This window comes from Sciurus vulgaris, assembly GCF_902686455.1.
Source record: "Sciurus vulgaris genome assembly, chromosome: 3".
Taxonomy (NCBI): Eukaryota; Metazoa; Chordata; class Mammalia; order Rodentia; family Sciuridae; genus Sciurus; species Sciurus vulgaris.
The window spans coordinates 24,393,170-24,637,915 of NC_136463.1; the positions used below are offsets into that span (position 1 = coordinate 24,393,170).

Consider the following 244,746-nt stretch of genomic DNA (forward strand, 5'->3'; position numbering starts at 1 on the left):
CTCTTGTTGGACTGTGACAGGAGCTGTGAGAAACCAGAAACAAAAAGGCTCAGATGGGAACCCAGCAAAGGTCTCATCTACTGGTCAGACCGGAAAAGGATTTGGAGTTCCTCCCTCCTCCCTGCCAAATTCCACAGTTGGGAAAAATGGACATCTCCCCCTAAAACCCACCCCAAGTAAATTTCATTTGTTATCTTTTCCTCAAGTAAGAATGAGTCGCCAATGAATTAATTAATACCATCACACCAGCATGGCTGTAAACCGCTCTGCTGGCATATAGAGTCGTTTTACCTTTAATTGCCTGGAGAAAATGAACAACTTGGCTGCGCACCTAACTTGAAGAGGAAATTAGGAAAGGATATTTCCTCCCTGCCATTCACGTCACTCGAGCCCATCCTATTTTTAATCCTGTGCATTGTGGGTTTTTATTTTTAATTTTAAAAATCACGTTTTAAATTAGGCCCTAAAGAAAGAAGCTTGTGTTTCTTATTCTTTTCAGAGCAGTTCAAGAAATGCTACATCCGTGCATCTGAGAAACAAATAGGAAAACAAGCTCTCTTTTCATTTCGTTTTTGAATCAATACCCGAAATAATGACCAGAAGCAAAAATCCACCGGTGCGTCAGCAAGCAGGATGCTCGGCCCTTCAGCTCCATTCTTCCCCTCTGAGCTGTTCTCCCGCAGGCTCTCAGCGGCAGTTCCCGGCCACTAGAGCAGATAGATAATGTAGGACAGAATGACCAAGCCTATGATGGCAAAGAACATCAGGATGAAAATATCCAGCATTGTGTAGTCCTAGGCCAAAAGGCCTCTGGATTCTGTAAAATGTGAGCTGCGAGCACCAGGGTTGCAGTCCGTGCAGAGAAATGGCTCCTCTTCCTCGTTCCTGTCCCCTCCCCCTCCTGGGAACCTGAGACTGAGATGCTGTGGTTCCATCAGCAGTTAACACCCCCCCACCCCACCCCCCACACCACAGTCAACCAATCACAAAGCCTGAGGATGGGTGACCAGGGAACTGCTAGAATTAAACCAGGCAGAACTGAAGAGGCTCAATTTCTTCCCAGGAACCTAGCCCCACTTTGTATGGAAATGTTTACTGCATTTAGATACACAGTATTTATATGGAGTCTACCTGCTGGGGAAGTGGGAGGGGGTAAGAACTCTCTCCAGATCCTCTTGGAATGGATTCTCCTGACTGCTTCTTCTTTTTCTCTCTCACATATCTCTGGGAAATTATCTCAGAAAAATGATGGCTAGCAGTGGGTGATCCATTGGCAAGTTCAGGTCACAATCTCGGTGGGATGTGGATAAAGGTCTCATGTGAGTCTCAGATGGAATCCCTAGGGATGGCGCTAGCATCTGAGTCCTATACTGTGGCAGATACTGCAGGAAAGGTGTAATTTCAACCTGGTGCAAGTCTTTTCTATACGATGCTCAGAGATGGCCAGGAGCTTCCCTAATGTCTCATAGTTTAGTAACAGCAGGGATGGAGACTCACAACTCCAAAGTCCACACTCTCTCCTGACAGCTCCGCTCCATTTGCAGTACATTTTGTTCAAAACACTCCATTTACTTCTGTACCATTGTCACTGCTTTGTTTTCTCTTCAAAGCTCAACACTGGTGTTATCCACAAAGAGGATACCGAAAAATTCTCAGGCCCATCCCTGCATCATAAGTACCTAGAAAGGCAAATTCAAGTGGTTTCTTCTGAGGGAAAAGGTGTAGTGCCTTATTATGTTTTTAAGACTCATTTGACTTTTGTTGCTTTGTGCCTTTTTGTAAGTCTCAGCTATTTCCTATTAAAATGTCCCTGAGATATCTCTGAGGCCTAGTCTCCAATTTTTCAAAGCATTTGAGGTTAAGATTGGTAACCTCTTCATATCACTAGGCCTCAGGAACTTAGGCCACTTCCAAAAGGGGGTCTAGAAACGCCTCCGAGCACAGAGCCTCAGTGAGGCTCTGGATGCCCTCTAAAGCCCGATGTCCTCCAAAGCCCAAGGCCTCCTCCATTCACTCTGAAAGTGAAACATCCAGGGGAGGAACCAGGGAAGGAGACCCTGCATTTCCGCAGAGGGATCCAGTCAACAAACCAGATTTCCCAACTCATTCCCTCCTACTGGGAACACAATATGTTCATTTAGAGGCTGTGGTTATCAGTATTGCCTTTTATCACCCAGTCCCACCTCAGGTACTTCCTGAACTGCTCTAGATGTCAAATTCAGGCCATCTCAGTCTTCTGATTACAAGCACTCCACCCAGGCTCCAGTGATACATGCCTGTAACCTTAGTGACTCAGGAGGCTGTGAGGAGGATCACAAAGCCAGCCTCAGCATGTTAGCAAGGCTGTTAGCAACTTTGTAGGACCCTGTCTCAAAACAAAAAATACAAAGGACTGGGGATGTGGCTCAGTGGTTAAGCACCCCTGGGTTCAATCCCAAGTACTAGAAACATTCAGCTTGAAGGAAGCCCTTTCCCTCTGCTACCCTGCCCCTCTTATGAAGCTACAGGATAAAACAAGAAACTTTCAGTGGCGTGGCACAGAACAGGAGCAGGAGCCCTGGAGACTGGTTCCCTTTCCTACCATGGTTCTTCTCCTCCCAGCCCCACTGAGTAAGAGGGAAGGCCTGAGGTCAGAGACCCTGGGCACCTGCAGCAAAACCTGGAGCATCAGCAATGCTTCCAGAGAGCTCACAGGGCAGGGGCACCACCGCTGGCTGTGTGAGACCAGGCATCGTATCAAGGTAGTTACTTCCTTTACAGGCTCTAAGGAAGATCAAAGGAGAGACATGCAAAGATCAAAGGAAAGATCACATTCCTAAGGCACTGAGAAGACAGCCTTGAGTTGCCAGGCCAACTTACCACCAGTTTTACCCCAAGCCTTGTCCCACCACGGGGCATCCCAGATCCTGTCGTTTTACTCCTCACACGTGCTGAGCTCCCACCACCTCCTCTGCAGCAGCACCAGAACTGCTCCTGAGCTCACTTTTAGTTCTGAGTATGTTAAGCACCTCCACGTGGGCCCCTGGACAGATCCCAGGGATGTAAAGATGAATTTGACCCATCACCTGCCCTGCGGGGCACTGGCTGGTGGGGAGGCAGTCACCACTACAGAAGCTGGACAGTATGAGGAAACCATGAGCTCTGGGAGTATCACCAAGTCACGCAGAGAGGGATGAGTGGCAAAGCCAGCAGCAGCCTGGGAAGAAGGAATGCTCCCCGCAGCAGGAAGCGGATGCCAAACCCTGGTGGGCAGCAAACCACCCCTTGGCTTCCAGAGAGTACTCTCCCTAAGGGCCAGCAGGGATCCCTGTAGGCACTGGGGCCAATGCCCCCAAGCTGACAGGCCACACATACACCAGAACCTGAGCCAAAGATGAAACCAAGTCCGCAGGTAAAAATTATATTTTTATTTGAGTCACCAGGAGAGTTTCACTTGTGGTTCAAGTCAAATGTTCAGAATCACAACAGGCCAGAAAGATCTGATCCCGAGCACAAGCCCACAAGGGAGGGGACCAAATAGACCCAAAAGACAACAACCCCATATAAAAAGATGAGTGGGTGGCTTCATACACACGTGCGTGCGCGCATGTGCGCGCGCGCGCGCGCACACACACACTCACACACACACACACACACACACACACAAAAAAACGAATGAAATGTTTGGACAGAGGCAAATTTCACAGGGTCACTTGTTTCTTTTTAAATACAGGTTTGTGGGTGGTATTTCATTGTTATTTTTTTTCCAGCTATTAAAAAAAGGTCCAAAAGTGCATGTGTGAAGGGGAAAAAGGCAGAAATGAAACGATAAAGGAGTTTTCCCTGGAGGGATGCGAAGGGGGGTGGGGGCCAGGAAGCAGTGTTGGGAGAATCCACACTTCCCATATGGGGCCTTCCGGCATGGTAGGATTGGTCCACAAAACACGTTCCCAGGTTATCTTCCTTCCTGGGTTAGATTGGCTACAAGACCTCTGTGAAGGTCAAAGGTCAGGGGCTCAGCCCAGCCCTTGGGGTTCTGTGCTCTTCTAAGAGTGGAAGGTTCTGGGAAGAAACACAGGCTCCAGCTACTCTGGGTCCCCTCAGCACCAGTGTGACAGTGCCTCCTCTCTGGGGGTGTGTGAGAAAGTGTCCCCTATTTTTAGGACTTCACATGGGAAGAACAGGAGCTGGCTTGCCTTGTTTTGGAAGTCCAGCTGAGTAAAACAGACTGCTGGCTCCTCTTGGGGGAGGTGGCACCCGCCTCCCAACCACAGTCCCTGCAACAGGATGTGTCCCTGACCTCTGGCCCCAGATCCACATTGTGCTTAGAGATCAAGAGGAAACAGAATGGATCGGCACCTCCCTGGAGGCTGCTCCCCCAATATTCTCCCTCTGTCTGGCCTGTCCCCCAAATTGTCCAATAGGATACTCCACCTGCCTTTACCTAAAGTGGGGCCAGAAAGGAAAGGAACTGCTCAGGCAGGGGCTCCTCCCAGCCGCTTCCTCAACCTCTGATCTGGAGTGAATATTCCCAAATCAACTGGGAGCCACTGACAGGCCGCTCATGCAGCCTGGATTGCTTAATAGTCCACCATCTTGGGGCCCCAGCCCTCACCCGCAGGGTGCACGTGTGCAATGGCACCAGGTGCCACCTGTGGGGCGGGGGTGTGAATCAGGGGTAGAGCACTTGCCTAGTATTCAAGAAGCCCTGGGCTCTATCCCAGCACTGCAGTGGGGAGGGGGTGCCAGCTGTAGGGCCTGGTCAGACTAAGGGCGAAGAAGAGGGAGAGGAGAACACAGAGAAGTGACAAGAAAACCCAGAGATGAATAAAGCCAGGCGAGGGGTAACCCAACCCCCAGCCCCGAGAAGGAACTTGGATGTAGCACCATCTTGCCCTTCCTCATCCCAGAGCCTATGCTTCGTTTTGGAGCCCCGGGACCCACTCTGTTGCTTCCAGTGGACATTATGCGAGGGGAGGGCTTGAGGGGAGAGCCACGGTGGGGCACCACAGTGTGGGTGACCAGAACCTTCTGGTGTCCTACTCAGCAGCCCCTGGCACATGGAGAGAACAGGCCCACACCAAGTCTTCCCCTTCCTCTCCCCAGCGAGCGACAGACGCAGCAGCAACCCCCAACTCCATGACCACCGACTCTGCTGCTCTGCACACTGAACAGGGGGCACGGGGGTCTCCTCACTCAGATGGGGGGAAAGCCAAAGAGAACACGAAGAGCTTCTCTCCACGAGGGTCCTTCCTGCTTACTGTGAGTTTAAGGAAAATATCAGGAGCAGAGAGCTCTGCATCCCTCCCTCCCTCACACACACACATAGGCACACACACACTCACCTTGCACACAAGCCCAGAGACACCAGCAGACATGCACCCTGGTCTTCTGTCATCCTCACACTTCCCTGTTACAGACACCTGCGCACACGCTTGCTCCTGCCACAGCAAGCCAAACTGTGGAGAGGCAGAGCTGGCCTGGCACAGCTCCAGGCCCACTTGGCACTGGGCAGGGGCGGGGAGGCCATGGGGGCCCAGACCTCTTGCCATGAGGAGGGAGGAGTGTGGCTGACCCAGACCCCAGGCGAGGTATCCATGTCCTCGGAGCACAGCTTCCAGTCTGGGAGGCAAAGGAGTCCCTGGAGCCCAGGGGTGGAAGTGGGGCAAAGGGGCTGTGGGAACGCCCTGCTCCCCTCCTTCCCCTGCTGCCCCTGAAGAAAGGCAAGAGCTTGACCCAAGCTGTGCTTCCTGGGGGCTCTTTGTCTGCTGCCCCACCTCTGTGGGGTCACAGTGCAGGGAGTACATGTGGGGTAGGACTTGGTCCCCCAGCAGGGCTCCGCGTTCCTTTTGCAGCCCCTGAGGAGGAAGAGGGGAGGGAGGGAAACCCCACGGTGAGCTGGCAGCCCCCACACTGAGAGGAGAGCCCCCACATGACAGCAGAGCCCTGTCCGCCCTGCCCAGGGATGTACACAGCCCTGCCTGGGGGTCCTGGGTGTCTGGGGCTTGCCCAGCACTGGAATGTCTGGGAGAGTGAGGAGCTGGCCAGGAGGGTCTAAGGGGCTGAAGGGAGGAGAGAAGCCGGGGCCACAGAAGTCTCCGTTCCAGCCCACCCACCCTGTGGGCCTTGCCCTCCCCCAGAGTAGCCCATGCCTGTTCCATCCAGAGAGAAACCAAGAAGTCAGTCCAGGGGAAAACCTGCCAGAGGAAGGAGCCCGCGAAAGTGGCAGAACAAGGCTTCGGGTGGCAAAAGAAGCTGGAGGAGGGGTGGGAATAAACAAGCTGTCGCAGATCGTAAAAAACAGAGACACTGAAGGGTGGACGGGTCACGCCCCAGGACGGATGTGATGTCATGGAATGCACTGAAGACGGGGTGGGGAGGGTGCCACGGGGCTCAGATGGCCTCCACATAGTTGGCCGGCAGCATCCCTGTGTCGCCGGTGCGCTCCACCGTCCCATACATCCAGCCGTCGTCGATCTGCTGCACGTTGACAATGGTGTCCCCGTCTTGAAAGGAAACCTCGTCCTCGTCGGCAGCACTATAGTCATACACCGCGCGGTACCGCTTCTGGGGGTGGGGGTGCACAGTCAGCCTGGGGGCCTGGAGCCAGCTGGCTCTCCTGGGCCCCCACTTTCTTTCTTTCTTTTTGCTGGGGTTAGAACCCAGGACCCTGCAGATGCTAGGCAAGTGCTCGACCCCCCAGCTTGCTTCTGACCCCTGCATTTCTTTCTAACTCTCCAGGACCCCGGAGCACACCCAGGAAAGCAGTGAACCAAGAGATGGAGGACCAGGGCTGTGAGCTGCCACCATTTTTCTTGTGTCCCTTCTGAGAGTTTCCACCCTTTTACAATGTATTTGGCATTGACTAAGGGCCAGACACAGGGCACCCACCCCACTGCCCCTACCAAGCATGAAGTAAGGTCTCACAGGCAAGATGTCAAGGTTATGTTTAAAAATGTGACAATAAATTAAGAACTGAATAAAATAAAATAAAAATGTGACAATTGCTGTTCACTAGTATTTGAATTATTATAAATGTTTCTTTTTGATGTCATGACTAGCCTGATTTCACTTAAAAGTTGGGGACAAAGACCTTCCTTGAGAGAAAAATCTTGAGCGGACATGAGATGTCTATCAGGCTCCATTTTCCAAACCTCAACCAAAATCTGTGCAAACCCAGCCAGGCATGGTGGCACACGCCTGTAATCCCAGAGGCTCAGGAGGCTGAGGCAGAAGGATCGTGAGTTCAAAGCCAGCCTTAGCAACAATGAGGTGCTAAGCAACATGGTGAGACCCTGTGTCTTAAATAGAGTACAAGACAGGGATGGGGATGTAGCTCGGTGATTGAGTGCCTCTGAGTCCAATACCAGTACAAAAAAAAATCTGTGTAAACCCCAGCTCAGGGAAACATCCAGTAGATGCATATGACATCTGTTGGCAGAGCCCTTAGAGGCAGGGATTAGCTGAATCAGAAGGACATGAAGGGGTTATCCCCATGGAAAGCAGGGCCCAGATCTGGAAGGTCCCAAGCAGAAAGGTGCTTTGTGTGCACCCAGGGATCCAGAGCAGAGAAGTGGCAGGCAAGGAGCAGCGACTCGCCTGATACACCAGGCCCCAATCCCATTCAGACCTGGCCTGGTCCACCACACTTCCTCTCAGTGGAGCTGAGACCCCTGAGCCCCACACAGGGACAGAGGTCAGGAGAACCTAGGGACTGTGTCCAGGAGGCCTTCCCAGAGGCTCCAGTCCTTCTGGGGTCTGTCCCATTATCTAGAGTTACTCACCCCACCCCCGCCTGGGGCGCTCCGCTGTATGGAGACCGGGGCTGCAGGTTCCTTGTAGCCACCATAGGATGGGGTGGCCTGCTGCTGCTGGGGCTGCTGGTAGACTGGAAAGTGGGAGAAGAGAGGGCTCAGAAAGTGATCTCCAAAGCCTGCCCCTCCCGGATCCCCCTCCATGAGGCCAATGTCACGAATTTCCACCCCACCCCCAGCCCTCGCAGCTCTGCCTGTGTGCAGGGACACACAGTCCCTGGTGTCAGGGATTCCCCAGCAGGGGCTGTGTGTCCTCTCATGCTGGGGGCTGCGCTCCTGATGCCCCAGCCCAGCTTATGCCTGACCCCAGCGCCCGTGCCCTTGGTGGGGTTGGTGCCTGCGGGTGTGCATATGGCCCTTCTTCAGCCCCCTACTTGCTCTCTCAGGCCTGGTCTCGGGTCCTGTACCCCACAGGGCCACACCCACCAGGGGCGCTGGTCGGGACATGGTGAGGCTGCTGCTGCTGCTCCTGGGGCCGCCGGTAGCTATCCTGGGTGTCCCGGCGCTCTGGTTCCACACCCTCGCCCCCACTGGGGCCCATGCGGCTCTTCTCAAACTCCTCATGGTATTTTATCTGCAGGGGCAGAGGATCAGGTGAGCGCTCCCACAGCAAACCCACCAGTCTCCTTCGGTGCCACACAAGACCCTGGGACGGAGAAGGGAGCCTAGGAGTTCAAGGTCAGCCTGGGCAAGACAGTAAAACCTCATCTCAACAAAAATCCTGGGGTGGGAGACTCCCTGTAGGCTCCAGGCAGGCAGAGCACTACTACCTGTGTGCATTTGGACACACACAGGTAGTAGTGTGGGACATCAGTGTCTAGCTCAGGAGCTGGAGGATGCAAGGAGATGACAGCTATAAAAAGGCCGTGGCATGACAGCATCAGATGAATGTGAACTGTTATTTGTAAATATGTGCCTGTGGCAGGGACTGGGGCTTCCCTGCTTCATCCTGGTTGACAACAGCAGCAACTCCCTTTTATTGAGCTCTTATTATGTTCCAGGCACCGTGCTAGGTGGTTTATGTCACAGGCTCCCATTTTCTCTGATCAGCACCCTCCTGGGAGTTTGTTGATCCCTTCTTGCCAAAAGACTTCAACTGCATACTGCTGTTGTTGACCTGTATCTTTATTTTACTTATTTATTTATTTACTAGTAGTAGGGTCAAACCCAGGGTCTCACACACCCTAAGTGCTCAACCATGATCCCCAATCAGCTTACACATGTGTGTGTGTGTGTGTGTATACATTTTTTTTTTTTTTTTTTTTGATGGTGCTGGGATTAGAACCCAGGGCCTTGTGCATGCGAGGCAAGCACTTTACCAACTGAGCTATACATCCTCTTGAACTAGGTGCATTTTATCAATCACACAGAAATATCACTTTACAAATACCCAAAGTGCAGTATAAAACGTACCCCCAAAATACGAAAGAGCCCTAGGGTTGTGGCTCAGCGGTAGAGCACTTGCCTAGCATGTGTGAGGCACTGGGCTCGATCCTCAGCACCACATAAAAATAAAACGAATAGGGCTGGGGATATAGCTCAGTTGGTAGAGTGTCTTGCAAGCACAAGGCCCTGGGTTCGATCCCCAGTACCGCAAAAATAAATAAATAAATAAAACGAATAAGATAAAGGTCTATCAACATCCACAAAAAAAAAGGCAACCAAAGCACAAAATGTAGCAGCAGACCCAGGAGCACTCAGCCCCTCACAAGACACCTACACCCCACCTTAAGACCCCAGAGGGGCCTACCCTTCAGCCTTCCAAGGGGAGAAGATGACTCTCAGCAGGGAGGTGCTGAGACCCAGACCTTGCGTGCTCCAGGGGCTGGGCTGGCCTCAGAGTGGGGAGAAAGTGGGACAGAGAGGACAGGCTGAACGACTCACCGGCTCTCCCCAGGGGAACTCAGAAAGCAGGGAAAGCAGGACACACGGACAGCCAGGGACAGGCATTAAGCCCTATGCTGGCAGTCCTGGGCCGAGTTCCCTGCAGACCTTGGGCACCTGCCTGGAGGTCGGGTCTCACTTCCTGCTCACCAGGACCCTGAGATGCCTTTTCTTGTTTCTGGAAAATGGTGGGAATGGGGGAACAGGGGGAGGAGCAGGGCAAAGCCTGTTTCCCAAAGTAGAAGGGAGGGACCCGAGGTCCTGGGCCCTGATAGCCCTGTCCAGGTCTGACCCATGCTGCCCCTCTGGCCAGCCTCTCCCCGGGCTTTCTCTGCTGGCTTCTCTCACCTGGGCCGTTAGCTGTGTACAGAGGGCAAGAGTTGACACTTGGCTGGGCAGACCTGAGCTAGGGCCAACTGGAAACACCTGCGCCACTTCTATCGGCTAAATAATGTTATTTACTGCCGCCTGCACCAGGAAGACGAGTGGCAGGGATCTGGTCTGGAAGCAGAAAGCAGCTCATTTCGGGATCTGAGTCAGAACCAGTCCTTCCTTTCCCAGTCCCCTCCCTTCATGGCAAAGGAGGGACCCACACTCAAATTGCAAAACAGGTTGAGCCCCACCCCACCAATGCAGGTGCCGCCTGCTCCTATCCATACCAACACCCTTCAGCCTGGAAGCTCTTCACAGAGATCACAAAAGCTCTGTGACCATCACCTTCCCTGACCCCGACAATAATCACCTTAAAAAATAAGTTGGGGGGCTGGGGTTTGGCTCAGTGGTAGAGCACTTGCCTAGCATGTGTGAGTCCCTGGGTTCAACTCTCAGCACTGCATATAAATAAATGAATAAAATAAAGGTCTATCAACATCTAAAAAAATTTTTAAAAAAAGTTGAACACAGAAACTTGAGTTTCCATTTTACAGAAGAGGAAAATGAGGCGCAGAGAAAAATGACTTTCAAGTAGAGCTTCCACTGCTCCAGGACACAGGAGATGTCAGCAGACAAAGTCCCAGGCAGTCCAGGCAGACAGTCCCTCCCCAAGGAGAACAGGCACGGAGCAGGGCGGTCTCACACTGCCCGTCCCTGCTCACGTCTACTGTCCAGGAACAAACAGGAAGATCACCCCTTTCAGCAGGGCATGACCCCAGCAACTTGGGAGTTCAAGGGCAACCTGGGCAATTTAGCAAGATCCTGTTTCAAAATAAAAATGGCTGAGGATGTAGTTCAGTGTTTCAGCACCCTGGGTTCATCCCCAAAACCAAAAGAAAAGAAAAAGAGAACACCCCTTCCATTCTCAAAAGGGGTGCTAATCATAGGGTCATCCTAACTTGGACGGGACCCTTGTCATGCAGATCAGGAGAGACACACTGAGGGAATAAAGGGCTGAAAGTCAGGCTTTCAAAGCAAAGAGGTACTTGGCTTCCTCGTCTCCCTCCACAGCAAACTAGGAAACTGTCCTGAGGAAACTGTCCTGTGTTGCTGCTTTGCTGGCCCACCTGACAGCTTGTTAAGCAAATGCGTGACAGAGGAGGGGTCAGCGCACCCCAAAAGGCAAAGACACTCTCCAGAGTCCAGGGGGCTGGCTGATCCCTGCTCCCAGCTCAGCAAATTTCTGATATTCTTAGAGCCCTGGCGAGGGTCACCAGAGCCCAGGTACACCAGCAGAGTCCTGGCATGTGAGCTGTCCTGGGCCTCCCTGAAGGAGGCCATGGTCCAACTGGGCAGGGAGGCCCAAGTACATGTGATGCTGGCCGGGACTTCAGGGTGACTAGGTAGGGTCCCCTTCTAAGCCCTGCCAGCTGATGTTCCATTTTCTGAAGCCCCTGCTTCCTTATTGTGGTGGAAAGAACAAGAGCGTGACTCCCCACGCGTACCTCCCCACATGATGGTTCACCATGGTTGAGGAGGGAACAGAGGCTCCGAGTGGAATAACCAACTCACTGGCCAAGGTCTCTCCTTAAAAATAACAACCCCTCCCACCCATGGAGATCCTATTTTGTGCCTTTATATGCACTACTTCCCTGCTTTCCTCAGTCAGACCAAAAAGAACAGATCATTATCACTCCCATTGTACAGATGGGGAAACCGAGGCTGAAAGTGGGTAAGTAGTGGGTGAAGTCAGAATCTAGCTCTAACATCAGAGTCTTAGTTCTGAAGCACCACCCTATTAGGGACACAATATATTTTAGTTGTCAATGGATCTTTTTTTTTTTTAATGTGGTGCTGAGTTTTGAACCCAGGGCTTCACTCATGCGAAGCAAGTGCTCTAACACTGAACCACAACTCCAACCCCAACACAACAGTGTATTTTTAAAACACATAAACCTAGGGCTGGGGATATAGCTCAGTTGGTAGAGTGCTTGCCTCGCAAGCATAAGGCCCTGGGTTTGATCCCCAGCACCGCAAAAAAAAAAAAAAAAAAAAAGTCTGGACTCAATTTCATCAGTAATCAGAAAAATGCATGTTCAAAAACAGCAAAATACCACTCACTACACATGATCAGAATGGCTAAAATGAACAAGTCTGAGGATATGGGACAATGGAAACTCAACACTGCTGGGGAAAGGGTAACTCAGCACAACCACCTGGAAAATAGTTCGGCATCACATGCAAAGCTGAAGGAACATACACTCCGAGACCCAGCAATCTCACTCCACAGAAGCACCAGAAGATAGCAGGATGTCCATTGGACTTAGAAATAATTCAGTGTCGCGGCTGGGGAGATAGCTCTGTTGGTAGTGTGTTGGCCTTGAAAGCACAAGGCCCTGGGTTCAATCCCCAGCACCACAAAAAAGAAAAGAAATAATCAACAACGGAATCAATAAAATGCAGTATAATCACACAATAGAATGCTATACAGCAACAAAAAGAGATGAACTAGGACTACATGCAAACATACAGATGAGTCTTCAAACCCAGTGTTGTGCAAAAGAACACACACACATACACACGAATAACATACTGTATGTTCAAAATTAGGAAAAGCCAAATAACACAATTTGTGCACATATATGCACACAACTCTAGTTATATATTAAAAACTATAAAGAAAAAGAAAGTATATTAAAATCAAATTAGAAGATTATCCAACAAGCCTGCCTCTGGACATTTGACTCAGAATACAACTTTACTCTGAAGACTGACACTGACTTATTGAACAGAAAATGCTAAGTATTTTTGGCTATCAGAAATGCAGAGAATTTCTGCCTGTAGCCAAAATAACTTCAAAGTGTATGGTTTTTATCATTCTATAGGACATTAACCAGTATGTGGTTAATGACACACTCTCCAGTCCTTTGCCATCTGCCTCTGTATTGTCCACTCAGAATCTCCAGCTAGTTATAAATATACAACAGGTGCTTGCTACACTCTGGTTCTTAACATTCCAAAATAATCTGGGCAGGGGCCTGGAAATGTAACGTTCTATTTCTTGATTTGCATCACGAGAAAGCAGGTGTTTGGGGACTGGAGTTCTAGCTCAGTGGCAGGATGCTTGCCTAGCACACGTGAGGCCCTGGGTTCAACCCTCAGTACCAAAAAAAGCAAGTATTGACTGTGTCTGTTATATTTCAAAAAAAGAGAAACTGAAAGACACAAAATTGTATACAGAGAATCAGTACAGAAGTAAGCATGTAAGTGAATAAAAGCAGAGGTTTCCATAAAGGGGCTCCAGCAGCAGAACTTTCCAGGGCTTTGGGTGCAGTAAGGCCATGGAGCTCAGGACCAAAGGCCATGCCAGCGCTCAGCCTTCATTGCACAACACTGGGCCAGCCCTCTTGACCCTCCAGAGTCCTTTAATGATGATGGAATTACCACAGCACCTCCCCTCCTAATATCCCAATCGAGCTCAGGTTATATAGCTCAGGGGTAGCGCTCTCGCTCAGCATGCACAAGGCCCTGGGTTCCATCCCAGCACCACTCAAAGAACAAAACAAAACAAAAAAACAAATAACTTGTACCTTCTTAGCACTAGAGAAGAGCCAATTTCAGCCAAATTCTGCTATTTGCCTTCTTAAGTGTAAAAAAGCAGACAGGTCTGCCTTTAAAATAATATTATTATTATCAACGTGTCATAGGCCAAACACTTGACATCTTCCTTGCTGTTCCCACCAACCTGCCCAGTGGTGGAAAGACAAAAGAGAGGATTCCAATCTTCGGGATCTCCTTCCTCCTCAGCACCTTGTCTGTGGTTCTAAGGGCAGAATGCACAAGGCCAAAGAAACAAATCCCCAGACCAGACACTTGTTTCTAAAATGCTCTGGCTTGAGGCTGGGGTGTAGCTCAGTGGCGGAGCCCTTGCCTAGCATGAGCAAGAAGCCTGGGTTCCATCCCCAGCACTGAAAAAATCAAAACAGAACAAACAAAACCTCACGCTGGTAAAACTCTTAGTCTGCAGTGCGTCACTCTAGTAAGACAAATCTTCATCTCTCTGCAAGATGGCCTGATCTCCAGACACAATGAGAAGTCCATTTGGAGCTAATCTGGGAAGGGACAGGTCACATACAGGAACACTATTTTGGAAACAAAAGGTGTGGCCCTCAACGCCATCTTTCCCAAAATGCCTCTGGAGGTTGGCACAACTCAGCAGTGGTTCTGGGTGTGGTTTAAAGTTCCCTTGAGGTTTCAGGCTGTAGTCAGTTCTGGTACCCTCTGATTTAGGAGTCAGTGAAGCTTTTTGGTCATTTTAAGTGACAGCTCTCAATTTCAGCAGGCCACTAGCAGTACCACATACCTGTTATCCCAGCAACTCAGCAGGAGGATCACAAGTTCAAAGCCAGCCTGAGCAACTCAGTGAGACCCTGACTCAAAACAAAAAATACACAAAGGGCTGGGGATGTGGCTTAGTGGTAAAGCAATCAATCAATCCCCAGTTCCAAAACATAAAAATGAAACTTCAGAGGGTACCACTATAAGCCAGGGAAATGTGTTTAAATGCTGATTCCGGGGCCCTGCTCCAGAGATGAGGCAGCTGGGGGAAGAGGCCAAGCGTCTGCATTTTCACTAAATGCCCTAATGCTGCTGAGATTCTGATAGTTGAGACACACATCTCACAGACAGTCTTTAACTGCATTCATTAAAACCAAGAATCTTAACAGCCTTGTGGTCACACCTCAGATTCCAGCTAAAGCTGTAAACAGGGCCACCAGGTCAGGTCACCTCCCCCACCTCAGAGCAGAGGACCATCAGCTAATTGCAGCCCTGTGGTTGCTGATAAGATGGTTATCTCCTAGTGTGGATGTCGTGGCCACAGTGAGTTTTTGTTACTAGGACACCTCAGACATTAACACCTGCAGTAATGGGGGCAGAGGAGCAGGTGGAAAGGCTGGGCATGGAATATTCTGGAAGCCTTCCAGAAAGGGTGGCAGGGATAACTGGGCCTGCCTGTCTCCCCTTCTCCAAAAAGCACAGGGTGAAGCAATGAATGAATTGTGCTGTGAGGTTGGGATTGCAGACTGGGAACAAGCATCAAAGATAAAAGACAGGTCTGGGGAAGCAGTTCAGTAGCAGAGTGCTTGTCTAGAATACAGAGGCCCTAGCGTGATCCCCAGAACCACCAAAGATTAAAAACAAAACAAAACAAAACAAACAAACAAACAAGGGCCTTCACAATGAAAAGCCACAAGAGTCCAGCTCTGAGAGCCATCCAGGTTTCCCCATTAGCCAAGGCAATCCACCTTCTCCACTTCTCACACTGAGGGCTCTGAGCTCTAACACACAGACCCTTGTGACCCTTTGGGGGATCTGGGCCAGAAGGGACACTCCAGAGTGTGATGCCAGGGCTAGCACGGAAAGGGGTACGTAACAGTTTGGATCTGGAAAGTCCCCAAAAGGCTCACCTGTTCCCAGCATGGCAATGTTTAGAAGAGAGGGCCCTGGAAAGTGCCTGGATCATGAATGCTCTACCACATGGATGGAGAGATGGGGCCTAATTGAAGGGAGCAGGTCTTTGGGGGCATGCCCTTGGGGACTGCAACTTATTCTGGCCCTTTTCTTCCCCTCTCTCTGCTTCACCAGGAGACAAGCAGTTCTGCGTCACCACACGCTCCCCGCCATGAGGTTCTGGCCCACCACAAGCCCACAGCAAGGGGGCCAGGCATCTCATCTGAAACCCGGAGTCAAAATAAATTCTTCTTTCTTCAAGTTGATTTTCTCAGGTATTTTGTCATAGTATCAAAGCTGACTTTAATACAGGGCAACTGTGGGAGCAAAGAGGGACTAGGCCCTCTAAGCCATGCTCTCCTTTGAAAAAGGAAAAGACCCCATTTCTTCAAAGACACCAACTTCAAACTGCAGGCCAAAGACTTTGTTGAGAGACCCATTTAATAAGTCTGTACCAAGCACCTTTGCAAAATAAAGGAACAGAAAATATCTGAAGGAGTCCTCCAAATAGTAAAATACTCATTCATGGAAGTTTTTTTCTTCTTCTCTTTTGTTTTTTCCCTTTGCCGTACTGGGGATTGAACACAGGGTGCTCCATCACTGAGTTATGTCTCCAACCTTTTTATTTTGAGACAGGGTCTTGCTAAGTTGCTCAGGCTGACCCCAAACTTGTGATCCTTATGCAGTCATGACATTAGGAGCTATGAAGTCTCTTCTGTGTTGCAATGCTGGGGATCTAAACCACCCTAACAATACCCCCAGCCCTTGTTCATGGAAGTTTTGATTATGTTTCCTCGATAAATAAATGCATGCCTGGTTAGTGGATCCAGATGTAATATGTTTCTCATCAGATGTGGAACTCAAGAGTTTGAAAGCCACTGTCTTGGGTGTGGCTGGCTCTAATGGCTGCCCTGTACTTTGGAAATCCACTTGACCCACCACTGTAGGCCACTTTAAGTACTGCCCAGTCAACTCTGAGAAGGAGTGCCCTGCTAAGGAGGGATGTGAAGGGCTGTGGAGCCCAGAGAGTAGGTGGTAGGTAGGCCATCTGAAACTGGGGCCCTGCCCCAGTCCCTCAGCCCACAGCGACATAGGCAACTCATCCACCCTGCCTGTTACAGACCCAGTCCTTCATTTACAGAACCTCAGAGGCCCAGCTGGCTGGGCACATCCTGCAGGTCGGTGAGCAGCCTGTGCACAGGCTTCTGCCCATGTTCTGTAGCTGTGGTTCACAGCAACACCAGATTTTCCACGAGCCCAAAATAAGACCCCACAAGCCCAGAGCCACACAGGCTGCTGGTCTTTGGCTCTGCCAGGAAGGAAACCGAGGCTTATTCTCTGGCGCCAGGTGCTAGAAGGGCACATGACATGGGGACCACAGATCCACCGCCGGCTCTCCATACCCACCCACGCTGCAGCCAGGCGTCAATGACCAGCCCAAACCCAGGAGGGCCCAGACTGGGGGTGCGGGGCCAGTGGGCGAAGCTGGCTGGGGTTTTTACACAGGAAGGAAGAACAAGCCGAGGTGGGAGGAGGCGAGGGAGGGCGGAAATGACCGCAATGTCAGCACCCAGAGGCAGACAGGAGGAGGCCAGGCCTCCCCGCCCCCAGCCCCCACTTTTGACCTTTATGCTAAGACGAAGCATCAGGTCTGCACCCTGACACCCACTGTACCCAGAAAAAACAGCTCGGGGTGGGAGATGACTTGGCACATCATCCCCCACCAGTGCTCTCACAAAAGGGCAGCCCTCCACGAAGGAAATGCAAGTGTGGCAACAGGGGGACTCAGGGTGCACAGAAAAAAGGCACCCGGGGAACCCCGAGCCTGCCCTGCCCTCACCTCCGGCAGCCACCAGCCAGATGTGCCAGAAAGGGGCCGGGCAGGGAGCTGGGCCCGTTCACGGCAGCTGGGTTGGCAGGAAGGGGATGGGGAAGGGCAGGAGGGCTGGGGGCGAGCTCACGTTGCTGATCTGGTCCTGGGTCTTCTTGATTCTCTGGAGTTCGGGTGTGTCTGCCACCACACTGAAGCCTTTGCCCTTGTTCTTCTCAAACTCCTCCTTGTAGCGCACCTGGGGAGCCAAGAGATAAAGAGGGACTAGGGTCAGACGGGGGGGGGGGGGGGGGGGGGGGGGGGGAGGAGCAGAGAGGGCCCAGCTTGAAGCCCCTGTGAAACAGCAGGAGATGGAGACTAGGCCAAGAGAAAGATCCCAGCCAGAAGGCACTGATGCTAAGCAGAAGCCTCGGCCAGAAAGTGATAATAACCCACTAACATTTGTCCAGCACATTCTGAGATGGGCACAGTGCCAAGTAGCTTACATAAACTCTCTTGTTTAAGTCCTAACCCCATATAGGCTATCAGTCCCGTTTTATTTATTTATTTATTTATTTTTGGTACCAGAGACTGAACTCAGGGGCACTCAACCACTAAGCCACATCCCCAGCCCTATTTTTTAAAAAAATACTTTAGCTGTAGATAGACACAATATCTTTATTTTATTTATTATTTTATGTGGTGCTGAGAATCGAAGCCAGTGCCTCGAACATGCTAGGCGAGGGCTCTACCATTGAGCCACAACCCCAGTCCCCCAGCCCTATTTTGTATTTTATTAGAGACAGGGTCTCATTGAGGCTGGCTCTGAACTTGCGATTCTCCTTCCTCAGCCTCCCAAGCCGCTGGGATGCTAGGTGTGTGCCACCATGCCCGGCTATTCCCCCTATTTTACAGGTAAGGAAATCAAGCCATCCAAAGGCACTACCCTGGGGCTGGGATTGTGGCTCAGTTACAGCACTTGCCTGGATTGTGTGAGGCACTGGGTTCGATTCTCAGCATCACATACAAACAAACAAACAAAGTCAAGGTCCACTAACAACTTAAAAAAAAAAAAAAAAAAAAAAAGCACTCCCCTGCCTGAGGTCATGCAGCTTAGCAGCAAAGATCCACAGTCACCAGGCTACAAGCTGTCACCTGCCTGCCTTCTGGTCCTCAGTAGCAGCCCCTCCTACCTGAGGCTACAGAAAGGTTTTTTGTTTTGTTTCATGTTTTGGTACTGGGATTGAACTCGGGGCTACTTCCCTACTGAGCCACATCCCCAGCCCTTTTTATTTTTTAATTTTGAGACAGGATCTCGCTAAGTTGTTTGGGGCCTCGCTGAATTGCTAAGGTTGCCTTGAACTTGCAATTCTCCTGCTTCAGCCTCCTGAGTCATTGGGATGACAGGTGTGTGCCACCACGCCCAGCAGAAGAAGGTTCTTGCCAGCGCTCCTGGGACTGCCCACCTTCACCCGAGCCAGGACGGAGTCCTACCCCCCAAGAGCCAGGGGTAGTGTTCAAGTGAGCAGATGAGTGAGCGCTGTGCTGAAGTTCAAAGCTGGTGCCCAGAAGGGAGGGTGGTGAGACCCCCCCAGAAGGGAGGCTTGATCAATTAACCTTTTTTTTGGGGGGTGGGGTACCACGGATTGAACCCAGGAACACTGAACCACTGAACCACATCCCCAGTACTTTTTATTTTTATTGTTTTTATTCTGAGACAGGGTCCCACTAAGTTGCGTAAGGCCTCACTAAATTGCTGAGGCTGGCCTCAAACTTGTGATCCTTCTGCCTTGGCCTCCCAAGTCGTCAGGATTACAGGCCATGTGCCACCAGGCCCAGCTTGATCAATGAGACTGACAAGCTCTGACAGCCTCCTGGAGTCTGCCACACTGGTTTCTGAGGCCACTGCCACAGGAGGGGAGAAAACTGGTATGGGACAGTCAGCACTTTAGAACAGAGTTCAGAACAGCTTCTGAGCACTGGGGAAGAATCCCACCACCCTCTATTGCCTTCTTCTTGTGAGAATTCTATGGAATAGTCAAGTACTACCGGAACTCAAGTCAGACATCACAAAGGACTTCAAAGCTAGGTGTGGTGGTGTGTGCCTCTAGTCCCAGCTACTTAGGAGGCTAAGGCAGGAGGATCACCTGAGCCCAGGAGATCAAGACCTGCCTGGGTTGTTACCCTGTCTCAAAAAAAAAAAAAAAAAAAAAAAAGGAAGAAAAAGAAAAGAAAGCAAGCAGTACTTCCCTGAGACTAAAGAAATCGAAATATGAGGAACAGTTTGTCCTCCCTGGGGCTTTGAAGAGCAAAATTGAGGCTGGGAAATACTTGTGGGACAGGGAATGTTCTCCTCAACTTCCACAGACTCCCTGTCCACCTCAGCAGCCATCTGTTCCAGACCCCGCCAGCTGCCTGGATTCCCTCCATGGGGGCTGCACTGTCCTGAGACAGGTCAGCTCAGGACATGAGGCCTAGGACTTTGGAAGATTCCAGGATGACAAGCCCAAGCAGCTCCCAGGCTTGGAGTCACTGCCACAGCAGTAAGCTGCTGCATGTTGGCCCTCTTAGGACAAGTGACCGCTCCCCACCCATCCTCTACGTACCCCAAGAGCCAGAGGTCATTGTTTGGGGTTCATGTTCCTCTGGTTCTGATGCAGGTCAAAATGAAAGGCCTAGCCAGGCACAGTAGTAGCGCAGTGGCTTCACCCGGGAGGCTGAGGCAAGAGGACTGCAAGTTCAAGGCCAGCCTCAGCAATGTAGTGAGGCCCTAAGCAATCTAGTGAGTCCCTGTCTCTAAATAAAATATAACAAAAGGGCTGGCTGATGACTAAACACCCCTGGGTTTAATTCCCAGCACCAAGAAAAAAGAAGAAAGGCCTAGGGGTGTAACTCGGCTCCCATCAGACCAGAACTTTATTGCAAGAGGCTATGGGCCCACCCACCCCAGAACCTAACATCAACTCTTCTGGAAAAACCTGGGTCTGTGCAGTGGGGCACCCTTTAGGTAGGGAGACGTCAGAAAAGGGAAGATACTTGAAGACAGAAAAATAGAGATCTAGATGCAGAAGCCCTGAATCTCAGGCCTCTGACCTCAGTCCCCTCATGTGTAAGAAAGAGCCATCAGGGAAGGGTTAAAATACAGGATAGGCCTTCCTGTCACTAAATGTGGACACAGAGCCAGAGTGAGCTGGTATTGACAGGCTCAGTCTTCCTTTTGCTGAGTGATCTTGGGACTACGACTTAACCTCTCAAGCCTCAGTTTCCACATCTGTAAAGTGGTGCCCATCATCCCAGTCATTTGGGTCAACAGCGCATACAGTGGATCCACCGTAGAGCGGTGCAGCGCGCATAGTGAGGACAACTGTGGAAGTGCTTTATCAACGCCAGTCCTTCCTCTGTTTCCTGGCTTTGCAAGGTCAGGACCCTAATCCAGGGAAATAATCACCATGGTGATACTGCAATGACATCAGCTGGTTCCCAGGCTCAGGAAAGGCTCCCTCCTTATTGGGGAAGGATAATTCATTTCACTCCTAACACAGGAGGTCAGAGGGTGTGGGGGCTGAGAAAGGGCGGCCCAGGCTCAGCACCACTTGCTGTGGATTCCTACACAAGCTAATCCTTTCTCTAGGCTTCCTGGCTGCTGGTCTCTAAAAGCCTCCCACGCTGAAGTCTGCGACCATTTGTAAGCACATTTAAGCCCCAACTAGAGAATCCATGTGGGAAAGATTCTCTGGGCCTTTGGGTGCTGGAAGGAGTAGCAGAGGTGGGGCCAAGAGTGTGAGGAGGCCCAGGCTCTCTCCTGGCCCATGCAGAAAGCTTGCCTTGGGTCTGGAATGGCTCAGCAGGTTGTTAAGAGGTCCTGGTGAGCAGGAAACGGACCTACCCAAGGTCTTTGAACCCAGCTGTCACAAGGTCAGAGTGCAACTCGGCACTTTGGCTGGCTGACTCCATCCCTGGTTGATGACTGCACCTCCCAACCTAGAAACTCCCTCCGAAGGGCTGGGACTGATGCCAGAGGCTCCTGATGCCCACACACCACCATCTATGGAATTCTAACTTCTGGATCTACCTTAAGATCACTCATCCCAGCAAACAGTAGGTGCAAATCAGTGTTTGCCGAATGAATGATGAATGAATTGAATATAGACGCTTCATCTCTAAACAGACAAGCAACATCATTTGGCAAAAATAACAACAACAACAAAAAAAACCCAAAACCACACTGCTTTGATGATCCAAAATAAGATAGTGACTTTAAAAAAAAAATGTATTGAACAAAGTGCACAGCTGGGGATATAGCTCAGCTGGCAGATTGCTTGCCTGTCGAACAAAAGGCCCTGGGTTCAATCCCCAGCACCGCAAAAAAAAAAAAAAGAAAAAAGAAAAAAAAATGCATTTATTATATGTCTATTTATGTTCAGGGACCTTCCTCTTCTAACGAAAAATTAGAAAATTAGATAAGAGCAAGAAATAAATAAAAAAATAAAATAGAATCCTAATTTTTAATTTTTAAGGTACAGATGGGAAGGAGCAGAAGCAAGAAAGGTCTGGACGCAGCGGTCCCAGGGTTAAATGCCTACATTTGCTAAAATTCTCACAGCTGCCTTTGGAGAGCGGTAATCCCCAATTTACACAAGAAGGCACTGGGGCACAGAGTGGTAACTAGTCCAGGGACACAACAGCAGTGTGTGGAGGTGACTGAGGACTCCATCTCAGGCCAGGAAGTTCAGGTAAGAGCCCAGGTGTGCTGCCTGCGGCACTGGTCACAGGATCCAGAGTGGGAATCCCGCCCCCAGGTACAGCATGGGGCTCTCACTCCGCATTTCACTCCCCTTGGTGGCATTCCCCACAGCACCATGAAGGTGACAATGAGTGAAGAAACCCTCTCTCCTCACGCTTCTCAGGTCACTCAGCTGCCTCCCGCCCAGCCCCACCCCAAGGCTGCTGCCTTCACTCAGCCTGGGGTGGCGGCGGCAGCAGATAAGGGCCCACTGCCAGCTCCAAGGGACCATTCAGAGGGTCACTTCTGGACAAGTCTGTGGTTACCACCACCGCAGAGGAGGCTATAGGTGTCCCAGACACCCAAAGTGCCACTTTGAGGACCAATATAGAGACAGAAAAACAAGCTGAAATAGCATGGCAGCTTCCCAGAGACAAGGCTGAGACACAGGAAGGCAGGTCCAGAAAGGGACCCTGGAAAGAAACTGGCTGACACCCTGATGGGGTGGGGCAGAGCAAGCAGAGGAGGCTCCCACTTCCCTTCCTGCCAGCCACCCGCTAGCCAGCCCTGCCCCCACGGAGGCCGCAGGAACCAGAACCTGCCACCACCCCCAGCCCAGCTGGCTCAGCCCTCCCAAGCCTCAGAGCGGCAAGCCCAGGCCCCAGCTTCTAGAAAATAGGGGAGAAAAAAACCTTTAGATCACACAGCTCATGGGTATTGGGAGGGGGACAAGGTCCCTACCTCTCGTCCTGCCTACCCTCCCCCATAAGACCCCAACAAGCCCTCGGTGCAAAACCCCAAGTGCCCTGCCTCACACCTTGGGCAGAAATGGAAGGGGTGGGCGAGGCTCTGCTCAAGCCTGTTTCCCTCCTGTCCACCTGCCCAGCTCTGAATCTCTTAAGTGCCTCTGTTAGATCCCCAGGAGGTCAATGTCGCTTGGGTGGAGCCCAGGAATCTGCATTCTATCAAGGCCCCTACTGCCCTTGCAGGCTGGCAACCTGGGGCTGGAGGTCAATCACCTCTGCAGAACTGTTAAGAACCAGCACACCGGGACCAGACGTGCTGGGCTCAAAATCTGCCTGACACTGGGCTCTGGGCAAGTGATGTGGCCTCTCCACAGCTCAGGGTCCCCACCTGGACAATGGGGCGAAGTGTCCTTCATCAGGTGAGATGAGGTCAAGTGAAAGAATGCACAGCCTGGTCCTCAGTGGACACCAAGGAAATGTGGCCACTCTCCAGATTTCCCCAGCCTGCTGGGAACTCAGGAGGTGAGCCCAGGGCAGGCCCCTGGAGCACAGGGCACACATGGAGCAGGTGTCCAACTCCTGGGTAGAGTGCTGTCCTCACCCCCCTCCCCCGCTCCTCCCTTACCCCCCAATGCAGACACCTGGTCCTACAGACCTGCCCCTTTGGGGATCAGTTTCCAAGGGCAAGGAGAGCGGTAACCCAGCTCCTGTGGGACTGACAAAGGCTGGAGGGTTTGAATTTCCCTCCTGAAAGTGGGCTGTGTGGCTCCCTCACCTCCGCCCCTGTGCAAAGGCTCCCCAGCCCCGGAACCTGCCTCTCCTCCCAGCACTGGTCCTCCCAGGACTCAGGACCCCTTCTGCCTCTGGTCCCCGTGGTTCTCCAAGGCATGGAGAGTCTGGGTGGGCATCAGAGCTGGTGGGAGTCTGACCCAGGCAGTAGTGTTTCTGCCCCCTTGCCCCACTGGCCAGATCCCCTGGCCCTCCTCAGCTGGCAGGGTACAGAGGTCCCTGGCATTTGCAGCTCTCCTGCCACAGGCAGGTGGGGTGGCAGATGTGAACTGCCACTGAGGAACAAACCAGCTGTCTCACTTGCTCCCCTCCACTTTGAGTCTCAGGCCCAACCTGGGCTGCACATGGTCAATGAACTATAACTGGGAATAAAAAGACCAGAGCCAGATCCTGGAATCCTACTACTGTGTGTGTCAACAGGCAAAGCCCTGTGCCACCCAGTCTCTGTTCCCTATCTGCGACATGGAGGTAACAGTACCCTCTTCCAAGAAGAGAGGTGTGGTAACTCAAAGCACCTGCTAAGCTACAAAGCTCTCAGCAGTGTAAGGGACTACTCAGGTGGAGACTGTTCTCAGGAGTGCGGAGAGAGCTGGAAAGAACACGTGTCAATGTGAGACCGACCTGCCCTCGAAGCCACAGCCTCTACTTCCTCTTCCACACAGTGAGGTGCCCCCTCAAATGCTCAGGGCTACTGTGAGCATTAAATCAGCTCATATGCTTTGGGCGCCGAGCGCTGAAGGCTTTAGTGCTAACATTGTTATTAACAGCTACTACCTGCAAGATCTTAGCAAGTCCCTGAATGTCTCGAAGCCTCGATCTCCTCAATAACAGCATTCCCCTCATGGGGTTGCAGGGAGGAACTGGAGAGTGGGTAAGGAAAGCTCTGTCAGGTGTGGTCCTCCCTGATGGAAGCCAAGGAGGTCAAATCAAGATCTGGCAGCAGGCCAGGCATAGTGGTGTATGCCTGTAACCCCAGTTACTCGGGTAGCTAGGACAGAAGGATCCTAAGTTTGATGCCAATCTGGATCTTGTCTGAAAATTAAAATTTAATGGGCTGAGGATGTGGCTCAGTTGGTAGAGCGCTTACCTCACATGCACAAAGCCCTGGGTTCAATCCCAGTACCACAAAATAAATTAATTAAATAATTATTAGAAATAAAAAATTGAAAACCAGAAAGGGCAGTGGGATGGGTAGGTCAGTGGTCAAGCACTTATCTAGCATATGAGGACCTGGCTTCAAACATGATACCACCCCATTCCCGAGGAGCTAGGAGCAATCCCCTTCTGTGACCCAGGTGGAACCTCCCTGGGCACCCTGCCCACCTGGTAAATTCTCTCCTTTAATCCTTTAATCCTCACTGAAGCCCTGCCCTGCCCGCTGCAGGCCAGCTTTGTTCCAGGCAGAGTCTCAGACTCTAGTCCCCTTGCTTTTAGTCCCCTGAAGAATTCTCCCTGGGCCAGGAACCTACTTCCCCACAGGAGGGTGGGAGCCTCCCCACACAGCAGTGCTCAGGAAAGTCAGGCCTCAGAGTACAAAGGAGGACACGTCCCTTCACACCTGCCCTCCAAGGAGACAGAGAAGGGCTAGGGACTTGACTACAGAGGTCCAACTGTGTAAGCTCAGACTGGAGAGCCCAGCGCCCCTGGTTTCCCCCAAACCCCTCCTCTGCGGGTGGGCATGAATGGAGAGGAGGGCAAGGGGAAGTTTCCCAGAGGTAGCTGGCTTTAGGGGGCCCCAGAGCACAGTCAGACACTCACACCTCTGCCGGCTTCAGGTAGGAAGGCAGGCACACCCTCCCGGCTCCTCTGATAAAATCAGGAAGTACCAAGTAGCTGAGGCAGGGTGGGGGCAGGGAGTCGGCCAGAGCTAGGATTTCAGCACCTTGGCCTTGCTGAGTAACCACAGGGGAAGGAACCCTTGCCAAACCGGGCTTACGACAGCTCTCCCCACCAGCTGCGGCTCAGGCCAGCCCCTCACCTGACTCTGCAGCTCGCTCTGTTGCTTGAGGCGGAGGTTTTCCGGAGTGTCGGCAACCATGGTGAAGGACTGCTTGGGATAGTGTCTGCAGGACAGAAAAAACAGAGTCGGCATCGCTCCAGCGGCGGAGCAGGAACCTCTGCACTTCTCCTGGAATGGAGGCTCCCTTTTATTCTTTTTTTTTTAATATACCTTTATTTTATTTATTTATTATTATTTTTTTTTAATGCAGTGCTGAGGATCGAACCCAGTGCCTTGCACATGCTAGGCAAGTGCTCCACCACTGAGCTACAGCCCCAGCCCCCTCTGTTTATTCTTAAGCAGTCCCTGCCCCAGCCCCAGCAGCAGGACAGCAGCGTTCCCTGCCATCCTTGAGAGGAGGCTGGGCTGGGCTGGCTGTACTGGGAAGAAAGGGATCTCCAAGGGCGTGTCTGAAGGGCTAAGAAAACCCAACTTAATTGAAGGATAGGTGAGAAGACCAGTTCAGGACCAGAAAGGAGGTCACAGTCACCCTATGTGGCAAGTGCTGCCATTGTCCCCCTCTGACAGAGAGCTCAGTTCAGAGAGGTTAAACGATGTGGCCAAGGCATATAGGAAACTGTGAGATCCAGATTATACTCGATCTCTTCAGAGCCCTCAGCACGCTGAACTCCACTGTCCCATCTCTAGACATGGAACAGACCACAGTCCTGGCCCCCAGAAAGAGCTGATTTGGAGGCGGTGGCAAGGAGGCAGGGTGGCCCAGAGTCCAGTCTCCCAGATCTCCTGGACAACACTCCCATCCCACAGAGGAAATAGCAAGCTGGCTCCAGATATTTATCACTCAGCGACCCCCATGGCTAACTTATTAATCACATGGCTGGATGGTTCTTCTCTGCTACTTCTCCACAGGGGAGGGAATTTTTTTGGTCTCTTGTTCATTGATTTATTCCAAGCTCTGGGAATAGTAGTCAAAATTCAATAAATACTTGTTGAATAAACAAGTATCATACCAGGTGTTGAAGCTCAGCCAGGAGACCAGAACTTGTGTCTCCTATATCCTCCTGAGTCACCACAAGGTCCCGCAGCAAAGCAGCTACAGGAGAGGCAGCCCTGAATCACAGTGGGTTGTACTTATGTGCTGGTATGTGAAAACAACTGGGGATCCCAACTATTCCAGAGACTAGAGTGTGGTTTCTCCAAGCATGAACACAAGGTCTACTCATTTTTAGCTGTGGGTGACCACACTCACCAGAACTGAGACCACTGCAGATCCCTGACTCACAAGCTGTCCCAAGGTAAGAAAAAGATGGCCTGGCTGGGTGCGGTGGCACACGCCTGTAATCCCAGCAGCTCGGGAGGCTGAGGCAGGAGGATCTCAAGTTCAAAGCCAGCCTCAGTAACTTCGTGAGGTACTAAGCAACTCAGCGAGACCCTGTCTCTAAAATAACAAAAAAGGGCTGGGGATATGGCCCAGCAGTTAAGAGCCGCTGGGTTCAATCCCCGATACAAAAAAAAAAAAAAAAGTTGAAGGCTAGCCCCAGCTATTTAGCAAGACCCTCAACAACTTAACAAGACCCCATCTCAAAGTAAAAGAAATATAAAAAGGTCTAGGGATATAGTTCAGTAGTAGAGCACACCTGGGTAAAGAGAGAGAAAAAGAGAGAGAGATGGATGGCCTCCAAGAAACTCCTCCCAGGCACGTCCCTCTTGGACTAGCTGACATGCCCAAGAGCTAGCCATGAGCTGCCACCTGCCCACGCTCTAACCAAACCTGGCATGTTCTCCAGTCACTCATACCACCCTGGGCTACTGGTAAACACACAACCTCCCTCTGTCCACCACCTGTGAAGGGCAGGACTCAGGGTAAAGAACTCAGCAAAGAAAGGAGTGACCAGAAAGGGCACAGCGCTGGACTTTGGTCCTGCCACTGACGCACTGGGTGACCTTGGCAAGTCCTTTCCCCCTCTGGGCTACTCTCATTGTCACAGGCCTAGGTGATACTAGCTGTGCTCTGCTCAGGTCCACCCAGCTCACAGGTCCCAGCATAGGGACGGAAGCAGGAGGAGAAAAGCAAACACAGGTGCCTGCAGCTGCCAACAGAAACAGCAGTGGGTGAACAGAGGTCTAAGGCAGGTCCAACCCCCGGGCTTGGCCCAGTTCCAAGCAGCCAGGCCACCCACAGCTCAGGAGCCCATTCAGAATTCCTGAGCAGTTCACAGGCAGGGAGGATCAAGTGGGAGTCTATTCCTAGAGACTAGAAGGAAAGGAAGCTATCTCAGCAGAGAGACAGGAGTCAGGAGATCAGGGGGATACTCCGAGGCAGCTCTGGCCCAGATGTGAAGGGTTGATTCTGAGACTAAGTAGCATTAATGGGGGCAGGATGGAAGCAGGCTAGGGGTCTGTGGGAGTCAGTCTGTGAACCCTGGGGTTTCCCATCTGCCTGGAACATATAGGGTTAAAGCAGAGGGCCAGTTCCAGTGGCCAAGGACAGCCAGACACATGCATCTGATATGTCCTACCCTTCCCCTGATTCTGTAGTTCCTACACACACTGTGTCCGCCTCCCACGCAATGAACACACAGATGTGCCCTCTGCAGCAATGGCGTCTCCCGGACACCAAGGACACTGGTCCACACTGGCAGCCACCACCTCCTCTACCCACACTGTGTCCCTCCTCACCCTATACCCTACCAAAAGGTCTCAGAGCCCCTCCCACAAAGAGCAAATGCCTCAGATGGGTTGGTGGGCACCAGAGCTCAGCCCTGGAAGTCAGAATACTAATCCATCAAAAACGCCTAGGAGGAGGGGGTCTGCCTCGTGCTGACTTAATTTGGCAGAAATGGGGAAGGACTTTAATCCTGCATCAGATTAACTAGATTCAAGAGGAGCTCCAGAGCCTCCAACCTCCTGTCCCTGCCCCTTGAGCCCAATCCCAGGCAGAGAAAGGTCCAGGCACCGGGGAGGGCTGCATCCGGTCTCCATCACACCCCACCCTGGCTGGGTCACCCTGCTCCTCCCCAAAGCTCCCAGCCCTGGTGAGACAACCCAGCCTTTCCCTTCCCCTGCTCACTGCGCTTCAGGTTCCCATGGCAACCTCATCCTCAGCTTCAGGCAGGAGAGAGAGAGAGAGGTCTACCAAGTATGGGGGCAGGGGCAGAGAGAGACTGCATGGTGTCCTCAACCAAGGAGAATTCAGTGAGGGCAGAAGCAGGAGACTGTGTGTATGGGGATCCCTGTAGACAGTTAAGGTGAGGAAGACGTATGCCCCCGGTTTGTTTCTAGAGGGCGGGTTTAACACCCGCCAGTGCTGTGCCCATGCCCCTCCCCCACCACAATCGGACCTCTTTGTACAAACAATTGCTGGGAATGCCACTTTCTTTCACCCTTGCTGTCCTCAGGTAGAAACTCCCACCTCCCTGTACCCCCAGATCCCAATGGGAAGGGAGGTGTGTGTGTACTAGTGTCAAGCAGGTGCCAGTGTGGGTTCTAAGACAGATGGGCTGCTCATCCCAGCTGAAACCCAGCCCCACAACAGACTGAGCCATGGTGAGGGACAGGGTGAGGGGGGCCTGGCACAGAGCTAAGTCCAAAGCACAGCTGTTCATTGTCCCCTGAGCTAGACTGTGCAAGTCCCTTCTTTTTGTGTGTGTTTTTGGGTTTTTTTGGTTTGTTTGTTTTAATTTTAATTTTAATTTTTTTATTTTTTTTACGATACTGGGGATTTGAACCCAGGGCCTTGTGCTTGCAAGGCAAGCACTCAACCAACTGAGCTATATCCCCAGCCCTGGTTTTTGTTTTTGTTTTGTTTTTGTTTTTTGGTATTGGGGATTGAATCCAGGGGCTCTTAACTACTACACTTTGTTATTTTTTGAGACAGGGTCTTACTAAATTGCCCAGGCTGGTCTCAAATTTGTGATCCTCCTGCCTCAGCCTCCTGAGTCACTGGGATCACAGACATAAAGCCACCACTTTGGGGCCCTTTCTTAATCATTCCCAGCCCGGGCCCTCTGCTGATGCTTCTCTGCACTCCTCTTGCTCTCAGCAGCTCTTGAGAAGGCAGCCTGATAGGAGAGAAGGCTGGGGGACCGGAAAAGGGACCTGGCATCCAAGAGGGCAAAACCAGGAAAAGCCTCTACTGGCTAGGAAGAAAGGAGGTAGGAGCTGGGCAGCTATGGGCAGCAGCCTGGCCTTCAAGGAATCCACAGGCACACAAAGCTGCTTCTCTATATTCTGTGTCTGTGCATTCTCCCAAATACTCACCACAAAGCTTTGGGTTACAGAAGGTAGTTGTCATTGTGCCCATTTTACAGACGGAAAAACAGAGACTCACTGTCAAAGACAGAAACTTGTCCAATGCATCCTCCCCAGTCCTACAGCTGCCCAGCCAGCTAAGGACAGGTCTGAAGCAATCTCTATCCCAGACAAGGCATTATCCCTGAGAACCTGAGTCACCTTCCTGTTCCCAAGGAAGTGAGGGCAGGGAGGATGCTGAGAAGCTGCAAGATTTACAGGCTTCCAGGTGACAGCCTCATTCCCCAGTCCTGCCATTTGCTACACTCAGAGGTAGAACAAGGACAGACCAGAGATCCTAAAAGGCCAGCTCCCTCTTTCTATGTGGAACCTCCCTTCCAGGCTTGGACCCCTTCAAAACCCACAGCTTTGTGTTGAAGGAGGAACAAAGATACATCAACAAAAGCAACAAGGAGCTTTTGGTTTTACCAAAAGGGGAAAAAAAAAAACCCAGCCTGACATCCTGCCTCTGGTTAGAGCTGCTGATTCCAAAAACCCCTGCTGGGAACACTGCCCACAGGCGGGCAAGGAGGGCTCTCACTAACCCAGTTTCTCCCCAGCCCCCCAAGCCTAAGTGGCTGAACTGGTGGGGATAGGAAGCAACAAGGAGGCATTGTTTGACCAGTGAGAAAAAAAAAGAGCAGTCAAAAAGATCAAGGGTAGACTAGAAGAAGAACTTACCAGCCCTCAGGGATTGTAGACAAAATGAAAAAGAAGAAAAAACAAAGCTTGCACCTGCCACTGTTGGCTAAACTTAAAGAGAAATGATTCTGCCAAGTTGAGAAAGACATGGAAAAGCTGAAGCTCAGTTTCTTCATCTGTAAAAACGCAGGTGTTTAAAGGTAAAGTGACCTCCAAGCTTCCTTAAAGTCTGACCTCAGAGTGTAGGGTTGTGGGCATGAGTGAGGTGAGGGAGCTGCCTGCAGGCTGCATCTGGTCACTTTGGTTGCCCGTTTGTGCTTGCCTCCCCCACCCCAACACACACCGTGCATGCCCCTCCCACTCCAGTGGCTTCCTTTGGCTCCCTAAGACACCTGACCCAATTTTCCCAGTAAGGCAGAGAATTCTGGGGGGGCAGGAAAGCCTCAGGCCCCAGGCCTGGGTTTGCCCAACACTGCCCCACCCCTTAGAGCTGCTGGGATTAGAGATAGTTTGCTAGAATTTAGACACCGACCTTGCCCTACTCCCATCCAAGGCCTGGGGAAAGGGCAGCGACATAGTCCCTGGTTCCCCAGAATCAGGGACAGCTCCACCTCCAACCTTCCTCAGCTCCTCACAGCACAGATCAAGCAAACTGAAGGATGAATCCCAGGTGTCTGCAGCCAGTGAAGAGAGAGGGGCAAGTGAGGGCCCCCTGCCCTCCCCAGGTTACACACAGCCCTTAATGGACACCCCAAGTGCTGGCTCCCCAGACCTACAGCCCAGTCTTTGCTTTGCAGGTCCCCAAGGAAGAGGGAACCGGCAGTTTTTCTGCATCCACGCCCCCAGCCTGATTTCAAAATCATTTGCATGGAGACAAAGAAGCAGGTTTGTATGGAGCCAGGGTATTGGAAAATCCAGTTTGCAAAACAAATGATCAAGGGTATAAATATTTCTCTAACCAAAAGAGCAGACTCACCCCACCCACTTAGAAGACTTGAGAAAGGGTTAGATTAGCAGTTCCTGGGCTACCATGCAAAAGCAAGAGTGTGGGTCTGGACCTTGCCACAGCCATGCCAGTGTGGCTGCCCAGTGTGGCCACAACCCGAATGTGAGAGCAGAAGCAGCCCACTCATCAGCGCCCAGTGTGCGTGTCTCAGGGCACCCCAAACACACCGGGCACCTGGGTAACTGCACATACACGGGGGCCACAGTGCCAGGCAGCCAAGAGCTCTGGCCTGTGTTCCTGCCCTTGCCTCTCCCCCACACAAGCCTGACACAAGCAGGGAAAGAGAAGCGGCCTTTCGCTGCTTAGGGTCACTTTCCAGAAATTCAATCTTGGTCTTCAGAGGCCCCACGGAAGGACAGACAACTGAGAGACAGCTTGCTTCTGGCTTAATACCCTGCCCCACGAGATCGTCACTGCCCTGGTGTGCAGGGACTGGCGGGGACAGGCCCAACACCGAGGCTTTCCTGCATACCCAGCTCACACCCTCACTCGCTGGCTGGGCCCAGCTACCTGGCAAGATGCCAAAAGACAACACTTGGCATCTGGGTCCTATGTGGGGTTTAGCCCAGCAGGGCATGGGGTGCTTCACAGAAGGAAGCTGAGGGAAGCTAAGCTTGTGGTCCACAAAGCCTGGCGAGCACGGGACTGGGGAAAGCTACCCTCCAAAACCCCAGGATGTAGGAATCTGAATGTCACTGAAGGATGGGGCCAACGGCAGGCAGAAAACAGGAGGAAAGACTGCAAATACTTGGCATGCTGCCGGGCACACAGCCGGGACTCTGGTCTAGGGTCCAGCATCTCTGGGTAGGAATTTTTAACTATGGAGAAACTGAGGGTCCCAGTACAGAGGGTGCTTCTCCTGGATGGACTCCCACATATGGCTTGCTGGCCGAGACATGGTTGAGGCTGAGGGACAGAGGAGGCATCAGAGTTCTGGGCAAGGTGCTACTATAGCTGGAGGAAGCACAGCTGGGTTACACATCTGCCACACCTTCCCTCTCATCCAGGGGCCTTCCCAGCCAACACCCAACTGGTCCAGAGGTCAAGGTTAACTGGATGCGGAACTAAGGCTATAAAGGCTAGAGAGGGGAGGGGAGAGGACAACTCCTCTGTGGCTGGATGGCAGTAGAGAGAAGGGAACTTCTGCCTCCCAACATCCAGGGAGGAAAGCTACAGCTTCTGCCTCTCCCAGTACCCCAACCTCTGCAGAAGCCCCCGCCCCCACTTGTTGCTAGCCTCTCCAGAAGATGGAGAAAAGAAAGCTAGCCCTTTGACACTAGGCTAAGAAAATGCAGAGAAAATAAGGTCAAGCCTCTGATTTATTTTTCCCACTTCCAGAGCTCACAAAGTTTTAGACTGCTGGAGTCTAGAATATAGAGGTGTGAAGCATCGGGCACCTGCTACTGAACTTCTGCCCAGGAGTGAAGGCCCAAAAGCTGCCCCCCAAAAGAGGCCCAGTCCAACCGGAAGTGGTCCAGCAGCCAAGGAGTTAAGTGCCCTGGCTTTTCTGAACCCCACCCCACTCCCCAAAGGAGGGAGGAAGTGGCAGAGAATCAGGGCTTGTGTGAGCCCTTAAGAATTTGAAGAATGTCCCATTTCCCTTGGGGCTGGGAGGGGTTGGTGGGGGTTAGAGGAGCAGAAGTCAGAAGAGAGGGGCAGCTATAGGAGAAACCAGCATGGAGCTGTGGTCCTTCTTCTGCACCAGGAAAGCTGCCAAGGCCCCTTGCCCTTCAGGAGGGTTGGCATTCAAATGCCCCCTGGGCTTGATATTTTTTCAGAAATTGGTTTTCCTAGCACCTGGCCCAGGTTGACATATAGTATCAGGCAGGAAATAAGTGCCCAAGGAATGTGCAAAACCCCAAAGAGGCAGGCAGTGGTATCAGGATGGGACTGGAAATGTGCTACTACGAGGGAAAGAGTCTCTCCCAGGGGTTTGAGCTCCCAACCCCTTTTCCACAAGTCCCAAATTTCCCTTCCTGGATGATCTTCGGCTACAAAGAGTCTCCTGAGGATTTAAAACCAGAAGTCTAAAACTCCCATGTATTAGGCAAATAATGAATTACATGTATTTCTTTTTCCTGCTTAAAAAAAAAAACACCAAAACTGGACTAAAATCAGACCCTAAATTTATAGAATACTGATCTTTCCACCCACTTGGCAGGCAATTTGACCTTCTTGAGGCCTTCGTGGTCCATGTGCCACGGACCTGACATTGAGTTTGCACTTGTTACTTATGAGGTCACCTTGACAATGGAGGGTTGGGGCACTCTGCAGCTGCTTGAGATGGGACCAGGCAGTGTCCCTCCCAGGTGGGAGACAACTGTCTCTCAACCTCCACCCCTTCCCCCAGTGGGCCAATTACATTCAGAAAAAAGTGTCCATGTGGCTAGGCTGGGAAGAGATTTGCCTAGGCCAGGCCACACCCTTCTTCTTGTCCCCACTTCCTAAGAAATAAACTCTAGAAGGGCTAGGAGCCAGGGTCAACAGAGTATAAAAAGGGCCCCGAAGGAAGGGGCCCCCCAAAGCCTACAAAGTGCTCAGGTGAGAGAAGAAGCCTGTCAATTGCTGGGCAGACACAGGGCAGGTCACTTAATCGCTAGATCCCTCTCTTTAAAAAAAAAAAAATTTATGAATTTATTAATTTACTTATTTATTAAGAGATGAGGTCTCACTATGTTGCCCAGGCTGGCCTCAAACTCCTGGGTTATCCACCTTATCCATGGAGTGACTGGAACTACAGGTGCATGCCACTATGATCCCTATCTTGCAGCAGGGTATAATGAGCCTGTTTGTTTATTGCCTAGAACTGGACACAAACTAACATCTAACTAGCTATGCAATCTTGAGAAAGCCTGTCCGTCCCTTCTCCAAGCCTGTTTTCCCATCTATAAAATGGGAATAATAAAAGTCCTTGTAGCCAGGCACAATGGTGCACACCTGCTATCCAAGCTATTCAGGAGGCTGAGGCAGGAGGATTGCCAAGTTCAAGGTTAGTCTCAGCAATTGAGCAAGACCTTGACTTAAAAAATAAAAATAAAGGGCTGGGGGGTGCAACTCAGTGGTAGAGCACCCCTGAATTAAATCCCCAATACCACCAAAAAATAAAAATAAAAAAATAAGAAGAAGAACTCTTGCCTCACCATCTGCTGTGAGGATACAAAGTGATTACTATGTATGGTGACAGTTAGGAAAGGGCTGGCAATGTCACCTTGTAGCTGTCAGAAGGGAAGGAAGAACTCAAGAGGGAGTGAGGCACCACCCAGTCCCTGTCCCCTGCAGAACTCACGCATTGCAGTAGGGCTTCTTCTCATAGCCCTTGTAGTTCTTCATGTTCAGAGTCATCTTGCAGGTCTCACAATGGAAGCATGCTTTATGCCAGAACTGGGGGTAGAGACAGGAGGAGGACACCATCAGATACCAGGACTTTGGGCAGGGGGCTTGGGAGTCATGGACACTCAGGAACCCTCCATCCCAGGGAACATACAGCTGTGGAGGACTTGGAATCACCCCTGGTGGACTGGTGGCATCTCAGGTCACAGGTCTAGTGGCTGATGACACTCCCTTCCCCACCCCACCCTCCACCAGGCAGCCATTTGAGCTCTCAGGACTGGGAAAAGGGCAAGCCTAAAGGTGAGGGGGAAAGAGCCCAGTTATGGCTGCAGTAGCAGCCCCCAGGAGCCCGGAGAAGGTCAGTTTCACCTCCCCAGACCACTCCTCCTGCTCTAGAGCTAGAAAAGCCTCATTGCTTATGCAAAGTGGCACTCAGGTTGCTAAGCAGCAGCTCTGAACAGGAAGGGGCAGCTCCTCTAGCCTCACAAGGCCTGGAGAAGGGCCCACCCCCACACACCAGCCCATGCATACAGACCAAGAGCCCTGGTACTCCTAGCCCCCATAGACACATGCACCCCCCTACACCCTCCCTGTGATGCTACAGCTCTGGTGTATCCCACTTCCTGTGGGTCTCCTCTCCAAGAGAGGAGCCCCAAGCTCTAGTGAGTACACCCACACCCTGTCTAACCTCCATCATCCCTCTCCCAACCCAGCTGGATCGGGTAGGACAGCACCCAGCAGCTGGTCTCCCACTGAGGCACTATGCTTCAAAAGTCTTGGGATGGACTCCCCAAAGCAGACATCAAAGCTCCACCTGCAAGTTATATGACCTTGGGCAGCACTCCGCACCTCGGAGTCATTTCTGTGTCTGTAGAATGCATACAAAAATACCTATGCATCCTGGTGCTCCTAAGGATTAATGAGAAATTATCTGTGAAGGCCTCAGCACAGCACTGAGATCCTCTCAGGAGTCAATGTTAGATGCTGGGCACAGCAGGAACGAACCTCTCTGGAGGTTGTGGGGGTGCAGGCAGGCTCTGATGTATGTGTGTGCAAAGCCGGGACTGGGAAGACTCCAGCAAAGCCCAGGGACCTGGAACTAAGCTGCCAGGACCAATTCAGGATGGCTGATAGAGGGGACAGACTAGAAAGCAATCAAGGAAGTGAGCCCATCCCTGAGAAGCGGTGAAGTTTTGGCAAACCCACGCAAGTGAAATGTACCTTAACCCTGGCAGCCCAGGATGGGGCCCCAGGACAAGCACTAACCAGGGCTTCAAACCTCAGAATCCAGGTTGTCTGGGTGACCTGACTAGCATGTCCCTGCCCCAATTCCGAGCAGTCAAAGGAGACATTTCTGACCCTCAAAAGGAGGAGTTCAGAAGCCAGGAAGGGGCCAGGGGACTTTGAAAGTGACCTGTGTCCAGCCATAGGGTTGGTCCTTGGCTATCCGTCAAGGGATTCCCCACAAGGCAAGCTTTTCAAAAAGTGCTTTTAAGACACTTGGAGGAGGAGACAGAAGAAAGGAAAGCTGAGAAGCTGGGATTCAACCTCCCCTATCATGGTCCACTTCAACAAGAGAGAATTTCAGGAGGTAACCTCCCTCTATGGAGTACTTTCCCTATCAAGAAGACCCAAAGGAAAAGTCTAATGGTAAAATATTAAGCAAATGATAGGAGAATCACTTTTTGGGAAGAAGGCCAGTTGCATTCTGGAAGTAAAGGGATGACTGGCCTGAGCCCACCCCCAACTCCCACCCCGAACCTCTAAGCTTATCTCAGAGCCGCCCCCCAAAGGGGGGCTTCCACACTCTTCATTCAACTCTTCAAAGTGCATACCCCAACACATATAACCCTCCAGAAAACTAAAACTGGGTGGTCCCTGTCCCCATAAACCCCCAAAGTGAGAGCCCTACTGTCTCTCCCAATAACTGCAAGGCACTGGCAGAGTGCCCCAGCACTGTCACCACCCAGTCTGCTGGCCTCTGCCTGCTCAGCAGCACATGCCCCTGCCTGGGCCCCGGCCTCCCCCACCCCCACGGGGGCCTGCCAGGAAAAACATTCTCCGGAATCCAGACCATGACCCACTTTCACACACACATACACGCAGGAATACACACTGTCCTAAGGCTGGGGACCTCCAAGGCTGTCTCCTGACTGACGCAGGGGAGACAAGGGAAAAGAGAGACACCTCTGCTCTAACAGAGGGCGAAGCCCCCGCCCTGGCGCGAAGCCCTGTTGGGAAGCAGGGCAGAGTACAGTACCAGGTTGGAGGTACAGGACCAACAAGCCCCAGTCTAGAGGTTCCAGAAAACCCTCCAGGCCACCATGGAGAGGAAGACGGTTCCCAAACAGGAGAAAACTCAGTCCCACCACAGTTCTTCCCACCCCATCCTCCTACTCCCACAAAGACCTCTTGCTCTCGGCTAGGTAATCAGAGGCTGGGGCTGAGGAGGGCCATCACCTATCCCCTTATAGGGTGCTGAGAAGCAGAGTAATGGAAACCAAAGTGGACTGAGTACCTGCAGGGCAGTTATTGAGCTCAGTCTCCAAATCTGCAAAAATGAAGTTTAAAATATTCTCCTGGAGGCACAGTGGCAGAGAACGAGGTACGACAGGGTCCACTTCACAGGATACCTAGCACCCTCGCTGCTGCATGTCACTGCCCTCCCTCTTTTTGGAAGAGGGCTATAAGGTTTAAGAAAATCTAGCAACTCCTGCCACTGTGTCCTCTTTGGGGAGCAAGAAATGGACAGTCACTCCACAACTCCTGTGAGCCAGGCCTGGGCTGAGTACTAAGACCCAAAGAGGAAAGAAACCCCATCCTGTCTCAATAGGGTCAGTGGCCCTGTTTGCCTCCTTGCTCTGCCCCCAAAGCCCTGACCCAGAGCAAACTCAGGGCAACAAAGTGCACTCAAGGCAGCAATTTTCAGCCTTCCAGCTACAGCAAAGTCCATAGTGTCCCTGTTCACAGAAATCAGACAGCCCTTGACCAAACCTCTGGTGCCAAGAAGCCATTCGGCCAGATCCAAGGCTACAAAGGTGGATCACCTCAGCCTCCCCACACGCATCTGCAACCTTCTCTACAGAAACCCACTCCACAGAAACGTAGAGGCTGGTGGGCACAGAAGCCCTGCAAGGATCCATCTCAGTTGGGTTAGACTGGCCAGTCTCGGTCCTTCCACGGCTTGGCTCTGGAATTGGGTGTGGAGAGCTCCAGGTCATGACGCCTGCCACCTGGCACCTTGCCCTTTGCACCCCAGCTGCCTGGGGTGAAATGACTCAGGATTGGAGTATGAGATCTTCTCCTTTCCTTTTGCCCAGGGTTACAGTTTTTCTCTGTCAATGGCAGCACCAGCCCTACCCTGTCCAGCTCACCCAGGCTAATGGCTCACCAGGCTAATGGCTTAAAGATGTGGATCTTTCCTGAATCTCCACCTGTATTATTATTCCTTATACCCCAGATGCCCCACCCGTATCTCAAATATCCCAGGCCTGTGGGTACAGGTGGGGGATCAGAGAGGGGTATGACCCACCTTTGGCACTAATAAGAGTGTGTAAATAAAAAATACTTTTTGCAAATACACCAACAAAAGGAACTCTGGATGTGAATCCCAACTCTGGCTAAAAGCAAGAGGAAGAGCCACATCAACTATCTGAGCCTCTGTTTACGGGTTCATAATTCACAGGAGTAGTCACTACTGTTGTTTGGTGAGGCAGCTATGTATACTGAGCCCAGAACAGTGAAGTAAGTAGGAGCTTTAATGAAGAATGATCACAAGGTGATCATGGGGTATTCTAAGCTTTGGTTAGGAAACTGGGACAAGGACTCTGCCCCTTTGAGGGGGGAGGGGGCACTCAGACAACCAGAGTCAGGGAGCCCACCCTAATGGGGAATTGCAGAAGAACCTGCAGTAGATCAATCCCCTGACCTTCCTGAATGTCTCCACCTGTTTTCAGAAGCCAGGGGAAGCAATCCAGTCATGGGAGAGGGACATAGCAAGATTTTTGACAATACAGGTACCCAGATAAAAAGTAGGTGTACAAAGTAGGTGTTCAATAAATATTTATTGAATGAATGAGTAACAAAGTCAACACTGTTTCTCCCCCACCTCTAATCCCAGAAATCCTCTGGAGAAACAAATCTCAATGTCCTTCCTTAAATGCCGTCATCAGCAATACATATTTATCCAGCATGCAGAACACCCTGGGTTGGGGGTAGGCCTTTATTCACCTATGCCTTTGGGAGATAAGGCTCAAGAAGGAAAAAAGACTTAACACCAAGGACACAGCTCGTGCTTTAGCCACACTGCAGGCTACATGTCATAGGAGACTGTAGTGAACAAGGCCAATCTAAGTTGACTGTCCATTACTGGAAATGTGAAGCCTGAGTAGTTGGTTAGTAACAATGCCTATGGGACTGAACATTTCCCACCCCCAGGTCTCAGCCCAGCATCCTCCAGGTACCTTTCCTTAACTGCCTGAAGCAGGTAGGGAAGAATAAGCCCAATACCTGAATATTTCAGGCCTTTGGCTCAGTACAGGAGAAAAGGAGGACAAGGTCTTTCCAGGGCTACTTCCTTTAGGAACAGTTCTCAAAACAAGAGGAATCACCCAATCCTACTTTCCACAGCACCCCGCTCCAGAATATCCTCTTCCAGCTAGGACTCAAGAACTACTAGGGAGGGTCCCTTGCAGGATCCCTGCCTCCTCTTCTCTGACACACAGTACTGAAGGTCTTTTACTTCTGGTACTGAGGATTGAGCTCAGGGGCACTTACCACTGAGCTACATCCCCAGTCCTTTTTATTTTTATTTTGAGACAAGGTCTCACCAGGATGTCCAGATTTGACCTTGAATTTGCAATCTTCCTGCCTTAGTCTCCTGAGTAGTTGGGATTACATGCCTGTAATCCCACTGCAACAGGCATTGATGATCTTTATATGGCAAGTGAGTGTAGGGCTAGACAGAAAATTTAGGGAGGAGACTGGCATGGTGGCCCAGACTTGTAATCCAGCCTATAATCCAAGCTATTTAGGAGGCTGAGACAGGAGGATCACAAATTCAAGGGCAGCCTTAGCAACTTAGCGAAACCCTGTCTCAAAGTACAAAATAGAATGGGCTGGGGATGTAGCTTCTACTTACTGCAGTTTTCTGGGCAAAACAGCCCTATGTTCAGTTCCCAATACCATGTGGGGGGACACCCCCTTCCAGGTACTTTCGTGGACTGCCCACTTCCAAGACTACAACATGGTCGTACCCATCCATCCTATAAATGGGCAATACTGAGGCCCAGAGCCAATCATAAGGCTGGTGGCAGCAGACCTAGAACCAGGACCAAGCCTTCCAATTCCTAGGCTGGCAAGCCTTTCATCCTATATTGCCTCTGAAGGTGAGCACTATCTCTTCCCAATTCATCACAGGGCACAGGAAGAGGAGCACAGAAAACTGCAGATGTAGGGGCCAAAATCCCTGCCACCAGGGAGGTCAAAGCCCATAAGCAAAGACAAGTAAGTTGTCAAGGGATTGCTTCTCCATCTAGTAACTCCAAGCTCATGTCCTGCCTCCAGTGACTGGTGCCCTCATCCAGCAGGTCAGCACCTTCCCTTTTGCCCACAATATCCTCTCCTCTTGCCCAGTCAAGCCCTGAAGGAACAACAAAACAGCAGCAGTCCTCTAGGTCCCTTTCTCACAAGAGCAAGTTCAATAGTGTTTCAGAGTCTCTAACCCCACCTCCTCACCCTGACTTAGGGGCCAAAGGTCACTGAGGAATTGCAACCCCAAGGGGGAGGGGAGAGACAAAATATCCAATGAGCTATCCTTTCCAAACAAAACTTGCACCCTTTTTTTAATGTAGTATCCCCCACCTCATGCCAGTTAGGACAGAAAGGAGGGAATATTTGGACTTGGAGCCAGCTTGGGATGGTTGGGTGCAAAGCACAATGAGGAAGGGGCCAAAACAGATGTCTTTCCTCCAGACCAGGGAGGAGACTCAAAGGAAGGGCAGGCTTACCTTAAGATCTTAAGAGCTTACAAGAGGACAGGATCCTACCCCAAACTGTGCTGGAAACACCCAATTCTACTCTCCACCCCCCCTCCAAAAGTATAATGGCAACCAGATGAACGAGTCCAGCATGGGCGGCGCGGGGGCGGTGGAGGGGGACGCCTAAGGGCCCCAGGGACAGCACATTTCCAGAAGGCCACCCTCCCCTACCCTCCAAACACCCCCCCCCCCCTTTTCTCGGCTTCCCCAGGACTCAATCAACCCCACCCTCCATTGGAGAAACCTGCTTTGAAAAGTTAGCTCTTTGTTCTACAAGCCGGTCTCCAGACAGAGCACAATTTCAGGAGATCTCTATGAAGAGTCCCCCACCCACCCTACCCCAGCACCCGACCCCGCCCGGCTCGGGCTGCACTGCCCAGCATCAGGAGTTGGCTTGTAATTCGAGGTGGGGGTTGGGAAGCTATGAAAGAAGTCTGGCTGGTCCCTTAAGCGCAGAACCACTGAGGGGGGCTCCAAAAAGGGGATCTAGCAGCGGGGCTCGGGTCCTCACTCGAAGCCTCCTTCCCTGAGGCGACCTTCGCTGGGCCATCGCCCGCACCGGGGCCTCCAGGCCAGGAAGCCGGGCTGGGGGTGGCCAGAGCAGCCGGTTTCGCTGGCCCCCGGCCGCCGCCCCGCCCCCGCCGCCCCCTCCCCCAGCGCCCCGCGCTTCCGCGTACTTGGCGCTCGGCGCGGCGGGGAGAGGGAGCGGCCGTCTGCTCTCACTCTCCCTGCCTTGGGGGGCGGGACTGCACCTCTAACCTTCCCCACACACACACCTCGGGCCTGGCCTCCCTGTGTTGTCCCAGTCCCTGGTCACAGAGACCACCCTTCAGCAGCGGCTGCCCACCTCGCCCTGGATCTCCCGGCTCCCAGACTAGGGTCCGTCCCCAAACCCCATGACACCGCCCACCCTCCTTCCCTTCCCCTGGGATCGCGGGGATGAGGCGGCAAAGACCCAGCCCCTCTCTCCTCCCCCTACTCCGATCACCGCTCGGGGTTGCCTAGACACGTCTCCGAGTCCCGGAACTCACCTTATCCAGACAGTTCACCTTCTCCGTGGGGTACACGATCTTGCCGCACCGGGCACAGTTGGGGTTCATGGCTCCGGAAAAGACTGGGGCGGGGATGCCCGAGCTCAAGCACGTTCTCTCCCCCGGAGGGCTGGCGGGAGGCGGCCGCGGCTGCACTGTGCTGGCGGTGGCGACGGCGGCTGGAGCTGGGGAACTGGCCTCCGCCTCCGCCCTCCTTCCCCTAATAAACACAGCGGGGAGGAGGGGCTGCACTGGGGCGGGGACGCGCCTCGGGCGCGGGCAGGGGCGCGCGCGGCGAGGCGCGCTCCCCGGGCGACGTGGGGCTGCGCGGGGGCGGGTTCCGGGGCGGGCTGTGGGACCCGGGTGCTAGCGCCTCGGCTCTCCCGGGAGGACGGTGCACTTTGCCCAGATCCTTTCCCGCGCTGGAGGCGGTGTCGCGCGAGGTTGGCAGCACATCTGGAGCACCCGGGCTCCGAGAGACTGGCAAACCCCTCACACGTCGAGGGCGGGGTTGGAACACTCCTGCACGCCCCAGCAGATTCTCCAGAATCGGGGACTTTCCTTCCTACCAGTGGGTACCTGGCGTGAACCTGCAGACTGAACCGGAACCCCGGTGCTCCGCCCCCGCAGTTAGCTCCCTTCCCGCCCACATCCTTTCTCACATTTGTAGGGCGGAACCTGTCCTTCGCCACTGGACTCAGCCTCCGAACCCGGGCTAGTGCTTCCTCCTTGCGCTGCTGCGGTGCAGCTTTCCCCAGAGTCCCTTAGATTCAGGCACCTTCTGCTCTCAACCTGTCCCCTTTCCTCCTTATTCTTATTCCCTACCTGCACAGCAACCGCAACAGTGTATTAACACCCTAAAGAGCTACCTCCCGCCGCAGGAGCGGCGCGGGGGTATAGCTCAGTGGTAGAGCATTTGACTGCAGATCAAGAGGTCCCTGGTTCAAATCCGGGTGCCCCCTCGGTGACTTTTTCTCTTCTGTGTAATTAGTAGATAATTCCTTTTTCGTTCTCAATTCACATTTTAACGTTGGAGTCTAGGTTATAAGGAAACAAAAGCGGAGGGCGGAGTGAGTCCCTTCCTTGTTTTCCAACCTTAGCAAAAAGCTTTCTGTTTTGCTTTGTGTCCAGCGGAAGATGGTGGTGTGGGTTGAGCGCACAATCAGATACAAAAGATGCGCGTCCCCATCCTGGCGCCAGAGAGGATTTCTGCTGCCACGACCACAGGGGACAGGTGTGTCAGGCAGTTCAAGACGCTGGGTTCGGGGTACAGGATGACTCCCCCAAGTCGGTGTTTGTTTCCGATAGGGGTAGGGGTGGATCAAAGAAAGGGAAACCCGCAGGCATAGCCCTTTCCAAATTCAACTTTCTTTTTCCTTTTTTCTCCTTTATTTTTATATTATTGTTGTTTGTTTTTTCAACTTTATTACCAGTGGCATGGACATGTTGTGTTCACCCTTCCCTATTGCTCATGACAGAGACAGACTGAAAACATTTCGAAGATGGTTAAAATGACCAATGCACACCTATCAGCCTGCTTTAATGTACAAAAATAATAGTTATCCCGTAGCCAACCATATAAATGAATGCAGTAGTTTTCAGATTTGAGCACTCAACAAAATTATCCTGAGGGCTTGTTAAAACACCCACAGTTTCTGATTTTGTAAACCTGGAATGGGGCCCAGAGAATTAGCTTTTCCAGTAATTTCCCAGGTGATGCTGGTGATACTGGTTCCCTGAACACATTTTGAGACCAGTGCACTGATACTACCGGTTATCGAGTTTCAAATTCTGAAGTTATGAACAGATATGTGCTGGCTGTGTGACCTTGTCATTGTGTGTTTGGAGAAAAATGATAAGTGTGAGGGAAAATCAAGGGCGTCCCCTCCACTAGGTTTTGCCCAAAAAAAGGAAAAAATAAGACAGGCAGAGGCATGCTACTTGGGTCAGGGGGCAACTGTGATATTTTAAACCCGGAATCTAGTTGTGTCATCCCTGGGGACCTAGGGGAATACTTGGGCACATTTTTCCCCCAGTTCCCATTACAGCGAGCTGCTGGGCTGGACAAGGAGATAAAAGGCTTTGCATGGTGCAAAGCCCAGGCTGCAGAAATAGCTAACCAGCATTTCTCCCCTTTCCCAGACATCACCCCCTGAACTTAGCACCTGTGGATTTTCAAGCCAAAGCCCTGCCTTTGTGCTAATATAAGGAAGGGAAATTACTCACGTTTAAACTGTCTAATCCCTGTACTGTGACCCCTTAACTTGGCCAGTATGTAAACTTTCTGAACCTGAATTCATCCTTGGTCTTCTCAACCAGGGTGTGAACTAGACAAAATGGGCTGAACTCTGACCTGGACTTGTGGCTCGTAGAAGCTCTGGGCTGGACTTGTGACTCAGTGGTAGAGTACTTGCTTAGCTATGTGTGAGGTGGTGGGTTCAATCCTTAGCACTGCATGTAAGTAAAATAGAAGAGCCATTGGCAAGTAAAAATATATATGTAATAAGAATACTGCTCTGACCCTGATGTGCCTCTTTTATTTTTTTAACCCCAAACCAAATTATAATTAACAATATTCAGTGGGTTAGAGAATAGTCTCTAAGATGATAATAGCTCAGTACCTATTGAGAGTGCAGGTGGACTTTTTACCACACAGCTGGGGTGGACCGCTCGATCCCACTCAAGCAACCTGTGTGTTGCTGCTAGTTCCTGGGTGCTAGGAACCTGTGGGGAAAATTAATCTAGTGGAAGAATCAAAGGACATCTTTCAGATGTTTTGGATCCAGAGGTTGCTGAGTGAGTGGTTATTCTGAGTTATGACTCTGAAAAATACTAAAGTACAGATGAGGGGGCACCCGGATTTGAACCGGGGACCTCTTGATCTGCAGTCAAATGCTCTACCACTGAGCTATACCCCCTCTGTTGGTCTGAACCTGTGAAATCTTTTTACATGGGCCATCAATTTTTCATGCTGAAAATTGCTTATTCAGAATTAATATCTTTTTGCTAAATGACATTGAATTTACCAATAAGAAGGCACAAATGTAAAAGACAATCAAAAATATGTTTGAAAACATGTAAATGTAGGTTCTAATCTACCTTTTCTAGGCTCAATTCTTTATTCATAACACCACTCATTTCTCTCCCCTACCTCTTGCAAAACTGGAGAGGGAAACTTTTACCATAGTCTCTCTAAAAGGAGTACAAAAAATAACTAAAAAGACACCTCCACTGAGGCCTTCTGGGTATACAAGTTGGTGGTTCCCTGCTTTTTTATGGAGCACTCACTGTATGTCCCTCTAGGGACAGAACAAACTTTCAACAGAAAGATACGGAGGTTCTAACTCTCACTGAGTTTCCAATCTACTGGGGACAGACTGGAAATAAATGCACAAGTGAATAAACAAGGAAATACAGAAGTGATAAAGGAAATCATTAAAATAAACACCAAGATATATTAAGGAGGTACTGGGGGTTATTTCAAGTTAGACAGTCATGGAAGGCCTTTTTCTCCCCTTTTCTGGGGTGCTAAGGAGTGAACCCAGGGCCTTAAGCATGCTAGGGAAGGACTATACCAATGAACGACATCCCCAGTCCCACAGAAGTCCTTTTTGAGCATCTAAGTTGACAACCCAGACCTGACATGTGAAAGGCAGCCATTTGGCAATCTATGGGGGAAGGGCATTCTAGGTAGAGGAAATGGCTACTACTACATCCCTAAGGCTTGAGGAAGTTGGATCAGGGAAAGCAATTCAAAAGAGTTGGAGAAGTAGCCAGGGGTGGGTGACCCATGCCTGTAATTCCAGCAACTCAGAAGACTGAGATAGGAGGATTACAAATTCCAGGCCGGCCCCAGAAATTTAGCAAGACCCTGTTTCAGAATAAGGAAGAAAAAGAACTGGGAATATGCAACACATAGAATCATTTTTTACAGAAAAAAAAAAAAAGGACTGGGGATATACCTCTATGGTAAAGCACCCCTGGGTTCAATTCCCAGTTCTGCCCAAAAAAGAGAGAGAAAGAAAAAGAGCAGAGAGAAACGCCAGGGTTGTGGAGGATCTTGTTGGTCACTTAAGAAGTTTGGATTTTGTACGAAATGAATGAAAAGTCACTGGACAGTTTTAAGCAGGGGAATTTGAAGTCATCATCATCCAGACTTCCACAGGGCAGATTTACAGGGAGTCAAGTGTGGACCCAGAGAATACATACAATTCCATATTATTCAGTTTCCAAAAGAAGAATTCTGTGCAATATGCAACAACATGTAGAGACCTGGAAGACATTACACTAAGTGAAATTAACCAGAGACAGAAATCAAATACTGCATGATTTCATTTCTATGAAGTATCTAGAAGAGTGAAATTTACAGAAGCAGAGAGTAGAATAGTGGTTGCCAGGGACTAGGAAGAGGAGGAAACAGAGTGGCTGATCAATGATAAAATTTCAGTTACAGAAAAATGAGTAAATTCTAGCATTTCCCATACAACATTGTGCCTATAGTAAACAATGTATTGTATACTTGTCTAATAAGAGGGCTGAGGGTACAGCTCAGTCATAGAATGCTTGCTTAGCGTGCACTGTAGGTCCTGGGTTCAATCCCTAGCATTGGGGAAAAAAAAAAAAGAGTAGACCTCATGTTAAGGGTTCTTACCACATTCAAAAAGAGGTAGTGGGTAGACATTGAGAAACCAGTTAGGAATCTATTACAATAATGCAGGTGAAAGATGGCCACAAGGTCTTAGACTTTGGTGTATTAGTTGCTTGTTGCTGCTGTAACAAATTACCACAATTTATTTCCTTTAAAACAACACATATTTATTATTTTATAGTTCTGGGGGTCAGAATTTAAAAATTAGGATTGAGGATGTAGTTCAGTGGTAGAGCACGTGCCTAGTATGCACAAGTCCCTGCATATGATTCCTACTATCACCAGAAAAATAAATTCCAAAATCAATTTCACTAGGCTAAAAATCAGGATGTTAGCATGTCTTCATTCCTTCTGGAAGCTTTAAAGGAGAATCCATTTCTTTGACACTTCCAATTTCTAGAGGCTGCTGCATTCCTTGGCTCATAGCCCATTCCTCAATCTTCAAAACCAACCGCATACCATCCTCTCCCTCTCTGTCATCCATACATCTCTCTGACTGATCTTCTTGACTTCTCCTCATAAGGACCACTGTAATTACCTTGAGCTCACCTGGATAATCCAGGATCATCTCTTCATCTCAAGATCTTTAATTTAATCACATCTGCAAGTTTCCTTTTTCATGGAAGTCACACATTCACAAGTGGGTTCACAAGGTAATTGGGATAGGGACATATTTGGAGGGCTATTATTTATTCTACCGGAAGTGGGAACAGCAGAGTGGAAAGAAATACAGGCATCCAGATTGCCCCTGGCATGGGGGCCATAACATTTACTGTAGGTTGGGTGACTCAGGAAAGATGAGAGAAAGAAACAAAAATTATCAGTCATTTTTTTCTTTCATTATCTAGGTGGATACTCATGTGGTTTCCTCAGATTAAGAGTTTTAAAAAGGGGGAGAAGGGCAAATGCAGGGAAAAAATCAAGAGTTTCTCTTTTAGGGATGAGGGTGTAGTTCAGTTGTGTCACCGGAGGAGGTCTGAGGAATTTCCAGAGAGAAAGGAACTCCAATCAGGACTAGTAAGGTTCTTGACATACATTATAAAATGAGTTTAAGAGCATGTTGTGCTGGGCACGGTGGCGCACACCTGTAATCCCAGCGACTCGGGAGACTGAGGCAGGAGGATTACAAGTTCAAAAGCCAGCCTCAGCAATTTAGCAAAGCCCTAAGCAACTCAGTGAGACCCTGTCTCTTAAAAAAAAAAAAAAAAAAAAAAAAAAAAAAAATATATATATATATATATATATATATATAAAAGGGACGAGGACGAGTGATATGTGATATGGTGATATGGCACAGTGGTTAACAGTGGTTAGGTGCCCCTGGATTCAATCTCTGGTACCAAAAAAAAAAAAAAAAGAATGTGTGTTGTGTCAGAGATGGACAGAGATTTATTTATTTAGGAAAGTAGAGACACATTCAAGGAAAAATACAGTCTATTGCTGTAGAGTGAGATGCACTTTGGGGGACCGAGATTCTTCTTCTAAAGGAAATTTGATGCCAGGCATAGTGGCTTCACACCTGTAATTCCAGTTGTTGAAGCAAGAGGATTACAAGTTTGAGGCCAGCCTGGCCAACTTAGTAAGGACCTATGCAACTTAGGGAGACCCTATCTCAAAATAAAAAATAACTACTGGTAAAACATCCCTCAGTTCAATTTCTAATACTGCAAATAAAGAAAGAAAACTTGGCTAGGGTAGGTATGGGAGGGCATGTGGGGATATGTCTGGTGATCTCTCTGGTTGTCTATTCTCAGGATCTTTAGGCTGACATGGTCTTCATTATCTGATCAACAGATAATGTTGAAAAGTTCCTAAATTATAGATTTTTAAATGTATCATGTCTCTCTTTGCTTGATCTATTTATTGCATAGGCTAATTATCAGTGCACAAAGGTGATTTTCATAAGTGAGTGAATTTATGGGAATGCTAAGATTTACTAATTTCCCAGAAATTTGGGAGTGACAGGCCTGGGAGGAGGAATTTGAGGAGTGACAGACATAGAAAAGTATGCACAATTTCAGATTAAAATCATATTTTCTGTGGGGCGTGTGGTGGCGCAGGCCTGTAATCCCAGTGACTCAGTAGGCTGAAGCAGGAAGATCGCAAATTCCAGGCCAGCTTCAGCAACTTTGCAAGGCCCTAAACAACTTAGCAAAAACCTATCTCAAAATAAAAAAAAAATTAAATATTTTCTAAAAAGGGTCTGGGGATGTAGCTCAGTGGTCAAGCGTCCTTGAGTTAAATACCTAGTACCAAAAACTACAGATAAAAAATAAAATTACATTTCCTTGCCCTTCCTTTTGTCTCCTTTTAACCTATCATTTTCCCCCATCTTACCCCAGTAGAATGCATACTTAGCATGTATATGAGGCCCTTGGTTAAATCATCAGCACCAGAAAAATAATGAGTTTCTTTTTAAAGCTCTTGTACAGAAAGTAATAAAGCAGAGTCTTATGTTCATAGATTCCACATGCTAGTATCACAGTTACCTTTATTTTCCTGCAGTGCTAGGGATTAAGCTGAGGACTTCCCATAAAGTGAGGCAAATACTCTTCCACTGAGCTGTACCTTTGGCTAAGATACCTAGTAGACATTTAAGAATAGATGTGGAATATGCAGTTGGAGCTCCAGCTAACTGGTGTTTATGGGAAAGATTCCAGTTGGAAGTAGAAATTTGGGGGTTGTCAGCATGTAGATGATACTTGCTGAAAGAGGTAGTTATCTCAGATGTGTGTTGGAATTGGCTCAAACTAGCATGGGAAAACCAGTGGCTAAGATTTCAGGAAATTTTAAAAGACAGTTTGATTTTAATTTGGTAGCTCGAAATCAGTAGGTGGGTGTATTTGCACCACTGGAATTAGCAAACACTAAGACTCAGGTCCCCCAGAGCCAATTGTTAGACATTTATCAGCACACTGCTCTAACTTTTTTCTCCCAAAAGAGGCAAGCTGTTCAGCTGAGTAAGGAGAGAGTAAATGTGTGGAGTTTGTGACAGTAGAAAGTTCATGAGATGATCATTTTGGAGAGTGAAAACGTGAACGTATTTGAGCAGTGTTACAGGAATGCTAAGCAGAGTCTGAGACTGGTGGAGTGACATCAGCTCGTGTGCTTTTCTTCTACAAATGTCATCTGCTTTGGTGGGGGCAGGATTGATGAAATCCCATAATTGAATTTAATTAGGTTGTGGGTGGCAGGAGAGTACAAACCTAGGGTTTACAGTGAACCATTTACAGTGCCCTATACTTTGGGGAATGCAAAGAAGAATGCAACATGATCCCTCCCTCAAGAAACATACCATGAACCCAGCAGCTCAGGAGGCTGAGGCAGGAGGATTGCAAGTCCAATTTAGAGAGACCCTGTCTCAAAATAAATAAATAAATAAATAAATAAATAAATAAATAAATAAATAAATAAATAACACAGGATGTGGCTCAGTGATTAAGCACCTGGATTTGATCCTTGATACTAAAATAATAATAATAATAATAATAATAGAAAGAATAGAAAAGAAACATACAATCTAACTGGAGAAATAAGATACATATGCCAAGTGAACAGGCACCCAAACCCATCCTGGTGGCACATGCCTGTAATCTGGCAACTTGGAAGGTTGAAACAGGAGGATGACAAATTCAAAGTCAGCCTCAGCAATTTCATGACAGCCTCAGTAGCTTAAAGGGATGGGGATGTGGTTCCAAGGTTAAGCACCCCTGGGTCCAATCCCTAGTGCCAAAAGAAGAGAAAAATATTCCCCAAAGTCAAAAAACAAATGCAGAGAGCAGAACTTCTGAGACAGGTAGTTGATAATGAGGGAAACAAGGGCGAGGGAGGTTATGTAGCTCAATGGTAGAGTACTTGTCCCGCTAGCATGCTAGAGGCCTTGGATTTGATTCCCAGTACAAAAAAAAAAAAAAAAAAGCTGAATGTTGGAGAAATTAAGTTGTAGACTTTCTTTTGCAGTACTGTAAATTGAAATCGGGGTGCTCTACCACTGAGTTAAATCCCCAGTCCTCTTTTTTTTTTTTTTTTTAATATATATTTTATTTTCAGACAGTTTTTCTCTAACTGCTAGAGCTGACCTTGAACTTGAAATCCTCGTATCTCAGCCTCTGATTAGCTTGGGATCACAGGTGTGCACCACCAAGCCATGTCAAAGTCATAGGCTTCTTAAAAATTCAAGTGAGAAAGAAGAAATGGGCAGATCACCATTGAAAGAAGAGTTAAGAATTTTCCTATCTAGGAGAAAATTTGATGTTGAAGGAGACAGGGGAGGGGGACTGATGAAAAATGCAGGAGAGAATGGAATAAATGGGGACAAGTTGACCTGGGAGCAGAGAGGGTCTAAAACAGACAGGGAAACACTTCCTCTTGTGAGCACAGTATTGTATGCTGGGTATTCAATACAACTGAGGTTGCAGGTAGGAAGGAGGGAAATTAGACTTGAAGAATCCTCAGAAGTCGGAGGTAGAAAAAGTAGTAGTGATGTAAGAAAGACATCCTACTGCACGTTCTCCCAGGAACTTCAAATCTTCCAGCCTGAATAAGAGTCAATTTTCTCCTCCTGGCTTGGGTCAGGATTGCCTTTGCAATCTTCTCTTGGTTCTTTGGTGTCATCCCAGAAAACCTAACACAGTTTATCATAGATACCAAACTATTTTCAATCACTGGAGGCAATAGCTGACCAGTAAACACTGCATTTAAGAGGTAAGCTCCCTTTTTGTTGCAGAGGGGGTATAGCTCAGGGGTAGAGCATTTGACTGCAGATCAAGAGGTCCCTGGTTCAAATCCGGGTGCCCCCTCATACCTTCACTTTTAAGATGGAAGGCAAATACCAAGAATATACCTCACATTCTAGTATCCAGATCAACTTACGAACATTAGGTACAATATGATGGCATTGGGCATTGAGAAAAGCTTCTTCTGAATCAGTGGCTTGTGATTTATGCTGTGGAGACCCTCACATATCTGAGACCCTTTCAGTGCAGAAAAATGGGTTATTCTCACATTAATACTGACATTATTTACCTATTTCGCTGCTTATTCTATGAGCATACAGAGTTGCTTCCTGGAGGCTACATGATATATATCACAACAGATTAGATGTAGAAAAAAAGAAGGAAAAAAACACCTATTTTTCATTAAACCAGATGTTAAAGGGATTTAAAGGGAAAAAAAGGTAAAACAAAGTCACTCTTGTTAACATATTACTTTTCTTTGGGAAAATACAATTATTTTTCATTTTTAAGATGTAATTTAAAAACAGCATGGTGGTACACACCTGTAATCCCAGCAATTTAGGACACTAAGGCAAGAGATCTGCATATTTGACAACTTGTAATCCTTTTCTCTGCACTAAAATCCATTTTAGTTCTGCACCAAAAGGGTCTTATAGACATCTGATAGTCTCCATACCATAATTCAACAACCACTGATTTAGAGGATGCTCCTGTCAATATTATTACATTGTACCTAATTTTCTTGCCCAGTCTAGGCAATTTAGCAAGACCCTGTCTCAAAACATAATAAAAAGTTCTTGTGATATAGCTCAGCAGTAGAGCACTTGCCCAGCATTCACTGAGGCCGCCCTTAGTTTTAATCCCCAGTACTGCAAACAAACAAATAAAAACCCTGTTCCTAAAAAAAGAACTAAGTAAATAGGCTGGGGATATAGCTCAGTGGTTGAGTGCTTGCTTAGCATGGCAAGGCCCTGGGCCTAATCCATGGATTTAGTTCCCAGTAACAGACACGCACATAAAAACCACTTTATTTAATTTTTATTTTTTTGGTAATGGAGATTGAACCTAGGGACACTCAACCACTGAGTCACATCCCCCGTCCTTTTTTTTGAGATAAGATCTTGTTAAATTGCTTAGGGCCTTGCTAAATTGCCAAGGCTGATCTTAAACTTGCAATTCTCCTGCCTTACCCTCCCAAGTTGCTGGGGTAACAGGCATGCGCCACCACACCCAGCTACAAACAAAAATTTTTTAAAAAAGGAAAAACAGATGTTGCTCCATAGTCTTCCCCATATGGGTTGAGTACCATCTTCCAAATGCTCAGAACTGAGGTCTTGAAAACATTTTGTGTGTGGGTGTTCGTTCTGAAGATTTAATCCAGAGGCACTTTATCACTGAGCTACATCCCCAGTTACATCCCCAGCTCATTTTTAAATTTTTTTGGTTGTTGTTTCAATTTTGAGACAGGGTCTCACTAAGTTGCTTAGGACCTCGTTAAATTGCTGAAGGTGGCCTTGAATTTATGATCTTCCTGTGCTGCTGGGATTTCAGGCATGCACCATCATGCCTGACTCTTGAAAACATCTTGACCCTTTAACAGTCCATATTTTGTTGCCTCCACATCCAAAACACATCCACAATTGGACCACATTACATTGCCTGCACTGCTACTATTCTAATGCAAACTATCGGTCCCTTCTCTCATGGGCAATAGCTCTCTAAGAGGGCTCTTATATTCTGAAATATAGTCACATCCTGTTCCTCCTCTGCTTAAAATCAGGCTATCGTCTCCCATTTCACAAAGTAAATGCCACAATTTGATACTGGTTTCAAAGCTGTATGTGATTCATTTCTAGGATTTTTTTTTTTTTTTTTTGGTACCACGGATTAAACTGGGGGCATTTAAACATTGAGTCATGTCCTCAGTCCTTTTTTTGTATTTTATTTAGAGACAGGGTCTCACTGAGTTGCTTAGTGCCTCACTACATTGCTGAAACTGGCTTTGAACTCAAGAGCTTCCTGCCTCAGCATCCCACCAAACTGCTGGAATTACAGACGTGGCCCACCCTGCCCGGCTCTAGGATGTCTTTTGAAAAATACTTTACTATTTTTCATTTGTTTCATTACTACTGACCCTTTCTCCAACTATTCTGTAACTCGCCTTCCCCGCTGGTTCTCATTAAGATTCAGACTCACTCCTGCCTTCCAGCTTCTCATTAGCCTTTGGCTCTATCTGGACCTCCTTTCAGATAGGTAAATCACTCCCCTTCAAGTCTGTGCTCTAATGTCAATTTCAATGAAGCCTACCCTGCCTATTTGATTTTTGGAATTTGCCTCCCCACCTCCTGATCATTTTCTGTTTTTTTCATAATACTTATCCCCATCTGACATACTACATACGATTTTTAAAAATTATTATTTATTGGGTTAGGGTTAGGATTTTGTGTCTACTATCTATTGGGCTGGGGTTAGGATTTTCTGCCTCCACTTCTACAGTCAGAATGAAAGCTCCATAAGAGCCAGAATGTGAATTTTTTGGAATTCCATTGTGAATCATGTGAATAGATCCTGCCTTTGCAATTTCTAGATAAATCCTTGCATTTAAGATTAAAAAATAATAATAAGTCTTGCTCTATTTGGTCTATTATGTTCCCTGATGTAATCTGATGTATGATGTACGCCCTGGCTAGAATGTCAATGAACACTTGAATGAATGTAACCACGGAAGGAAAAAAGTAAAAAAAAAAACCGGGGAAAGTTGAAGCTGTGGCAATAGGTAATTTAAAAAGCAATGCATGTAAAAAGTTGAATGGTATGATTCCAAATACACAAAGACCCAACGATCTGTAGCGCTTTAGTAGCAGTTCTCAGTTGTACCACAAGCCAATGAAACCTTTTGACGCTTGCTCTTGCCCCACCCCCAGCCCTCTGTCCTGCGAATCCCCACATAACACAAATTGCTTGAATTACTTTTGAATCCTTACTATCCGGAAAAGTGCTCGGTATGTACGAAGTGCTCAAAAGAGGGTGCTGAGTAAGCTAACAGATCAATAGGTCCGTGTCCCCAGCTACTTTCGAACTCCTTAGCCAGGAGCCTCGAGTCCCATGTGCTCCTGCAAACCTCAACCTCACCACCTCCCACTCAGCTAGAGCTACAAAACTGATTACGTAATCAGGCAGCGCCCTGAGCGAGAAAGCAGATTTAACTAGCTAGCCCTCAGTCACGTGGTGAGAATAGGCGGGGCATCAAGTTCATATCCCAGTGTCCTTTGTGTCTACTTCCTTTCCGTCCTTTTCCGGCGTTCAAGATGTCGAAGCGAGGTGAGTTTTTGACTTTAGGACATCCTATTCCATCCGTCTCAAGGTGGCTGCTGGCCTTTCCGGGAGCGGCGGCCTTGGGCAGCCAGGGCGCTTTGCTTTTCTCCGGGCCAGGGAGGAAAAGGAGGTGGGCTGTGAGAGTGCTGGAAGAGTCCTCAAAGTGGCCGGGTGGGGGAGCTGGATCGTTCAGCTGGCCGGATCTGGACATGATTCTAGAACGAACCCAGTGTACTCGCTCCGCGAAGAGCTACAGTAGTGGGGGGACAGTTGACTTGAGTCAGACCCCGGCTCGGGCGACTTGTGCCCTTTTCCACCTTGCCGGAGGAACTCGCGCTTGTGAAAGGTGGAGCGAGGATTGAGTCGTCCAGGCCCCTTAATCTCGACGAAAGGATAGTAATGGTGAGGAATCGGGTGTATTCCGTGAGAACCGGGTGGCACGTGGGGAGGGCGTACGTGGAAGGAATCCCAGGTGAGAGAAAAAAATAAAGGGAACTTCGAAACTGTCTGCACGGTGACCACTTTATCTTGTTTCCCTTCTTATCCATAGGACGTGGTGGATCCTCCGGTGCAAAATTCCGGATTTCCCTGGGTCTTCCGGTAGGAGCAGTGATCAATTGTGCTGACAACACAGGTGAGGCCTTTGGCTGCATCCCTGCTACGCTCCCCCTTTTAAAAGCACTCAGTGGGCCTTTTGTTAATGACCCATCGAGCCGTCAAGAAGGGGCAGAGTAAAACACCGCTTTTGGGTGAAGTGGCAGCATGTTGTGTTGTTTTGCTTCAATCGGTGGTGTGACACGACGATTTCCGTTCCACCTTGAGGAGTAATTGCTTTGGGCATTGTGGAGGGAGAGTATTTGGAAGTACTTGAATTTTATATGGGTGTTTATGCCTGATGGGCCCTCAAAAAATTGGTTTTCTGTATATCTTTTTATAGGAGCCAAAAATCTGTATATCATCTCTGTGAAGGGGATCAAGGGACGGCTGAACAGACTTCCTGCTGCTGGTGTGGGTGACATGGTGATGGCCACAGTCAAGAAGGGCAAACCAGAGCTCAGAAAGAAGGGTAAGTAGATGTGGATACTCACCTCCTTGTGGATAATTGAGATTCTTCTCCACTTATTGGAAAATGGAACGGTAATTTTATGTTCTGAAGGCCTCTAAATGCTTGCTTTCCTTTCAGATGCAGTGTGAGACAAATACCTGAAACTCTAAACTGGGTTTAGAGACAGGGTCTCACTGAGTTACTTAGTGCCTCAGTCTCTTGGGAGCATCTTTTCACTTGCCTACTTAAGTTCTTCCTATGTAAACTGAGGTCCTGGCTTATTTAACCTGCCACTTCCTTAACTAACTAAATTAGACAAATGTACACTACCTATAAAGTTCTATAAGAAAAGGTCTTTAATTCATTGCTGATTCCCTGGCTACAAATATATAAAGTGGTACTTAGTGAATATGTGCAGCTTAGATCTAGAGCAGGTGAGATCACAGTTTTCATATTTACATTACCACATTTTTTGTGTGGTGCTGGGGATTGAACCCAGGGCCTTGTGCATGTGAGGCAAGCACTCTTCCTACTGAGCTATGTCCCCTGCCCCTTTTTTGTTATTATTAATGGGAATAATGATACTCCCATTTTTTTCAGATGGTTGTGAGGTGCTGAGCATCTCTTTCTATTACTAGCACTAGGTGAACACAAAATTTCAGATAGGCTTTTAAGCTTGCTGCTTGAGTCAGTCAGTTACTTACTTGATCATGGCCTGCCCCACAAAGTCATCCCACCAGGTGTATGAATTAAAAGGATAGACCTCAGGGCACTTCCCACTTGTGCTATCTGGGTTTAGAGACAGGGTCTCACTGAGTTACTTAGTGCCTCAGTCTCCTGAGCCACTGGGATTACAGGCGTGTCCCACCACATCCAGGGGATTACATTTTTTGATCAGAACTATGTATACCACTTGGGCATGGTAGCTCTCAGGTTGTGACTAAGTGTTGATTACTTTGTGGGGGGACAAGGATGCATCTGCAAGACCTTTTACTCCTCAAAATGCTTCCTGGGTCTGACTGGTGGCCTGGGGAGCTATCAGAGAAGAGCAGAGCATACAGCCCTTACTGGATGGATGAGTTGGTAGCAGGATATAATGTTGGTCTCAAGTCAGTGGTGGGACAGACCAGAGATAGCACTAATGGTTTTAATAATAATATTTGTGAATTTATAATTCTGTTAGTCTTTGATCTTTGATTTTTGTGCCTGCCAAATGGATACATTTATACCCACAACAGGTACAGAAATATAGAAAGTGGGGGCAGAACCTTTGTCTGGTACTTGGCCTTAAAAAACAGAATCTCTGTCTTCGTATTTCCAGTGTTTGGTTCTGAATGTGAAAATAGAATTTTTATTTATTTTTTGTGAAAATGGAATTTGATTGATTGTGGTACTGGGGATTAAATTCACAGCCTGGTGCATGCTGGACAAGTGCTCTACCACCAGTCTTCATCCCTAGCCCTAATTAATTACCTTGAAAAAAATTTCAAACTCCAGAATATTCAGTAACTTGAGGTCTGAGCTGATATCTGTCAAATTTTAAACACAACTGTATGTGATTCAGTAGTTTTCTCAAGCACCTCATGATGGTGCTTCATCCTGAGGATCTGGAAGTGTCTTTGACCTTAGTGCAGATAGGTTGTGTGTGTGTGTGTGTGTTGCTAGGGATTGAACGCAGAACCTGATACTTGCTAGTCAAGATCTGTATCTTAAGCCCTAGTGCGGGGAGGTGGGTTTTGTTTTTGTACTGGGTATTGAACCTAGTGGGGCTTAACCACTGTGTAACATACCCCTTTTCCTTTTTCTTTTTTACGATTTTTGAGATAGGGCCTCCCTAAGTTGCTGAGAACTTGCTTGAACTTGAGAGCCTCCCAAGTGACAGATTACAGGCATGTTGTACCTGCATGTCCAGCTACACATAAAGGTTTTGTATTTGCACCATTGCCATCCCACAACCTGCTCTTGCTTCACAATTAACTGTCTTGTATGTAAGAAGCTGTATTAAGTTTGAGTGGTTGCACAGCTTTCTGTTATACCTGTGCCACAGGCTAGTTAGACTGCTTCCAAGTTTTTGTTTTATTGAGCCAACGTATATAGCCAGGCAGGATTCCACGTGGCTGTAACCGTAGCCACTGAGGAGGCTGAGGCAGGAAGATCCTGAGTTTGGACAGCTTGGGCAACTTTGACCCTGTCGTATTAAAATGTTATAAAAAGTGCTGGGATAGAGCTCAGTGGTAGAGCACATCTCTAGTGTGTATGAGGCCCTTGGTTAGATCCCCAGTACTGCAGACACATGCATATATATCACCTACAGTTAAATAGTTAGAAAGTCATAAGGTAGAGTATGGTCAGGATTCTGAATATACTTAGTATATTCAAGGAGTGTGTGCACGTGCAAACTGGCAGTTACAGGTTTTCTTTGGGAATACTGGCATGTAAATGAGTTTGTATTTGTAAAAGCTGACAGACACGTGGTTAATAAATTTTTATTGCTGTGCACATTGGTAAATGATTCTAATACCAGCAACTTGGGAGACTGAGGCAGGATTGCAAGGTCAAGGCCAGCTTTAGCAATGTAGTGAGACCCTGTCTCAAATGGAAAGACTGGGGATGTAGCTCAGTAGTAAAATGCCCTGGGATCAATCCTTAGTTACCAAAATTAAATCAGTCTTCAATTCCAATGAATTCTTGGAAGCAGTAAGTTTTAGATCAAGGTATTTATACTTTTAAATGTAGTTTGGGGAAATATATACTATGTAGAATATTGCTTGATGAGGGGCCAATAGCTTGACCTTCCACTGCGTGTGGTCCCCAATACTTTGTTGGGATCTTAATAGTACCCACAGGTTAGGTAAAGTGTAGACGGTGCTTAACAAGTTTGTTACTATTTGTCCCTCCAAAAGAGTACAAATTTAATGTTTTAAGAAAATGCTGGCATTGTTTTGTTTTGTTTTCCTCTGAGGCACCAGGGATTCGAACTGTGGCCCTTACGCATGCTAGGTGAGCGCTCTCCAACAGGAGCTATTTCTTCAGCCTCAGTTTTTTTTTTTTTTTTTTTTTTTTTTTTTTTATATTTTTTATTTTTACAGACACATTTTGATTCATGGTACACAAAAGGGGTACAACTTTGTTCATTTCTATGGTTGTACACAATGTATATTCACGCCACTCATGTAATCATACATATATACGGGGTAATTCTGTGTTTCATTCTACTGTTTTTCCATCCCCACCCCCTCCACCCCTTTTTCGTCCACACCATTCAAAGTTCCTTCATTCTTCTCTTCCCCCACCACCCCCCATCATTATATAGTGTCATGTACTTACCAGAGAACACATTCAGCCTTTGGTTTTTTGGGCTTGTCCTATTTCACTTAGCATAATAGAAAATGTGAGAGGGTGTTTGGTGTTTGCATTGTCTCTTGCCCCTTTAGGAATTGAAAAGCTAAAGATGGGGATACCTTCTGTCCCGAAAAATATGTTGCTTGCTTCTGTGCTGGCTCTGGGACTTGACAGGTTAATGACTGCTGTCCTTTCTCCCCCTTAGTACATCCAGCAGTGGTAATTCGACAACGAAAGTCATACAGGAGAAAAGACGGTGTTTTTCTTTATTTTGAAGATAATGCAGGAGTCATAGTAAACAATAAGGGTGAAATGAAAGGTAAGAAAAAAGAAAACACTCCATGTCATTCATAGATATCTGAGGGTGGGTGCTAGTGATTTAACTCTGGTCTAGGCGTACAGGCAAGGACCCTTTGTCTTACCTGTTTTGTCTTTTTTTTTTTTTTTTTTTAAATGCAGGATCTGCCATCACAGGACCAGTTGCAAAGGAGTGTGCAGACTTGTGGCCCAGGATTGCTTCCAATGCAGGCAGCATTGCATGATTCTCCAGTGTGTTTGTAAAAATAATGTCCATTAAGAAATGTTTTCTCTGGGGCTGGGGAGATTGCTCAGTCGGTAGAGTGCTTGCCTTGTAAGCACAAGACCCCGAGTTCGATCCCCAGCACCCAAAAAAAAAAAAGAAGTGTTTTCTCCCACTGCTTGCCTGTTTATTTCTTTGTTTTTTCTTGACACCTCTTAATTTTACAGTTTGCTTTGTGAGAAGAAACTGTTAAATACAAACTGGGCATGTGTGAAGATACAGTCCTTGCTTTCTGTGTGCTTATAGAACTTTTGGCAATTTACAGTTGCTATATTTCCTTTTTGTGTTTGAACCCAGGGGCACACCTAGTACTGAGCTACATACCCGGCCCTTTTTATTTTTTTACTTTGAGACCAGGTCTCTCTTTAGTTGCCTAGGTTGGCCTTGCACTTGATATCCTTCTGCCTCAGCCTCCCAAGACATTTGAGTATAGTCTCTTGGCATCACACGTGGCTTACTGTCTTCATGGACTACTTGATCATAGTTGTCTCACCTGTAGTTTTATTAGTTTTTGGTGTTGGGGTTCAAACTCAAGGCTTTTATGCACACTAGGAGCCTGCTCTGCTTCTGAACTTCAATACCCCTAATTAAGCCACCAAAAATTTCACTACCACTGGGGATTGAACCCAGTGGTGCTTTTACCGCTGAACTACATCCCTGTCCCTTTTTCATTTTAAGACAGGTCCCTGAGCCAGTCACAGTTGTGTACTCCTGTAATTCCAGTGACTTCAGAGGCTAAGGCAGGAGGATCTCAAGTTTAAAATCAGCCCCAGCAATTTAGTGAAGACTTAAGCAACTTAGCAAGATCCTTTCATAAAAAGGGGTGGGGATGTGATTAATGTTTAGGTAAATTCAGGAGGATAGCCTCTGGAGTCACTGGAATTAAAGGCATATGCCATTGTACTCGTTTGTACGTGTATTAACTGCATCGATTTTTTTGTATTTGGGTACTTAACCACTAAGCCACATTCCTAGCCCTTTAAATTTTTTATACGTTTTAATTTTTATATAATTTTTAGTTGATGAATTTATTTTAATATATCAAATGTATTATAATTATGTGGTGCTGAGAATTGAACTCAGCGCCTCATGTACTAGGTGAGTGCTCTACCACTGAGCCACAACCCTAACCCTAATTTTTTTATTTTGAGGCAGGTTCTCCCTAAATTCCTAAGCCTAGCTTTGAATTGAAAATCGTGCCTCAGCCTCCTGGGTCGCTAGATTGCAGGCAAGCACTACTGTGCCCCACCTGTGGCCGTCCTTCAAAGTGACCTTTTCCTAATGTGCAAGAACACATTTTCATGATGACAGTTTTTTTTTGTTTTTTGTTTTGGCTGTGCTGGGGCTTGAACCCAGGGTCTCCTGCTTGCTCAGGATGACGATATTAACAGTGGATATAACAGCTGGGTACAGTGGTGCGTGCCTGTAATCCCAGCAGTTTGGGAGGCTGAGGTAGGAGGATCATAAATTCAAAGTCAGTCTCAGAAACTTAGTGAGGCCTACCAATAAAAAAAAAAAAAAAAAAAAAGGGGGCTGGGGATGTGGCTCTGGTTAAGTGCCCCTGGGTTCAACCTTTGGTACCAAAAAAACTCCCAGCAAGTCCTGTCTTGAACCTGTTGTCATCAATCAAATGAGGTTAAGTAGTGAGGAGCAAATAAATTTGTAGAAGGTGCTAAGGGTTTGTTTTGGGAGGGGAATTGGGGATATTAAAATGGGCATCACCAGTAGTCATAACAACTGAATATTTTTTTACATTCTATATGTAAGAAATTAGATGAAAAATATGTCATTGTGTCCACATGTTTGGTCTTGTTTTTGTTTTTTTTTTTTTGTACTGGGGGTTGAACCCAGGAGTGCTTTATTACTGAGCTATACCCCCAAGCCCTTTTAATTTTTTGAGACTTCACCTAGTGGCCCAGGGCCTCATTGAATTGCTGAGGCGGGCTCAACTTGAGATCTATTGCTGCAGATCCCCAAGTCATTGGGATTACAGGTATGAACCACCGCTGCCATGGGCCTATTCTTTTTTGTTTAAGAGAATGAGTAAGAATAATGGGGACTGGAGTGGTTGGCTCTTGCCTGTAGTTGCAACAGTTCTGAAGGATGAGGCGGGGTTACGAATCTGAGGCCAGCCTCTGCAATTTGGGGCCTTCTCTCAAAGGACTGGGGATAGAGTCCAGTGATAAAGCACCTCTGAATTCAAACCCCAATACCAAAAACAGTAATTGGGGTGGGGTGCCTGGTGGATTGACTGGAAGTCAGGAGACGGGAATGCGTGTGGCTCTGGATTTGGAAAAGTTTTCTAAGCTTTAATTTGTACGTCTGTAAAATAAGAGTTGTGAGTAGATAGCTTTCTGAAACCCTTCTGGTCAGTTATAGGACTTTGCAATGGACTTCAGCTGGGGAGAGTGTAATAAGCATGGGGACAGAGGACCCACCTTAAAGAAAAACTTGGGGAGCTGAGCCCGAGTGCTCTCAAACCTCCCCCATTCAAGCAGTGTACTCCCCACTTCAGTGTCCATCTCAGGGCTATATGCAAGCAACTTTCCCCACCTACCCCGTCAATGCAGGGTGAGGGGGACAATAGGGTTTGTGTCGCAGAGGGAGCCCTTGTCACCACGTAACAATGCGCCGGGGAACTCCCATCAAGGGCCCTCATTTCCACCAGAAAGACCCAAAGAGTCCATGGAGGTTGGGATGGCGCACTTTTACGAGTGTCCTCTGCGGCTGGAGAAGGGTTTTATTTTGGATGGGGTAGCCGTGAGCACAGTGGCTCGCGCCTACGGCTACACGAAACCCAAACTGTGGTCTGCGATTCCGCCCTACAACGCACAGCAGGACTACCATGCGCACCGGTACTTCCAGAGCCACGTGGTTCCGCCCATTTTGCGGAAAACTCAGCAGGTACGGGGAGCTTTCCAGAGGAGCCTGTGATTGCTGCCCTGGTAGCACACGGATTTCCCAGATTCGCACCTCCGCAAATCCGAGAGTCAAGGCAGCGCTCTCAGTGCAGAGGAGGCCTCCTCTTCCACCCCACCCCTCCCCCCACCCTCGGGCTGTGTTAGCTGCAGGTGGTCGAGGGCGGAGGCAGGTATTGAGCACAAGCTCACGGAGCTCACCGGAACCCCTTCTACCCCTGAGCCGCAGGATGGTCTCATTTCAGGTGTCTGTGACAAGGGGATAGGGCTTTCAAAGTCTTCCTTTCCTCAGTGAATCCGTTTCATTGTCCTGTGTGAATCCACAGGCCTGCTCTTTAGAGCGACATTGCAAATCCTCCAAAACCGCAAAAATATCCTGTGACCTTGAGCAAGACAAAGGGAACTATCTTGACCGGTGGGCCAGGAGCCTGCGGTCCTAGGTGGTCACAGTTGCAGGAGTGGGGCTCGCTCTCCTGGGCAGAAGAGGGAGGAACACCCCACCCTGCGTATTCTGAGGACTCCCCAAACCACCTGAACCAGCAGCAATTTCCAGGGACATAAGATTCTTAGTCTGGTGGCTGATGGCTCCATTTTTTCCCCAGTAATGCTGCCTTTTCTTTTTTTTTTTTTTTTCCTCCTCTCGATGGGTTGGGGCGGGGGTCCTCCCTCACTATGTTGCCTGCTCTGCATGCTTGATTTTAAAGATATTCTTTAATCATCAAAATCACCATTTGTGTGCCAGGTGTGGTAGCACACTCCTATAATCCTAATGGCTCGGAATGCTGAGGCAGGAGGAGGATTGCAAGTTCAAAGCCAGCCTCAGCACCTTAGCAAGGCCTAAGTAACTTAGCAAGACCCTGTCTCTAAGTAAAATATAAAGAGGACTGGGGATGTGGCTCAGTGGTTAAGCGTCCCTCGGTTCAATCATTGGTAACAAAAAAAATTTTTTTGTGCAGTTGTGTGACACCACCTGTACTCAGCGACTCTGAAGCCTGGAGGATCACAAGTTCCAGGCAACCTCAGCAACTTAGAGTGGTGCTAAGTGAGATCCTGTCTCAAAATAAAAAATAAAAGGGGCTGGGGAGGTACCTCAGTGGTAAATTGCCCCTGGAATAAATCTCCAGTACCCAAAAGAAACAACCTCCCCCACCATTTGTGGTTACCATTATTTTTTTTAAATAAAGATGATGTGTATGAAGTCTGTACTATGCCAGGCCCTTTATCTTAAATAAATAACTTGAATCTCGTAGCAATCCTCCTTTTAGTGATGAGGAAACTGAGGGTCCGGATTAAAAAAAAAAAAAAAAACTGCAATTGACCCAGGGTCACAGCTTGCTAGGGCAAAGCTGGAGTTGGAATCCAGTATGTGTGGCAGAAGAGAAGACGCTGAGCCCTACACTGCAAGCTCTTGTACTGCGCACTGGTCATTAAGTATATCTAATCTGTCACCAGTTACCCCTGACTCTAATCTCTTTCTCAACAAGCCCCAGGGATTTGCACTGTATACTTCTGGACATGATATCTGACAGTCTTCTATATTTTCTTCCTTGTTTTCAGGATCATGGCGGTACAGGAAGGGATGGCTGGATAGTAGATTATTTCCACATTTTCGGGCAAGGACAGAGATATCTCAACAGAAGAAACTGGGCAGGGGCAGGCAAGTGCCATCTCGCTGTCCAGTGTCACATGGTCCCACTAAGAGTAGTATGCACCCCACAATTCAGAGAGAAAAAGCAGGTCACAGGGAGGCCTGGGGGAAAGAGGCCCAGGAATTGCATCCTCCCAGGTTTTCTTCTCATGTGACCACTTCCTGTATGCCAGGTGTCTTTTACCCTCACACTATCCCCAGGTTACTGCTGGGGAAACAGGCATGTTGCATGAAAATGATTTGCTAAGAAGGACTGAGCTGGATCTGAAATTTCTCTCTGTCTACTCAAATGCCCGTGTCCCCCACATTACTCCCTGAGCAGACCGTGTCGTATTTTCCAGGCTTGATAGCAACAATGGAAAAGGGAAGGCCGAGAGATTTTTCTGGCAGTGTGCACCCTACCTCCACCCCCACTCCACCATCCTTCGGCCACATGCTACTCACGTGGTCCTTTGCATCATTTGGCCAAATTGATCTCATTTCTTTTCTCCATACGGGTCAGAGGCAAGGATACAAAATTCTCACATCTCTGGGGAACAAGGCAAGTTCAGCTAAGCTCAGAAGCCTCTGGCCCTTCCCGTCACAATACATGTAGTCAGGATCCTCCTGCCAGTCTTCCTGGTGTGGGTTTGATTTCTAGGATCTGCTGTTGCCTGGGCTTCACCAGCCTTTGGCTTTTCAGTCAAGAGGATCAGGACCCTTGAGAAGTGAATATTTAGCTCTGGGCATGGGGAGTGGAGTGACAATGGGCACTCCATTCCAGCATGTGGGAATGGGGAAAGCAGGAGGGTGCTGCATGATGGTTCAGCCTCCGTCTCTGCCCCAAGGGCATTCCCTCCAGCAGGTGACCGGGCATGACCACTACAATGTCAATTTGAAGCCGACCATGGGGTTCAACGGTAGGTTTGGCTACCGCCGTAACACCCCATCTCTCCGCCATCACACATCTGTCTTCGGGGAGATCACCCAATTTCCTCTCTTCTGACAGCATTGCTCCCTTTTTACAGCCTTTGACCTGAATTTCTAAGAAAGATGTTTATATGAACTCTTAATGATATTTTATATTAAACAATTTTATTTGTGTCTCCAAGTGTGTGCAGTTTCTCCCCTAAGGTTGGAGGAGGGGAACAAATGAGCTCCTCTGTCCTCAACTTCTCTGACTCTGGAGAGGAGAGGAACCAGGGTTTCTTGGGCCTACATCCTAGCACTCCATGCCACTGAGAGGCCGCAGTTCTCATTTGCTGGCATGATCAGAAGGAACCATACTAGTTTTGTTTTGGATTAAACCCAGGTCCTGTACATGCTAGACCAGTACTCAGCCACTGAGCTACCCCTGCCTCCATCCCTGGAAACCTCACTCTTAACCTTCAATGAAACACTTCCCCAGGTATCAGTAGCAGATCAGAAGCAGTATGAAGTCAGAAACTGGGTACTGGTTCTATGAAGAACAGAGTTGGCAATGGGACCAAAGGGCTTGGACCTTGGTTGCCTTGAGGAGGATTTCCTAATCTGTCATCATTCCTTCCAGAAAATTGAGATCTTGCCAGGCATGGTGGTATATGCTAGTAATCCTAGCAACTTGGGAGGCTGAGAGGCAGGAGGATTGAAAATTCAGCAGTTTAGTGAGACCCTAAGCAACTTAGTAAGACCCTATCTCAAAGAATATAAAGGGCTGGGAATATAGCTTGAAGGAAAGGTGTCCCTGGGTTCAATCCCTAGTACCCAAACAAAACAAAACAAAAAAAGCAAAACAAAGCCAACATTCAGATCTCCTTTCTACTCTCAAGTCATCAAGAGGCAGGGAGAGAACAAGGTGATACTAGGTGCTTTTTATTTATTTAGTACTGGGAATTGAACTCGGGGGTATTCTACCACGAAACTACACCCCCAGTCCTTTTTATTTTTATTTGGAGAGAGGGTCTCACTGATTTGCTGAGGCTGACCTACAAACTTGAGATCCTCCTGCCTCAGCCTCCTGCTCAGTTTCTCAAATCACTGGGATTACAGGTATGTGCCACAGGGCCTGGCTTCTGGGTTGCTCTTTATCCCAAGGATTCTGACAGAGAATACCCAGGATGCTCTGCTTGTGCTCTGCCAGTTTCCTTTTCAGCTAGTTTACAGGATGTAGTTTTTTAAAGGTCCCCACCCAGTTTATTGGCATTCAGAAGTTAAAGCAGATGATGGATTCTAAGAAGGTGAGGCTTCAGAACACAAAGCTTGCCAGAGCTCTAGTGTGGGTGTATTGAGTCACCATAACTGGACAAGGAAAGAGAATTTTAGTAGGGTGTGGGAGTAGAGCATTTGACTACAGATCAAGAGGTCCCTGGTTCAAATCTGGGTGCCCCCTTCCCCCTCTGGTATTTTACTTCCATAAATGAGACTAAGAGCAAACACTGGCAAGCCCATTCTTGTCCTGAAATATTTGTTCTTCCCACTTTCCAAGGGATTTCTAAGAGGAGGTCCTCATAAACCCCCATCTTCAGCTTCAATTAAGACAAAGTCCCCAAGGGAATTATAAATCTAAGATTAGGGCTGACACCAGGTGTAGGGGTGCATGCTGTCCCAGCAGCTGGGGAGGCTAAAGCAGGAGGATTGAGTTTAAAGTCAGCCATTTAGTGAGACCCTCTTTCAAAATATATAAAAAGGGCTGGGAATGTGGCTCAGTGGTTGAGTGCCCCTGGGTTCAATCCCAGGGCTGACAGCTGTGAACACCATTTGGCAATATGATGTGTGACAGATAGAAGGCAAAGATGTACAGACAACTTGTATTTTTGAAAGCTTAGAGCATACGAAGCTGCTGCAAATTAAAAGATGAAAGTAAGTTCCTGTTCTCAGGGAGCTTTTAGTCTGGCAGGAGCTGACTCATTCATAGCTGTCAGAGAACAAGCACTTGCCTGTAGCTATAGGAAGATATAGATTTTTTTCCCTTTTTTGGTACTAGGGATTTAACACAGGGGATGCTCTAACACTGAGCTACAGCCCCAGTTCTTTTTATTTTTTTATTTCAAGACAGGGTGTCCCTAATCTGCCTAGGCTGGTCTCGAACTTGCAATCTCCCTGCTTCAGCCTCCCAGGTAGCTGGGATCACAGGTGTGTGGTGGAGAATTCTGAGAAAAAAATGTATGGGAGGTAAAATGTTTGAGTCCCTGCATGTCTGAAAATATCCTACTTTGCCTTTGAGCATGTGACAGATAGTTTGTCTTGGAACTGAATTATTGTTGAAAAAAGCTTTAGAACTTTACAAATCTCCATTGTCTTTTAATTTCTGTTAATTAGATTTAATGTCATTCTTCTTCCCATGAGTAATCTATTTCTCTCAGGATTTTTATTCTTGATGTGCTGAAAATTTTCAGAGATATTCATGGCGATCCCTTCCAATATAGAGATTAAAATTCTATTTTGAAAAGTTTTGGACTGAAGGTGTATCTCATGATACAGTGCTTTGATGCAGTGATTGCCTAGCATGGATGAGAACTTGGGTTTAATCCCCAGCACCCCACATGCAGAAAAGAAGTTTTATTGTCTTTTTGATAATTTCATTTCCATTCTTTGCTCATTGGGGACTTAAATTTTCTCTCCTGTTCGTTTGTCTTTTTGCTATACTTCCTATGTTTCCTCACTGTCATCTTCCCAACTTTTTCATTGACTCTTAGTCTCTCATGTGTTCCAATTGCTCTTTTGTCTGTCTGTCTTTTTTGTGGTACTGGAAATGTAACCCAGGGGTGCTCTATTACTGAGCTACACTCCCAGCCCTTTTTTATATTTATTTTGAGACAAGGTCTCACTAAAGTGCTGAGTCTGGCCTTGAATTTACAATTCACCTACTGAGCAACTGGGATTACAGGCATACACCACCATGCCCCTAGTTGTTCCTCTGTTATCACATTTTGTTTCATGGTTTTATATATATATATATTTTTTAATCTCTTCAGCTTTCATGGTTATATTTTTTCCTATTATTTTATTAAAATTATGATTGCTGCTGGGCATGGTGGTGTAAGTCTGTAATCCCAGCGATGAGAGAGGTTGAAGCAGGAGAATCACCAAGTTCAAGATCAACTTTAGCAATTTAGCGAGGCCGTAAGCAACTTAGTGATTTCCTGTCTCAAAATAAAAAATAAAAAGAGCTGGGATGTAGTTTATTGGTAAAGTACTTTTGGGTTCAACCCAGTATCAAATAAAGGAACAAACAAACAAATGGCGAGCAATGTAGCTCAGTGGTAGAGCTCTTGTCTAGCATGTGAGAGACCCTGACTTCAGTCCCCAGAACCAATACATAAATAAATAATAGGTACTTCATGGGGTAAAGTCCATTGGAAGATGTTTACTTGAAAAAGGCCTATGAGATAGTGGACTTTCTTGTGAGGTAGTGCAATAGAAACCCAGACTTCTCATTTGGGAACATGTCAATATCTATGTGTTGTTATCTCCCTACACACATATATATGTGTGTGTGTGTGTGTATGTGTGTATATGTGTGTGTATATATATATATATATATGTATGTACATATATGTGTATATGTATATATTTGATATCAGGGATTAAATCCAGGAGTACTTAATCACTGAGCCACATCCCAACCCTTTTTTAAATTTTATTTTTTATGTTGAGATGGGGTCTCACTAAATTGCTGAGGTTGACTTTGAGCTTGCAATCCTCCTGCCTCAGCCTCCCAAGCCACTAAGATTACAGGTGTGTGCCACCGTACCTGACAACATGTTTGTGTGTGTGTGTGTGTGTGTGTGTGTGTGTGTGTGTTGCTGGGAATCAAACCAAACCCAGGGCTTTGCACATGCTAAGCATGAGCTTCACTACTGAGTTACATACCTGGAGATATTTTTTATATTATTGATGCCTAGTAGGACTACGCCTCAGGATTTGTTTCTGTAACTCCTCAGGTAATTTGAATGTGCACCACAGGTTGTGGATTTACATGTCAGCTTCTATTCTGCGAAGTCATTCCCCTTACTACTTTCAATTTTCAAAAACTGTTTGAGGGGCTGGAGAGAAAGCTCAGTTGATAGAGTGCTTTCCTTGCAAGCACAGGGCCCTGGGTTTGATCCCCAGTACCCCCCAAAAAAAAGAAAAAAAAAAAAACTGTTTGATACAATTCTCTCTCTCTCTCTCTCTCTCTCTCTCTCTCTTTCTCTCTCTCTCTCTTTTTTTTTTTCTTTTGTACCATGATTGAGCCCAGGGGCGCTTAACCACTTGTCACATCCCAGCCCTGTTTATTTTATGTTGAGACAGGGTCTTGCTAAATTGCTTAAGAGTTTCACGAAATTGCCGAATCTGACCTTGAACTTGCAATCCTCCTTGTTCAGCCTTCCAAACTGCTAGGATTACAGGTGTGTGCACTACACCAGGCCGTGTCTTTGTTTTGATAACAGGCCATGAAAAACACTGAACCTGAAAGTGAATTTTTTTTTTCTTTTTCAAGTCTTTTTCATTCCTGAGTAACTTAAGGAAAAGATCTTATTTGGTGCCAGTTTCCTACCATTTTGGAATCCCCCCCCTTTATCAATCAAAGGGAATTTATGTAAATATCTACCTAGTGTTTAATAATATTATATTTAATTTTACATTCTGTTTATGGCAAGTGATGCCAATTTAAAAATTTTTTTTTATTTTTACAGACACATTTTGATTCATTGTACACAAATAGTGTACAACTTTTCATTTCTATTGTTGTACACAATAGAAATATTGTTGTACACAATGTATATTCACGCCATTCATGTAATCATACATATATATAGGGTAATACTGTCTGTTTCATTCTACTGTTTTTCCATCCCCACCCCCTCCCCACCCCTTTTTCCTCTACACCATCCAAAGTTCCTTCATTCTTCTCTTCCCCCTGCCACTCCCCATCGCTATATATTGTCATGCACTTATCAGAGAAAACATTTGGCCTTTGGTTTTTTGGGCTTGGCCTATTTCACTTAGCATGACATTTTCCAACTTCCTTCATTTACCAGCAAATGCCATAATTTTATTCTTCTTTATGGCCAAGTAATATTCCATTGTGTATATATACCACAGTTTCTTTATCCATTCATCAGTTAAAGGGCATCGAGGTTGGTCCCACAATCTAGCTATTGTGAATTAAGCCACTATGAACATTGATGTGGCTGCAAAGTGATGCCAATTTTAATAACAGTCTTATCGATCTAATTTATGTTTCATGTAATTGACTCATCAAAAGTATAGAATTCAGGGCTCCGGGTACAGCTCAATGTAGAACACTTGCCTGGCAAGGCTTAGTGTTTGATCTCCAGTACCACAAACAAAATGAAAGTGTAGAAATCAATGTTTTAAAAAGTATATTCTAAGTTGCACAACCATCTAAAAATTTTAGAACATTGTCATCATTCCCAAACCAAATTCCATACCTAATAGCAGTAACTCTCCATTTCCTCCCAACCTACCCATCTCTAAGCAACCGGTGATCTACTTTCAGTCTTTATTGATTTGCCTATTCCATTTCTATTCAGACATTTCATATAAATGGAACCATAAAACATAACATCTTTTGTGGTTGGCTGTTTTCATTTAGAATTCTGTTTATTTTATATTATTATTTTTTGTGGTACTGAAGATTGCCACTGAACTACATCCCCAACCCTCTTTCTTCTTCTTTTTTTTTTAGTTGTAGATCAATGCAATACCTTTATTTTACTTATTAATTTTGATATGGTGCTGAGGATTGAACCCAGGGTCTCATGCGTGCAAGGCAAGCGCTCTACCACTAAGCCACAACCCAGCCCTTCTCTTTATTCTTTTTAAAAAATGTTTTTAAAAATATTTTTTATTCTCTTAGTTCTAGATGGACACAATACCTTTATTTATTTTTATGTGGTGCTGAGGATTGAACCTAGTGCCCCACACATGCTAGGCAAGCACTCTACCACTGAGTCACAACCCCAACCCCACAGCTGGTGGGGTATTTTTTTTTTTTTTTCCTTTTCTTTTTGAAGGCTTTTTTCCCCCATTGAATTGTTTTGGTGCCTTGTTGAAAATCAAACGGCCACCTAAGTGTGGATCTGTTTCTAGGCTATTCTCCACTGATCTACTTGTTAATCCTTATGCCAGTACCATCTTTCTTGATTAGCGTAGCTTTACAGAAAATATGGAAGGCAGGCAGTTAAGTCCATAGAGGAAACACAAAAAGCAACAGGTATAAAGGGAAATATTGATAAATTATACCTCACCAAAGTTTCAAATGTCTGCTTATTAAAAGGTACCGTTAAGAAAATTAATAAGCAAACCACAGATTAGGAGAAAGTATCTGCAAAATATATATCTGACGAATAGCTAGTGTTCAGAGTATGTAAAGAACCTTACAATTTAAAAGTAAAAAGAACCCAATTAAGGAAATGGGGAAGCTGGTTGATTTTGAAGGTTTGGCTCAGGGAAGCTGATGGATTTTGATGGTTTCTATTTATCTCGGTAAAATAGACCTGGAGTAAGTGGGTTGGCTATGAGTCAAGGTTTGAAGAGCGCGGGATGGACATTCAGTTTGCAAACCCCGGTGCGGGGCTGAGCGCGGGGAGGTGCCTCGGCTGTTCCACAGAGGTCTCGCCCGGAGGATGCAGACTGGACCAGCCCGTACCATGGCAACAAGCCGTGCAAGAGGCCCCCCGCAAGCCGTAACTGCACCCAGATGTGCCATTCTAACAGTTCCGAACTCCAAAGCGAAGTGCCGGGCGGAGGCAGTCAAATGAGACCACAGAAGGTACGACAACGGGTCCGGAAACTTTGAGGAAGCTGCACGATACCGTCATGTACAGCGACAGCTAGGATTAAACGTCATGACTCTGCGACGTCGACGCGGCAATATGACGGCACTCCCGGAAGTGCCCTCTAGGCCGGGCGGTGAAAGTGGCCGTCAGTACCTCTCGGAGCCAGGTCCGGGGAGGTGGTCCCTGAACAATTCTCCTACGTTTCTTTCTATCTTCCCTGAGTATTACACATCTGCGTAGTGAGGAGACGCCTCCACCATCATGGGAGGTGGAGACCTGGTAAGTGGAGGGAGTCTTGGGCAGCAAGGAGGGAGGCCGGAGACCGGCTGGTGCTGGGGACGGAAATTAGCAGGGAGTGGGGTGGGGGCGGGAGTGGGGGTGGGTAACCATGGTGACGAAGCTTTGCTCTGGGGGAGGAGGGGGCGGTAGCCCTGGAGGGAACCGATCTTTAGGACCAGGGAGTGATAGGGTTAAGACTTGGGAGGGAGTACGAGGTGTGTCGCAAATGGGGCTGGTGGTTGTGTGTTTGTTGATGGGGGCTTTCTGCGCTGGAAATTCTGGGAAGACCGGGAAGCGGGATGGATGTCTAGGAAAGGAGGCAGACACTGAGGAATGGCACACAGATTTGTCTGTACTTCTTGTCTTGGGACACATCTCCTTTTCTTACCTGGGAGTTCAGAACCGTGCCTTGGGCTGTGTGTGTGCGGGGTTTGTGTCTGATTCCCTGCCCCTTAGCCAGACCTTTTGAAGGGAGCCATTTTAAGCCTGAAGGGATCATCATGTCCACCTTTCTGACTGTCACTTCTCAGTCATTGCTGCGTTCTTATCTGTAGTCACAGAGCTTTTGTCTGTATTCACAGCACTTACGTAAGTTAAGTGGCAGTTTATCCTAAGTTGTGTAGTTGATTTGCAAGGGGCTGAGGCCTCAAATAGAGCAAAGGTTCCCAGAAGAGCACAGTGCAAGATTAAGAAAGTACAACCTCCTGAAAGTGAAGCTAATTGAATTAGCAAATAGGTCAGCTTAGACACCTGTTCAGTAGCCCTAGTATTTTTTAGATGTTCTCCATTACACTGAGTTCCAGGACTCCATCAGGCTTCCTGTAATTTAGTGTATTCTTCAGGTAACTGAAGGAAAACTCTAAGCCAGACTTTCTTAATCTTAGGGATTAAGAAATCTTGACAGTTTTGGCTATATAATTCTTTGTGGATGGGGGAGCGGAAGGGGTTGAATTGTCCTGTGAATTGTAAGATGTTTAGCAGCATCTCTGACCTCTAACTGCTAGATGCCAGTAGCAACTCCTCCCTGTGTTGTGACAACCAGAAATGTCCCCAGACAATTCCACTTGTAGGGGAGGGCACCTATGATTGAAACAGGGAGGAAAGAGATAACTAGTAGGATAAGTGGGGGAGATGAGGAAGGAAGGAAGGAAGGAAGGATGAACGGAATGATGGAATGAACAAAGAAGAAAGGAAGGAATGACCTGACAAGGGGAAAAAGCAATTAAGGAAGGAAAGAGAAAAGCAAAAAAAGGGAGCTCTCATTGGCTGCACATTTTCTACCTGCCAGGTATGTTGTATATTATTATCTCATTTTGTCTTTGTAACTGATCTTCAGACTTGGCCTTCTGTGGTCCACATTTCACATCATAGCTGGTTATGCCTCTTACCAGCATATGACTAGTGTTTCCTGCCATCAGTAGGATAAGCTCCAATCTCTGCATGGTTTCTAAAGCCCTTAATCTGCTACTGCTTTTTTTTTTTTTTTTTTTTTTTTTTTTAAGTACTGGGGATTGAATCCAGGGGCACTTTACCACTGAGCTTCATCCCCAGCCTTTTTTATGTTTTATTTTGAGGCAGAATGTCACTAAGTTACTGTTTTATTTTGAGGCAGAATCTCTAAATTGTTGAGGCTGGCCTTGAACTTGTGATTCTTCTTCCTCAGCCTCCCAAACTGCTGGGATTACAGGCAGCAGGTAATGGGCCAATGTGCCCATTGATCTGCTTCTTTCTTGGTTGACTTCATCCTGCACCCCTTCTCTGTCAGTATGCATTGCACCTCCAGCCACACTGAATTATTTGTGCTATGTTCTTTCTCACCACTTGGGCTGTAGTTGCTGAGTGCTGTTTCCTCTGTTTGAAAATCTGCCTTCGTGCCAGGCACAGTGGTGCATGCATTGTAATCCCAGTGGCTAGGGAAGCTGAGGCAGGAGGATCACAAGGTCAAGGCCAGCCTCAGCAACCTAGTGAGGCCCTAAGCAAATTAGTGAGACCCTGTCTCAAAATATAAAATAAAAAGGGTTGAGGATGTTGCTCACTCAGCAGATAAGCACCCCTGGGTTCAATCCCCAGTACCAAAAAAAAAAAAAAAAAAAAAAAAATCTTCCCTCCTACTCCCTACTTCCCACTCCATCAGGCTAATTTAGAATTGTCCTTAGATGTTGCATCCTCAGAGAAATTTCTCCTGATGGGCAGCTCTAGCCAAGGGAGTAGATGATGGAGAGAAGAAAGAGAAGAAACATTCTTTGAGGGTAAAGGGGAACATCAGACCCAAGGAGAGTTTCCTGGGAAGGAATGTTGGAAGAAGTCCTAGGTAGGTTGTAAAGCAAGTTTAAGGATTTGGGGTGTAAGAGAACTGAAGGAAAGGAATGTTGTATTCCTAAGAAGGAATGCTCAGTGCCAGTGAGTTCTGTTGCCTTTTTAAAAACATGTCATCCTCCCTCCCTCCCTCCCTGCCCCGTTTCTCCTGTCTCGCCATGACCAACTCCCATTTTAGGGATGGCCATTGAAAGTACAATATTAAAACAGTTTGAAGAGAACTCAGGAGGGGCTGAGTCCATCCCATAACTTTATGTACTGTTAGAAATATCAGGGTATTGCAAGGAACCAGATAATGCTCAAAAGCTACTGGGCAAAGCAAACTTTACTTCTGCAGAAGGGTGTGCTACCAAAAAGAATCTGGCAAAAAGCACAGGAAGTGTGCCCAGGTTTTTATCCCTAACGCAGCACTGCCCCTTAATCTGATAGTAGGAGTTTGGGGTTTCAGTCTATGTGATTACGAATTTAAAGTTGGGGAGTGCAAGGGAAAGGGCTATAGTTAAGATTGGATTACTTGTTTACTACAGGCATTATGATTGGAAGACTGAGGACAAAGGGAGATATGTCGGTGGGGGGACTCCAAATGGCTATGTTTCGACCTCATGGTTTTGTGACTTACTTCTCCCTAACTACACACTATGCAATTTAAGTTCTAAATTAAATTACAGCAAACACATTTTTGTTACATATTAGGAAACTCAGATTATAGGTTTAACTTGAAAAGAGAACATTAATCTTATAGTACTTAAACACCTCCTCCATGTGAGAAATTATTGGATGTAAATCTTGTCATTGAGAAAGATATACCCCCCCCCACCACTTATTTTTTTGTGTGTGCTGGGGATGGAACCCGGGACCTCATGTATGTGGGTAAGTGCTCAACCACTGATCTATACCCTTAGCTGAATTATTTTCTCCCTCCTTCCATTCACCACAGAATTTGAAGAAGAGCTGGCACCCGCAGACCCTCCGCAATGTTGAAAAAGTGTGGAAGGCCGAACAGAAGCATGAGGCAGAGCGGAAGAAGATTGAGGAGCTGCAGCGGGAATTGCGAGAGGAGAGGGCCCGGGAAGAGATGCAGCGCTATGCCGAGGATGTCGGGGCTGTGAAGTAAGTGAGTTGGGTATCCTGAGGGATAGAAATTGCAGAACTGACTGCAGATGCCTAATCCAGGTGTTGCATGATAGCTTAATGGTTAAGTGCATGGGTTTTGGAGTAGGACTGACCTGGATTCTAAGGTAGGCTGTGCCTTGCTGTGAAACTGGGAGCAAGTTTGGGAGGTTTGGTTACTTCAGTGGAACTGGTCCTTAAGGTTTATTGAGGATCAAATGAGATAACATGTAAGGACTTAGTGTAGGCCACCCTCCTGGTAGACTGTTGACCAGTAAGCACGACCTTGTATGGTTGTCTTTTCCTTACCTTTCAATATATGTCCAGGCCTCAGTCCTACCTCTGATTGTTAAAGTATTACAAGCTCTTTTTATTGGGACAGTGAGGTCCCATAGGAGAAGATAGGTGGTGTGTCTGTCAACCAAAGCTGTGTGACTGTGGACAGTCCTACTGGATCAGTCAATGTCTTGTATAATACGAGCTAGGAGTAGCAGATGTCATAAAAGGAAATGAGAGTAAATTTATGTTATGAGAAAGTAAAAAGCATAAAATCTGCAATGTATTCCTAAATCACAATGACATAAAAATATTGATAGAATAAAGTTGAGTAATCTGTATTGGCATGATTCTTGGCATGACTCTTGTTCATGCCTTTGTGGACAAAGGTTTCCAGTTGATAGGTGTCACTTCTCTTATCGGATATGTGGTCTTTTCTTTTTTTTTTTTTTTAATTTATTTTAATTGTAAACAAATGGGATACATGTCGTTTCTCTGTACATGGAGTAAAGGCATACCATTTGTGTAATCATACATTTATATGTGGTCTTTTCTTTAATAATTTCATGATAGGATTTTATGACATTGATGATTGTATACATATGATACAGGCACAGTGGTGCACACCTGTAATTCCAGGGACTCGAGAGGCTGAGATAGGAGGATTGCAAGTTCAAGGCCAGCCTTAGCAACTTAGTGAGGCCTTAAGCAACTTAGTGAGACCCTGTCTCAAAAATTAAAAAAGGCTGGGTTGTATTTTATTTAGAGACAGGGTCTCACTGAGTTGCTTTAGTACCTCACTTTTGCTGAGGCTGGATTTGAACTCATGATCCTCCTGCCTCAGCCTCCCGAGCCACTGGGATTATATGTATGCGTCACCACACCTAACCTTGCCTCAACATTTTGTGTTGCTGAAATTACAAGCATATACCACTGTACCCAGTTTCAATGATTTTACTTCATTTAATTTAACTTACATAAACTATATATACTTTGTGATTTAATGTGAATAAATATAAAGATTAGAATTAATTCCTGGGCAATTTAGAAAGTGAACATTAATTGTGATACGTGAAGCTTTAGAGTGTATTGATTTTAAAGTATATTAATTTTAGATCAAGTACTCATCAGATATTAAGAGTTTAATTTCCTTCTATCCAAAAATAAAAAATTATTTTGTAATTTTTATTCACCAAAGCATGGCATATTGTGCTTGATGGGTCAGAAACTTGGACTTTTTGGAGTCTAACTAATTGGGTTAGGGTGTAGATCAGTAGCTTCAGAGCAGGGAGTCAAACATTTATTTTGTTGCCTCGCTTGCCTGCTTCTCTCTTGTGAATGAGAGGAAGGTGATTTTGTATTCCTTTTTTGAAACAGAGTCTTGCTCATTTGCTCAGGCTGGCCTCAAACTTCAATCCTCCTGCCTCTACCTCCCGAGTTGCTGCCATTACAAGTGTGCCATTGTGCTTAGCATGCCCAGCTCCTGGTATTTTTTTGATCCCTTTCCCTTATGTCGTCCAACTTTATAAAACAAGAGATCAGGATGAAGGCCCCCTCCCTCTTTCTTTGGTCTTTAATGAAGATATATTTAGATAATCTTATCCAGCTGGCTGATTTGTATAGTGCTTAGCACAGTATCATGCTTTTAATTTAACCAGCAAAACATCTTTTATATTGAATGATTCACTTTTGTGGTTCAAGTAATCTTTGAAATGCATCTCAGAACAAAGAAAACCGCTAATACTTGGGCTGGGTTTGTGGCTCAGTGGTAGAGCACTTGCCTAGCATGTGTGGGGCACTGGGTTTGATTCTCAGCACCACATATAAATAAATGAATAAAATAAAAGTCTATCAACATCTAAAAAAATACTTAAAAGAAAACCTCTAATACTTAATGTAGATCTCAAAAATCCCTCTCTGCAGTAGAGTGTTTCTTTAGTATTTACTGATAATATTGGAAAATCACATTTCCTAAAGAGTGGTCTGTACTGGTGTTTCTCGACCTTTCTCACTTTAGCGTGGACTTGGAAGATTAAATAAAGATGGGATGAGTTCCACTTAAGTCTTTTTTCTCTTGGAATTCAGGGATAGTGTGAGGCAGGGCATCCATGTGTTTTAAAAGGCCCCCTGGCAGAGCACAGTGGCACATGCTGTAATCCTAGCACTTTGGGAGGCTGAGACAGAAGGATCACAAGTTCAAGGCCAGTCTTAGCAACTTAGCAAGGTCCTGTCTGAAAATAAAAATATAAAAAAGGACTGGGGATGTATCTCAATGGTAAACTGCCTCTGGATTCAATACCCAGTATCAAAAATAAATAAATAAATAGCCCCCTGGGGGATGTTCTATGTATTATAGAGCTTTGATTGAGGATTGGATCTGTGTTCTTAATGATAACAACAACAACAACAGAAAATCTATAGGATCACTTTGTTTTCACATGCTTTGCCCCCCAAATCTTTCCTTATTCAAAAACTCAGAGTAATAATGAGACACAGTAGTTACTGACTGCATTTTAGAGATAAGGATATAGGGGTGCCCAGAGTTATCCAGCTGGTTACTGGTCAAACCAGATGCCAAGTTTTATGGCCCTGGATCCCAACTCTACAACATGTTCTCTTCCTAGGGCCTGATTTAGACTGATATGAATTGAGTTCTTTTGAGACTGGGTAGAGCCAGACAATTACTACTTTGTAGAAGTATCTGCCTTCATTTTTTATATTCTTTCTTCTGTATTTGGCCCAGTTGACTTTCCCCTTCTTGCCCTTGATCTTTGCTTGCAGTCTCCTGGTCCTGTTCTTTTTTTTTTTTTTTTTTTAATACTGGAGATTGAACCCAGGGGTGCTTAACCACTGAGCCACATCCTCAGCCCTTTTTTATATTTTATTTTATTTTAAATATTTTAATTTATAGATAGACACATTATTTATTTATTTTTTTAATGTGATGTTGAGGATGGAACCCAGTGCCTCATGCATGCTAGGCAAGCGTTCTACCACTGAGCCACAACCCCAGCCTCTTATATTTTCTTTAGAGACAGGGTCTCACTGAGTTGCTTAGGGTCTTGCTAAGTAGCTGAGGTTGGCCTTGAGCTTGCGATCATGCCTCAACCTCCCGAGCCACAGGGATTACAGGTGTGCACCACTACGCCCAGCAACTCTTCTTTATATCCCTTTTCTTTTCTTCCCTTATGTAGCTCCTTGCTCTCACCCTGTACTGTCCATGTTCCTTGATTCCCTCTATCTGACCTCTTTTATTCCTCTAGCACCAATATTTACTTCATGTTGATGACCCTAATTTATCCCATAAAACACTGTGTCATTGTATATATGGCTGCCACCAGGTAATTCTACTTTATCTCCCCCAAAGTTCAGGAGTTACCTCAACACAGACTCAGCTCTCATCAGCACCATTTGGTGATTCGTGGACCTATGTGCCTTACCCAGTAACCAGTTTACAACTCAGCCACGTGAATCTTTTTCATCCTTCTGACCTTTTCACCTCTCTGACACATAGGAGATATGTTTACAAATTAATAAGTCTTTATTCCCAACTCCTCCTCCTTGTTAGTGTCAGGCATGCACAGGCAAATTTTTAATTATCTTTGACATGTTTTTTAACTGCCCCCGCCATCCACTGGGTGTGGTGGTGCATGCTTGTCCCAGCTCCTCAGGAGGCTGAGAGGCAGGAGGATTCCTTGAGCCCAGGAGCTGAGGGTCAACCTGGGCAACATAGCAAGACACTGTCTTTTGAAGACATTAAAAATTTTATTTTTGATACTAGGGATTGGACCTAGAAGCACTTTACCACTGAACCACATCCCTTGCCCTTTTATTTTTTATTTTGAATGTCTCAAAGTTATTTAGAGCCTTGCTAAATTGCCTTGAATCCCAGCTTCCTGTGTTGCTGGGATTACAGGTGGGTGCCACCACACCTGGCTTTCTTGCTTTCTTGAACCCAGGGATTGGACCCAAGGGGGCTTTACTACTGAGCTGTATCCCCAGTTCTTTTTTTTTTTCGGGGGGGGGGGTTACTGGGGATTAAACTTAGAGGCATTCCACCACTGAGCCACATCCCCAGCCCTTTTTTTGTACTTTAGAGACAGGGTCTCACTGAGTTGCTTAGTGAGAACTCATGATCTTCCTTCTTAGCCTCCTGAGTGCTGGATTACAGTCCTGTAACACCCTGCCTGGTTTCACTATGTCCTTAATTTCTGTCAAAAAGTACTTCCTAGGGCTGGGGATGTGGCTCAGTGGTAGAGTGCTGCCTTACATGGGTGAGGCACTGGGTTTGATCCTCAGCACCACATAAAAATAAATAAAGTAAAGGTATTGTGTCCATCTACAATTATAAAAAAATATTTTTTACAAAAGTACTTCCTTGCTCAAGATTCATTGACTATGAAATGTCAGGCATTGAACACATGATCATTGGGCATGTGTCCCAGCCATTTAGGAGTTTAAGAGCTGATAGGAGAGAGAAACACATAAGTAATAAAAAGAACAACTAGTATTTATTGATACTGACTTTGTGCCATGCACTCTGCTGGATGACTTAAAAATCAATTAACTGGGCAGATTCAGTGGTAGAGTAGTTGCCTAGTATGCACAATTCTCAGTACCACAAAAACAGCAACAAAATCTAAAAATCCATTGACTGACTTAATTCCCAGCAACCCTGTGAGGTAGATAGTATTATATCCCCATTTGATAGATGAGGACACCAAAGCTCTCAGAGAACTTACTTGGCTTTAGAGCTAGGATTCAAGTCCATGTTGCCTGACTCCAGAACTTAACACTCTTTTTATTTGTTTTTTCTGAGACAGGGTCGCACTATGTTGCCCAGCAGTCTTGAACTCCAGGACTTAAGCGATCCTCCTGTAGGCGGGATTATTGAACTTGTACTCTTAATTGTCATGCTATATTTCCTTTCAGGAAATGAGCCTCTGAGGATATTCTCGTCACCCTGATCTTCCTGCTCAGACCTCCTTACAATCTGATGTGGTCTGCCCTTCACAATCAATTCATTTTCCCTCAGCCCCAGGAGCTTTCTATTGTTTGGATTACAGAATACACAAAGCTGGGCAGGAAAATTCCCAAGGAAGTGATTTTCATGTTTCAATGTTATTAGTATTTTGGCCCTTTTGGCATTTATGGTATTTTCTTATAATTTATTAAACATTTATTTTGATCACAAAGGCAGTACAAGTGTAAATAAATGAATGTATTAACTTCAAATACACCGCACCTCCCATGCTGTTTTTTTTTTTTTTTTTTTTTTTTTGCCGTGCTGGGGATGGAACCCAGGGCTTTATGCTTGCAAGGCAAGCACTCTACTGACTGAGCTATCTCCCCAGCCCTCCCATGCTGTTTTAAATAGAAAAAAATGTTTCATGTTTCTTTATTAATTACTCGATCATAGTTGTCCTGCCTATGATTTTATTTATTCATTGTTTTTTGAGATGCCGGGAATCAAACCCAGGGCTTTGCGTATGCTAAGTAAGTGCTCTGCCACCGAGCTACTGTATCCCTAGCCCACCCACAATGTTCCCCTACTCCAGTACTCTGTATCGAACCCAGTGGTGCTTTTATACTGCGCTATTTCCCTAAACTGTCCCCAGCCCTTCCTCAGACAGGGTCTTGCTAAGTTGCCAGGCTTACCTCAAATTTTCAGTCCTCCTGCTTCAACCTCCCTAGCATCTGTGATTACAGGTGTATCACCCAATGGCATATATAATTAAAAAGAGACTAACTTATTCCAAAATTTCTTGAACTATAGCTCATTCTGTTAAACCCTGGGAAAGAAGTCTGGTATTGTTGGTAATCTCCAAAAGTTGAGTTGAAGGCAACTGAAACTTCAGCAGAGGACCACTGGGAAACTGCCCAGAGGCAAATCAACAAGATACCAGCTCTTTCAGTTAAAACTAGGAAATGCCACTTCTCATGAACTGACCCAACAGCCATGGCATTAGGCCTTTTCTTTTCACTAGTCTGACTCCAACCATAGCATCTGGTCCTTTTTGTACTGTCACTATGGCTCCTGTAAAACAACACTTGTGATCAAGTTCCAAGGTTCTTCTTTCCCTCCAACTTGAACCTATTGCAGTCAGTCATGGAACATAGGGCTGCCTAAATTACAAAGCTACCTCCTTCCTGGGAGCCTTCATTCTAATTGTTGTCAGTCTCCCTCCTGGTCTCTGATTTACTTACATGGGAGCATTAGGAAGTCTTTTGTTTACATGAAAGACACCAAGACCTGTGGTATTTCTTTTAAAGGTCCCACCACCATCTTCCACTATCCACTAGGGTGCGGCTCTCCATTGTGTTTCTGACTCCAGCAGTGTGAGCAATGTCAGGCAAGCCACATGAAACCTGACCCATGACCACAATCAATTCTTAATTATAGACTGTAATGTTTTTCAAACCAGTGCTTTTAATAGGAAAAAAAATTCTGAAGTGTTGTGTTGGTTTATTCTTATCTAAAATATCCATGGGGAGGTTGGGGGTGTAACTCTGTGGTAGAGCACTTGCCTAGCACGTGTGAGGCACTGGGTTTGATCCTCAGCACTGCGTAAAAATAAATGAATAGAATAGGTGTAAAAAATTTTTTTAAAAATTGGGACTGGCATGGACAGAGGAGCAGAGCACATGCCTCGTATGGTCAAGGACCTGACTGAAAAAAAATCCAAACATGCAAGTAGGAAGGTATTTTTTATTCTCACAGTATGTAACCTCAAAACAAACAAATATACAAATTGAAGTCATATTCAAAGCACTTTGAGTTTAATGCTACAGATAATACTGTTAGGATGAAATGAGTTGGCTATGAGGTGGCACTGGCTGCTTCCACACTGATCTTGAGTTCAGCAAGCCTTTACTGTTTATGGCATGTGGATTCATTTTCTCACCCTGTTTCTTCCCAGAATCACAGGAAATATTTGCTTGGCATGATACTATGACATCATTTGTGCCCTGTGCCCTGCCCTGCCTTTGGCTTAAAAGCATCATTTTCTTAGGTTATCTTTGATCTTTCTTATTATCCCCTCAAGCATGTAGTGTTGTTTCTAATGTGTCAGGCACCAAAACAAAATAATACAAGTGCTTATGTGATCACTGACATTGTTTTTGGTGATAAGATGATGCAGAATGAGTTTATTAATTGTTTTAGATTATCTTTGAAATGGTGCTTTAAGTGTGTGAAAATGATTTCTTCACCTAATCATAAGCTCCATGAGGGTAGGCATCATTTCTCCATGTCTGCCATGTGGTAAGCGCCTATAGATTGAGTCCTGCTTTCATTGGGTTTTGTGTGTGGGTTTGCAGGAGTCTACATTTCCTTTGATTATATATATATTGTTTTCTTCAACCAGGAAAAAAGAAGAAAAGTTGGACTGGATGTACCAGGGTCCTGGTGGGATGGTGAATCGTGATGAGTACCTGCTGGGGCGCCCGATTGACAAATACGTTTTTGAGAAGATGGAGGAGAAGGAGGGGGGCTGTTCTTCTGAGACAGGACTCCTCCCGGGCTCTATCTTTGCTCCATCTGGTGCCAATTCCCTGCTCGACATGGCCAGCAAGATCCGGGAGGACCCACTCTTCATCATCAGGTGCTGCTAAGGGTCTGGGAAGAGGGTCTGTCAAGGGATGCTTGGAGGCCCGGCAAGAGCAGTGTTCCTCTTGCTTTGCAGTCATTTTCGAAACCCTTGACTTTTTATCTGTCAAGTAAAAGAATTTGTCTCCATTTGCACTTCCTGATGTTGGGAAGGAGGCTCCATTAACATTGCCAGTTCTAGGCTGTATGGAAAGATATCAGCAAATGTACCAAACCAGACCAAATTTATTCATTTGGCCCTTAAACAAAAGTAGGAGGTAAAAGCAAGGCTACAAAAATTGGCAACTTCTTGGAAATTTGGTGATCTGTGTGAAGTTGGCTAAGTGGGTGAACAGGCCTTCTTATCCCCACTTTTTTTTGGGGGATGGGCATCAGGACCCTTTAAAAAGAAACTTTTTTTTTTTTTTTTTTCCCAGTGCTGGGGATTGAACCCAGGGCTTTGTGCTTGAGAGGCAAGCACTCTACCAACTGAGCTATATCCCCAGCCCCAAAACTTTAGATTCTTGAGACCCTAATGTGTAACAGATAAAAGTAGAGCTGCTTTTTGGGTGCTAAATGAGATCATATTATACATATTTATTTTGTTTTAATTTGCATTATTTTATTTCAAGTGTGAAGAATAAACATTGAAAATTATTTTTATTTATAATTTTTTCTTTTGCAATTTTTCTTTATTTTTTAAATATTTTTTTAGTTGTAATGGACACAATACCTTGATTTTATTTTTATGTGGTGCTGAGGATGGAACCCAGTGCCTCCATGTGCTAGGCAGGCACTCTACCACTGAGCCACAACCCCTGCCTGCAAATTTTCTTTAGAATTATTTGTCTATTAAAGATGTTGTATATGTTGCAAATATTTTGTCCCATTTTGTTACATTCCTAATTTATTATGGTAAAATATAGATAACAATTTACCTTTTTAACCACTTTTGTTTTCTTTTGTTTTAATTGGTATATTTATCATTTTTAATGTCTCTCTTGAATGGTTATGCCATGATTTATCTTATTAATATTCTATCATTGAATCTCTAACTTGTTTCCAAATTTTCATTGTTATAAAATGAAAACTTTTTAGTGATCGTCCCTGATTTTTCCTTAGAGTAACAAATTTCTTTTTTTTTTTTCCTTTGGTACCAGGGATTGATCCCTGAAGTGCTTAACCACTGAGCAAAATCCCCAGCCCTTTTTTGTGTATTATTTAGAGATAGGACCTTGCTAAGTTGCTGAGGCTGGCTTTGCACTTGCAATCCTCCTGGCTCAGCCTCCTGAGCAGCTGGGATTGTAGGCGTGAGCCACTGGGCCTAGCTAGTAGCAAATTCTTGATGTAGAATTTCTGAGATCAAGGAGTCTGAGCTGACCAGGCATGGTGGTGCACACCTATAATCCTAGCTACCATGAGTTTGAGGCTGTCCTGGGCAACTTAGTGAGATGTCTCTCAAAATAATAAATAAAAAGGACTAGGGATGTAGCTCAGTGGTAGAGCACCCCTGGGTTCAATCCTCGGTTCTGCAACAACATAAAAAGTTGGTGTTGGATGTGATAAGTGTTGTCAAATAATCCTCCAGGAAGGTTGACCAATTTATCATTCTACTGAGCATTTATGAGAGTAAAACTTATTGAAAGAGGAATCAGTCCATTGACTTTATTCCATATGATTCTTATGCTAAAAGACGGAGGGAGTTTTTGAAATGTTGCAACCAATCAGTATAAAATGACAGCCATTTACTTGACCAGGTGGGAAGCCTTGAGTATGATGCCCAACGAGAAGAAAGCCTAACTCACTGTCTTGCATGGCAGTGTCCCAAAGTAGACTTTCCCCACAGCATGCAGTCTCTTATGCAGATTTGGAGATTTCTGACTTCCATGCCATCCTGTAGATTTCAATACAGCATTTCTTTTTTTTTTTTTTTTTTTTTTTTTTGCAGTGCTGGGTATCGAACCCAGGGCGTTGCGCTTGCAAGACAAGCACTCTACCGACTGAGCTATCTCCCCAGCCCCCTCAACACAGCATTTCTAAAAATGGTTGTTACATAGAATTTGGGGAGGAGAATGACTTAATTCTCCTTCTAAAAGAAATATTAATGATTTTTATAATTTCTTCTATTTAGGAAGAAAGAAGAGGAGAAAAAAAGAGAGGTATTGAACAATCCTGTGAAAATGAAGAAAATCAAAGAATTGGTAAGTCAGGCATCAAATAAGCACAAAGTATCCTTTAGGTACTTTTTTGTTTTGTTTGGCTATGGGTATATTGAACTCACTAAACTATATCTTGACCCTTTTTAAAATTTTATTTTGAAACAGGGTCTTGCTAAGTTGCTTAGGCTGTTTTTGAAATTGTGATCCTCCTGCCAGCCTTTCAAGTGGCTGGGATTACAGGAGTGTGTCACCACACCCCACTGTGTTTAGCTACTTAATATAAGATCTTCTGTTTCCTCCTACTGGGGAAAACAGAATGGTGTTTAAAATTCTCCTTTTAGAAACCATCTCCTGGTGATTTTATGCAATCTTAATAAGTTTAAGTAAGCTCAATTTCCTCTTTTGTCTTCTGGTTAAAAGTATCCTATGCTCTCATGTTTGCAGGAAAAGGGGTGGAGGCTATACCTGTGGAATCACGCATGCAGTGTGTTCAGGCAGTAGGAGTGTTCTCTGTGGTCGCTCACTTAATGTGTTGTTACTCTTTAAGCAGTTGGTAATTCTTGCTTTCGGTGGAGTTGGAATTCTTTTGAATGGAAAGAATGGAAATTCCTAGGAAGTGGTTCTGGGGATTGTTTAAAACAGATTCCTAGCTCACCTACCAGAGGTTTCATTTGGGAATCTAGGGTGCATTCTGCACAACCAGGTTTGTTGCAGGGAGCTGCTGAGGATGCCCTTGGACCTCTGTAGAGGTGTGGAGTCAGTTTGTGAATGACCCAGTCTCCTCACAGGGGACTGATAAAGGTCTCAATAACCTTGAAAGGTTATGTTCTGGGCATTTTTTAGTTGCAAATGAGTCTGGAAAAAAAGGAGAAGAAGAAAAAGAAGGAGAAGAAAAAGAAGCACAAGAAACACAAGCACAGAAGCTCGAGTAGCGATCGCTCCAGCGTGGACGATGAGCCCAGCCGGGGGAGGTGAGCAAGTCAGGCCAGCCTCCCTCAGCACTGACTCACTTGCCCATTCATTCATTCCACAGCAGGAACTGGGGTTTTGGTGGCGAACACTTGGACATAGCTCTGTGCCAGGTTGTTGTCTAGCATTAGAATTCCTTGGAGATGCTAAATGTGGGTGGGTCTCTTGGTGTGAGGGGTGGAGAGACACCCCTCAGATAGCTCGTCACAGATCTGAGGTCAGACTTCGTGGCATGACTGTTTCATCTTAGCTTGAGTCCTGAGGACTGACATGGGATTTACGTAGGCTTTTTTTTTTTAATGGATGAATGGGCCTATGACAGCCCCTTCTGTGTCTTTCCATCTTCCCTGTGGGAATAGTCAGCTCCACTCCTGCTGACTCACCATGCGTCTCTGGAATAGCAACATGAGGTGAGAGGAGAATGTGTTTAGGCATTGGGGCTGAGAAGCTCGGCCCACGACTTTTCACAGGAAAAGCTTAACTGTGCTGATGCATCTTCCAGCAAAGATAGTCCAAATAGAGAAACAGGCTGTTAAGTTAATAGCTGGGAAGTGGGGAAGGTCACACTTGGAACCAGGACGCATGTTTCAGCATGAGCAATTTGAACTGGACCTATATGCCTTTTCTTTTTCTTTGTTTTGTTGCATTTTCTTTTTCAATGAGTGTGTGTATTTTAATCTCTTAGGTCTCAAAAGAAGATGACAAATTCCTTTCCTGTTTTGTCCAAAGTCCCTGGATATGGCTTACAGGTAGAGATGTGGGCTTTTCAAAGGGAGTGACTGGGACTGTGACATGTGCCACCTTTACAACTGCAGACAGCAGGGAACTTGGACAATGGAGGCTGGGTTTGCTGGGGAACACTTCTTATCCTTGTGCTTCTTACCTGGCTCAGGGTTCCCTAAGCAAACAAAATCACCAATGGAGCCTTTAGGCATTCTGCCTATCCCTCTGTAATCAACATGAAATGTATGCATTTTAAGCATATAGGTTAATGGCTTTTTCCCAGTGGACACCCCTCCATAGTTTTAACCTTTGATGCTTCCCTCCCTGCTTCACCTCTTATGCTTCCTTAGGCTTTAGTGAAGAGCGAAACCAATTTAGGTGGTTGGGTAGATACATTTTCATAGGAGATTATTTTCGGGGGGTGTAGGCTGGCAGTACTGGCGATTGAACCCAGGGGTGCTCTACCACTGAGCTACATTCCCCAGCCCTTTTTATTGTGAGACAGGGTCATGTCAAGTTGCCGAGGCTGACTTCAAACTTGCTCTTTCTGCTTCAGCCTCCTTAGTTGCTAGGATTACAGGCATGTGCCACCATGCCTGGCTCGCTTTGGGGATTCTGAGATAACTGTCCTAAGTTTTTATGCTTTTCTGTAATTACTATCAACTCCTTACAAAATTGGTTGTTTATTGTTATTTATTTATTTATTTTTGGTCACTGGGATTAAACCTAGTGGAAGCTTAACCATTAGGCTACATCTGCAGCCCTTATACATCTGCAGTCTCATTAAGTTGCTCAGAACCTCACTAAATTGCCTAGGCTAGCTTTGCACTTGTGATCCTTTTGCCTCAGCCTCCTGAGTTGCTGGGATTACAGGCATGTGCCACTGTGCCCTGCTGGTGTTTTATTCTTTTCCATGTTTTATTGCATTTCCTTTTGAATTACTGGATTTTCTTATGAATAGCTTTTTTTTTTTCTCTTCCTTTCCTTAATGATACAGGTCAGGGACTCTGACCGTAACCAGGGACAGCAGGGTCCTCTGATGGCTGGGCAGAAGGGAGTGTATGGAATGAAGAACCGTTCCAGGTCTAGAAGCTCCTCTCACTCACCTCTCAGATACACCAGCAAGAAGAGCAATAGGGAAGCAGGGTCCCGGGACAGGAGGTCTCGATCCCCAGACAGAAGGTCACGTTCCCCAAGGCCTAGCAAACTGTGAGTGTGGAATTCACTGTGGAATAACCTGTGACTGCAGGGGCGTGGTCACAGTGGGTTTTGCTTTTGGTGATGTCCACCCCTCAGCCTTCCTAAATGTCTTTGCTTTATTACTTCCTTCATATTTTTTTTTTTTTTTTTTAAACTTTAAGCTTTCAGCCTCTACAACCGCATATTTGTAGGAATATACTATACTGGTGCAGTATCCTCTCTCTTATCTTCCTTATGGACTATAGTTTTAAGATGGTTAGTTCTTTTTCCATTACTGAAGAATATTCTCTGGAAAATAATCTCTGTGTCCATTACAGGCACAACTCTAAAGTAAACAGGAGAGAGAGGGACCAGACTAAGAGCCCATCACCTAAAAAGGGGATCTATCAGAGGCGGCATGCTCCTGGATATACCAGGTAAATTATGAGAGCAAGTTTTACTTCATATTCTGCAGTCCCTAACCTAGGAGTGGCCCACAGCAGGGCAAGTGGGTAATCTGTGTGACTTCTTTGTCACACCAACTCTTATTTATTTGGTCAACTTTTAATGGTCTTCCAACTACTCCCATACTTTGTTAGACACACTGAAAGAACAAGGTCAATAGTGTTGACTTAATAAAAACTTTAAGTGACAGTAAAGTTTTATATAGAAGTCTGGCAGTACTTATAGAGGTTTTCACCCAGAAGCCTTTTAAAAAAAATTTTTTTTTAGTTATAGGTGGACACAATACCTTTATTTTATTTATTTATATGTGGTGCTGAGGATTGGACCCAGTGCTTCACATGTGCTAGGTGAGCGCTCTACCTCTGAGCTACAACCCCAGCCATGCCCAGAAACCTTTTTCAATATTTTGTTCTTTTTTAATTTTCATACTGAAGAGTGAACCCAGGGCATCTTACCACTGAGTACCTCCCATGTCCTTTTGTATTTTTTTTATTTCAAAACAGGATCTTGCTGAGTTGCTTAGGGCCTCACTAAATTGCTGAGGCTGGCCTTGAACATGCCATCCTCCTGCCTCAGCTTCCCAAGTTGCTGAGAATACAGGCGTGTGCCACTGTGCCTGGCTTTTTAAGATAGGTCTTGCTAAGTTGCCAGGACTGGCCTCAAGCTTGCAAGAACTCTTTCAAATTATTTGATTGTTCCTTTTTTCCCTTTTTCCTTTGAAGTGCTGGTGATATAACCCAGAGCCTTGTGCATGCTAGGCAAGAGCTCTACCACTGAGCTATACTGCCAGCCCCTATTGTCTCATTTTAAGAACTTCCTAGTCTCATTATAATGCTATAGTATCTTTTATCTCAGTGAGATTTTATTTCATTTTTTGCAGTACTTGAATTGAACTCAAGACCTCACTCATGCTAGGCAAGTGCTCTACCACTGAGCTATGTCCCCAGCTCGAATGAGACTTTAATTATAAAATTTTAAAAAATTTTGTTTTGTGCTTTGTCTTTTAATTTCTATTTTCTATTTGTTTTGGTTTCTATCATTTTTTTGAGGCTTTCCTGAACTGTCTGGTGATATTTTACTTTTGCATTCATATTTAAGAGGTATAAAAAAGCTGAAGGTGCTGTTGTACCAACAGGACTTGTCCAATGGTAGATGATTGTGTGGAGTTGAACTGGTTTTTATCTGGGACTCTTAACTGTCAGTATCTTTGATTCTTTTGTTAGGGACTGGTACATTTCTCCAGATTAAAAAAAAAATCCTCTAGTTGCCTGACCATGGGGCTATAAGTCTGGCTGCTGGCATTCTGAGAGAGGTACAGATCTCAGCAGGGACTGGGAATCTCAGTGTGGAGCATGTGGGCTTCATTTCATCCTCTTTGCAGTATGGTGACCTTGCCAACTTTCTTTGCTGTGCCTGATGCTTCAGAATCTTCTTTCTCCTGTATGGTTCTGTTTTCCAGAGGGTAAACCACAGGGTCTCCTATAGATGTTTGGCAGAGTAATCTCCAGCTTCTCCAAGTCTTTTTTTTTTTTTTTTTCTCCAAGTCTTGCATAGGGATCCAGGGATTTCTTTTTTTTTTTTTTTTTTTTTTTGCAGTGCTAGGGATCAAACCCAGGGACTTTGTGCTTGCAATGCAAGCACTCTACTGACTGAGCTATCTCCCCAGCCCCCACTTTTTTTTTTTTAACCCCTCCAGGGATATCTTAATTGCTTTTGGCATAGCCTTTTTTTGGTGGGGAGGGGGGTACCAGGGATTGAATCCAGGGGTACTTTATCACTGAGCTACATCCCCAGGCCTTTTTGTTTTTTATTTTGAGACTGGGTCTTACTAAGTTGCTGAGGCTGGCTTTGAACTTATGATTCTTCTGCTTCAGCCTCCCAGGTTGTTGGGATTATAGGTGTGTGCCACTGTGCCTGGCTTGGCACAGACCTTAAGAGAGTCCCTTTGTTTTCAACCCTGTGCCTCATATCCATCTCTGAAGTACTTGGCACATATGGGCCCTAGGCCTTTTCTGGATTTTGCAGTACGAATCTGCCAGTTTTTATCACTATCAGGCACTTTGGATTCAGTTTCTTATCTTGTTCGAGGCCAGACTCAGCAACTTAGACTCTGTGTCACAAAATAATAAAGGGCTAGGATTGTATCTCAGTGGTAGAGCACCTTTGAGTTCAATCCCCAATACTTCTGCATCACACCGTTAGTAAGATGGAAACTCATGTTGGACATGGCACTGGACTGTGCATTTCCTTGGAGAAAGCCATGGGCTGGAGAGCCCATCCTGCCTGACCTCTGTCTCCGTGTGCTGCTTCTGGTTTTTTTGCTAGGAGCAAGGTAGAATTGATGGATGGTTTTTGTGTTCAACAGAAAACTCTCAGCGGAGGAACTGGAACGAAAACGACAGGAGATGATGGAAAATGCCAAGTGGAGGGAGGAGGAGAGACTGAACATCCTCAAGAGACATGCTAGGGAGGACGAACGGGAGCGGAGGCTGGAGAAGCTAGACTCCGGGGATGGGAAGTTCATCCAGTGAGTGCATTTTTTCCTTCATGGGGCTCCATAGGCATGATCGAGGAGAGTCTGGCAGTGGTTAAGTGTGTCCCAGGCGTTTCTGTGTCTGCAGGGAGAATATGGAACTCAACTTTGGGACCACCTTTTTTACAGCTCCTAGCTTCTGGCCCGATAGTGGGAGGTTTTTGATTTGGAGGAGGGAGAAGTGAATTAGTGTTTTCTCTAAATCACTGAAATTCCTTGGCTTTTCTTTTAAATAAGAATAAATGGCTCAGAAAGTCTTTTTCCAATGAGACTGACTTACTTTCAAAAACAGATGAATTTTCTCTTATGGACATTTAAAAAACTTGGTTCCAGATGGAATCACTTGAAAATTTTCTATGTGGGCTTAAAAGAGCTTGTGTTTCTACAGTTGCTTTTTGGCTAGCAACCTGTTTCTTCTAATTCTGCCAGAGTTGACCAATTGACAAATGTTTTTCATTTTCATTCCCCTGTCTTTTCTTCTTAGCCGCATGAAGCTAGAGAGTGCATCTACTTCCTCCCTGGAGGATCGGGTGAAACGGAATATCCACTCTCTGCAGAGAACCTCAGTGGCTCTGGAGAAGAACTTTATGAAAAGATGAAAACCATTCTTTTTCTTACTGGTTTTCCTGAACTTTCCAGGGAGGCTGCCTAACCCCTTAAAAATTCTCTTTATAAGAGTTCAGTGACTTCTTCCACAGATGTCAAACCACCACTGTTCAAAGTGACCCTCATCCATCAATTCCTGGAATACCTTACTTCCTTTGCGAATCAGTGTGACCTGATTGTGGGATCCTAAGTAGCTCTTGCAGAGTGCTACTTAGTACTTTTGCACACTTATCCAGATGGGTTTTGACTCTGTGTGTTAATGGGTGGGCACTGAGCCATGCCATTGGAGTACTCATCTTGCTTTGGAAGGTGGCCCACTGGGCTTGTGATGCTCACGACACCTCTTCCCTCCCACTTGTGTGAATAGACCTATTCCACTGCCTCAGGTTAGATCATACCTTTCTGAAATATCTCTCCAGAGCCACTTGGATGGATTGTGCTAACTGGGATAAATGAATTTATTTGATTTAGTAAATAATATACTGGAATGATGTCAGATCAGGGAAGAGCCAAGAGAGTGACAAAGGACCTGGAAGAGAATACAGAAAGCTCTAGTGAACTGTTAACTATTTGGTCTTTGAACTATAAAAGTATAATGTGTATATGTACAAATGTATAATTTTTTACATGCTTTTTAAAAAAAGTTTAGCTTTGTGAGAGTATCTTGTTTGCTTAGTGATTTTTTAATGTATAGTACACCCACACTGAACCTTGTGAGTGGTACAGTAAGATAGCTCAGCTCATTTTTCTCTGAACTGGGCACATTTAGGAGAAGTCTGGGTTCATAGAATCTAGGCTACCTCTCCATTCTCACTGCACAGAGTCTCCCATATGTGAGCAGTGCAGCAATGTAGGCAAGTGGTTTCAGAAGTCAGGACCACATTGCTAATATGTTCCCTGGCTCCTAAAAGAAAATAAAATGGAAGTTGTTTATTTCATGACTTTTTTTATCATGTACAATGCTAGATTTTCAGGAGTTGTTTCCTACTATTTTGTAGCTATTAAAAAAAAAAAAAAATTCCCAAAACAAAAACAAACTCAAAGGGCCCCTTCCCTGTCTTGACTGCTTGTCCTTTTATTCCTTCACCAGAGCCCTGATTTGACAGGGATCTCTTAAGCACTTTTGACCCACACATTAGTTGAGCTATTTCCTTGTTATTCTAATTCCTAATTCTGGTAAAATGTATTTGGATTTTTATTTTTGAACACTTATGCTGCCAGACACTAATGCTTAAAGAACAGTTTTTGCCCAAAGAGAATGTAACATACTTTTGTTATTCATTTAATCACCTCATTCTACTGCCCTATGCTACAGTTAATTATAGTTTTTATTTTATTACTTGGTAATAAAGGTTACACTTATTTTTGTAACTATAAAGAGCGGCTACGTGGAATATCGAGTTTTCTTACTCGCGTTATAGAGTGTTGACCCATGATTTGTGTCGAATATATGGAGATCCTTCGTCCGAGAGGAATTATGTAACAAAGCGTGGGCCTTTACTCAGATTTCACGAACTAAGCCAGAGAATAAGACGATTATTAGGGTACGTGTTTGAAGGTGCCCACAGGTTCTTAAAACTTGACCCTTGGAGCGCAGGAGAACCGGCAGCAGGTGGGTGGGCGCGGGGCCCATTCATAAACCCAGGGTTCCCAGCTGCCCGTCTCATTGGCCCTGGGGGAAAGGGGCGTGCCCCGCGGGTGGAGTGCTCCCTGGGCCCAGGGGAGTGGGAAGATCCACGCTTGGGTGGGGCGAGGGGGCGTTCCTTGCTTTTCCAAGCTGGACTTCCTTTTCCCCTGGTTGTGTTCCTCTTCTCTCCCCCGGGATGGGGATGGTACGTTCCACCTTCCTCGCATTCCCGCCCCTCCTCCCTCCCCGAAGCAGTGGCGTAGCCGCCATCTTGGCACCTCAGGTTGAGGGAAAGAGCCAAATCCGGGCTTGGGGGGGTGGTGGTGTCCGGGACAGAGTTCCTCCCGCGGTACACAGCGAGACCTGCCCATCCCTCCTCCTCTCTCCGCTCCGGCGCGAGGTTCTGAGGCACGCTGAGGCCGGCCGGATTCCTGTCAGGCCCGGGGAGGAGGGGCGGGCGGGGCGGCCGCTGCCTCCCCGGGACGGGTGGTACCACCCCGGCGGGGAGAAGGGTTGGTGACGGCTGGGCGGTGGCACCTCCTGGGGGCGGGGTGCAGGAGCGGTCGATCGGCTCCCTGGGGCGGGGCGGACAGGGGAGGGCGGGGCGTGGGGCGGACGGAACCACCGGGGTGGGGTGGGGAGGTAACGGGACGGGCGCGACCATGGCGCGGTGAGGCAGCGGGGGTGGGGATCGGTCCGGGGGAGGCCTGGGGCCGCTGGCTTGTGCGCTGTCTTCGCCGCCCCCCCTTTCGCCGCCGCCGCCGCCCCGGGCATGTCGTCCAATTGCACCAGCACCACGGCGGTGGCGGTGGCGCCGCTGAGCGCCAGCAAGACCAAGACCAAGAAGAAGCATTTCGTGTGCCAGAAAGTGAAGCTATTCCGGGCCAGCGAGCCGATCCTCAGCGTCCTGATGTGGGGGGTGAACCACACGGTAACCAGCTCCCCCGCATGCCCCCACGCCCCCGGCCTTCGCCCCGAGGGGCCTGCGGGTGACGCCTGCAGTCCCTGGCCAAGCCACTTGCACGCACCCCCGCCCACCCTTGCATGCCGTCCGGCCTGGGGTGCACTCCCGAACGCCACGCGAGGCCTGGTGTCTCCGTGGTATGCGGTCGCGGTCTTCCCTCCAGTCACTCTGGCTTCCTGCGTCCGTGTGCTCGCTTCGGGCTGCCCCTGGAGCTCAGAGGGAAGGCCTGGTGCAGCGGAACCCCTTTCGTCCCCTCTGCCTCGTTTCGCATCTCACTCTGTTCGTTACGTGTGTATTCCTTGTAGCTGGCTGCCGGATCATTGTCCCGTTGACAGGGCAAGTGGCACTGGCCTGCCTGAATATCCTCTCTGTGTGGTCGTTTGGTTGGTGTAGCTGCTCAAAGTTTCCCATCCTCCAGGCCTACTTACCCCTACTATGAAAATCTCTCTGGGTTTGTTTTTTTCTTGAACACGGTGTATCGACTGGAGAAGCAAAGGTTCCTTTGAACTACAGACACTTTACTAGGGCCCCTCTGGGTGAGGGAGAAGAGTAAATGTAACAGTCTAAGAGCAGGAGAGGCCTGATTATAAGGACTATTCATGGTGGAAATAATGTGTCTTCCCCATTCTTCTGTGGTGTTCATTTCAAAGACCTTGACTTTTCTATTGTGTGGTTCTCAAGGATGTGCTAATGGTGACTGTTGTCTTAGATGAGAGGAGCCCTGGATCTTGCTTGGGTGCTTTGAGATTGTCCATCAGCTTTGCCGGGAAGTTGGATCTGGACACAGTGTTTGAGCTGGGTGACTTTGTTTTGTGCTGTTTGTTTAGGTCTGCCTTCTCTTCTAGTCACTTGCTCCTTGCCTTCTGACCATTTCTTTGTGAATTCCTACACTGATAATGAGCAGAGGAAGCACCAACTTTGCCAGCTAAAAGTTTGGAATGAGGAAAGTGAAGCTTTGGGTTTTCTGTGAACTTCAATTTTTAGATTCCCTGGCTTTTTTGAACTCTTGAAATTAGACCAAATGATGACCAGGGGACCCAAGACTTTGCTTTGCTTTGGTAGAGGAGCTAGAGGTGGCCTTGGCTGGAGGTTGATGAACCACAGCCTGAGCCATGGTGCTCTATCACTACCTCTGATATAGAAAAGCACATGTTCTATGTGGGGGCTTAGTTGGTCTTGGGTAGATTACCTTTCGTTGTCATTACTGGGATTAGTGAGGGTCCTGGCAGGGTAGTGAGTATACTGGTTTAATGTTCAGACCTCTAGGAGCTGCTTTGGGCCAATAATCCAGCAGAATTTGCTCCTCCTGCTTCCTGCTGCCACCAGGGTCATCTGGCAACATTTTGTGGGAAACTGGGTCATCAAAATGTGAACCCTGTGTCCCTTTTGGAAGTCATTCCTTGATTTTATTCTATATCCAACATCTCACTAGAAAGCCTTATGTCTCTGTAGAGACCTGGTGGAAGCCTGAGTGAATAGCTGGAAGGAGCCTGGGTCCTGGGTGAAGGAGTAGCTTGCCTGTGACCACAGCAAGACATGTGCCTCATTGTCTAGCACCGCAGGGCTGTGTTGGCCAGTGGTGGTGCAGGAGTGACAGGTCTTGTTTTCTTTGCCTTCTGTTCCTTTTCCTCACTTCCCAGGATAGATGGGAGCTATAGTCTCGCTAGAAAATCTGAATATATGTTCTGGGGTGTGTGCTTGTGCATGCCAGTTCTTGAGAGTGTGTGTGGTGCTTTGTTTGCTACTAGACAGGCAGCGAGTCTGCCCAGGCAAGGAGATGGAAGCGTTTGAATGGCAGATGGATGAAGTATTCCTCTTTCTTTACGCCAACTTTAAGACAGTTGAATGCTCGATGCAGGGGCACATGCCTGTGATCCCAGCAACTCATAAGGCCAAGGCAGTTGAATAGCAAGTTGGAAGCCAGCCTAAGCAAATAAGCAAGACCCCATCTCAAATTTAAAAAATGAAACGAAAGGGGTTGGGAGTGTAACTTGGTGATAAAAGTGCAGTAAAGAAAGTTTGGGGAGCTAGCTGGAAAGGCATTGACTTTAAGCAAGAGCCATACGTCTGAGCTCGAGTGAGTGCTTCGGTGGGATAGCTACACAGTACCACTGCCCTGGACTGGTAAGCTTGGGAGGTGAGTTAGTCTCATGTTTTATTGCTTCATCCTGACCTACAAGAAGCTTTAGTGTCCCCTTCTGGGAAGTGGAGATCTAGCCCAGAATATAGAATCTTGCAGTTCTCTAGGAGATCGGGCCGCTCACTCTTCTCAGTGGATCAGTAGCCTTTTTTGGAGATTCCCTTCCTTCAGAAGCCTGCCATCACAACTTTTTGCCATCTGAGTTTTCTTTGATTTCTCACCCATTTAGGCATCTAGGTATACTGGCCAATGATAAATCAGATATGAAGAATGGATATGTCATTTCTTTTGCTTTTTTTTTTTTTTGTGCTGGGGATTTAACCCAGAGGTACTTCTACTGAATCATATCTTCAGCCCATTTTATTTTGAGACAGGGTCTTGTCAAGTTGCTTAAGTCTTCGCTAAATTGCTGAGACTGGCTTCAAATTTGCAGTCCTCCTGCCTTAGCCTCATGAGTTGCTGGGATTACAGGCTTGCGCCACTGTACCTGACTGGATATGTTTTTATTTAAAGCAAAAGCCAGTTATCCTCTCATGAGGCGGTTGGTTTAATTCTGGGTGGAAAAAGAAAGGTCTTTGAACCCAGTGTTTTACAGGAGCTCCTCTCGTGGACAAGAGATGCAGCCCCTGAACTTTGTATAATAAGAATGTATAGAAAACAAGGCGAAAATTCAGAAGACTTTGGGCCTGTCAGGGGTGAACTAGTAAAGAGAGAAACCCAGTGTTTTAGCAAATGAAATAACATTTCGGAGGGTCTGGAATTAGGGAAGAAATATCTTGGAAGGGGTATAGAGACCAGGGAGGCTAATGTGACCTGATACTTGTGAGCTCTTTAGGAAGCAGGCAGGTGTGCAGCCTCACCAAGATGATCAGAGGGGTAGGAGCAGTTATGGTACCATTCGAGAAACCGGGAGATTGTTCCCCAGAGCAGCTACACCAGTGTGTATTTCTACAGTAGAATATGAGGGTTCTGAGTTCTCCACATCCTTGTCAACACTAGTTATTGTCTTTTTTTAGTATAGGCATTTTGGTGAGTGTGAAACAGTATTTCATTGTGATTTTAATTTGCATTTCCCTGATAACTAATGATGTTAAGCATCTTGTGTGCTTATTTGGAGAATGTCCATTAAATCCTTTGCCCATAAAAAAAAAAAAGTACAAATTTTTAAAATGGGTTGTTACATTTTATTGAATTGTAAGAGTTCTTTATGTATTCTAGATATAAATCCTTTACAATTTATAAATATTCCTCCCATTCACTTTGGGATTTTAAATTTTCTTTATTGTATTCTTTGAAGCTTATGTTTTTAATTATATATATATATACACACACACACACACACACACACACATATATACACACATTTAGATGTTGATGGATCTTTATTTTATTCATTTATTTATATGTGGTGCTAAGAATCGAACCCAGTGCCTCACACATGCTAGGCAAGCGCTCTACCACTGAGCCACAACTCCAGCCCATGTTTTAATTTTGATAAAGTCTAGTTTATGTATTTTTCCTTTATTGCCTATATTTTTTGGTGTCATATCATAATCTTCGTCTAACCAAAGTTGTAAAGATTTACTCCTGTATTTCCTTCTAAGAGTTTTATAGTTTTAGCTTTTTTTTTTTTTTTTTTTGGGTGCTGGGGATCGAACCCAGGGCCTTGTGCTTACAAGGCAAACACTCTACCGACTGAGCTATCTCCCCAGCCCCTAATTTTAGCTTTTTAAAAAAATTACTGTGATCAAAACACTTAACATGTAATCTACCCTCTTAACAGCTTATAAGAGTATAATCTATTGTTTATTATAGGTACAGTGTTGTACAGCAGCTCTCTAGAACTTATTCATCTTGCTTGATTGAAAGTTTATGCCTGTTAACTTCCCAATTCTCCTTCCTCTCAACCCCTGGCAACCAATTCTATTCTTTGTTTCTATGAATTTGATGATTTTAGATAACTTATTAAGGGAAATCATACAGTATTTGTCTTTCTGTAAGTGGCTTATTTCACTTAGCTTAGTGTATTCAAAGTTCATCCTGTCATTGCATATTGCAGAATTCCCTTTTTCAGGGCTAAAGGGTATTTCATTGTATGTATTTCCCACATTTTCTTTATCTAACCATGGATTTAGGTTGTTCTACATCTGGGTTCTTATGAATAGTGCTTGTGTGTGTGTGTGTGTGTGTGTGTGTGTGTGTGTGTAGTTTTAGGACTTTTGAGAGTTTTTTAGCTTTTTTTTTTTTTTTTTGGTGTTTTTGTTTTATTTTGTTTTTTCATTTTTAGTTCTGGGAATTTACCATTGAGCTCCACATTCCCAGCCCTGCCCCTTTTAATTTTGAGGCAGGATCTCAGTAAGTTTCATAGGACCTTGCTGAGTTGCCCCAGCTGACTTGAACTTGCCATCCTCTTGTCTCGGCCTCCCAAGTCATTGGGATTACAGGTATAGCCACTTGCCTGGCTAGTTTTAGCTTTTAAATCTGGATCTGTAATCCATTTGGAGTTCATTTTTGTGTATTGTGTGTGGAATAGATTCATTCTTATATCTGTTCAGTTTTTCTCCCACATCCCACTCCCATTCTGTCCACACTTTTTCTCTGTTTAATGCAGACCCAGAACCTTCTTTACCTACTTTTTTCTCTTGCCCTCCTGCTTTAGAGATCTTTAGTAAATATTATCGCTCTGGTAAGGAAGCCTTTGGGTGAATTTGCCCTTCAGCAGACATTCCCACCTTGCAGAGAAGGGGGGACTCCAACAGGAGAAGAAAAACCAAGATGTAAAAAGGAGAAATAAGCACAGTGGTAGATTTATTGGCTCCCTTAGCTCTCTGTTCTTTTCCTTTTCTTCCCCGGAGTTTCAGATCTTGCTTGGACCTCCTTGATCCTAGGAGTCTGTTAGCCAGCACATCATGTTTTCGGTGGTGGCAGGTAACAGTTAAGCCATTGGTGGCCAGCCTATTGCTGAACTGCTGTCAGAGCCTGGGACATGTCAGGAAGCCAGTGTGGCTAACCTGTGCCTCCTAGGTAACAATTCCTATGAGGGTCATGCACAGGGAGTCAGAAATGCGCCAGATTAGAAGTTCATGACTGCATTTTTTTTTTTTTTTGTACCAAGGATTGAACCTAGGGGTGCTTTACCACTGAGCTACATCCTCAGTCCTTTTTTTAAAAAAAAAAATTTAAAAATTTATACATGATGCTGAGAATTGAACCCAATGCCTCACACATGCTGGGCAAGTGGTCTACCACTGAGCCATAACCCCAGCCCCCCTCAGTCCTTTTTATTTTGAGGCAGGGCCTCACTAAGTTGCTGAGGCTGGCTTTGAACTTTGAATCCTTCTGTCTCAGTCTCCCCACCTGCTGGGATTACATGCCTAGCTGGTGACTGAGTTTTTATCTCCAATAGGATCAGCATAGAGTGAATACTCTGCTTCTGAGTTGTTTCTTATTCAGTGTGTTTAGCTTTCTCATTTACGCTGAGGGTGTATGGAGTTGAGAATGTGAACAATCCAAAAACTACTTATGTGACATAACATATGACAGATTTACCTTCCTAACATGTTGTACAGAACCTGATGCTCAGATGAGTTTGCATTCCACAATGCACCCCTGCTGCCACCGAAGGTGAGCGAGATTGACCTGGGAATGTGCAGAAATAGTAAAGTAAAGGTCTTCTTAACATGTTGTTTTAGGCAGCACCTTTTATGCTTCAAAACTTGTAGTTTCTCCCTTTGTCTACCAAATTGCTGCTGCTTCTGTCCCTGGCATTTGAAACTGCAGTCTGGTCATAGCTTCAGTAGCTGATCTTAACCTTCTTTCCCATCCTCCAGACCACGAGCCTCTGGCAGGGGCACACTAGCCTTGCTGTTTCTTTTCTCCATTTATTCTAGTGCTAGCCATCCTTCAGCCCCCACTTCCTTCCTCCTATTCTGTTCATCCATTCTTCCACTTAACAACTACTATGTACCAGTCATTCGGGTGCAGTGGTGCACCCCTGTAATCCCAGTGGCTCAGGAGGCTGAGTCAGGAGGATTGCAAGTTCAAAGCCAGTCTCAGCAACTTAGCAAGGTCCTAAGCAAGACCCTGTCTCTAAATAAAATATATTTAAAAAGGGCTTGGGATGTGGTTCAGTTGTTAAGTGCCCCTGGGTTCAAGCCCTGGTTCCAAAAAAAAAAAAAAAAAAAAAAAAAAAAAATCTCTTCCTTCTAGGGACTCACAGCCTAGTGGAGAAATCAAACATATAAATAATTAGCCAAGTGAATGTGATATTTAGGATGTAAAGATGCACAGAGAAATGAGTAATTAATTCAACCTGGGGAGGCAGGGAACCTCTCAGACAGGAACTGTCATTGAACTAGATCTTAGCTGATTCTCTTGACTTTTATCCTTTCTATTCTTACTGCTACAGACTATCATCTGAACTATTATGTTTGCCCTGTAAATGGTCTTACTGCTTCTTTACCTTTTGCAGTTCTTACTTGATTTTGCAGTTCTTACTTTCAGTATCACCCAACTTGTGAATCCCCAGACTTAACTTGAGAGGGCTTCCCGTTGCTGCATAGTCAAATCTAAATCTATCATGTAGCAGGCAAGCCTAAGTTCAGATCTAGGCTCTGCCTGTTATTGATGGTATGCTTTGTGGCAGTAATATTTTTCTTTTCTTTTTGCTAGCTACATTTTTATTTCCTATAAAGTGGGCATAATACTTCCTTTGCTTGGTTATTAGGATAGATCCAAGGAATGAAAAACACGACCTTAGGCAAGGTGGCCATCCATAAGCAGGATTGCACAGCGTATAAAGAGCCCAGGCTTTGGCATCAGGCAGACCTGGGATCAAATCCTGTTTCTTCACATAGTGTCTGTGTGATTGATCTTCTCTGAGCATCGTGCAAAATCAGATTAATAATACTTTATGTGACTACTAGTGGTAGAAATCATAGCATAGAACAGAATATGTATTGTGTGTGTGATTTATAATGATAGAAAGCACCAACCTCTTATAGGCACTTGATCAATGGAAGCAGCTGTTATTTTTTGTATTTGTATTGTGCTGGATGGTTCACATGTCTTTCTGTCACCCCCCTGCTTTCCTTATTACCTTTGACCTATGCTACTGCCTTCTATTTACCCACGTGCCCCTGCAAAACATACTCACTGATCTTAAAATGGGCAGTATATTTCACAACACTGAGGCTTGGTTTTCACTGTTCCCATGGCCTAGGATTCCTTTCCTATCTTTTTTTGGGAGAACTGTGACATAGGCCTTTCTCAACTGTATTTCTCCATAGCTTCCTCTAGCAGTTAGTTCCCTCATTCCTATTCTTGGGCAAAAGCAATGATTTCTCTTTTTCTTTTATTTTACTTCTCTGTCTTTCTTTGCAGTGTTGGAGATCAAACCCAGGGCCTCTGACATGCCAGTTAAATGCTATACTCCCAGCCCAGAATCAATCATTTCTTAATCTGTTTTTCCATCCCTCCTTATACATAGGCAGTTATAGCATGCATCACATTGTATTAGTTACTGTTGTCTGTCTTCACAGCCAAATGGAGACCATATCTTTTGGTTTTTGTCTCCCCAGTTTCTGAGACAGTACTTGAATGTCATAAATTGAGTAGAAGTTTGTCAGAGTCTAAGCCAGATTAGGAAAGGTGTTGAATGCCAAGTTAAGGAGTTAAAACTTTACACTGAGGTTGATGAGGAGCCATGGAAGATTTTTAAGGGGGAGTGTAAATCATGGTGTAGATTCTTCCAGTTTCAAGTGCTCTTGGCAATAGTGGGAAAGGCCTAGGTACCTGTTTGTAGCCTGATGTGTTAGGACGGGGAATCTGACCCTCTCATCATATTAACCTTATCCTCCTCTGAACCTCTGCTGGTCTTGATGTCTATATCCCTGTTTTCTTCTTAAAATTGTATATTGCTTTGACTTTGAGTTTCACTGTGCCATGGATTTGGCTCACCTCCTTGATTAGAGCATAAGCCTCGTATTTATTTAATATACACAACCCTTTCTCCTCGGCATCCTTCCTCCCAAACACACATCTTCCACAGAATGAAGCACATAGTAGCTTTTTCAATAACTCCTGTTCATTTGAAATTGAATTAAACTCTGGGGATATAAAATTTAGCACAATGCAGAAATAAAAAATTTAAAGTATACAGCAACTTGGGAGGCGGAAGCAAGAGGATTGCAAGTGTGAGGCCAGCCTCTGCAACTTAGAGAGGCCCTAAGCGACTTAGTGAGACCCTGCCTCAATGTAAAAAATAAAAAGGACTGGGGATGTAGACCAGTGGTTAAGTACCCCTAGGTTCAATCCTGGTACCAAAATAAAAGTATAACCAATCCCTAGAGTGAATAATCTACATGTAGCCCATTTGAAAAAAGGGGTGAGTCTGTATAGTTGAGGTACATGGATTGTTCACCAATGTATTATTTGAATTAAAAAATTCCTGTTATTGGACTTATAATTGAGAGTTAAAATGAGCTGGGTATAGTGGCACATGACTGTAATCCCAGTGACTCAAGGCTGAGGCAGGAGGATCCCAAGTTCAAGGCTAGCCTGGGTAACTCAGCAAGACCTTGGCTCAAAATAATAAATAAGGGGCTGGGTTTGGACTCAGTGGTAGAGTGCTTACCTAACACACGTGAGACCCTGGGTTCCATCCTCAGCACCACATAAAAGTGAAATAAAGGTATTATGTCACCTACAACCAACAAATATATAAAAAATAAATAAATAAGAGTTGGGTCTCTAGCTCAGTGGTAGAATGCCCCTGATATTGGCAGCAAAAAAAAAAGGAATTATACAGAGAATTAATGAGTAGAGTGAATAGAGCATTCTTGACTAGGTCCTGTGAGAATAATTCACCCTGGTTAAGGGGCAGTTGACATCTCTCAAGTAAGTGCTTCAGTCTTTTCTGGCTCCCCTAGTATCAATCCCTGACTTTGGCACTAAATTTTTGGATCTTGGACTAACCAGAATCAATTTGAAGCAGATCTGTGATGTTTTGGTGTAAAGCCGTGCTGTGAGCCAGCCATATATTCTCTTTAGTGTGAAGGGATGAGCTTGAAAAGGTGAATTGCTTGGAGAACCTGGAACGTCTTTCTTCTATTTCCCCGTTAGCTCTCAGAGCCAGGCTTGCTATGCCAGAAAAAAGGAAGTGGTACCACCATCATGAATTATTTCTGTTGGCAGAAAACTAAGGAAGTAGAATGGTTTCCTCTGTAGGCACAGATTTGACAGTCAGTTTCTCTCATGAGCACCTCTGAAATGGGAGCTTATTTGACTGGTCGGAGGGGTTAATAAAGGTCATCACAGTTTGGGATGTTGGAATTTTTAAATCACTTTTATTGGAGAAAACTTTACATACAATAAAATACACACATTTTTTAAGTGTACAGTTTGCAGATTTTTGACAAATGTATATATGCCCATGTAACCATCACCCCAAACAACACATAGAACATTTCTGTCACCTTACACTTCTCATGTCCCTCTACACTTGACAACGTCCAACCTACCTAGATAGCCTCTGATGTGATTTTTTTCTGTAGATTCCTGTTCTGGGGTTTCATGTAATGGGATTACACTCATATCTGTCAGTAGTTTGTTGTCTCCACCCCACCATCAACTTACATTTCTGTCCCACTGTCCCTTCTTTGTACACATACTCCTTCACCATCCTCAACTTTCCCATTAGTGAACTGGGTTTCTCACCAACTCTGAGAAGGTATGGTTCCCCAGACCAGTTACTACATTAACTTGAACTTCCTCTATCTTCCGATATTTCTAAATAAAAAAAAAAACAAAATTGGAACATAAAAAGCTCAGCAAATTAAATGCCATTTTTCCCATTTGTGCTCCTGAAGGAGTCCTAATGACTGTAGGTTATTCCCTCCCTGCCACATAGGGCCTCATTGAGATAATAAGATTTGTAAGAAAAGTATCTGGGAGACATAAGGCTGTGCCCTCCCCCCAATCCCCAATCCATTAAGTCAGGACTAGGGTTTCTTCCGTAAATTCTGAATGCATTAGTGGCAACTGGGTTGAGGGTCAAATGTCAAATACTCTTTTGTGATGGAAGAGCACATCTGTGGCTAATTAGACCACAAATAGGCTAAATGGGATGCGGAAGGGCAGGATCTGCCCACTCAGCTCTGTACCAATGGGAAGCCAACTCTCTGAAGGGGGATGAAAGACACTGAGGTTTGTATGCAGTGGGGCCAAGGCATCCTAATCCATCTCCCCTCTTCAGCATAAGCAAGTCACAGCATAGGGAACTGGCTCTGCTTTCATCAGAGGGCCAGAGTGTACCAGGGGTGAGACCTCTACCTCTTCTGTTCACTTTTAATTTAACCCTTTATTTTGGAGATACAAGTTACACATTTAAACAAACCCACCCATGTTTTCTTCTGCCTTGAGTTGCCCACAATTTGCATGAGGATGTTCAAAGACTTTAATTAATATGCGCCTATGTCGGAGAATATTTATTCACTGATCCAATGCACTGTATTGCATTTGACAAATATTGAGTAGCTGCCATGTTTAAGTTGTGCTGCCAGGGACTGCATAGTCCCCAAAGATCAATAACAGTATTGCCTAGCTGAAGTCTTAACAGGCCCATGAAGTTTGTAAGCATTAACAGAATATGTGGGAGTCTGTGAGATGGCCAAAGGAAGGATATAAACAATGCTTCAGGAATTCCAAGTAGGGAAAGAGTGTTTGTGGTCTGGAGTATTGTGGAAAGCTTCATGAACAAGGTGCCTTTTGAGCTATACCTTATTAGGGAGAGAATTTCAACAGGTAGGCATAAGGTTGAGTACTTAGGAAGAGCAGAAATAAAGACAGGGAAGGAATCTGTGGACGGATGGTGGCATTCTACATGGTAGCATATTGTCTTTCAAGAACTTCCTTTTGCTTCACAGATCAATGAGCTGAGCAATGTCCCTGTCCCTGTTATGCTAATGCCAGATGACTTCAAAGCCTACAGCAAGATCAAGGTGGATAATCATCTCTTCAATAAGTAAGTAGTCTACTGAGCGGGCTCAGTTTTGTGGGCAGTTCTTTTCTTCAGACCTCTGTGGCCTCATGCATGGGGGCCACGCCCACCCCTGGCAGAGTGTGACTGCTGCCTGTCTCGGAGTTGACAAGCTGTCTGGGCAAAAGCATTTGCAGTGGCATTCTCTCTCCCTCGCACGCTCTGATCATTGCATTTCTTTATTAGCCACCTGATAAAGAAGTCCCTTGGGCTGTGTGACTGGGTCTTGGGTGATTCATGGAGGGCCAGCTCTGGAGAGATGAGCTGCTTGGGAGCTGAGGCACCTAGTGTGTGGCCACAGCAGTGGCCCTATCTTGATCTTAGTCTGAGGCAGGAACCTCCCAGGCATTTTTCTGACCGGCAGGGAGCCAAGTGCTTTTCTCCCTGTGGTGTATGAACAGCTGGCTAAGCATAGTGCTCAAGGGCACTACCCAAGTAACTCTTCCTATTTTTGTCCCTTGATAGCTTCTTGGAATAGCACCAGTGCCTGTGTTGAAGGTTGTCTCAGACATTGTTGGAGACCCTTCAGTAACCATCTTACTTGGTTCAGTTGGGAGCCTGCTCTAAGCCCTATTGAGGCCTTGGTTTTTCATCCCACTATGGGTTTCCCCAGGGACCCTTTGCTATTTACTATACTCTGTTCATTTCTTTTTGTCCATCCTAGTTCTATTCTCCATTGTCCTAAAGCCTTTACCACCTTACCAGCTGGGCTATCACATCACTGTTCTCAAACTGTTCTCAGACTGTTAGCCCAGAGGAAAATCTTGATTTCAGAATATCCCTTAGTGGCCTCTCTCTCTTTGCCATAGTTAGTAATAACATCTTGTTCTAGAAGCCATCTGTCTCCATAGCTGCCACCTGCTAAGAGGCTACCTAAGGAAGGAGAGGCAAATCTCCACTCAGGCAGAAAAGGAGGTGATTCTGATCCAGAGGGAAGGGCTTCAGAGGTGGCAGTGCACCACCTGCCATTTTGGTTCCAGTCTCCGATGAGTCTAGGGAGTGGGGAGGGTGCAGATTGGTGCCAGCAGTCAGCAAACATGCCTTTGAAATATGGGATCCCAGTCACCTGACTGGGGATCTTTCATGCCTCACTTTTTTCATGCATTCAGTGGAAGCCCAGGGCAGGATGTCTTGAATACCCATTCAGGATGTTTCAGTAGGAACATCCCCAGAGGAGAGAGACTTTGATGAGAAAGGTCTTTCCCTATTGAAATCAGACTGATCTTGCCTCATATCTGAAGTTCACATGCTGCCCCCCCTGTAGCAAGTACAGTGCTTGTGAGGTGACATCTACATAGTCTCACTTCACAGGGTTAAGTTTTTTTTTTCTTTAAGTTTTGTTAAAGGACAACCTACAGAAGAGTACACAAGTCCTAAGATATGACTAGGTTAATATTTATAAAGTTAACTTTTTTTGTTGTTTTGACACACGGTTTCACTGAGTTTCTTATGTTTGGCTCAAACCATCCATTCTCCTGCCTCAGCCTCCCAAGTAACTGGAGTTATAAGTGTGCACCACTGGGTCTGGCTTAGATGTAAATATTTTAACCTTATAGATGCTATGAATTACCTGCAGTGTTTGTCAAAAATACAGATTTCTAGACTTACCTGCAGAGTTCCTGGCACCTAGAAACCTGCATTTTAAGCATGGTAGATCATTGAGATTGGGGCAGTCTGTGGGCCACACTTTGAGGAGTTCTGATGTCAGAATGAAGCTGAGTGAGGGGCAGTTCACAAAGCCATGTCACTCTACTTTCCCTAGGGAGAACCTTCCCAGCCGCTTTAAGTTTAAGGAGTACTGCCCGATGGTGTTCCGAAATCTCCGTGAGAGGTTTGGGATTGATGATCAGGATTACCAGGTACGAGCTGTCTTGACAAACCTGGAAGGTTTGGGAGTGGAGTGGGGTCAGGAAGCCACAGGACAAGTAGAGGAAAAAGCATCAGCTGTCCTTGTGTATACCCTGTCACGTCTTATTCCAGCCCAGGCAGTCCTTCCCAGGACGGTTGGGCTCTTGGAGGGACAAGGGCTTTAGATGTGCTTCTGAGGATGCCTCAGCTCACACTCCTGTCCCTGGGAGGGAGAACAGTGGGCGGGAGAGGGGTGTGTGGAAGCTGCTTCATTTCAGTCTGACATTCCCAGTCTAGGCTGAAGAACCCTCTCCTTCGTAGTTTGACTTAAGAGAGAGAATTGTTGCCAGCGAGAGATGAGGCCTCTTAAAGCAGATAAGACAGATTAGAAAAGGAAGACTTCGAGGGTAGTGTAACCTCTTCCCAGGTATGAGTGTCACCTCCTAAACTTGTCCCCTATCCTGGTGGTGGGAGCGGGGTAGGCATATCAGGGCAACTGCCTCTTTCAGGGGGTGATACTGTCTTAGAGCCTGTTGAGAAAAATTAGTCCCAATATCGGAACATGATAGTCTGACTCAGAGTCCATGGCTTCAGTCCCTTCTATACCTTGCACTTCTCTTTGATCCTTCTTCCCTGGCAGATAACCTAGAAGTAAAAGTGGGAGAATGTTCCACATTAAGTTTTAGCTGTAAGAAGGTAGCTGACTTTCAGTCATCTATGGGGAAAGGGGGACTATACAGCACAGTGAAATCTAAAATGGTGCCCAGGTCTTTTAGAGTCTAGTTCCTGCCACCCAATCCCAGTAAGCCTTTCACAGAGTTCATAGGAGCAAAGTAGGTCTTAGGCACAAATGTCCCTCCCCACCTTCAGTGTGAGGGCCTGCTTATAGACATAACATCCTGACCTGGAGGCTGGGAGTATGTGAAAGGAGGAGGAGATGCCAGGGCTTTGAGCACCCAGGAAGGTTCACATCTAAGAAGTACTGTGAGTCCCTCCATCCCCCTCTGCTAGGATCAGACCCTGAACTAAATCCTGACCTGGCTGGAGCCTGAGGTTTTCTGAAAACTTTCTTGCTATTCTTGGAACCCCAAATTGCTGGGACACCTTCTCTCTCTTTTGGTTCCTTTGCCACCCCTAGGCTATCTACCACATCCTCCCCATGTCTACATTGCCTTTAAAAGCCTTGTGGCACATGATGGCCCAAGTCTGAAATGAGGACAGCAAGGCTGGCATTCTGGGCGGGTACTCTGCTCCTGGGCTACTAGTACTCTAGTGGGAAGAAGCTGCCTGGACCTGAGGCAGGCCGAGCTGTACCTTCACCTGGGCTTGTAGCTGCAAGTCTTATTGGCAGAGGCCCAGGTAGGGAGAGAGGTCTCTCATTCATGCAGCCTGCTTAGCATTTCTGGGTTGGGGATGCCCCATTTTGTGGGGAGTTTCTTTAATTTAGCACCTTTTTCAAGGAACATACAGAGCTCGTCACCCCTTCAGACTTAGTTTCCCCCACGAAGATGGTGCTTGTTCCCCCATAGTGTTTTTTGAGGAGTCATTAGGTGACAGTAGAAAGTAGACCCTTCAGTAAGAGATGGGGAAGGGGCCTGGAAAGGATGCACTTCTTTGAGCAGATCCCCACGTTCTTGGGAACAACTAGATTTTCCCCACCTTGTCTCCCAGAGGTCTGCCTTTTGGTTGACTCACACTGTCCCCTATCCTCTCCTGCTCTCTGATCCTAGTGGGGACTTGAGGATGAGTAGGGGCAGAGTCAGAAAGGCTCCCACAACTGCCTCCCATCTGTGCACAGATGAGCAAGAAGCTGAGATGAGGGGGCAGGTGTCGATGACCAGAAAGTTGAGGATCAGCGTCCCATTTTGGGAAGGGTTTTTGAACATCAGGGTTAATACAGGGAAAAGGGGTGACTGTGTCTGTTGTGTCCTTATGCTAGACCTGTTGCATTTTTCCTAAGCTTGGCCTTTGTCACCCAAGAGATTAGAAAAATCCACTTGATCTGCCTCTTAGTGTTCCAGTTGAGGAAACTCAGGGTGGAGAACTTGTGGCTCACCCAAGATAATATGGTTTATAGGGTCAGGATTAGAACCAGCTCCCTCGCATCTGAGTTGGTTTTAGTTTGTAGGCTAGCTCTCTGGGATCAAGATGAAATGAAACTTCACATTCAGTCCTCTTCCTATTCTAGTCTAAGATGAGGGGCAGATAGCAAGCGTCGGTTTTTCATTGTAGAGGAAGATTTTAGGAAGGGTCATAAACACCCCAAGATTAAAGAGGTAGATAAGGTCCATCTGGGAACCCTCTGTTGTAGTGTTTTTGACCTTTGAACAACCCAGCCCATCAGAAAAGACTCAGAATCAAAGTCACAAACTAGGACTGGGCTGTAGCTCATGGGTGGCACACTTGCCTAGCATGTGAAAGGCCCTAGGTTCATCCCCAGTACCACAAAAAGAAAGAAGAAGAAGAAGAAAAGAGTCTTTATGCCTCTTCTCCAAACCAGCTGCTTTTGTCTTGGTCTCTCAGAACTCAGTGACACGCAGTGCCCCCATCAACAGTGACAGCCAGGGCCGGTGTGGTACACGTTTCCTTACCACCTATGACCGACGCTTTGTCATCAAGACTGTGTCAAGTGAGGATGTGGCTGAGATGCACAACATCTTAAAGAAATACCACCAGGTATGGTGAGTCCCAAGCCGGGGCAGTGGAGGATGGGTTAGGAGGAGAGGGGAGCCCTGGTGGGCTCTCGGAGAGGGCCATGTCCTCCCTGGTAGTGGCAAATGTTTCCTGATAACAAAGCAGTAGCTTCCCCGTGTTTCTGTGAAGTGAAATGCCTATTTTATTTTATTTTTTGGTGCTGGGGATCAAACTCAGGGCCTTGCATGTGCCAGGCAGAGGCTTTACTGCTGAGCCACATCCCTAGCCTGTGAAATGCCTACTTTAAATTAGAGAAAAGGAGACACAGAGGCATGTTGCTGACTTAGTCCCAGTTGAACACCTGTTTGTTGTCTGAGTTGGAAAGTTTTCACACTCTGGCATCTGCCTTGCTTCTTCTGAAAGAGGTGTCACTGGGGCGGCAGGGTTGTTTCCTTCCCATTCTGTCTTTCTACTCATCTGGAACCTGCCCAGGGGGAAAGCAGGAAGTGCTAGGCACCCTGTCCTAAGTCTGCCTGGGCCTCTTCTCTGTGACACCAGAGGAGTGGTGAAGGGAACCTTTGGTCTTTGGGGAGTTACAGCAGAAAACCTGGGGCACAGCAGATGAGAGCTTTGGGGGGACCATTCTGTTCTAGACAACTGGTTCCCACCTGCCTCTGCAGCCCCTCTCTTTCCTGTGTTAGACTGGCAGAGGAGATTCAAGGCCGGGATCCATGATTGTCCTGTTGTGAGATCCTAGGTGGCCTCCTAGAGGGGCTCTGCTAAGCTAGCCTCTCACTTGGCCATGCCAGCAGGGGGTGGAGGTGGCTGTTGCCTGTCATGTCTAAGGAACCCGTGTTACTTCACAGAGCTCACTTGGAAAACCACTAGTGCAGAAGTAGAATCCAGGGAGCTGGGGAACATTTTAGCCTTGGAGAGGCCCATCCGTCCTGGGCACCTTTTTGTTCCTTAACCTTCCCTCTTTTCCTGCTTTCCATTCTAGTTCATAGTGGAATGTCATGGTAACACCCTTTTGCCCCAGTTCCTGGGCATGTACCGCCTGACTGTGGATGGCGTGGAAACCTACATGGTGGTCACGAGGAATGTGTTTAGCCATCGTCTCACTGTACACCGCAAGTACGACCTCAAGGTAAAGGGCTCTGTGTTTCCCAGCGCTGTGGCCACCTTATGTCTGAGGCTGTGAGGGGCCACTGCTCAGACTTCGGCATAGCTGGGAAAGCTAGAGCATATGCATTGGCATGGACAAGTGACTCCAGTTGATATACCGGGTCCTTGTAGACCATTCTTACCTGAAGTCCGGGTGACAGTGACAAGATGTTATTTAAGCCTTAAATATACCATGTGTATATAACAATAGATGCTCTTCAACTCCTCTCTGTGGGGTGTGCGCACCCAGGGCAGCAGAGTAGGGACAGGCCATGCTGATGCTCATACTCTGGCATCTCTCCAGGCCCCATGGAGTGACAGCACAAGTGCATTTCTAGGTACTGAGAAAGATGCACTTGGGACTATGAAGCAGGGTGCTCCACTGTTCTTGAACCAGGCTTCCTGACTTCTGTCACCTCACACTGCTGTTCCCTCACTCTGCTGCAGCCACACTGATTTTCTTTGCATCCCTGCAGTGCCTATGCTCCTTCCTGTCCCAGGATTTCACACATGCTTCCCGAATAGGTTCCCTCTCAGCAGCTCTGCCCTTCCCCCACCTCATGGCTGCCTACTTAGCTTCTAAGCTCAGTTCACATGCTGCTTCTTCCAGGAAGTGGGCCCTGGCCACTGGTCCTCCCCAGCCCAGGAGCATCCCCTGCATTACATGTGCTCGTAATGTTAGAGTGTCTCCTCCCCAATGAATCGATGAATTGTGTAACCACTGTTTAATGTTCATCCCCCAATTAGACTAAAAGTTCTGTAACTGTAGTCAGAGCTCTGTAAGTGGGCCATGCTGGAGTGAGTGGACAAGTAGCTGCCTTTTGGCCCCTCTAGGATACTAACCAGCCTATTTCCATTCACCTGCCAACTCGCCCCAAACACTAGTGCATGTTTGTCTGCTCAAAGGAGTTTGCCTCAGCTGAACTTCTCCTGATGGCTCTTATCCTTTCAGGGTTCTACTGTTGCCAGAGAAGCGAGTGACAAAGAGAAGGTATGCTGGCGCTGAGCAAGTGTGGAAGGGTTGCTTGGAATCAGAGACACCTTCTGTTGGCCATCTTGTCCCTCCTCACCACAGCCCCTAGCCTGGTTCCCAGACCTGCAGCTATCACCATTACATTTCTGTTACTAAGCACCTGCTTGACCTTGGGTGTAGGCCTCAGTCTCCAGCCTTTTACTTCTGCTCTCGCTGGGTTCTTTATAGGCTTGCTGGGATGGAGACAGTTTACATGTATAGTTCAGCAAGAGTCATTCTGAGCTCTGGCATAGTCCAGGTTCAGCAGGAAAGGATCCTTTGGTCAGTCCTCATAGTGTGACATATGCCACGTTTGCTGTTCCGCCTATCCAAACCTGGGCCTGTAGGCTCCTGTGCTACGGATGGAGCAAACTGTGCACCTTGTGCTAAAGACCCTTCCCTTTCCACACACTGCTTCCAGCGGAACCGCTCATTCTCCCTGGGGCAAGTGAGTGAGCCTACCTAACCTAATGCCGCTGTTGCTCTCCCAGGCCAAGGACTTGCCAACATTCAAAGACAATGACTTCCTCAACGAAGGACAGAAGCTGCATGTGGGAGAGGAGAGTAAAAAGAACTTCTTGGAGAAACTGAAGCGGGATGTTGAGGTACTTCCTAACCTTTATCTTCACCATTACTTGACAGGGCCCCTCCTGTATTCAGAGTTGGAGCCTATTCAACCCTAAGAAATATAGAATTCACCCCTTTCCAGGAGCACAGACAAAAGAAACGTGGTGATGTGAGCAGTGTGGGCACACGTTTGTACCTAAAGCTTGTGCATGTAGACAGTTGTTGGAAACCCACCATTTGTGCCAGGGAATGTTTGGAATGCTTTTCCCTGTCTTTACTAATCTGTTCCCCATCTTCAAGTTCACCTTGTGATGGTGTCCCCACACTGGAAGGGGCATCCAGCATTAGAGCAACTGCTAAGATCCACCATCCAAGCCACACGTTGTGGCACATGCCTGTAATCCCAGTGGCTCAGGAGGCTGAGGCAGGAGGATTGTGAGTTCAAAGCCAGCCTTAGCAAAAGCGAGGTGCTAAGCAACTCAGTGAGACCCTGTCTCTAAATAAAATATGAAATGGGGCTGGGGATGTGGTTCAGTGATTGAGTGCCCTGAGTTCAATTCCCAGAACCCCCTACCCCTTAAAAAATGATCCACCAACCAGATCCAGGAGTAGTGGTGCACACCTGTAATCCCAGTGACTCAGGAGGCTGAGGCAGGAGGTTTGCAAATTCAAGGGCAACCTTGGCAATTAAGTGAGACTGTTGATAAAGTGCAGTGGTATAGCACCCCTGGGTTCAATCCCTAGTCCTGTGCTCCCCGCACATTCACAAAGAGGCTTTCTCGGGTTCTGACCCTACTTCCTGAGCTACTTCTTCATTGTAATAGGACTTCCAATGGAGGAATTCCTCCAGGGGAGACAATGTGCTCAATATTGAACATGTTGTCTGGACTATTAATAACACACAGTGCCTTTGGGTTTTTGTTGTTGTTGTTGTTGTTGTTGTTTGTTTTTTTGACAGAGCTGGGGATAAGAACTAGGGCCTTGCACATGCTAAGCAAGTGCTTTACCACTGCTCTATATACCCAGCCCCTTTTTTAAATTTTGAGACAGGGTCTCACTAAATTTGTCGCTATAAACGTTTTAAAAGTAAAAAGTTCACACTTGTAATTCCAGTGATATGGAAGCTCAGGCAGGAGAATCACAAGTTCAAGACCAAACTCAGCACTTTAGTGATACCTGCCTCACAGTGAAAAACAAAAAGAATGTCTGAGGATGTTGTCAGTGGTAGATTACCCCCGAGTTCAATCCCAAGCACCATCAAAATAAACAACAACAACAAAAAAACCCTTTTTTTTTATTGTCCAAAAATACTTATAGACAGTCCCTGACTTATTGTGGTTTGCACCAGTTTTGTATTGGTGCAAAAGTGAAATGCACTCAGGAGAAGCCATGCTTTGGTTTTTGGTTTTTGCTCTTTTCCTGGACTAACAGTATGCAAGGATACTCTCTCAAGTTGCCGGGCGGCGACAGTGAGCTCACGTTCCCATAGTCGTGCAGTGTGAGCATAAACAACTGATAGTCTGTAGTGTATTATACAGTGTTTAATAAATTCCATGAGCTCGTCTGATACATAAAATAACCTTTGTATTAAATGATTAAATCTTAATTGCCGATGTGAGTGTTCTGGGCGTGTTTGAGGTAGGTGAGGCTTAGGTATAATGTCCAGTAGGTTAGCTGTATTAACTGCGTTTTTGACTTAGATATTTTTAACCTGTGATGGGTTTACTGGATATTACCCCATTGTAAGTAAGGGAGCATCTGTATAAAAATACTTACCATCTTAATAATTTTTAAATGTATAGTTTAGTGACATCAAGCATATTGACATTGCAACCATTTCTACTATCTGAGGGCTTTTTGTCTTCCCCAGTTGAAACTAACTCCCAGTTCTCCCCTTCCTGAAGCCACTGGGAAATGGCATTCTACTTTCTGTCTCTCTGAAATTGACTACTCTAGGAACTTCATATAAGTAGAATCATACAATATGTGTCCTTTTGTGACTGCCTTATTTCATTTAGCATAATGTCTTCAAGGTTCATCCATGTCATAGCATGGATCAGAATTTCTTTTTTAAGGCTAAATAATATTCCACTGTATGTATATACCATATTTTGCTTATCCATTCGTCTGTTGATGGACACTTGGTGTACTAGTCAGCGTCTTCCAGGGAAATAATCAGTGAAATTTAGTATAGATCTCTGTATAAAAAGAGATTTCTCATGAGAAATTGGCTCGTGTGATTATGGAGACTGACAAGATTTATAGTTGGCAAGTTGTAGCCAGGAGATCAGATGTTGTAGTTTGGGTCCAAAAGCCATGAGGAAGTCAGGCAGGGGTTCCCTCTTACTCATGGGAAGAATCTGTCAGCCTGATTGGATGAGGTGAAGGTCTTCTCTGGATAGAGCAATCTGCTTTATGCAGTTTACTAATCCAAATGTTAATGTCATCCAGAAACATGCTCACAGACACTCCAAAATTGAAGCTTTGTCCAAATGTCCAGTCCAGGTCACTGGGTACACAAGTTGACACAAAACTGACGATCATGCTGGACATGTTGGTGCATACCTGTAATCCCAGCAGCTTGGTAGGCTAAAGCAGGAGGATCTTAAGTTGAAGACGAGCCTCAGCAACTTTGTGAGGCCCTAAGCAACTTAGTGAGACCCTTTCACAAAATAAAAAAAGGGCTGGGGATATAGCTCAGTGGTAAATTACCCCTGAGTTAAACCTTGCTCCCAAATGAGAAAACTGAACGTCATATTTTATATATATATATATATATATATATTTTTTTTTTTTTTTCTCTTTCCATTTTTTTTTTCGGGGGGCAGGGTACCGGGGATTGAATTTAGGGTCACTCAACTGCTGAGCCACATCTCTAGCCTTATTTTGTAATTTTTTTTTTTTTATGGTGCTGGGGATTGAACCCAGGGTCTTGTACATGCGAGGCAAGCACTCTACCAACTGAGCTATATCCCCAGCCCCTATTTTGTATTTTATTTAGCGACAGGGTTGCTTAGCACCTTTACCATTGCTGAGACTGGCTTTGAACTCTTGATCCTCCTGTCTCAGCCTCCCAAGCCATTGGAATTACAGGTACTCGCCACACACCTGGCTCTTTCCCTGTTTTTTTGTTGGTGATTTATAGTTGTACATGATTGATGGAATTTGTTGCTACATATTCATACCTGGACACACTTCCCTGTACCCTCCCTCCCTTCTTCCCCCTGGTCTCTTTTTCCTATTTATCTCTGTTTGATTTTCATGAGATTCCTCCTGCCTTTCTTTTCCTTTTTCCTTTTTAACTTCTACATATAAGAAAACATACAACCCTTGACTTTTGAGGAGTTTGGCTTATTTTGCCTAATATAATGGTCTCTAGTTTCATCCATTTCTCGGTAAATGACATAATTTCATTTTTCTTTATGACTGAATGAAACTCTATGTGTGTATATACCACGTTTTCTTTATCCATTCATCCACTGATGGACAAATATGCTGGTTCCATGGTTTGCCTATTGTGAGTTGTGTTGCTGTAAACATGGTATTTATCACTACTGTATGATGACCTTTTTTTAAATTTTTTTTTTTTAGTTTTAGATGGACACAGTTCTTTTATATTTTTATTTTTATGTGGTGCTGAGGATTGAACCCAGGGCCTCACACGTGCTAGGCAAGGGCTCTGCCACTGAGCCACACACCAGCCCCTGACTTTAATTCTTTAGGATATATACCAAGAAGTGGTATAGCTAAGTCATATGGTGGTCACATGCCTAGTCTTGAACCTCCATACTGATTTCTATAGTGGTTGTACTAATTTACAATACCACCAACAGTGTAAAAAAGTGTTCCTTTTTCTCCACATCCTCTCCAGCATTTATTATTGTTTCTATTCTTGATGACTATCATTCTGACTATTGATAAATGAAATCTGCATTTCCCTGATTACTAATGATGTTGAACATTTTTTCATGTATTTGTTGGCCATTTGTATTTCTTCTTTTGAAAGTGTTTGTTCAATTAATTTGCCCTTTTATTGATTAGGTTATTTGGGTTTTGTTGTTAGATTTTTTTCAGTTCTTTATATGTTCTAGATATTAATCCTCTGTCAGAAGAGCAGCTAGCAAAGATTTTCTTCCATTTTCTCCATTTCTTCCATTCCTCTTCACATTCCTAATTGTTTGCTGTACAGAAGCTTTTTAATTTGATGCTATCCCATTTGTTAACTCTTGATGTTGTATCCTGATCTTTAGGGTTCCCACTGTCTACTCTTTTTTTTTTTTTTTTTTTGGGTAATGGGATTAAACCCAGAGGTGCTTGACCACTGAGCCACATCCCCAGCCCATTTTTACATTTTATTTAGAGGCAGGGTCTCACTGAGTTTCTTAGGGCCTTGCTAAGTTGCTGAGGCTGTTTAAAATCCTCCTGCCTCAGCTTCCCAAGCTGCTGGGATTACAGGTGTATGCCACTGCACCTGGCACTGCCTACTCTTTACTTCATGTTATGCATGCTGATGTGTGTGTGTGTGTGTGTGTGTGTGTGTTTTAGTTGTAGATGGATACAATACCTTTGTTTTATTTATTTATTTATTTTTATGTGGTGCTGAGGATCAAACCCAATGCCTCACACATGCTTCTACTGAGCCACAACTGAAGCTGATATTTTTTATTGTTTTATCTTATTTAATAATTTTTAAAAGCCCTAGTCCCAGCCCACTACATTGGATTCACAATGAGTTGACACTCTCATGAGAGTTGCTGTTGAGAGACACTGCTGTTTTGTCCACCTCCCTAGCCTCTCTCATAGTGCAGTACACCATTATTTTTTCAACTCATATGGCCTCAGTTGGTTCTAACCATTATGGAATACTGCTTCATCCCGCAGCCTTCATCTTGCCTTTCCTCTAACTCCTGCTGTCAGTTTCCATACCTCTTTGCTCCTGTGGGGTAGCCACCCTATTAGGCATGAGTTCACCAGGGCAGAGTCAGTGTCTTACTCCCTATAGTGTTTCAGAACCATGTGTAGAATTGAGTTAAAAAACTCTTTTTTCCCCTTTCCAGATGCCACTGGGATGGCCTGTGTAACCCCTTCCATCTTTCTGTCCCTCACCTCCCTAGTTCCTGGCCCAGCTGAAGATCATGGACTACAGCCTGCTGGTGGGCATCCACGATGTGGACCGGGCGGAGCAGGAGGAAATGGAGGTGGAGGAGCGGGCAGAGGACGAGGAATGTGAGAATGATGGGGTCCCGGGCAGCAACCTGCTGTGCTCCTATGGCACGCCTCCGGACAGCCCTGGCAATCTCCTCAGCTTTCCCCGGTTCTTTGGTCCTGGGGAGTTCGACCCCTCTGTTGATGTCTATGCCATGAAAAGCCATGAAAGTAAGTAGGAGGCTGTGCTGGCCTGCCCCTTTCCCCTCTAGGGCAAGACATCTGGGGCAGTTGGTGAAGGGGGTCTCCATTTCACCTCATTAATTTGAAGCCAACTTTGACTTCTTTCTGCCTAAAGACTTCTGTAGGGGTCACCCACAGGAACTTGGGTCCTAGGGTTCCTTTCGTCAGGCCTACCTTCACCTCTGTGCTTGTCCTGAAGGACGGAGGCATGCCCTGCTCTGATCATAGAATGGACAGACCTTTTGCATACTGTCCTATCCGCCCCACAGGATACCTGCGAAGATCAGATAAGATTAGAATGTGAAAGCTTCTGAGAAGGACCCACTGGTCTCTTCGCTCCAAGCAATAGGGATGATCTGAATTTCTATTGAAGAATCATGGGTGTGCCCAGAGGCTCTTGGCTCTTCTCCCTACCACTTCTTCCTCCTTTCATGCTTCTGCTCATGTTTCAGGTGCCCCTAAGAAGGAGGTTTATTTCATGGCCATCATCGACATCCTCACACCATATGATGCTAAGAAGAAAGCTGCACACGCTGCCAAAACGGTGAAGCATGGGGTGAGCTCTCTCTTCCTTCCTCCAGGGCCAGCCCAGTGGGATACATCTATACTCACCCTTGGACCCCCAGGAGGAGGCCTAGGGCTTCCTGCTCTAGAAGTGCTCTTCCACCCCATTCCTTCCTAGCACAGAGCAGAAAGAGAAACCTGCCTCCCTTGCCTTATGTCCCCTGCCATCCATACCCCACCCCTACCTGCCAGTCTGGGTAATACACACACATGCGACTTGTTTTTTCTCCAGTTCTCTGGCCCTGTGGGCCCTGAGCCTGCCAGCTTTTCCCCCCTGGGGCTGCTGGGCATGTTGTGCATCTTGTTGAACGCCCAGGAATAGCTTTGTTTACATGCCCACACCGCTCCCAGTAGGCCTGTTTCCCCACAGTTTAAAGCTATTGTTCTCCACACCGGGCCCCCACAGAGAACCAGGCCCTCTCTGCCACCTCCCCAGTGCCTTTCTTCTACTTCAGTGCAGGCCGGAGTGTATACATTAGAGAAGTGGAGCCAGGACATTTCTGACACATGTGAACTGCTTCCTGAGGTGGCCTGCCCAGTCCTGGGGGTGGTATTCATCTCTGATGCTAAGTAAGAGGTCCTGAATACCCAGCTCCTCCCAGGGACAGCCTCCTAGTTAGGGCCAAGGAACTGACCTGAGCGGGCCTCTTGTGTGTTACAGGCAGGGGCCGAGATCTCGACTGTGAACCCTGAGCAGTACTCCAAACGCTTCAACGAGTTCATGTCCAACATCCTGACGTAGTTTTCTTCTACCTTCAACCAGAGCCAGAGAGCTGGATATGGGATCGGGGATTGGAGAGGGAGAGAATATATTGGGGCTGGATGGGAGGGTAGGGAAAAGAGTGGGGGGTCTGGAAGGCTTTAGCGTTGAGACTGCAGCCTGTGACACTGGGGAGGAGGGGGATGTGCTGTGTGTGCACATGCTCACAGGATATAACCTCACTTTCTTCTTGCCCTTGATTTTTTTCCCCATTTGACCTAGGTTCCAAAGGTGTTTCCTTTGGTACCTTGTGACTTTGTGGGTTTATTTGGGCTTTGTTTCTGAAACTTAATTGCTCGCCCTGGCCACCTTCCCATCCCTGCCCAGCTCTCAGTTCCCTTCAGTTAAAGAGGCACCTGATAGGCCCAGCACAAAGGTCGCTCAGAGCAGGATGCTCTGACACCAGCAAGAAGAGGTCAGACACTTCAGCCCTGCTGCATTTGATCTTACCTGGATTAACTTTTTAATTTTATAGAGTATTGTGCATAATTTCTTCCACCTTTTTACCTTGGATCCAAGTGAAATGTTACGTTTTTTACCCCTCCGTTCTATCCTCCAGTGCTGTCCTCCCAAAGAAGCACTGCAGGCCACTGCCTGACATCTTGGATCAGAGTTGGAGACCTCCAAAGGGGAGCAGGTCCATCCTCATGGGATGGTAATGGGTGAGGGAGCTGCTGGGCTTTGGACAGCTGGTTCTAAGAGAACCTGTGGTCATCATCCAAGTCGCAGGCTCGCTTGGCCCCTGGAGTTGAGATATTCTCTGTCAAGCCTGCTTTGTTGGCTCAAGAGGACCTAGAAAGCACCTTTGGATATAACAGAACTCTCGTGTTTAAATGGTTACTTCCCTTTGGGAAGACCCCAGAAACTGATGTATGTCAAATAAGGTCTTGTGAGTGCCATCTGTTCCTTCCTACTGACCTCCAGGCGCCCTCACCTGTGGTTGGCTTGTTGCCGAGGACAGAGCTCCGAGAACCTGGGTGCTCTTTGCAGAGACACCTCTTTAAACCTCAGGCCCACCATGTAGGTGTCTGGCTCCCTGTACGCGTGGTTTTTCACCTGGACGGTTATAGCAAGCAAGGTGCCCACAACAAGGAGTGTGGCATCCAAGTCTGAGGTTGCTTCTGAGTCACTTGAGGATGTGACTCAGGAAATCCAACTTGAAAACCTGAGTGGGGTTTAACTCAGCCCCAGCCCTGGGGCTGCTTTTCTTTATTGCCTCTCTCTAAACTTGTGGCCCACAGGACTCTTTGAAAGGAGTGGCATCCTGCAGCCTCCTTCAGGATTTCCATCCAGTCTCAGAGCCTGCCCCCCAGGCTCTCGGAAGTGAGCCACACGTTTTGTTGCCATCAGAGCAGCTGGTCCGCCAGGAGGGAAAAATGGCCCCATTGTTCCTTGTTGGGGGTGGTACATTCCTACATCATCCCACCCCCTCACCAGTAACTGGGGACTTGGGATGAAAGATGGTAAAATTTGTAGATAACCCTAAAGATGTGAAGTTGGTTTGTGGAATTATTTTAAATGAATAGGTGGTTTCCTGTGGCTCCCTCCCAAACTGGCCAAGCTCAGCTTCTGGAGCAGAAACCAATGCTGTGTGTGTCCTGCCCAGAGCATTTAGGTCAGGAAGGAATGGAGGCAGCGTTCTTGGACCTCACCGGGACTGCCCTCTCCCGGAATGGCAGAAGTAGCTCTGAACAATTAGAGCAGGGCTGTGAAGTGACTCGGGAAACACTTGGAACCATGTGGCTCTTGGAGAAAACAATTTTGACTTAGGAAAGGGATTATGTAGGAATAATGTTTGGACTTGATTTCCCCACCTCATAATCAAGAGTGAAATTTTGGATTTGTTCCCAGTTAGGCCCAGCATCTCCAAAGCTTGGAAAGCTGTCTTCCAGCAGCCTCCACAGCCTCGGGCCCCGCCGGCTTCTCTGCATTGGGTCTGCTGATCATGTTGCCATAATGTGTATGAAAAGTGTCACACAATCTTTATCAGTTAAAGCAACTACCAGGTATCTAACTTGTTTAACATTGAGTTTTTGTGGGTTTTTAAAAAAATTATATATATATATACATATATATATATTGTTTACATTTGAAAGGTAGCATTCTGTTTCAAATGCTTTTTGTTTTTCTGACAGTATTGTTGGTTGATTGGGTCAAAACATTTGAGCTGTGGTTTGGTGGATTTTAGATTTTTTTTTAAAGGTCATTCTCTGTGCTATCTTCAAAACCTTGGGTTTGGCCCTCGAATTCCTTTGGCATTCAGATGTTTAAACCCTATTTATCTTGGTTTATACAAGTTTTCTTTCTCTTCTTTTCATAATGATAAAGATGCTCTGTTTGACTTGCAGTCTGAAAATGAACTGATCACCATGTTCACGTGCTCCCTCTTCTTTCCCAAGTCCTGCCATTCCCTTCGTGGGCAGTAGGAGGCACTTGGGAAGCGAGTCCCCCAGGCATTCCTCCCCAGGCCATGCAAAAAAGCTGAAGTCTTAGGGTACCCCGGAGTCATGCTGGGTCTCCTGGAAACAAGGTCTCGGATAAGGACTCACTGAGTGATGAGGCCTGGGCGAGGTAAGGGCAGGCTTCCTCTCCCATGCCCTCATTCTGCCCCTTACTGGGTAGCATCCAGTCACAATGCACTGTCCCTGTCCCTCTTCTGAAATGACTACCACTGAGCAATCATCTCCCAGTCATCACCGCCAACAACAGCATGGGGGGTACTTGGAAAGACGTGAAAGGAGCTTAGAAAACCGCACTGGCAGAATCTAAATGAAAGTCTGGTCTTGTGTTCCTGTTTGTTAACCGCTGGGTCTGTGTCCCCCAGTACACTGTCCGTCCCTGTGGCTGGGGGGTCACAGGGCAGCTGGGAAGCCAGCAGTTCCAGGAACAGAAAGCATTGCTCAGTCTTTCTCATCTAGCTCAGGGGTCACTGGTCTGCCACCCATGAGTGGCCCCTGTGGCTATTCTCAGTGGCACTCAAGTTTCCACTACAGGCAGCTCTTTCTCCCTTCCCCTTTTCCCTCCACTTTTCTCTTCCCTGTGCTTCAGCTGTGAGCAGGTTCTTGGTAGTGCTCAGCATGTGGGACAAAGACTTGAGACTCCTGCCCCAGAGATGGCCCCTGCTTCACAATCTGCCAGGCCTGTTCTGGGGAGACAGACCAAAGACCCAGGACTTTCTTCGTAGCCATTCCCACCCCCTATTATCTTTTTACCAAATCAGGTCTGGAGAGAAAAACATTAGCACTCTCTAGCATTTGAATGTTGGGGGCTGGAATGACAATGTGTTAACCCTCAGAGCTCTGGCCTTAGACCTGTTGTCCCCTCAAGTCTAGAGACTACACTTTATGGCAGTAATGTAGGGAGGGGAATCCTCAAAGGGAAGCACATTCAAACAGCTACCCCCAAATCTACCAGCCATCTGCCAGGGGCAGTGATAACGGCACTAGCCCTCTGATAAATTAAATGCTACTACTTATGAAGAAGGGAAAGGTAGGTACTCAGCTGTTCCTCAGCAGGTTGTGCTGAGATCCCAGGAAGGAGGCTGGGGAAGAAACTTCTAGAATACCTGGACTTACTTGCAGCCATTTTGTGAGGAGGGTAGGAGTCAGCAGGCCCTGGGAGAAGGCCCTGTGCTGCTCAGCACACCACAACATCAGGTCAGATCATTGTGAACAAAAAACATGAAGTTTGGAGTCACCTTTTGGGAAAGCAAGATAAACTACCACCCTGCCATGGGTGTGACTTTTCAGCTTCCCACTGCAAGTTCATTTTTTTAAATAGGAATTTTCAACCCCTGTGCTTGTCTAATGTCTACTTGAAACAGTTCGAGACCCCGTTACTGTTTTAAAATGCATGCATGTTAAGATGAATCTCCAACCCAAGGAAAAAATAAAACTCAAAAAGCTTTGTGTACATCTGGTATGTGTGAGTCCTTTGGAAATGTCTTCTGCCACGTATACATTTTTTTCTCCAGAATTAAGTTTTAGTCCCAGTTTTAGGGGCTGCTTGGGCAAAATCAGTATATGGCTTGTGTGAAGAAAGAATGTGGTCAGTGACATACCACTTTCAGATGCAATTAATAAGCAATGTTAAGCCGGGTGTCGTGGTGCACGCCTTTAATTTCAACATCTCTGGAGGCCGAGGCAGGAGAATCAAGAGTTTGAGGCCAACCTCAGCAACTTATGGAGGCACTAAGCAATGTAGCAAGACCCTCTCAAAATAAAAGGACTGGGGATGTAGCTTATGGTAAAGCGCTCCTGGGTTCAATCCCCAGTACCAAAATAAAACAAAAAGCAATATTAAGAGCACAGCACCAGTGCAGACTGCCTGCCAGCTGTCATTACCATGCAGCACACTGGAGGGCTGAACCACTGCCCCCTCCCTCACTCTTCCAGCTGGGGAGGAGGGACACTGGCTAGGAGCTGGCTATGCAGCTGATTGAACATGATACCTCTGTATCCCAGGTTCTCCACCTGGATACTTTTTTAGTTTAAAAGCTACTGGTTCTCAAAGTGTGGACCAATAGAATCAGTAGCACCTTAAAATCAACTGTAAATCCTCAGGTCTCATCCCAGATCTTATGAATCAGAAACAAACAAAGAGGAAAGAAAAAAAAAAAAAAAAAAAAGCCAGGCGTGGTGGTGTGCACCTGCAATCCCAGCACTGACACTTGTGCTCAGTTCAGACTGACTGGGATGTAGCTCCGAGGTAGAGCCCTAGTGGAGCAGGCACAAGGCCCTGGGTCTGGTCCCCAGCACCACAAAGAAAAAAAAGGAATGTATTGTTTTCTTTCCCCCCATAATAACAGATCAGCTTTAATTCCAGCACCTGAAGTGTGCTCTGTAAGTGTACGTGTTCAGAAAGTGACAACTGTGCAATGCCACTTAATATCTCACAATCAGGAGCAAACTGGATTGTTTAAACAGTCCACAGACTTAGAACCAAAAAAATTGGAAGCCATCCACAGTTATACTGGTAGTTAATTACAAGTTTTACAATTAAAACTTGGTTTAACAGTCAGCATTTAGCAGGGGATGTTTAAAGTGATTTTTCAGTCTCATCCAGTTGTGTTCTGTTGGGAAGGTTTCTTTAGCAGGGATAAAACTGGCCAAAGATAGATACCACCAGGATCAGGATCAGACCAGCAAGCAAAAGTTCTACCAGTTTCTCTAGTGTGCACTTTTTTTTTGGTCAGTTAAAAGTGAACAGTGAAAATTAAATGTTTTTTTTTTTTTTTTACATATACACAACATATGCTATGAAAGCATATTTGCTTATAAACAGATAAAATATTTGTAAACTAGTTTGATAAGAAAATAATATATAAAGTATAGAGCAAAACATTCATCATCTCTGACTCCAGAAAGATCAATTTCATATTTTATATTATATCAAACAAAAACAGTTTTAGGTTTTTCAAATCCCTTAACCAGAAATACTTATAAAGGAAGACAGAAATTCTTCATTCCACCCTTAGCATGGCTGTAAAAGGAATTAAGAAACCAAGTATACATTGAAATGCCTAAGTCCAGAATGAGTTCAAATATTTGGCCACATAGAATACCATCATCTTCAAGAGGAGTAGTAACAGATTTAATAAGCTTTTTTTTTTTCTTTTTTGCTGTGCTGGGGATTCATGGGGATTCAACTCAGGGCCTTGTACTCGAGAGGTGAGCACTCTACCAACAATAAATACAATAGGCATTTTGGGATTTTAGCCACTGGAAAACAAAAGCTGTAGCATCAAGAAAGGTCTGAGATGGCTCACTCTTGTAGATTCCACTCAGTGTATTTAAGGTTGACTAAAGTTGACACAAACATTTCTAAAGACAGGCAAAAATTCACATTAAAACAAACAAACCCTCCCTATGCCTCTATTTAGAGTAGGTAATATGATTCCAAAAGTTAAAATTACTTCACAACCTATGACTTCAGCTTGGCAAACAGCTTAGGTTCCAAAAACTGATTCATCCCTATTAAAATGTAAGTCCTTAAAAGAATAATGTGTCCGTGTATATGTAGACATGTATTTTTAAAGAATCAGACAATCTTTGAAGCAGCCTTGTGTTTCCTTTAAATTGGTCTGGAAAGAACCATTTTATTAGCTTTATGGAAGGATTAACTGTCTTCTTGGTCTAAGGTTAACGAGGTGATCATTTGTTTAAGGCTAGAAAGGTACCAACATTATGTAAACCATAAGGAAAGGAGGAAGAGATGAGGGTTTTTCCTGGGGGTTGGGCGGTAAAACACAAGGGATTCTTAGAAAATGACACATTAGCAGTTCTTATCTCTTCTGAGTCGATTCTGAAGGAGGGCATTTTTACTCTTGAAATTTCCTTATAACCTGGACAAGTTCATGGTAAGCTTGATCTATATTCATTCTAATCTTTGCTGATGCTTCCATGTATGTTACATTTAAGTTGCAGTGCTTAAACTGCTGTCCTGTGATGTCTTTGATGATCTAGGTCTGCTTTATTACCAGTTAAAATCATTGGAGTCCTGCGCAATGGTGCTGGCCTATAATTAATTCCAGCCACTCGGGAGGCTGAGGCCGGAGGATTGCAAGTTTGAGGCCAGCCTCAGCAATTTTGTGAGGCCCTAAGTGACTTGGAGAGACTGTCTCAAATAAAAAAATAAAAAGGGGTGGGGATGTAGCTCAGTGATAAAGCACCCGAGTTAAATCCTTAGTACCAGAAGAAAAAAAAAATCATTGGAAGCTCCTCATGATCCTTTACTGAGAATGTCTTTGAAACATTTCTTCAAAACTGCCTCTATGAAAAGACAACAGGAAGCCCTCAAGAATCCTCATGTACTGTTTTCTCATGGCTTCAAACTCTTCTTGTCCAGTTGTACCCAAAATATCTAGCAGGGTTGCTCTGTCGTCTGTCATACATGGTGTGTAGGAATCTTCAAGGGCTGGATCATAGAACTAAGTGAACTGGATGGTGAGCACCAACTGGCCCATGTCACCCCCGACAACCACTGGTACTTCTCCAGGCTGGGGTGGTCATGGGGCCGCCTACCCAGCCCCTCCCAGTCCAGCCATGCTGTGTAGTCGTCCCTACCCCTAGGCCCCTGTGGAGGAGGCAGCAGTGGCCACCTGGAGGAATAGTGAGTGTAGGGGCCAGGGCCTCCTCTAGGCGTCTCCACAGTTCCTTTTCAGAATGTGTGTTCCAATGGGCCCCCGAGAGGCGTTCTGGGATGGCTGTTGGGGAACCAACCACTCTGCTAAACAAATGTCCCACTTGTTTACTGAGGCATCTACTGCATGTTGCAAGCTGGATCCAGGGTATTTCATAAGATGGGAAGTGTCCACATCCCTAAAAGGTCAATTAAATCAGCACCTCAGGGATGAGATCCAGGTATGGGTGTTTATAAGCTCCCCAAGTGATTCTAATGTGCAGAAAAGTCTAAGAAACACTAATGCAGAAAACTTCTTATAGGTGTTTGGTCAGATTTCTACCTTAAAAATTAAAAGTTGAAGGCTAGCCTCAGCAACTTAGTGAGATTCAGTCTCAATATATGCCTGGGGGTATACAGCTCAGTGGTAGAGCACCCCGGGTTCAATCCTCACTACCACAAAAGTACAAAGTAGCCTTGGACAAGTTCTGCCCTTTATTTCTAAATAAAGGCTAATTGCAATTGCCCTGGCTCATTATGATGACTAAATTCTAGAATGAAAACAATTTATTCAAAGACAAGACTGAAGCAAGCATTCCATGGTGATTTGTAGATTATTCCCACTGATGTACCAGTGGAGCAGCGAACCTGAGCCAGGTCTGAGCTACGTAGGGGAGCACCTGTTTAGCATGCGCAAGGACCTGGGTTCCACCCCAGCCACACCCACCCCTAAAAAAAAAGAAAGAAAAATCTGAGGACCAAGCTAAACCTAAGTAGCTCTTTGTACCTGTCTAGATGGAGACAGAGTTGTGGGAAAGTGCCAAAAACAAGAAGTAGTGAAAGAAAGGCTATTTTATTTTTTAAAAAAGGAAAGAAAGAAAAGAAAAAAACAGATTCTGTGAACAGGGTCAGTCCATTCGGGCCTTCAGTGTCCTGGTGGTGATCTTGTCCTTTTCACTGCAGAGGAGAAAATCACAAGAACACATGTACACCCCTCTAGCAGTGACTGTGCCTCCAGCCCCAGCCTCAACTCCAAGCCCTGTGCAAGGAGGAGAGCTGAGGGCCACCTGCTGCCCCAGGGAACTGTCCAGCAAACCTCAGCTGGTCTCAGCCTGTGTGAGGAAGGGGAGGATAGAGGGGGAACTGGGAAGATTCCACAGAATCACTAGGGGATTTTTTCCTTGAAAATGGTTCAGGGTTGGACTGAGATGACCTGCGAAGAACAAAAGGCACCCCCGCCTAGGTGAGCGGCACACACCATAATCCCAGCTACCTGGGAGGCTGAGACAGGAGGATCACAAGTTTGGGGACACCACCCTCAGCAACTCAGAGAGGCCCTGTCTCAAAATAAAATTTAAAAAAAGGAGCTGGAGTTGTAGCTCAGCAGTAGGGTGCTTGCCTAGCATGTGCAAAGACCTAGGTTTAATCCACACTGCAGGGAAAAAAAAGGCACCCAGGCCTAGAGATCGAGGGGCTTAGGAAGGATGGTGTCACATCCCAGTGAACACAAAAGATCCTCAGGGTAGTGAATTCTGTATTCCTGGGAAGCAAGCAGGCAGTCCTATGAGTAAAGGGTCCACATGCTGACTGGACTGTAGCGAAGCAGCTGGAAGCACACTTTCTATTTCAGACAATCAGATTCTGGTCACAGTCCCAAACCTGGGGCGTGCGCGCGTGCACACACACACACGGAGGAAAAATGGTTCCCCAGAGCTCAGCACATCACTCGGTTTTGGGTTCCAGACTTGCGGAGACAGGGGAAAGAATGGGGAGCTGCCCAGATGTTCAATCTGCAGTAGCTCTGCTGTGGCTCCTCTCCACATAGCTCTCTGTGATTGTAGGGATACCATTAGGGAGCAAAGGAGGTGGCACAGGGTCACAGAGCCTCACCTGACAGAGGCCAGGGGAGCGGGTATGGGAGCACTGACTTCTGTTCCTTGCCTGCCACTAACCCAGGCCTTTTCCATCTCACACCTGTCCAGCAGGCTGGGAAGATGGGAGGGCTTGTGGGGCAGGAGAGAGACAGGTATCTGCAAAGGGCCTAGACTTCTCCCAACATGTACTCACATAATGTGGACAATGACTCCCATGCCTGACACTGCATCCCGGTCCACAGCGTTCAGCATGGCTTGGGAGATGGTTTCAAACAGGTGTTCTGGATCCTGCCGACAGAGTAGAACTCTTTCATACTCCTGACTTATTCTGCATCCTTTACTTTCTTTTTCTGGCCTCAAGGTCCCCAGATCTGGCTTCTGCCATGCTTGAAGTGAGGGATGATCCCCTGGATGTGGGAAGCCTCTCAGCTCCTTCCTTGGCAGGGAGCAGCACTGTGTGGACTTCACACCTTGAATTTCCTCCAGGAGCCAGCAGCGTGACCCTGGCCAAGTAATACGTCCCTTCACTGAATCTTAATTCCTTTTTTATAAATGGGGAAAACAATCTCCACTTGGCTCTGATATGCTTTGTCAGCTGCTGGATGGACTGTCCCCCTGGATGTCCCACAGGCACCTCAGAATTCAACCTGTCCAACTATGTCCGCCCCTCCCCACCCCAAAACCAGCTCCTCCTCCCCCTGTTAAGCTAGGGGGAGACTGCCTCTTAAGCATCTCCACCTCCTCCCCTGCTGCCTTACCAGACCAAGTCTCCTGGACTAGCTGCCCTCCTGTCCCCAATGCCACTGTCTTTGCTTAGGACCTCAGAGTCTCCTATAGGTGACAATAACCTGTCACATCTAGTTGTAGGCCTTAGATTCCTCAAGTTCCTTACAGTGAAGGAGTGTTTTAAATTCCTTTGCGTGGTATTTGAGGCCCTTGAGAGTCTCATCCCAATCTCCGTCTCCAGCCCCATCTCAACCCACATTCTGCCCACTCTGGCCGCTTCCAGCTCTCTAGTCACAGAACACACCTGGCCCTGCCTGTTACCTTTGTACAGGCTCTTCCTCCTGCCACGAGGTCCTTTCCTTCCTCCTCTTCCCAGCACATTGCATTTTAACAGCTATCTGGGTGTCTTTCATGCTTCAGCAGATGACAGTAATCCCCTCAAGTCACACCGTAGCCAATTCCAATCCGGGCTGACACACACAATGCCAATAGCTGTCCCTCCTTGAGAGGCAGTATTCTATAAATTCTCTTCATGTACTTTCATAAAACTACCTCTTAAGTAGGGCTCTGTTAGTACACCCTTTCATAGCTGAGGTGATGGAGATGAAGCAAGCTAAAGTAACTTACTCAAGAACAAAAACTAGGCGGTGGATGGACCCAGGTTTCCAACACAGACAGCCTGGGTTCAAACCCACTCTGTCAGCTGCCATTAATGCTGGACTGTGTTAAATATTTGTTCAATAACGGAACTGAGAACCCAGAAAACCCAACATGAGGCTGTAGTCAACAGCTGACCTGGGCCTCCTAACAGAGGTGCTCTCCTCCAGAGTCTGCTCTAGTGGAAGAAGAAGCTTCTAGAAACCCTCCCAAGGAACAACAGCTGTCCTCTGCCCTCCCAGCACACCATTCTCCCCACTACTTGCTACATGAACACATTTTGTTCCTCATGGCCAAGGGTAGCTACCCCAGAGCCCAGCTCTGCTCTCTGCCACCAACTCACCATGTTGGGCTCCCAGAGGGACTCGCACATCCCATACATTTGTTCAGCGCAGGTACCACTAACTACAAAGTCGTCGGTCACCATGGGGCAGCCAATGAGGTCTAGAGAGCAAATGAAGGGCTTAAAGGTCTTCGGGTCCAACCCAGCAATAACTGGCTCTGTGTAGTAGGGGCCAAACCTGTGAGACCAGGACCAGAGAGAGAAACCAGAGCTCAAGAGTACTCACTTTCATGTGCAGGCCTATTCAGACAGACAAGGCTCTGGCCCAGCCCTGGGAGGAAAACTGAGGCCCTGCTTGGGAAGATCTTCTCCCTGGGGTCAGCTCTGTTTAAGGCTCTCCTAGCACCTGGCAATGCTTTAAGACTTCATCATCATTACCATCATTATTAACTCGTGATCCTCCTGTTTCAGCCTCCCAAGTTGCTGGCATGGCTACTGTGCCTGGCTTCATCTTCTTTCCTCTGACACTTCCCTTCATATCTGTCTTACCCTGGCCCTCACTTCCTCTTCCCTTCTTTGGGAATTCAGCCTCCTTTCATCTTCCCTATCCTAACTCAGAGTTCTACCACGATTCAATTCTCTAAACATCTTTATACCTCTACTCCTTTAGAAGAATTTGAAGCTGTTTATTGAAAAAATGAAACTAAAACAAACTGAATTTAAGACATTCAGACTGAACACAGCACTGTTCAGTCTGAGCCACCTAGCAGGCAAAGCAAAGAGGGATACTACTCAGTGAGCTGGGTTACTCTCATGGTCCACAAAAGGAAATGGCAGCTTATTGGAAATCTGTTCTAGATCTTGAGCTTTGAGAATCATCAGTTTGTTAGGCACAGTAGTGCATGGCTGTAATCCTAGCAGCTCTGGAGGCTGAAGTAGAAGGACCACAAGTATAAGACTAGCTCCAGCAACCTAGCAAGACCCTGCCTCAAAAAAAGAATGAAAAGGGCTGGGGATGTGGATCAGTGGTTAAGCACTCCTGGGTTTGATCCCCCAAATGAAACAAACAAACAAACAAAAAATTGAGAAAATTCAATCTTGGGTTTTTTTGTTTTGTTTTTTTGGTGTGTAGGGGGGTGGGGGCTCGTTATATTGCCCAGGCTGGTCTTAAACTTGTGAGCCTCTGGTCTCAGCCTCCCAAGTACCTAGGATTATAAGTGTGTACCACCAGGCCCAGCAAATCTTAAGGATCTATTTTTTTTTTTTTTTTTTTTTTTAAACTCAGGGGCCCTCTACCACCATGTCACAACCCCATCCCTTTCCAGGATTTGAGCTAGGGTCTCGCTAAATTGCTGAGGCTGAACTCAAACTTGGGATCCTCCTACCTCAGCTTCCCAGTCACTGGGATTACACACACCTGGTGTCTAACTTTTATTTTCCCTTTTGCAGTACTGGATGGAATCCAGAGCCTTAATTTTAGGGGTCTTTATGTATAAAATACTTACTAATAGCCAATATTCTCAATAGAAAGTGAGTACAAAAGTATTACCTGTATGTCTTTTTGACTTGCTGTAATTTCTAAGAGCATGATCTTCAGTAATGACTCTATAAAAAATAATTTAGAGCTGGGCACGGTGGCGCACACCTGTAATCCCAGTGGCTTGGGAGAGCTGAGGCAGGAGGATCTCAAGTTCAAAGCCAGCCTCAGAAATGGCGAGGTGCTAAGCAACCCAGTGAGACCCTGTCTCTAAATAAGATACAAAAAAAAAAAAAAAAAAAAAATAGGGCTGGGATGTGGTTCAGTGGTTGAGTGCCCCTGAATTCAATCCCTGGTACCAATAAATAAATGAATAAATAATCTATAAATAAACAAATAAATAAATAAATGATTTATAAATGAATGAATGAATGAATGAATGAATAATAATTTAGGGCTGGGGTGGAGCTCAGTGGTAGAGTACCTACCTAGCATGTGAGAGGGCCTGGGTTCAATCCCTAGCACAGAAAAATAATAATTTTTAAAAGTTAAGGCAGAAGAAACAATGGGGGTTGGTAACATGCTTTAATCCAGAGTTTCTCAAACAGACCCCCTGGGTAACAATTTCTGTAAAAAATTAAAAATTTTATATTTTCCTCTCGATAAACTGAAAATAAAATTTAAGAATATCCTGGACTATCTGGATAATGACCTTAAAACCAAGGATAGTAATGGAGCTCAGGGCTTGCTTGGGGCCATGATTCTGCTTTGCCAAAGCAATACCTGTAGATCAGTTTTAACTTTTTGTTTTAATTTAATTTATTTAGATGTGGTGCTGAGGATGGAACCCAGGGCCTCACACATGCCAGGCAAGTTCTCTACCACTGAGCCACAGCCCCAGCCCCTTGGTTTTAACTTTTACTGCAGTCTTTTCACTGGGGCCTGGATGGTTTCTCTGGGCTCATGAAAAGTGTTTTCCTTTAGGAGGCTTGGTACGTGCTGTAGCATACAGATCACTGTCTCCCCAGAGCCCAATAAAAAAAATTAGTGATTTCACTTGAGCTGGTGAATGAAACTCTGAGCTGTAGCAACTAAGAATCTAAAATTTTTCATGTCAGCCTCAATGTATTTTTATTCTTTTTAGTAAGCATGAGTCATTAAATATATATTGGCTCCTTCCCTCACATAAATCAGTCTAAAATTTTTTCTGTTGCTGGATGTGGTGGTACATGCCTATAATTCTAGCTACATGGGAGGCTGAGGCAGGAGGACTGGAAGTTCTCAGCAATTTATTTGTTCTCATTTTTTTTTTTTTTTCTGGTGGTGCTGAGGATCGAATCTAATGCCTCACCTGTGCTAGGCAAGTGCTCTACCACTGAGCCACAACTGTAGTCCTTAGCATCAGCAATTTAGCAAGATCTTGTCTCAAAAAATAAAAAGGGCTGGAGGGTGCAGTTCAGTGGTAGAGGGCTTGCCTAGCACACATGAGGCACAGGATTCAATCCCTAGCACTGAAACTGAAAACAAAACAAAAAAATCACCTTTCTTAGTTTTAGATTTTTTTGTTTTTGTTTTTGTTTTTTGGTGGGGATTGAACCCAGGGGTGTTTACTACTGAGCCACATCCCCAGCCCTTTTATAAAAAAAATTTTCTTTTGGAGACAGGGTCTCTCTAAGTTTCTTAGGGCTTTGCTAAGTTGTTGTGGCTGGCCTCAAGCTTGGGATCCTCCTGCCTCAGCCTCCTGAGGCATTAGAATTATAGATACGTACCATCATACCTGGTTTCTGCAATGAGTTCTCCTAACAAAAACTAATACTAATAATGAGAAATGGGAGGAGAAGGAGGACTGCCTGTCCCTCCACACGACATGCCTACTTGGTCAATCAAGAGCTGCACTTCCACTCACCGTTTCTCATACAAGAGGTTGGCAACCATGCTCATGAGGGTATAAGGCTTAATCTGCCGACCTTCCTTCAACTCATACAGGTTCAGCCGGAACTTGAGACGCTGGGCACTGTGGTAGGAGGAAAAAGGAATGAGTGACTCATTGCTAGATGTCTCCTGGAGTCTACCCTGTGGTAGTCAGGAGGAACTCAAAGATACATACAACCTATGTCCTTACCAAGGGATGCCACTTCAAAGTCTTAAGTGTAATCAGAAGCAACAGATGTGCTGAGGATAGGAAGGTATCCAAATACTTCGCCAGGGCCATCTCAGAGCCCACCAACGCCATGCCTGCTGGAGTTACAGCAATGCCTCCCAGGACACAAGAACAAAGAGACTTATACACAACTTTAGTTCCATCTACAGGTGAGGAAATTGAGGCCCAGTGAAGTAACTTTGACCACAAAAAAGCAAAGTCAGCGAGAAAGCCTCCTGAGGAAAGGATGCAATGTGAGGAGAGAGGAAGGCTGCTGGAGTCTCCCCACTGACAGGAACCTGAGCTGTGGTTCTCTGACTCTAGCAGGGCAGGAGAAAAGAGCGAGCTGGGTTAGTTCTCAGGAAGTTCTGTGTTCTTGAGACATAGGGCACTTCAAGGGAAATGAGAGAATATTTTCTGACAAGCTTCCATCCCATTCATGAATGAGTCTCTCCGCCTTTTAGGACCTAAGTCCAGGAGCTGCCGTTCCTTAGGCCACCAGTTTCCTGCAGCCCCTGTCACCTGTGATCTCACAGTCATATGGAATGCTATCCCAGTGCTTTTCCCCTTTCCCTGACATCTCTTCCTCCCCCACTGCTAACATAAGGTTCTGGTCTCAAACTGCAGCCTATTCTTTTCCCCTCCACCTGTTTTGTCTCTCCAGAATCTGCTCCATGGGCTGAACACATCACCAGTGCCTCTCCAGCCCTGAGATGTAACTTCAAAACCCTAACTGCTTGCAAGATGTTTTTGAATGGCTGGCTTCCTTTGGTGTCAAACTCCCAAGTCATCTTTTCCTCAAAAGTAGTCTTCCCAGCTCCTATTTAGTTAACATGCTCAAATCAGAAATTGTTTTTAGATCTTTACTGTGTTACTTACATGCCAGGCACTAATCTATCTTTTTTTTTTTTTTTTTTTTGGCGGTACTGGGGATCGAACTCAGGGCCTTGTGCTTGCAAGGCAAGCACTCTACCACCTGAGCTAACTCCCCAGCCCAGGTCCTAATTTAGATTTTAGTAAAGGTGTCCCTCAATATCCATTAGGGACTGGTTCCAGGAACCTCCCCCACCTCAATACCAAAATACACAGATGCTCAAGTTCCTTATTAAACATGGTGGTGTTGGGACTAAAGTTGTGGCTCAGTGGTAGAGCACTTGCCTGGCATGTGTGAGGCCTCGGGTTTGATACTCAGCATCACATATAAATAAATAAATAATCCACTGACAACTAAAAAAATATTTTTTTAAAAAATGGTGGTGTAGGGCCGGGGATATAGCTCAGTTGGTAGAGCGCTTGCCTTGCAAGCACGGGCCCTGGGTTCAATCCTCAGCACCACAAAAAAAAAAAAAAAAAAAAAGGTGATGTATTAAAAAAAAAAAGGGCTGGGGATATAGCTCAGTCGGTAGAGTGCTTGCCTTGCCTTGCCAGCACGGCAAGAAAAAAAAAAAATGGTGGTGTAACAGGTGCCATGGCACACACCTGTAATCTCAGCAACTCAGGAGCTGAGGCAGAAAGATTCCAAGTTCAAGGCAAGCCTCAGCAACTTATTGATAACCTGTCTCAAATAAAAAATAACAAGGGCTGGGGATATGGCTCAGTGGTAAAGCACCCTTGGGTTTTATTCCCAGTACCAAAAAAAGAGAAAGAAAAAAAAGGAAACAAGTCCCAATTCCTTCTATTGCTTTCCCACCACCACCTCCTTAAGACGGAAACCCTCACACTTGGACCATCACAAAAACAATTTGGTTCCTTTCCCAGACTCTCCTCGCATACCAATAACCACTGTCACTAGCTAACTTAAATGACAATTAATATGCACCAACCATGATGGGTTGACTATCTCTCTGTATTTCTGCCTTGTCTGCCAACTAGATATGAAGTTCTTTAGGAACTGGGCAGACACTCTGGCCTTAAAGAGACCTGCACTGGGCTGGAACAGGTGGTGCACACCTGTAATCTCAGACTCAATAGGCTGAGGCAGGAGTATTGCAAGTACCAGGCCAGCCTCAACAACTTAATAAGACCCTGTTTCACAAATAAATAAAAAGGTCTGAAGGGCTAGGGATATAGCTCAGTGGTAAAGCACGCTTAGGTTAAATCCCCTATTACACCCCGCCCTCCCCACCACACACAGAGACCTGCATTGGAATCCTGGCTGATACCCATTAACTTGCATCTTGGACAAGACACCCTCTGAGGTTCTTGGATTGTTTATCTGCAAAATGGGACAGCGACCTGGTAATCGCTGTGGTACTGGCAAACCTCAGACTCACTGGGGGTGTCTAGAAGATGACCAACATCCACGTTGGTCCAAGAAGAGGTGTAGGTGTGAGCAGACCCCTGACACTTACACTGTCTGGACGTCTGTGGCGAGCCCCGCCAGGCCAATGTACAGCCGGTCACCCATAGGAAAGATCTTCTGGAAGTCCGTGGTCACCATCTGCGCCTGGATCCCGAAGCGCCTGTCTGCAGCGATGGCCACACAATTCTTCCCCTTCATGGCCATGACGGCCCCTCCGTTATAGGACATAATAGACTGGGACAGACAAAGTGGAGAGCCTCAGCGCGAGGAACAAATGTTGCCATAACCCCCAGTCCAGCCCCCGATCTGGAGGCTCCCGGACGCCCGGAACTCCAGTTCCAGAGATGGGCCCTGTGCGGCAGCTTAAAGCCACACTCAACCCTTAGGTCCTCCCTGCGAGGTCCGCTTCCTTCGAACTGAAGCTGCTTCCTTCCATCAACCTGGAGAGGCCCTCTTAGCTCCCAAGCCTAACCTCACCCTCCCGGTTTCTCAATTCCCATCCCGTGTCCCCTTTCCTCGCCCCCTTCTCACCATGATTGCAGTGTACTAGGACCCCAGATCGCCGCTGCAATTCCAGTAAACCGGTCCTGGCTCTCGCTGCGCCAACACTCTTGCTGCTTCCTTTCCATTGGTTGATAGACCAAGGCCTCCTGACAACTTGGGCTTTCTATTGGCTGTTCCATCCGTCAGTCATCTTCACATGTTTGGTTGAGAGGCCAAAACCGAGGCAAGGAAAGCGGAAAGTGAAAAGTCACTGTGAGTACGGAAGAGCCTTGCGTCGTGGTGCATGCTGGGATATCGGCAGAACGCGACTTGCCTGTAGCGACTGGGGAAGGGGCGGGGCCGGCACGCACGTGGGTTGGGGAAGCTGTGTTGGAGAATTGAGTCCCGGGGCTGAAGGGCCACGGTGGAGGATGCTGTATGAATTACTCGTCCTTACTCCATTTCTCTCTACCAGAAAGCCTTACAGCTACTGTGTACCAAGGCACTTTGAGAGCTTCCTATATTCTCTAGCTCTGAACAATGCCTGATGTATGGGAGGCTCCCATTAAGTCCCAACTGAAAAAATGCGAGAGGGAGGGGAACTTCAAGGGTATCCTGTGGCTACAGGGATTCCGCTGCAAAGGGGAATTTTGGAGAGCAGAAGTTGTTCTACTTTTTGGGACGCCCCCCACGGGTCGACAATGTAGCCCTAAGTCTCAGGTCACTCTAAAAAGGGACATTTCGGACCTCTCCACATCTAAGTACAACTCCAGGTTGGCCAGCGCCAACCTCTTGGAGAACCAACCAAGGAGAGGCGATCGGTTTCTGCGTCTTCCCCTCCCAAGCCCTGTCGCACTTCTCCCCAGGTCAGAATCCTTTTTTTCCCCCAGGATCCGATTTCTTTCGCCGGACTTCGAAGCATTTGTTGCGGTTCCTGCGCCATTCCAGGCTAGTTCCCATTGACTCGGCTCTCTGCCACACCAATCGTTATCGCAGTCTCTGTGGCGCAATCGGTTAGCGCGTTCGGCTGTTAACCGAAAGGTTGGTGGTTCGAGCCCACCCAGGGACGCGGTCTTTTTCTCCTTTATTTTTTGCTTTGTCTTATTCACACCCTCGCAGAAGCCAAATTTTGTACTGAAACGACAGACAACGTTTTTTTCTGCGACAAATCACCGGATTGAAAATTCATCGTTGTAAAGGACGGAATAATTTCTCCCGCAGGTCTCATAATTGCCTCCCCACCACTGTCCTCAAGCTGGATTGCAGGAAAACCAGACCAAGGTTTTTGTATCACCAAAACGAAAAGGAGCGATTCGTTTTTTTCCGTCGGATTAAGAATGAACTTGCAATGGAGGTTAGACAGTTTTCCATTGTCTGCTTCAGTGGATGCTCCAAACCCAAAATACTATGTCCGGAAGGGAGGACAGTAAAGACAGAGAAGGAAAGGCAGAGACAAACCGAGGGATGAAGAAAAAGGTGCCAGAGGGAGAACATAGTTAGGGTTCACAGAGAGACAAAGAGGGGATGTGACAGAGACATAGGGTGAATGGGGAAGCCCCCAAGAAAATGGAGAGAGGGAAAAGAGAATCGTTTAATATGAGATATGAGAAGCATCCAAAAGAAGAAGAAAAAGAAATTTAAAAACAAGATGCAAGAGATACAGAAGTGGGGAGGAAGATGGGGAAATACAAGCAGACTGGCAAAGGACATTGTTTCTGGGGAAAGAAAATGTGTGAAGGACACAGATACTCATGAAAAGATACTTATGAAAGCCTTAGAGGAGCTGCTCTCTCCTATTATCAGCATTTTTAAAGGGATCTTATTCAGGAACTAGTTCTTAAGCATATGCTGGAAATAGTCACCTAGATGTTTTGGGTTCCTGCCCTCTGGGAGCCTCTAGTCTGTCTCTGACACAGTGGCGCTCATTCTGAATCGTCAACCAGAGGACCACATGAGATAGGAGCAAAATCAAGGGGATGCATAGGGCTTCTCATGTCTGCAGAATGCATTCCAGTGAACAGGTGGGAACCTTGATCTTCATGGAGAACAGCAAAGGACTCTTTCAATCAGTTCTCTGAGACATTTAGCTCACCTAAGTCTTCTTTTGGACACCCTCCAGTGTTTATCTACCCATAGCAGGTGTTCACACATTCACAGGGACAAGCCTGGAGCGACACCTGGTGCTGTAGGAGCTAATGGGACAGGCTCTGTGTCCCTCCTGATTTGTCCTCACCTGCCCTGTGAGTGCCCTGTACACAAAAGCCCATTTCATCTATCAGTGCCTAAGTGCAGTACTTGACCTTGACACATGACAGATGCTCCCATATCAGTTAATAGAACAAAGAGTGGAAAACCAGAGAACTTCAGACGTGGGGAAAGGCTGGGCCAGAGGTTCTCCTGATAAGCCAGAAAGTCCGGGGGTGTGGACTGAAATGATTGAATTGGAGTTTTAGTAGATAGTGGGGGCTTTAGGAATGCTCCTCTCCATTGGTTTACTCTAACTTGCGCTTAATAACTGAGGAACACACACACACACACACACACACACACACACACACACACACACACACACACACGGGTAGCCCCCTGGGGCAGCCCTGTGGGATTAATGGCCGCATTGGGGACGTGGAGGAACGTCAATCCCCTTTCCAATTTAGCTGCTACTCCCTCGAGGAGCAGCTTCTGGGTGCTGGTGTGGACCGCGGGTGGGACCAAGATCTCTGCGAAGCCCCTGTGTTTCTCTTGCTCCAGGTCTTCTAGCGAAAAGAGTGGCGGACCGGGAAGTCCCTGCTGCGCATCTCTTCATGCAGAGCAAGTGGATGCGCTGGAGACTACAGGATGCGGACGCCATACTTGTCCCGGGGACAGCCTGTAAACCCACCGGTCTTCTCGTGCAGCGTCTGGGGGCAGGTACCACATCCTCCCGGGGCCTCTCCCCCAGGTCCTAGGACCATCGGCTCTAGGTGGAAACCCCTCCCGCCCTTCCTCCTCGCCCCCAAATATTTGGCCAGTGTGGGCTGAAGACTGAGGCTGGGGTCACTTGACGGCCAGTGTCCGCAGGGTTCCTGATTGCCGATCTGTGAATGAAAGCGTTCAGTTCCGGGGGCCCCGGGCTTCGGGATGCCTTGGCTGCAAGTACGGAAGAAAGGAGCAGGAGGCAAGCGCTCCGAAGCTCAGCCAACCCACTGTTAGGGCGCTTAATGACGTTTCTGGCCGAATAATAGAGCTCTTTGGACGGACAGTCATGGTGGCCATCTCTAATAAATCGTGAATAACGAATAAGCCAATCGACCGTTCTAATGAGGCCCACGGTCGTCGCCATAACGCAGAATCGATTCGCTTCCTTGGCGCCGGCTCCCGGTTCTCCTGGCTTGTTCAAGCCTCCTCCTTGAGCCGGAGCCACTGGGGGCCCGAGCGTGAGCACTTGATGGAGCCGAGAGCTACGGTCGGAGTTGGCTGGCACCCGCCACCTACGCGAGGGCCGGGTTGCTCCCGGCGTGGCGGCAGGGGAGGCGCACAGCCACGCCAAGCGCAGAGCGCAAGGGAAAAATGCGGGAATCAGCGCGAGGCAGGGAAAAAGCGCGGGCCCACTTTCAAGCCCTGGCGCCTCGTTTTCTATTCCGTTCTGGCTCTCGAATTCGGCCGGTTGTCGGGTCCCAGGCCGGACGCCAGAGTTCCCGTCTTCAGCTGGTCTCCTCCCTGGGTTGTGTTTTGCTCTCGGCTGAGCATGACGGGCCACAGTAGCCAAGCCCCCGCTGTGAGACCTGCCCGCAGGTCGCCCTCCACCCCAGCTCCCCGCACTGGGATCCCCGCAAGGCGCCCGGTTGGGGCCTGGTGCCCAGTCTCTCAGAGCCGACGATCCCGCCGCCCAGAGGGGCATCGGGAGTGGGGCAGACACTGTCTGAGATGCAGTTAGTAATTTTAAGGGAGTGTCAGAGTGAATGAAAACCACCCGGAGGCACGGCTGGAGGCGCCGCGTCCCCCGCCCGAGCGCCCTTTGGTGGGGGCACGCAGGGGCTGTGAGCCACATTTCCGCCCGGTCCTCGTTTCACCATTTTGCCGGCGCCCCAGCTAGGGTGGGGATGGCAGGGTCAGTGCTGGGGAGCATGCATTTGAGGGAGGGAGGGGTTACTTGCAGAGGGTAACAAAACAGAATTTACCCACTATGTTCAAGGGGCTGCTTGGGAAAGAGGGGTCCCGCCCTGGCTTGGGGGGCCGGGCACCGCCCGGGGAGCAGCCGCGCAGCCTCTCCCGCTCCTCTTCCCCTCTCGGCAAACACCCTGAAGGAATGAGGTCACGTGGGTGAGTAGTGGGCGGGACCTACTCCTGTCTGGAGGAAAAAAGCCATTTTGTCTCCCCCCCAACTACGGTCCCTCCCCTCCCTCTCTGTCCCCTCCCCTCCCCTCTCTCCCTCCCACCCCAAGCTGCTCTCACAAACTCCTTTCTTAGCGTAGGTTTCTCCCCTCCCGCCGCCCGAGCGACACGGCTGCGGCCCCCCTCCCCTCCCTTCCCTCCCTCCCTCCCATCCCCCCCTCCCCGAGACCCACCGGACCCCGAACCCAGGTAAGCGGACGCGGACTCCGGCTTCCTTCCCTTCTCCTACCCTGTAACTGTCTGGGGATGGGAATGGGGGCCGGTCCATCCTTCCCGACAAAACCCATGGGAGGGGGAGCCACGAGCCCGGCCTGCGGCTGGCGCCCCCCCCGCGCCCCGCCAGCCCCTGTCCAAGCTCGCCCCGTCCGCCTTTCTTCTTTTTTTCTGTCCCTTTTTCCCTTTCCTCCTTTCCAAGATGGCCGAAGTGGATTCCCCCTCTTAACGATCTGGCGTCTCCCTCGACCACCACCTCTTTGTGCAGCAGCCCCCTGGTAGACCTGCTCCCGAGGTAGCGAGGGGGAGGGACTGGGACAGCTATGAGGGCTTTGGGGGTACGCGCTGGGGTGGATTCGGCCCTCCTGGTCTCCCCTGGAGCCAGAGCCTTTCCTGGCTCTAGCCAATCTACCGGTTTCGGTCTGGGCAGGGGTCGCCTCTCCAGAGCGCAGTGGGGCGTCATGAACGCGTGAGGATTTCAGGCCGGGAGGAAGGGGACATGGCTTTCGGATCGCTGCGAGGCCGGGGGAGGGCGCCCTTCTCTGCCGGGGCCCGGGTCCTCTTGGGCACCTCCTCCCCGGGTCCCTTCCCGGGTCCCAGTGCAGGGCGCCCCGCCCCCTCCCTGACCACCTCAGCAGAGCTTTCCCCTAACACCCCTTCAGGGCTCCCGCCTAAAGTTTGACCCTAGGGAAGGAGGAAGCGGTCACCCAGTCACTGGGATCCCTGATCCTTTGACTCGGGCTCTTAGGGAAGCCCGCGCAGAGCGAGCAGAATGGAAATGGGAGGACATTTCTCACACTATTTCCCTTCGCCAACTGGAGCATGAAGGATTCGGTAAACTGGCCCCGCTTCCACTGGAGAGGCCGCCGTCCCTTCCTCACCAGACCCTCCTACTGCTAAGTGCGAGGGACTAGGACCCTGAGCTGCACACACCCCGAGCCTCTTGTCTCCACGGAGTGCCTGGCATACCACCCCTTCCTCTCCCTCTTGCACTCTGTCCATCTGCCCAGAACTGCTCCGATTGACTTGAGGGGGAAGGCATTTGGATGCATTTAGATGGGGAAGTGAATTTACCTGTAATACTGTAGAAGTATTCCCCCTTACTTTCCCGGGGTCTTTTGTCCCTCAGAGCCCCTCCCCCACATGCTGCCTCAGTCTCTCCAGGGCTTCCCTCGCTGGGGGAGGGGCGCCTCCTGGTTGCCCCCACTCTCTGTTGCCTCCTGCTCTGGGCCTCTTGCAGTTTGTGCTGTTCCTGAAACTGATTTCTCTCCTCCCGTCCCCTCCACTCTGCTCCAAGGTGTTATTGCTTGGAGAAAGAACATAAAGCCTGCTCTGTTGTAGCCTTTCAGTGGGGAGGTTTTCCCAGGGGTTCCCTAGTTTGATGTTGGGGCTTAAAGACTTTGAACTGTATTTGGAATGAGGCAGGAAACAGACTTCAAGATCCAAACCTTGTGCAATTGTGTAGGGTTCAAGTTGAAGTATTGGGAGGTGGGCAGGAAAGGGGATGGCCCCTGGCCTCCCCTGAAGAATCTTGGCTGATGGAACAGTTGCCATGGGAATGGAGAGATCTGAACAGGAAGAGGTTACATCTTTGTGCAGGTCAGATGCCCACCGCAGCCCTACAGCCTCTGTCCCCAGAGCTGGGTGGGAGCTGAATTGCCTTTGTTGCTGGAACACTTACAGTTTACCCTGGGCGGACAAGGGATGCACAAAAGGTTGGTGTGTGTTTGCAGTTCTGGTTTCAGGCAGGGATGTCAGGGTAGGGGGCTTCTGGGTGGGATGGGATTGGTGGGAATGACTTGTGTATCTGGCAAGGGTAGGCCAGGTTTGAGACTGGCTGTGTGTGTGGTGGGGTGTGTCTGGCCTGGTGTATCTGGCCAAGTGTCTGGAGAGAGAGAGAGAGACAGAGAGAGAGAACGCACGCATGTGTGTGTGGTTCAAGTCTATCTAACCTTGTGCGTTGTGAGTGTTAAGAGATGGAGGGGGTGTGTCTGGCTCTCTCTGTGTATATCTGACAGTGTGTTGCTTTGTGTGTGTATTTTGGGTTTTTGTCTTTGTTTGATCTTAGGGAACTCAAAGGTGATAAAGAGAGGAGAGTGGGAGGGTGAGTAGAATAAGCCCAGCTCCAGCTAGAGGCTGGAGGTCTCTTCCCAAGGCAGTGGGGTATGGCAGGGCGATGAAGGAGCAGAGCTCTGTGCTATCGCGAAGGGTCAGGGAAAGTTGAGGTCCTGAGGCAGAACACCATGGTCCCAAACAAATAAACAGGATTTGCACAGTTGGGCCCACAGAGCTGGAAGAGGTATGGAATCTAAGGACCCAGGGTGTGAATCTCAATGGCGTGCTATGCCTCTGTGGATCTTGGTGTCCCCATCTGCACTGTGGAAGTGGTGTAAGGCAATAGCTCTGCTCCCTCTTCCTCCTTCAAGACAAGAATGGTGCTGATGGTCTTGCCGTGGCCAGGCTTTGACTTCCCACCCAGAAGGCCTGTTGGGGGGCTCTCTTCCCCTTGCTTCAACCTGGATGGGGTTAGGCAGGCTTATTAGTTCTTTAGATGAACAGGGATCCCCACTTGGTCCCCGTGTATAAAGGGCACTAGAACAAGCGGCAGGCAGGTTTCTTGTCCAGGACTGGTACTAGTTTGCTGTGTGGCCTTAGACAGGTCACTTCTCTCTGAGGTTCTTCATCTGTAACATGAGATTGGACAAGATGTTTTTGAAGGTATCTTCCACCTCTGCTAGTCACATCTGTGTGTGTCCTTGAGTGACTTTTTCCCAGACCCAGAAACTCTAGCGAGGTAGTCAGGCTGATTTCATTTAGAGGAAAGACAGGGCGAAGAGTATATAGCTGCTGTCAAAGAAGCAGCAGGGACCTCTAGGTTTTCAGAGCCAGCTGCTTCAGCAGGGGGAAATGAAGAAACTGACAGGGAGAGGCCTAATGGTGGGCCAGCTCCCACAATGCACTGGTGAAAATGGAGCCATGTGGGGTCTGCTAGTAGGAGGCTTTGAGGAGGAAAGGCACTGCCAGGCTTGAATGGCAAGGGTTTAGGACTGGGTGCTGCGTGCCCATTAGGCTCCTTTCCTACCTGGGGCCTCTGGGCGGAAGCAGTTCTTCCCCACCTTAGGTGGCCCAGTGGGCCACCTAAGAAGCACACCCTTGCAAAGACATCAGGGACCTAGACCCTGACTGGGGGAAGGGTGTGTTGGGGGTTGTCAGTGTGCAGGCCCACTGGGGGGACGTAGTTGGGACTGGCTGTTAAAGCTGCCTCCCAGCTCCACTTCCTGATATCCCTATCCCCACTTTCTGTCTGTCTCACCGACTTTCGCCTTCGGGCTCTTCCCCACTCTCCTGCAGTGATGACAGCTGGACATCACCCTCTTCTCCCACTCTGCTGCCCATGGAACACCACCCTTGTATCTGGGGAGGAACTGGGTGTCAGGAATGTGGGGCCCCAGGACTGGGGCGGGGGGGGGGGGGGGGGGGGGGGGGGGCTCTGTGGAAACCGAGCTCCTGTTTACAGTTGCTCTTGGCACCTGCTGGCAGGGCCCTGCAGGTAACCATGGCAATCAGGTGAGGAGCCAATCAGTGCTTCTCCCCACCCCCAGCCCCAAAGGTGGCATTCTGAGGCCCCTGGGGATGGGGCGGGGCGGGGGGGGGGGGTGGGAGCAGGAGGAGCATTTCATTCTGTAAGCGCCTCAGTTCTTTCTCTCATTTTTCTTTGAGTCCAGAAAAGGGCCTGGGGAATAGTCTTGGTTTGAATTCTCACTAATGCTGGACAGAGATGGTGAGGGGTGTGGCTATTTGTAGGGTATGGCTCCTGCAGGATTTTTTTGTTTTGTTTCCTTTTGAGATAGGGTCTCACTAAATTGGGTAGGCCTGGCTAAATTTCTGAGTCTGGCTTCGAACTTGCAGTCCCCCTGCCTCAGCCTCCTGAGCTGCTGGGATTACAGGCAGGCTGCTGGGATTACAGGCTACTCCCAGGAGGAAGAGCAAGTGTCTATTTCAAAAACACAGCAAAGGTGTGAATGAAGGGCTAAGGCAATGTGGAGAGCCTACCTGTATGTACTTGTGTGCAGGTGTGGGTGTGAGAGAGAGATGGTAGCCCGATTACCTCCAGCTGCCTGGACCCCCAGCATGATCAAATCCTGACATGTTTTGTTTCTGGCTGTGCATGCGCACATATGTTGATACATTTGGGCACAGACATACGCAGGGCAAGCAGTCCATGAAGTACCTTTGGAGGCCCAGACGGCACGTACACATGGGATAGATGTTACACACGCTCAAAGAGACAGCCATTGGAGTTTGTTCTCTCCTCTGGATGGTTGTAATAATATTTGGGCATCTTGCCAGGTACAGGGTTACTATGGAAACAACTAAACAGTGGAGTAGCCAGCAGCCTTCTGCGTAATTGTGAAGGGGACCCATGCAGGGAGGGCTGGCTGAGGCCACCCTATGTGGAGTGGAAACACTTTCCTTCCTTGGGCTGGGTCTGTAGGCCCCAGGGTCCTTTGGGCTAGCTCTTATGCTGGCTTGTTCCTTTCTGTCTGCTCTGCACCTTGGTGTCTCTCCCCCGACATGTGGCCTTTGTGTCTCTCCATCTCTCTTGGTCTCTGGCCAGGTGCCCTGGGCCTCTGGTGTCTGTCTGGGTCCTGGCCAGACTCCTCCTGGGGTCTCTATAGAAACTGCTGATCCCGGCTGTGAATTTCTTGTCCTAGAAAACCCAGTGTGGTGGCTTTAGAAATCTTTCTGGAAAAGAGAGATGGGTGTGAGCATATTGTAAAGGAGCTGTTGGGGCTTGGCCACCCTCCCAAGCCCCACCCTGGGCTTTTACTCTGGGAAAGAGGAGGAAGGGAGGGAGGCCCAGCCCTTCTAGGAGCAGGTTTGGCTTCTGGACTGAGAAGATATGGCAGCCAGTCCAGGGCCAGCCTCCAACTGACCTCCATGCCCTGCTAGGGCTTGGCCAGGTACTCGGGTAGCTGAGGACAGAGTGCTTTCTGCCCAACTTTGACAGGCATCTAGGACAACCTGTTGGTCTGTTGCTGGACCACCTGTGGATGGGCAGCAGAGATGTCGCCAGGGTGGGAGATGTAGAAGAGTAGCAGTAGCCACACAGGGAAATTCTTGCATGTGCCTGAAAGGGTGGATCTGGAACATGTGTGTATTCATGTGTATAGTCCTGTTTGTTGAGTACAGTGGGAGGGATTCCTGTGCTGGGGACAGTAGCAGTCTTTTGTCCAAGCTCTTTGACTACTGTCACCTGTAGAGTCCAGGCTTGGACCTGGGGACTGGCTGGAGCTGTGCATTCCCCAGTTGGGGCATGGAGGGACTATCCTCAGTGTTCCCTGCCTGAGTGCCAGGCCTGGAAGCCAAATGGTCAGCATAGAGTGGATTTCCAGGGAGCTGCCCATATTGGGCGACTTTAGAGGAAGGTGGCATTCTGGGGTCTGGTTTAGCATCATAGCCATGACCAGTGATAGGTACTACCACCAAACAGGGCAGCCTATGCCATGATGTTTCCAGGGCAGGTTTCCTGAGGGAGGCCCTGCAGTGGGTGCAGGGTTCGGGGGAGAGAGGATAATTTATTCTTCCCTTCTTATAGTCCTTGAAGTTCTGGGAAGTGCCTTGTTTGTCTGAGTCTCCTCATAGCTCCCAGTACTCTGTAAATGTTTGTCTACTCACGTGGCTATGGATCAGAATTGGGGAGAGTTTTAAAAATGTATTTGCAGTGCTGGAAATTAAACCCAGGGGTGCTTCACCCAGCCCCTACCACCACCACCTTTTATTTTTTTAAAAACAGGGTCTCTAAATTACCCAGGCAGACCTCAGGCTGTGATCCTCCCGCCTCAGCCACTGGGATTCACTGGGATTACAGCGTGTGCCACTGTGCCTGGCAGGATTGGGGAGATTTTCACCAAAACCTGTGCCTAGGCTGGGGGTATAGATGAGTGGTAGAGCTCTCATCTAGCAGGTGGGATGCCCTGACTTAATCCCTAGCACTGCAAGATTAAAAATAAATAATAATGGGCTGGGGCTGTAGCTCAGTAGTAGAGCGCTTGCCTAGCACATGTGAGGCACTGGGTTCCATCCTCAGCACCACATAAAAATAAATAATGTAAAAGGCATTGTGTCCATCTACAACTAAAAAAATATATTTAGGCATAAATAAATAAATAAATAAATAAATAAATAAATAAATAAATAAATAAAGGATTTTTAAAAATTCTCAAAAATAAATAATAAAAATAAAAACCCTAGGGGCTGGAGAGATAGTTCAGTTGGTCGAGTGCTTGCCTTGTAAGCACAAGGCCCTGGGTTCGATCCCCAGCACCCAAAAAAATAAATAAATAAAAAATAAAAATAAAAACCCTGCTCTCTTCCATTTTCCTGACTCCACACATCCTCTGGAGAGTTGAGTAGTACTTCTTATGGCTTAACTTCAGTCTTTCCTGCTGCTTCTGAGATGGAGCATGAACTTGTTTCTCAAGGTGGCATGAATCTCCTGAGCCCCTAGGTACCCAGTGAATGCTCAGGACCAGAGAGAACCAACCACATGAATATGCCTAGTCCCACCTCGAAGGCAAAGAGGGGTTGGGCTCTGGGAGAGCTACTGGAGAGGGGGTGTTGGACTTCTGGGCTTCTGATTCGCTTTCCGTTTTCCAGAGTGAAGCTCCCCAGTGCTCCCAGCCCGATCCTGGCATCATGCATCGGGCCACACGGATCAAAATCACGGAGCTGAACCCTCACCTCATGTGCGCCCTCTGTGGGGGGTACTTCGTCGATGCGACCACTATCGTGGAGTGCTTGCATTCCTGTGAGTTGGGCAGAGGGTGTTACTGTGCCCAGGCTGGGGGGCACCGCAGGGAAGATGGAACACAGGCCCTTGTCCTGGAGAACAGACACCCTTGTGCCTTCTGGGAAGCCCTAGGTCATGGACAGGCTGCCTGGGAGGGACAGCTTGGGGCAGGGGTTTTCTGGTCCCAGAAGTTCATTTCAGGAACTTGCATCTGGAATCTCAGGTCTCTCTTGAATCTGTGTGGCTGAAATTTCACACCCTGAAGGTGCAGGTATCCCTTGTTTGCACCATGGGCTTGGTTGCAAGAGGTCAAGTACCTCGGAAGGGCTCGTCACAGGCTGACTTTGTTTTGTACTCCTTCGGGGGGCTGGAACTTGAAGCTCACTTTGTATGTTGTACAGGACACCAACCTGTCTCATACACAGGCATACAAGACCCATCCTAAAAAAAAAAAAAAAAAAAAAAAAAAAGACCCATCCTTCCCCAGGGATGGACAAGGGACAGTGACCAAAAACATAAAACAGATATTACCATGCTGGGCCTCTGAATAGCCCTGAACTGCTGGGACAAGGTGGGGAAGAAAAGATGCCTGAATCTGAGCAGAGGGAATGGGGGCTGGTCCAGGGGTAGGAAAGGGGCTCTGATTGTCCTCTCTCTGTCCACACCCCCCAAGTCTGCAAAACTTGCATCGTGCGCTACCTGGAGACCAACAAATACTGCCCCATGTGTGATGTGCAGGTCCATAAAACCCGACCGCTGCTGAGTATCAGGTGGGCCTGGCATCCCCCTGCCTCTGCCCCCTCACCCTCCTTGCCTCCTGCAGCGAGGGCAGCTGGTCAGGAAAAGCAGGGCATGGACCCCGTCCTCCCCTCCCTCTTGGTGGCTCCCAGCTTACAGGCTAAGAAATACTAGGGAGTTCCAGGCCTGGCCACTGGGTCTAGGGAAGGGTTGGAAGAGGGTCCCTGACTGGGGACAGCAGGGTGTTGATACTATTGATAGACCCCTGAACTTTTTTTCCCAGATCTGACAAAACCCTCCAAGACATTGTCTACAAATTGGTCCCTGGGCTTTTTAAAGGTATTTGTGTTCCCTTCCTCCTCTACCCCCACCTGCCATTTCCTAGACTCTTGCCCTCTTACCCTGCCTCCTTCTTCTAGATGAGATGAAACGGCGACGAGATTTCTATGCCGCGTACCCCCTGACAGAGGGTGAGTGTGTGCATGCCTGTCCCTGGGCCTGGGACTGCAAGGAGCTAGGGCTGCCCTTGCCGTGAGGCCTGCCCACCCCTGCTCCCCCACTGGAGACTGCAGCTGAGAGAGTGGCTGGGCTCCCCACCGAGCTTCGAGACCCGCAGCCCCCGGTGAGGCTCCTTTCCCCTGTCTGTCTCCCACTCACCCCTCCAAGCTCTTTCTGCAGTCCCCAATGGCTCCAATGAGGACCGCGGCGAGGTCTTGGAGCAGGAGAAGGGGGCGCTGAGCGATGACGAGATTGTCAGCCTCTCCATCGAGTTCTACGAAGGTGTCAGGCAAGTCCAGTCCGGGCCTGGCTCCGTCCTTGGGGAGCCCTCGAGATGTGTGCTCTGGGGTCTCTCTAGCTTTCTTCTTTCTCCTTCTCTAGGGACCGGGAGGAGAAGAAGGGCCCCCTGGAGAATGGGGATGGGGACAAGGAGAAGGTGAGTGCTGGGGCCTGCTCAGGAGGGGGCTGTGGGCGGTGAGGCAGTGCCTGGTGGGCCCCGTCACAGGTACCTCTCCCCCAGCAGACAGGGGTGCGCTTCCTGCGATGCCCAGCAGCCATGACCGTCATGCACCTCGCCAAATTCCTTCGCAACAAGATGGATGTACCCAGCAAGTACAAGGTGAGGGCCTGACCTTCTCAAAATACGAACCTCTTTGAGAGAGGGTCTGACAGTCTGCACACCAGCTATTGCTCAGGGCTGGCTTGGTGTCACCTGGAGCTGGTGTGATTATGTAACAGTGTATGGAGAAGGGTGGTTGAACCCAGGATTAGGGTGGGACAATCATTGTACAGAGGTGCCTGGGGCAAGGGTGTGCGTGCACTCACACTTGTACAATCAGAACTGGGGAAGAGGTGTGTGTGTAAAAATACAGGGCCAGCTGGCTGTGGGAGGCCAGCTCTAGGACGTGGCTTCCCAAACTTGAATGTCCATGATGTCCTGGAGATCTTGTTGAAAGGCAGGTTCTGGTGCACTCGGTTCTGCATTTCTAGTAAGCCTCCATATGCTGCCAAAGTGGAGTGTCCACAGACCACCAGGACTGCGCTTTGAGTAGCAAGGCTCCAGACAGTGGATCCTAAACTCTGCTGAACGTTAGTCCTGTGTCTCTAGTGAGCCACCTCCGGTCTCACCTGCTACATCAGGGTCTCTGGGGCTGGGTTGCAAGCTTTGGTAGGTGTTTTTAAGCTCCCTTGGCCAGTCTATTGTGCAGCCAAGGGTGACAGCCAGTGGCCAGGAGTTCCTTCCAGGCTTGGTAAGTCTTCAGGGAGTCCTGCCAGAGAGGAGGGGACTGAGAGCTGTGTGGATGGCTGGGGTCTGATTGTTAACGAAAGCAGCATCTTCTCTGGGCCCCGTCCCACCTGGTGATTGGGTGTTACGTGGGGACAACGCTGATGGGGAAGTAAATCCACGTGAAAGCCCTCGGTAGCAAGGCCATGTCTATCCACCTCCACCTTCCCTTACCTCCCAGCTAAGACTGCCAGCCTGGAGGCCTCTGCCCAACAGCTAGAGCCCTGCACCTGGCCAGGCTCACAGCGTCCACCTCTTCCCTCCCCAGGTGGAGGTTCTTTATGAGGACGAGCCCCTGAAGGAGTACTACACCCTCATGGATATCGCCTACATCTACCCCTGGCGACGGGTGAGCTGGACAGGGTGGTGCACGGTGGAGGCAGAGTGACCAGAGTGACTACACGGGCTGCCCTCCTTCAATCAGTGTCCATCCCTGTCTCAGGACCTGGTAGTGTCTGGGGTTATTGGCATGCCACACCAGGTCAGCCTCTGGGCCATCTCTTGCTGATGAGACCCCCACAGTCAGGAGAAAGGCTCTTCTGGCCCATTCTGGGCCAAGTTGGGGTCAGAAATAGGGCCCGGTGGCTGCCAGGAGCAAATGTTGCTTTCTGTATTCTGCTTGTCTCTTTTCCTCTCCAAGCCCGTGTCTCTGGGTCTTTGTGTGTCCCTCTGCTCTGCTGGTCTCCCCTCTGCAAGGCCCATACCTTGACTTTGTTCTCTTGTGGGCACTTTGGGGTGAGGCTGGGTGGCTCCCTAGTTAGCCTTTCTCCTGACACCCTCTGTCCCTGCCTCTGTCCACCTCTCTCTCACCATAGAATGGCCCTCTCCCTCTCAAGTACCGTGTCCAGCCAGCCTGCAAGCGACTCACCCTGCCCACAGTGCCCACTCCTTCCGAGGGCACCAACACCAGCGGGGCATCCGAGTGTGAGTCAGTCAGCGACAAGGCTCCTAGCCCTGCCACCCTGCCGGCCACTTCCTCTTCCCTACCCAGCCCTGCCACTCCCTCCCATGGCTCTCCCAGCTCCCATGGCCCCCCAGCCACCCACCCTACCTCCCCCACTCCCCCTTCGACAGCCAGTGGGGCCACCACAGCTCCCAACGGGGGTGCCTCGAACTGCCTGCAGACACCATCCTCCACCAGCAGGGGGCGGAAGATGACTGTCAACGGAGCTCCTGTGCCCCCCTTAACTTGAGGAAAGGGGTCCTTTCCCTCCTTTGCAGCCACCTCTCCACTCCTTTCACTTTTTCTGGGCCCTTTTTTTCCACCTCTTCTACTTTCCCCAGCTCCTCCCACCATAGAGGTGGGAGGTGGGTTTTATAAATAAATCTATATATATATATATGTACATAGGAAAAACCAAATATACATACTTATTTTCTATGGATCAACCAGATTAATTTAAATGCCACGGGGGGCGGGTAGGGGGAGAACCCTGTGTGTGTGTGTGTGTGTGTGTGTGGTTTGTTTTTAGGGGGTCTTGTGTAATTTGCTCTGCTCTTTGGGGGTTGCCTGGAGGTGAACTCAAGGGGCCACTGGAGAGGTAAAGTTCTACCCCATTCCTCCCTCTGCTTCCCAAAGCAGATGGGATATTGGGGGACCCCACCAGCCTCCAAAGCTTTAGACACAGCTCTTTCTGGCCAGGTATGGGGTTGGTCTATCGTGTTTCTCTACCCATCTTGGCTGCTGTCCTGCCCCTGCCCAGCCCCCCATTGCTGAATGTCCAGAGAATTTCAAAGACAGTGCCTTTTATAAGTGCAGTTTGTCCCCTGGATCTGAGGAGCAAGTGGGCAGCGAGAAGGCATCTCCCTCACCTCCTCATGCAGTGGAAATTTCGTGCAAAGACTAGATAGTTCTGCCCTTTCTTCCTGCGTGTGTGGCCTTTGCATCATTTATCTTGTGGAAGTGAAGGTCCAGGCGCGGGGGAGCCCAGCCCTGGAAAGTCCATGTGTGGCTTTAGCAACATGAACTGCTCCGCTCCCTCCTGCCCCTACCCTGGCCCAGGACCCTTACTAGCAAGACTGGTGGTGAAGCCTCACTTGGGGACCCAGAGTGGAGGGGCGGGATGAGAACCTCAGACAAGCACACGCCCAGGTCCTGCCAAAGCAAACGGTCCTCCAGCCCCCCTTGCCACTCCCAGCTAAAGCCGAATCAGGACAGTGACAGAGGCATCTAGAAGCACAAGAAAACACATCTGGTAAGCTCTGACCCCACTCAACCTGAGAGGTCAACAGAACACCCCTCGGGGGCAGGCCCCGGCAGATCCCTGCTGACCTCGTTTTCCTCAAATGTATATAGATCTGGGAGGAGGCCAGACTGTCACAACTAGGTGTGTGGGGTTGGGAGCCCCCATGGCTCTGTTTGCTCCTTGTCCTGTTTGAGGTCTTGTGACTGTATCCTCCTCCTGCACTGGGACATTTGTATCTTGGCTTTGTAATAAATGCTGCATCCTCCCTGGAGCCTGTAGTTCTTTGGGGGAGGGGACGCGGGATAGGGTGGGTAGCTTTAGTGGCCTTACCGTGCCCACATGGAATGAATCTGAGGTGTCCCCCTGTGGCCTGCCAGGCACCATCAGCTCTCACACAGGTTAAAATGCGATGCAGGACAGTGCGTGTCCTCACATCAGTGACCACAGAACACTCTGGGGGGTCATGCTTTAATGCCACCTTCACCAGCAGACACTGAACCAGGGGTCCCCTTCCCAAATCCCCTGACTTGTTGCAGGAAACAATTTTTAAACAAGGCAGCTGTGGGTCCCGGATGGTTTCTTCTTGAACTTGGCACCCCTGTCAGAATCCTGGAGCTAAGGCCACCTGGGCATCAGCTACCCCCTCAGAGTGGGGAGCCCACTTCTGCCTTCTGCACCTGCTCACTCCTGTGGGTGCCATCGCAGTATGGGGGCCTCTGGGTGGCCTTGCAGGTACAGAGGGCCACGGTTCCGGTCTTCTGGGCCTTGAACTTGAGTGGGGATAAGCCAGTGTGTTGAAAGAAGTGGGAGCCATCACAGAAAGGCTGGTGGGGGAAAAAGAAGAGTCAAAGACCTGAGCCCCCCTGTGGAGACAAAGCAGGGCCCAGCCCAGTAGTTAAGGCTCAGCTCCAGAAGGAGAGCCTTCACTGATCCGTCCATAAGGTGGTGGTAATAAGAGTAGGTTTGTCGTGAGGAAATAAAAACAAATGGTCATTATGTACTTTTGCCTATAGAAAGTTCAGTATGCTGGGTATGGTGGCCAGCCTCAGCAACTTGGACCCTGCCTTGAAACTTTAAACGGGGTGGTGGGGATGTAGCACACTGGTAGAGCGCCCTAGTTTCCAGTCCCCAGTGTTGGAAAAAAATAAGTATTTACAGCTATTAGTCTGGGGGAAGCGGGAACCCAGAAGGGCAGGACACAAAAGAATTAAGATGAAAGGAAACCTCAGATATTTACAATGTTATACTAAGGTTTTGTTTTTTAATGGCTCCAAGTCCACTGGTTCATGAAATTCGTTTCCTTTCCCATGTTCCCAGGCTAAAAACTCTGTATTGGAGAGGTGGTTATGCAGTTCATTTTGGCTCCAGCAAACAATCTGGCATATTAGGGAGGAGGGGATGCCCTGTGGACCTGCCTTCCTGGTGCAGGAATATCCCAGAACCCCTCTGAGCAGACTGGGCAATGGAAACGGAGGCCCAAAGAGGGGACTCGCCTTGTTAGAGCAGAGTTGGAGCCAAGGCCTTCTGATCTTGGGACCAGATTAGGACAGGAGCGAATAAAGTAGGTGAATAAAAATCAGCAACCTGTCTCAAAGGGCATGAGCAGAGGCATGTGTGCCCATCCACCCATACAGGCCATATTCCTCTGGCTGGCAAGCCCTTGGCACTGCTCCACCTCACAAATGCCTGCTTAAAGGTCACAGCAAATCAGTGGCAAAGTGGGACTCAGTTCCCTGGGTTGATGTCACTACCTACATGGCTTGGAGGAACACAGTTCTGAGCTCTGCACCAGAAAGAAGGAAAGGGCCAGAGGCTAAGAACACGGGCCTTGTTCCTCCAGGAGTGTAAAGTTCCTGGGCAGGAGAAGAGAGGATGGGAAAAGGCCACAGGCTGAGAAAAAGGCAGGCTGTGGCAAGCAAGTAGGAAAGTCACATCTGCAGCCAAAGGGGAGGAGGACGTTCTGAAAAAGAATGGGGGTGGACAGGGGAATGCTGGGTTTCAGGCGAAGAGACTGGGCAGAATCTTCCTTCCCATGTGGGGATCAAAAACTCTGGAACCTTTGCCCAGATGCTTCCTGGAAGCAGAGGGGGAAAGTAGATCTGGAATTCAGAAATGTGCCCAGAGGAAGGACAGAAGAGTTGGGACACTTAGGCACCAGTGCTCTGGCTGTGGGCTAAGCTGCTGTTACAGCTTCATTTCAAGGGGAGCATGCAGACAAGCCAGCTCAAGGCCACTCGCTGGCAGTACTGTAGTGTGAGTTCCTCACACTATGAGGGAAGAGGAGGACCATCAAGAGGGAGCTTTCAGGAGACTGTATTGTCCCCAGCCAGAGGTAGCATGTGCGTGTGCAGGGTGGCAGGGGTCGCTTACCTGCTTCTTGCTGCGGCCACATACACACCATCTGTAGGTTTTCCCAGCCACCAGATCTACCTTAATAGGTGTCTTTAGGGCCACCACGGACTTGGCTGGGGTTTTGGGGAACCATCGGGCCTGGACCAGGGAAGAAGATGAGCTTGGGTCAGCCCAAGCCCTGGAAGCACTGTGTCCAATTTCCTGCTTGCCCAGGAGTGTGGCAGGCTTCTGGGAGGCTGATCTATCAGCTACCACCTGGCAAGGGCATTCCTCCCAGGATATCCTAAGGTCCCTGACTTCCAGAGAGAAGGGATTTCAATGCCAAGCAGGCACTCCAGTCCTACCTCAAACCCTGGCTCCTACCTGGGTGCTGGCGCCAGGGCCAGGATCTTGCTAGCCTAAGGCTGTTCTCAACACGGAAGCTTGATTCCCACCCTGTGCCCTCTGATCCATCCCACCTCTCCTAGAGCCAGTGGGTTAACAGGAGGCGAGTGCTGGAGGATGGGAGCAGGGCCTTCCCTTCCTGGTTCCATTCCCTGGTCTCTGCCCTGGAGGTCCCTGGAACTGAGGACTGAGGCGGGGAGGAGAGAACGCTAGGAGTACTCACCAGCCAGGAGGAGATGTCCCGCCTCTGGTACAGGCAGACGTGATTTGGAAACAGAAAAATAAAATCAGTGGAGACGGGAGGTCGAGGGAAACCATCTGCGGGGGTGGGTAAGAACGGACAGACCAAAAGGGCACGGGAGAAACAAGAGGGTAAGAAAAAGGGGTCACAGGAGAAGGAGCCGTGCTGGGCAGGTCCCCGCACCTTGGCACTCACATGAGTAGAAGGGGTGGGGAGGCTCTCAGAGAAGGGCTGCAAAGCCTAAAGAGGCCTGGGGTCTCAGGACATTCCGCTGACAGGCGGGGCTCGGGAAAAGGCAGGGCGTGGCCTGGGCTCCGCGGACAGTGGGCCGGGAGAGGCTGGGCCCCGCGGCCCGGGGTCTAGGCGGAGGTGAGCGCGGAGGATGAGGTGCTCACCCAGGTGCGGTGCGCCGCGGGTCCCAGCATCGCCCACACGCGGCGTACGGACGCCACTCCGGCCGCGTTGGCTCCGCCCCGTCCGGGTCACCTTCCTTTTCCGCTCCGCCCCCGGCCCGCCCAGCACCGCCTCAGCCCGGAAGACACCGCCCCGCTGCGTGCTGGTGGCGCTGCAGCCCCGGGCCCGGAAGCCCGGCAGGTGACCGCCCGCAGCGGCTCGGCTCCTTTGGGGTGCTCCCCAGACCTCCCCCGCGCTCCTAGGGTAGGACACATCTGAGGATGCGGTGTGCAGAGAGCACCCCCGAAGAGCACGACTTCGTGGGGCCGTCTTCCCTAGCAGAGTCTAAAGCAGCGTTTCCAAAAGCGCGGTCTGGGGACACCCACCCAGCTTGTTAAAAAGTCCCGCTTGACCGAGTCCTATGCTCTGAAATCTTCATTTGCATATGCACCGGCCATTCCAAATTCTGAAAGTGCTACAGACCATACCCCCACCCTCCTCCCTGCAGGCACCCCACTCCCTTTTCCCTTCTATAAAAAAACACAAAAAAGTAGGGTCTTTCTCTTTTTTTGTAAAACATTCTTTTATTAAAAGAACAAGTGCTGTTTACGAACTGCCCTTCGTACAAATAACATCCGTTATACAAAGATACAAGATCCGGGTTATGCACAATTCCAGGCTTGGAGGTGGCACGGGGAGCGTTGCCTTTTGGGCTAAGGATACAAAGGAGGTTTTAGAAAGAATGAAAAAGGAGCCCCTGGGTTTGCAATTTGTGGCTTCCCCTCCCTGCTCCCCGAGGAAGGGTCTGCTACATGGAAACAGGCTGGGATGGAAGGGGTGGGGGAGCCAGGGTTTGGATCTCTAGTCCCACCACCCAAGTCACAACTTGGGCCGGAGAAAGTGAAGAGAGTAAGGGCACTCTTTAGGCCCGAACTCTTCAGTAGATCAAGACCGAGTGGTCTGGAGGGAACCAGACAAGCTTTTAATCTGAGCAGATGTGGCCGGAAGGAGCCAGGGCAGTTCAGCCCCATCTTCCTCCACATTCCCAGTTGAAGTTACCGCCATCCCTTTGGGCACCTTTCCCCAGAAAAATAAGTTGGGATAAAGGAGAAGTGGGAACCGGCTACCTACCCCTCATTCTGGGCCACTCCACACCAAGGAGGTGCTAGAAGCTGGCAGAGCCTGTCTTTGAAAGCCTGTCAGCATTGCCAGTTTGGGAAAGGGAAGTGTGAAGGCTGCTCCCTAGAACCCGCAGCACCTGGGGCTCTCTTCATTTGTCTAAGCCCTTCCCATTAGTCCTAGGGTGAGAACTTCTTTAGGTCTCAGCCTAAGAAAGGGCAGGGGTCCTTCATCAGCCTCAAGGTCAGGGTACCCGGAGGCAGCAGGAGACCCAAGAACCTGAGGGAAGAACCTCACACTGGAAAAACTTTTTTTTTTTTTTTTTTTTTTTAAAGGCAACCCTTAAAGTGTCATTGTCTATGGAAAGGATCCATCAGCTCTGAGCTAGGACAGTCAGTGCTACAAAGGACACTATCCCACCCTGGGCATAGCCCTGCACTCACACTGTCACATTCAGGGACAGCCAGCCAGAGAGGCCATGCAGAGGGGCAGGGAAGCTGGGGACCAGGAGCCCAGGTCCTGAAGCTAGTCCTGGCTCTATCACTGAGCACCTACCCCTCCTAGGCTTGGAACTATCACCTGCAAAGCCTGGAGTCAGCTCCAATGACCCCTAAAGACAGGTCCCTTCCAGCTCCAACACCCACCAGGTGTGACCCCTTGGCTGGCAGCAGCTCAGCACGCACACCCACTCATGTCTCTTCACTGAGGGTGGCGACACACAAAGCTCCACTCATGCATTTTCAAACTCCACTTCTGCTCTACAAACCACATCCTTCCTACCCCCTAGACGGAGCTCTACAAACCTGCTTCTCTTCCCACCCCCATCCAAGTTCACTCTCAAGAAATAGACTGAGGCTGGAAGAGTGAGGTCATCGTGGTCATCCTCTTGCGTCACTACCCTGCTCCCTCATGAGGCTCTTAAGCTTTCCTATTTTGCCTGGTCAAAAGGAAGTGCTGCCACCTCTCTCATGTCCCCTGGGGGGTGGACAGAAGTCCATGACCAGGGAAGCCCTTCTTCAAATCTAACCCAACTACCTGCTGCAGCATTCCAGCCTGGGGAACACAGTCTGGGAAAGTTGGAGAACAGATTTGTGGAGGTGAAGGAAGTGGGGTTGGGGAGGGCAGAGTGGAGTGCAGCGAGTGTCTTGGTTCCAGTGCACTAAGTCATTTGGACCTCACTTCCACACAGTGACCTTGGTGTGGACATCCTTCCCTTCCATCAGAACAGAAATGGACTTCAGCTCTGATAGTCAGCCTTGAGCAAGGTCGTGGATGTGAATGGGCGACACTCCTAAGAATCTAGTGGCTTGGGGCAGGGAGTTAAAGAGCTTAATAGATTAAGATGAATAAAATGCTGAATTCTATGTCTTTCTAACTGATATTTAGCATTAATAAAAAGTGAGTATTTTGAGGTCATCACAACTGCCCCTTTCCCCCCCACCCCAAAGCCCTTGCAAGTGCCTAAGAAATTGCCTCTGGAGGATTCCCACCCACCCCATTATTAGCTCCCTAACATCTTACAAAGTCTTATCAACAGGAATATTAATATTATTTTCCATATCAGAAAAAAAAACAGTTGAGCAGCACAGGCAAAAATATATCTGCACTACGTTTCTGTCATTGCCAAAAATATACACATCTTCTTTTCTTTATTTAAAAAAACCAACAAAAAATCCCAATGACAACAAAAACCCAAACAGAAACACACACACAAAAATGCACACATGCAAAGAGACCAACAGGACACGAGCGGCAGGGAAAGCTGGAAATGCCAACAGATGACCATCAGCTCCGCCCCAGTGCAAGTGAGACAGGGACACAGGCCTCCAGTCTTCCAGTGGCCCACTCAGCCTTTGCTGCCAAAGGCCCTGGGCAGATGGGGACTGCTTTACGGTGAGAACTGCCCACAACACCCCAGGGAGATAGCTGGTGGGTGAGGAGACAGCTGTTAGGTCAGCTTAAGTGGCTCCCTAGTTGGTGGGGATGGGGTGGGGTCGGATAGAGTGCGGGGCGGGCAGGCTGGCTAATTCTGGGAGGGAGACTTACTAAAAGAAGCGGCACTTCACCTCTCTTGTCCCCTCTCCCAATCCCTGGGGTCCCCCTTGTGTCAGGGAAAAAGGACCAAACTACCAGTAGGGGAAGGGGGCCCAGGGGGCCCTGAGACCAAGTGGGGTCTGGAGGAGGGAAGGCAGGATATTACCCTGATTCAAAGCCCCTAACCCCCAGTTACTCTCCAATACTGGAGTACTTTTCTGGTTTCTGTTAACCATTCATGCCCCTGAAAGGGGCCAGAGTTGGTGAGAGGGGAGCTGGGAGCTCCCCACTCTGGTGCTGACCATTGCTCCTGTTTCTGCCCTTGCGGCCCCAGGTCCAGGGGAAGACAGACACACACACACATACATACACATGCACGCACAGACACGCACTCACACTGTTGAGTCAGCCGGCTCTGTCTCCCCACCCTCCGCACTCCTCAAGCCAATAGTGCAAACAAGGGGCAGGCGCCAAGGACAGTAAGGGCCTCCCTCCACTGCCACTGGGGCCACAGGAGGTGCTGGAGGCCTGGGCTGGGTGCGATGCTATCTTGCCCTTCCTCAGCTCCCTCTACATCTGTGGGCTTTTACAAGCTCAGCTTGTGACCCTCGGTGAGGTGGGGGACAGTGAGAAACAGTCAAAGGGATCCCTTCTGCCATTTGCCCAGACTGGGAAGAAACTGCAGGTCAGGTGGGACCAGCCCTTCTCCCGTGAAGACTTCCGTGCAGGGACAGGCCTAGGTCTTCCCTCCACTGCTCCCCTTTCAAGTGCTGATCTGTTTTATGTGGTGGGTCCAACCAACCCCCCACGTATGTCACAGCCCACTTTGCTCTCTGGGGGACCTCAAAACATTTGCTGAGGGTGGGGGCTCCTCAGCAGGCTTGGAGCCTGTCTTCCCTCTGAGCCTCTCACAAAGCAGACAGTGCAGACAGGGGATGGGGATGCAGATGGAAGGGGCTCCCCTCCCAGTCTCAGTCCTCTCACCAGGAGCCCCCAACACTCCCTGGGCCTCAGCACAGGCTCTGGGCTGGGGTTCTTCCAGTGTCTGGGCCCAGATGCCTGCTCCAGGCTAGGACCCCTTAGGCCAGGATCTGTCCCCTCCATTTAAGGGTTGGGAGGGGTACAGGTAGATTTAGCCTTTTTCCTGGTTGGCTGAGGCTCCTTTGTCAGCGGTCTGGAAAGAAAGGAAGGGAGGCTGGGGATTTCAGAGTTATCTGGCCTTAAGCCCACCTACAACCAGCTTCCTACGACAAGAAAGCTGCCACAAGTGCAGAAAGGGAGGCGGACTGGGGGTCCTGCCTGGGCTCTGGCAGGTGCAGGGGTGACATGTGCAGAGCACATGTCAGCCAAGGCTGGCTTCCTGGGCGGGGGTTGTGTCCCCTCAGAAGAGCCTCTTTCCCACTAGCCCTCCCAGAGGGGAACTTTTTCTAACTGATCACTCAGAAAGGAAATGGCCTTTTCTAAAGGATCTTCCAGAGGAAAGCTGTTTTCTAATTGGTTCTTTTACTATTAGTCCCTGCTCAGAGTGGATCCTTCTTGGCTCTGTAGGAGTGTACCCAGGAGCAGAGGCCCTGGGGTCTGGAGCAGGGCACCTGTCTAACCTGGGGGTTGCTCCCTTTCCCCTGCTGATGCATCTGGAAATGTATCTTTTGACGATCCATTTCTGCCCATCCCTCAGAAGGGAGACAGGAAGGCCCTGGGCCCCTTACTCACCCCTCCTTTGGGGCCACTGCCACTGCTGTCCGCCCCCGACAGGCTGAGAAAGGGATTGGTCTGGGCAGTGAGGACTGGAGGTCCCCCTGCAGCTGCAACTGCTGCAGCTGCAGCCGCTGCCGCCATGAGACTGGTGTTGTTGCCGAGTGAGGGGGCCACGAGGGCTCCGGCAGGCAGCAGAGGTGGGGCAGATGCCGCAGGCAGCAGGCCAGGGGTGCCCGCTGAGAGCAGTGGGGTGGAGCTTCCTGCCAGCAGGCTGGCCATGGGAAGTTGGGAGCCCCCAGCCATCTGCAGCCTCTGCAGCTCCCTCTTCTGCTGGATCTGTTGGATCATCTGGTAGACAACTGTCTGGTGCTCCTGCAAGGAGGCCAGACTGCTTATGGTCAAGGTCTCACTGTCTCTCCCAGCTGCCTACGGGTTGTTCCTGGACTCTATCCCTATCACCAGAACCAAGAGGGAAGATGTCAAGGTTCTGTCTCTAACTTCCTACTCTGGGCCTCAGTCTCCCCATCTGCACAAGAAAATGGTTGCACACCACCAGAGTCTTATCAACTGGGCACTGTGGACCAAGTGCACAATAATTAACAGATATCTCTGGACTGGCCCACTCAATCAGTTCCTCAGTTACTATGACAAACGCAAATGCTCCCAGGGTGGTATCATCCCAAGTTGAAAAACAGTAAGTGAGGTCAATAGTTTTCAACTCCTCTTTTTTGTTTTAAGAATTGCTTGTTTTTGTTTCAAATAGGCAAAGTGTTCTCAGTGTTCTGAAACTAAAATAATTATATCAAAGTTTACTTTAAGAAATGTGCTTCAGGACTGAGGTTGTAGCTCAGTGGCAGAGCGTTTGCCTGGCACGCATGAGACACTGGGTTCGATCCTTAGCACTGCATTAAAAAAAAATAATTATAAAATAAAGGCATGCTGTCCATCTACAATACCAAAAAAGTAAGTAAAATAAATAAATAAAAATAAATGTTGCTTTTAAGAATAAAAAATAAAATCTTCTATTATTCCTATTCTCATCTGGCCCTGATGGGTAGGTAATCAGTTGGGTTGGTTTCTTGTCTATCTTTCTAACATATCTTTATATGAAAATATTTATTTTTCCCATTTTCTCAACTCCATCATTCTTACTGTTATTTATTTACTTTGGTGCTGGCATGGAACCCAAGGCCTCTCGGCTAAGCATGTGCGCCACCACCGGGCCACACCCCCAGACTAACTTCCTCATTTTCAAAAGTGAAACTCCTTTCTCCAAAGCAAATCTCTGCGAAACCCCACAGGAGATAGACCCAAAAGACCCCACTCTGGCTGAGTACCACCCACTCAGGCGCCCTCCACTAAGACCCTGTAGTTCCTTCTCCCTGATGACCCTTGAGGCTGGAATCAGAATGCCGTTATCAAACCAGCCACCCTACACACCCTCTCACTGGGACATGATCTGAGGCCATCACAGCATCCCTTTCCCAGTGTCCAGTGGCCTTGAGAGTACTCTCATCCCCTGGCCCCCCAGCAGTCCCACAGGCTCAATATCCACTATGCCTAGAACCCCCCCCACCGCCCCCCAGTCCACTGCTGCCCTCCCTGGGTTGGCCCAGGTCCTCTGAGATCTGGGAAAAGGGGAGGCATAGGGCCCCTGGAGGAGCCAGGGAAGGGAGGAACATTACCGGGGTGAGCTGTGGGGAGGCGAGGAGCTGCTGGAGCTGCTGGAGCTGCTGCTCTTGCTGCTGAAGGAGGTGTCTTTGCTGCTCGGTCAGGCTGAAGCAGGGGACACAGGGACCATGGGGAAGGTGCAGGGAAGCATTTCTCCCCATCCCTACAAGCTCCCAGACTCCCTCAGACCCAGGTGAGGAGAGGCGGGAGGTGCAGGTATAGAGGACAGAGCTCAGAGGGTGAGGGGAGAGGGGCACTGTAAGATGGAAGGACGGTCCCAGAGGGAAGACCTAGATGGCAGATGGGTGAGAAAGACTTGGCCCTGGGCTACTTGCAGCCAGAGGCACTTGGGACTAACAGTCTAGGGAGTCCCTAGAGACCAAGAGATGACTAAGACTATATACCCTTAGGGCTAGAGGACATGTTTCCCTTTGGGAGATCATGGGTGTTTTGGGGGGAATCCCTCCCAGAGCCAGCCTCCCCACTCCCTTCCCCAGGGCTGAACTCTCCCTCACCTGTTGAGACAACCTGGCAGCTGCAGCGTGGGGGCCCCGCCAGCCTGGCTCAAGCCCGCAGGGTTGGGAGCAGCAGCCCCATTCAACCCCCCCAGGAGCCCATTGAGGGGCAGGCCCCCACTGCCTGCGAGCCCCCCCAACAGCCCCTCAGCCATGGGCATGGCCCCCAGTCCTGCTGCCCCAGATGCCCGGCCCAACCCATTTTGCGGCTGTGGCGGGAGCGGGGCAGGGGCCCCAGGCAGGGCCAAGGGCAGAGTGGCAGGGCTCTGCTGGAGCAGGGGCAGCGGTGGGGGCGTGCTGTGGAAGGACAGCGACGAGCTGCTGCGGCTTGGGCAGCCTGAGTGTGGGTCCTGGGGAGGGAGGGGGAAGGGAGTGGTCAGAGAGCAGAGAGCCAGCATGACCCTTCTGGCCCCCAGCCCAGCACCCACCAGCATTCTCGGAGTACAGCCACCCTGCCTGACCCCAGGCACCCTGGCCAAGGTGCAAGGCCCAGGGATGAAGGCTAAGAATCCAGTCTTCATAAATCATGTTTACTGACCACTTCCTGGGGGCCTGGCACCCCTCATCATGCTTACTGAATAATGAACAATAGTAATGGTAGTGACCTTCCAGGGAACCAGACCTAAGGGTTAGTGCTTGACCTCTGCTACCTTGTTACTCCCATTTTATGAATGAAGCCACTGACTCTTAAGTAATTCTGCAGGAAAGTACTACAGCTGGAGAAAGAGGCTCAGATTCAAATCTATGTCTAAAATGCAATGGTGGCCTTAGGTTCAACCTTAGTTTACTTATTCATTACCTGCAGGTAACAGCACAGACTCCATAAGACTATTATGAAGACTAAATAAAACAATGCTTTAAAAACTTCAGGGGCTGGGGAGCTATCTCAGTCAGTAGAGTGCTTGCTTTTTGGGTTCGATCCCCAGCACCCAAAAATAAATAAATAAATAAATAAACAAACAAACAAATAAATAAATAAAAAATAAAAATTTCAGGGCATGACAGAGGGCAAGCATACAATTAATGTTGGTTATTTTATGATTATGACTGCCAGAGTCACACAGTCAGTAAGTGGCAGAAAGAGAATAAGAACCCAGTTTGTTGATTCCAATAATAACCACAATATAACAATAGCATCTGCTATTCTAACCACTACCAATTACATAGGGATTATTTTGTGTGAGACACCATAATAAACCCTTCAAACACTTCTCAAAGGCCTTCCCTAACCACTTTATATCCAAGAATCCATCCCCCATTCTTCCTTACAGCCCTCAATTTACTTCCATCTTAGCACTTCTCCTGGTTTATAATTATTTATTGTTTTCTTGGATTTAGCCTATCTTCAGGATTGTGTCGGTTTTGCTCACTGATTGCTCAGCAAGTGTCCGGCACTAAGTACTTGTTAAAGAAATGAATGAACCAATCGATCAACTGCTCAGCAAATCACTTCACTGCCCAACCTCCAAAAGCTGCAGGGTAGAGATGGGACCAGGAGGACCTTGAGTCTCCCCCGCCCGCCCCATGCCTTCCTGCCCCCTCCTCGTGGTGCCCACCTCAGAGGATGTGGACAGCGAGTTGTCCAAGCCAAGACTGTTCTTCCCCGGAGGGCTCTTGCTGGTGCTCAGGGAGTCGCTACTGCCGGCTGAGAGGGAGGAAGGGAAGTCAGAAGCTGAAGTGGGGCCGTTCAAACCGCCAGGCAGAGACCTCCACTCCCGGGTTGGGCCGGACGCCCTCACCTTGGGGAGGCAGGCTATAGGGTCCAGGAACAGGGCCGTTGGCGGCAGGAAGGGCTGCAGGCAGGGCGGGGAAGGGCACAGAAAGCTGCACGTTGAGAATCTGCAGCCGCTCCTTCTTGGCCGTCAGGCTTAGGATCTGCTCCTGCAGCCGCTGGTTTTCCTTCTGCAGCGCGTGCAGCGCCTTCAGCATCTCCACGACTGCGGAGAGGGCGAGGGAGCCTGAGGCCGGGTTCTGGGCGGGCGGGGGCGAGGCGGAGCCTGGGGCGGGGCCGGGGCGGGGCCTGAGACCTCCAGGAGGCTGCGCCAGTCGAGCGAGCGACACAGGTGAGGAGGAGACCCTGGGGACTATGCCATGAGGGCCTGGGCGGGACCTGATACCCAGGACACTGGGCGAGGAGCAGGAGGAAGTTGGAGTTTCGGAGGTTCTGGGCCAGGAGGTAGCGAGGGTCAAAGGCGGGATGCAAAGGAGGCGGGGACGAGTCTGACCAGGGTTACAGGTGAGGCCTGGGGTTGGCTGCAGTCAAGGCGGAGCGGGGCCTAGAAGTGGAACCCTAAAGAAGTTGGGGCCCTCGGGGAGAAAGGTGAGAGGCGGGAGCCCCAGGGCAGGTCTCTCAGCCCCGCGCCGCCCCTCCTCACTGTTGACGCCGGCCTCCCCGTCGCCCTGCTTCTCCAGCAGCTGCTCCATATTAGTCGTTCCAGGGGCCGCAGGGTCTAACTGGACGCCCCCGCAAGGTGCGGACGCTGTTTGATCGAAGAGTGCAGGGAGGCTGCTGATGGGGGACCTGGGGTCGGAAGAGAAACTGGGTTCAGGCTCACCTGGCGCCCCAACTTCAGGGTCCTCCCTTCCCCCCCCAGGGCTTCCCACTCCGGCCCCTAAGGTCCCCGCCCTGCCCCAGGCTCGACCCTCCGCCCCTTCTCCCTCCAGCCCTGCTCCCAGCCGCCCCCTCCCAAGCCGCCGCCCCCTCCCTCACATGGAAGACAGACTCTCCTGGGGGGAGGTCCCCCGACACCGGAAGCTGCAGTCCTCCAGGTCTGGCTCTTGGAAGGAGAAGGGAGGGGAAGGATCAGCGAAGAAGGGGAGCCATCAGCCTCGGGGTCCCCGCCCACTAAGTGGGTGCAGGATCTAGGACGTCAGCGAAGACCCCCTTCCCCAGGATCCCCCATCCCAAACTGGCAGTTCAAGTTGCTAAGGCGCTAAGAGCCCTGACTTGGAAACTCTTCCCCTTTTGTAGGGTTCCTGCCGCCTGATCCACCTCCCAATTTCTTTCCAGTGAGCTTGGAGTTATAGAAATTTGAGATCGAGACAAACCTTGGTTGAACTTGAACCCAACACTACTTTTTGTGTGACCTTGGGCTCATAACTAACCTCTCTGAAGTGACTGTTATTAGGATTAAAATAATAAATGTGAAAAAAAAAAAAAAAGTGAAGTGTTCGCCTGGAGTGGTTTAGCTGGCATATAGCAAGCCCTTAAAAACTGGCATGATAATTAGTCATGTATGACCGACCTCCCCACACACACCTGTGACAGGAATCATCAAACCCAAGGCCTTGTGCACACTAGGCAAGTGCTGTATTACCGAACACAATCCTTAGCTCTTGGGATTTTTTTTTTTCTGGGGGGGGGGGACGACGGGGGACTGAGCATTGAACCCAGGGGTGCTCTACCGTTAAATTACATCCTGCCTTATGTACGTACGTATGTATGTATGTATTTTGAGACAGGATGTCCGCTAAGTTGCCCAGGTTGGCCTCAAACTTGTGATCCTCGTTGCTGGGATTACAGGCATCTACCACCACATCTGGCTTGGATGACTTTTTTTTTTTTTTTTTTGGCAGGGGTGGGGGTGGCAGGGATTGAACTCTGGGGGCACTCACCCACCCCAGTCCTTTTTTATATTTTACTTAGGGTCTTGCTGAGTTGTTTAGCACCTCACTGTTGCTGAGGCTGGCTTTGAACTCTACATCCTCCTGCCTCAGCCTCAAAAGCCACTGGGATTACAGGCGTGTGCCACAGCCACCATGCTCAGCCTGGCTTGGATGACTTTTTATATTCATAAACTCTGAAGCCAGAAGGCAAAACTTTGTTTCAACACAGAACCTGCTTTGGGTCTTGGAAATAATAATCACCCTACTCTGCTGGGTCTTAAAATGTAATCAACTTTGGCCCCTTTAAGCATTACCTGAACAGGCTGCCTAGAGAGAAGCCCCATCCCCTAGGCTGACAGGTGGTGTCTCTGCACCAGTCATCTTTCTGGGGCTGGGTTGACTCTCCAGGGTGAAGGCAGGGAGCTTGCAGACCGCCCCCTTAACTCCTCAATGCTAGGACAGCAGGGAGCCCAGCTCTTGGGGCCTCCTTGCCTATCCAAGCAGTACTAAGAAGCAGGCAAGAGCAAGGCTACAGTGTATTGAGCTCAGAGCACTGAGCTTGGAGTTAGGAGCTCTGACTTTGAGCTGTGGCGTTGTCATTCCCTATCTCCACCACCTCAAGGAAGTCATTTCTCTCTACCTTTTCTTCTGTGCAATGGAACAGTAATTCTGCCTTGCCTTGCCCCTTCACTGGGTTTTAAGGAAAAGCTTCCCTTGGTTTGTTGTGTGTAAAGTTTTTTGTTTTCTGCAGAGTGAGCAATGGCTAGGGAGCAGCCAGCAAGCACTCACATCCTTTTTGGGTTCACATCCCTCAGGCCTTTGGGAAGAAAGGGGAACAAGATGAGACAGACTCACTTACCTGTGTGGCTGCTCTCAGCTGGGGTGAGGAGGGGGTTAACAGCGCCCATAGAGGTTCCAAAGATGTGGGCAGAAGGGAGGCTGAAGGTAGAGCCAGCCAGAGAAAACACCTGAGGGAAGGAGGGAGAACCCAGCCTGGTGGTTATTCTTGGATCTAGGGCACAACTGTGTGCTGGGGTGGTGGGGGATGAGGCATACTGGGAGGCGAGATCAGAGACAGGGCTGAAGTTCTGGTGGCAATCAAGCCCCACCTCTTGAATTCCCACACAGGGCTAGTCCTTGAAGTCTGTCCCCCACCTGCCCAGGAAAGGAGCCAGGAGTAAGGCCTCACCTGAGTGGTGGAGATGGAAGCAGAGGAGGAGGGGAGGGTGCTGGTGAATGGGGAGCGGCTGAGGCGGGGCAGGGCTGAGGTCCCTGGGGGCCCCAGCAAGCTGGAGGAGAGGGGCGTACTGCAGACAGCCCGCAGCATCCCGCCACCGTGAGAGATAGGGTCCTTATTACTGGTGTAGATGCCTAAAGGGGCAAGGACACAGAGGGAAGGGTACAATCACCTTCCACCCCAGAATGTCCTTTAGTCAAGTGGCTGGGACAGGTCTCTCCAGAGAGTACACTTCTAGGATCTGGCCACACACATCAGTCTAACCCTCTTGCGTGGTGCTTACTGTGCCACCTTACTAGGCTGCCCTGCCCAGGTCTGGGCAATGGTTAGCCTTCGAATTCCCTCCCAATACATGAGCCCTGCTGGGCCAATCTCTCCCACTATAACCAGAAGACTGGTATAGGGGAGTGTCTTAGAGATCACTGTCATTTCTATCCTTTATCTCTGTTCTTTGGAGCAGTTTTTATCACATTTCCTTCTATCTGTATCTTTATGTCTCTGTCCCCTCACAAGACTGGCTCAACCCTGAAATACTCTGTCTCGAGAGGTCACTAACCTGCCCCCAGTAGCGGGGACTCGAGGCTCAGGCTGGGCAAACTCCCAGAAGGCCCAAAGGTGCGGGAGGCCAGACCCCCCAGGCCAGAGCTGACCAGGGAGCCTCCGGAGAAGGGTGAGGCAGCAGTGGCGGTAAAGCCAGCCAGCTGGGCACCAGGTAAGGAGGGGGTAGCCAGGCCCCCAGCACCCTCCTTGTTCCGGCTGCCCTTGGGACGTCCTGGCCCATGTCGACTTCTTTTGCTGGCTTTGTGCTTCTTCTCCTTCAGGCCTGTCTCAGGGGTTTCCTCAGCAGGTGCGGGGGTAGCGTTCAATGCAGGCATCCGCTTGTGGGTGCCTGCTGAGGCCCCAGACCCCGAAATGTGGGGAGATTTATAGTCCCCAGGGGAGGGGGCCCGGGCCCGGCCTGAGCTGGAGGTGTTGGCGGAGAAGCGCATGATCGGCCCAAAGCCAGAGAAGACCACCTTCTGCTCAAAGAGGTCAGCCTTGGGGGGTTCAGGGGCTGAAGGTGAGGGAGGGGCTGACGGGGTAGGGGCTGTGGGCTTGGAGTACTTGTCATCCTCTGACTGCTCCAGTTTGGGGAACGTGGAGAAGTCAGGGGAGCTCTGCAGGGATGAACCTGTGCAGAGGGAAAGGGAATTATGGCTGGACTGCAGTTGCCCTCTCCCTCCCGCTCCCACATGCCCTGCACGTGAGGAGAGCTCTGCCGGGGGAATGGGGAAAGCCAGGCTCCTTGGCAGAGCTCGGCCCATCTGTGTTCTGAGATGAGCTTTCCCACCCTCCAGCCTTCCCACTAGCCACACAATGGGAGGAGAGGAATTCTCACCCCACTGACCTCACTGGATACCTGCAGATTATAGGAAATAATACTAATATTGGTGCTTTAAAAATGGCCCCTTGAAATGGAGTGTTCCATTTCAAGAGGATCGGCTGGGTGCGGGGTCACTGGGTAGGGCTCCCCTACCACCGGTTTGTAAAACTAAACCAGTACAAAGGCCCTTGCTAGAAAAGTGCAGGGCATGAGGCTGTCTCCACTCCCAGCCTGCTCCAGGATGCCACACTCACCTGCAGGCTGGAAGGGCCCCCCAGAGGAGGAGGAGGAGGAAGAGGAGGAGGAGGAGGTGGAGGTAAAACTGCTCACACCCTTCCCACTGCTCAGCTTCTTCCCCTTGTGACTCAGGCTATGGCTGGAAGACTTTTTCCCCTTTGAGTCCCTGCTGCTCTCGGAGGTCTCCTGAGTGCTGGCCTCATGGTGGGAAGAGGAAGCTGAAGAGGAGACCTGAGGGAGGGGAGGACAGAGGAAGATTCAATGCCAGCTGTTCAGCTGGGCTCACCCTGACTTGGGAGTGAGGCAGGAGGGACAGGCCCTGGGCTCAACTGGAAGAGTCCAGAGTCAGCTTCAGGAAGGACTTCTAGGCACCCCTGAACCAGGGAGAGGGGAGGTAGCTATGGAATTTCCAGGAGATAGAGGAGAGCACTGTGAGCCCAAGAAGGTGTCTGTCCTTCACTTCAGGCGGGAAGACGGAGGGCAAAGGAGAGAACCGATCTGTGGTTATACTGATCGGCTCACCTGGAGGTTCACTCATGCAAATACTTTGGGGCCTGAGAGGACTGTGCTCAGGCTGGGAAGTAACATGGGCAGGGAAGAGGTCAAGGATAATGGGCCTGTCTGGGCCCAGCCTTAGGTGCTCCAGTTGCCAGTACTCCCCCCCTGCCCCCAACAAGTCAGTCACCTGGCTTTTGCCCCATTCTCTGACAATTTCATGTTCTTGCTAGACAACCTGAGCTTGCATGCAGAGGCCTCTCCCTGGAGAGCCTATCCTCATTCTTCATAGGAAACTGCTGTCCTTCAAACTCTAGCTCAGAAGGCCCTACTTCTGTGAAATCTCCCTAATACCCAAGGTGGAAGAAGTCACTCTGCTTTCTTATTTCCAGGGCACCTTGTACCCACATCCACACGGCAACAGTTGCCATTCTGCACTGAAATGGATTATCCAATGTCAGAGGCCCAGTAACCTTCGGAGGGCAGCAGGATGGCAATTGGCCCTTGAGTAGGGGAGGGGTGAGCCTGGTAGGCTCTGCCCTTTACTGCCACGTTTTCTCATGTGCTCTCTCTCAAACTCACTGAGCTTTAGTGCCCTCACCGGGTAAATTATGCACACTTGAAGTTATGAGGGACTTCATGCCAGAGACATGATGGGGTCAATAAATGATGGTGGCAGCTGCTATTAATATCAAACTGAGACACTGCTATGTGGTGGGCAAGAGCATTGGCCTCCACGCCTGACTGCCTGGGTTCAAAACCTGACCCCATCACTTACTAGCTGTGTGTTTCTAGGCAAATTACTTCACTTCTCCATGTCTCTGCTTCTTTACTTTTAAATGGGGTTAATAATATATCTAATTCTTTGGACTATTTTGAGGATTAAATGAAGAACTCCCATGTACCCCTCCTATCCCCTAGTTCTAGAAGAGTGCCTGGCAGCATGTGAGTTCCTGTTCTGTGACTCCTAGGGAAGGCACTGTTCCTCCAGCAGAGAACAGGTATTCCGTAAATGGTGCTAAATGAACAAATGCTAGAGGGAGGACTGATGGGAAAATGAGAGCTGCCCTGCACTGCCCCTCCCTGGGTGGAGCCCTGGTCTCTGTCTTCTTTGTTCTTTTCAGCAGCTGGAGTTCTGAAGGGAGCCAGATGTGGTTCTGAAAGCAAGGAAAAAGAGGGGCTGGGGGGAAGGGGAGCTGAAATGCTGGGGCGGGTGTAGGGGGATGGGCAAAAGCCTCTGGCATGACCAGGGGACATCCAGTTACTGGGGGAACTCCCAGATCTTTCCACCTGCTTGCAGGCCCCTGGAAAGGTCAGAGGGTATGAATGACAAACTTTTCCAGGTGAGCCCTGGGAAGCAGGGAGGGGAGAGGGTTACTGGGGCAGTCACTACAGCAACATCACCCTGGAAACCTGATACCTGAGCCTCCTGCTAAGATGCCCAGAGCTCTGCCAACCATCTGAGGTTGGGTGGAGATGACTGGCAATAAGGGGACAGGAGGAAGCAGTTTCTCCAGACCCCCAGGGTTCTCCTTTCATGGGGAGGGCAGGTTAGAGGGAGAGCCAGGAGGGCTGTTCTGGCTTGGATTAGCAACTCCCTGGCTTAGGGTAGGGTCTGCCTGTTGCTTATCCAGATGTTGTCCATTTCTGGAGACAGGCTTGAATACCAAGCCCCTGCTGGGAAGGGTGGGATGAATGAGGATCTCAGGGTGCTCTCCTGGGGCCTGCCCTCCTTGTCCCCATAGCCAGCACTTTCAGCCCGTCTAACTTGCATGGAGTGGGATTTGGGTGAAGCAAAAGGCTTTGGGTGCCCTCCCAATGGTAGACGGGGCCCTCTGCCTTCTCTGGAGAGGTGAGTCCCAGAACTTGGAGAATGGACCTGTGTTTTACCCTGACTCTCTCTAGACAAGCCCAGTGCTGAGGCCCTCTTTCTGGACAGAGGCAGACATGAACATCTGGCAGCCAGCAGGCAGAGTGGTACTCCCACCCCAGCCTCACCCTCATGTTTGGTCAGTGCTTGGTGTTGCTGAGGAGTTCAGGACCCTTCTAGTCTAGAAGAGGGAGTAGAGGGACAGTATCCTAGGGAGGGGAGTGACATTAACCAGAAGCTACAAGAGGGTGCCCAGACCCTGAGCCCTCACACTTGCCCCCTGACTCACTGCCCTCCCACAGCAGCACACCCTCCCTGCTGAATGTGGGCAGCAGTACCTTGTCAGCAGTGGGGACCACAGGTGGGGTAAGGATGCTGGGCGGGGACTCAGGCCGCTTCTTGTGCTTCTGTTTAAGGCGTTCTTTGTCCTTTCGACTCTGCGGAGGGAAAAGTAACCAGATATTGATACTGGGGAATCATCTAGGGGAGGATAAACATAACTTGTCCATAGGGAGTTGATTTCGTCTCAAGGATGGGACTTATTGGGAGTCATCTCCCCCTGTGGAGGAATGGGGGATTCTGTATGAACATTTAAAAGACAGGAGTGTCTTGAGCAAGGTCCAGTAAGCACCACGAGCCCCTCCCTGTCGTGCTCCCTGCCTGCTAAAAATAGCTTGTCCCATTAGCATGCCAGAGACACAGAGCACCACATATAAGAGCATGCACCTACAAGGGTGTCCACCAGAGACACAGAGCTGTGCAGAGCGATGGGTGCACTGCAATATGTGGCACGAGGGGACATGGGCTTGTGTACTTATATGGGCTGGCACATGGCTAGACTGTGGAAATGTATGCAAATGTGCAGGGCCACATGTCTGGAGATTTGGGGTCACAATCACACGACTGTGAGAGGGACACAGAGAAGTCATACAAACACAAAAAGCACAAGGAAGCCAGGCCCCATCTCGCCCTCCCTGACCCTCACATTCTACTTTTACAGTCTGCTCAGTGGCCTCAAAGGAAGGGAGCAGGATCCAAGAGCTGGGGCAATCTGTGGTAGCTTCTGGAAAGAGGCATGTGTTTGTGGGTGGGTGTGGTGGGACAGTGGAAGGGAAGACTTCACCTTCTTCTGGCCCCTCTCGTGGTGAGTAGGATGCTTCTCCTGCTGGGTGGATGGTGAGGCTGATCGGCTTCTCCTGCCAGAGATGAAGCCACTGCTGCCTCCCCCTGTGCCGCCTCCACTGCTACCACCACTGCTGCTGCCTCCTCCTCCCGCTCCTGCTCCTCCTCCTCCACCACCACTGCTGATGTGCCGGGATGTCTTCTGGGGGAGAAAATTGAGAGGAACTGCCAAACTCTCCTTTCACTAGCTTAGGAAAAGGTTCCTGGAGGTCGCATGATCCAGAGCCAGTCCCATCTGCTCTGTCATCACTAAGAGGACTTTGTGTCCTCCATGATGCTCTGCTCAGCCTGGAAATCCTAGAACTTTCCCGCCTGGCTCCTTGGATATATAGATTCAACAAGTGAAATTCCAAAAATGCAGGGATTCCCTGGCTGGGCCTGGTACAGGTGGCCTGGGCCCAGGACCCAGGGCCTTGTGCTCTCTACCCAACTCCTTCCTAGCACCCTCTCATCCTGTCTTGGGCAAACTGACCTCCAGCCCACTTCTACTTGCCTTGGGTAGAGGATGTGCAAAAGCCCTCCTGGGAACCTCTGCACTCCACCCCCATCCTCTGCTCCACACACTACACTTTACTCTTCTCCCTTGCTCCTAGCCCTTGCCCTCGCCCTCACCCTCTGCCAAACACAGGGTTGCTCCTGTGCAAGGGACGTGCTGCCTTTTAACCTGGGAACAGTGGGGAATAAACATCAAGAGAGCAAAACCCAAAAGCACTCAGGCAGCCTCTCCTTATAGCCAGGCCCACCTCCTGCTCCCTCCACTACTGATACACTCCCCCTCTGCCTGGTCAAACTGTGGTTTCACCATCCCAGGCTTGCAGCTGCTCCCTCTAAGGTCACCAGCCACCTCCCAACAGCCAAATCCTAGGGCTAACTTCAGGCCTCACCAGTCTTGCTCGCTCCCCAGCACAAGGCATGGCTCCTATCTTGCCAAGATCTGTACTCTCTCCAGTGGTTCCTTTCACACCTTGGACTACTCTTCCTGTGGGTAACCTGGGAATTCTAGCCCCAGCCTTATAAACCCAGACTGTCTCTAACCCTGCGGGGGGTCTGACAGCCACCAAATCTGAGTCTCTACTTGACACCTCTGCAAACCAAATCAACCTACCTTGTCCTAAGTCATCATTAAACCCTGAAAACAAGGTGATCATATAATTTATAACCCAAATCAGAACACTTCTAAAATAAAAAAGGGGAGCTATTAATCATTATACTAGAACAACAGGCATAAACCAGGACTGGCTGGAGCAAACCAGGACACACGCTCACCCTACAGAGGCCAGATGCATCCCGTCTTCAAAGTATCCCCAGGTGTTCAAGCTCTATCCACTGAATGTCTAGAGCCTGGATCCTGTGTCAACCTTACCTCCTGCTTTTCAGTCACCCCTACACTTAGGTGAGTCTACCTAGAATGGCTCTAGCATCCAGCCTCATTCCTCCATCCCCCCTCCTCGCAGCTGTCTCCCTGCCTCCAGCCTGGGCCCTTCCGATCCAGCTTCAGGGTAGCTGCCAGGGTAATCTTCCTAAAAAACAAATCTGATCATGTTACTCTCCACTTACAAGCTTTCCAAGCATGTGGCCTGGGAGGAGGAGGGGCCCAAGCCGCAGACCGGCTCTGCAGACACCTCACAGCTTCTGGAACATGCAAAGCTCTCCACAGACATGCAATAGCACCCTTCCGTCCTGGGACAGAAGCAGGCTCAGCTCTCATCTCCTGCTCTAGTCCCACCAAGCACTCCATTCTGCGGCTCATGCATGCTCTGTCTCATCTCAGACTTCTGTCTACACCAGTCCCTCTGCCTGGGCCTCATTTCTTTCTGTGCTTGTTTGACAGTTTCCCGAGGACCTTTCAGGTCATAACTGCCTGTTCTGAATCCCATCCACTAGCTGTGAGGTAAGTTACATGACCCTGGGGAGCCTTATTTTGTGATTCTGTGAAATAGGGACAATACAGCATGCCTAATACTTAGGGTTGTTGGGAGGACCACAAAAAAATAACCTGAGTTGAGAACTTGGTATATTGGCTGAGGCACAGTAGATGTTCACTCCCACACAATTGTTGGCTCTTATTTTTATTTTCAGCTCCACTCAGCTTAAAGGCTCCCTTGTCCTTGAAGCTGCCCAGACTGACAGGCAAGGTCTGAGTTCTGTCTTCTAGGATGGACTACTTGGTTCAGCTCTGGTTCATACCCCTTCAACTGTAAATTATTCCCCATCAAAGGGGGAGCTCCTTGAGGGCAGGGACTGGGTTCTTTCCACCTCCCAGCACCAGGCAGGGGCCTGGCCCAGGGCCCACACCCTCTACACCTCCACTGACAGACCCACTTGTGTGCTGGCAGACCAGATGGGACTCACCATCTTGCTGAAGTGATATTTGCAGTAGCCACAGTATTTGACATTGTCGACCTCCAGTACTTCTTCCTCACACAGCAGGCCTGCCATTTGGGCACTAACCGAGGGAGGTCAGGTGAGAAGGGAGTGGCCACCGACTAGAGCAGCCACTTCCTCTTCCCCTCCTGGACCCCTACTTAAGTGAAGCCAAGACTATCCGAGGAAGCCACTGCCACCATCACCCAAGAAACAGAAGCTAGGATGAGCCCACTTGGGAGCCACCCATGATAAACCTCAGAGAAGGGGTTGGGAACAGGGATCTTACCAGGTGACATGGAAAGCTTGTCGACATCCATGACGGTTACAGGTCATACAGGCTCCTGAGGCTGCCTTGCTCTCCCGGCCCTGCTCCTCGCAGATGTAACAGGTCTGTAGGACACAGCACGCTAGTCCCCTCCTCCACAGAACCTCTGTCCTGCAAGCTGAGGAACACTTTGGCCTCCCCTTAATTCCATCCTCTGTACCATCCCAGATTACTGCAGTCTAACACCTTTCTGCAGTGATAGAAATCTCTTATAACTTGGACTGTCCGAGAGAGTATCCTGCAATCACACGGGTCACAGAACACTTGAAATATGGCTAGTATGACTGAGGACTTTAATCCTATGTCATATTTAGTTTTAATTAATTTTCACAGTCACATGTAGCTAGTGGTTCTAATGGACAGGACAATCCTTGGTGAGCTCTGAAAGGCTGCTGACTCTCTCTCTTGCTCCCTGGTAAGCCTATTTCCACCAGAGCCTCTGCACATGCAATCTGCACCTGGAAACTGAGACCCCAACATCCTCAAAGCTGACTGTATCATGCCCCAGGTCTCTGCCTAAATGTTTCTTCCTTGACCACGTCATTAAAAGCAAGCACCCCACCAGGTACTCTTTATTTAAGTTCCTTTTTTATTTTCTTCACAGCACTTATCACAAATTACATTTGCTTTATTTGCCTGTTTATTGATTTCTACAGTCTTCCCACACAAGAGCATGAACTCCATTGGCAGGCAGCACATCTGTCTTGATCAATGCATGCCCAGTACCTTGCATCACATCTGTCACATAGTAGGGAGCCAGTAAAATGTGTCCCAGTAATGAATGAATGAATGAACTACTAGCTAAAAACTCCCCCCTGGGGCTGGGGAGATAGCTCAGTTGGTAGGGTGCTTGCCTTGCAAGCAAAGGCCCTGGGTTCAATCCCCAGCACTGCAAAAAAACAAACAAAAAACAAAACTCCCCCCTGGCAGTGCTACTGCAAGGGAGCCCGCTACTTCACTGGAGTTCCAGAGCATGAGTGTGCATCTGTCTGTCTAACATTGGTAGGTATCTACCCACCTTCAAATTCTCTGAAAGTGTTGGCTGGACAGAATCAAGCTATACCAGAATAAGAAAGCACTGGAGGGACCCAAGTATGGGTGGCCAGGGAGGGGACAGTATGGGGCATGGTGGGGACTGCTGACCTTATTGAAGCGATCATGAGGCACGTACTGCAGCACGATGGGCTCCATGGTAAGCACATTGGCAAACTGCACCTCAGGTATGTAGAGGGCACACACCACGTGGGCCCAGCCTGGGAGAGTGTAGGGGCCAGGCTCAGGGGGATGGTGAGTCCAACACCCCATCCCTCCCGTCCCCAGGCTGCAGACGGTCCCCTTTTTCACAGCCTTCCCATCTGATTCCAATGCCAGCCAGGGAAAGGAAACCCAGCCTCCACCGCACCCACTCCTGCCTTCCCAGACCTGTTCAGAGGGCCTTGCTGATCTCAGGGGCTCAGGGCCCCCCCTCACCTCCATTGTCAGTCCTCTTCAATGCCCCGTCTTTGTGTGGGCACAGCTCACACCTCTGCCAATGCAAGGGGCACAATGCAAGGAGTTGGGGGATCTGCTAAGCCGGGCCCTCCCTGAACACATTCAAAGGGCCCCAAGATGACATGATAAGATCTATGGGGGGTGGGTGGGGATGTAGAGGAAAGAGGACTGGCCACAGCTGATAACTGTGGAAGACTGAGTGATGATGGGGACCTGAGGTTTATTATTGTAGTCCCTCAACTTTTGTAGCCTTGGAAACTTTTTATAATAAAAAGTTCTAATAAACAAAGTCCTCATGCTTGAGGTGGGGCAGTGAGGGATAAGCTGAGGGAGAGATGGGGTTGGTGATAGGTGTGCAGGAAACAGGAAGTCCTGTAACAGAGCGACATCCCACCCTAGCCTCAGCCTCAGAGTTGTAAACTCCATGGAGGAGATGCTCAGGTGTGTGCAAGGGGGAGGGGAGCCAGGAGGAGGAGTCTGGAACTCACCACCCTGGCTGCTCGCTCCTGAGATTCACATTTCCGGCAGAACCAGGGTCCGGTTGGCACCTGGACGATGCCATAGCAAGCTAGGGGTGGGGGAGGAGTCATTGAGCAAAGCTGTCACGGGCTTTCCCCCAGAGTAACAGGGGGAAGGGAGTGACTCTGAAGAACTAAAGCCAGTTCCAGCAGGGGGGGCTGCTCCCTTGCCTGGGGGTCAGTCTCTAAACTGCCGAACCACAAGGAACGCCCAACAACCCAAGGCCAGCCTTTGATCACACAACGAAGCACTACAAACAGGGGCGGGAAGTCGAGTCCTTGACCTTAAACTTCTGGAAGATCCTCCCCACCCCACGCCCTTTCGGGACCTGTTTCCCAGCTACTGTCCCGGACTAGTCCCCTGGCATCAGTAACAAGAAACAACAGTCGCGATAGTCAAACACGTTTTGTTGTTATGGGGGGGGGGGGGGCACTTCTTAAAGGGCCAGTAAGAGACCAGGCAGGGAAGTCGGGGGTCCAGGAACCTCATCTTCAGCTTCTAACTATTACGGGTACAGGTCAAAAGTCAAGGCTGAGGACAGGTGCAGTGCACGTAAAGGAGAGGAGAGTGGCGGGAATAGCCGGTAGCCACAGTACTGAGGTTGTCCCAGGAAGTGGGGGCCCAGCTGGCTGTGCCAGACAGGCGGGAGATGCCAGCCTGCGCCCTCGGCAAGATTCCTCAAGGAGTTAACTCCCGAACCATGTGCTGCTGGGGGAAACTCCAAACCTCCCTTCTCCATTCCGGCCCCCTGCACAACCGCTCTCCTACCCACGGCTCTTCCCCGGAGGGTTTTAGGAGTCCCTTCTCCCCTGGGACCCTTCTCCTCCCTTCCCAATTCCGCTCCTCCCAGTATCCGGAAGCGAGGGGGGATGACCCCCCCTGACCTCTTCCTCTCCGAGCCGGGGACCAAAATAACCGGGCGGGAGGGGACACCTCGCAGGTAAACATTCCCGGGGCAGCCCCGACACGGGCGGCGCGGGGCGCTGGGAGTTCACTCATCGCTCCCTGGACTCTCCCCAAACTCCCTCAACTTGGGGTGGGGGGCGCGGGACTGGAACAATAGGCAAGAAAACAATGCCTGACCCGGTCCTCCAGGACCGGGCGGGGGGAGCCCCACGCCTCCCTTCCCTTCAGGTGGGGTGGGGGAGGGGCGCGCGAGCCCCGGGAGGCTCCGGAGGGCGCGGCCGGGGGCGCCCCGCGCGCGCCGCCCCCGGGGTCCCGCCGCCCCCCCCGCGGGCTACCCCCGTACCTTGGTGGACGGCCACGCTGCACGCGTGCCCATCGCAGTAGACCAGCGGGTTCTCGGCCCAGCCCCTCTCGTCCGAACATACGCAGCAGCCTCCTACCATCTCCTTCATACTCCCATGAGCTCCCTCCGGGGCTGGGGCGGGGGGCCGGCCGGCGGGGGTCGGGGGTCAGGGGGGGAGGGAGGGAGCGGGGGGCCGCGCGCCTCCTCGCCCCCTCCTCCGCCGCCGCCGCTTCTTTTCTTTGCCTCCTCCTTCCTCCTCCTCGGCGTCCTCCTCCTCCTCCTCGCTCGCTCTGTCTGGCCGCCCCCCCCGCCGTGCTCTCGCCCTCATGCCCCGACGGCCCCCCCCCCAACAATGAGACTCGCGCGCCGGGCTCGCCCCCTCCGCGCCGCTCGCCCGGCTACCACGGCTGCCCGGTCGCCGCGCAGCCCGGGCCCGGCGGGGGAGGCGCCGAGTGGCACATCGCGGGTGCCCGCCCGCCCCGCGCCGCCCGCTCACGCGCCGCCCCCCCGGCCCCCCTGCCCCGCCGCGGCAGCCATGGCCGCGCGCCTCCGCTCACTCGCTCGCTCCCGGCCCGCCCGCCGCCCGCCGCCGGGTAAAGTCTTAGGTTCAGGGAACAAAGCCTGGCTTGGTAGGGAGCTTTTCGCTCCTTCGCTCGGCGCTTCTTTTCCGTCTTTCTTTTTCATTTTTTGGCTCTCAGTTGCCTCTCTTGAGCCCTCCCTCTGCCTGCCTCCGATCTCGTGCCAGGGGTCTCCGACTCCCAGCCCCCTACGCCCGGGGCTCAGTCTCTGCGTCACTTCTTCAACCTCAGGGAAATTTGGGGGTGAAGAGCAGGGACGCGGAAAGGAACAGGAGCGACGCGGACCGCTCGCTTCTACATGTTTGGGGGGGTCTCTTTGGACGGTCGTTCACTGGCCCTTTCCTCCGAGGCCACTCTGGAGGGTAGACATTCTTTCACATGCAGACGTTTATGCATTAAACAAATTTTATTGAACGCTTAGTGTGTGCCAGCCGCCGGGCAAAACAGATATCCCTGCCCTCGAGGGGCTTTTCGTCGTCACCGACACACGCGCACACACGGAGGCTCAGACCCCTTCAAGGCGCACAGAGGCACGCACAGCCCGGTCCAGCCGCCACACCACCTGCCTCGCCTAGAGACCCGACCCCAGCTCCACTTGCACTGGCGCGCTCAGAGACCCACGCGAGCCAGAGACCGCAGCCACCGAGGTGGTCACGGGCAAAGTTACCCTTGACCGCTCAGCACGCACACCAACACCCGGGAACTCACGCCGCTCACTCCGAAGGGCTAAAGTCCCCAACTGGGTCTCGGGTCAGAAGTGAGGGGACGTTTGCCCGAAGATTTCTTCCCCAAGACCAGTGTGGGGAAAAGGGACGAGATCTGACCCCCACACACTTCCTAAAGGGGGGTCGGCGCCCGTGGGGACCAAAGGTCACCCTCCCCCACAGCGGGAGATGGGGCGGCGGAGGGAAGGAGGCAGCCCTGGGGGCTTCAGCGACACTTCAAAGACCTGGCGGCCGGGAATGCTTCCTGAGGGGGAGGGGCCGGGCGAGGGAAGGGGGAAGGCCGGTCAGGGGATTGGGGATGGAGTAGGCCGCCCCCGTCAGCGCACTGCCCCCCTGGCAGACTCTTCCGCTGGGCCCGCCTCCTTTTCACCAGCACCTGTTCAACCGGAACATCAAGGGGCCCGGGCCGCCGCTCCCCGCTCCGCGTCTCTTTAGTACCTTTCATCCGGGCTGGGGGGGCGAATCCCCGCCCAGGAGGGGGATATGGCGGGGGAGAACTTGTCCTTGACCTGGTCTGTGGCGTCAGGGATTTACTCCCTTAATCCTGGCCAGGCGGGAGTTTGGAGAGATCCGGGAAGCTGAATTCTAGGCTGCAACCCTCGCACCTCCGCTCGCTCCTGCGTGGACGCGGGGAATCCCGGAGGGCTACCGGGAGGAAGAGCTGTCTGCCTTTCTGCGGCTTCTGTGCCTGAGGGAAGGGGCCGAGAGCCAGGGTATTGCCAAAAGCCTGTCCGAGGGCCGGGATCCTAGGGAGGACGGTTGCACTCCCTTTTCGTGGTCAGTTTTGTGAGCTTCGCTCATACGAAAAACCAAACAAGACGCAGAGGAGAGACTTTACTTAGGAGTTTCTAACGAATTACCTTTACTAGCAAGAATAAAATTCCAAGAAAAACGCGAAAACGCCAGTCCTAACCACGCACCAGTTTCAGAATATTTGAATATTTGCTTTCGGGACCCACCACTGCCATAGCGGCCACAGTTTCGGGTTTCGCCAGACTGGGGTCATTTGAAGGCTCACTGGTCCCGGCGACCAGGGATGGGCAATCTGGTGACAAGGGCCGGGAAGCCTTTGTCTTGGATCGGCTTGGTGTCCAGTGTGCCCCTGAAGCTTGTGGGATGGACAGCTGACGACACTTACACGTTTAGTGTTTTAGGAACATGGTTTCGTTTAATCCTTTCAGATGGGCTTTAATGGCCCCCTTTAGTGGACGGAGCAACTGAAGTCTCCACGTTTTAAAATGACTTCCTCAACAACACACAGCCTGAAAACATCGGAGCCAGGATTCGAACCCACTCTGTCCTCGGCTAGGGCTGGGGCTCCACACGGATTGTTCCAGTGCGGAGCTGGGATGCCCGCCCTCCTCTATGTGCGCATCCACAACTGTTTTCTTCCGATGTCCAAGGAAAGCCGGCGTCCCCTGGGCTAGGCTAGATTCGCAATAGGTACCCGGGGCTGAGCTGTCAAGTTCATTCTTCAGTTGCCAACATTTATTTTCCTGAGCACCCACTACGCGCCGATCCATGAAAATCAAACAAGAGCGAGACTACGAAAAGTGGTTTCTAGTTCATCGTGCTCTCTGTGGTGTAAGTGATCACGGATATGAGGTGTCACGCAGATCGTGGCTGTGCGGCTTTCGGCGAGTGACTTCACCTCTCCGAGGCTCAGTCTGTCCCTCTGAAAGTGGAGCATTAATACCCTCTGGCAAGGGTTGTAGAGAAAATGAAACGAAAATCCTTTTGCAAAGCGCTAAGACACACAGTAGGTGCTCAGTTCCTGCAGATCCCCGCCCCGCCCCGCCGGGCTAAGCTTGCCAGGGCAGCGCGTTCGCGTTCCCGCTTCCCGCCCCGCGCATCTCCACCCGCCTCGCGGGTCCCGCGGCAAAGGGACTGGGGCAGAGACGACCAAACAGAAAATTATTTCCGCCCGCTCGGCCCGCCCCGCCCCGCCCCGCCCCGCCCGTCCCCGGAGCCAGAAGGGGATTGTGGGGCCGCCGCGGCCGCTGCCGGAGCCGAGCGGGGCGGAAGCGCGCGTCGCGCTGCTGCTCGGGCCCGACCGCGCCGGCCCCCGCACCTCCCGGCCGGGGCTGCGGGCTGCGGTCGGGGCGGTCCCGGGGCGGAGGCGCCTGCCGCCGGGCACGTTTCCGCGAAGTCTGGCTCGCCGGTTCCCGGAACCGAGCGGGGGAGGCTGGAGTGTGTTGCGGTTTCGCTTCCGCTAGCCAGCCGGGCGTTTGGTTTCGCCGGTCTCCGGGGCCGGGGGTGCGACCTCTCCTCTTGGCCATTAGACAGTCCCAGGCTCGAAGAAGAGACTGCGCCGGCGCCCGCGGGTTTGCGTTTCCTTTGCGTCTGGTTTGCATAGCGTTTTCTGCCCTCAAAGTAAAGCTTCTGACCTTGGGGGCGTTCGAGAGGTTAAGTTCCTCTCCCGAGGTAATCCAGTCAACGGGAGGCTTCAGGTGGTTGGGTGGGAGCGCCTGGCGTGATCTGGTAGAAAGGGGTAGCGGGGAAGGGTGCACTGTTATCAGACTAGGTTCCAGTCCTAGTCCTGTCCCTAGACAGACCTAGGTTCCAGTCCCAGTTCTGTCACTTACCATTACCGACCGTAGTGCCTTATCCAGGACCCTCGGTTTCCCCATCTCAGACTGTTAGTACCAATCATCGATGATGTGGCCACATTGCCTGTCAAGCGCGAGGCACAGGGAACGGGTGATTTCCCCTTAAAGGTTATGACTGGTGACGATCTATCTAGTAGGCCTGGTCTGCTTGCAAGGGTGATGTACAGATTTTTTCCTAAGTTAAACACCCCCCCTCGCCCGTGCATGATAGATAAAGGCTGATCTAAAGAGGAACTAGTGGGAGTGAGGGGATTCCCCAGGCATTAGGAGGTCCACAGTCATGATTATTGTAGTGACTTTGCACATGTGAGGTTTTGGGCTTTTCACAGATTCCTCAACAGGAAGAACACAGTACTTAGTTTCAAATCTTGCCTTTACCATTAGCTAGCAGTCTTGGTTTGCCAAACTGTAAAATGGGGATGATTGGGTCCCCGCCTCCAATCTGCAGGACTATGGCAACTCCAGCCAGGGTCCCAGCAGATACTTTAAGAGCTGTGGGTGAAGCTGAGTAGTTCCCTTAATCTTTTTAAAGCATCAGGGACTTCTAGGAAGTTAGGATGAGCAGGAGAGGAAGAAGTTCATGAGAGGAGATAGCCATCTACTCAAACTTAAGAGCTCCCAGCAATATGATCTTGGGCAAAGCAGTTACCCTCTCTGATATTTGGTTCAGTGACAAGATCTTGAAAGTTCTCTTGGAGTTTTCATCCTGTAGGTTGATGACTGTGTTCCTGGGGAAGTTTCCAGCCTGGGGGTGACAGATGACTAGTACTTTTGACCTGTGGTGTTCCTCTTTTTCTACCAGTTCTTCCTGATGTCTAATCTTCATTCCTCTTGTTATAATTAACCATCAGGACAGAAGCTGAAAAAGTTATATTAGTCTGTCTTTTAGCAAATACTTCACTGAATCATGGGCTGGCCATGCAAGATACACAGATAATACCCAGGCTGATGGGGGTGTCAGATATAGAGAAATAACGAAGATGGTAAGGGCTATGAACAGTGCGGACACTGTCAGGGAGTGGAGTAACTGTGTTTGTGGGATCAGGAAAGGCCTGAGCTGGGACCCAGTGGGTGATGAAGGGTTGATAGGTAGATATGGGGAAGAAGGGCACCCAGGCAGGGAGAATGGCATATTCAAAGGCACAGGGGCAGGAACCACAAAGTGAGCGTGTTGAAGTTTTGCACTGTGGCAACCATCTGGTGGTCTGTGTGGCAGAAGAAAGGATGGGGGGAACAGCAGCAAGGTGACAGACTGAGGGACCCTGGATGTCTTGCCAAGGAGTTTAGGTTTAATCCTGAGGGAAATGGGGAGCTGTGGGGCTTTAAAGTAAGGGGATTGTCAAATCGGTGGGGGGGGGTTGTTAGGTTTGGGAGAAGCTTGAGGTTGGGAGATGGCAGGACAGCAATTCTCAAACCTTTCAAGTACATTAGAGTCCTTTGGGGGTCTGGTTCAAATGCAGATTCTAATCCAGTAGGTCTGGGGTGGGGTCTGAGAACCAGTATTTTAAACAAGCCCCCACTCCAACGAGTGCCTGGGGTTAGCCTCAGAGGGATCCGTGTGTGAGATGAGGGCCCAACTCTGGCTGTAGCAGGCGAAAGGAAGGTTGGGTGTGAGGATATTAAGAAGGTGGGATGTGCCTGCCCATTATAGAGGTCCCATAGACTCTGGAGGCTGAGGTAGGAGGATTGCAAATTCAAGGATAGCCTTAGCAATTTAGTGAGGCCCTAAGCAACTTTTAGACCCTGTCTCAAAAAATAAAAAGGACTGGGGATGTGGCTCAGTGGTAAAGCATCCTTGGGTTCAATCCCCATTACCCACCCCACTGCAAAAAAAAAAAAAAAAAAAAAAGAAAGAAAGAAAGAAAAAGAGGGATGTTAGTCTTTTTTTTTTTTTTCCCCCCCCCCCCAGTACTGGGCCCCATGCATGCCAGGTAAGCACTCGCTTTACCCTTGAACCACATCCCCAGCCCAAGAAGGTAAGAAGGTGGGGTGTTAGAAATGGGACTGGGGCTATTTGGCAAGGCAAGACCAAGAGAAGTACTCCCAGGGGTGCAGTCTAGAGGTTTTGGTGAATGGGGCTCACCTGTGCATTCAGTGATAGAACCCAGGGTTGTGAGTGGGGTAGGAGCTGGTTACAGAGCCACTTTGGATACGCTGACCTTCTCCACCTGTGGCGCCTGAGGTAGACTTTCTGGCTCAGCGGGAAGTGTGGACTGGAGAGACCCAAGAGTGAGGGCAAGCAAGCTGTTCTGAGAAGCAGGGGTGCTCATCAAGAAAGGGGCATTTAAGAAGGAGAAAGCTGGGCACCTTGGCACATGCTTGTAATCCCAGTGACTCTGAAGGCTGATGCAGGAGGATCGCATGTTCAAAGCCAGCCTTAGCAATTTAGCAAGACCCTGTCTCAAAGTAAAAAATAACAAAAGGGGTCGGAATGTGGCTCAGTGGTTAAGCACTCTGGTACCAAGAAAAAAAAAGGGGGGGGAAGTGGCACCAGGGTCACATGCCATCAAGAGGTCAAGGAATGGAAGTGTTCTACAAAGGAGGAAGCCTAGTGACCTCAGCCTGGAAAGTTCCAGATGCTGGTGGGGTGGATGCTGACCAATTGGGAGGTGAGAAAGGAAGAAATAGTGGGAAACAGCACTAGGCAATGGGAGGATGGAGGGGCAAGGGCATCCTTGGAGTCCAGGATGAACACCGAGGACAAGAGCAGGCACTGGGGAGAGGAGAGTCCTTCCAGGCTGCAAGGCACACCCCGCTGTGAGATGGGTTCTGTTCTGTGGGTGTGGGGCAGGTACCCAGGGAGCCCTGGGTAAGGAGCTCAACTGCCTGGAACAGTCAGGTAAGCCTCCTTGGAAGAGACAGTCTCAACTGTGACATGAAGGTGACAGAATTTGCTAGGTAACCAGCTGAGAGAGTCTCACAGGCTAGGACCAGTACATCAGGCCAGCGTGAGAACCCCACCATGCTCAGGGAATACACGTGTCCAGTGTGAGGAAGGGGAGGTGACAGGAGGGAAGGGATCAGGGCATCTCACACCTGGCCCAGACTTGACCCAAGGAAGATGAGGTTCCATGGAAGATGCTGAGCAGATGCACATGTTGCAAAGTTTGCCATGGCTGCAGTGGAGTTGGTAGCCAAGGGGGGTTAAGGCAAAAGTTAGAGTGATGTGAAATTTTGCTAGTTTGTAAATTAGAATGTACGTTCTTTAGGGTAGTAGTAGTTTTTATGTATTGTAGTCAAACACCTGGATCAGCTTCTGGCACATAGTAGGTATTCTGTTAATTCTTGTCACACAAATGAGTGGCAGATTGAATATCTCTGGGAATGAGGAGGAAGCTCTGTACTTCTGGGAGTGTTGTTGGTAAGGATAGAGAGGGAATCCATACGGGGTGAAGTCAAGAGAAGGGGATAATTGATGGTAGTGATGGGGGGCAGGCTGAGTCCTGGGTGTCCATCTTAACTGGAATCCTGAAGAAGGGATTGGTGAGGGTTGATTAATTCAGTTTGCGTTCTAGTGGACCAAACTTGGAGAGGACTGTGTGTGTGTGTATGTGTGTGTGTGTAGCATTAAAAATTGTCAAATGACTTTGAGATATATGCCATATTCTGTCTACTTTTCTCACATATCCTTGATACTCTGAAAAAAAAATAGATGGTAAGTGAAGCCCTGAGATGGGTGAGCTCATGCCAAGAGGTTGGGCAGGTGCAGGGAACACAGGTCAGTGGCATTTAAGAAGGGCAGAGGAAGAGGAGCCAAGCAAGGAGCATCCAGAGATGGAGGAAGAACCCCAGAGAAAGTAGGGTCCTGGGAACCCCAGAAGAAAGGAAGGAAGGAAGGAGGGAGTGGCCCCAAAGGGCAGGCTTCTCAGCTGACTCATACCACACAGTCCCTCCAGGGGCTGTGCTGGGACAGGACAGCAGGCAAGGGGAGTGCAAGGTCAGAGGAAGCACAGCATGTGTTTTTAGTGGGAACAGTCCCAGGCTTAGGTGGACCTGACAGGGCAACCTGCTTCCCCAGAAAGAAGGATGGAGGCAGAATGTGTGTGTGTGTGTGTGTGTGGTGTGTGTGTGTACATGTGTACGTGTGACCTTTCTGCTTGGAAGTTTATTTTCTCTTTTAAAAAAATCATTTCTCTGAGCTAGGCACAGTGGTACACTCATTTTAGCTTATTCGCTGCTGTGACCAAAAGACCTGACAAGAACAATTAGAGGAGGAAAAGTTAATCTGGGGACTTGTGGTTTCAGAGATCTTAGTCCGCAGATGGCCAACTCCATTATTTGGGGCTTGAGGTGAGGCAAAACATCATGGTGTGGAGGAGGAAAGCAGTTCAGGACTTGGCCACCAGGAAGAAGAAACTCCACATGCCAGACACAAAATATAGATCCCAAAGGCATGCCCCCAATGGCCTCCCTCCAGCCACACCCCACCTGCCTACAGTCGCCACCCAGTTAATCCCTGTCAAGCAATCAATTCACTGATTGGGTTAAAGCTGTCATAACCCAATTATTCCACCTCTAAGCTTTCTTTCATTGTCTCACATATGAGCTTTTGGGGGACACCTCATATCTAAACCATAACATACTTGTAATCCCAGCGACTTAGGAGGCTAAGGCAGGAAGATCAAGAGTTCAAGGTCAGCCTCAGAAATTTAGTGAGATCCTGTCTCAAAAAGGCTGGAGATGTGACTGGTAAAGGGCCCCTAGGTTCAATCCCCCGTACCCCCACCCCTAAAAAAGTCCTGGTTTTTGTTTATTTTGGTACTAGGGATTGAACCCAGGAGCTCTCTACCACTGAGCTACATCCCATATTCTGTGTACCCTTTTTTTTTTTTTAATTTTTTATTTTGAGACAGGGTCTTGCTAAGTTGCTGAGGTTGGCCTTAGTCTTGTGATCCTCCTACCTCAGCCTCCCAAGTTGCTGAGGTGAGAGGTGTAAGTCACCACACCTGGATAATTCTGCTTTTTAATATTAACTTTATTGTGGTATAATTTATAGATTTTAAAATGTACACATTTTATATTTGTGTGGGGGGTGCTTCAGTGATCCCAGGGCCTCTCCCATGCTAGGTAAGTGTTCCACCACTGAGCTACACCACCAACTCCTTGAAATGCACGCATTTTAAAATTTTCTTCACATGTACAAACAGAGAAACAACATGTATCTTATTTGTTTACAATAAAAAAAATTTTTTTTCAGTACCAGGGATTGAATTTAGGGACACTTGACCACTGAGCCAAACCCCCAGCCATATTTTGTATTTTATTTAGAGATGAGGTCTCATTGTATTGCTCAGCATCTCACTTTTTCTGAGACTGGCTTTGAACTTGAAATCCTCCTGCCTCAGCTTCCTGAGCTTCTGGGATTACAGGTGTGCACCACTGCGCTGGCTGAAATGCACACATTTTAAGCATGTAGGTAATAATTTTTAACAAGTAATACAGCCATGTAACCACCACCCTGATAGAAATATAGAGCATTTCCATCTGTCTGGAAAGTTCCTTCATATCCCACTGCAACCAGTCCTCAGCCCCAGATGGTATTGATCTGATTTCTCTTAACTGCACAACAGGTTAGATTTCTGGTCCTAGAACTTCATAAGAATATGCAATAATGCACTTCTGTGTTTGACATCTCTTGCTCAGTCATGTATTTTCTCTTTAAAACAGGAAATAAAACCGTGGCTGAGGTGGGGACGCCACTGGAGGGCAGTGGAGGAAACCCCACAGGGCTGTGGGATAAGAGGGACCAGACAGGCCAGAGACAGTAAATAAAGTTGTCCTTGATTGTGGCCTTTAGCAGAAGCAGAGTATAGCCATGTGCATTTGGGATTAGGGCTGAGGACCCCAGGATACAGCAAGCCTTGATCATGGCAGGACCAGCCTGGACCCTGGACCCAACAGTGCTGTGGAGATGAGGAGGCCAGGACCCAGAGGTGGACATAGAAAGTCTTCAGGATGAAGATGGGAGCTGGGATTCAAAATCCTCCCACACTCCAGTCAGGACTGGCCACCTCCTCCGATGGAATGGCTCTGGAATCTTTCCTCTGTTCTCTGACTCTGGTCCAGGCCCTCAGTGCCTTGACCCTAATCCTCTGCTTTTCTAGCCAAGCCTCAGCTGGGATCCATCTCTTCCCCGTCTCATGGAGCCTTGTGGTCCTGATATGCAACCTCTTTTCTTGCTCCTCCCCTTAGCCTGCAAATGGACTCAGACCACCACCGGCTTGGCCTGGTCCCCCAGACCTCACTCCATCCCAGCCCTGCCCTGTTTTCTAAACCACAAGCGCAGCTCAGCTTCTGAGTCCACCTCACTCCTGCTGAAATTGTTCTGCCAAAAGTCACCAATCACTACCTGTCATGGACACCTCCTGGAGGATGTGGCTATCCAGTGTCCCTCTTCATATTCCAGAGAGTGCCCCACTGGATGATGTACCCTAGATTTCTCCTTTTTTTTTTTTTGTTTCCTGCAATACTGGAGATTGAACCCAGGAGCACTCCACCACTGACCTACATCCCCAACTCTTTTTAATATTTCTAAAATTTTGAGACAGGGTCTCATTAAGTTGTGAAGCTGGTCTTGAGCTTGCCATCCTCTTGCCTCAGTCTCCTCAGTAGCTGGGATTAGAGGTGTGAACCACCACGCCCTGCTACCCTAGATCTCCATCTACCTGTTCTTCCCCCTTCCACCCAACACCAGCTACTCTATCCATAGCCTTCTCCATCTCAGTTGATGGCAACTTGATCTTGTCAGTTGATCTGACCAAAAACCTTGGAGTCATTCCTGCTTCCCTTCCCAAACTCACTCGGCATATCCTATCACCTCTACCTTCAAAATATGGACAGAATTAGACAACTTCCACCATCTCCATCCTCATTTTTATCCCTGGATTACTAAGGCAGCCTCCTAGCTGGTCTCCCTGCCTCTGTCCATCAATCCCCACGCTGTGGCTACAGTGATCCTATTCAACTGCGAGATGATCAGGTCCCCCATCTCCATCCAGGTTCAAAGTCCACCAGGGTCACACTGTATTCAGAGGGAAGCCCAGGTCCTTGCAGGCCCTACAAGGTCCTATACAACTTGCTGTTCCAAACCCTCTGACCAGGGTTCCTCCACTCCCTGCCCACCTTGCTTCCTGAGGAGGCTCTCCTGTCCACCCTATTTAAAACTGCACTGCCCCCCACTCCCATGTGTCCTGCCTTCCTTGTGCTTTTTCTTGTTCTACATTATTCATGTATTTGTATCTTTTTTATTCTTACCTGGCACACGAGATCACCGCGAAGTCAGGGATCTTTATGGATTTTGTTGCTATGGGCCTAGGGCTGTGCCTGGCACATACAGTTTCTCAATAAACGTTTACAGAAAGGACTGAAGGAATTCTGAGCCCATCCCCTGGGCAGCCAAAAGGTGGGCATGTGACCCAAGCTGTGCTCAACTAATGCCTCTGTGCTCTGCTCTCTTGATATAGGGGAGTCACTTTTTTTTTTTTTTTTTTTTTTTTTTTTCATTTTTTGGTACTGGGGATTGAACCCAGGGGTGCTTTACCCCTGAGCCAGACCCCTAGCTCACATCTTATTTTGAGACAGGGTCTCACTAAGTTGCTGAGGTAGGCCTTGAACTTTCAATCCTCCTGTCTCAGCCTCCCAAATTGCTGGGATTACAGACACGGGCTACGTGCCTGGCTGGGAGTCCTTGGTCTAGTGATTTCAGCTTCAGATAATCAACAAACTGATAGGGCCTATTTTGTAAAACTCCTCAGATCCTTGATGACTTTGCTGGTAGCACCCTATGAGTGACTTGTCTTGTGCCTATTCCTGTGAGATCCTATTGTCCTTTCTGCTTCATGGTCCCTAGGCTGTGAGTCCAGGTGATTTCTCTCATTTATCTGCGCTTGCTAAGAAGCCAGGGTCTTCTGAGGCTCTAAATCCCTTCTGAGTCTCAAAACCACTCAGGCCAGTCACTCCTCAGTCACTGTCCTCCCTGAGCGCTCCATGGCACTTGACCCCAGGACTGTCGTTTCTCCTGCAGACTCGCTCCCTTCCCTCACAGCCTCCCTGCTCACATTTCTCCCCTGCCCTGGGAGGGTCCTCTTTCCCTGCCCACCCCTCAGGTGCCTCTTCTGGGTCTACATGGCCTTCCCTGGAAGAGCTTCTTCACGCCTGTTCTTTTGCCCTTGACCTAGATTCCTGTGACCGGTCCTGACTTCTCTTCAGTCCCAAATCCCCTTTCCCAGGCCTCTGCAGATCACAACCCCGAGTCCACCACTGACTGTGCACCCCCACCCCCTGCCCCTCTTCTAGGTCCCACCTCGCTTCATAGCCTCCCAAGTCATCCTTCTTAATGCTTCTTCCTCACTCCTCCGAAGCAGCCACCACGTCCCATAGACTCTCCCTTGTCACTGCTGCCTAAGTCCCAATGTGCCCCTGTTTTCTCCAAGCACAGCCCTCATTCAGCCCAGTCATCGCTGTCACAAACCTCTGCAGCTGTCTCCCATTGTCCTCGTCACCGCCTCTTTCAGCAGCAACTAAAACTGACCTCTGGAACACATTCCCGTTGAGCGTTGAATGTGCAGCTCCCAGGAGCCCATCCTAAGGCAGCTCCCTGTCCACAGGAGATCTCACATCCCCAAGGCCCCGAGATGGACTCTCCCTATGGAGCAGACACTTCACAGGCTCCTGACTTAAATGTCTGACCCACTTCAGTCAGAGAGAGAGAGGACAGCTCCAGGGTCACACTTTCACACAGACAACACAGACCTCATCAGAGTGAGTGGAAGAGTGTCCTTGCTTTGAATGAAATGCCAATGAGGGACAACTTAAGCTAATTATCAAGTCATGCCGAAAGCCAATTATGGACATCGTCATGTTATAAACACCATTTCTCCAGAGAGTGCTTGGAGACATCTGGACAGCTGGGGGGAAGCTGAGCTTATTACCTTCCCCTCTAACCGGCTCTGTCTCCTTGACCCACCCAAGATGTGGGAGAAACTTTGGACTGAGCCAGGGGTCTATTTCCCCGCCTCCCCACAGCTGGTGGGCTACAGGTACCATGATTCTCCCTCAAATCTTGTCCAATCCTATGGCCAGTCACTGCCCTGAGGTCTTCACCATCTGTGGCTGCAGCCTTGGGTGAGTGACTGAACAAGCCAGAGTCTTATTTCCTGGAAAAATTGGATTCTCCTTTTAAACACAGTGGAGGTTTAGCTGAGATGGAGCGTGCCCAACTGGCAGAGTGAAGGGTTCAAACTAGCAAGTGCTGGTCCCCACCCCTTTCCCATTCCCCCTCTTGAACTTCTTCCCTTACCAAGTCTTATCAGACCATTTCCATGGCTTCAAAGTGGTCCATAATTCTCCATCCTACAAGACTAATTCCAAATTTCTTATCAAAGCTTTCTGCCTTTTGAGTTCTAGTTCCTGCCCATCCTTCTTCCTGTGATTCAGCTACACTGGCCTCCTTCATTTATTTCCTTAAAGCACAATCATGCCAGAGTATTGTGAAGGAGGAAAGTGTAACTTCTTAATGGAGGGATTGGCTGTCACCCATGGAACTCAGGCATCGAGGACACCCTGAGGTCATTGGAGGGCAAGATGTAGTGGGAGCATCGCCTATGAAGTGTTTGAAGTGTTCTCGTCCATATATTGTCAACCTGAATCTAATCAAGCCCAAAGATCAAGTTTCCAGTTTACACGATAAACAACATACCAAGGAAGCAATCAGAGAAATCTGGAAGGTGGGATGTGATATCTGTAATTTATTTAACATTCTTTAACAATTCAACAAATCAATGATATGGGCCGGGGGGGAAGGTTATTCTAGAGTTAAATGAGACTTTAGAGACATAACCCAGTGCAGTGTGCAGCTCTTATTTAGATCCTGGTTGGAACAAACCAAATGGAATAAAAAAAGCATATGACAGGGACAAGTAGTTACATTTGAATATGGTCAGGGTATTAGATGATATTAAGGAATTATTGTTAACATTGTGAGGTGGGATCATAATATCACAGTGAGCAAATTTTCTGCAGTTTTTATGGATGAATTACCATGCAAGCTCTAAAGCACTTCCAAATATCTCCACAAAAATGAGAAGTATACTAAAATGTCAAGAATGAAAAGTATACTAAAATGCTAATTGGTAAATCTAGGTAATGAGCATATGGGGGAATTCATTTTGCTATAGGGTACTTTCATGAGGGTATTGTACTAGGGCTTGAAACCAGGGGTTCTCCTCTACCAAGAAGCCACATCCCCAGCCTTTTTTTTTTTTTTTTTTTTTTTTTTTTTTTTTTGGGTAACCAGGATTAAACCTAGTGGACTTAACTACTGAGCCACAACCCCAGCTCTTTTTTATATTTTATTTAGAGACAGGGTTTCGCTGAATTGTTTTGGGCCTCACTAAGTTGCTGAGGCTGGCTTTCAATTTGCAATCCTCCTGCCTCAGCCTCCCAGGCAGCTGGAATTTTAAGCTTGTACCACCATGCCTGACTTGGCTGTTTTTGTATGTGTGTGTGCCAGGGATTGAACCCAAGGGTGCTTAACCACTGAACCACATCCCCAGCCATATTTTTAAAAATACTTTTTGTTGTAGATGGACATGGTACCTTTATTTTATTTATTTGTATGTGGGGCTGAGGATCGAACCCTGTGCTTCACACATGCTAAGCAAATGCTCTACCCCTGAGCCACAGCCCCTGCCCCTCCCCAGGCATTTTTATTTTTTATTTTGAGACAGGGTCTCACTAAGTTGCTAGGGCCTTGCTCAGTTGCTGAGGCTGGCTTTGAACTTACGATCCTCCTGCATCATTCTCCCGAACTGCTGGGACTGCAGGTGTGCACCACCACAACCTGGCTTTTTTTAGGCTTAAAAATGTACATAGTTAAAAAAAAAAAAAAAGAAAGAAAAAAAAATTAAAGATGTATTTGAGTAACAACTATATGCCAGTCACAGAGCACAGGCAAAATTGAACAAGGTCCCTGTGTCCATGAAACATGTAGTGGGAGAGAGGTGAAGCAGGAGAGAACTGCTTTGAAGGAGATACACATAGTTTTCGAAGGATCAAACATGGTTGAAACTGATCAGGACTGGGAGGAGAGGGTGGGGAAAAGTTTTCTCCAAGGAAGGAAGGACTCAGTGATGCTCTGAACAGAAGCAGACATTGGCCAGGGGAAGGGAGATGAAGGAAGTGCAGGCAGAGAGGGAGGAGAGCAGGAAGTCTGTTGCTTTAGACACTAAAGAAGGACCAAGTGGCTGAAGGGAAAGAGAACATCTCAGGAGAAGAGGAAGGTGGGGAACCCGTCCCAGGAGGGAACTGTGCATAACATTGTTACACTTAGGTAACCCTAATGGGATGAGTGAGATGGGAAACCATTAAGCAATTTTTTTAAACTACTACAATTTTATTTAAACAAATTAGAAAATTTAGTTGATTAAATGATTTTGAGAGCTGGGGATGTAGCTCAGTGGTAGAGCACATGCCTAGCACATGCAAGGCCCTGGGGTGCATCTCCAGTACCGTAAAAGTTTTTTAAAAATTTTTTTAAAAAGAAAAAAAGGGACTGGGGTTGTGGCTCAGTGGTAGACTGTTTGCCTAGTATGCGGGAGGCACTGGGTTCAATTCTCAGCATCACATAAATAAATAAATAAAATAAAGTTTAAAAAAAAAAAAAAAAGATTTTGAGAAGGGGTATAACACAAACCAGTCTGTGGCTTTGAGAAGATAACTGGGGTATTAACAATGATGTGACTTTCTGAGGTATTGACTCAGAGGTGTCAGGACTGTCTGGGTTTCTGGCTGTGGAGGTGGCTGGGTGGGGGAACCATACATTGGGATAGCTGTCCCTAGGGGTGCAAGTCGTGGCTGTTGGGGTGGGGTGGGCACTAATGGTTTGGGACAGGTTCAGTTTGAGTGGGTTTGGAAATGCCCAGGGTACCTGAGTGGGAAGTGGGGTGTCCTGGACCTGAGGAGAGCTTGAACCCTTGTAGACTGATGGTCATTGTGAAGTGGTTATAGAAGAGGGTCCAGAAAGAGAAAAGAGTTCTGGACTGAGCCTTGAGGACCCCTTATATTGTGGGCTGAAGAGAGGAGAATCAACCTGCACTGAAGACCAAGAGAGAGCAGCTAGTGAGGCAGGACAGCAGGGCAGTGGGTGCCTAGAAGGCAGGTGACTGGAATTTTCTAGAAAGAGGAAGAGGCCGACACTGCAGGCTGCTGCTGAGAGGTCAAGAGGAGTGACAAGAGCCTGCTGGTTTCGATGAGATGGAGGCCACTGGGACTTTGGCAAGAGCTATTTTGGTGGCAGGTGGGGGAGGAAGCAGATGGAAGTGGGTTGAGGAGTAAGTGGGAAGTGAGAAAAGGAAGACGACGTGTGCAGACAGCTCTTGAGGGAAGTTTGGCTGTGAAGGGGAGAGAGGGATGGGGCTAAGCCTCTGGGGTCAAGGGAAGATTTGGCTTAATTTTTTTTTTTTTTTTTTTTTTTTTTTTTGTGCTGGGGATGGAACCCAGCCCCTTGAGCGTGCTAAACATGTGCTCTACCACCAAGCATCAAGCTACACTCCAGCCCAGATTTGGTCTTTAAATGCTCATGGGGAGAGTGGTTGGTTCTGCAAGAAAAATCAGAGATGATTCTGCAAGGGTGGCTAGGAAGGGACAAAGTCAGGGCACCCTTCTACTTAACAGGAAGTGGTCCTGGCTGGGAGCCGTGGGCACTTCGGCAGGGGCATGCTTGCTTACACCATTTCCTGGGTTGGAATTCTTCCTCTGTGTACTCTGGCTCATCCTTCAGAACCCAGATGGACAGTTACCTTTTCTAAAAAGACTTCCTTCCTCTAGGGTCACCCTTCTTCTAAGGTCCACGGTCAGACCTCTAATGCTACTTCTCAGATTAGCCTGTAATGTCCATCTCCCCACCAGACTGTCTCCTTCATCCTGGAGTCCCCAGGGCCTGCCTGGGCCTTGCTCCATGGTGGGTATCTGGTAACTGTGGGGTGAAGAGATGAATGAACTACTATAGATAACTGAAGGAAGTATAGAGGAGGACAAGCCGGTAATAATTTCTGAGGAATGTGGGAAAAGAGAAGAAACCCAGGAAAAGGGGAATGGGTACCTAAGCTACTGCCAAAAGCACCTTCATTTATCAAGGGCTTCTGTGGACCAGGTGCTAAACACTGAAGCCTCCATATCCCCAGAAGAATACCCTGGTCCTCTTGTGTATGACCTGGATCCCCAATTTTACTAGAATGTCAACTCTCCGAGGTGAGGTTTATCTGTCTTGCTCACTTCTGTGCTTCCAGTTCTAGAATTGCACTGGCATGAAGGGTTGCCAGACAAAAGGCAAGATGTCAGTTGAGTTTGAATTACAGAAAAATAATAAACAATTTGTTTACTATAAGTATGTTTTCCAATCTCTGTGCTACTTTTGGCAGTCCTGTACATAGTAGGTACTTAGGTACTTAATAAATAGAGTGGAATAAATATCACTTGGTTAAATAACACCAAGGAGATGCAATTAGTAAATTCAAGACAGAAATGGAGGAGACAATCTAATATCTTCAGTGAGTAAGTTAAAAGGAGAAGATAAAAAAAAAAAAAGGAGCTTTCTTTTTCAGTGGTGGGGATCCAATTCAGGGCCTCGTGTGCTAGGCAAGTCTCCTACCACTGAGCCACATCCCCGTCCCATAAAGGAGGAATTTATAGATTCAAAGAGACTTAGGAGACATATTAACCATTTGATTCTTTCTTTGCATCCTAATTCAAATAAACTGAATAAATTGTAAAGAAAAACTATTATGAGATAATTAAAAAAGTGCACACTGACTGCTTTCTTGGTGATGTTAAAGGATGACTTAATTTTCTTAGGCTTAGTAATAATGTTAGGGTTATGTTCACTTTTAGAGTTCTCATCTAAGGGTGGCACACACCTGTAATCCCAGTGGCTTGGATGGTGAGGCAGGGGGATTGCAAATTCAAGACCAGGCTCAGCAACTTAGTGAGACCCTGTCTCAAAAAAAAAAAAAAATTTAATAATAATAATTAAAAGGGCTGGGGATGTGGCTCAGTGATAAAGTGACCCTGGATTCAATTCCTGGTACCAAAAAATAGAAAATAGAAGTCCTCATCTTGCAGAAATATATAGTGAAGTATTTGAGAATGCAATTACATGATGTCTGAGATTTGCTTCAAAACAATATGGGGTCATGTATATCTAAAAAGAACAAATAAAAAAAATGGGGTAAGTTCTCTATCTTAATTTTGGGGTGTGTTCTTTGTCAAAACTACTCAAAATGCTGGTACAGTGTACAGCACTTGTGCAAGGCCCTGGGTTCCATCCCCAGCATTGCAAACAACAAAAGCTATTCAAATTGTGCATGTGAGCTGGACGTGATGGCCCATGCCTGTAATCCCAGTGTCTCCAGAGCCTGAGGCAGGAGGGTCCCAAGTTCAAAGCCAGCCTCAGCAACTTAGCAAGTTGTTTACAACTTGGTGAGACCCTGTCTCAAAATAAAAAAATGAAAAGGGCTGGGGATATGGCTCAGTGATAAGTGCCCCTGGGTTCAATCCCTGATGCAAAACAAAACCAAAAAAAAAAAAAAAAAAAAAAAAAAAAAACTTTTTAAAATGTGTGTTTTATTGAATATACATCATATCTCAATGGAGTATATTAAAAAAAAAAAAAAGCATGTTTCTGGGGACCATCTCTCCCTCTGGAGATGTCTCTCATTCTCCCTTGAGTGTGCATTCCTTGCTTTACCCCAAAGGCATCTTTGTTTAGAAATTGCTCCCCAATCCCATTCTCCCTTGAGTGTGTGTGTACCTTTGTAAGTAAACCTCTGTCATTGCCTTTCAAAAATAATAAAAATGTGCTGCCAAGGAATCAAACCCAGGGCCTCATACAACTAAGCATGTGCTCTACTATTAAGTCTGAAGTTGATTTTTATTTTATTTTATTTTTTTACAAAGGGGCAGGGGAGGAAGTGGGTGGGTTAAGAATGAGAAAATATTAGCCACGAATTGGTAAGTGTTGAAGCTGGGTGTTAGGTACATGGAGGTTTATTATGGTCCATTGTTTGGTTTAGTGTGGATTTGAAATTTTCTATAATAAAACACATTTTTAATTGCATGAAGGAAGATGCTATTTCTGTTTTTCAGATGAGGAAACTAAAGCTTCCAGAGGTTAAGTAACTTGCTCCAAAATCACACAGCTGGTAAAGTGATGAGTCTGGAATGTGAACAACCCAGAGTCCCAACTTAGCTATTAACCATGGGGCCAGTTTCCCAGCGGAAGAGAGCAGTGTGTGGGCTTATGCTAAGGGGCAAGGCAGCCCTGCTGGGCCAGAGCAGAGTCTGACAGGGAATTCTGGAAGGAAGCAAGAAGGGCTAACAAGGTGGTGGCCTGGGTGTGAGTGGGGTCAAGAAATGGCTTCTCTCAGATTCCTCCTTGCAGGTTAACTAGTGGCTACCAGTGTGGACTTAGAACCTGGCTGTTTGGGTTTGAGTACTGGCTCTTCCACTTGGTAGCAGTATGACAGGCAGGTCACTTCTCTCCCTTAGTGTCCTTATTTAGAACCCAGATAAGCTGGGCGTGGTGGTGCATGCTTGTAATCCCAGCAGCTTGGGAGGCTGAGGCAGGAAGATCATGAGTCCAAAGCCAGCCTCTGCAACTTAGTGAGGTCCTAAGCAACCAATAAGACCCTATCTTTAAATAAAATATAAAAAAAAAAAAAAGGGCTAGGGATGTGGCTTAGTAGTTAAGCACCCTTGGGTTCAATCCCTGGTACCAAAAATAAAATAAAAATATCTAGAACCCAGATATTAATAGGAATGTAAAATGGCATACCCAGTTGAGAAATCAGTTTGGCAGCTTTTTAAAAAGTTAAACATAAGAGCTGGGGGTGTAGCTTAGTAGGAGAGCACTCTCAGTGGGAGAGGATCTAGGTTCAATTCCCAGCACCACAAGAAAAATAAATAAAAAATAAGATAGGCATGCTGGCACACCCTGTAATCCCAGCTATTCAGGAGGCTGAGGCAGGAGGATCTCAATTTCAAGGTGAGCCTAAGCAAATTAGTGAAACCTTGTCTTGAAATAACAAATAAAAAATGCTCAGTGGTAGACTCCCACTGGGTTCAATGCCCCATACGATAAATAAATAAACAAAAATTTAAACATAAATGTACCATATGACCTAGTGATCCCACTCTTTATTTGTATTTATTTATTACAGTACTGGAATTGAATGTAGGGGAGCTCTACCAATAAATTATACCTCCAGATTTTTCTTTTTAGACACAGGTTCTCACTAAATTATAGAGGCTAGCTTAAAAAATGTGATCCTGGGGCTGGGGTTATAGCTCAGATGGTAGATTGCTTGCCTTGAAAACACAAGGTCCTGGGTTCAACCCCCAGCAACACACACACACACACACACACACACACACACACACACACACAAAGTGATCTTTCTGCCTCAGCCTCCCAAATGGTACAGATGTGTACCATTGCAGCTGGCTTCCACTTTTAACTACCTACTTAAGAGAAATAAAAGCCTGACCATGTCCAGCTAAGTAAGCATGGTACTGCACACCTATAATGCCAGCAGCTCAAGAGGTTAAGACAGGAGAATCACAAGTTTGAAGCCACTTAGTGAGACCCTGACTCAAAAATAAAAAGGGCTGGGGATGTAGCTCAGTCTTAAAATGCCCCTGGATTCAATTTCCAGTACCAAGAGCAAAAACAAACAAAAAAAATCCCCTATCCTCATACAAAGACTTTGTGTTTGCGGGTATTTTTGTAGTATTGGGGATTGAAACTAGGGCCTCGAACAGGCTAGGCAAGTACTTGACCACTGAGCTATACTTCCAGCCCCACACAAAGACTGGTATGTCAAAGTTCATAATAGCATTATTCATAATAACCAAAAAGTGAAAACAATTCAAATGTGACTGAATAAACAAAATGTGGTATATCCATACCATAGACTATTATTAAGCAATAAAAAGAAATGAACTATTAATCCATACTAGAACCACAAATAAACCTCAAAAATGTTATGCTTGTGTAAAAGAAGTATAAAAGACTACATATTGCATGATTTCATTTATATGAAATGTCCAGAAAAGGGAGATCTATACAGACAGAAAGTAGATTAGTCTCAGGGGCTGGGAATGGGAACAGGAATTAACTGCAAATGGGGATGAGCAATCCCATAAGAAATATTCTAAAGTTGGATTATTAAGATGGTTGTATAAGTCTAAATCTACTTAAAATCGCTGCATTGGCACAGGGTTAAGCATGATATGTACATTTAAAAAATAACATCTAATAGGATTGATATGGGGGTTAAATAACAGAGTTTTTAGAACAGAGACTGGCATGCAGAAAGTGCCACAGATGTTATTATTACAGGACTGACATCTGGGGCAGTTCCCTGCAGTGCCTTCTAGGGGGAAAAGTCCAACTAGGCAGGTCCTCTGTTCCCAAATCCTTGAACACTATCCTTGGGTAAGAACTAGATAAACCAAGGAAGGGGAAGGGCTGGCATCCAGGTCCCCAAGGTTCCTTTCTGCTCCTAATCCTGGGGGTGTCAGATGGGACCCAGCAACCAGCCTTGTCTGTCCTTTCCTTGGTGAGCGTGAGAAGGTGGTGGCCCACCTCATCTCATAGGCTGAGAACGGGGTCGAGTGTCCTCTACCGTAGGCAGTGGGAATTGCAGCGCTGAGCCGGCCTGCCTGAGTAATGGTAACCACTCACTTCGTGTTTCAGCCCTGCTGACATTGTAAGAAAGCCACAGTTGTCCCTTTCACTGGGAGGGATACTGCCATTCAGAGTATCTACATGACTTTCCCAGTGGTGCACAGCTGGTCCCCAGTCCAAGGCCTCTGCAAAAGGTGGCTTGATGACCCCCAGGTTGTTATAGCTAGAGAAACTCACTCTGTCCCCTACTTCAGTGCCCTCTGACTATATTCTGGGGTGCCTGATTAAAGGAAGGGGATGAAGGGAAAGTGGAGATGGAGGGGATTCCTCCTCTATGGAAGAGCTCTCAATAGCACTGGTCCCTTGTTAAAAGCCAAAGCTCCTAACCTCAGATTTGGGGAGCTGGCAGCTTTTGGAGCGGGAGAAGGAAGATCTTCATTGTTATGTAATATTCACTATTTATTCATACAGAAAATTTTCTTGGGTGTTCTCGCCTGTGTCACCATTGTGCTAGGTGTGGGAAAGCAAATATGAAAGAGACTTTTGGGGATAGAAGGAGCTCTCCAGTCCAGGGGCTTGATGATGGGCCCAAGCTTCTTCCTGGCATCTCAGCTGCAGAAGCTGGAGAAGAGCTGGGTCAAAGCAGGGGCCCTCTGTCCCATAAGCAAAATAAATCTGGCATTGCTGTCTGTCTCTACCTAAGCTGTGAAGATAATCATCCTTCGTTCCAGAACTTTCCTCAAGTGATGTGTGTGTGTGTGTGTGTGTGTGTGTGTGTGTGTGTGTGTGTGTGTGTGTTGGGGCCAGGGTTCTTGGGGCAATCAGGAACCCTGGAGGCTAGACCAATTTAGCCAAGTGACCTGGCAGGATCCATGGATTCCCCTCATGACAGCTGTCCTGGAGATGTCTTCTGCAGAGGACTTAAGGGAGGACTGTTTTGAGCAATAAAACCCCTCACCACCTTGGCACTTCAATCCTAGCCCCATTTCAGTGACTTTACCTCCAGCTTCTGACAAAGGGAGATGGGGGAAGTAACCCTTCTTATCCCTTTCTTCCCAGATGTCATTTGATGTCATATAGGAAGTCTATGCCCCCATGGTCACTGCTGGAAATGCCAGGATGTATGCTGCATCATTTGGCCACTTACAGAAACTCTCCCTTGCCCTGGTCCCAGAATGAGATAGTTCTCCCTATGCCCCCCACCCCCTGCATCTTCCCACCCTCTTGCTCCAAGCCATCATACACCAAATCTCTATCTTTTCTGAGGATGGTAATAACCATACAAATGACCTGATTTTTATCAAGAGAGATGTTCCATTTGCTCACTTATTTATTCATTTGTGAATATTCATTGAGTGCCTATTATGTCTGCACACAGATCTAGGCAGTGGGGATGTAGAGGGACCGAGACAAAGTGTTTCCCTCCCATGTGGGCTCTTCTGGGCAGCCAGGGCATCAGCTCAGTTTCAAATTAATGGGAGAGACAGACACCAAGGAACAAATGCTTCACACACTTTCCTATAACAGTAAGCCATGCAGAGAAGGGTAAAAGGATGGAATGTGCTGAGGTTTGTGTGCTGCATTATCAGAGCATTTAGTGGGAATTCACTTTTTCTTTGCTTTACACTCTTTGAGGCAGCTGAGAGTGAGGGTCTGTGTGTCCCTTCCTACACCTCTTCAATTCATTTTGGCAGCTCGGGACTCAGAGTAGGATTTTAGGGGTGGCTGCAGAGCAAGCCCTTTGGAGTCATGTTAAGAGGTGAGGTACTTAAACACTGCATTAGAGAAACAGGTACTGAGAAAACCTATTTATCATCTTCCATGAATGTAATAATACCCCTCCCCTCAATTATTTTTTTCCTCTATGCATCTTGCACTCACATGCTGAATTCGTTCTACATTTATTTTTTCCGGTATTGGGATTGAACCCAGCGTCCCTTTACCACTGAGCTACACCCACGGCCATTTTTATGTTTTATTTTGAGACGGTCTCGCCAGTTTGCCAAGTTTGGTCTCGAACTTGGGATACTCCTGCCTTAGCCTCCCGAGTACCTGAAATTACAGGCGTCTGGAGTCACGTCTGGAGTCTACAAACATTTTTTGAGTCCACGGTGTGCCAGCGCTGTTCTTGCGGCTGGAAACTGAGAAGGAAATTCTCTGCCTGTAGCAGTTCTTGCTGGGTAGTTTATAAACTATCATTGCCTCATTTCTCTCTTTCCTTAACATTGTATGTGCGCTTCAAATCTGTTGATTCACATGGCTCTCCATCAGTCCCAAGAAGGCAGATGTGAACGTTCCCATTTTGCAGATGCGAAAAGTGTGACTGCTACGGGGAAAAACGAGTTGCTTGGCGATGACTAAATGCCAGGACGCCAGGGGGCCACGTGCAGCAGCGGCATCTGGCCCCTCGCGATCCCACCCGCGCACGCTCGCTCTTTCCCTCCCTCCCTGCCGCCGCCGCGCCGGGTCCACGTGTGTGTGTCTGTGTGCGGAATGGGGACGGGGGCGGTGCCGCCGGAGGGGTGGAGTCAAGGCTAACGTCACGGGTAGTGCTGCCCAATCAGCGGCGGGCTCGCGGCCCCGGCGCTGGTATTGGGGCAGCGAGGGGGCAGTTCTCTATAACGCGGTCTCCGGGAGCCAGCGGGGAAGAAAGAAGCCGAGCGGGCGGAAGGCGCCCTCCCCGCCGCCTGGGCCCGGGCACCGGGTGCCGGGCCGGGGTCCTTCCCGCCTCCGGCGACCGCCGGCCGCTTTGTTTTCCCCGCCTCAGCGCTTCGGGCGACTTGGGAGGGCTCCCACCGGGGCTGTGCAGAGAACGCGGCGGCAGGAAGGGCGGCTGACCGCACCGGGACTCGCAGGGACCCAGGAGTCCGGCCGCCGGGAGGGCCGCGTGACGAGATCGAGGAGGGAGCCAGAGCGCCGCGGCCCGGTGTAGCGGGCTCGGGGCGCCCGTGAGCACGGACCTCCCCGTCGAGGGGGGGCGATGTTCCCCTCGCCCGTGGGCTCTTCGGGCAGCCAGGGCATCCCGCCACTGGGACCAGGGCCCCCTCAGTGGGCACCCCCCGAGGCTGCTCCATGGAGACTCTGTGTTCCCCTCCCCGCCTGGCAGTGCCGGCGTCCCCGCGAGGGTCGCCGTGCTCCCCTACACCCCGGAAGCCGCGTCGGGGGACACAGGAGTTCTCTCCGCTGTGCTTGCGTGCCCTTGCCTTCTGCGCCCTTGCCAAACCCCGGGCGTCCTCTCTGAGCCTGGGGCCTGGGGAGCAGGCGCCACGGGCCCCGGTGATGCGGGGCCCTCGAACCTCCGTGTGCACCGGTGGCTGGGCCCCGGATGGCCTGAAGTACCTCGGGGGACAGGCCGGGCAGTTCAGCGATCCGAAATCCCCAGCGGGCGAGGATGCCGATGTCGCGGTGTGCCCGGGCGGCGGAGAGGAGGAAGAGGGCGGAGGCAGCTTCCCGCACTTCGGCGCTAGCTCCTGCGCACCTCCGGGCCGCTGCCCCGAGCCCCGGCGTCCTCGGGAATCTCCGACCAGCTCCGCCTCGGTTCCGCCTGGGCCAGACCCGGGTCTCGAGTCCCAGCCTGATCCAGCCGCCTGCCCGCCTCAGGATCCCGGCTCCCGGCCTCCGCCGCCACCTGTGGGCCTCTCCACCGAGCCCGCGTGTCCCGGGGCGTCTCCCGAGCCGTCCCTGCAGGGCCAGGAGGCTGCAGTCGATGGAAACCCCCCGCTAGCGGCCCCCGAGGCATCAGCCGTTACCTCCTCGACGGTCAGCGCAGCTCCGGCCGCGCCGGGCGATCTCCGCCAAGAACATTTCGATCGTCTGATCCGCCGGTCGAAACTTTGGTGTTATGCGAAGGGCTTCGCCCTGGACACTCCGAGTTTGCGCCGGGGTCCCGAGCGGCCGCCAGCGAAAGGGTCGGCCCGGGGAGCAGCCAAGAAACGCCGGCGGCCACCTCCGCCCCAGCGCAGCGCGCAGCCCCGCCGCCCTGCACCTACACTCCCCACCACGAGCACCTTCAGCCTTCTGGACTGCTTTCCCTGCCCTCCGGCCCTGGTTGTGGGGGAGGACGGAGACTTAGGGCCTGCATCCTCGCTTCGCCTCCAAGGAGACGCCAAACCCCCGCCTGCCCACCCCCTCTGGCGGTGGCAGATGGGGGGACCCGCTGTTCCTGAGCCCCCCAGCCTCAAATTCTGGGGGGTCAACCTGGAGGAACTCTAAGTGTGTGATCTTTTCTGCCAAGTGGGGGAAATTGGGGCTACTGCCAAACTGCGGGCTTGAGGAGACAGCCTCATTTCTCACATTTGCCTGTTCCCTTCCTTTACGTTTTATGGACTGTGGGCAGAAAGACCTCAAATGACAGTGATCCTCAAGCACCTAAGAGGTCGGGGTGAGGTTCCCCCCAACTCATATTTGCAGAGGAACCAAGGGCTGGAGTCGGGAGAAGGCTTGACCCCAAAAGGCTGAATGACACAGATTCCAATCCCTCCTCCACTTCGGCTCTCTGGGGCAGGGCCTTCACACCCCAGGCGGGGAGAAGGAGGCATGCTCAAAGACTGGTGGTGGGGGGTGGTGGTGGGGGAGACCTTGGTGATGGACAAACCGGTTGTTTCTGCGTTGGAGGGCAAGCCTCCGGGTGTGGGGGCTGTGGTAGGGGTGGGAAGGTGATTGGCAGCGCCCTGGGGGCATCCCCGCCCCGCTGCCCAGGCCTTTAACCCTTCACTCCCTTTAGGCCTTTCCATGCCTCTTAGCACTACCCCATCTGTAATAGGGGTAGGGGGCAAATCACCCCCTTCCTGTTTCCTTCCTATGGCCCCCTAAGTTCGGGTGACCCCTTAATTGGTAAGATCTTCCATATCAGTCACCAGCCTTTCCCTTTTGTCCAGTTTTGGAGTTTCTCCCTTCAGTTATCCCCTTTGCTTTTTGTTCGTAAGCTCTTGATGGTGAAAGAGCACCCCCACCTTGGTAAATCAGCCTCCTCCCCAAGTGGCTCCTTGTAGGAAGAGAGCAGTGCTGAGGAACCTCTTCCCCATTGAGGACTTTGCCTGGGGAAGGGGCCTGAGACTGTCCCAGGCAAAGTAATGGAAGGTGGAAGAAATCAATAAAGTCAGACCAAACAAGTCGCCTTTCGAGGTCCACTCCACAGATTCATGGATGGGAGGGGGTGGAAGTAGAGGGCTGGCCTGAGTCCATTCTTTGGACACCCAAACAGCCCCCTAAAGGATGGAGACAAAACAAACTGCTTTTTGCAGAATGCTTAATGAGAGGGCTCTTGGCCTAACCCCAGGGATCCCCAAGGGTCTCCTGGGGCTTGAAGGAGAAAGTTTGGGTTTGGATGGGACCTGAGATACTTTCTTCCTCCTCTAGCCTCAGGCATTTTAGGAGTTGTCAGGGATCTGATGGATCCGAAGGGGGCAGGGCCACGGGATTAGGTTTGAGGTCAGAGGTTCTGTTTTCCAGGCAGAGGGGAGAGATAGGCCTGGGCCACGCCCCAGCCAGGAGGGTTCCCTGGAGCGGGAGAGAACTGGAATGAATGCACTCTCCTCCACCCAGGTGAGGTCAGAGGAGGCTAGGTCTCTGGGAGGTTCCCGGCTGAGGTGTGAGGGGCAGCTGGGGGACCCTTCTGCCCACATCGCGCTAGTGAATAGCGCTCCCTCTTCCCCCCAAACCGGGGTGAAGGAGGAATAATTCCCACATACAACACTGGGGAAGGACTTGTCTCCTTTTCTGTGAAAATGCTTTGTAAAAAGTTGTTATTGTTTGCATAGAGCAGATTCTTGAGAAAAACTGTTTTGGACCACAAAATTGTGTTTGTTTTCAAAGCTGTCTCCTTTCATTTTTCTTTCGCTGGGGGTGAGGGTGGGGGTGGGGTGGGTGGGCGTGTGGTGGGCACTGCTCTTTTAACATCTGGCCTTTATGAACCCTGCTGACCTCCCCTCCCCCCTCCAGCTGTGTCCTTGGAAGGAGGAAGGAGGGTGGGAGACTGCTTTCCATTCCTCGGTGTTTCAGGGGTATCCGTCTTACCTTGCCCCCCCAAGAAAGGAGGAGAGGAAGAAGGCAAGCACTGGGACTGGGGGTGGGTGGGAAATCACTCTGAAGCGATGATGTTTGCAGGAGGAATTGGGAAAGGCAGGCTCCCTCTTTTGAAAAAGCTCCTTGCTTTTAGTGATGTGGTCTGGTTCAGCTTTGGCCTTTTCGACCTGCCTGGAACTGGGGATGGGGTAGATTAGCTCTGGGCAAAGGAGAAAGGGGTGCTTGGCAGGAGGTCCCCTTCCTACACCGCTTCTCTGAGGGTTGGGAGGTGATGCACTAGTTTGGCTGGCCCTCCCCACCCCCACGAAAGGCTTTATCCTTGACCTGGAAGGAGGCAGCTGTGAGTTAAAAGACTCACCTCTTGGTTGAATCTAGAATTTCCCTCCTTGCTGAATGAAGTTCAGTTTGGAGACTCTCAGGACTGTAAGCTTCCCTAGAAACCTACCAGTCACTTTACAGGATGGGGACTGGATAGTTTTCTAAGGTTGACGTCACAAATTTCCACAGACTTGATGGTTCAAAACAGAATTTTACTCTCCTACATTCATGGAGGCCAGAAGTCCAAAATTAGGGTATTGCAGGGCTGGGCTCCCCAGAAGGCTCTAGGGGGGAGCCCCTTCCTTGCCTCTTCCAGCTTCTAGTGACCCCAGGCATTCCACTACTCATCTGTACATGGTCCCCTCCTCTCTATCTCTTATAAGGCCACTTGCCCCTGGCTTCAGAGTCCACCCAGTAATCCAGGTTGATCTCATCTGGACAGCCTTAATTACATTTTCAAGACCCCCTTTCTAAATCAGGTCACATTCCCAGGTTCTGGAGGGCTGGGGGTTAGGATGTGGACATATCTTTTTGAATTCCATCATTTAACCCACTACAGAAACCAAGTTCCAGAAAGAAACTTGCCTAGACCTGCAGGGGAAGGAAGCCTGTAAGGGAGTGAGTGTCGGGTTTTGGTGTGGGTCATGGCTTCTTGAGCTGAGACCACAGTCCCTTCAGGAGCAGCTGGGAAAAGGGGAACATCTGACCCCTTGCTTTCCTCAGGCGAGGATGCTGGGACTCCCCTCCCCCATCAGTAGTACACCAGAGTCCACAGGAGGGGTGGAAGACAGGTTTTCCCAGACAGTCGGTGCCCAGAGCCTCAGCTGCCTCTCCTCTCCACGTATGGCATTTATCGTGACTGGGAAGTCATTGGTCTTATTTCAGTCTGGGCCTCTAAGTTCTATTCCTGAATCATCTCCTTTCTTTTTCTTTTTTAAATTTGTATTAGTTGTTGATCAACCTTTATTCATTTATTTACACGTGGTGCTGAGGATTGAACCCGGTGCCTGGCACATGCTAGGCTAGCGCTCTAGCATTGAGCCCCAGCCCCAGCCCATCTCCTTTCTTTTAAGTCCTCTCCGTGGGCTTCCAGGTTCCTGCCCCTCCTCCTTGGGGCTTCTGCAGGGCTCACAGAGTGACACTCACTTGCCTCACTCCTGACCGCCCTGCTTCAGCCTGCTCCCTCCTCCTGGCGGCCTCAGCTGCCCCCACGACATCAGCAGCAGCCTGACTTCTGCCCCCGAAACTGCTTTTGCCATTGTCACCCTGACCGTCTCACCCACAAATCCAACGGCCACTTCCCTATCCCAAATTCCTCATTGCCTGTGACGCTGCTAGTTGCTCAAAAGGCGCCCCTACTCCTTGTCTCCAAAGGTTCCTTGCCTGTTTCCTTCCTTCTGTCTTTAGGAAGTTTTAAAAATGAGGGAGCCCTGCGATGTCCGGGCAGCACGTGCCCCCTGCCCATCTCCACGGGGTTCCCTTTTCTTCCTCTCCAGTCTTCAGATTGCACTCCCAGATGATTGTCCCTTTCTCTCCTCCCTCCAGCCTGAGCTTTGGCCCCATAAGCTGGCAACTCATATTCTCCCTACTAAAGACCAAGCCTCTGCCTCTGCCCACCAATCTCCCTGGTTAAGTCCCCATTCTTGTTAATCTTGCATTTTCTCCCCATGACCTCCCCAAGAGTCAGCACCTTCGATTCCCTGGGTCCTCTCATCGGAGCCCTGTTAATCCATTTCCACACCATCCCCTGCTTCTCAGCTCCCCACGATCTCTGGTGCCCATAATCTCCATTCCAACGTGGTTCAGTGTCCACAACCTGTAGCCTGGATTATTACAGTAGCTACTTAACTAGTTAATGGGTATTTGATTTTTCTCTGATTCCCTCATATATGTTTTCTTCTGAATGGGTCCCCTGATTTTGCTGAATGCATTTGGGGTCCTGTGTGATTTGACCTCTTGTGCAGCCTCATCCCCTTTACTTCATTTTACACACGGTGTGTTCTACACTGGAAGGCTCTTCCTTCCCCAGCTATCCAGCTGCCCTCTCTCCTCCTCCTTCCTTTCTTCCTTTCTTTTTCTTTTTCTTTTTTTTTTTTTTTTTAAACCAGAGATTGAACAACTCAGGGGCACGTAAACACTGAGCCACATTCCCAGCCTCTTTTTTGTATCTTATTTAGAGACAGGGTCTTACTGAGCTGCTTAGGGCCTTGCTAAATTGCTGAGGCTGGCTTTGAACTCTCAGATCCTCCTGCCTCAGCCTCCTGAGCCAATAGGATTACCGGTGTGCACCACTCAGCTCAGCACCAAAGCCCATTTAAAATGCCATTTCTTCCATGGAGACTTCTTTGATTTCCCCCTTGGATGTGTGATCCATGTCACTTTTTTTTTTTTTTTTTTTTTTTTTTGGGGGGGGTGCTGGGGATCTAGCCCAGGACCTTGTGCTTACAAGGCAAGCACTCTACCGACTGAGCTATCTCCCCAGCCCCTCCTTGTCACTTTTTGACCCTCTTTGCTCTTTTATGTCTGGTGGGAGGAACAGTGGAGTGTGGAGGGAGATCGTGGGCTTTGGGTCAAACGCTCCCATTTCCTTTCCCTGTGGAGACCTTGGGTCAGTGAACTCTTGGGAGAACCTTCTGACCTAAGCTTTCTTTTCATGGTCTTGTCCTTGACTACAACTGAAAGTCACCGACATGGAACACCATTTCTGAATCCCTCTTGCAATTGTAAAAATTTCCTGAAAATCAGCCAGGATGGCAAATTTGAGGCCAACCTTAGCAACTTAGTGAGGCCCCAAGCAACTTAGTGAGACCCTGTCTCAAAATAAAAAATAAAATGGACTGAGGATGTAGTTCAGTGGTGGAGAACTTTTGTGAAGCCCTAATTTCCATTCCATGTACCACAGAAGAAAAATAAAAAACAAAACCTTCCCAGGAAGACATTGTCTAATGTGACAATTGTCCCTATATGATGTTTACATTTTCCTTAAGATAAAAAGCTAGGTTATCAATTACAAGGTATAATTATTTGTTATTTTTTTCTTGCTCCCCTCTTGTATCTCTTGCTTCACTTTTCCTAGGTCCTTCATCAGTGTCCTGTACACAGCAGGCAGTTAATGAATGCTTGCCCAATGCGGCGTCCTTCTTTATTTAAGCTCTGTAAGCACGAACTCAGGGGCATTTACCACTGAGCCACATCCCCAGCCCTTTTTTACTTTTTAATTTTGAGACAAGTTCTCACTAATTTGCTGAACCTGGTCTCCATCTTTTGGTCCTCCTTTCTCAGCCTCCTGAGTCATTGGGATTATTGGCAGGCCCCACAGCCAGTCAGAGAGCACATTTTAAAAAGCTGATTTAAAGGACTACATAGCAGCATGGGAGTGGCCCATGACCAGGATGCAGTTCCAGAGCTTGTCCACTAGATGCTGCTGTCTGCCAGCATCAGAGGAGGACATGGGGTCTGCAGAAGAGTGGGCGGAGGAGACATTAATTCTCCCAAGCAATTGAGTGCCTTCCAGGCTGGTCCCTGTGCTAGGGCCTGAGCAGCAGTGATGACATGGTCTCTTCACACAAGGAACTTAAAGCAGGTCACGTGTTTCGTATGCATTATTTTACTTTCATAAGGATAAAGAGGTATTCATATCTGTTTAACAGATGAAGAAATGGGACTCAGAGGCTCATTGAGTTCCTCTAATAATTTTTATCATAGCAAAATTTTGAGTGGCCCTTACTCGGAGTGAACTGTATCCCCAGCCCCTTCTTCTTTTTTTTTTTTTTTTTTGATGGACCAATACCTTTATTTAATTTATTTATTTATATGTGGTGCTGAGGATGGTACCCAGTGCCTCATACACGCTAGGCAATGACACTACCACTGAGCCACAGCCTGGCTTTTTTTTTTTTTTTTTTTTTTTTTTTGCAGTGCTGGGGATTGAACCCAGGGTCTTGTGCTTCACTCTACCAACTGAGCTACATCTGCAACCCCTCGTTTTTGACCTTCATAGAAAGGGAAGGTCATTTGGGGTCCGGCTCAACATTATGAGGGTGAGACTCGTCCATGCTACTCTGTGGAACGGGACTTCACTGTATGAATAGCCTGTGGCTTCTATGTCCTCCTGCTGATGGATATTGGAGTTGTCTTCATTTTTTGGCTTTTTGTAGGAAGCTATGGGGCGCAGTTTTAAAGGAATTGGAAAACACAGTGAAGGGAAGCGCAGGAGCCACATTTCTCAAGCATTGACTGTCTGTGGCAAAGGGCTAAGTACTGGAGGTGACAGAGACTCAGCCCTTTTATTTGTCTTGCAGGCGCTCCCTGCCCAGTCGGGAAGGAGGCAAGTGAGCCAAGGGTCGTGGTGCAGCCTGACAAGTGTGGACATGGAGATGGCTGAGGCTGGGGGCACAATGGAGCACATGGGAAGAACACGGGGATGGGGTCAGGGAAGACTTCCTGGAGGAGAGATCTGAGTTCAGTCTTGGAGGATATGTAAGAATTCATGGAGGGAAGAAAGCCCAGAAGGTGCTGAAGGCAGAGCATGAAGCTGGCAGAGCATGTGCAGAGTTCCTGAGGTTTTCTTTAGGGAGTGAAACTTTAGAATTGGAGGAGAGATGAAATATACAGGGGTCTGATCACAAAAGGTCTTGTGCAACAGGGTAAAGACCTGAGCACCTGAGGGATGACCCAATCAGATTCTACACTTACTCTTTGTTCAGTAAGTAGGTATTAATTGAGCTCCTACCCTGTAATGAACATTATGGCAGGCACTGGGAGAACATGGTGAGCAAAACAGGAAGAGTCCTGGTCCTCTTGCAGTGGCAGATGGCTGGGCAGAGTCTAATCAACAATCCTGAGCTGTAACAGTGCTGTGAAGGAGGCAGATGTGAGAGGCTGGGGGCTTCGCCAGAGGCATCCGCTGTAGCGAGGGACAGCAGGACATTTCTCTAGGCAAGTGATACTTGCTTGAGATGAGCTTGGAAGGATGACTAGGAGTTTACAAGAGAGGGAAGAATGTTCCAGGCAGAAGGAACAGTAAGGGTAAGGCGGTGAGTATGGGACACCTGAGGGATGCCTCCTTAGCTGGAGCCTGGTGTGGGGATGGAGAGGCTGAGCAGGGGCAGGGACACGTCTGGCAGGGCTTGGGGGCCAAGGCAAGGATTGGGACTTGTTCTGAGAGCTCTGGGATGCAGGGCTTGGACAAGCAGATTTGCTCTTGGAAGGGATTCTTGTGGCATCCGCATGAGTACAGGGACAAAAGCAGATGTGGGGAGATAGAATAGGAGGCCACCATTGTGGTCCAGGCAAGAGGTGGTGGTGGCCTAGGCTTGGGGGACAGGAGCAGGTATGGAGTGGAGTGCACACAGGTACAATTGTTCAGGTATGGGGAGGATGACATGTGGGGGTGAGGGCAGGGGAGGGGACAGGAGTAAGTCTCAGCCTCTGGCTTTAGTTTTGGGGTTGACAATGATAGAGACAGGAAAGGGGAGTTCATCCTAAACGCAGATCTGGGTGTATAGAATCTGAGGTGCCTATGAGGCATCCAAGTGAAAAATGTCAAGTCAATATTTGGATCTGATGTTCAGAGAAGAGGTAAAGGCTGGAGGTATTCTTGTGGGGTCTCCTGGGTGTGTGTGGGAATGAATGCTGGGGTGTCCATGTGGTGGTCCAGGGAAAGGGTGGGAAGGGGCCAGGCGTGGAGGCACATGCCTGTAACCCCTGCTACTCAGGAAGCTGAGGTAGGGGGATCTCAAACTCAAGGCCAGCCTGGGCAAGTTAGTGAGACCCTGTCTCCAAATGAAAAATAAAAAGGGTTGGGGAGGTCGCTGAGTGGTGAGCATCTCTGGGCTCCATCCCCTGTACTGAAATAAAAAGTAAAAAATCAAAAAAGGTGGCGGGGGAGGGACAAAAAGAAAAACTGAGAAAGAAAAAGAGGAAGGCTCAGGATGGGCCTGGTGAGCACCTGTGTGTCATGTAGCACACTATGGCACATGGGGGGGGGGGGCAGGAAGACTGGTTTGGAGGCTGTGAGGACCCATGAGGGATCAGCAGGGGAAGCAGAGGACAGCTTCACTGGAAGGTCTTTATAAAGCAGAATCACAGACCCAGCACGGAGGGGCACGCCTGCAATCCCAGCAGCTCAGGAGGCTGAGGCAGGAGAACTCAGTGAGACCCTGTCTCTGATAAAATACAAAATAGGGCTGGGGATGTGGCTCAGTGGTTGAGTGCCCCTGAGTTCAATCCACAGTACCCCCTGCCCCCTCAAAAAAAAAAAAGCAGAATCAATTACAACCTTGGGTGGCCGATTAGTAGAGTGGAGACTGACTGGAATCTCATACTCTGGCCCTGATGCTGGGTTGGTCTGCTGCTCAAGAGGGAATCAGGGCTGGAGTCACCAGTACAGGACTGGACAAGAGTGACCAGGAAAGGAAAGAGCTGCTGCCTGGTTGGGGAGGCCTGATCACCAGCACCTCCAAAAGAAAGAAAGAGAGAGAGAGAGCATGAGGGGGAGAGAGAGAGAGAGAGAGAGAGAGAGAGAGAGAGAGAGAGAGAGAGAGAGAGAGAGAGAGAGAGAGGATGGAAGGAAGGAAGGAAGGAAGGAAGGAAGGAAGGAAGGAAGGAAGGAAGGAAGGAAGGAAGGAAGAAAGGGAGGGAGGGAGGGAAGGAAGGAGAGAAAGACAGACAGGCCAGGGAAGACGTGTAGAGTGAGAAGGTCAAGCTCAGAACCTTGAGGGATATTAATGAAGGTCTGGGAGGTGGAGGGGATGCCATGGGAGCTCTGGTGATCACGGCTGGTTGTCCACCAACATCTGTGCTCCCACCTGGCTTCCCAGGTAGACTCATTTTCCAGCTGCTCAAAGGTCAGGTATGACCACCGAACTTCATTCTCGCCATATGAGCCCCTGGCTTGGAGACCCTGGATGCGACCTCTCTATTGCCCTTTTCCTTTCCTGCTGCCAGGACCCCAGTAGGGCAGACACCCAATTTTGGCAGTTCCCTAGGAGGCAGGCAGCATAGCCACAGCATGGAAGGAACTTGGGTCTCAGTCTAACTGTGAGAGCAAAGTTCCTTGCTGACCTGGCACCTGAGAAAGAAAAACTTGACATTCTTTAAGCCACTGTCTTTTTTTTTTTTTTAATCTCTTTGTTACAGTTCAGCCCAACAGATCCAACTTAGCCTAACGAAGTTAATTCAGTTTGGCATAACCCAACCACACAGCTAATTAGTCTAACTAATACAAAATGACTAGTGGGACTGGAGAGGTAGCTCAGTGACAAAGCATGTGCTTAGCATGAGCGAGACCCTAAGTTTAATCCCCAGTACCAATAAATAAATAAATAAAATAAAATAAAATAAAGTAAAATAAAAATTGGTTTCATGCAATAGAAAATTATAACTTAATATAATAAGAAATTAGCCTAAAACAATGTAACTCATCCTAACTAATTTAAGAGCCAGGGAGGGCTCGGGCGTAGCTCAGTGGTACAGGGCTGGCCTAGCATTGGTGCCAGGCCCTACGTTCCATCCCCAGTACCCCCCCAAAAAAATAAGCCATGGAAGGAGTGCATTAAGAAGGGGAAAGTGGGGGACGGTGCCCAATGTTGTACAAAGATCAGATAAAAAGGGAGGAGGAAGGTCCACTTGCCTTCACAAGTAGGAGGTGACTACAGAGACCCTCCAGGGAAGTTGGGAGATGAGACAGGAGGAAAAGAAGTGGACCCGGCAAATGCAGGTATCAATTTTGTGGGACTTGGAGGAGGAAGGACAGCGAGGAGGAAGAATCTAGAAAGGGGCTCAGAACCCAGTGTGAATGCAGTGAGTTAGAAGAGGGTGAAGGGATGAGGCAACTGGAAAGAGGCTCAAGGGGGCTGAGACCTGGAGCTCCAGGGGACAGGGCAGGACAGACGCATGCTCCCAGGCACACATGCACACACATGCACACACATGCACACATGCACAGGAGAGAAGCGCGGGTGAGCCTGGAAACAGGCAAGCTGGCAGCTGTGGCGGGTGAGGGGAGGCCCTCCTAGACAGCTTCTCCTCTCTGAGAAGTGGGAGACTAGGTGGGCCCTGAGCGGGAAGGGCCTCCCTCTGGAGTTTGCAGAGAGGGGGGACCTAGTAACAATATGGAGATGGCTGGAAGCAGAGAACGGGAGGCACCAAACTTTCTGGCTGGGGTGTGAGTAGGTTTTTCCAGTGGGCTCAACTGCTGTCCAGGAACGCAGCAGGCAGGCAGGCCTTGGCCAGGCCGGGCGAGTCTCCCCTGTTCAGGCAGAGAAGGTCAAGGGCCTTGAGGGAGAGGAAGGATGTTGAAGTGGTGAATAGATCTAGGGGTCTCGTTTGGAAGGGAAGGAAGCTGAAGCCAGGGCTGGGGGTTGGTGGGTGCAGCCAGGAGAGGAAGAGGGTGTGGAGGGTGTGGAGGGGAGTGGGGGGGCACAGAGCAGCATGGGCAAAGGGGGCAGAGGCCTGGGAAGGGGGAAGGCTGCTCAGAGAGGCTGCCTACCTTGGAGCTGGGGACCCAAGGCTAGCAAGATGATGGCAGAACTTGGCTTAGAGAGATGTTCTGGGAGTCAAGAGCCAGAGTCTTTGAAATCTGAAGGATGTGGGGAGGAAGACCTGGCACGAGCAGGGCAGGGGGTGACCTGTGCCTCCAGGGTGGCTTAACCCCTCCCTTGCCCCATCCTCTCTTCCCTAGGTCCCTGTTTCGCCCCAAGGCTAAACCACTTCCTACCGAACAGGTCAGACTTTTGGCAGGCAGAGTGGGAGAGTCACCCCAGAGGCAGGAGCAAGTGGAATAAATAAGGGTCTCTTACATTTATGGAGAAAGCTCTGCCACGTACAAAGGGCTTCCATATTCCTACCTGTGAAATCAAGTAGGTATTTGTTTTTTGGTTTTTTTTTTGGCGGTGCTGGGGATGGAACCCAGGGCCTCATGCTTGCAAGGCAAGCACTCTACCAACTGAGCTACATCCCCAGCCCCTAGGTATTTGTTTTAATGGAGGAAAAGCCAGAGAGATCAAGCAGTATCTTCAAGGTCCCTCAGTATCCCTTACCCCACCTCCTGTCATCTCCACGGACCCTTACATTTGCTTCTATGAAACAGAAGGGAAGTGTCCCCTTACCCTTGGCCTCATGGAAGTACAGAGACCCATTACCAGGAAATAAGATCCATGCAGTTCTAAAAGGAACGGGGTGGACAGAGTGGGGGAAGGCTGGGGTCCACTCCTGCGTTTGGAGGATCCCTGATCCCGTGCCCACAGCAGTGTGGCAGTAAGGCCTTATTTGGTGTTTTGGTCGTCTGGAGGATGGGGACCTGGGGGCAGGAGTTGGAGAGGGTGTGGGGAGGCCCTGAGGGAGTTTTGTCTGTGGCTTATGAGACCCCGAGTGTCTGTTCACGTGTGTCTAGAAGGTCCTGTGGACAGGGGGTCCTGTGTGCGTCCCTGGGCATGTTCGTGAGCTGGGAAGGTGTCTCTGGATACACGTGTGTGAGTCTGAAAGTGTTTAGGAAAGTGTGTGGTACCTGCTTACATCCATCTATCCATGTGCACCGACTGTGTGTCTCCTGGCTCTGTGTCTTGGCATGTGTAAGGATGTGTCCCCTCTTCAGCATCGAGAGAGAAACGAGGTCAGCATGGAGATGTACAGGTGCCAATGGAGTTAGGGATCGATCCTCCAGCAGTCACAGGCTAGGAAGATGGCGTGGTGGGGGAAGAGGGGGGACAGGGAACTGTACCCTTGGACCTGCGAGTCCCTAGCCTCTTCCTGACACCTGTCCTGAGTGAAGGGGGATCACATAAGGAGGTCAGAGTAGGCGGGGACCTTATTACACAGGGACCAGAACTGTAGGGTGTGGGAGGCAGGCAGAGAGAGGAAGACACTGGGGTCCTGGCCTGGGGTCAGGGGGTGGGGGACCAGCTGCTGCATGGAACAGCTAACTGAGGCTTTGGTCACAGGGTCATACACATACCAAAAAAAACCTCACTTCTTTAGAAAAAAAGGCTGAGGTGCCTTCTGCCTGGTGCCACTTGACCTGCTGGCGAAAGACTCCATAGCTACGCCCTTCCTTCACCTGCTCCTGGGCATAGGGAGTTGCTGAAGGCAGATGCTGAGCAAGGACAAGGACTGAGGGTCATCTGATGAGATGGGCAAGGGAGATGAGATTTAGTTCAGACAAAGACATGGGTACCTTTCTCCAGTTGCTGGGAAGTGGTGGGGTGACTTTGCTATGGACCAAGACAACCTGCCCTGCCCTGTCCTTTCCCCCACAGGGCAGGAGTACCCTGCCATGGAAAGGGCCTCTTACCCCTGAGAACGAGAGTCTTCCAGCCAGGGAGCTGCCTGTTAAGTCTGCTTCCTCAGAGTTGGAGACTGGGGTCCATAAGCCCTCACTCCATCACTCCGGCGGCCCTGCGTATAACGGGAACAGGGAGTCTGTATGCCAAGCCCGGGTGGGGCAGCGGGTCCTCCCCATCGCCAAGCCTCCTGGGGGAGTGCGTTCCCGTGCCAGGGCCCAGTGCCACCTGCCTCCAGCTTCCCACTTCCTCCTCCATCTGAGCTGCCTGCTGCAGCGGCAGCAGCACCTTCTCTCTCAGCACTTTCCAACCCAGGGCCCAGCCAAGTAGCACCCAGCCCACGGCAGCAGGCTGGCTCACAGCAGCAAGAGCTGGCACCGTCCTCGGCACCCGCTCCGCCCCTCTGCAGCCTCCTCCCGCCCCTCCTCTCCTGTTTCTGAGTTCTGGGACTTCCATGGAGAGCACCCTTGCCCCACCGTGTCTGGGCCCACCCACACCACAGGGCTTCTGTCTCTCAGGGGCTCTGTGTCAGTTGCCTTGTCGGTTGCATCCCTGGTGGGCCCTGCGTCACTCTGGGCCAATGTGGGCATCACCTTAGTCAGTCCTTTGCGGGTTCTGATCAGTTCAGACCCCCCAGGGTGATCACTGTGGGCCCAATTCACTCCAGGCCAGAGGGATCTCCTCTTCAATCTCATCCCCGTGGGCTCCATGTCGCTCCAGGCCCTGTGAGTTCTGTCCTCGTGGGGGCCGCTGTGGGCTCCCAGACACTCTTGCCTGAGGCTTTCAGACCCTTTTGGGCCTACACAGGTGCCACGGTGTCCTCAGTCCCTGACACACTGGATGCAGTGAACGGATACCACCCTCCTCAGCCCTCTGGGGCCCTCTTCTTAGGATGGCCTTTTGGCTCAGAGTCTGAATGGCTCACAAGTTCCCTGGAGATTCCCACTCATATTCAAGATTAGGAAGCATTATTTTGATCGAGGTGGGAACCTTATTGACCCAACTTATCTCGATGCCCTTTTTTTTTTTTTTTTTTTTTGGTCCTGGGGATTGAACCCAGGGGCCCTTAACCACTGAGCCACATCCCCAGTCCCCACCTTTTTCATGTGTGGTGCTGAGGATTGAACCCAGGGCCTTGTAGCACGTGAGGTACACGCTGTACCAACTGAGCTACACCCCCAGCCCATCCCCAGCCCTTTTTATTTTCAGGCTGGTCTTGAACTCTCCATCCTCCTGCCTCAGTCTCTGAGTCACTGGGATTACAGGTGTGAGCCACTGTGCCCCGGCCATCTTGGTGCCATATTAAAGAGGCCCCTGGGCCCCACATGAGTTGAGTTGTGCTCCTTGTGACCCCAGGTCTCTGCCCCTTCTCTCTTCTCTCTGTTTCTCCATGCCTGTAACTAACTTCCTTTCCAAAACCATGTGCCCATTCCCCTGCCCTGAGTCTCTGGCCCCCTCCATGCAGAATGTGAGCACAAAGGGCTTTTGTCATGGCCCACTCTGAGCCAGGCTTAGGGGCTCCTCCTGACCCCCCTCCCCTCTCCCTGCCTCCTGCCTGCCGACCTCAGGCCACCCCAGCTGGAGGCTGCTGCGGTAGTTTTCCATCCGGCTGTTCTCTGCCTTCCATGTTGCACAGATAGATTCAAAGTCTCTGTCTATATATACCTCTCCCCCACCCCCGGGCGGCGTGCATCTCCTTTGCCAGGCTGTGGTCGTGCAGTCTGTCGCTCGTTGAGGCACTGTCTCAGATTTGCATGTTTAATATTTTATCCAGGAAGCGCTTCTGGCTGGAGCTCTGGGAGGTGGTGTGAAGCCGACAGAATGTCAGGCTCACGGGTGCTGCCGGTGGGACGAACGTCTGGGGGCTAGAGAACGGTGACGCCAGTTCCTGGCTACTTGTCTGGGCTTCAGCATCGGGTGGGGTGGCAGGGACAGCATAGGGGAGGACGTAAAGGAGAGCCGCTCCCTCGGGCTGCACATAGACCATCCCTTCCAGCAATCAGCAGGTTGAGCCCTGATTTGTATTTGCTCTGGGTTCTCATGACTCTACCCAGGTCTTCACTGTCTGGGGAATTTCCAGTGGGACAGAGCCCTTGGTTCCGTGGGGAAATGGTGAGAAACTCGTCCTTTTATCAGTCACCCCTGACTTGGGGCACACTGTGGAGGAGAACAGAATGGGCCTGGCTGTGTGACCTTGGGGCGTCATTGGGCTCTCTGGGTTCTTGTGGATGGCAAGAGAAGACCATTAGCACCTCGCCTCCCTCCATGGAGTGTTGGAGATGGGAGTCAGTGGCTTGCCCCTGAGAATTGTAGAGAATTGTAGATGATCCCTTCTGTTTCCAGATCTTCGTGAAGGACTTAGAGGGTCGGAGGGGAAAGGAGGAGAAAGACGAGGCCTGGGCCCCGGGCAGATGGAAAAATCTAAAGATGGAATGGGGGGTGGGGAGCAGACAGACACAGGCCTTTCATTCTGACCCTTGCCAGGCATGAAATGCCTGATTGTGCCTGTGTCCAGAAGGTTCAGTGGTCAAAGGGAGAAGGGAGAGCCTGCTCCATCCCCAGGCCCCTGGGGAACAAGATCCCCACACATCCTGCTGCTGTCTGGCAAGTCTCAGATAGAAAGGGTTCTCAGATTCAGTTGGGTGAGGCATGGCCCCAGGTCCTGCTCCACCCCACTTGCGAATTTCAGGGTCTGGAGGTTTATCTGTGCAGGATTTCTGGGCTCAGCTCTGGTGAGCAGAGAGGAAGGAGGTATGGGAGGAGGGTAAATGGGATTCTCCCTCAGCCTGCATCAGGAACACCCTCCCACCCCAGAGAGTTCCATATCTGCTTCCAACTGTCCCTCTCCCATGTGCCAAAGTTCTTCCTGGTGTCTAGCCTCAGCTCTTTCAGTTCTTGACTCCATGTTCTGCTATGGGGCAGTGATTGGTTATTGGTAGGAATCCTCATGTCCTAGGCACTGTGGTCTCATGTGGAAGCCTGGAGGTCTGGTCTCCCATCCATTCCCTGTACACATAGAGTACATCGTTTCAGTGTACAGTGGGGACCTCTTGAAGGCATTCTCAGCATTTACCAGTGAAAAGGAGCTGAGAAGGAAGCCGAAAAGGCCTCCAAACAGCCACCACAGAGCCACCGAGCTGTGCACCCAAGCACAGACACTTCACATGTGGGGACTCCCCTGCTCATGACTTCCCCATGTAGATCAGAGGTTTGCAACCACCCTTTGGGACTTTTTGGCCACTTGGGACTTTTTGCCCAAAGAACATCATGCAGAAGCACCAAGAAATAGAGCCAACCCGTAGAGCGACATGGCTCCTTGAAGTTCAGTCCATAGGTCACTGAGTAGGTTGATTTACCCAAAGGCCCAGAGCCTTAGATTTTTGAGCAGAGGTTTTTAACTGGGGTGATTTTGTGCCTTCTTCCATATTTGGCACTTTGTTTGGGTGCTGGATATGGAACCCAGGGTCTCACAATGCTAGGCAAGTGCTCTACCACTGAGCTGCACCCCAGTCCCTGGGGACATTTTGTTGTTGTTGCTTATTTGTCACAAGTCAGGACTTGCTCCTGGCATCTGTCTAATGGGTGGCACCCAGGGATATTGTTGAACATCCTCCAAAGCACAGGAAAAACCCTACAAACAAAGAATTGCCTATGCAAAATATCCATAGTGCTGAGGTTGAGAAAGCCTGGTCCAGATTCTAGAAGGTACTGGAATTTTTACTGTACCTATTCATTTCTCCCACTAGAGGGTATGTTCCTAGAAGCTAGAAATAATGATTCTCCTTCTTGTCCGCTGCATCTACTTCAACCTCTCACACTGAGTAGGTGCTTTACAGGCAATTGCCAGATGAAGGTGTGAACAAATGACTCACTTCAACATGGTGGGCAGCACTTCCCTTCCTATCCAGAGTGGGGCTGGTCTTGCAGGAGGCACATTGTGGCTTCTCCTGTTAGCAGATCTTGCAAGGGGTCTTGACCCAGCCACCCTGGAAGAAAGCTGGGGAGGGCTCACTCAACGTGCCTGAGCTGTTGACTCAAATATAACAGATGCTCATTCCCAAGGTAATTTGCATCTCATTTGCATGCTGCTTTAAGTATAATTTGCATACTGCTCCTTTAAAGTCAAAAGACAGATTTGTAGGCCCCTCTCTTGTTTTTCCCATTTCTGCAGAGACCTTTGTCTGTCCCTACCCCTATTTCTTTGCTTGCCTTCTGGGGAACCCCTGCCCACTGAGCCCATATTTGCTTAGGATCCCTGGGGTCTGGCACAAAAAGCTTAGGAAACCCCATGGAGGTGAGACACAACAATCAGGCAGGCTCCTTGAACTCCACCTGCCCCTGGTGGTGGAGATTGTGGCCTTTGGCCTTAACCCAGCCTCACCCAGTCTTCAAGCTGTATGATCGTGGGCAAGTGATTTAACCTCTCTGCCCCTTGGTCTGTGAAGTGGGAACAATGACATTTACTTCATGGAGTTACTGCGATGATTCAACAAGAAAGTTAAAGTGCCAGGCATTTGATAGGGACTCAAGGAACGGGAACCGTTGTGCTTATTATTAGCCCTGGTGTTTTGGAAGTCACTGTCACCAAGGAGGAATTGCTTCTCTGAACTCCCTGCTCTGCTGCGAGTACCCCAGTGGATGGCACTTTCCTTCTGGAACACTCTTCTGCCCACTCTGAACCACTGTGGACTGGAAACACATCTCCCACTCACGCTGCTATTCCTTCTCCGTGGTCCTCCCTCTCAACTTTGGAAGGCCCTGGGGTCCCTCATCTTTTCTCCCTGGGTGTTCATAGCTTTCAACACTAGGCACAGGCCAGGGACTCCCACATATTTCAGCCTGGAGATTTATAGCTGACAACTATTTGACATCTCCTCTTGGATGTCTAAAGGGCACTGCAAAATCAACACGGTCATTATAGTATGGTGAGTCTCTTCTAGACCTTTCCTCGGCCAGCCTTCCTTGCTTCAGTAAATGCTGTGGTCATTTACCTAGTTGCTCAAGCCCAAAACTCCAGGATAAGTCTCCCTTCTTTTCTTTTCTTTTAAACAGAATTTTTTTTTTTTTTTTACTTTATTTATTTTTATGTGGTGCTGAGGATTGAACCCAGTGCCTCACACATGCTAGGCAAGCACTCTACCACTGAGCCACAACCCAGCCCTCCCTTATTTTCTGTGAGTTATTTATTGCTGTGAAACCTCTACACTTAGTGGTTTCAAGTAATACATATGGAACTGGGGCTGCACCTCAGTGGCAGAGGGCTTGGGTAGCATGTGCAAGACCCCAGATTCCATCCTCACACCACTAAACAAACAAACATTTATTATCTCACTTAATAGTGGTCTGGATCTAGAAGCAACTTAGCTGGGCTCGGGTCCCTCATGGGGCTGCAGACAGGATTTCAGCTGGGGTGCAGTCATTTAATAGCTTGACCAGCTGGAGGACCTGTTTCCCAGCGGGCCATTCACACACCTGTTAGTGTTGGTGATTGGTAGAAGCCTCAATTAATTCTTTGCTGTGTGAACATCTTCACAGAGCTGTTTGAGGGTCTTTATAACAAGGCAGCTGGTTTCTTGCAGTGTGAGCAAGTGAGAGAAGCAGAGGAGCCCCAAAACCTTTTCTGATCTTGTCTCGGAAGTCATACATGTCACTTCTACTACTTTCTGGTATATTGGTTTTTTGGTTGGTTGGTTTGTTTTTGCTTTTGGTACCCAGCATTGAACCCACGGGCACATAACCACTGAGCCACATCCCCAGCCTTTTTATTTTTTAATTTTGAGACAGGGTCTTGCTAAGTTGCTAAGGCTGGCCTCGAACTTGCCATCCTCCTGCCTCAGCCTCTGTTCACCACTATGCCTGGCTAGTATATTGTATTCTTTAGAAATTAGTCACTAAATTGGGCACAGTGGTGCATCCCTGGTGAATCATGAGTCAGGAAGCTTGCAAGTTTGAAGCTAGCTTCAGCAACTCAGCTAGACCCTGTCCCAAAATAAAATATGAAAAAGGACTGGATTATCATTCGGTGGTAGAGTGCCCCTGAATTCAATCCCCAATACGAAAGAAAAATGCCAGGTGAGGTGGGGTATGCCTGCAATCCCAGCAACTCAGGAGGCTGAGGCAGGAGGATTGCAAGTTCAAAGCCAGCCTCAGCAACTCAGCAAGCCCTAAGCAACTCAGTGAGACCCTGTCTCTAAATAAAATATAAAAATAAGGCTGGGGGTGTAGTCCAGTGATTAAGCACCCCTGGGTTCAATCTCCAGTATCAATAAAAGAAAAGAAGAAAAATAAAAAGAAAGAGAGAAAGAGAGGACTAAGTCCAGCCGACATTCAAGAGGAAAATTAAGCTCCATTTCTTAAAGGGAGGAATATCAAGGAATCTGTGGACACATTTGAAATCACCCCTTTCTGTTCAATCCATCTGCAAGTTTTGTGGGCTCCACTGCCTAACAGTGTTTGCAACTACTCTCCTGTCTCCACTGCTTCTGTACTCATCCGAGTCTCCCTAATCACTGGCCCCTGCTCTGGTGGTGGCCTCCTGAATGACTTTCTTGCTTCTGTTCTTGCCCCTTTACAATCTGTTCTCCACAAAACAGCAGAATGGTCTTTGGACAGTGTGACTGATGTAGGGTCTTCTGCTTCCTGATGAGGAATTGCACAGCCGTTATTCCACTTCCTTTTAAGATCCCACTAAAACGGTAGTCAAGAAGAAGGCAGGCATAAATCCACAAAGAAATGATATCTCAGCAGATAAAGAATTTCAGCTCTGTTCTGGAAGGTTGGAAGTGGATCAAAGAAGAGTCATAGACCTAGCAACTAGGACAGAGGAAGTCAGAGAATAAAGAGGGGGGAAAGGATTTGGCAACCAAATGGTCAGCAGGGCCAAGGTGAGGCTCAGGGAGGAAAAACAGGTGACCCCTCCACCACTGACCTGCATAGAGAGGCAGAAAGAAGGGTCCTGTCTCCAGGCAAAAGACCAGAGGCTTCTTACCTGGAGAACTGAAAGGCTCAAAGAAAAATTCCACATGCTAACGTTTGGAAAGCTCCCAGTGAAGCAGTCGGCTCTTTGCCCAGTCACTAAAGAGCAAAATCCACCAGTTAAATGTCTCGCTTGTACCTACCAAACTTCCAGTCTGCTTTTTAGTGCTTTTCCATTAAATACAAATGGTCAACCAAAGATCACCTGACAGATGAAGAAAACACCTGTGTTAGTTCGAGTCCTCTGGTGGTATAGCTTGGATGAGTGTCCCCCAGAGGCTCACGGATTAACGGCTCAGTCACTCAGCCCGTGGCACAATGGAAGGTGATGGAACCTTTAAGACGTGCAGCCTTGTGGATGGAAATTAGGTCATTGAGGAGTGTCCTTGAAGAGGATATAGGATCCTCATCCTTCCTTTCTCTATCTTTGCTTCCCGGTAACCATAAAGTGAGCAGGCCTCCTCTGCCATGTACTCTGGCCATGATGTATTATCTTGCCACAGGTTCAAGGTGATGGCGCCTGGCAACATAGACTAAAACTGCTGTGATCCAGGATGATGTATAGAAAGGGGAGCGAGAGGAAGGAGGGCTGGGGAGGAGGACCCCCAGGTGGAGGCGAAGTTCTGGGAATCCCAGGTTGCACCTCAGCACAGAGATCACCCACTGCAGGGGACCCTGCTGGGCACAAGTGTCCAGGCCCCAGTGCCTCCCGTGGTGCTCGGTAATTGGCTGGAGCTGCCTGGGGAAAGTGTGTCCTCTGTGCAAACACTGCAGGAGATCCAGAAAGCCCTGCGGTTGGACATAGTTAGTAGTGGCACTCCATAGGGCAAATGCAGTCAGATCTGGGTGGCACATTTCCAGGGCTGCCACGCTCCCATTCTGAGAAAGGCAGACAAAACTGAAAAAGGAAAAGGAAAAAAATGAACAAAAAATTAAAAATAAAAAAAGACCCAGATGCATTGGTGCCTGTCTGTTATCTCGGTAACTCAGGAAGCTGAGGCAGGAGGATGGCAAGTTCAAGGTCAGCCTCAGCAACTTAGCGAGGCACCAAGCAACTTAACGAGACTCTGTCTCAAAATGAAAAACAAATAGGGCTGGGGATGTGACTCAGTGGTAAAGCACCTCTGGGTTTCATCTTCAGTACCCACCCCACACACAAAATGGGTTCTCAAAACCCATGAGAAAAAAGAAAATCTTGAAAGCAACATAGAAACAGGATATTTACACACTGGGGAACAAAGTAAGAATGGTTGCAGACTTCTCAGTGGACATAGTGCAAGTCAGAAAATAGCAGAACACCATCTTTAAAGTACTGAAAGAATAGGAACTACTGGGCACCTTGGCACACACCTATAATCCCAGTGCTCAGGAGGCTGAGGCAGGAGGATCCACAAGTTTGAGGCCAGCCTCAGAAACTCAGTGAGCGCCTAAGCAACTTAGTAAGATCCTGTCTCAAAATTAAAAATAAAAAAGGCTGGGGATGTGGCTTAGTGGTAAAATGCCTCTGGGTTCAATCCCTAGTACCGAAAATAAATAAATAAATAAATAAATAAATAAATAAATAAATAAAAATAAATAAAAGAAACTGTCCATGTCCATTTAGAGTTTTGTATACAGCAAAAATATCCTACAAAAATGAAGGCAAAATAGTGTCCAGACTACAGAAGAGGGAAAGGACAATTTTCTTTGACAAACGATATAAGGAAAGCTGGAACCCTCACAGCATATACAAAAAATAACTCAAAATGGAATAAAGACTTCAATATAAAATCTGAAAGTAAAAAATTCCTAAAAGAAAACAGGAGAAAAGCCTCATTCCATGGAATTTGGCAATGATTTCTTGGACTTGGCAACCAAAGTACAGGCAACAAAAGCAAACTTTCTATTTTTCATTTTTCGAATGAGACTAGAGCAAACTTAAAAAGTTTGTTGCAGTAAAGGAAATTATCAAGAATGAAAAAGGAAAAAAAAAAAGAGTGAAAAGGAGATCAGTGGAATGGGAAACCACACACCTGATAAGAGATAATTATCCAAATATGTGAAGAACTCCTACAACTCAACAACAAAGCCACAACATGACATTTCCTTATATTTGTTAGAATAGCTACTATGGACAAAACGAAACAAAAACAAAACCAGAAAATATTAAGTGGTGGCGAGGATGTGGAGAAATTGGAACTCATGTGCACTGTCAGTGGGAATAGGAAATGGTGCAGCTGCTAAGGAGTTTCCAAAAATTGAAGAGAATTACCACAGGCTGAAGCAATTCCACTCCTTGGCATCTTTGGACCTCAAAGAGATATTTACCCATCTCTGTTCATGGAAGCATCATTCATCATAGTCAAGAGATGAAAACCACCAAAAATGTCCATCAATGATTATAGAAAATGTGGCATACATATACAGCAGAATATTATTTCACTTTAAAAAAGAAATCCTGTCATACAGTCAAACCAGATCAGCCTTGAGGCTTTTATGCTAAGTTGTTGCTCATGGTACAGTTTCAATTTAGCAAGATGAAAAATTTCTGGAGAGCGATAGCACAATAATATGGACAGTTAATACTTCTGTACCACACATCTAAAAATGGTTAAGATGGTAAATCTTATTATTTCTTTTCAGTGCTGGGAACCAAATCTTGAATATGTTCTGCAAGTGCTCTACCCCTGAGTTACAGTAAAAAATAGGAAATTCCGGATTGGACCTGGAAACCCAAAAAGGACATTAGGGAGAAAATGGTTTCAATTAGAATAAGGTCTTTAATTTTATTAATAGTATTGTGCCAACACTAATTGGTTTGATCGTTGTACTATGATTAGGTAAATTGTTAACATTAGGGGAAACTGGGCAAAGGAGATATATGAGCTATCTGTACTATTTTTGCAACTTTTCTGTAGACTTAGAATTATTTCAGAATAAAAAGTTGAAGAGATTACTCGATCTAAAAGAAGGCAGAAAAAAGAGAAGAAAAAAACAGATGGGACAAAGGAAAATAAATAGCAAGATGGTAGATGTTTAAAAAAATAATTCATTGATAATGAGTAGATTCATTTAGCTGTACAACCAAAATGGCAGACTTAATCTTGACTTATGTCGATAATCAATTATAATCAGTAAGTATGATCTATACAACCTAATTAAAAGGAAGATGAAAAAGCAAGACCCAGCTACATGCTGTGTATAAGAAAGCCCACTTTAAAAACAAAAATACAAGCTTGGCATGATGGTGCACACCTGTAATCCTAGCAATTTGGGAGACTGAGGCAGGAGGATTGAAGTTTGAAGTCAGTTTGAAGTCAGCCTCAGCAATGTAGCAAAACTCTCAGCAACTTAGCGAGACCATGTCTTAAAATAAAAAATAAAAAATGGACTGGGGATGTGACTCACTGGTAAAGTGCCCCTGGGCCCCTGGGTTCAATTCCCAATACCAAAAAAAGAAAAAAAGAAAAAAAAAAATTCTGGGCAAGGTGTCACGCACCTGTAATCCCTGCAGCATGGGAGACTGAGGCAGGAGGATCGAGAGTTCAAAGTCAGTTTCAGCAACTTAGCAAGCCCCTAAGCAACTCAGCGAGACCCTGTCTCTAAATAAAATATTTTAAAAAGGGCTGGGGATGTGGCTTAGTGGTTAAGCTCCTCTGGGTTCAATCCCTGGTACCAAAACAATAAAACACCAATAGCAGTGGAACACAGGAGGCTGAGGCAGGAGGATCTCAAGTTCAAGATCAACCTAGCAATTTAGTGAGATCCTGTCTCAAAATAAAATAGAATGGGCTGGGGCTGTAGCTCAGTGGTATAGTGCTTGCCTAGCATGTGTGAGACCCTGAGTTCAATCCCTAGCACCACTAAATAAATAAAGACACAAAAAGATAAAAAATAAAAGGGGTACAATGCTAACATTGATCGAAAGAATGCTGGAGTGGCTATATTAATATAGGGTATGCCAGGCTAGGGCTAATCAGAAGGTTTATATTAATATCAGACTAAATAGATTTCAGAGCAAAGACTATTACCAAGGATAAGGACATCCATTTCATTACAATAAAAGGGTCACTTCAACAAAAAGCACATACTTTAAACATTCACCCAAAAACAAAGCATCAAAATACATAAAGCAAAAACTGATGGAACTTCAAGGAGAAACAAACTTACAAGTATGATTGGAATTTTTTTTTATTCAATTCTGCTCTCTTTTTTATAGTTGGAGATTTTAACATCCTTTCAATATTTGATAAAATGAGTAGACAGAAAAATCAGTAAAGATAAACAACTGTTTGAACAATACTATTAATTTGAGCTGTTCATAATATATTTCCATTATATTTTTCTATTGCACAGTTTTACTATCTGTGAATGATGATTCATCCTTCCATTTTCATTCTTATACCTGCTGTGTAATTTTCTTGCTTTACTGCTTTGACAAGAGCTTCCAGGACAAGGTACTGGTGACAGGAAATCCCTTGTCTTGTTTTTCTCTCAGAGGAAAGGCTTTGATATTTTGGCATTAATCAGATTAAGGAAATTTTCTTCATTTCCTATCTTGCTGAGTTTTTCTTTCTCATTCACTCATTCTTCTGTTGCAGTGCGGGGGTGGGGGGTGGGGGGGTGGGGGGGTGGCGTGTGCAGGGCCTTGAGCATGCGCGGTAAGCGCTCTACTGCTGAGCCCACCCCCAGCCCGAGGACTTTTATTTTTCTTTACTCATGGCTAGGTATTGAATTTTGTAGAGTTCTTCTGAATCTATTGCGATAGTCACACATATTTTGTACTTCATTCTATCACAGAAATGAATTACATTGGTAGAGTTTCTGAAGTTAGACCAACTGTGCTCTTTTGGAATAAAGCCAATTTAGTATCATATACTATTCCTCTATGTATTTTTACATTGAACGCAGGGCCTTGTGCATGATAAATATGTACTCTACCACTAAGTTATACCCCGGTCTCTCTTTTATATATTAATTTGCTAATATTTAGAGTTTTTTCATTTCTGTTTATGAAAAAGACTTATAGTCTCTCTCTTTTTAATTAATTAATTAATTAATTAATTAATTAACTTATATGTGCTCTACCACTGAGCCACGACTCCAAACCTTATAATTTCTTTTATTTGGAATATCTTCACCATGTTTCAATATCAAGGTTATCATGGCCTCAAAATGAATCGAGAAGAGCTTCTTCTCTTTCTAATCTGGAGAAGGGTTTGTTGTAGAAGTTTGATATCTCTTCCTTAAATATTTGGAAGAATTTACTGGTGAAACCATCTGGGCCTGGAGGGATTTTTTTTTTTTTTTTTTTTTTTTTGGTGACTAGGTTTTAATTGCTGATATGGGTATGGAACTAATCAGACTTTTTTTCTTTCTTTCTTTTATTTATTTTCTTCTCGGTAGTGTTGGCGATCCTAACTAGTTAGATTTTTCTATTTATTCTTATGACAGTTTTGGTAAAGTGTGTGTGTGTGTGTGTGTGTGTGTTTTCTTTCTCTAACCAATTAATTGATTGATTTTTTGAGACACCGTCTCACTAAATTCCCAATCCTCCTGCCTCTCAGCCTCTGGAGTTACTGAGATTACAGCTGCTGATGATTTTAATCAGAAAGCCATTATTCTAGTATAGGTTTTTTGTTTTGTGTTTTTTTGTTTGTTTTGTGCCAGAAATTGAACCCAGGAGTACTTAACCACTGAGTCACATCCCAGCCTCTTTTATATTTGATTTTTGAGACAGATTCTCTCTAAATTGCCGAGGCTGGATTTGAACTTGTGATCCTTTTACTTTAGCCTCCTGAGCCACTGGGATTATAGGCCGGCGCTGCCCCCCCAGCCAGGTTCTGTTTCTCATTTGCTTCGCTGGACCTTGATTTCTTGGATTTTCTGCATACAAAATTATGTCATCTTCAAGTAATTATAGCTTCACTTTTTCCTTTTCAGGCTTCATATTCTTTTCTTGCCAATTACACTGGTTAAAACCAATGCAATATTGAACAGAAGTGGTGAAAGTGACTTTCTTGTCTCATTCCCAAACTCAGAGAAGAACATTCACGATTTCATCATTAAATATGAGACTATTTTTTCCTTAACAAACAACTGTTTCAAGTTCTTTAAAACATCCAGTTATGTATCATTCTTCAGCTAGCTATTTATTTTTTATTGATATCTAATGTATATATAAATAATAAAATGCACAGGTTTTCAAGCATGTGATTTTTTTTTTTTTTTTTTTTGAGACTGGGGTTTGACCTTTGCCACTGAACAACATCCCAAGTGTTTTTTTTTTTTTTTTTCTTTTATTTTTTTTGAGAGAGGGAGTGTCTCACTAAGTTGCTGAGACTGGTCTCAAACTTGTGATTCTCTTGCCTCTGCCTCTGGAGTCTCTAGGATTACAGGTATACTTCACTGCACTCAGCCAAGAATCTTATTTTTTATTTTTAAAAAATTCCCTGAACTGGGCTGGGGCTATAGCTCAGTGGCAGAGCATTTGCCTAGCACGTGTGAGGGACTGGGTTTGATTGATCCTTAGCACCACATAAAAATAAAATAAAGACAGTCTGTCCATCTACAACTACAAAATAAAATAAAATAAAATAAAGCCCTGTGCCACCCTCTCCCTCCCTTGTTAGTGTGTCCACTGACCTCTCATCACTGCTTCTCATTTGGTGCTCTTGTTTTTATTTTATTTAATTTTAATTTTAATTTTTTGGTACCAGGGATTGAATCCAGGGGCACTTACCCACTGAGCCATATCTCCAGCCCTTTTTATTTTTTATTTTGAGACACAGTCTCACTAAGTTGCTCAGGGTCTTATTAAAGTGCTGAGGCTGGCGTTGAACTTGCAATTCTCCTGCCTAAGCCTTCCAAAGCGCTTGGATTACAGGTGTGTGCCACTGTGCCTGGCTTTCATTTTATTTTATTTATTTATTTTTATTTTTATTTATTTGGTTTTTTTTGCAGTGCTGGGGATTGAACCCAGGGCCTTGTGCTGTGGAGGTGAGCACTCGACCAACTGAGCTATCTCCCCAGCCCTAATTTTATTTTTACATAATAAAATTTTGTAAAAAATTTATTTTTATAAAAATTTTTATAAAAATTTTTTGTAAAATATTTATTTTTGCAAAATAAAATTTGATAAATATTTTTAACCATTACCATAGTTTAAATATGAAACATTTCCATTATCCCAGTAAGTCCCCTTCTGGCCAGTTAATCTCCAGAGGCAACTGCTATTCTTATTTCTATCACCACAGATTAATTTTTTTTCCTATTCTAGAACTTCATATAAATGGATTTCTTCAATATGTAATTTTTTGTTGCATGTTTGACTTTTTTCACCAACCACAGTGTTTTTGTTTTTGTGTACGCTTTACACCTACATCCCTGATCCTTTTTAAAATTTTGAGACAGGGTCTTGCTAAATTGCCAGACTGACCTCAAACTTGAGATGGCCTTGCTGGGCCTCCCCCAGTAGCTGGGATCACAGGTGTGCACAGCCAAGAGTGTTTTCAGTGGGGTTAGCAGATCCCTCTGACTCTGAACCCACCCACCTTCCAGAATGGGGTGACCTTGGATGGGGGAAGCAGATGGGAGCCCTTCAAGGTGTTACTTAGGCTGACCCGGAACTCCTAGGTTCAGGTGATCCTCCTGCCTGAGTCTCCAGAGTAATTAGGACCATAGCCATGTGCTGTCATTCCTAGTCTCAAAATTGTTTTGACTATTCTAACTTCATTACATTTCCATAAGAATTTTAGAATCAGCTTGTCAGTGTTTACAATAAAAAGTCTGTTGGGAATTTGACTGGGACTGTGTTCAATTTATGGATCAATTTGGGGAATTCTTTTTTTTTTTTTTTTCTTTTTTAAACTAGAGATTGAACTAGGGGTGCTTTACCACTGAGCTACAACCCCAGCCCTTTTTGTTTTTTACTTTGTGACAGAGTCTCACTAAGTTGCTGAGGGCCTATTTAAAGTGCTGAGGCTGGCCTTGAACTTGGGATCCTCTTGCCTCAGCCTCCCAAGTCCCTAGGATTACAGGTGTGAGCTACATCATTATCTCAACAGTATTGAGTCTTTTGATCCATGAATATGGTATATTTCCCCATTTATTCAAATCATCTTTAATTTCTACAAGCAATATTTTGCGGTTTCGGTTATATAGCTCCTGTATGTTCTTTGTTGAACTTAAGTATTTCATATTTTTGGATGCTATTGTACAAGATTTTATTTTTAAATTTAAATTTCTAGTTGTTTCTTTGCTGTATGATGTAGAAATATAATTGATTTTTGAATATTGCTCTTTTATCTTACAATCTTGCTAACCTCACCTGTTAGTTCTAATAGCAGATTTTCCATGGATTTTGCAGAATTCATGCTATCTATGGATAAAAGCAGTCCTATTTCTTTCTTTCAAATCTGATTTCCTGCCGCACCCCACCCTCATTTGTTTGCACTGGCTCAGCCTCCAGAGCAGTGTTGAGTTGGGATGATGAGAGTGGCTGTCTCTGCCTTTTTCCTGTACTTCGGAGGAAACTCAGAGTCATTTGGGAAAATTCACACCTTGAGTGAAGCACTCTGTGGTGTCATGGTTGTCCCATCTCTGTTAGGTTTTGCCACCAGTGTAAATTAATCTGCTTTAAAACTCCAGTGTTAGCCTGGCGAGGAGGATGGTGAGTTCAAAGCCAGCCTCAGCAAAAGCGAGGTGCTAAGCACCTCAGTGAGACCCTGTCTCCAAAGAAAATACAAAATAGGGCTGGGGATGTGGCTCAGTGCCCCTGAGTTCAATCCCCAGTACCCCAAAAACAAACCAAAAACTTCAGTGTTATTTTGGTCTCCTCCAGAGATTTTTGAGGAAGGAGCAATAAATCTCTGTGCTGAGATAACCATGTTGAGTCAGAAGTCCAGCATTAAGAATCTGCCAGGCAAGTGTAACTTCCACAGACAGGGGACAGGGGGATGATGATTTTATGAACCAGGAACTCTGGGCTGACAAGGGAAGAGGGTGAAGGCCATTGGAAGTTGATGAATGAAGAAAATATGTCAGGTTCCATGGACAGAAGGCTGAGGAATGGCTGAATAAGTTTGTGGTCAGAGAAGAAAAAGTGAACCCTTTACAGGTGGTGATAGTAGCCTGTTGGGAACAAGGCTTTGGGTAGAGGAGAAAGTGGTTGGCATGTGAAGGCTGCAGAACTGAGAGACTGGGATTTGGGAGTTCTCTGGGACGTGCTTGAACTGGAGCGTCACAAGAGAGACACGCTGGGAGCTAGTGGCACTCTGACGAAGGAGGTGGGAGGTGGTACAGGGGACAGAGGAAGTGACAGAGGATGTCTGGAAACAGCAATAAGGAGTGAGGAAGGACCCCACCCCACCTGCAGACTCTGTCCCTACTTTCTGACCTTGAGATCCGGGTGAGGTGGACCAGGCCACTGTTCCTAGAAGGGATGAGGGGCAGTAATGACCGATAGGAGGTACAAGGCTCATTCTCTCTCCCGAGTCCTATGGTCCCAGTTATTTGCCTCTGGTCACTCTTGGGGACTGGAGTACAGCCGTGGCCTGGATGTTGGGCACACAGCCCAGGGAAGTCAAGATGAGCAGAGCCTTTGGGATTCCATGGAAAAGTCACTTGGCTTTCATGAGCCTCAGTTTCATCAACTCTGAGATGAAATTTTAGATACAGAGAGGATTAAATTAGCTAAAGTCGTATTCTCAGTGCTTAAGCAAAGGCTCCCACTACGATGATTTTATGTTCCTAGGGCTGGACTCTGACTCTTTATCCTTCCCCCAGGAGCTCCTTGATTTTGACCTGAGGTTCACCCCACCTCGATGCAGGCCAAGTCTGTTCCACCCTTGGAAACTGAAGAGCCCTGGGGCCCTACTGCTCAGGGACAAAGATGTCCCCTGAACATCAGGCTCCTATAACTTCCATGAGGATGCATCATGTTCAAGGCCAGACCTGGACGGAAGCTGGGGAACTGTTCGCCTGCAACAGGACCAGACAGAGGCCGTGGGTCCTGGGAAGAGAGGGAACTGGAAACAAAGTGTGAACTGTAATCCCTAGACCAGGTCCCTGCTGCTGGCCGACGACGGAGGAAGGGCTTTGCTGGTCACACAGAGCTGGAGCAGAGCTACTCAGCAGGGAGGCTGGTGGTGACAGTAAAATATGACAAGCTACACGGTGGGCAGCATCTCCTCTTTGTGTTCCTACTTTCTAGACCCAGAAGTGATTTGCCAGAGTGACTTGCTCAAGCTCCCACAGCCAGTAAGCGGGGCTTAGTGGGAGCATTTATCAAGTACTTCCTCTGTGCCTTTGGCCATCCTCTCAATCCTCATCTTAGTGTCCACTTGAGGAGAGCAGGGACTTGTGTTTTGTTTCTAGTTGCATCTCAACACCTGGGAGATGGTTCTGCTCCTAGTAGCTGCTCAATAAATATTTGTTGAATGTTGACCAAATATCAGGCACAGTGCCCAGTGGCTTCTATCTCTGTGCTCCCTCACTAATCCCCCCAGGCCCATTTTCTAGATGAAGAAACTGGGGGACAAAGAAGTGCTTAGGGAGGAAGAAGGCAGTGTGTTGAAGTGCAAGAAAGGATCTGAATCCTGCCTCCATCACAAAGGTGCACTTTCTTTTTTTTTTTTCTTTTCTTTTTCTTTCTTATTTTATTTCATTTTTCCTTTTAAATTTTTTTTTTTTTTTTTTTTTTTTTTTTTTTTCAGTACTGAGGATTAAACCAGGGAAAGTCTGAACCACATCCTTTTCTTTTTGAGACAGGATTTCCCTAAATTGCCAAGGCTGGCCTCAAACTTGTGACCTTCCTGCTTCAGCCTACCAAGTAGCTGGGATTACAGGTGTGTACCACTGTACCCAGCTCATTTCTGTCCCTTTGGGGTGACTTCCTGCCCACAACTAAATGAATCATGGCATTGAATAAGCCTCTGTGGGCACCTACAAGTGCACCCCGAGGTCCCTAGCTGGACATTCTCCATTCACAGCTCTTCAAGGTTTATCCGTCCCTGGCTCCTCTCCTCTGTCACGTCCCAGATAGCCCTCCACTCTGGCCAGATGGGCTCCAGCACACCCCAGGAGACTTCAGCTTCTCCAGTGTTCCCCTTAGCAGGGGACACCCTCTTCCTATTCTTCACCCAGCAAAATCCCACTCCCCTTTCAAGGCCCAACTCAATATCAGTCACGTCTTCCATGAAGTTCTTCCGGATCTCTTTCCCTGAGGACTGATGACTCCTTCCTCAGTATCCCACCCCAGGCTACTGGGACACATTGTCACAGGAGAGTGGGATGGCACCTCAGGTCCCAGCTGTCCTGTTCCCGCTCCTCTGGGAAGACAGACACACCTGGTCTCCCGTCCCTCCCTGTCCAGGTTGCTGGGTGTTTGCCCAGATCCCCTGGAGGTCCCTGGTGCCTCTCCCCAGCCTCCATCTGGGCTCTGGGCCCCATAGGTAGCAGGTGTGTCCCTCATCCGGCAAGAAGCCTCTGGCTCCACCCTGCTTGGCTGCGTGCGAAGCTCTAGTACAGATGGGGATGTCGAAAATATCTGTGACATATTCCAAACTGGCCTACTTTCCTATCACGAGAGAGTCTGAGACGGAGACGGCAAGGACAAGTGAGATGGGAGTTTGGGACCTGTTCCCACCTCCTTCCTCCCTCAGTTCAGTTGTTAGACAGGAGCGGGACTCGCAGCTTCCTCTGCAATCCCTGCCTTACTCTGGGGCCATGTGGCTGGGGTGTTGGGAGAGGGCGGCACCAGGGAGCAGGGGTGCAGAGGGCCTGGGGAGGAACCAAGGAAGGAGGTCTGGGTCAGGTGTGGGAAGCTTCCAGTCCAGGGGGCAGGGCAGTGGCAGGACGTGGGACAGAAGACCTGAGCTCAAGTCCCGCTTCACTGGTGAGGCCTTGGACACGTTCCTAAACCTCTCTGGGCTTCAGTTTTCTCATCGGCAAAATGGGCTCAATTATGGAGTTACCTAAACACCGTGCACCCTGGACCCCACCTTGAGTCCAGCTCTCAGCCTCTTCCCTTCCGCTAGGTTGTGCCCTGGCATGGCAGCTGGATGGGTCACCTGCTCCAGTCCTCTGCCTCCCAGCAGAGGACTCCTTTCCTCCCTCTCCACTGGCTAGGCCTCCACCCTGAGCTTGGCTCAATGACCCCCAATAGGGAGTCACCCAGAGTCCTTCCCCCGAATGCTGGGTCTTCATCATCCCTCTGGCACTGTCAGGAAGTTCACACTCAGCTAATTTCAGTTTCTCTTGCTGCCATGGTGCCCCTTGGGTGTTCTCTGGCTTGCTTCCTCATTCACACACAAGGTGATCATTATTTTAGTTTCTCTCTTTTCAGGCTAGACATGCCCTCCTTCCCTCTGTGTTTCCAGTTAGGCAGGATCCTAGAGGCATTTTTTAAACTCTCAAGAGACTGGGCTTCTTTCCTGCTTCAGGCTCTGCTTCGGTTTGGATAAGCAGCCCCTAGAGGTCCTTGTGTCAAAGGTTCGATCCCCAGGGTGGCAGTATTGGAAGGTGATGGAAACTGGGAGGCCAAGCATAGAGGGAGATCCTTAGGTCGTAGGGATGTGCCCTGGAAAAGGTAGGGACTCCCAGCCCCTTCCTCCCTCTCCACTGCCTCTGGCTCATGATGTGAGTGGTTCTACTCCACTATGTGCTCCTGCCATGATGTGCTGCCTCCCCACAGGCCCAAAGCAACAGACTATAACCTCCACAACTGTGAGCCAAAATAAGTAGATGCTTTTCTTAATTGGATTATGTCAGCACTTTGTATTAGTGATAGACAGCTAACACAGGCCTTTGTCCAACTTTGAGTTCCACAGAGGCCCTTCTCTGCCTCAGTTTCCCCAACTAGCTTGTACTTAGAAGACTAAATGACCAGCCAGGCATGATGGCACATGCCTATAATCCCAGGCTTGAGAGACTGAGGCAGGAGGATCATGAAGTTCAAGACCAGCTTGAGCAACTTAGCAAAACCCTATTTCAAGATCTGGGAATGGAGTTAGCAGCAGAGTACGCCTGTGTTCAATCCCCAGTAACACAAAAGCAAAGCAAAACAAACAGTAAACAAATGAATTAAAAGAGCTATAGGGAATAACTCAGTGGTAGGGCCCTTGCCTAGCATGGATGAAGCCCTGGGTTCAATCCCCAGTACTGCAAAAACAAAACAAAACAAACAAAACCATGAAATGACCAAATTGGGAAAGATGGGTGGTTGTAGATCCATGAATCAGGGTAAAATCAGAAATAATAATTCACATTGAAAACTTGAGTTGGGGAGTAGCTCAGTTTTGGAGAGCTTGCCTAGCATGCAGGAGGCCCTAGGTTCCGTTCCCAGCACTGCTAAAAAACAAACCAAATGAAACACGCTTATTATGCACATACCCTTTATCTAGCTATTCCACTTTAGGAATTATGCCCCAGGTAAGCGCAGTCTGTGAAATCAGGTAACTACTGAGATTCTACACTGAAAACAGCCTAGCGCCCATCCTCACAGGGCTGACGCAGAGCAGGCTCCAGTTCATACTGTCCGTGTGTGCCCCATGCAGCTGCCCTCTGGGTCAGGGAACACAGTGGCAATGCATGTAAGCACACAGAGGAGCCCTACAAGATTGAAGAGGCTAGCCGGGCGCGGTGGCAAATACCTGTAATCCCAGGGGCTTGGGAGGCTGAGACAGGAGGATGGCAGTTTCGAAGCCAGCCTCAGCCATGATGAGGTGCTAAGCACCTCAGTGAGACCCTGTCTCAAAATAAAATACAAAATAGGGCTGGGGATGTGGCTCCGTGCTCCAGGGCCCCGGAGTTCAATCCCCAGTACAGAATGAATAAATAAATAAATAAATAAATAAATAAATAAATAAGATTGAAGAGGCTGGGAACGGTGGTTACTTCTGGGGTGGGACCTAGGCATGGGGGACAGAGGCAGTGGTAGGCAAACCAACTTTCCACTATATTCCAGTCACACCTTTTCAATTTTGTATCATGTATAGCATGTAAATAGGATTTCCTATTCAAAAAAAAAAAGTTAAAAATGCACTTACAGTCCTTAATATCTTCTATATCACTTCTTTAACCAATGAGGCAATTTATTAACCCAGCATCCTTTTGTTCTAATGCTTCTTGTTGGCAGCTGCCATCTGTCCAGCAATTCTGTCCATATCTCTCTGCCCCTGAGGTGTCAGCTTGTGGCCCCCATCTTGGTCCTTTTCCACCATTTTCAGCCCCTCCAGGGCTTGGAAGACATGGCGGGCCACACTCTTGGAGCCTCTGCTGAAGTGGCTGGGCTTGACACCATTTCTCTGATGTCCCCCGTAGATCTCGGTCATGGAGCTAACCCCAGTGCCACTCTGGAGGTACAAGGTGACGTGCTGCGGAAGCAGCTCATGTGTAGAACCAGTTGTCACCATAGGGAGCAAGCTCTTCATGCTTGGCCAGCTTGACTGTGTCCACCCACTAGGGGACTTTCAGCTTGCTAGACTTTTTAAGGAAGGCAGCTGGAGCTCTGACGAATCTTGCTGGTTTACGTCTTTCTTTTACTGTAACTCCAGGCATCAAGCGGCCTCTGCGCTAATTTTTGGTCCCAGTCATACACCAACAAATAATGTTGAGAAACAGACCCCCAGGGATGGAGGGTGACACCAGGGCTGGGGCAAGGAACAACCTGGAGCCTGTGCTAAGAGAAGCTCCAAAGGCACAGTGTGCAAGATGGGCGGACATGGGGAGGCCCAGGAGGGATTAAATCAGGACATCAGAGTGGCCGGCACTCAACCAGCACAAGATTGGAAGCTCCAGAGGGTAGAGAAGCCGGAGGGGACCAAGAGGAACAAAGCTTTGCCCCCTCTTGGCAGGGACAGGTGCCACCACAAGACTAACTAGGTGTTGTGAAGGCCCCGGGGAGAGGGACTTTCAGCTCTGGAGTGCTGGCCCTGAGCTCCTGAGTTCCTGTGTGGAGGGTGGAGCTTGGGAGGGCTTTACCTAGGAAATGGAATCTGAGCTGGCCTTGAAGCAGAAGTCGGGTGTCAGCACGTGCATTGGAAGGACAGGACAACCCTAGGGAGGAAACAGTATGGGCAAAGGCCTGGAGTGTGAAGGGAAGATGCAGGGTGTGTGTGTGTGTTTTTATGCATGGGGGTTGCAGGAGGTCAACACCAGGTCTCATAGTTGAGGACCCAGTTTCCAAGACTGTCCCCTCCCACTTCAAGTGCCAGTCACAAGCCCCAGGTCATTTTACCTGCGCTTCCCACTGGCCAGCTGTAAACCAGCATTCCCACGCCCCACTCCCTGGGTTTGGCCATTGTGCCTGAGCACCTCACAGAACGCAGGGAAACACTTTGGTTTACCCGATTTATTGAAGAGGACGTTACAAAGGATACGGATGAAGAGATGCACAGGATGAGGTATCAGGGAGGGGCACATGCTTTCTTGGGTGGCACCACCTTCCAGAAACTTGTTCCACGTGTTCAGCTGTCTAAAAGTTCTTAAATCTGCCCTTTTGTTTTTGTTTTGTGGTATTAGGAATTGGGCCCCGTGGCTCTCTGCCACTGAGTTACACCACCAGTTCTTTTTATTTATTTTTAAAATTTGAGACAGGGTTTCCTTAAGTTGCTGAGGCTGGCCTTGAAATTGCCGTCCTCCTGCCTCAGCCGGGACTGCCAGTGTGAGCCACCATGCCTGGCTCTGTCTTGCTTTTTATGGTGACTTTATTGCATAGGCATAATTGCCAATAGGTTGGTTGCAGAAACCCAGCACGGCCTATCTGCTCAGATTCTTCAGCAGTTCTTCCTCCCACGTTTGGGGCGGGACCCCTCTAGAATGAAGAGGGTCTTATGATCTGCTATTGGACAAGCGTAGATCAGAGAATTTTTTATGGCCAACTAGAGGTGGGGGGAGGTTAGAGTTTCTATGATCCACTTGAGGAAGAGAAATTCTAGTTTCCATGACCTGCCTCAGGCAAGGGGTTATGAAGCAGGAATAAAAACCAAAAGATATATTTCATCATATCCCAGTACTACCTCTAAAACTTGCTGTGGTGAAGGACATTTAAATTTTTATTCCAAGTGATTATACACCCATGTTTTTGTAAAAGGCACATCCAGTCACACACCTGAATGTTGTGCCAAAGTCAAATGGCTAGAAAGTTTTCTTGGGCTTACTCTCCATTTCTCCTGAACCAGCAGCTAGGCTGGCACTGGTCCAAGGACCACGTTTTGCGTAGCTCTGCCCTAAAGGTCTTTGGATGGGCTGCAGAGATCAGGAAAACCAGGACATTTGTTGTAGATGAGTACATACATAGGCTCATTTTTCTCGGGGGTGGGGTACAAAACTTTTGTTAGGATTTCAAAGCATCAGAGTCCTCTAATCCCCTCTTGTAGGGAGTGGGGAGCAAATAATGGCCTTTGCACGGAAGGGTCTATGTGGAGCTTTAGAATGGGGGAGCATGCAGACAGCATTCATTCCGGAATGCCTCCCCATCCCACTTGCACCCTAAGCAGCAGCCAAGGGCCCAGCACACAGGTAGGGGACTGGGGACAGGGAGAACTGTGAGATTCTAGAAAACAGAAAGTCTACTTAAAGTGATCAAAATAATATGTGGTACAGAAAACAAGAGGGTGTCATAAAGCTATGTTTGGAGAAAGAAGATGAGGGAGAGGCAGGACTGCTGTGGAGCAGGGGGCACGATGTTAGCTGAAGATGCCAACCAGCTCCTTGGCACAGACTGGCACTTGCTACACACTCAGAAAAACAGCAAGACCTGAAAGGAAGGCTCCTTGGGAGGGGGAGATGGGCAGAGGAGGAGGGTTTGGGGAGGTGCCTGGGTCCAGAAGACGGCATCCTGGGGGTCCTTCAAGCATCTTCCAGAACCTTTGGAATGGGTGTCTGGTGCTCCAGAGCATGGGGAAAGGCCATGACATGCGGGCACAGCTGGGTCAACTCGGCGATCTCCCTGGTCAACTCCTAGTTTTGTTTTTTTCATTATTTTTATTCAGGTGACATTCACATAACAAAATAAACCATTATAAGTGAACTGCTTAGTGACATCTAGTGCCTTCACAATACTATGCAACTACCACCTCTGTCTAGCTCCCAAAGTTCCTGTCATTCACAAAGGAAGCCCATATGCATTAAGCAGTTGCTCCCCACCCTTCCCCTTTCCCAGGCAAGGTCTGTGGATTTACCCATTCTCAACACTTCATGCAAATGGAATCATACACGGGGCGCGGTGGCACAGGCCTGTAATCCCAGCTGCTCAGGAGGCTGAGGCAAGGAGGACCATAAATTCAAAGGCAGCCTCAGCAACTTAGAGAGGCACTGAACAACTTAGTGAGACCCTGTCTCAAAATTAAAAAATAACAAAAGGGGCTGAGGATGTGACTCAGAGGTTGGGTGCCCCTGGGTTCAATCCCTGGTACCCCTTCCCCCAAATAAGTAAATCAATGGCATCATGCAACTTTTGATTTTTGATGACTGGCCTCTTTCACTTTGTGTGATGTGTTCCAAGGTCTGCCATATTGAAGCAGGTATTAGGGTTTCCTTTCTTTTCCTGGAGGAATAGTATTCCATTGTATGGATACTGAACAACTTGCTTATCCATTCACCCACAGAAGGACATTTGGGCTGTGGGATCATATGATTATCATATGGTAACTCTATGGTTAGGAACCACCAAACTGTTTTCCATAATTGCTAAGCCATTTGACATTCACATCAGCAATGTCCAAGGGTTTCACCCCTTTCATTAGTAAAGGGGTGATTGCTGTGGCCTTGGAGGTCAAGGAGATGGTTACCAGATGCCAGTGTGGGTAAACTAGATCAGGATGGTTCCTGCTCCATTCTCCACACCTACCACAGGCTTGTCAGGTTTGTGGGCAAGGCAGGTCTGGGAAGGCACTGACTGGATGGGGGAGGAGTGTCTTTTCCTTACTTATCAAGATATGTGGATCAGATGATGAAATCTAGAGACTCAGTCAAGCTGAGTCTGAGTTGTAGAAGTTGGGCTTGTTGTCCACCTGGGCCCCAGTAGCTCATAATATATGTCCTCTTAAGGATGGATGCCAACAGCTTTCCTTTTCCTCCTCCTTGTCCTAGTTCCCTCTCCTTACCTTTCAGGTCTTTCCTTTTCTTCTTCTCTCTCCCTTTATCCTTCCCCTTCTTCTTTTCTCCCTCCTCCTTATGCCTCTCCTCCTTCCCCTCTTCTCTCCTTTTCTCCTCTCACCTGCTGTCCATCCCACTTCTGTCTGTCCTCTCCCTCCCACTTCTATCTCTTCGTTCCTGCCTAATTAGAGCACTGAGGTTGCAATTCACTTGCCTTGTAGAGGCAAGTAATTTTTTTAATCAATTTTTTTTGAGATGGTGTCTAGCTATGTTGCCCAAGCTAGTCTTGAACTCCTGGGCTCAAATGATCCTCCCGGTGCAGGCTTCTTAGTGCTGGGACAACAGACCCATGCCACCCCACCTGGCTCAAGGCAATTTTTTTTTTTTTTTTTTGTAGCGGGGATTGAACCTGGGATGCTTTGCCCTCGAGCTACATTCCCCAGTCCTTTTTATTTACTCAATTGCTAAGGCTAGCCTCCAACTCACGATCTTCCTGCCTCAGCCTCTCAAGTAGATGGGATTATAGGTGTGGGCCACCATGCCTGACTTCAAGGCAATTCTTATGCCTAGGGGATAGAGTGGGAGGAAAGGACATGGGGAGCTGTGTGCCACATAAGCTTCTTTGTCCACCTAGGCTCCAAAAGGTCACCCTAGAGTGAGGTGGGGTGTTGAAAGATCTCTCCCACACCATTATTCTCTTCTCATCTAGGAAGAGGACACCCACAGACATCAGCAGCAAGAAGCATGGACCTGCACACAGTAGGGGATCAGGAGACTCCAGTCATCCCTGTCCCTCAGTACAGAAGGAAGATCCAGGGAGGAAGGAGTGGCCAGGGATGTTCATGGCAGCAGGAACCAGCCTTGGTGCAGGTGTGAAGGAGAGAGGGAGGTGCACCAGTCATGCCATGTCTCTTAGACACTCCTGTGTGCCAGGCCCTGCCAGGACTTGCCTGAGTGCCACCTTTGTGGGCAAAGTCCAAGGCTGGGAAACAAGGAGATGGTTCCCACTGGTTCTCCAAGTGTGGTCCCCAGCCAGCAGCAGCAGCTCTTGGGAACTTGCTAGAAATGCAAGTTCTCAGGCCCTCCTCAAACATATGGAATCAGAAATCTAGGGGGTCAGCACTCTTCCCCAAAAAGCCCTCCGAGGGGTTCTGCTTTTCCATTTAGTTTGAGACCTACCACCCTAGGGCAAGGGCGAGCCCTACTTTAATGAGGGTGGCACGGTGCAGCCTCAAGGGGCTCCCACTCTGATGGGGAGACAGGTCGGACCCTTGTCACCTAACAGGAATGACAGTCTTCGGCCCAGAAAACTCCCACACAGCAGGGGACACCTAAGATCCCATCAGCAAGCCACTTGCCACCCCCATGGTCCCTCCTTGCAGAAGCACCAGGATAAGGTTCTTTGGAGGGGGCTGGAGAAACCCCTCCACTTTCTCTCTCTATTCTGCAGAAGGCAGTTTGATGTGCTAATGAGGGTATCAATTATTGAGCACCATTTGCATTCATTACAATAACAAGCAGGGGAGGGAGGACTGCGGGGGATGGAGTAAAATTTCTTTTGAAATTTAGGCCCCTGTTTCTCTCCTGTGGAGTGGGAGTGAGAACTGAGGACAAGGAATGTGAGAGGAGAGGTTTAGGGATTCTTGGACAGTAGGCTATGGTCAAGAAACCAGGTCCCAGGCCACCTTCAGCAGAGTACGGATAGCTTCCTGGGGTTCATGGAATGCCCTGGCCAGACAAATGGTGTGTGAGCCAGGAGGGACTTTCTTAGGGGGCTTCTGAGGGGAGGACTTCAAGGTGTCAGAGTGGGCAGTCTGGGGACCACAGCCATAATTTCCACATCACCTTTTCCTCCTGCATCTTCCCCTAGAGGCTTCTGGGAATTTTTCTTTTCTTTTCTTTTCTTTTTTTTTGGTACTCAGTGCTTAGCCACTGAGCCACATCCTAAGCCCTTTTTTATTTTTTAATTTTGAGATAGCGTCTCGCTAAGTTGCTTGGCGCATCACTAAATTGCTGAGGCTGGCCTCTAACTTGTGATCCTCCTGCTTTAGCCTCCCAAGCTGCTGGGATTATAGGCATGTGCCACTGTGCCCTGCTTCCCCTGAGAATCTTTCTGCTCACCCCAATTCCATCTTCCTGTTCAGGTGCCACCCCTGCTTCTACTGTGTCT

General features: G+C 48.4%; 10 protein-coding genes, 2 long non-coding RNA genes and 1 pseudogene across 24 annotated transcripts; 7 read left to right on the forward strand and 6 right to left on the reverse strand.

The window, feature by feature from the left end:
• Nucleotides 1–3,387: 3,387 nt before the first annotated feature.
• On the reverse strand, nucleotides 3,388–42,264 carry LASP1 (LIM and SH3 protein 1). 2 transcript variants are annotated; one of them, XM_079132053.1, is made up of 7 exons: nucleotides 41,926–42,264; nucleotides 34,813–34,907; nucleotides 25,607–25,691; nucleotides 17,522–17,629; nucleotides 8,220–8,367; nucleotides 7,764–7,867; nucleotides 3,388–6,546 (listed from the first exon to the last, which is right to left on the reverse strand). In XM_079132053.1, exons 1-7 carry the CDS (start codon nucleotides 41,992–41,994, stop codon nucleotides 6,373–6,375), a joined length of 783 nt encoding a protein of 260 aa, XP_078988179.1. In that variant the 5' UTR covers nucleotides 41,995–42,264; the 3' UTR covers nucleotides 3,388–6,372. The 2 variants fall into 2 exon arrangements, with proteins under 2 accessions (XP_078988179.1, XP_078988180.1); XM_079132054.1 differs by lacking the exon at nucleotides 41,926–42,264 and adding an exon at nucleotides 41,406–41,459.
• A 12,288-nt stretch (nucleotides 42,265–54,552) lies between these two features.
• RPL23 (ribosomal protein L23) lies at nucleotides 54,553–60,504 on the forward strand. The gene is made up of 6 exons (XM_079135407.1): nucleotides 54,553–54,630; nucleotides 55,175–55,258; nucleotides 55,562–55,690; nucleotides 59,217–59,330; nucleotides 59,471–59,728; nucleotides 59,759–60,504. Exons 1-5 carry the CDS (start codon nucleotides 54,618–54,620, stop codon nucleotides 59,551–59,553), a joined length of 423 nt encoding a protein of 140 aa, XP_078991533.1. The 5' UTR covers nucleotides 54,553–54,617; the 3' UTR covers nucleotides 59,554–59,728; nucleotides 59,759–60,504.
• Nucleotides 60,505–60,644: 140 nt separating this feature from the next.
• SPMAP1 (sperm microtubule associated protein 1) lies at nucleotides 60,645–65,242 on the forward strand. Its single transcript, XM_079135408.1, has 3 exons — nucleotides 60,645–62,495; nucleotides 64,067–64,166; nucleotides 64,985–65,242. The coding sequence occupies exons 1-3, from the start codon at nucleotides 62,277–62,279 to the stop codon at nucleotides 65,140–65,142; spliced, it is 477 nt and encodes a 158-aa protein (XP_078991534.1). The 5' UTR covers nucleotides 60,645–62,276; the 3' UTR covers nucleotides 65,143–65,242.
• A 6,755-nt stretch (nucleotides 65,243–71,997) lies between these two features.
• CWC25 (CWC25 spliceosome associated protein homolog) lies at nucleotides 71,998–93,485 on the forward strand. Its single transcript, XM_079132042.1, has 10 exons — nucleotides 71,998–72,181; nucleotides 75,435–75,607; nucleotides 83,251–83,487; nucleotides 85,603–85,672; nucleotides 86,474–86,601; nucleotides 87,285–87,348; nucleotides 88,320–88,531; nucleotides 88,840–88,938; nucleotides 91,332–91,493; nucleotides 91,984–93,485. Exons 1-10 carry the CDS (start codon nucleotides 72,164–72,166, stop codon nucleotides 92,096–92,098), a joined length of 1,278 nt encoding a protein of 425 aa, XP_078988168.1. The 5' UTR covers nucleotides 71,998–72,163; the 3' UTR covers nucleotides 92,099–93,485.
• Nucleotides 93,124–94,092, reverse strand: LOC306656644. The gene is made up of 2 exons (XR_013762597.1): nucleotides 94,011–94,092; nucleotides 93,124–93,620 (listed from the first exon to the last, which is right to left on the reverse strand). It is a non-coding gene; the product is annotated as an uncharacterized lncRNA (long non-coding RNA).
• Nucleotides 94,093–94,395: 303 nt separating this feature from the next.
• PIP4K2B (phosphatidylinositol-5-phosphate 4-kinase type 2 beta) lies at nucleotides 94,396–123,722 on the forward strand. Of its 3 annotated transcripts, XM_079132043.1 has the most exons (10): nucleotides 94,399–94,663; nucleotides 105,761–105,858; nucleotides 107,636–107,732; nucleotides 110,245–110,397; nucleotides 111,356–111,502; nucleotides 112,472–112,510; nucleotides 113,023–113,136; nucleotides 118,213–118,474; nucleotides 118,939–119,042; nucleotides 119,712–123,722. In XM_079132043.1, the coding sequence occupies exons 1-10, from the start codon at nucleotides 94,505–94,507 to the stop codon at nucleotides 119,790–119,792; spliced, it is 1,254 nt and encodes a 417-aa protein (XP_078988169.1). In that variant the 5' UTR covers nucleotides 94,399–94,504; the 3' UTR covers nucleotides 119,793–123,722. The 3 variants fall into 3 exon arrangements, with proteins under 3 accessions (XP_078988170.1, XP_078988169.1, XP_078988171.1); XM_079132044.1 differs by lacking the exon at nucleotides 112,472–112,510 and having other exon boundaries at nucleotides 94,396–94,663; XM_079132045.1 differs by lacking the exons at nucleotides 94,399–94,663; nucleotides 105,761–105,858; nucleotides 107,636–107,732 and adding an exon at nucleotides 107,830–108,148.
• A 4,041-nt stretch (nucleotides 123,723–127,763) lies between these two features.
• On the reverse strand, nucleotides 127,764–137,069 carry PSMB3 (proteasome 20S subunit beta 3). The gene is made up of 6 exons (XM_079132377.1): nucleotides 136,920–137,069; nucleotides 136,438–136,622; nucleotides 133,853–133,960; nucleotides 130,530–130,707; nucleotides 128,997–129,091; nucleotides 127,764–127,886 (listed from the first exon to the last, which is right to left on the reverse strand). The coding sequence occupies exons 1-6, from the start codon at nucleotides 136,920–136,922 to the stop codon at nucleotides 127,838–127,840; spliced, it is 618 nt and encodes a 205-aa protein (XP_078988503.1). The 5' UTR covers nucleotides 136,923–137,069; the 3' UTR covers nucleotides 127,764–127,837.
• Nucleotides 137,070–141,259: 4,190 nt separating this feature from the next.
• Nucleotides 141,260–153,229, forward strand: PCGF2 (polycomb group ring finger 2). 7 transcript variants are annotated; one of them, XM_079132919.1, is made up of 11 exons: nucleotides 141,260–141,434; nucleotides 141,661–141,753; nucleotides 147,970–148,269; nucleotides 148,925–149,021; nucleotides 149,273–149,328; nucleotides 149,409–149,459; nucleotides 149,668–149,776; nucleotides 149,869–149,923; nucleotides 150,008–150,106; nucleotides 151,041–151,121; nucleotides 151,588–153,229. In XM_079132919.1, the coding sequence occupies exons 3-11, from the start codon at nucleotides 148,158–148,160 to the stop codon at nucleotides 151,963–151,965; spliced, it is 1,038 nt and encodes a 345-aa protein (XP_078989045.1). In that variant the 5' UTR covers nucleotides 141,260–141,434; nucleotides 141,661–141,753; nucleotides 147,970–148,157; the 3' UTR covers nucleotides 151,966–153,229. The 7 variants fall into 7 exon arrangements, with proteins under 7 accessions (XP_078989045.1, XP_078989046.1, XP_078989049.1 ...); XM_079132923.1 differs by having other exon boundaries at nucleotides 141,263–141,434; nucleotides 148,119–148,269; XM_079132920.1 differs by lacking the exon at nucleotides 141,661–141,753.
• Nucleotides 153,230–153,562: 333 nt separating this feature from the next.
• Nucleotides 153,563–157,393, reverse strand: CISD3 (CDGSH iron sulfur domain 3; the record flags this gene model as incomplete). The annotated part of the gene is made up of 5 exons (XM_079130341.1): nucleotides 153,563–153,782; nucleotides 155,329–155,448; nucleotides 155,918–156,012; nucleotides 156,331–156,673; nucleotides 157,388–157,393. 5 exons carry the CDS (start codon nucleotides 157,391–157,393, stop codon nucleotides 153,603–153,605), a joined length of 744 nt encoding a protein of 247 aa, XP_078986467.1. The 3' UTR covers nucleotides 153,563–153,602.
• Nucleotides 157,394–157,438: 45 nt separating this feature from the next.
• Nucleotides 157,439–179,787, reverse strand: MLLT6 (MLLT6, PHD finger containing). 3 transcript variants are annotated; one of them, XM_079132017.1, is made up of 20 exons: nucleotides 179,307–179,787; nucleotides 178,027–178,106; nucleotides 177,518–177,572; nucleotides 177,191–177,300; nucleotides 176,009–176,112; nucleotides 175,708–175,801; nucleotides 173,297–173,494; nucleotides 172,512–172,610; nucleotides 169,826–170,039; nucleotides 168,765–169,379; nucleotides 168,161–168,342; nucleotides 167,831–167,939; nucleotides 166,076–166,142; nucleotides 165,741–165,886; nucleotides 165,105–165,302; nucleotides 164,922–165,010; nucleotides 163,366–163,715; nucleotides 162,865–162,955; nucleotides 161,195–161,551; nucleotides 157,439–160,655 (listed from the first exon to the last, which is right to left on the reverse strand). In XM_079132017.1, the coding sequence occupies exons 1-20, from the start codon at nucleotides 179,413–179,415 to the stop codon at nucleotides 160,614–160,616; spliced, it is 3,309 nt and encodes a 1,102-aa protein (XP_078988143.1). In that variant the 5' UTR covers nucleotides 179,416–179,787; the 3' UTR covers nucleotides 157,439–160,613. The 3 variants fall into 3 exon arrangements, with proteins under 3 accessions (XP_078988143.1, XP_078988142.1, XP_078988144.1); XM_079132016.1 differs by having other exon boundaries at nucleotides 173,297–173,497; nucleotides 179,307–179,786; XM_079132018.1 differs by lacking the exon at nucleotides 163,366–163,715 and having other exon boundaries at nucleotides 173,297–173,497; nucleotides 179,307–179,786.
• Nucleotides 178,113–234,922, forward strand: LOC306656643. Its single transcript, XR_013762596.1, has 3 exons — nucleotides 178,113–178,997; nucleotides 230,791–230,875; nucleotides 234,264–234,922. It is a non-coding gene; the product is annotated as an uncharacterized lncRNA (long non-coding RNA).
• EPOP (elongin BC and polycomb repressive complex 2 associated protein) lies at nucleotides 184,984–206,012 on the forward strand. The gene is made up of 2 exons (XM_079132046.1): nucleotides 184,984–185,017; nucleotides 203,689–206,012. The coding sequence occupies exon 2, from the start codon at nucleotides 203,974–203,976 to the stop codon at nucleotides 205,111–205,113; it is 1,140 nt and encodes a 379-aa protein (XP_078988172.1). The 5' UTR covers nucleotides 184,984–185,017; nucleotides 203,689–203,973; the 3' UTR covers nucleotides 205,114–206,012.
• Nucleotides 234,923–238,549: 3,627 nt separating the features above from the next.
• Nucleotides 238,550–239,036, reverse strand: LOC306655938 (small ribosomal subunit protein eS19-like; annotated as a pseudogene). Its single transcript has one exon. The product of its transcript is annotated as a small ribosomal subunit protein eS19-like (transcript).
• Between the last annotated feature and the right edge of the window lie 5,710 nt (nucleotides 239,037–244,746).

Excerpts from the sequence above, each read along its gene's own strand:
- LASP1 (XM_079132053.1), bottom strand. The coding sequence starts at position 41,994 with ATGAACCCCAACTGTGCCCGGTGCGGCAAGATCGTGTACCCCACGGAG. Across the intron at positions 34,908-41,925 it reads AGGTGAACTGTCTGGATAAG|TTCTGGCATAAAGCATGCTT; the intron begins GTGAGTTCCGGG and ends CTCTACCCCCAG. Across the intron at positions 25,692-34,812 it reads AAGAAGCCCTACTGCAATGC|ACACTATCCCAAGCAGTCCT; the intron begins GTGAGTTCTGCA and ends TCTGTCCTGCAG.
- RPL23 (XM_079135407.1), top strand. Across the intron at positions 55,259-55,561 it reads CAATTGTGCTGACAACACAG|GAGCCAAAAATCTGTATATC; the intron begins GTGAGGCCTTTG and ends ATCTTTTTATAG. Across the intron at positions 55,691-59,216 it reads ACCAGAGCTCAGAAAGAAGG|TACATCCAGCAGTGGTAATT; the intron begins GTAAGTAGATGT and ends TCTCCCCCTTAG.
- SPMAP1 (XM_079135408.1), top strand. The coding sequence starts at position 62,277 with ATGGAGGTTGGGATGGCGCACTTTTACGAGTGTCCTCTGCGGCTGGAG. Across the intron at positions 62,496-64,066 it reads TTTTGCGGAAAACTCAGCAG|GATCATGGCGGTACAGGAAG; the intron begins GTACGGGGAGCT and ends CCTTGTTTTCAG. Across the intron at positions 64,167-64,984 it reads AAGAAACTGGGCAGGGGCAG|GGCATTCCCTCCAGCAGGTG; the intron begins GCAAGTGCCATC and ends CTCTGCCCCAAG.
- CWC25 (XM_079132042.1), top strand. Across the intron at positions 86,602-87,284 it reads GATGAGCCCAGCCGGGGGAG|GTCTCAAAAGAAGATGACAA; the intron begins GTGAGCAAGTCA and ends TTAATCTCTTAG. Across the intron at positions 91,494-91,983 it reads GGGGATGGGAAGTTCATCCA|CCGCATGAAGCTAGAGAGTG; the intron begins GTGAGTGCATTT and ends TTTTCTTCTTAG.
- PIP4K2B (XM_079132043.1), top strand. The coding sequence starts at position 94,505 with ATGTCGTCCAATTGCACCAGCACCACGGCGGTGGCGGTGGCGCCGCTG. Across the intron at positions 110,398-111,355 it reads TCTTAAAGAAATACCACCAG|TTCATAGTGGAATGTCATGG; the intron begins GTATGGTGAGTC and ends TTTCCATTCTAG. Across the intron at positions 111,503-112,471 it reads ACCGCAAGTACGACCTCAAG|GGTTCTACTGTTGCCAGAGA; the intron begins GTAAAGGGCTCT and ends TTATCCTTTCAG.
- PSMB3 (XM_079132377.1), bottom strand. Across the intron at positions 133,961-136,437 it reads GCCACAGACGTCCAGACAGT|TGCCCAGCGTCTCAAGTTCC; the intron begins GTAAGTGTCAGG and ends CTCCTACCACAG. Across the intron at positions 127,887-128,996 it reads GGAGTCATTGTCCACATTAT|TGAAAAGGACAAGATCACCA; the intron begins GTGAGTACATGT and ends TCTCCTCTGCAG.
- PCGF2 (XM_079132919.1), top strand. The coding sequence starts at position 148,158 with ATGCATCGGGCCACACGGATCAAAATCACGGAGCTGAACCCTCACCTC. Across the intron at positions 149,329-149,408 it reads GGTCCCTGGGCTTTTTAAAG|ATGAGATGAAACGGCGACGA; the intron begins GTATTTGTGTTC and ends TCCTTCTTCTAG. Across the intron at positions 149,924-150,007 it reads GGGATGGGGACAAGGAGAAG|CAGACAGGGGTGCGCTTCCT; the intron begins GTGAGTGCTGGG and ends CCTCTCCCCCAG.
- MLLT6 (XM_079132016.1), bottom strand. The coding sequence starts at position 179,415 with ATGAAGGAGATGGTAGGAGGCTGCTGCGTATGTTCGGACGAGAGGGGC. Across the intron at positions 177,573-178,026 it reads AGGAGCGAGCAGCCAGGGTG|AGGTGTGAGCTGTGCCCACA; the intron begins GTGAGTTCCAGA and ends TTGCATTGGCAG. Across the intron at positions 175,802-176,008 it reads CAAGCTTTCCATGTCACCTG|TGCCCAAATGGCAGGCCTGC; the intron begins GTAAGATCCCTG and ends TCCCTCGGTTAG.
- EPOP (XM_079132046.1), top strand. The coding sequence starts at position 203,974 with ATGGAGACTCTGTGTTCCCCTCCCCGCCTGGCAGTGCCGGCGTCCCCG.